This window comes from Tympanuchus pallidicinctus, unplaced genomic scaffold (genome assembly GCF_026119805.1).
Source record: "Tympanuchus pallidicinctus isolate F22 unplaced genomic scaffold, pur_lepc_1.0 scaffold23, whole genome shotgun sequence".
Taxonomy (NCBI): Eukaryota; Metazoa; Chordata; class Aves; order Galliformes; family Phasianidae; genus Tympanuchus; species Tympanuchus pallidicinctus.
In genome coordinates, this window is record NW_026294740.1 from 5840531 (window position 1) to 6117458 (window position 276928).

A 276928-nucleotide genomic window follows, 5' to 3' on the forward strand; every position below is an offset into this window, starting at 1 on the left:
CACAGGGAAAACACTGATTCTCCAGGCTTTGTTCAAAAACGTATTTCCTATTGTTAGAAATTTTGACACAGAATCTATTCAGTTCTGTTTTTCTTTCTGTAACTGTTTGTAGTCGTGTTGTGATTACCAGTGTGGAAGATCTGTGCTCCCCTGGGAGAGAGGAGGCAGGAGGGGCCCCTGAGCCACTGCAGGGAAGGAGATGGGATGGGATGGGATGGGATGGGATGGGATGGGATGGGATGGGATGGGATGGGATGGGATGGGATGGGATGGGATGGGATGGGATGGATGGGATGGGATGAATGAAATTGAATGGGATGGGATGGGATGGATGGGATGGGATGGGATGAATGGGATTGAATGGGATGGGATGAATGGGATTGAATGGGATGGGATGGGATGGGATGGGATGGGATGGGGATAAGAATGGGATGGGATGAATGGGATGGGATGAATGGGATGGGATGAGATGGGATGGGATGGGATAGGAATGGGATGGAGATGAGGATGGAGATGATGATGGGATGGGGATAAGGATGGGATGGGGATAGAGATGGGAACAGAATTAAGTTGGGATGGAGTTGGGATGGGGTTGGAGATGGTATGAGAATAGGGGTGAGATAAGAATGGGGATGGGATGGGGATGGAGATGACCATAGTCACGGGGATGGGCTGGGATTGGAGATGGGATGGCGATAGGGATGAGATGGGGATGGGAGATGAGTTTGGGGATGAGATGGATGGGGATGGGGATGGAATTGGGAGTCGAATGAGAACAGGGATGGGTTTGGGGATGGGGAAAGGGGTGAATAGGGACAGGGCTGGGGAGTACATGGAAGGGAACAACAGTACCCTCACCTCCTGCTGTGCTCCCACAGGAGAGCCTCCTAGTGGCACGAGTGACCCAAACTGAGTCTGCTGATGCAAAGGGCGATGCAGTAACTCCCGTGAAAAGCCATAATAAATCACGGTGACACAATTACACAGGGCCATGCCACATCTCAGCAGCCACCTAATTAAAAGTGGACTAAAACAAGGGAAGAAAATAACTTAATTTGGGCCCTATTTGCCTTGCTAATGTGGTGGCAGTTCTCTGCGCTGGGTGAGTGTTTATAAAATCTTAATTAGGTTCCATGTGTGGAAGAGCAACTGATACAGGGCTGTATTAATGCACTGGATCCTGGTAGGATGCTGTGGCTCTGTCCACATCCTGGGTGGTGTTTGGTGGGGTTGGGAAATGGGATGGGGAGAAAGGATGGGAAACAATTGTGGGTGGATGGCTGCAAGCTTCCCATTGGCTTTTGTTTTTCCCCTTCTTCTTCTTCTTCTTCTTCTTTTTTTTTTTTTCCTCAGTTCTTTTTAATCAAAACTTCAAATTGGGCTCAAAGCAGCTATTTATAAACCTGTCAGGGGAGGCTGGCATTTCACTATCAGCTTTCAATTGAATGGTTGCTAACAGCTCTTTGAGACACAAACTGGGTGAGAGGACTGGGACTGCTGAATCCCCCCATCCCATCCCACGGACATGATCTTGGCTCCATGCACACAAGAGGCTCTGGGACCCCAGGACCTGTGGGACCCCCTGCGTTTGCCATTATCTCACTCAGCCATTACGGATACCCCGCTCAGGATTGATGCTGGTGGGCTGCAGGGACCTGACTCTGCCTCTCACTGGGGTTCATGGCTGGGAAATAGAGAAGGAGAGGCATGGCTCACCTATGAGGTGGGGAGGGGACCCCGAGCCCCATCCCTGCTGGCCATCCCGAGCAGCAGAGACGGCGGAGGTGTCCTGTCCGGCCCTACGTGAGGAAATGATTTAGACAGTTGTATTAAAATGCAAATTTCTGCCTGGCTTGCTAGTTTATCATCTGACTTGTTATACAATTTGCCAGTTATAGAAGAAAAATTACCATAATGGGCCCCTGGGGAATGGTTGTAAAAAGGATACCAAACATTACTTATCATCCCATTCCGCTACAATTATCTGGCGTTTTTCTTCTTTCCCCCCAACCCCAAGGAAAATTAAAGCATCCATAGGAGCTGGGAGATGCTGGGAGCCAACACAACGGTGTCGGTGTGCTGCCCTCAGTGCCCCCCCCAGCATCTCACCGTGTGCCCAAATCAAGCTCCTTAATTGTGCAGGGAAATGGAGGTTAAACGCTCCCGGACCTCCTCAAAGGGCGATTGCAGGGAGCAGAGCAGGAGAGAGGTGAGGGAGCTGGGCTGCGCTTCTTCAGCAGCAGAACAAAAAGTCTTTAATGCGGCTCTGTCTAAAGGGAATTAAAGACTCCTCGTTTGTTCCAGTTTAGAGGTGGCCTCTGAACTCCGTTTTGCTAGAAGTGCTTTGACATCTCTGGGGCACCTTTGGGAGGATGAGTGCTGGGAACAACAGCCGGTGCAGATGCTCCTGCTGCAGAGCTGGGCACCTCCCTGCGTCTCCCCATGGTGTTGCAGAAAGCCCAGAGATAACCAGCTGTGGCCCCAAGGCTCCTCCAGCTCCCAGTGCAGTGAAATATCAATGCCTGGTGCGGGCAGGGAGCTGCTTTTCAGATGGCTGATGGCTGCCCCTCCATGAGCAGCTCTTGGATTGGTTGGTGCCGACCTCAGCCCTGTGCCTTGGGGTCCCCTGAGCTCTCCGTGCCCGTTTGGGGATGCATGTTGTGTTTTGAGAAAGAATTGTGGTCTGTTCTCTGCAAAGGGAGGGACGACACAATGCCCATCAGCTCCATGCAGCAATGGGTGGCGGGTGATGGGTGACTGGGGACGGGTGACAGCTCTGATGTGTGCAAACTGTGCACCAACCTCGGCACCTCCCCTGCAAGACAGCTGGATCAGAGCCATTGCAGGGAGGAGGAGGAGGAGGGTGGGGAGGAAGAGGGGATGGAACGAAGGGCGGTGGGGCTGGGGGCTGCCCTGGGAGCTTCTCTTGGCTCAGTGCTGCTGTGCTCATGCCAGCACAGGGCTGTGAGTGACACTGCCCAGTGACACAATACGCACAGTCTAAACATTCTGGGAGTAATGAGCCTCCGAGTCCAAATTTTATAGACTAATTACATCTCTGTTTATTACACTTTTAAGTAGAAGTCTGTTGCAAGCTCTGGGGAGGCTCTGGCATAAAAGTAAATAAATACTTTGTCTTTCCACAATTCACCCCTTACACTGAGATTAGGTTGGATGCGTTGCTCCGGGCATTGGGGGCAGATGGGAGAGAGCACGTCCCCATGCCAGGACCCAGCCCCAAAACACCATGGCCACACGGCACTGTCCTGGCATGACCCGGCCTTGGGGGGACATCGGGAGGCCACCAAACCACATCCATAGCACTGCAGTGAGCAGAGGGCAAGGAGAGGTCACCACTTCCCCGCGTCTGCGGCTGCCCCCGAGGAGCAGCTCTGCAGCCAATGCCTCCCAGACACAGCTCCAAAGGAAGGGTCCGTGCCTCCAAAGGAAGGAGGAGTATTTTTAGCTTTCTCATTAACGGAGTGCTTTCAAATTAGCCTTCTATTAACCTCAAAGTAGAATGAAAGCATGAGAAAGAAAGCATCTTTTTTTTTTTTTTTTTTTCCTTTTCCCTTGCAGGGCTGAAGCCTCCTGCAGAATACCAAGGGTTTGGTGATGAATGTCACTGATGTTTTCCTCGCAGCCTTCACAGAGTGCAGTGTCAAACTCCTGGGGAGCAATGGGGCCGGCGCTGGTGGCCCTCATGCTGCACCTTGGGGTGCACTGAGCTGCAATCCCTTGTCTCCCAGCACAGGGCAGAAAGGGACACGACAGAGATCCACAGTGCTGGGGGGACCCGTGGAGTTCTCCATCCCCAGCCCCATGCCAAGCTGCCACCCGTTCATGGGGCACAGCCACGTGCACAGACCCCAAAAAACCTCTCCCCTCCCTGCACACACATAGGGGGGATTGCCAAGAAAGCAGAAATCGCGACGACATCAAAGTGAAATCGCAAAGACCGAAGGAAAAAAAAACCAAAAGACAGCCGGGGTAGAGGAGGAGGGATGGGGGAGAGGCAGGAGAAGAAAGGGAAATATCCGCGCACAGCCCTGCAGATGGGAAGTGCTGCTCCGAGGTGTCCGCGGGCGACCTGCCAAAGCAATTGATTTCATCTGCAGGCAGAGAAGGCTTTTTTTTTCTTTCTTTCTTTCTTTCTTTTTTTTTTTTTTTTCATTTCACACCAATTTTCACGGCCAGCGTTAGATAAAAATGGCAGAGGTGCGGGGAGGAGAGCGCGGCACGGAGGGGGGGGGGAAAGGGAGATGACAAAAAGAGATTGAATGGTGACGTTGGAGGGAAGGAGGGGGGGTGCGTGGGGTGGGGACGTGCCTGGGGACATGGCCACGCCACCCACCACGTCCCAATGGGTGGCAACGAGCACCCAAAGCATGGGGCACATTGGGAAGCCACTTTCCACTCGCCCAGGATGTGAAAATGAGAGAGAGCCCCAAATTTGGGCAGTTTTCTGGGGGTGCAGTGGGGTCACCCCTCCTCTACGGGTATTGAGCCATAGAGCAGAGAAAAATAGCCGCTGACATCAAGGTTATGCAGTCCTGTGCTGCCAGGGTGGATTATTTCCTGCAATCCATCACCAGCCTGGATCCTATTGCATTTCTCCTTTTGCTCTTTTTCTTCCCTTCGTTCTTTCTTTGCTCTCTCTCTCTCTTTTTTTTTTTTTTTGGAATGGAAAACGCTTTTAGCAACCTTAATAGCCACCGAGAGCTGCTGTAAAGCTGGCACAGAAATCTATCATTTCTGTTTGGCTGTGTCTGATAATAAGTAAGCCCGGGCCGTAAATCCCACGACATTGAGAATTAAATAATAACAACAATAATAATAATAACAACGAAATCCCACGTAACTTCCCATCCGGAGCAGCCCCTTCTGCTCCAGCAGGTGGGAAGGGCTGCGCTGTTCTGGGCTATGAGGGAGCGCTCCCATGGAAACGCTGCAGCCGATGGCCCCGCTGCTCCTCCCTGGGACTACGGTGTGCGAGCACTGAAATGCTGCCACCCCACATCCCAACGGCCTCAGGGTGTGTGGGGTGGGGAATGCGCCCCCAGGCCCCTTGCTGGCCCCATTGATCTTTGGAAGGAGCCACGGGGCCGTGGAGCGATGGGATGTGGGACATTGGCTGCGATGTTGACTCCGGTCCTGTAGTGCCACCCAAGGGTGCACAGTGCTGCCAACGCAGCCCTGCTGTGCCACCCACAACATTTTGGGGACCCACAGAGGGCCGTCCCCGTGGGCTGTCGGTGCAGGGACGCAGGTGACGCATCTGGGAGGCGCAACCACAGGGCGAGGATTTGCCGTCAGCCGTTGGCTGCTGAGACATTTCAATCTGGAATTGTTCTGCGTTGACATTTCCCAAAGAAAAATTTCTGACTTTCTGTCACACAATGGCATTTTTCTTTTACAGCCAATATATCAAAACGGTAACAAAAGCCCAGCATGGAAGTCAAAACATTTTCTTCTCGTGGAGTGAAACGCGTTGGGTTCGTTCCAAGGCGCGCCTCCCTCCTGCCCCGAATTCTCCTCCCTTCTCCCATGGCTCGTGGCTCATATTGCTCACTGCTCGTGGTCCCTTTGGCTCGTGCAGCTCATGGCTTGTGCTCCACGTGGCTCGTGGTCCTGGGGCCATGCAGGCCATGGTGCTCTTTGAACAGACACCATTTGCAGCCTCATTGCACTCAGCAGGGAAATAGTGGGGCCGGCGACTGGAGCTGAGCCTGACAATGCGAATAACGGAGGGGGAAAGTCAACCTCTAGCTTTACCACAGGAATAATTCTGTTAGCTCCAATCTGACCATCAGCAGATCTTATTAAATGCAGCAGCAGCTGCTGCCGGTCATCAGGGTGCCGGTGCTGTGGCTGTAGCCAGGCACCTCCCTGGATGGAGCCCAGGAGCAGCTGGGATAAGTGTGCCCACCCCAATGCTTCTGCAGGTGGAAGAGCAGCTGCACTGGGTCCAAGCAGCCCCCAGATCTGGCTTCCAGCACAGGGAGGGGCACAGAGCCCACACCAATGTTTGACCCCCCACCCTGAGCACCTCATGGCACGGTTTGGGGCTGCCAGGCTCCAAAATCCCCCATCTCACCGGCACGTGGGGCTGGGGCTCACAGCACCGTGAAGAGCAGAAGGATTTGTGCAGGTTTGGGGTCCCCTAGCAGAACTACCAAAAGTCGCCATTAATAATTCACAGCTTCTAACGAGCATCTCACACCCAAGGCGTTGCAATTAGAACTGAGTCCTGGGCTGGAGGCATCGTCCCTGCCGTGCCCCGGTGTCACCCCGCTCACCCAGCCCGGCCAGGAGCACGTGTCAGCCTCTGCTGGGACCTCAGCTTAATTAATCTTCTGCTGAGCTCAGGAGTGGTAATGGTCCCAGAGGAAGCAGGCGAGATGATTGTGCTGGAGTGAGACAAAAGAGAACAGTTAGACGGTGACAGCTGATATTAAAATGACTACAACTCACTTCGTACCCCGAGTCAATGCGTTCTACTCCTTATAAATAATGGGTTACTCTAGGTTAACTGTCTGTTGCTGCATTGCAATTGTTGATATTTAATTAGCTCTAAAATTAAAGTGTTCTTTTATTGCCCTGCCATTAGAACTACTTTGTTTCTAATTGATTGAGATTAAAGTGTCTCCTCTGGATTCCGACTGGGGAGGGCAGGGGATGGGGACAGGTGGGGGCAGGGGATGGCAGCCGTGTGGGGCTGGGAGTGCTGGAGCTGTACTGGGCTCTGAGGATCACAGCCCCTTCCCCACCCATCCCCAGGCTTCTGGGAGTGGATCCTGTCTCTGTGCTTCTATAGAGCCCTCGTTGCAATCAGCAGCAAATTCGGGAGCATCCTTTGGTACAAGTGCAGGAGCAGGTGGGTCGGCTGCGTGCTGGGACAGAACTGCTTCCCATCTCTCAGTAACTGCTGGAGATGTCACCCACCTGATCGGCCCGAGATGAATGTAACTGCCCAAGGTGGAGCTGACAAAAAAAAAAGCACATCTGGCTCAGAGCTTAAATGGCTCTTTAAGAAGCTGATGCATAATTTAACTGGAGCAATTAGCAGCTGATGACTTGTAGGAATGTCGGGCAGGCAGAGGTGGAGAGAGTTCGCGGATGGCCGAGGGATGTGCTTGTCCCCATTTCCATGGGGTGACTCCCGCTGTCCCCATTCCACCTCCCTCCCCACATCCCAAATCTTGCAGACCACAGCTGGGTGCAGGCAGGGACCCAACTGTGCCTTCAGCCCATTCTGCCCGAGGAAAAACTGACACGGCATCGCACCCGTGAGAGATTTAGTGCCGCTGTCAGCGGTGACACAGAGCCCCACTGCCGTCGCTGCAAGAGTTGTGTGCAGCCCTGCTACTGATTTGTGGCTGCCAGGAGCACACGATGGCACTGAGGCTTTGGATAGGGCTAAGGTGGGTCGAGAAGGGGTGAGGAGCTGGGATGGGTATTGCCCACACAGCTCCACGGTGAGAGCTGGCCGTGCCCAGAGAGCGCATCACCAGATGCTGGTGCTATGGGTACAGATGTGAGCATCCAGGCAGAGGATGTGCTGCCCTGTGCTGCTGTGGCTGACGTGCCCGGCCCCAGCCCTGCAGAAGTGTGCCCGGCCCAGCAGAAAAATAGAGATTCCTGGCAGAGCTGGAAGGGAAGCAAACGGGATGAAACCTGTGCGAAATGGGGAAGCTGCTGGATTCCACTAAATGAATGAACTAATCAGAGGAATGCATTTACATAAATCTGAATAAATGACGATGCTAAGGCCAGGCCAGGTTCTTGGCAACCTCCTCACCTAAAGAAATGCGAAAGGGAACAGAAATGACAGAAGAGGGAATTGCCTGGTTCGGTGCTATTTGCTCCTGTGGCCCACAGCTCTGGAGGCTGCACGGCGTGTGCACCCCGAAAAGCCAAGCGCCAGGATGCTGCTCCTGTGCAGAGCAGTGAGCAATCAGCGTGACATTTAGGTAAATGCTACAGCTATTTGTAAGTGTTCGTTTCCGTGGGTGCCCCATCCATTACATGACAGCTATTTGCTTAACATCCTGATGTGCATCCCTTGCTTTGCAGATAAGCGCCGTCGCAGGGGGAGGGTCGGGGCTGTGCTCAGCAGGGCTTTGCAGAGTAAAACTTCAGCATCGCCTCCATGCAGGGTTGTGAGATGGGTTGCCCTGCTTACCCCAATGGGGGAAAACCCCACAAGTGAATCTACCGGGTGTCGGACCTGGTAGAAGGGCATGAGATGCAGAGCTGCCCTTTAATTTAGCTAAAAGACCTTTGTATAGCCAAGTTCAGCCCACAGGCACAGCCCTGTGAGATATAGTGATGCAATATACATAAGTTCTGGCTGCACCAGACGAGTACGTGGCTTTAATGAAATGATGCCTTCACCCCTCACCTTTGGGGAGCCCTGTGTGCCCCCCAGCTTCCTCCTGCTGCTCCCACTCCTCTGTGCACCAGGACTAAGGCAAAACCCCACAGAGCTGTTTGCATGCCAGAGCACTCGGAGGAGCTGGCGACAGGACAGCAGTGATTTCCATACTGAATAATGGAGAAGGGCAAGAGAAATAACAAATCATACATTTACAGACATATGATCCTGACTCCTTGGATGGTTTCCTGAGCACAGCTGGCACAGCCCCCAGTGCTGCACTTCAGGGCAATTCCCACAGCCAGCGCTCGCTTGGGCCCCAAAGCCCCATGCTATCCCTTTGGCCACGTGCACCAGTGGTGGTACAAGAGCTTTGCAGGGCAGCGAGCAGCACAGCACGCTCCTAAACACTGCAAATCTCTGCTCTTGAATGGGGCTTGCTGTCGGAAAGCCTCTTGCTGAGGCGTCTTTTCATGCTCCTTGCCTCCTAAACAACTTGATGATGCTTGACTGTAATCCTAAAATGTTTTAATGATGGTTTGTTTTCCAAGCAGGACATGCTTCTCCTCACCATGGTCGTCTGGCTCAGGCTCAGTGCATGAGGAGCCAGTGGGGTCCTTGGGGTGCGGGGAGGGTGCAGGGTCCCTTTGCTGATGGTGCTGCCCACCCGCTCCCAGTGTAGCAATGGGGCTCTGCAGGGACAGCAAGGTCAGTCTGGGATGGTGATGGATGGGGGTGGCAGTGGCAGTGTGGGTGAGCATCTCTGCTGGGTGCCTGTAGATTGGAATTGTTTCTTGCTCTGGCTGCCAGATGCAAGCCTGGATGGAAGTCACAGGGAGATATTTTGTGCGTGCAGAGCTCCGACGCAAAGCTGGAACACTGCATGATGCACGCTCTGTCTTGCTGGGGACAGCTGAATCTGTGGGGCTTGGATTCATGCTGTGACCCCACAGATGTCCTCATGCTACCTCCAGTGTTAGGTCCTGTGGTGCTGAGCGAGGCGATGCTGCCGGTTCTGCTGCTGGAAGCCCTGCGTGTCCTTCCCTGGCGCTGTGCTGTGTCATTAATATCTCTGTCACAGGGCAAGTTGCAGGCGAGATAATATTGATACAGCCATTAGAGTGCATGGAGAACAAGAACGAGGCGCGCTGCGGGGGGGTGCAGGGCTGGGGGCTGCTGATGTGCAGCAGGCACTGATGGCACCCAGACCAGCAGCGCCCCTCTCTCTGCCCCATGGACACTGCAGCCATGTGCTCGCTCCCCTGGCACCAGTGCACGGTGCCGATCCCCCATCTCCCACCCCGAAACAGAGGATGTGCCCCCCTGGCACTGCACCTCCCGCTGCTGCTCCCGCGCTACCTGCGCCACCGGGAGCCCTGAAAATAACACACAACTGCTTAAGGATGTGAGCTCCGTATTAAATCTCGGTGAAAAGGAGCAATTATGCTGTCAGAGGAGGTGATACAATTTGGGAGAGCTCGTTGCGCAGCTGTAATTTTTTCCCACCGTTGGCTGCGGTGTGCAAAGCTCCAGCATGGGCAGCCTCAGGCACCCCAAGGCCAGCTCTGCCCATGGGCAGGGGCACATTTCTGCCCGCTGTGAACACTTCATACATGCTGGGAGCGTGGGCTGCCCGCTGCTGCTGGTGCCCCGTGCCTGGGGGCGCAGTGCTGTGCTGCAGCAGCATCCCAGTACGGTGCTGGTGTGGGTACTGGTGTGGCTGTGGGTACCGGTGTGGGGTACAGAGGGTTAATGCTTCCATTGCTGGGGGAGAGTAATTAAGTGCTAACTTGTCATTTTTTTTAATGAAGTACCGGAGCTGCAGATTTATAATTGCTAATGAGCCAGAATAATAATTAGTTGTTTTTTAATAAGGCCGATGATCACTCGGAGGGAGAAGAAGAGCCGGGCACTGCTTTGGCCTAATTTTTCTTGCAGCGTGTCCAACTACCCAGGCTGGCCTTGTCCCCACAGCTCAGCTCTGTGCCTGGACCTCTCCCCATGCACCCTGGCTCGTGTCCCCCCTCAGTGCCCCCTGAGCACCATGGTGGCTGCACGGGGAGGTGACAGTCCTTCTCCATAGGAATATCAGGATGCTGAGGTCACCTCCTGATGGCACTGCTCAGGGAAGTGGTGGCACCTGGGGATGAGCCATGAAGAAGCCGCACAGGGGGCATGGGGAAGGCAGGGCTGAGACAGATAACTAATTGGGATAGCTGATTAGGTAATTGCAGTTGATTAGCTTTGATTAGAATAAGCCTTAGCCAAGGCTCAGGGAGCCAAGCTCCACGTCAACCCCACTGCAGAGCCCTGGAGTGGCCCAGGACCCCCATCTGCTCCCCCTTGCCTCAATGCGTACCTTTCTCATTACATCAGAACAGAGGGAGCTGCCAGTGGTGGCCTCCAAGGAGTCACCAAGCAGGCGGTGGGGAGCAGGAGAGCTCTGTGATATTGTTTCAAAGAATTAAAAAAAAAATAAAATAAAATAGCACACACAGAAAGCAGAGATGGAAGCGACAAAACTCAGCAGGGTGTTTTCATGCCCTTGATTTTTCTACTGAAAGAAGTAATTAAGGCATTGCAGGTAATCTTCAGCTCTCCGAGAACATCCCCCGGCTCCAGCGTGGCCCCAAAATGGTCTCGGTGGTGTTTCTGCCCCTGGGTGCAGCTGGATCTGCTGGGCGAAGTCGGTTCATTGGAGGGGATGATGCTGCAAAATGCTTTTGGGATCGATGGAAATGGCTGCTTTCCTGCTGGGCTGTGTCACCCCGCTGTCCCCTGAGCCACCCCCCACCTTGTCCCCTTACTTTACTCTTTGCCATTTCACCCTGGCCATTTCGAGGGGATCTGGGCACCAACAGGCAGTTCCTTGGGGCAGGGAAGTGCTGTGGGGTCACCACCATCCACACACATCCCCGTCTCCCATCCCAATAAGCATCAACCCACCCTGCTCCCAGACAGCCCCATTAAAACAGCATGCGCTATCATTTCTCAAAGGCATCATTAAATTTGTCCGTGACTGAGCCAGAGGTGGTGGGGAACAGCACAAATGTTGTTGGGGTGAGAAGCGCTGGGGGCACAGCACTGGGACCCCCATATCCTCTCACCCCGCTCACTGCTGCGCTGCTGCTGTTCATGCTGCCCTGATTTCTGCTACTTCACCGGAGCTGAAGCCTGACCTTTTTTAATATTCGAGGCTGAGATTTCGGGGCCGGGAGCAACTCGGGGAGGGAAAGGTAGGAGAGGGTGAGGCGGAGGGGAAAAAGCAGCGCAGCCCCCCAGCAGCATCAAAAATCAACGGGGCTGAGCAGGGGCAGGGGATGCTCTGGGATGTAATCTGTGCTCGAGTGGGGGAGAACAGGGAAATGGCATCTGCAGCCCTTGGAAATCAGCATTTTCCTGCGGGAAAGAGCTCTGTGCGGTGCTGGGTGTGGATGCGGTGCTGTATGGGCACAAGGAGCCAGGGCTGGAGCTGAAGGTCAGAGATGGGTGGCTGCCCATTGAAAAATAAATGTGAGCTGTCATGTGCTCAGTACTGGGAGTGAGAGCAGGGCAGGGCAAACTCAGCCTGGTTTGAAATTGCAGCCCTGTGCCGCGCCACAGACGAGGTCCCGATAATTGCGCTTTCTTTTCTTCCTTTCTTTCCCTTTCCCCTGCTGAGCTGCAATAATTGGGTGCTGTCGCCCGAGCTCATCCGCTGCTGGCTGCCTGAAAGGAGCTCTGCAATTAGCGAGTGTCACCCTGTAATAAAGGCTTTAATATCCCCCGTCACGGCTCACGCTGCAGCTGCTCAACCCTGTCCTGCACTGCACGGCCTTGAGAAGCTCTTGCATGGCACATGCATTCCATCTTGTCCCATCCCATCCATCTTAACCCATATCCATCCCATCCCATCCATCCCATTCCATCCCATTCCATCCCATTCCATCCCATTCCATCCCATTCCATCCCATCCCATCCCATCCCATCCCATCCCATCCCATCCCATCCCATCCCATCCCATCCCATCCCATCCCATCCCATCTCATCTGTTCTGCCCAGAGATGACATAACAGCCCAAGCAGATCTGGTACATCCCCAGCAGAGCCCTGGAGTCCCATCCTGACCCACTTTCCCCAGTCCCCACCAATGTTTCAAAGCCATTCCCCTCCTGGGAGCCCTGCATGGGGCTGGGGTTCTCAGGGTGCTTTAGAACAAATGCTCACAATAAGGTAATTATAGGGGAGATAATAAATGTGTCAGTCCTCCAAGAAGTATTTTTTCTGGGAGCAAAGGGGGAGCCCTGCCGCTGCATTGCATTCACACACATTACCATACATATTAATTAACTGGGTAAAAAGCTCCCCAACTCTGTGCCACGTGCATTATTTATGAGCATCTCGAGGTGCTGGTAACTTACAGGCTCTCCTGCTCTGCTCATTGCCTTATTTCCCTAGATGTTCTCACACCAGATGCTGTGTGTGGATGCTCTCCTGTAGGGACTTGCTGCTGGCTGGAGCCGAGTGCTGAGATCAGACAGGGGAAGAAGTGGGGTGAGCTCACGCTTGCACCTCCTGCTGGGTGCCGTGGTGCAGCCCCACAGCAACGGGATGCATTCCCTTGCCTGCAGTCCTGCTGCCCCCTGCACAACCCCTCGCTGCCCAAGCCCTTGGCTGAGGCTCATCACGTCTTCCTGTTTATTTCTGATGAGAGCAATGACCGCGTCTGCAGGGCGCATCCCAGCCTTGTGTGCTCACAGCCACATCCAGCTGGACCCAGCTGTCCCCCGAGGGGATGCCACGTATCCCCCCAGCCATTGGGATCCGTTGGGGTGTTGTTTTCCTTCGTCCTTGGACTCCCCAGCACAATGGCTGTGCTCAGCCCCAGCGGCTGTGCGACGCCTCTGTGTGGAACGAGATTTAAAGCGGCGCAGCAAATAGGTGATAGAAAAACCAAACTCTATTAAAAACCCATTTTCTGCAGGTGAGTGGGTCCCCAGCAGGTCAGGGGTGGGGAATTACCGTGGTGTGCAGGGAGTGTGTGTCTGATTGCACGTGGGGGCTGGAATGGGGGCTGAGGACGGGGCATTGACCCCAAGTTGGGTCCTTCTCCCCCCCCTCCCCAGCCCCCATCCTGGGCTGTCAGCATCTCCATGCATGGGGTGAGCTCAGCACACGCAGCCACAGTCCCGCTCCTGGCAGCCCAGAGCTGTGCAGTGGGGAAGAGGAATTGGATGCCACTTTATAAATCATTGTCTCCCGTTAAAGATGGAGTTTTAACCTTCCCGGCTTCTGCCTGGGGATTTATTAGCAGTTTCATTTCCTGCAGTAATAACTCATTGCACTCACTGGAGTAGGCGACAGGGGGGGTCCCCTTCCAGCTGTGCCATGCCCAGGTCTTGCACTTCCCTGTTCACGGGGTGAGTTCCCTACTCTGGGTTGTGGAGACCATGGGATGGACACCCTCAGCCTCGTGCATGGGTGCTCCTCCCCAGGACCCCATTCTGCAGTGATAATGGGGATACGGATGGGGATGGGGATAGAAATGGGGATGGGGATAGGAATGGGGAGGAAATAGGGATGGGGTTGGAATAGGGATGAGATGGAGATGGGGATGGTTATGGGTATGAAGATGGGGACAGAAATGAGGTTGGGTCAGGAACAGCAGTGGCTTTGCTCATTCTGGCTGCAAAACTCCTCGTGTCCCCAAGGTCCTTGGCTCTGCCTGCTCTCCTTCCCACACAGACCTGACAGCTGAGGGATTTTCATTCCCCAAAGGATTTCCCTTAATTAGGAGCCTTCATAAATCACCATCACACGCACTCACAGGCACTTAACTCCATCTCTTCAAAGGCTCTGCCCACCCACCCTGCCGTGGTGCTGTGGGTGGGTGCCGGTGCTGCGGCAGCGTGGGGGCACTTTGGTGGGGATGGGGCACAGAGGCTCTGCCCATCCATCCCCAGATGGGGATCCATCTCCCCTCCATAGGGCTGAGCGAGACGAAGGAAGTCCAGGGCGAGTTTCTGCCCCCTGAAGTACTTTTCCCAATAATTAGGTCTGTGCTAAGACGATTAAGAAGAACTTTAGTGATGGGTTTTATAATCCTTCCTGAAAGGGAAATGAGCCTCCAGTTCCCTCCTCGCTGTCCTGCCCTGTCCCCAGCAGGGACAATCCCACGGTGACCCCGCACTGCCGTCCTCCTGGCACCTCCAGGCTTTGCTCATTCTGTCACTTGGCTGCGGAGCTGCTGTTGCACACAGAGAGCAGAGCCGATGGTTCACAGCTGCCTCCAGGGTTGGGATGCTTTGGTGGCAGTGCCATCAGGCAAGCAGTGTGGAGCTGCTGGATTCACAACGGCAGTGACGACAGCGCAGGCTTCCCGCAGCCTGTTGAGCGCGTGGCCGGGAAGGAATTGATCCCCACTGCTTCATTTATGAGATGGTGTAATGCCACGGAAACCGTTTCCGCAATATCCCAAACTAAATCATTTATTCTTGACAAAAATCCAATAAAGAGCTCAGTCCTCCTCCATAGGCAGATAAAGCCCAGATTAACGGGACTGCCTAGATCAGAAAGAGAGAATAAGGAGGAAAAGCTGGGAAAATGAGGGTGGGATGTAAAGGAGAATTCTTCCTCATTCTCTCTTTCCCAAGGCTGCTGCAGCTCAGGATTTTATTACAAAAAGCCACCTAAATATTACAGGCTAATCCGTAAATCCCAGCCTAGTAAAATATGTGATGGATTTTGTAAATTGTGCCCTTTACAAATCTGATTGAACTCCTTTTTCCTTGCTGGTTTGCTTTTCTTCTCCTTCCTCTCTCCTCCTCCCTGGGGATTTTCTTTACCTCAAGGACCACGAAGCCTTTTGGTGCCACTGTCCTGGCTCTGCTGGGGTGAGAAGGGGATGGGGTGGAGATGGGATGGAGATTGAATGAGGTGGATGGAGATGGGATGAAATTGGATAGGATGGATGGAGATTGAAGGGGGTGCATGGAGACGGAATGAGACGGGGTAGGGTGGGTCGAGGAGCTCTCCAACTGGCTGCAGCCAGCTGCCTGCATTGTAATTGCTGCTCTCCCCATCCTTCCTCTTAGGCTGCTGGCAGCTGGCTGAGCAGAGGCAGGAAGGAGGCTGTGAGCACTGAGACATGTAGGTGATCTCCCCTTCCTCAACACAGTTTGATTTTAGGGCTTTCTGCCTTCCTTGAGCTGCCCTGGGTGTTTTGGGGCTGGTGGAGCACAGAGATGTACCCATGGGAATGGGGGTCATCTGGGTGCTTCTGGGTGCAGCCCAGCATCCCTGCTGCAGATCCTTCTCTAACGGCACATTTCTGTGCAGGAGGAGGACAAACTCAGGCACATCTTTCCTTCCTCCAACATTATTTCCTGTTCTTTTATTAAAGCAAGATGTTGCTGGCACATCTCATGCTCCCTTCCCTGTTTTTCCATCAAGAAACTCTGCAGAGGAACATCTGGCAGCAGCTAGTGAACGGGATATTCCTGCCTGTGGCAGCAGAGATACTGGTTTCCTTGCAGTGGTTGGGGGCAACCAGTAAATGCCAGCTATCCCCATGGTGACTGTCTCACTCCGTGGTGACACGGGTGGCAGTGAGGATGGGGACCTGCTGGTGTTGCATCCTGCGTAGCAAACCAGAGAAGGAAAGAGGAGGACCAGCTGCCACGTCTCCAATTGGATTTAGTTTCACCCCGAGCTGCTTTTCCTTTTGGTTTGCTCGTAGCACTGTGGTTGGTGGGAAGCCAGGATCGGAACAGTGGCACTGAGCCCAGCCCAGGTCTCTGCCAGAGAGCTCAGAGCCCACGGAGGTGGCCCAGCAGCCACAGGTTTAGGGGGAAGCCTTCCCCCAGAATTGTGCCTTGTCAATAAGCCAGTGGGATGAACTCACTGCAAATCCAGAGTGTTGTAACCACCCTCGAAGGAATAAGTTCTGGGTTAGCGTGCAAGCGGGCAAAGAAGGGCAGCTGAGCTCCTGATGATGAGGACAAGATAATGGGACAAGACTGCGTCTCAGCTTCACCAGCACCCCCTGGCACCGTAAGCAGGACAACTCGCAGCCGTCCAGCCCTTCCTTCCATTCCCTGCACCTAACGATGGGCTTTACTCATGCTTTGAGTCAGCGCTGGGGGATGCTCGGCTGGTAACCATGGCAACTGCCAGGTTCCTGTCTCCTTGCCCTTGTCGGTCACCTTGAGGTGTCACCATGTCCCGGTCACCGGCTGGCTGCCCTGTATGCCCCTGTGCAGCCATGCAGGGCTGTGGCAGCCATGGGGCAGTGCTGGGACCACTGCTGGCCACAAGCACATCCTGGCGTGGGCAGCACCCGGCTGGGTCTGGGAGCCCACAGGAGGAGCTGGAGCCCTGCGCCAGGCGCCCGCAGCCACATCTGCAAGCATTTAAGCAGGAAGCCCGGGCCAGGTCCTGCCAGAAATAGCTCTTGGTGTGTGCTCCCGTGCCAGCAAGTGATGTCATTTGCTTTTATTTCCCTCCCGTCTGCTCCTTCCCGTTGGAGACACGATACACTTGTCAGCCTCGTGCCGTGCTGGGGCTTTTGCTGCCTGTGCTGACGCAGCCTTGGATTTGTTGCTGGCACCTCAAGCAGACACGGGGCTGCTCGTGTCTCTGCCCACCTCCAGGACCTGCTCTGCTCCTCCAGCAGCATGGGCAAAATGGAAGAAATCCAGGCTGATGGCTGCTCATGAGCTGGGGAGCCTCAGAAGGGAAATCCTGGGGTTCACTCACCCTGAGGAACCCTATAGGGAGGGAACCCCAGGGGAAGGGGTCGTGCACACAGCTTGGGTGCTGCAGGGCTCGGTGTAGGAGCAGCTGGGTGTATCATGGTGCTGTCCTGCAGCCCCGCAGCTCTTTGCACTGTGTTGACTTGGCCACTGATGTGCAAGCACCGACACAGCCTGGGCGTGCAGCCGCTCACAGGCAGGATTCAGCCAGCTGGCTGCGGCCCCTCGGCGCACTCCAGAACAAGCACATGCCTCCAGAACGTCTCCACACAGCCTCTCAGGACTTGTCCCCATCCGTGCCGTTGCATCCCCGCCAGCTGCAGGCTGCCAGCCAGGGCGTCCCATGGCCGCAGACCGGCGTCTCCCTCAGGCTGGGGGTCACGGGGCTGTGGGCTTCCCGATTAAGTTCCTGCAGAAAACACAGCTTGTTGTGCTTTGTGCATGGGGATGGGCTGAGCTCCATAGCAAACGATGAACATCCTCACCGTCAGCTGTTGCATCCATCCTGCAGCAGTTTCTCATGGCTACAGGTCATGGTTCTAGCTGGATGCCTCTGTCACCATGTGCCACAGCGCAGGGTGGGCAGGGCAGCATGCAGGCAGCCACTGGCAGGTCGTGCTGGCACAGCCCAGGCATGGTGCTGGTGTCTGCCTGCACAGCCGCTCCTGCTTGGAAACAATGCTTGGAGTGGAGATTTGCTGCCATTTCATGGAAAAAATGGGTGGAGTGAAATGAATCATGCCCATACAGCTGAGCTGGGCAGAGCTGACTGCCTCTTCTTTTCCTAAATTCCTATTTCCACTGCTCAGTGCTGCCAGCCTCAGCAGAGCAGAGGTGCTTGGAGGTGCTGCCCACTCATGCCTGCAGCAGCTCAGTGCCAACCCTGCCCCCTGGCACTGGATGTCACAGTGGCCTCAGTGCTACCCAGCCAGTGGGACACGATCAGCCTCACGCAGTGTCGTGTCAGAGGGGATCTCTGAGGACATGTGGGTCCTTTGTTAACCCTGGGACATTCTGGCTGTGTCTTCCTCTCCATCCGTTACAGGAACACATGGCACCACATCCTGAAACAATTGCACAATTATGGACTAATTACTGCAATTAGATGATCAGTAGTCCTGCAAACTTGTGCCAGACCTGTGTCCAGAACCACGTTCCCCCAGTTCTTGCAGTGCCTGACATGGAGGGATGAGCTCAGCACCACAGAGTGCTCTCAGAACCACGGGGGCTCCAGGAGGGGCACAGGGTTGGGCTTGTGGCTTTGCTGACCTCCTGTAGCCACCTTGGCCAGCACACCCCTCCTTGTCCCCATCCCTGTCCCCTTCTGTGTTCCCATCCTGCAGGAGCTGCCGATGGCTGTGGGATGGGCACACGCTGGCAGCACCGAGGACTTAACGCTGCTCAGCCCTGGAAACAACGCTATCCGTTTCAATTAGAGCAAGCAGGGAAGCGGCTATTAAGTGCTTCGTTATTATGGTAATGGATCTACTCTGCATGCACGGGGGAGGCCTCGCACCCTCCCGCCAGTGTCCAATTTTTTATCTCTAATTCCTCCCCTAGGTCTTCTCCCATCCGTGACATGAAAGATGAAGACAATGGTGGCTCCAGCAGTGCAGTGCCTCTCTCTCATCCCAGAGGTGGAGAGGTGAGGGGCACCCTTGCCCTGGGGCTGTGCTCGTGTAGGGGCTCTGCTCAGTGGGATGGGGAGCCTTGGTAAGGATGTGCCCTGCAGTGCAGGACTGCCACGTGGGACTCTGCTCTCCCCATAGACGCTGGTGTCTGCCATCAGCGGGGTGCAGGGGGGAGGGGTGCCACAGAGCCGTGGAGTCCTTTCATCTGCTGCCACGTGCTGTCACGATGGGTGTTTAATTGGGATGTGCAGTGCAGAACTCGTGCCGCTGTGCTTTGTGGGGAAGCCGGACGGGTGACGGGATATTTCCCCATAATTGGCTTATTTGCTTGCCTTTGTAAATGCCTTGTTGATACAGGAATCGCTTATGATGACACGGCTGTGGGCGTGCAGCTGCCTCAGCCCCCCCCTTTGCCCAAATCTTCGGCACCCCCAGCGCAGGGCAGTGAGCAGCAGTGACAGTGGTGCACATGGAACCCATCCTCCACCACCACCATCCCCGTGCCACCGTGGGAGTGCTGGGGACAGCGTGTCCCGTGCTAGCGATCACGCTCAGCTCTGCTGTCATTGCTGCTGCCTGAGCCCCGGCAATGCTTATGAATAAATGAAATGAGAGTAAAGCGCCTGCCTAATGGAATGATGACAAATGTGTACCGAAACCGAAGGGAAAAGGGAACAATTTGAGTAATTCAATTATTTAACAGAAGCTTGTCAATGGTATGCGCCGGGGAGCTGTGACAGCGCAGCACCAAGTGCCACGGTGGGAGGTGTGTGGTGTCCTGGGGCAACCCATGGGACCTTGGGGACAGGAGAGAAGGGGATGCCCTGGGGTGGGGACATGCAGGATGAGAAAGGTGCATGGGAACTGCATGAGCAGCATGGAGACAGCACTGGCATGTCACTGGAGACCACGCTGGGAGGCGAGAGGGGTTCATTTGCACTTTGCTTGGGCTAGCATGGCCAGGACAGCCTTGCTAGGGAGGTGCAAATAGATTCAGCAGGAGTGCACTGCTTTTGCTCAGCAGAATTGCAGATGTCTGAACGCAGCTGGGGGTCTGATCCTGCTCCTCCAGGCCCTGCACACCACAGTGCTCATAGATGCTGCTCCTGTGGTGCAGAACAATCAGTCCAGACCCAGTGATGCCAGAGTTTAACGTCACGCAGATCAGCTCCAGAATTCGAGGAGGGGGATGTGCTCTGAAAAATGACTTCGGTTGGTCCGCATCTTCAACACCCAGTGGCCTGTGTCCCCATGGCCAGGCTGCAGCCACAGCACAGGGACAAGGGCTGCCTGGCCTCTGTGGGGACCACCCCTGTGAGCAGCAAGTTGAGGCTGGGGTGGGTCCGTTCCTCCCTTTAGGAACTGCAGCAGTGATGAGGTCCTCCACCTCCATTCCGCACCACATCCACAGTTCAGTGCTTGTCCCCTCCCTCGTGTGCCCAGAGGTGACAAAAGCTGGCAGGGGACGAGAGCGTGTCATTGCAGGCAGGCAGCTGGCAGGGGACACAGCTCTGGCAGCCAGCTCTGTGCACGCCCGGCTGCTCGCTGTGCTGCCTGGGGACCACTCACTCCCAGCTCACATATGTTGCGAGGACACTGGGTTTGTTCCCCTCCAGCCTCCCTTGGCCATGAGCCATTGGCACTCTTGGTCTCGAGTCATGGCACCGAGATGCTGGCACCTCCCCCCGCCTCCCCTGGCAGCGTGGTGGAGGGGACATACAGCAGAAGCAGACCCCAGGTGAGCCCTGCATGGATATGAAGGACGTGCCCCCCACCCTGCCCGTGCCAGCAGGCGCTGAACATGGAATGAAGAAATGAATGTGAACATTGCACAGGTGGCCGGGCAGCACACACTGTGACAGCTGGTCACCTTCACAGGGGACAAGCAGTGCTGGAGAGGCTGGGTCTCCATCCTCATGTTGTGAGGATTGAGAGAGAGGCTCCCGTGCACCCTCATCTCAGCGCATCAGAGGGCTGTGCTGTGGTGTTGTTTATGCCCAAGCAGCCCATAGATCTTGTGGCTGCACAGATTACGCAGCCACTCGCAGCCCCGGACAGCAGCTGGGTTTCCTCTGTGTGATTCAAGGCCCAGACGGCACGCAAAGGAAAGCAGCTGTTTGCCAGAAAGGCAGAGCCCTGCCGTGGGCACCCATGCCAGCAGCCCTTGCCAAGGCAGCAGTGAGAATTCCCCGCTAATCTGCAGGGCCATGTTCAGCAGGAGCCATTTGGATGTTGGCATCTCCTGTGCCTGCTGCTTTCTGGTGCCTGTACTGGGGTACCTGGGCTTGGTGAAGCCTCCCAATAAGCTCTGGTAGCGCTGGTTTCTGGGGGAGCCTTTGTAGGGATAGAAGAAAAAGAGATGCCCCATGGGTTGAGTGCCAGCTCCGAGCCCCACAGCGACACCCCTCCCTGTGTCCCCACACATCTCAGCGGGTTGGGACTGTTTGGAGAGCAGACAAACGCCTGCATCAATCAGCGCCGGGAGCGGGCGCACAGCCGGGTGATTTAGGTGACTGGTCACCGCTGTAACCGATGATGAGCCGCGAGTCGGGGAGAGAGAAATAAGGAAGCGACACAGCCTGGCGTCTGTTTGCATAAACTATCTTATCCTCACAGAGGATACGGCACCGGGGGAGGTGATAAATCCCCCTCTCCGCGGCTGTGTGCGGAGATTAGATGGCTTTTGAAGAAAAGCAGTGGCTCAGCCATGAGTTACGGGCAGGGAGAGCTCGTGTAGACAGCGGGAGGGGGTCCGGGTGGCTGTGCTGGGGCTGTAGGACCCTGGGGATGTCGGTCCTGTGTGGGTGACGCTGCACAGATTTGGGCAGGGTGGCACTGCCTGGCAGTAGGTGGCTCCCACCTCCACGTCCTTCCATCTTCCTTAGCTCTTATTTGTGAGCGGGCTGCAGCCCAAGCTCAGGAATGAGGAGGAAAGATGAGCCAGCCTCCCCGAGCCTGGTGGATCTGGGTATTTCATTACCTGCACACCTGTTCCTGAGTGCCATATGGGCAGAGGTAAATAGGCGGTAATTGTTTATCCAGAAGCGATTCTGTGATGCAGTGAGAGCAATCTCCAAAGAAGTCACCTTCCACAGCGATGCTGCGGCCAGAGCCCAGGTGTGGGAGGAGGATGTGGGGTCCCTCCTGCTTCCTCACTCCTCTCCTTCATTCTGCATCTGGGTGACACCAGCACAGACCAGCGGAGCATCCTCCTGCAGTGCCATGGGGTGCATGCCAGGTACCCCATCTCCAACTGAATCACAGCACAGCCATTTCTCCCCAGGGGGAAGGTGTGCAACAGCTTCCATGTGCCCCTCATCCCGCCTGGGCCAGGCCTTAGTTTGCAAAGGGCAATTGCTCCCTGCTGTGCTAGCAGACCAAGCCCAATGTGGGGAGGAAGAAGGGTGTCCCGGCAGCTGGAGCCCCACGCTCAGCTCCCAGCATGATGGAGAGGCTGTGGCTCTTTCAGGGACAATTAATTCTCAGCAAAATAGAGGCGTTTGCTTGCGCCTGAGTGGTCCCCAGGCAGTTGGAGCCGCGTGCTGCAGGGGGATGCTGCAGGCTGCAGAGATGAATGGCTCTCCCCCACCGCTCCGAGTTTGCATTTCTCTCCTCCTCTCTCCCTCAGCTGTGTAAAATTTCCCCCTTTTCACTGAAGCGCGTGAGCCGTTCTCTGTCCCCAGGCCGTGATGCTCACGTAGCCGAGCACGGCAGATGATTTACGCAGAGATGATGGACGACCTGCTCGTTCATCTGAGTTTGTGCCTAACACCGGAGCTGTGATCTCCCTGCAGGGAGAAGTGATGGCTCTGAGGAGGGGAGCATCCTCCCAGCTGAGCGCTGCCTGTTTCGTTGTGTTGCAGGAGGAGAGGCAGCAGCACGTCCTGGCACCGCTTGCATGCTGGATGTTCCTTTTCTCCCTTTAAATGAGGTTTTTAAACAGCTTCCCAAATCGATCCCCAGCCTCCCATTTCCTGCCTCTGCCTTGGGTTAATGGCAGTGAACGGGTCCCCAGGCCCTCAGCAGAGCACAGGCTTTGCCCTTAGCAGTGCCCCCGTGTGAGCAGGGGGGGCCCATAGAGGGTGTGTGTGTGAGCAGTGTGTGCACACAGAGCCTCTGCACGCACGTGTGCCAGGCGCACCGTGCATGTGCCTGCGCATCCCTATTTCGGAGCGTGCACGCTCGCTCCCTCTCTCTAGATGGGTGTGCATAGCTTTATGACATCCGAAATGGAAAAGACAATTGGATGTCAAAACCTATCTGAGGAGCCCATTTATACCCACCGACTTTTATGGGATTCCCGCTGATTGATGCAGGCCCCATAAAACTTCCCGCAGCAGCTCCCACCCCTCGCAGCCTGCTCTGCCTCCTCGTGCAGCACTGGCAGGGATGGGATGGGATGGGGTGGGGAGCCCTCCCCGCCTGTGTGGCTGCTTCCCATCTCCTGATAAGGGATGCGGTGCATGTGCAGCCGTGGCAGGGGCTCTCCCGCCGCCATCCATCATGCTGCCAAAGCATCAATCAGGCGACGGCCAGCTCTGCGTGCAGCCCCCTCCGCAGGGAGTGCAGCGCTCCGTTCGGAGCCTCTTTCGTCTCCTTGCAGAGGTGAATCTCACGCAGCTGACACTGGCTGATTGACAACCCCACGTGCTATCTGGGAGACCAACGGCTTGGCACTGTCCTCAGCAGCACGGAGGCTCTTGCCCCACGCTTGTGCTGCGGGGTGAGGTCCCCATCGAATCCCCATGCTCCCATGCTGAGTGTGTTATGGTGTCAAGGAGAGGTCTGTAGGGCTGCGGTGAGGCTGGCGGTGTGTGTGTGGGAGGGATGGGGAAGCTCTCGCCTGGGGCTCGCCAGCATCAATCACTGCAGCTGCTCTTGCCTAATGGGCACCAAGCAGATTGGGGAAGGCACTCCATCTCCATGTCAGCGCAGTTTGTCATCATCAAACTCCGGCAGCAGGGAGAGCAGCCTGGCCAGCAGGGAACAGGAGGGAAACGTGGAACTCTACATCCCTGCAGCGCGGCTGGTACCCAGGCTTTGGGTAGCATCAGGTTGTCCCCTCACCCCGGGACAGCTGAGAGACGTGGCACTCCGTGCCATTTGTGTGCAATTAAAAAGCGGTGTGTGGCTGCAGAGATCCCCATTATCTGAGCACAGTAACACAGCACATGGGATCTGTGTCTGCCCCCAGGATGAGCACAGCCACGGGGCTGGTGCAGGTCTCCATGTGCCACATGCACACTGTGCAACCCATGCATAGATTGGTGTAGAGCCCTGCACACCCCGCTGTGGGGACGGGCCATGGAGCAGGGTGGTGACAGATGTCCCTGGAGCCACTGGCACTCGTCAGAGCCACTGGGGCAGCTGCTGCCCGACGGCTCTTCTTCCCATGGCTGAGCACGATGACCTTTCCCTGTGTTTTGCGGCTGAGTCCCAGCCACTGTGCAGGGAGGGGCCGGGGGGGTGATGCAACCCCTTCCCCCCTGCCCTCCCAGCCCTCTGCTCCCCAGCCCTCACCCAGCACCTATTAATATTTATACCTCTTGGTGTATGGTGAGAGCTTGGACACAATCAGGGCACTGCAATCACTGCACGGGGGCAGGCAGCGGGCTGCTGCTGGGACTCCAAGGAGGGGCAGCAGCAGAGTGAAAGGCAGAGCCTGATCTTGGTGCTCCGCAGAAGGGACAGAGGACAGCCCTCGCACTCCTGAGATTCGGGCTGAAGAGGCACAGCTCAACCTTTCAGGAGCAAAGCAGGAGGTTACCCAACCACCCTGTGCAGCTGCTGCATTGCCAATGCACCGCCGCTGTGCTGCTGTTGCATTGCTGTCGCAGAAATTCTCCAGGCTCCGCTTGGTTCTTTGCAGCCCTGGTGCCTGCAGAGCCCCTCAGCAAGTGCTGCAGGAAGGGCAGGCTGTGGCATTGTCACCTCGCAGGGCAAAGTGTTCCCACCCCCTTTTATAAAAAGCGTCGCTCCTGTAATAAAGAATTTAATAACCTGCTGTGCCTGTGTGGATAGAAAACTCATTTGTTTAATAGGCAGCAGTTTGGCTTTGTCATGTTCATTTAGTTTTTAATGACGCACAGTTGTGCCAATATTGATTTTAGCTTATAGGGACTCCAAAAATTTACTATCTGGAATTATCTGAAATGTAGCCGTTGGAGCTGGCAGCCAGGAAGACAGATCGCTCCCCCGCCTCACTGCCAGCACAGCTGCACGAGCTGCACGTGATGGGCTCCTGTGAGCATCCCCTTGTTTTGCCCCCTGTGCTGGGGGATGTGAGGCTGCGCTGGGCTGCAACTCGTGGCCCCACAACCAGGTGCACTGGGAAAGTGAGGCAGGGGTGGTGGGGGGATGCCCTGCACGAAGCTGTTCCCATTTCCTTTGCCCATTTTTAATGAGTCAGCCAGCCTGGCCCTGCACGGGTGACAATTGACAGCTAATTGTATCGACAGGCTCTCATTGAACGGAATTACTTGGCAGGAACCAGCTGGAATCTGTTTCCAGACTGTCTACGTGTATCTCCATGCCCGGCCCCAGGGGAATGCGGGGAGCACTCAGGATGCAGCCCCCTGCCCACCCCCAGCCCCCCATTCCATTCTATGGGCACAGGGCAGCCTCCAGCCCGGAGTCTGCTGGGCACAGGGAGAGGGCTGTGCAGGGACCTCCTGCCCTGTGGTGCATGGAGAAATCCACTTTGAGGTTTTGCTGCTGCTAACGGGATTGATTGAGGGATGGATAGTTTTGTCTCCCTAAATTGCCTCTAGGGCTTTGCGGGCACACAGCACAGGATGAATGGCTGAGGTTTGGGGTGAGGAGGCTCTGGGAGAGCCACATAATTCCATCCTCAGCTCCCACTTGTGCCCACTGCCCTTTGCCAGTTCAGCAGTGCTGTGGCACCAGCGACTCGTGCTCAGCGTTATTCATTATGCAAGCCTGTAAATATATTATTTACTATTCCTACTATTATTATCCATTATTTATCACCTAATCCTGTAGCTCTGAAAATCAGTGCAGCACCTGAAGTGCCCAGAAAGCACTCAGAAGGCACACACCAGGTGATGGAGAGCCAGCAGCAGTGCAACGTGACCCACATTGCATCTGCACACTGCCACCCTGATGGCCAAGGGGAGCAGCTGCCTGCTTTGGGGGTTCCTCTGCTGCTCCACAACTCCAGGCAGCAGCCCGTGCTCCAGTCAGACACCCTTTAGGCAGGGATGGCAGCACCCAACAAAGTCCCAGACCTTGGCTACAATCTGTGCATCTATCACACAGTGGGTCAGGGCTTCCCTCCATAGCAATCAGGTGTGTCACATCCACTGGATGATGAAGAATTAAATGAGACTGACCCAGGTCAGCTGGGGGAAATGTATTGCTTTGCAGTGCTGCAGCTCTCTGGGGGCTCTGAGATGTCTGCAGGGCTTGGGATTGCCAGCTCCATGGGACTGGGAGCCTGCAGAAGGCATGTGGAGCTGCTGGACCCTGCAGGGATAGAGAGAAACAGCTGAGCTTGTCATGAAGGATAAGTGTGAAAATCCCAGCAGGTAGGAAAAGTATTGGGTTCTTTCTTTTCTGCTTATGCTGCTTTTGTGGATTGGAGCAACCAGAGCTGTGGTGGGTCTGTGCTCACCTCAGTGTGGTGCAGTGGAAGCAAAGGCAAGGAGGGCTGTGACAAGTTTGAGGGCTTTGATATGTGCTTTCCAAAGCAAACTGGTGTCCCACCAGGCTCTTTGCTTTTGAGTATGGAGTGCCCAGCAAAAAATTGTTCTTTGAGCTTCATATGCAGGTGTGGGGAACTGGGGCACCTCTACAGCCTCAACTTCTGGATGCTTGTGGTTAGAGAAGAGCATTGGAGCTGGCTCCCAGCATGTCCTGTTGCTTTTATGGAGAAGGACTCAGGAAGTCAGCCTTTAAATGTTAAGCAACCATGTTAAAATGAGCCAAAACCCTGTTTTAAATTTTTAATGCTCTGATGTAAAAGTCAGCTGTGTGGTTGGGGCTGCTGGCGGAGCGCGGTGCTGGGCGTTGTTTCCCCTGCGCCTTCACCCCGCCTGCTCCACAGCCCATCCTGGCAGCTTCTCCTGATGTTCTGCAGACTGCAGGAGCAGCAGAGCTCGGCTTTGGGGCGGTGGAGGAGCGGTTGGTGTGTCCAACCTCAGCAGCAGCTTTGGGGTGGGGAGCCAGCCCCATGCGCAGGGTGCTTGTTAGAGCTAATAGCAGGGTCCTGCGGCTGCGGCTTTGGGATGTTGGCTGAATGTGGGTATGTTTAGAAATGGTTCTGGTAGCTGCTCCAGAGGAGGAGCTGGAGAAGGGCTGAGCTACATGGAGCAGCAGGAACAGCGTTTCCCTGCTTTGCTCGTGTCTTGCAGCAGCTCCAACCATCCAGCTGTGTTCCTGGGCAGGCTGCTGCTCACGTGTGGGCACAAGGGCTGGCTGGCACTGATGCCTCAACTCTCGTCTCGGTGTGGTAAGGATGGATGGCGTGAGCTGGATCCTGCTTGGGAGTAGAAGCCCTGTTGTCACTGCTGGAAAGATGCCCTTGCTTTGCCCTCTGCCTGCACTGAGCATGGGGACGCACGGATCGGTCTCACTTTGGGTTTGAAGGAAGATCTTAATTGGCTGAGATGCCCCAGGCAGCTGATGCTGGAGCAGAGCTCCTGGCTGGCCAGGGGAGCCTGCCGTTCCTTCTCCCAGTGTTTTATTTTGAAGTCATCAAATATTAAAGATGTTTGTGTTCCCAGCTGCTTTGGATGCCCCTTGCACAGCATCTAGGGGCGGCATGCAGCCCTGCTTTTGATGCCCTTCGATGCAAGGTAATGGGAGGCAGCTCCAGTCCTGCTGCAAGCAGAACATCTGCTGCATGCAGCCCCACGCTGGGCTAGGAGTGCATCCTGCAGTATGGGAGGGTGCTTGCTGCCTGCCCCACTGCCTGTGGGGCAAGGACCTGCCCCCAGCCTGTGGGCAGCATCACCTTGAAACGACCCTTCTAGGAGAGCAGATGCTTCTGGAAACAATGGAATAAGGAGGAGGAAAAAAAAAATACAACTGAAAGACAAATCCCAATTTGAATGACGAACAGAATGGTACCGGGGAGCCTTGCTGCAGCCAGTCAGCTGTCCTCGCTGTGAAGTGCACACCTTATTGCTAGTCTGGCTATGTCTGGATTCAGTTTCTGCCAGTGGGAGCTTGTTATACCTCTATCTGTGAGACTGCAGATCCTCCATTATCCAATTTCTCTTCCCCGTGCCGGTGCCGACAGCCTGTGGTTACATCTGCTGCTCCCCCCTCCAATGCAAAAAGGGGCTGAGGAGCTCCCAGCCCCTGCCCATGGTGTGTGGGGACAGGGGGTGGCACAGAGCTCTCCCACTCAGGAAACAGTGATGGGAGCCACAGCCTCATGCAAGGAGGCACTGAGGGGAGCTGTGGGCTGCTGTCCTGTAGCCTTTGGGTAGTGCTGACTCCTGGTTCCCGAAGCGCCTGACATCCAAGCAAAAGACTTTTTACATTTCAAATAGAGCCTTGATCTTTTTTTGGAACTTGCCTTGGTTTCAAACAAGAGTTTTTAATTCAATCCCGGCGACGTATTTTTGGTTTGACTTTGATGCGCCCTCTTCAAGCAGGAGGCAAAATAACAGCTTTCAATTCTACAAATAGGCCTGAGGCTGCCTTCTGCTGCCTGTGGGGCTGTGTGGGGCCAAGTGCTCATTAGCAGCCCTCCAGCAGCAGCCGGTGGGCGTTGAGGGCCGGAGCCCCCCACCCTGTGGAAGCAGCAGGAAGGGATCTGGAGGAGAGATGGGGAGCTCAGAGCCCCCCCCCTCCCCAATGCGCACTTGGAGACCCGCGCCTTTTCACCCCTTCCAGAAGCATCTCAGAGAGGCAAAAGTCGTGCAGCACAGCTGGTGTGTGTGCATGCCTCATCGTAATTACAAGTGACACTGCCCCAAATCGTGGCTCAGAAGCTGGGATTCTTGGTAGACTGTGGGGGATTGGGTTGACTGATGTGAGATGGAGTGATGGGGCAGGTGCGACCCAGAGCCCGGTTGCCCTCCCTGCTGCGTCCCTGGCTTTTCCCACCACCCCTGGGAGCAGCAGTGGAGCTGTGAGTGGGAACTTGCTGATGCTTAGGTAAATTTGGGCAGAGAAAAGCTGGCACGGAGCAGGCAGAGCTGGGTGGGAGCTCTGCTGTGAGATGAGAGCTCTTGCAGCCTGCCTGGGTGGCTGTGGGGAGCCGGGTACCTCTGCAAGCAGGTAATAAAGGGCTCACACCTTGGCAAGATTAATTGCAACAACCATAAATCAGTACTGGCAGCAGGGGCAGGTGCTGAATTTATGGCCCTGGAGACAGGAATTCCTGTTCTGCATGGAACAAAGCCCTGATCCCGCAGGGGGCTGGGAGAGTGCTGAGCACTACGTGGCTGTTCCCTGCTGCAGCACGTGTGAGTGCTGTGGGATTGGGGCCTGAGCCCTCCATGGGGGGCTTCCTCCCTGCTCATTGCAGCCCACGCTGTCAGGGAACACCACCCTGAGAGGTGAGCCAAGCTCGCAGCCTCACAGCACATCGATCCCCACTGGCTCAGTTGAGAATGCCAGCCACGGAGCTGATTAATGCTGGGGTGGGCAAGTGCTGGCTTATTGTTCAGCATCTCCTCAAGAGGTCGATGGGAAATTTGGCAGTAGCTCTCCAAATATGCAACGTGCACGCAGGCATTGTGCCTCTGAGCTCTGTGTGTGATTTACACGTGAGCATATATTGCATGGGGGGGAAATACACTCCGGTGTCCAGGAACTAACATAGCTGTTATTGGTGTTTGCGTGAGAATGCTCCCTCAATTCCCTGCCCTGGTTTGAACCTTTGGTGCTGGGCTGAGCTTTAGACTAATCTGCTCGTGCTTTTGCCCTGATCCTTTCAGACCCCTTTGCTCTAAGGTGTTGTGTGTGCTCATGGGTCTGATTCATCCAGGTGTTCCCTCTCTGTGGACAGTTTAGGTTTGTTGGTGTTCAGTAGCAGCTCCAGCTGAGTTGCTCTCCCCCAGCAAGTGCAAAGCACTGTGCTGACATAAAGCATGGTCGTCTCTGAAGGATGTGTGATTGTGACTTAGATCCTGCTGGGAGATCTGGGCTTGAGAAATGGGCCTGAAGAGGTGATATGAGGTTTGGGAGGCACCACTGGCTCATCTCTAGGGCCCGATATCTTGTTTTTTTTTCCAGAACCCTGCACTGTTTGCCGTGATAACCTGGTGGCACCGAGTTCTGCTTGTGAGCTTCCCTGGAGACTTGCCGTGTCCCCTCCCTGAGTAACGGGGATGAGGTGCAGACGCTCTGAACGCTGTCAGTGTGGCTGGGGACAGTGAGGAGGGGGCCGCTCCAGGCGCGTGGTGATCCGAAAGCTGCAGAGAAGGCAGCTGCTGCTCCCCCCCGAGGGCTGCGGTGTCCGGGGTGGGGGGCAGGGAGGGGAGGTCGTCCCATCCGTTCCGCACGAAGCGTGGGCGGCCGAGGGGACGTGCCCGCCGCGCCCTCTCCCCCGCATCTCCGTGCGCGCCCGGCCGCGGCCGCTGGGTAGCGCTCGGAGCCGCGCCGACTCCCCGCCTCCCCGGCTCGGGCTGCCCCCGGCTCCGCCGAGCCCCGCCGCCGCAGCTCACTCCGCCGCCGCGCAGGAGGCAGCAGGCAGCCGGCCGGAGCGCCGAGAAGAGACGGCACGGCGCGGCGCTGCCAGCCCGCCTGCCGCGCATCGCCCGCGGCTCCGAGCGGGACCCCGCGCCGCCGCACGTCGCCGCCGCACTTTCTCCGTTTGCTGGGGTGCGACGCGAGGCGAGACCCCCCACACCATCCCGCCCCGTCGCCCGGAGCCGCCGGGGCGAGGATGTTTCCAGGCAGAAGCTGAGCGCCGGGGAGGGGCCGCGTCCCCGCCCCCGGACCCCAAACTTTTTTCTGCGGCTCCCCATGGTGCCCAGGCGGGCAGGAGGGGCCGGGGGCGGACGGCGCTGCGCTTCCTTTTCCCTTCCCTGACGCGGAGGGCAGCTCGTGGGGAGGGGCTCGGCTGCCGGCCCCGATCTGAATTTTCAGGGGTCCCGGCTCTGCGCGTCTCCGGGGAAGTTGGACAGGGCGGAGAGCTGCCTGCGGCCCCCCACACCCCGCCGGGAGCTCTGCACATCGCCTCCGCCTCCCTCCGAGCAGCGCTGCCTCGGAGGTCCCTGCGCCGGGAGACCGGAGAGCAGCGAGGGCTGGAGACGCCGCCGCTCGGATTATAAAGTCGGGGAAGTTGCCCCAGTGTCGGCGGAGCCATGGCCCGGCCCGAGAGTTGGGGGCTGCTGTGTGCCGTGGTGCTCGCCCTACTCGGCCCCCCGGGAGCCGTTGCCCAAGGTAAGGGGGTGCGAGGGACCCCGGTGCGGGGTGCGGCTTCTTCAGCCTCCGGCTCCCGCTTCGATGCTGGCGGTGAACCACTAGTGGGTGGGGGGGGGGGGGGGTTCTGTGTGCCCCCCACCGACAGATGAATCCTGGGAGGGGAAAGACTCTGGGGGCCCTCACCCTGCCCGGGATGGAGAAGTTTGGGTCGCAGCCCCAGAGCTCGGGAAGGGAATAGAGGTGCTTAAGGAGACCCCCAGGTGCCCGGGGCCGAACGGCGCAGAGCGTAGCGCGGTGCCTGGAGGGGCTCAGCTCTGCGCTGCCTCCTGCTTCTCCTGCCCCGTAACAGCCTCCGCTCTGGGGAACCCTTGCTTTGAGTGCGGGGTAGAAATGCGTCAGCCGTTTCCCGAGGACCGGACACCCTCCAAGGTGAGGGCACCCATTTCACCCCTTCCCTGGAGACCCCACATGTGAGCGGCATGAGTTCTGGGAGCGGCTTTTGCAGTGATTCTGGTCCCGTTGACCTCCAGCGGGTGGGGCAGTGGGGGGGTCTGCAGCCCTGAGTCCCTGTGGGTATTCTGAGGCTTCATGTACTGGGCAGCGTGAGCGCCTGTCTGCTCATCACCTCCGGGGCTATGGCACAGCAGTGTGCTTTTGGCTGCTTGGAGAGAGGCAGGAATAGTTTCTGCCCCTTTGGGGTGCAGAGATTCCCGGGGCGAGCCCTCCTTGGAGTGCTGTCCCTTCCCCAGCAGACAAGCATCCCTGCAGGGATGTGGAGGAGGTGCTGTCTGGCAGAGCTGCAGCACCATCTCCTCCATCCCCGTTGCTTGGACAGAGCAGATCCAGGCTGCAAAATGGGGGGCACGGAGGGGTGCTGTGCTGTGCCTGGGGCGCCTCAACCCTCGACATTTTTTGCCCTTGTTTGCAGCAGTGAGTGGAGCCAGAAGTCTCCATGCGCTCCTGTCCTCCTGCTCCCCCTGAGCCTCCCTTAGTTCTGCTATAATTTCTCAGTAATTAAGTTCAGAACATAACATCTAAAGCGGCAGTATATTATCCGGGCAGGCCCTGTGTGGGGAGCTGTGAACGTCTCTTTGATTGATTCACTCCCTTGCCGAGTTTCTCTCCTGCCTTGCGGCTCCAGCTCGCGGTCCCCCATGGTCCATTTGTTCCCGGCTGTGGGATGCTCTCCTGCTGTGCTTGACTCCTGTTTATCCGTGGGGCTGAGGAGCTCCCTGTGGGGCTCTGGAGCACAGGAGAAAGGGCTTTTCTCCTTGCTCCTGGTGCACGATCTGAGCTGTGCATTCTGCAGCACGCTGTGTGTCCTGGCGGGTGGTGTGGCATTGCTGGGAGCCTGCATGGCTGAGTGCGGGCAGTGATGGAGCGGCGTGGGGAGCATCGCCTGCCTGTCCCTACAGCCGGCTCAGGGACACAGGGGGCAGGGTCACCTCCTGCTGCACGTGGGCTGACAGCAGTCATCTCTGCAACCCAAATGGACACAGGGCTGGAGGAGCTGCCCCGTGGGCGCAGTGCCCGCTGGGGCCTTTAGCTCAGCCCTGCTGCGGTGGGTTCTCAACAGGGACATCTCCATGTGGGCACCTTGGTAGGGCTCGTGCCAGCCCCATAGCCAGGCCTGGAGCAGAGGTAGCAGTGTGCTTTGTGCTGGTGCTATTGATTCTAGCAGCCAAAGAAAATGGGATCAATAGAGATGGAGGGGAAGGGGGAGGAGGGCTTGAGACCCTCCCGGCTGGGCGCGGGCTCCCCAGGCGCAGGATGAAACACTTTTAATACCTGCAGTTGCTAAAACAAAGACTCCAGCACCGCCGGGAAGAGATGGGATGGAAGTTTAATTACAGCCTGCCTGCGCTGTGTAATTATTAATTACCTACGGCAAAAAATAACTTATTGATTAGGGGCCTCGCGCTAATTACTGGGAGGCGAAGGCGGTGTGGGTTGGAGCTGTCGCAGTGCGACCCTCACCGAACAGTGAGACAGCAGAGGGTTCCCCAGGAGCTGGGGGTGCTGTTCCCATTCCTCCCCTCCCCTGCTTTGTTCTGCAGATTTTATGCCCCTCGGAGGTACAATTTTCCCTCAGCTGGGGCTGGGGGCACAGCCCAGGACCCCCTGCACCAGCACAGCTCCCATAATGGGATTGAGGAGGCTGCATCCAGTCCCAGGAGGGATTTGGGAGGCTTAAGGTTCCAGACGGGATTTGGGGCAGGGGCCTGAGATGGGCAGCTTCAGCCAAAGAGGCTTATTAGGGGCTGGCGTGGGAGGTACAGAGCCTTCTGGCAGACACGTGTGGTCCCTGGGCACATCTGCATGTGCCGTCGAGCAGGGCTGGAGGGGATGGGTCCCTGCCCTTCCTGGGGATGTGACCAAGGGCAGTGGTTCCCTCAGCTTTGGGAAGGTGTCTTTACCCAGGGCTGGTGTCCATCATCAAGCCTTGGGAATGCTGGAATGGCTTTTTCTGCCTCCCCCTTCCCCGTGAGCTCGGCTGCCACACTAGCTGCCGGCCTCGTGCAAAGCTCCGGCTCAGGAAGGAAAGTGGCTTTTAGGGGAGAGGAAAAGAGAGATTAAAATTTGATGCTCCTTTGGAAGCCATTAGTGGCCAGGCACAGCAATGAAATTTTGATGACCCGATAACCATACGGGGGAGGGATGTGATCCGCTGTGCTCCATCACTGCTGGTGGTTCCCCCTAGGACAGGGGGGGCTTTTGGGGTGTGCCATCCTGTGCCCTCATGGTATGGCACACACCAATGGTGAGTGCCCTCCCTGAGCCCTGCCCGTTGTGCTGGGGTGGCAGCACCGAGTGCTGCTCATCCCTTGGTGACAGGGGTGAGGCTGGGGTGGCGCTTCTGCTCAGTGGGAGCAAACGAAGGAGCTGGAGGAGAGAGGCAGGTGGGCAGATGCGGGTTGCTTGTGGTACTTGAAAAATGCTGATAATTAAACCTGAGAGGAGGAAGGCAGGTTTACAGTGTACAGGTGTGATGATGAGGAATGACCCTGGATCTGCCTTCATGAGTCTTTACAAGTGGTGTCCTTGTCCCCTGCGGGGTGCAGGAGGCTGTGCTTGTGGGGCTGCACAGTGCTGGTCCCATCTCTGCTCCATCAGCTCCCTGGGTCCACAAAGCCCCAAGTACTGCCTTGTCCCAGCCTGGAGCTGATCCTTGATGTGCCCGATTCCTGCCTTGAGATGAACTCTGTGCTGTTACTGTAGGTCCTACATAAACAGTGACTGCTGGCCACATCGGTGTTTTGCAGCAGTGGTGCCAGTTGTTGCCTGAGGGCAGCGCAGACTCGAAAGGGTGTGGGAGCAAAACCCTCACGATGCTGGGTCCCATCTGGGTGGGGGAGCAGCGGATGCCCTTGCTCCAGAGCCCTCGTTACCTCACCGAGCTCGTTAGCAGGTTGTGTGTCACTGGGTGAGAAATGGTCAGTGCTGGGCCGGGCAATAAATATGCTGCTGTCAGTGGTGATGTGATCGCACTAACGAAGGGTGAGCTGAGCCCTGTGGCACGAGGTGGCATGGAAAGGTCGTGTGGTCACCTGTGGGGATCCAGCACCCAATGGGGCTGAGGGTGAAAGGGTGTCCTGTGAGTGTCCTGGGGAAGATGGATGGGGGTGGGTGTAGGGGAGCGCTGCATTTGCTCTGCTGGCAGCAGGAATGTGCAGACAGCGGCTCCGCCGTGCTGCTCGTGCCTGGCGTCCTGCGCATGCCAGCAATGCCAACTGCAAGGGCACAGCCCTGGGCTCTGCTCAGTGAGCCACAGCCTGCTGCTGGGAATGCATCTCCTGACGATGCTTTGAGGTGCATCCCCCCACCCCATTTCCAGTGTGCTTTTGGGGTGCGTGTCTCCGTTCCCAGCGATGCCTCCCCTTGCTGCCACCTCCCCCAGCCCCTGCAGACCACCTGCCTGTGGCCCCTCTCTTTGCCCCCAGCTCTGCAGGGTGCGGAATGCCTGTGCCTGGAACGCTCGGGTTGCCTGGGAACTGGGAAACCTGATCCCTGGGAACGGGGCCGAGGGCAGGGGACATTCCGGGCTGCAGCTGGTCCCTGGCCCCTTTGTCTCCCCGATGGGGTTGCTTGTGTCCCCACTCTCGGCCCCCAGGAATGGAGAATTCGGGTGCAGGGGACTCGAGTGCTGTCCCCGGGGATGCAGTGAGTGGCAGCCAGCAACTGCTTTGAGCTGTCACCTCCCCGTGCAGATCGGTGTCATCTCCTGGCTGGTGGCCACCAAGGGGCCCTGGGCACTGTGACCAGCTGTCATCTTGTGCCAGCAGCTGAGCGTCCCAATTGCGAGCGTGGACAGAGCACTGATGATTCCAGGAATGCCAGAATGCCTTTCCTGTGCCAAAGTCTCTCTCCCTATCAACCTTTTGCTGTCATTGTCCCCATTGCTCATCTCTCCTCGCATAACAGCTGGACTGAGCGTGCCGGGAGCCCTGCCCTGCTGGATCCCTTTGACAGCTGAAGGGAAACTGAGGCACAGGCTGTGATGGGGTGCACTGCCCCAGGGCTGCTGGCCAGGCTGGTGTCCCGCTGCCTTGCTGCTGGGGATGGGCTGTGCTGCCCAACACGTGCACACGTGAGCAGCTCCGTCGCCTCTCATCAATCACTGCCACCCGCACAGCGGTGCCGGGGCCCCCGGTGGAGGGAAACCTTGATGGGTTTGACCATTAACAGAAAGAAACCACTGAGCTAATTTTAGCCCTGTGAGCTAATTGCTTTGTGTGCTGCTGGGTGAGGCGAAAACCTGCGAGTCCTCAGCTATCACCTTGAGCCCTTCTGGCTGCAAGCCGATGGTGATGCCTGGCTTCTGATGTGGTCAGTTGTGGGGATGCTGATCCCTGCGGGGATGCTTGAGTTGATGCAGGAAGTCGGGTGCTGGGGGGCCTGGCAGGGTCCTGTCACCCCTGGTTTGCATGGGTGGGGGTCCTTGGGCCTCCTGGGGAGGGCATGGGACACTGTGGTTGTCCCGTACAGACTGGGGATCCAGGGCCGCGTGGCAGAGCGCCCAGCACTCAGCAGCATTACCGTATCCATGACTCACAACAGGTTGATGAAGGCAAACACTATTTTTAGAACCTTTTAATTGATTGGGGCATGCGTGCCGACTCCTGGGCATGCAAACTGTTCCAGCCAGCGGGCGTTTCCTCGGAGTGAGTTTGGAGCCAAGGGCAACTCTTGTTCACCTGTCCCACATGCGTAGGGCTGGGCTGGCTGGAGGAGCCTGTCCCCTGCATCCCATGTCCCCTGCATCCCATGTCCCCTGCCCGGCGTCCCTCTGTTATGTTCCTGGGGCCAGCTCCTGGCTTGCTGAATGTAGGAAACTGGGCTGAATCTAGGCCAAGTGCTCTCCGTTAATGGGGTTTTATAGTGTCATTGACATCTCCTCATTTGTTGCCCTCCTTTCAGGAACTGCATTTTCCCAGCAGGGAATAATTGAGCACGGGGATCCTCTGGTGACATCCATGGGCTATGGGGGGACCGCATGGTATTTCCTCTCCTCTTCTTCCTCACCTGGACGTGGATCACACGGTCAGACCGAGGTCCTTGGTGAAGGCAGAGTGGCGCAGGTGCAGCTGGGTGCAAGGGATGGTGGTGGGATGGAGCGGGTGTGGGAATGCTGCCGGATGCGTGGCCAAGCGCTGGGCTGTGATAGATGGAGGGGGCTGGGGCAGCGGCAGGGATACAATAGCTCTGGTTTCAGCAACCCGCCTCCTGAATGCCTGAAAAACAGCTGATGGCCATGAAGGGGGATGAAATGGGATTAGCTGCTGTTTCCAAAGGGAGCGTGTCCTGCCGAGCCAGACAATGTGCCCGCTGTCCCCTGCTGCGTGCCTCAGTGCTCCACCCTGGTGTGGGCTCCCCAGGGCTGGGGTGGGTGTACCCAATGCCTTTGGGGTGTCCCCCACAGCACTGTGCCCCAATGGGGTGGAGCAGGATTGGGGTTCAGCCTGCCCAGAGCATCCCAGAGGAATGATGTCCTGTGGACCAGAGGACCTCGAACTGTTTTGGGATGGCAGGAGTTGGGACGATCCCATCCCAACAATGGTGATGCTTGGTCCCCACAATGGAGAGGCAAACCTGGTGGTGTGAGGCGCTTTGTGGGGCGGGTAGCTGCACATTCCTGTGACGTGGGGCTGCAGATGCCATGGGGTTGGGAGCAGGGATGTGGGGCACAGAGGGCACCAGGGGCAGAACCGCATGGCCCCATCTGCAGCGCTGCCGGGGCGCGTGTGTGCAACGCCGCGCTCGGTGGAGTGCACTGATGTTTATTTTGATAATGAGTTCTCAATGCACTCGTAAACTAATAAAATCAACTCATTAGGGTGGTATGTTTAATTCAAAGCTGTGCTGTTGGGAGGGCCCTCCCTGCCGGCTGCCAGGAGGCGAGGAGCACCCGGCCCCTTTCTGCACAGAGTGGAAGGCAGTGGGTGCCTTCATCTCCCCGTGTTCTCCCTTGTGCTGGCTTGCAAAGGGCTGGGGGTGTGATGGCAGAGGGCTGAGCTGTGCAGTGGAGGGTGGAAATAAGGCTCGTGCTGTGCATAGGGGAAATAAGCACTCCACCTGGGGCGGTGGCAGAGCTGCTCGCTTGGCTTCTCTCCATAAGCTGCACGTCAGGCTGGGCGCTGCTGGGATCGCTGGGCTGCCTGCAAAAGCCCCTCCGGCCAGGAGAGCCACAAGTGTGTAAATAAGTGCAATAAGCAGCATTCGCTTCCCTGCCCTGGAAATGCAGGGCAGTGGTGGGAGGGTGGCTGGGCTGTGACCGTTCCTAACCGTCGTCTTTGAATGAAGGAGGGAAGCAAAGCTTTGGAATAGCAAAGCTTTTTCCTAGGGGGAAAAAAGAAGCCTGCTTGCAGTCATGCTGCAGCTATTTGTGTTTAAAGTGAGCAATGCAATGACTAATTAATACTTTGGGAAACAAACGAAAAAAAAAAAGATGGCCGGGCAACACCCCAGTGCATCTGTGCCTGCTTGTCCCCTGTGTGCAGTGCCAATGGGGACAAAGATGGGGATGGGGCACTTTGGCCATCGTTGCTGTTGATAGGGATTTCGGATGGCAGTGTCCCACTCTGTGGGGTGCTGGGGGGCCAGGAGCTGGCACAGCGTTTTCCATCCTGTGAGGCTGGCGGCTGAATGACGTCAGCGCCCTGGGAAAGGCTGAGTGGGGTTTTTCTTGTGGTTTCTGCCTTCTGTTTTTCTTTCCCCCGTCGTATTTTTTCCATTGGGAAATGCCACCTCGGTGAGATTCTCGCGGTGAGCCTGCTGAGTGTCTGTCTGTCTGTCTGTCTGTGAGGGTGTTTGCAGGGCGAGCACTGCGCTGTGCATCCTGTATGGCTGGGGGGGTGAGGGACACCCCTTGTGGCAGTAACACTCCACACGCTGCAGAGCCTGGGGCTGCGGTTGCCCTCCAGGAACAGCTGGAGGATGCGCTCTCTGTGCCCTGTGGGGCTGAATCCAGCCTGCAGCCATGCTCAGCTGCATTGGGCTTGTGTGCTGTCCGTCCCGCATGGGATGTGCCCATCCTTTTCTTCCTCACTGTTCTGGAGCTGCTCCTGGGGAGCCGGCCGTGCTGTGTTGAGTCACTCCCAGGGTGTCCGTGACTCACAGCACTGACCCAGATACGGAGGAGCTGTGCAATCGCAGCGTCAGGAGGATTTGTGGCCTCGCAAGGAGTTTGCTGGGGAAGGAGTTTTGACCGCGTTTGAGAGATCCCCAGCTAGGGATGAGGCTGTGTCATGCACAGGGCTGTGCTGTGCTCCGTGTCACAGCAGCTCAGTGCCATCCAGCTTTGCCCCAGCAGCTGGGCATTCCCAGCTTGAACCTCTGGGCTGGGGGGGGCTGCGTTGTCCCCATCCCCTCACTGAGCTCCGGTACCTTGGGGACCAGGGCAGGATGGCACCAATCTGCTGTAGTGACAGATGTGTGGCCAAAGCGGGGAAGGGACGCTTGGAGGTGACTCCTGTGCTGATGCAGGCTGACAGGGCAGCTGGATAGGAGTGCTGACGTGGCAATGGGGATGCAGGGGTTGCTGGCTCGTGCTGGGCACCTTTGGCTGGGATGCGTGGGCACAGAGCAGTGTGCAGGGGGAAGGGGATGCTGCCTTCCAGTGGGGACCAGCATGGCTCTGCCATGTGCGGGGGGGGCTGGTACTGGAATCCAAATGTTTGGTGCCGTGTGATGGGCTCCGTGCTTTTGGGGCCAGGGCGTGTAGATTTGGGGCTGGGATCAGGGCCAAGCACTGGGGTTTGTGCACATGGAGTTGTGCAGCATTTTGGAGCACAAAGCTCTGTTTGTTACCCCCCCCCCCCCCAGGCTCATGGGCTGGGAGTGCACAACGGTGCCGTGTGTGCGCTGTGTTTGGGGTTCCCGTGGGGGGAAATGTTGTTTTTTCCATTCAGAGCTGCTGGTCCGGGCGGGCAGAGGGTGGGTGTGTGAGGAGGGCAGGCAGGGACGGGCACACAGCCGTGCTCTGTTCCTCGCCGTGGGGCTGGATGACGTGCTGTGCTGCTCCCTGGGCAGGGCTCACAGCTCTGGGAACATTTGGGGCTTTACCTGAGCCACGTGTGCACCGAAGTTCTGGGGCCCCGTTGCTGCACGGGCACTGAGGGCTGTCCTCACCTGCTGTCTGTGCACCGAGTGTGGGGAGTTGAGGGACAGTGGTGGCACTGGGCAGAGAGGTGGTGTGGGGAGGAGAGGGATGTGGACTGGGAGCTGTGTGGAGCTTGGAGAGGTGATCCTAAGGAGAGATGTGGCTTTAAGGAGAGATGTGGCTTTGTTTCCAGCACTGCTGCTGGAAGAAGAGGTGTTCTGTGCAGGCACTGTGGTGCTGCAGGGCGTGCTGTCCCTTGTCTCCATGTCCCTCATCCCCAAGGAGCCGTGCCCTGTCCCCTATGGGGCTTATGAGGCCACTGACCCCCTGCAGCCCACTGAGCCTGGCTGCGGAAGAGTAGCTTGTTATGGAGCCATCCTGCTTTTAATTAACAAATTAAAATCCTCGTTAACAATCCAGCCCCAGGGCTGTTGGAGGCTGGGAGAAGCTGGAGCGTTTGTTATGGAAACAGCAGCTAATTAACAAATAAATAAGTGTGGGCCCGGAGACAGATGCAGGAGGAGGGAGATGGGGATGGCAGCGTGGTCTGGAGGTCCCCCTGGCATGGCTGGAGGTGGGCACCCATCCATCTGCCTGTCCTGGGGGTGCCATGGCCCCTTTGGGCAGCAGTGGAACTGCAGGAGCGAGGGGTTGGGTTGTGCCCCGTGCTGGCTGTGCCATACTGGCTCTGTCCTTGTGCTGTGCCAGCAGGGCTCCATGGAGCCCTCCCTCACCATCACAGCCCCTCCCTGCCCCAGGGCTGAGTGTGGGAAGCTGCAGTGGAAACAGATGAAGATGACATGGGTACAACCGCTGTGCACTGGCAGGTGCCACTGGTGCCACTGCAGGATTGTGTGATGAAACCCCTTTGTGTGTCCCCAGGGGTGGCTGTGTGGGGTTGTGACCCCACTGCCTGCCTGTCCTGGGGCCCTGCAGGGATTCTGTGTGGCCAGAGGGGAGGTGGCAGAGCCTCTGGCCCTCCCGCAGCATCACCTTTTCGAAGGCTTAAGGGAAGGAACCGCTTTTAAAGCAAATCCTACCGCCGATGTCACGCGGGTGGGAGCTGTGCTCTGCTCTGCAGCCGTTCCAGGTCTGCCTCGTACCTAATCCAGTTAGCACACCTCTGCAATCTGCTTATGGCATGTACAAAACCCCAAAATCTCCTCTGAGGGGATGCTCTGTTGGCTCCTGGCTGGGCATGGGAGGTGGCACTGGGATGGTTTCAGGTCGTGCTGGATGTGGTGTGGTTTTAGGGAGCAGGACAATGGCAGCCAGTGTAGGAAAGAGTTGCAATTAGCAGTTCAAGTGTGGAAGAGCAGCTGTTGGGCACCAATATTGAGTCCTCCCTCACTGCCATGCTCAGTGATACTTCCATAGGTACCTCTGTGTGAAGGGGTAAGGCTGGAGCCTCATTGGGACTCCTAGGGGACAAGGGGGATGTGGCCTGCAGGTAAGATCCTGACCTGTGCCCTATGCTTGCTGCTGTTTGAGGCTCCATGTGCAGAAGCAGCACCTTGGGGTGCAGTGAGAAAGCAAACTCTAGGGAGAAACACGTGGGACTGGAGGGGGAGGTGCGTGGCTCTGAGCAATTTTGGGGGCTGGGGGACAGGAGGGATGAGGCTGTGCAGCGTGCTGCATGCTTGCAGGACCCACGAGTGGCTGAGCTCCTGAGAAGTGGCCGTGCCACCTCCTCCATGTCCCCTTACCCCAGCAGAAGTTCCCTTGGCTCCTGCCACGGCCTTAAACCACAGGGAGCTCCGAGCGCTCTCTAAATAACGCAGGTAGGTGAGTGCCATCCGCCGGGGCTGCGGATAAACACAGTAAATGGCTGAGAAATGGAGCGTGCCTTTGGGGAGCAACCTCTGCGCTCCGCTCAGCCGCCCCATCCCTCCCTGCATCCCGCATGGCCTGCAAGAGGACGGGGACATGGGGGGGGATGGAGCGGAGCTGCAGTTTCTGTTGGAGCATTGGAAATTGCATTTCACGGCCGAGCGGGCTGGGATACCAACTCTGCACCGTGTGCCGGGCGCTCGGAGAGGAGATAAGATTTGATTAAGAAGGCCGCTATTAATTTATGGCAAGTACACTCATGATAGCGGAGAGGTTGCTTTTAATTAATAGCCAGAAGGAGATTTATAAAGCTCTTGGTCTCAGCGGGGGGAGAAGGGGAGGGAGGGAGAACGCAGGAAAAGGAAAGGAACAAAGTGAGTCGCGAGGATTAATGGACACATCTGCAATTATAAGGCGTTTTATTAGGAAAAAGGAAAAAAAAAAGACATTAAAAACATCCCGAGGAGCTGCACTGGGGCTGAGATGGGTGGGGGTAAGGGGCTCTGGGCATGGGGTTGTAGGATGATGTGAACTAACTGCTGCCTGGTGCTTTGGGGCACCCAGACCCTTCGCTGGTGGCTTTTGGGACAGATCTGTGTTCAGCAGGTGGGTGAAATGAAGGCTGTGCTGTGCCGGGGGTGGCACAGGGTCAGTGTGACCCTGTGGCTGAGTGGTGCTCTGTGGGTCTGCATCCCCACTCCTGCATCAGAGCCTGGTGGCTCTGCCCCATCCCCGAATCCGGTGATTCAGTGGGAAAGCTGACAACGCGGGGTGGTGCTGGGGCTCAGCTCGCTGAGGGGGCCCGTTTTGTCCCCACCGCTTCTTCCACAGCTCCATGGCACGGGCGCGCCGAGCTCCGCATCTCCCCAGGTGCCGGCAGCGCTCGGCATTTCAATTCCATGTTTGCTTTTTATCAAGGGGAAAAGGCCTCGTCTCAGGAATACTAATGCTCCCGGCAGCACGGGGAGTGCTGCTCATCTCCCAGCACCTGCTGGCGCTGCGTGGTCACCATCGCCATCCTGGGAGGGAGCTGCAGTGGGGACATGCATTGGCAGGGATGGGCTCCATAGTGCACCCTATGGGAGCAGCAGGGGCAGCTGGTGGGGCCAGCGGTGATGGCATGGCCCGGTCCCATAGCTGGGAGCACCGTGCTGCCCCACACGTCACCCATGGGTGCTGTGCATTGGGACAGTGGTGTCAGCTCCTTCCACGCCTCCTCCATCCATCCCCCCTGTGTCCCCCAGCCCCAGATGCAGAGCGGCTGCTGGGAAGCTGCGCCGCTGATGCGTTGCACAAATGAATAATAAAAACAAAGGAAAATTACCCTCTTTATTGAAACTCGTTTTATGAATAAAACAATTATTCTGGTAATTGAAAAAATGTGTCGTTAAATTAAATGCAGTGGTTCCTATTAAAATTTTAGTGGATTTCTTCTTCTCCGTTTCTTTTTTTTTTTCCCCCTCTTCTCCTTTTCCCCTCCCTCCCCTGCCTCCGCTGGCGGCTAAAGGCTGGTAATTATAGCAGAGGGTTTTGCTTTCTCTTTATTGTTTTTTAATCTCCTCGTGCTGCGTAGCACCGGTGATAGTCTGATGCAGAAGAGATTGAGCTCCATCTCCCCTTGCTTGGGGGGGAGCACTGGGGGATGGAAGGGGGCTGTGCAGTGGCACTTCCAGGCAGAGACACCCCAGGAGGATTTAGGGACCGCCAGGGCTGGTGCTGTCAATCCTGCAAAAAGGAATGGGGATGCAGCCCTTCCCACCCCCCCAATATGGTTTTGGGGTGTCCCTATGGCTCTGTGATGAGCAAGGATGGGTTCAGGTGCACCCAGCTGTGCCTTGCCCTGATTAATGGTAATTAGCAGGAAACAGGCGCTGAGCTGATCAGCTTCTGATTAAGGCACCGGGGAGGGGAACAGCTTGGTGTCCCCGAGGGGCAGCGAGGTGGCGGCCCTGTGCTGAACCCAGGAATTGAGGGGTGCTGCAGTGCCCTTGGCAGGGCTTCAGGCTGGGCTCCTCTGGGCTAAAACCTCTCGTTCCTTCCCGTCAAGAGGGATTTAGAGCTGGGGGAGATGCTCAGATCCCAGCTCATCCATTACGCTCTGGTATTAGGATCCATTACTGCTCTTTTGGTGAAGCTGGGGGCCTCTGCCCTATATCCACAAGCCCTCCCTGTGTTAATGCACTGGCTGTGGGCTCAGACCCAGCTCCCAGCGGTCATTATGTAAATAAAGTGCAGGGGCAAAGATTTTGATCCCATTAGGTTGGATTAGTGCCTTGCGAGGCCTTGGCATTAAAATGTCAGCAGCAGCGAAGGGAGAGAGCAAGAATAAGTGAGCTGGGTCACCTCTGTTCCCCTTCCTGCCCTCCTTCCCTGTTACCAGCACTTGGCATCCCATTATCCCATCCATCACCACCGGTGGTTTGGGTAAAGACAGCGCGGCCGATCTCCCTCATCTGTGCTGCAGGAGGGAACATGCAGTTAGGTGGAGCTCTCAGTGTGGAAGGGGCTGAGAGGGGCTGTGTTGGGCTGGCATGGCATGGCACGGCATAGCATGGCATGGCACCTCGGTGGTGGTCCCAGGGAGCTGAGCACTTGCCTGTGCCACAGACAGATGTGTGCAGATGTTCCCAGGGCCACCTCTCCGTCTCACTGATGCCTGTGTTTGGAAAGTGATGAATTTCTGCACCAACTAATTAGTCTCTAATTAGCGAGTGGTGTGTAAACAGTCACGACAGATGGGGGAAAGAAAGAATTAGCAGTAATGACCCTTTGGTCAGGGGGACGTGGCTGTCATACCCCAAAAGTGCTCCACCATATCCGGGACCCAGCTGCCCCAGCTCTGTGCTGGTGTTGAGGCTGTAGGGGCGCACGTGTCCCATGCTGAGACCTCACCACAGCCCATGCATGGGAAATTTCCACTCCTCCTGCTGCCCCCGGTCCCTGTGCCAGGGCACAGCGGGCACTGTGGGCACGGATGCCCTTGTCATGCAGCAGGCAACAGGCAGGCAATGCGTGGCTGCTGGGGGGGACGAGAGCTGCTCTGTCCGAGGCGACGGCGTTGACCTTCGTGGGTGGATAACGATTGCATGATCAATAGCAGAATTAGGAGACACCGCCTCCTCTGCACCGCTTTTCACCCTTTAATGCAGAACAGATGGCTCGGATGCTTCAAAGCGAGAGGAGACTTAGCTGCTTAAAATCAAATTAGGATCTATGCAAACAGCGCGCCGGCCCTGGGGAAGGTGCATTGGGAGCACTGTGCTGCGCCTGGCTCTGCAACACCATCACATCAGGCGTGGCACAGCACAGTTGGTGCTGTGGTGGGGGTGGGGGGTACATGGCAGCACAGCCCCACAGCCGGGTGTTCCCATGAGGGCTGTGCCCGTAGGTTGGGTCCTATCCCTGTGGTCCTGCAGCTGCAGTGATGCAGTGGGATCCAACATGGGTGAGGCCCTGGAGCTGCAAGCTGAACTTCTCTGCTGCTTGAGCAGGACGTGTGGACACCCCCAAGCATGTGTGTCCCTGCATGGACACAGATCCCACACCAATGTGCATACCTGCAAACCTGGCTCTGCCCCCTGCAATATACAGCAGCCCTGATGCACATCCAGAGGGCAGTGGGAAAGGAGCAGCCCCTGCCAACTTGAGCACTGCACTGAGGAGTCAGGCAGGAGAGTGAAATGAAGGAGGAGAGGGAATGGGCTGCCCCCAAGGAAAGCAGTGGTGGGGTGTGGAGCTCTGAGCTCCTGCAGAGCCCAACCCCATTGAGGGGAGGTGAGCTGAGCCCCATATCCTGCTCCTGGGCACCCTGGGGCCAGTGGTGCTGTGCTGCCAGCTCACGGTGTGCAGTGCCTGGGCTGGAATGCAGCCTGTGCACGCAAGAAAGCAGAGCCCGGCCCCAAAGTAAAAACCCGAAGCTGTGATTGAAAGCGCACTTGAAAGCTGCTGGGGAATATGAATGTGTCTTTGAAGTAAAAGGGCCTCCATTTGTTAAGCAGAAAATGGAGCTGTGTGTTTCGATTTATAGTTTTACTTAGCAAATAAAACAGGAGACGAGTAAGTGTTTATGCCTTGCTCTGCTCCCAGCCCCTCCGCCCTGTCCCCCCCCCCTCCCCGAGTTAAAAGCTCCGTGCTTCTGAAGCGCTACAAAGGCAGCCAGGAATAAAGCAAAGAAAGCAGCTTAGACAAACCCTAGATGGGCTAAGCTGGTGTCGATAGGCTCGGGAAATGGCTGGGCTGGGCAGCAGCCAGGTGCAGGGGTCTCCAGGCTGGGAGCTGCACTGGAGGGAGCACAGAGGGGGCACAAACTGGGATCCCCCATCGTTCAGGGCTGCTGGAATAATCCTACACCTGAGATGATGGGGTTGTGGTCCTGCTGCTGCACTGCTGTGGGTTAGCGAGCTGTGGGGCAGCTCTGAGCCCTCTCCCTTCTCTCTCCCTGCAGATGATGTGTCCCCATATTTTAAGACGGAGCCGGTGCGCAGTCAGGTCCACCTGGAGGGGAACCGCCTGGTGCTGACATGCATGGCGGAGGGCAGCTGGCCTCTGGAGTTCAAGTGGCTGCACAACAGCCGGGAGCTGACCAAGTTCTCCTTGGAGTACCGGTGAGTGCCCTCCTGGGGATGCTCTTGGTTGGGGGTGTGCGTGGGGACCGTCCCACCTTCGTGCTGGGGGCTCATCCCATGCCCTATACTGGCCCCCATCATTGCTGCATGGAGATGTGTTGGTGGCAGAAGGGCAGCGCGGAGGCAGGAGCAGCAGATTAGCATGCCGGGAGCTGCCTGCTCTGTTTGGAGAGCAAACGGCAGCAGAGCCATGGATTTAAGCTGGTCAACATTGAGAGGAGGCATTTGTACAGCTCAGGATTAATGCCGGGCACAGATCATGTCCCATCCAGCCCCAAGCACCGACCGATCCCACTGCCAGCCCTGCACCACAGCCCACGTCAGATTGGCCTTGAAATTGTGCCGGGCACCTCTCGCCGTCTCTTCCGAGCGTGTGTCATCCTCTCTGTTTTAATCAATAATTCAGCCCAAGACAAGCCATTCCCCATTTAAAGGCGTTGAATCCGAAGGCTTCGTGTTGCTGTAGCAACGCGGGGCTGCTCCGGGATGCCAGGAATGCAGACAATGTGGCTGGGTGATGTCCCCTCCCCAGAGCTGGGTGCCACACTGGAGATGTTACTGTGATAGCTGTGGGTCCTGGAGACCCCATGGGTGCCCCCGCTGAGTCCAGCAGCTGCAGCTCAGCAGTGCCCCAACACCTTGGCTGACCCCCATGGGCGCTCATCCTGATGCTGGGTGCCCAGTGGCACCGTAGGCAGATCCTTCACCCTGCTGAGCCCCGTGATGTCAGCAGCCTAGTGCGGGTGATGCAAGGCGTTATGGGGTTCAGTGGGGTTGTGGAGATGCAGACCCCGTGCAGGGATTTGCCCCAGCGTGTGCCCATGTCCCCACATTGCCCTGGGATGGCCCACACTCTGCATCCCCCGGTCCCCTGGTCAAGGTGACTGCCATCCCCTGAGCCCTCTGCCTCCAGCTCCAGCTCACAGCCAGAAGGGATTAAGAAAGGAAGCGAGAAAACAAGCAAACACACGCGGAAAACCCAAACAAACCGAGCTGCTGAGCTGCAGCTAATGAAGCAAATGGGCTCTATGCAAATCACTGCCTGCCTCTCACCCGGCTGTGCCACGGCAGGGATGCAACCTGCCGGCATTGGCTTAACTCAGCACGGCGTGTGCTGCCCGTCCACGGCTCTCTGAGGGGATTTCGTGTGTCGAGAGGAGACTTTGGATGCCTCGTCTGCAATTGAAGGCTGCCGGTGAGGAAGGCAAAGGACCAAAATTAGTTATGATGGGCATAAATTGAATTTTAATAGAGATGTAGGTGGCGCAGAGCCAGCCCGCTCAGGCAGTGGGAAGGTGGTAATTAAAAGTTAACGAGTTTAGAAACAGAGTAATCCTTGGAGAGGGGAGAGCTGGGGCTGATGGCTGGGAGCGCGGAAGGGATGCTGAGGCTGGGGGTACCTTGGTGGTGGTGGGGTGCAGCCAACACCTCACATGGGACTGGCACCAGCCCACGTGTCCCTGCTCTGTGGGACCCATAGCAACTCACACCTTCTTGCCAGCAAGGCCACTCTCCCAGGGAGCCACGCTTCCTGGCCAGGGCAGTGTGTCATTGAGCCTTCAGCCTCAGCATCCTCCCTGCTCCTCCCCGCATCCCTTCCTGCAGCAGTGCATCCCGGCTGCACCTCCAGCTGCTCCCAGCCCTGCGCCTTTTATGTGTTTTTGCCCCTTCTAGCCATTTTCCCAGGAGCTGGGGCTCATATCCCCTCTACTCCATGAGCTGCCCCTGTCTGTCTGTTCGCCTGGACGAGCTTGATCCCACGTTGTAAGTCGAGGAGCTGCTCTCTCCCAATTTGGCAGCGTGTTTCCATAGCAACTGCCCTTTCCTTCCCGCAGCAATTCAGCCGCCAGCTTGCGACGGGAGCGACTCGTTGGCGTGTGGTGAAGGGCAGGTGGGGAATAGGCTCTGCAGGTCCCTGGTGCTGGGCCAGCAAAGGACAAGGACATCCCTCTGTGTGCGGGTGGAGCTGTCCTGCTGAGGAGTATCCCGTGCACGAGGGATCTGGAGCCAGGGATCTGGCTCTGTGCATGTGTGGAGCAGTCCCTCACTTGGGAGCATCTCTGGAGACCGTGTGTGTGTGAAGCCGTCCCCTCTCGGGAGCATCTCTGGGGATGGCAAGCAGTTGGGGATTGCAGGGTGGTGGGAGCCAGGCTGGCTCTGTGTGTGCATGGAGCCGTCTCCTCGGGAGCATCTCTGGGGACCACAGGCAAGAGGGGCTCACAAGGTAATGGGGACTCTGCACACACTGAGCCATCCCCTGTGGGAACATCCCTGGGAGCTGCAGGGAGGCTGGAGACCCTCCTGGCTCCACGTGCAGGCAGATCTGCGTCCCCTTTGGGAGCACCCCCAGGGGACAGTGCGCATGCACAGAGCTGTCCCCTCCTTGGGAGCATCGCTGGGGACAGGAGACCAGCAGTGCCATCCCCACTTACATCCTCCATCCATGGGGTGGCTCTCCCATGGGACCCAATGCCTGGGCACCACGCAGTGGTCCATCCCTTATGCTCTGCTCCCGTGCCCTGGCACACCAGTACTGCACTCTCCAGGGCCATCTCTGTTTCGCACCATTGCTCTGGTGCCAGGCTCTCCCATGAGCTCTCTCCGCAGCCTGACTTCTTCTCATACCAGGAATCATCACATGCAAATCAGGCAGCTCGATGCCTTTAATGAAATCCTCCGAAGGAAAGCGTTTCTCTGGTGAATTGAGGATATTTATTTCTCACAGCAGAAATTTAACATGCAGATTAGTTAGGTCTGGTAATTCATCACATGAGATTGTCCTATTAAGGACTGCATCGAGTCCTGCTGCCTTTGGAAATTGCCTTACACATAGATTACCTCTGGACAGACATATCCAAGGAGAAGCATCTCCTATCTGCAGTCAGCTCTCTTTCTTCTCTCCCACATCCATCCATGCCCATGAGGAGCCCAGCAGCTCCAGAGCTGAGCCCAGAACCCTTTGCCAGGAGCTCAGAGCCCAGGAAAGCAAAAATGCAGCTCTGACACATGCCAGCCTCAGCGCAGCGCTGCTCACCTCACTTCTCCAGCAAAACAACATCTGCACCACTCATCCTCCCAGTGCTCCCCTTGGGCAAAGCGCAGCCTCGTGTCTCCTTGCCAGGGTTCCCCCCCATAGCTCTGGGTTGGTTTGCATGGCGAGGGCAGACCCAGGAGGGACAGATTCGTCCCTCTGCTCTGATCCTTTGCTGGGTTGGGGTGGGCGGCCCTCAGGGATGCAGGGAGCGCAGTGTGCTACAAACCCAGCTCACTGCCAACCTGTATGGCCTTCAGAGGCTCCCAGTTGTTTGAAAAACGTACTTTGTCCTCAGTTTTTGTAAAAATAGAGCCAGGACCCCCCTACGAAGACACAGCCTGAGGGCATGCAGGGTGCTCTACTCCTGCCCCCCCCATGCTGTGACACTGCCCACCAGGAGCACTTTGCTGGCTGCTGGGGGAGCTCTGTGCCAGCCCAGGTGTGAAACACAGCCTGGGGCACTAATTAATATAATTAACAAGAGTTGATGAGCAGAGGTGGGGGGAGGTTGTAGGCAGATTAAGTGAATGCTCTATCCTGCTGTGTGTTGGGGTTGCTTGCATTGCTGTGGCATGGTGTGACAGGGCAGCCCTTCAGGATGGGTAAGGGCAGCGTGAGGGGGGGCGGCTTTGCTTGTGCCCCTGGGATGCAGGAGCTCCTTATTAATTGGCTCAGGGCTCCAGCAGGGCCTGTGGAAGCAGTGATTCATGGAGCCCTTGCGATTCCCTCACCTGAAGGAATCCCTTGTGGTGTGCAGTGAGATGATGGCTCCAGCCACATGTGTCCAAACAGAACCCTCTCCGATTGGGAGCTAATTGAGATTCAATAACATGCTTAATGGGGGCTGATGAAGTACTGGGGGGTGTATTTAAGCTGTATTGAGCAGGAGCCCAGCTCAGGGCGAGGTGCTGGGGCACATGGCTTGGATGCTGGGAGTCGTTAAACCTCTGCTAAGTGTGTTTAATGCTCACTTGACATTTCATTATCACACAGTAACTATTCAAATACATGTCCCCTCTAGAATTAATTAGTCATTATACAGGATATTAATCAAAGGGGGCTGTGCCAGTGCACTTCTATCCAAAATCTGATCCAGCTGTTGCTGTTACTGTGCTGCATTGAAGGAACTGCACAGATTTCTGTACTCTTCTGGCTTTAAATTTGATGGATCAAATCCTTTGGCTGGTGCTTTTCCCGGCCCCTCTCCACCCCCTCAATCTAATAATAATTCTGCAGTGTCAGCCCCACGCTTCTCAGCAACCCTACAATAATAGAGGCATAAGCATCAACCAGGGCTGGGGCAGGGCTGTGCTGAAGTGTGGGGGCACTGTTAGGGACCCTACAGTAACAAAGCAGTGTGCTGGGGAGCAGAACAGGAAGCATTTTGGGGCCCTGTGGTGTTGGTGCTGCCAATGCCTTGCCAGGGTTGTGGATGAGAGGGGCTGTGGCTCGTCTCGGGGCTGTGCCATGTGGGTACAGCAGTGGGAAGATGGGGAGGGGTCCTTGCACAGGCACCCGTGTTGGGGGGGGATGTCTTTAGGGGTTGCTTTTCCTTTGGGCTGCCCAGTGGCATCTCCTCTGTGGTGAGTAGGTGTGATGTGAGTGCCCCAGATTGAAAGCAGCTGCTTCTTTGGGATGTTTGCAGCTCTGATTCTGGCTGGAGCCCCATGGGGGTTGGGAAGCTTCCATGTGCACAGCTGAGCTGCTGACGGGAATGGCGCAGGCACCTCTGGGTTGCATAGATGGATGGAGAGGATGCGGTTTCTGATGTGATCCCATCCATCTGCCCCATCCTCCTCCTGCTGCTGGCAGCTCTGCGGAGCCGTGGTCCCCTGGCATGTGGCTTCTGGCTTCAGGGCCCCCGGTGTGAGCATGGCACAGCCGCCTCCTGACCGAGCCTTGAGACTGTGGCTGTTTGTCATCTCGGCATGTTTTGATGCGTGGGTCATTTCTTGCTTCAGAAGTGCTTTTCCCCATGCACAATGCCTTGTCAACCTCTGTCCTTAAATGCAAAACAAACAAACACTGAAGCAGAGGCGTCAGCAGCCAGGGATGCTCTGGGAGTGGGGCAGGACCTCTATCCCAGCCTGAACCCGTGCAGCACATGCCTGTGGGCAGAGCAACCGGGTTAGGTCAGCTTTTGGGTGCTGCAGCCCCCAACTGGAATCAGGGGGGCTGTGCACCGCACTCTTTGTGCCTCCCTGCTCCTCCCACCCCGTGAGCAGCACAAATTCAATCCCTGTCCTCCTGTGGCCACGCTCGCGGAAATTGCATGGGAGCGATGTGGGATGGAGGCTCTGCAGAAGCCAAGTGGCAGAGAACAAAGTCTCTGCTCACGTTGCTTAATAACTGCAGGCCAGACTGCGCCCAGTAATTGATTTCCTTTCTCCGGGCTATTTTCATCCGCTTAGGTGTGTGCAAAGCTGGTTGCTGTAATAGCTCCTGCAGCTCCAGCGGCACGGGGCCAGGGCTCTGCTAATTGGGCTCGTGGGGGTGAAGCCTCCCCCTGCCCATAGGGGAATGCTGCAGAGGGGATGCGTCACATCGGGGGGTGCTCTGAGCGTGGTGGGGGTGTGGAAGGAAGGGCCAGGGGGTTCCATGCGTGGGGTTCATGTGGGCATCAGCCGCCGTCCGTCCGTGCGTGCGGCTGGGAGTCGCGGTGCGTGCGTGTGATTTATGGGCGAGGACAACACAAGGAGAGCGTGCCCATTATTTCTGGTGTCCGCATCCGTTCCTGACAGCTCCCTGGAATTGAAATATCTTATTTAAAGCCTGCAGGGATCGTTTTAAATATCAGCCGTGACGCTCAAGGACTTGTTCCCAAAGGGCATCCTCCCTTCCCAGTGGGGGCGGGCAGTCCCTGGCACGCAGCGTGCCCTTTGCTGGGGCTGTGTGACCCTCCCCCTCCTCCCTGCCATGTTTCCTTTTCACGAGAAGATGGGACCCCTCCAAATCCTGCCCTGTCCATGCCCATATGGGTGGCAGTGTTGTGCTGGAGCTGCCACCCCCACCATGCCAGGCTGTGGGCACATGGCTCTTCCCAGCAGGTTCGCTCCTGAATGCCTGCATCTCCTTTTCCACACCCAGATTCCCATAGGCACTATCTCTGTGTGCAAACCCAGCTCGGCCCTGCTCCATAGCACAGCTGTCAGGGCATCCCCAAAGCAGCCTGGGGCCAGATCCCAGAGCCCACAACTCCCATATGCAATTCCTGCATGTGGGGCAGGGGCTGAGCACCCACCCTGGCTCGGGGGCAGCCCCCATCCCAGCTCCCATGCCAGGAGATCCCCAGCAGAGGAGACGTGTTCCTCATGCCTTATGAAAGTTTAATTTACGCTCTGTTATCAAAAGAACAAACAAAGCTCTGCTGCAACAGCCTGCGGCGTGCTTTAATGCAAGATTGGATTTCGGGCGAGGAGGGTTGGAGCTTTCTTATTTATTCCCTCTCCACTTTATCTCAGAGCACTCCCTGTTCGGGAGGCAGCGATGCAGAGCTGTCCCCCATGGGGCTGCTGCCTGTGAGAGTGGGGGAGCTGCAGTCCATTCTGGGGGCATGGAGCAGATGGGGGTGTCCACCCCAGGGACTGGGAATGACCCCTGAAGGTCTGGTGACAGTGGGGTGATGCTGAGTGGTGGAAGACGAGTGATGTGGTTATTCTCTTTATGTGCTTATCAGCTTGCAGGTCTGCTGTCTGATAAGAGCAGCCACGAGGGCAGTAGGACTGATAAGGTGGCTCAGCTGCAGAGCGATGCTCAGACTCTGGGTGTCCATGGGGCTGGGGAGGGGCTTTGGGCAGCCAGGATGCCCAGAACTCCCAGGACAGCCCCAGTGTCCAGCATCTGTGCCCTGATGAGGCTGTTGAAGCTCTGTGTGTGTGAGTGGGAAGGGGCATCCCAGGCAAAGTGTCCCCAGGTTGGTTTTGTGGAGGAGGTGGCACCGTTTGCACATCCCAGGCTGCGTCTCAGCTTTTGATGGCTCCAAGCCATGCAGGGGATGGATCAGGAAGGAGCACGGCAGTGTGCTTGGCAACGTAACTGTGAGCCTCCTAGGAAAATGGGTTAGGGCTAGGGTTGTTCCTGCAGCATGCGTGGCCTTGCCTGCATGCACAGAGGGGCGCATTGCACACACACACACACACACACACACACGCACTCACACACCTCCAGCAGCCACTTTTTTTTGGGGAGGGTGTCAGGACCTGATGAAACAACCGCAGTGCTGGCCTGGGACCTGCAGCCTCTCCCGGGGGCCGTGTGCTGAGTGCCCCCCAATCCTATAGGTACATGATCACCTCGTTGGACCGCACGCATGCTGGGTTCTACCGCTGCATCGTCCGCAACCGGATGGGAGCCCTGCTGCAGCGCCAAACCGAGGTGCAGGTGGCCTGTAAGTGACAAACGTGGGGTGGCACACTGGGCAGCCCTGAGCTGGGAGGGATGGGACCAGGAGGGCTGAACCGAGGGGGGTGGAGGGGGATCAGCACTGGGGTTATCAGGGGGCTGGTGGCTCTGTGTCCCCTCTTTGCCGTCCCTTCCCTGTGGGCTGCCCCCAGCCCTATCCTCATCAACCTCTATGCGACAAATCAGGGAGCTAATGGGAAATTAATAAGGCAGCTGCGCTAACAACTAATGATAATGGCAAAGTCGTTAAAAAGAGATTCTTTACATGTTTTTAATTACAGCAATTAAGGGAAGTCAATAAAAATCCCCCCACTTCCCATTCTCAATGCACCCTGCTTCGCTTCTGCTTCTCTCAGCTGTGCAGGGCAGCGGTGCCACTACCGTGTGTGTGGAGCCAAGGTTATGCTTTGCTTCTCCCTGCAGGGATTGGCGAGCGGTGCCAGGGCTGAGCCGTCCTCACTGAACCCACAGCACGGTCCTGTGGGTGATGGGGTTAATCAGCTGCAAGTGCTGCAAGGATGGCTCTTGGGATGAAGGGAGAGCAGAACCCAGCATGGCCCTATTGCATCTTTGTGGGGAGCCCATCCTTGTCGCCTCCAGCCTGCTCCCTGCTGGGGATGGATCCTGCTGGGTCCCCACACTGCCGCTCGCTGATGCTGCTCTCTCGTGTTCTGCAGACATGGGGAGTTTTGAGGACAGTGAGACAGAGCAGAGTGTGTCCCATGGGGAGGCAGCTGTCATCCGGGCACCTCGCATCGCCAGCTTCCCCCAGCCCCAGGTCACCTGGTTCCGTGATGGGCGCAAGATCTCCCCCAGCAGCCGAATGTGAGTATATCCCAGTACCTCCTCAGTGCCCCCTCAATATCTCCCCAATGCTCTCCAAGTATCTCCTCTGTGTCTTCCCTCTACTTTCCCACTTATCTCCTCTGTATCCTCCTGCATCTTCCCAGTACTCTCCCAGTACTCCCCTCCTATACCCCAATACCTCCCCAGTATCCCCCCACTATCTCCTCAGTAGTATCCCAGTATCTCCCCTGTATCTTCCCGGTACTCTGGCAGTACCCCCATCCCAGTATCCCCCCAGTATACCCCAGTATCCCCCTAGCATCCCCCCAGCATCCAGAGATAGTCCATTTCCCTCGGCTGCCGCCGTCCTTGTTCAACCAGCAGTGAGGATGTTTAACAGATGTCTTGAGATTGTTGCACTAAAACCCAGGGAGGGACTTGGCGACTGTTTGTCATCAGGGAAATAGATTTAACAACAACAAAAAAAAAGAAAATAGCCTTAGGGGAGGGAGGCGGGGGGGGGCTCAGCACGTGCCAGGGCAGCAGCTGATGTGGAGGAGCGTGCACGGTGTGTGCATGTGGGGCGTCCCTATGGGGCTGCATGCTGAGCCCATCGCTGGCAGCACGGCGTGCGGGAATTGAATTTGTAACCCACATTATGCAGGAATTGAACTGGTCTCTTTTCTATTTGCAAAGCAGGATTGAGGAGATAAAACTCCTTTATCTCATATTTAATGGTAAAATATATTCCACTCTTCCCCCCCCCCACCCCCCTTCCCCAAACCATTTTATGTTTCCAGCAGATTGGATCGTTCCGTTAAGAAAAAATAAATAAATAACCTGGGCCCTATTAATCTGCACTATCCACTGTGCTCTGTGGATGCTGTGCATGGGAGGGTGGGTGGGCAGCGTGGGGCTCAGCCTGTGGCTCATTTGTAGGGTCAGTGGCTGAGCTACGCTCCCCTGCACGATGGGCACGTATTTAGGGTTGGGATGGCCTGATCCCATCTGTACCCATGGGGCGGGGAAATGAGGGTCCCGACACATCAGTTGTGTCCCCATTGGGTTTGGGATGGTCCGATCCCATCTCCCCCCCCGTGATGTGGGGTAGTGGGGAGATCCCGATTGATCCTCCTTCGGCTCACATCCCCTGTGCCACGTTCACCCCACAGAGCCATCACGCTGGATAACACCCTGGTCATCCTCTCCACGGTGGCCCCGGATGCGGGACGTTACTACGTGCAGGCAGTGAACGACAAGAACGGGGACAACAAGACCAGCCAGCCCATCACGCTCGCCGTGGCCAGTGAGTGCCCCGCTCCCCCGGCGCCGCCTGGCTGCCACCCACCTTTAATTTGCAGTAAATCTCTTTGGAGGCTCCTCTTCTGCTGACTTAACGGTTTGGCTGCCTCCAAATTTATTTAGGCACTTTGGGCTGTGCTGCAGACGGCGGCCAGTGCTAATTGCAGCACCAGCGGAGCCCTGCTCCCTGTGCCATCCTAATCGTGGTGCTGCTGGGGTGCCCTCAGGTGCTGGGATGGATCTGGGACAGGATGGTGCCAAGTAGCTCCTTTGCTGCCCTGCTGGTGCCCCTGTGCTGGCCAAAGACCACTCTCGGTCCGTGTGGCTCTAGACCAGCCTCAGTCTATTGGAGAACCGTGTGCCCCCTGCCCTCTGGGTCCCCTCTCTGGTACCTATCCGAGTGATGACCCCATCCTAAGGAACATATCTCAAAGTGACGCTGATCCTCTTGTCCCAGCTCCTGCTGTTATCTCCATGGCTGCTGTTATGCGTTCCCATGCAGGGCTGTGCCTGTTCCCTTTTCCCTCCTGCCCCATTAATCAGCTGCTCCGTACCTTGGCATCCCAGTGCATAATAAACAACTTAGAGCCCATGTTTATGGATTCAGCTATATCAGCAGCTTTCACGACGATCACATTTTTACAGCGTCTACATGAGGGTTTTTTATTGTTGCAATTATTTTGCTTTATATACTCCCTTCTCCTCCTTCCCTGCCAGCTGGTGCCGTGCAGGAGCTGCTGTATGGGGTGGAGGCTGTGGGGACACAGGATCCTATGGGAGGAGAGGGTGAATGGGGAGCTGAGAAACTCCCAGATGCCACTGTGATGGGCTGGGTGTGCTGCAGGAGAGCAGAGCCCTGCAGTTCCTGCCCCCCCATGGCATATGGAGGGGGGGTGGTGGTGCTGATGGCTGTCGCTCTGGCCTGCTTCTCCCCAGACGTGGGTGGCCCTGCCGATCCCATCGCACCCACCATCATTGTCCCACCCAGGAACACCAGCGTGGTGGCCGGGACCTCAGAGGTGACCATGGAGTGCGTGGCCAACGCCAGGCGAGTAGCAGCGGGGATGGGATGGGGCTGGGGGACCCCCATCAGCTCTGTTCACCAGGGGTGAGATGCGCCATGGGGTAGGAGGTATGGGATGCAGGGGGGCTGGCTCATGGCATCCTCCTGCCCCTCCCCTCCCCAGGCCACTGATCAAACTGCACATCATCTGGAAGAAGGACGGCGTGCCCATCTCCAGTGGCATCAGTGACTACAGCCGCCGGCTCACCATCCTCAACCCCACGCTGGGTGACAGTGGCTACTATGAGTGCGAGGCTGTGCTGCGCAGCAGCAGTGTGCCTGCTGTGGCTGAGGGTGCCTACCTGTCCGTGCTGGGTGAGGCACTGCCGTGCATGCAATGAGTGGGGCCGGGCTCAGCCCCTCAGGATGGGTGTGGAGAATCCCAGTGCTAACGCTGCCTGTCTCCTTGTTTCCCTTTGCAGAGCCCCCGCAGTTTGTCAAGGAGCCGGAGAGGCACATCACAGCTGAGATGGAGAAGGTGGTGGCCATCCCTTGCCAAGCCAAAGGTGAACTGCACCCCGTGCCTGCTGTGGTCTCGCACCTAACATTTTCCTATGCCTGACCCAACCCCATCCTTGCAGGTGTGCCACCTCCTGATATGGCCTGGTACAAGGACGCATCCCTCATCCATCCGGAGCAGCTGTCCCGCTTCCAGCTGCTGGCAGATGGCAGCCTGCAGATCAGTGGGCTGCTCCCTGATGACACTGGCATGTTCCAGTGCTTCGCCCGCAATGCGGCCGGAGAGGTGCAGACCACCACGTACCTGGCTGTGACCAGTAGGTGTCAGCCCCCCTGTCCCAGAGCCCAGGATGCCCTGCATGGGATGGGACCCCCCAGACAGGGACAGACCCCTTTGCCAAGACTAAGCACTGGGGAGGGCTTCGGGGGTATCTGTGCATCTCTTTGCTCCGTAGGCATTGCCCCCAACATCACGAGGGGTCCCCAGGACAGCACGGTGATCGATGGCATGTCTGTAATCCTCAACTGTGAGACCTCGGGGGCTCCACGCCCAGCCATCACCTGGCAGAAAGGTAAAGGGGCTGGGGGCATGGTGCCCTGCCTGCATGGTCCAGGGGGTCCTTGGCAAGCTCGTTGCACAGGGCTCAACCAAATCTTCATCCTCCTGGTTTGGTCCTGAGCTCGTTGCTTGGCTGATGGCTGTGGGTGACAGACCCCTCGTTGTCCCCCAGGGGAGCGGATCCTGGCCAGCGGCTCGGTGCAGCTCCCGCGCTTCACCCTGCTGGAGTCGGGCAGCCTGCTCATCAGCCCCGCGCACCTGACTGATGCCGGCACCTACACCTGCCTGGCCACCAACTCCCGTGGCGTGGATGAAGCCTCTGCTGACCTGGTGGTCTGGGGTAAGGTGCCTGCATTGCAGGTCAGACCCTGCTGGGTGCAGTGCCAGGGACTAGAACGTGGCTGCTCTGCTTGGAGGGATGCTAAGACTTGCACCCACGTGGCCGCCTGTGACGCTGTCCCCAGTCCTATTAGCTGGGTGGATCTACACCTTTGCCAGCACCCTGCAGCCCCTCAGGCAGTGCCATTCCCTCATCCTTTCCCCCTACAGCACGGACACGCATCACCGACCCACCGCAGGACCAGAGCGTCATCAAGGGCACCAAGGCCTCCATGAGCTGCGGCGTCACCCACGACCCCAGTGTGGATGTCAGGTGGGGGTCAGGGCGGGGGGATGAAGCGGGATGTGCTCTGTGCTGGCGCTCGGTGGTCCTGCAGTGCCACCTGGTGCCGTATGCATGGGGATCCCGGCACTGGGTCCCCCCTGCCGGGAGGCTGCACGGTGCCAGGACCCCGTTGTGTTCCCACCTGGACCCCATTGGGTTCCCACCTGGCACAGGTACGTCTGGGAGAAGGATGGTGCACCACTGGGCATGGAGAGCGGCCCCCGGCTGCGGCTGGACGAGGCGGGCACACTGCACATCTCCCAGACCTGGTCGGGGGACATCGGCACCTACACCTGCAAGGTGCTCTCGGCTGGTGGCAACGACTCACGCAGTGCCCACCTCCGTGTTCGGTGAGACCCCCACCCCATGGGTGCTGCGTGTCCCACTGTGCCCCCAGCCCTAACCGCCGTGTCCCCCGCCCCGTCCAGGCAGCTCCCCCATGCCCCCGAGAGCCCCGTGGCCATCTTGAGCCCCCTGGAGAAGCGGGCCATCAACCTGACCTGGGCCAAGCCCTTCGATGGCAACAGCCCGCTGCTGCGTTACCTCGTGGAGATCTCTGAGAATAGTAAGGGGCTGTGCCCACCTCCCAGACCCTGGGGGTTGTCCCTGTGGGGGTGGCTCAGCTGCCCCCATCTGGAGATGTGGGCTGAAGCCTGGTCTCTGTCATCACACTGGGAAGGGAAGAGATGCTGTGTGGAGCTTGAGGACCGTGGGACTGCTCAACCAGTGGGCAGGGGAGGCAGGAACCCTGAGGTGTTCTCCACCTGCTCACCGCTTTCTCCCCACAGATGCACCCTGGACAGTGCTGCTGGCCAGCGTCGACCCCGAGCTGACATGGGTGGTGGTGCGGGGATTGGTGCCAGCCCGTTCCTACCAGTTCCGCCTGTGTGCTGTCAACGATGTGGGCAGGAGCCAGTTCAGCAAGGACACAGAGAGGTGAGTGGCAGTGGGGGGAACACGTGTCTACGGATAGGCTGAGTGCTCATCCTCACCTGGTGCCTCTCAGAGTGTCTCTGCCCGAGGAGCCGCCCTCTGCACCGCCCCAGAACGTCATCGCCAGCGGCCGCACCAACCAGTCCATCATGATCCAATGGCAGCCACCCCCTGAGAGCCACCAGAATGGTGTCCTGAAGGGCTACATCATCCGGTAGGTGCCTGTGGGGGAGCGTGGGCACCCTGTCCCCACTGTCCTGGGATGCAGCGCTGATGACAGCTGGTCCCCAGCTACTGCCTGGCCGGGCTGCCCGTGGGCTACCAGTTCAAGAACATCACCAATGCTGACGTCAACAATCTGCTCCTGGAGGACCTCATCATCTGGACCAACTACGAGATCGAGGTGGCGGCGTACAACAGCGCTGGCCTGGGGGTGTACAGCATGAAGGTGACGGAGTGGACGCTGCAGGGAGGTAGGCAGGGCTGGGCAGAGCTTGGTGGTTGCACCAGTGGGTGGGAGCTTGGCTTGGCTAGCCGTGCTCTGTCACAGAGGTGATGGGGATGGGCTTAGGAGGATGGGTGGGGGGTACCTGGGATGAGCACAGGGACCAAACATTGGGCATGGCCCCAAGATGAGGCACTCCTGGATGCCTGGGGTCCCTGTGTTGAGGGAGGAGACCCAGCAGAGCCGGAGCTGCTGCCAGCGTGCCCTCCATCCTTACAGTGCCCACTGTGCCCCCGGGCAACGTGCAGACTGAGGCCACCAATTCCACCACCATCCGCTTCACCTGGAACCCCCCCAGCCCTCAGTTCATCAACGGCATCAATCAGGGCTACAAGGTGAGGGGTCACTCGCAGATCTCCCTGAGAAGCGTGCACCAGGAAGCCCCTTGGCCAACCCACACAATGTAGCATGACTCCTCCTTGCAGCCCCCCCAGCTATTTTAATGGATTCCAGCCCAACTGTTAAAACAATATTTACTGAGATTTAACACTTGCGTGGTCTTGGAATCTCTGTAATTAATTGCAATTTGCAATTAATTCAAATTTACGTTAACTAAATTGAATTGAAACATTAAACTTGTTTCTTAATCCACTCAAAAGAAGTTCAGGAATTTAATTGCTGCTAAATGAGATAACCAGAGCAAGTAGGATATTTAACATTCTTATTAAATGCCACTTAGTATTTTTGATTAGTATTTTTAGGGCCTAATTAGTATTTAATTAAGTTGCTATAGGCTATCTTGCACAATACCAATTAAATGCCCAAACATACCTCCTAAACGAAGGCAAGCTGGTGATTACGTGCTGTTATCAATTGGAGTTAATCACTAATTGCACGCTCCATATTGGCTCGTAAGGGTACACACGTACCAGTTAGGCAGCATCAAGTGCTCCCTGCATCATTAATTGATATTTAATCAATGCTGAATAAACAAAGGGGGCTGGGGATGCTCGGAGGGTGGCGCTGGTGTGGTGGGGACCATGGTGCCTGTCCAAGCACCTCCTTACCTTCCTACGATTCCTGCAGCTTATTGCCTGGGAGCCGGAACACGAGGAAGAGGCGACGGTGGTGACGGTGCGGCCCAACTTCCAGGACAGCGTCCACGTGGGTTACGTGGTGGGGCTGAAGAAGTTCACGGAGTATTTGACATCAGTGCTGTGCTTCACTACGCCGGGGGACGGCCCGCGCAGCCCGCCCCAGCTGGTGCGCACCCACGAGGACGGTACGGGGAGGCTCTGCGCGCCCCAGGGTGGCAGTGAGCAGCCCAGTGATTTGGGGCTGATCCTGCTGGTGCTGGGGGAGGATGTGGCACGGGGTGCCCGTGAGCCCTGGGAAGCCCCGTGCCTGGGGAGCCCGCTTCGTGTTGGGTCCTATGGGCTCCCGTGGGTGCGTGGCTGTGTGCTGAGCCCGGGTGTCTTTGGGCAGTGCCTGGTCCTGTGGGACACCTGAGCTTCAGTGAGATCTTGGACACATCCCTGAAGGTCAGCTGGCAGGAGCCCCTGGAGAAGAACGGTATTCTGACAGGTAGGGATGCTGAACCTCAACTCTGTGGCATCTGCCTGCATCAGCTTCACAGCATCTTCCTGCAATCCCTGACCTCACAGCAACTTGCCCTCCAACCCCGCAGCATCTCCCATGACCCAACCCCACAGCATCTCCCTGCACCCTGCTCAGCCCCACGGGGTGGGTGACTGGGGGCTGATGGCACGGGGTGTGCTTCAGGCTACCGGATCTCCTGGGAGGAGTACAACCGCACCAACACACGGGTGACCCACTACCTGCCCAACGTCACGCTGGAGTACCGCGTCACCGGCCTCACCGCCCTCACCACCTACACCATCGAGGTGGCTGCCATGACCTCCAAGGGCCAGGGCCAGGTTTCTTCCTCCACCATCTCCTCGGGAGTGCCACCAGGTGAGTGTGGTGGTATGGGAACACCGTGGGATGCAGCTGGAGTTGGGGGGGAGCAAGTTGGTGCCACCCACCCTGCCCTGTCCCTGCAGAGCTGCCCGGTGCCCCCACCAATTTGGGCATCTCCAACATCGGTCCCCGCTCCGTCACTCTGCAGTTTCGCCCGGGTTATGATGGCAAAACCTCCATCTCTCGCTGGCAGGTGGAGGCACAGGTATGGGATGGCTGTGGGGTGGCAAAAGGGATGCCGGGGGGGCAGTTCACCCCACTGCCTTCCTGCAGGTGGGCCAGAATGGTGAAGCTGAAGAGTGGGGCCTCGTCCACCAGCTGGCTAATGAGCCTGATGCCCGCTCCATGGAAGTGCCCAATCTGAATCCCTACACCTACTACAGGCAAGTGGCCAGGGCTGTGCCATCCTTCCTAGGAGACCAGACCACTCTGGTCCCCGCTGTGACCCTGCTCTCCCCTCTCAGTTTCCGCATGCGGCAGGTGAACATCGTGGGCACCAGCCCCCCCAGCCTACCCTCCAGGAGGATCCAGACCCTGCAGGCTCCCCCGGATGTGGCACCTGCTAACGTCACCCTGCGGACAGCCAGTGAGACCAGCCTGTGGCTGCGCTGGATGGTGAGGGTGGACCTTGAGGGTCTGCACCCGTGGGCACAGTGCCCATTGGGACAGCCTGGAGTGGCTGTGGGACATTGGGAATGATGGTGACTGTTTGTGCCAGCCTCTCCTGGAGCAGGAATACAATGGGAACCCCGACTCGGTGGGCTACCGGATCCGCTACCTGCGCTCGGATGGGCGAGGGCGGGCAGTGGTGCACACCATCCATGACCGTGTGGAGCGAGAGTACACCATCGAGGACCTGGAGGAGTGGACCGAGTACCGGGTGCAGGTCCAAGCCTTCAATGCCATTGGCTCAGGGCCCTGGAGCCATTTGGTGCTGGGACGAACGCGGGAGTCAGGTACCAGCAGCTCCTACCGGCCCAGTGCTGACCTACACTCATTCCTAGTGCTGACCTTTCATTGTCATCCCCCCCAGTGCCCTCCTCCGGCCCCAGCAATGTGTCAGCACAGGCCACGTCCTCCAGCAGCATGCTGGTGCGATGGAACAGCATCCCCGAGGCAGACTGCAACGGCCTCATCCTGGGCTACAAGGTGAGCAGCTACACCAGCCCCAGTGTCTGTGCCCTGCCTCAGGAGCCACAACTTGCCCAGGCTGTGCCACCTCTGAGAGCCTGTTCTGCTCCACCCTGGGGGACCTAGGAAGCCCAGTTGTGTCACATGGGTTTGTTTCAGGTGATGTACAAGGAGAAGGATTCAGAAGCACGTGCCCAGTTCTGGCTGGCAGAGGGCAATGCCTCCCGCAGCGCCCAGCTGACAGGGCTGGGCAAATTCACGCTGTATGAGATCCGCGTGTTGGCCTTCACCAGGATTGGGGACGGCGTGCCCAGCCAGCCCCCTGTCCTCGAGAGGACTCTGGATGATGGTGAGTGCCAGTGCACAGAAGGGCAGAAAGATCCCAAGAGAGCGAGGGGTGCCCAGGGTGCCTAAGGTCATGTCATCCCTCTCTTCCTATCTCTGCTCCCTGGGGCTTCTCTAACCTGGACACGCAGGATGCCATTCCCAGAGGATGGGAATGGTTGCTATCTGCATAGGGATGGGCATTCTGCACTCACTCGTGTGCTCTGTGGTGAACCCCACCTCTCTCATTCCAGTACCTGGGCCTCCTGTGGGGATGCTGTTTCCTGAAGTGAGGACGACCTCTGTGCGGCTCATCTGGCAGCCGCCTGCAGCCCCCAACGGCATCATCCTGGGTAGGTGGGAGCTGCTGTGGCCGTGCCATGATGCTCTGCGGAGGGATTCAGAGAGCCTGTGGGAGCCAGGAGCAATATGAGAGAGGGAGAGGCCAGCTCCCTGCCACCTTTTAGCATCTCAGAGCCTGCTGCCCCCACATCAGCAAGCTCCACCCCAAACATAGCAGGGAGTGACCCCCTCACTGCTGGCTCGGAGTGGGGCGAGGATGGAGGGGAGGCAATGGGGAGTGCTGAGGGGCCGTCCTCCACGGTGCCACCCCCATCCCTGCAGCGTACCAGCTCACCCACCGCCTTAACACCACCGCGGCCAACGCGGCTGTCAGCGAGGTGCTGGGCCCCAGCACACGGCAGTACACGGCCACCGGCCTGCAGCCCGAGGCCACCTACCTCTTCCGCATCGCAGCACAGACCCGCAAGGGCTGGGGAGAGGCAGCTGAAGCCCTGGTGGTGACCACGGAAAAGAGAGGTATGAGGGGGTCCAGCCTGCGGCTCGGCGTGCCGGTGCTGTGCCCACGATGCTCCCAGCCCCCTGCCTCCTCCAGATCGCCCGCAGCCCCCCAGCAAGCCGCTGGTGCGGCAGGAGGACGTGCGTGCCCGCAGTGTTCTTCTGTCCTGGGAGCCGGGCAGTGATGGGCTCTCCCCCGTCCGCTTCTACACGGTGCAGACCCGTGAGCTGCCCAGCGGTGAGTGGGCACTGCACCCTGCATCCGTCAGCCACAATGCCACGGCCGTCATCGTGGACAGGTGAGGCATGGAATAATGCCAAGTCACGGTGGGGTTGCTGAGAGATGGGCTCTGCTTTGGGCACTTGCCCAGTGCCTCGGTTTTCCCACCTGATGGGAAGCGCTCGCAGCAGGGTTTTGAAGCACTGTGGGAGGGATGGAGCCCAAGGAGTGCCTAATGGCCTCACCGTCCCCATCCTGCTCTGTTCCCATGCAGGCTGAAGCCCTTCACCTCCTACAAGTTCCGTGTGAAAGCGACAAATGACATCGGGGACAGCGAGTACAGCGAGGAGTCAGAGTCGCTCACCACCCTGCAGGCAGGTCGGTGCCCCTGAGGGCTGGGGGTGGTGCTGTGCCTTCCTGCGTGGCACTGACATGGTGGCATCAGGTGTCCTGCTTGTCTCTGAAGCCTTACCGCCTACTTCTGCCCTGCAGCCCCCGAGGAAGCCCCCACCATCCTCTCTGTCACCCCACACACTACCACATCCGTGCTCATCCGCTGGCAGGTATTGTCCCTATGGAGGTGGCACCGAGGGGTGGCAGTGCTGTGCAGCACTCCGTGGCTCTCCAAGGCTGGGCATTGGGTACAAGGCACCCTGCTGAGGCTGGGGGCAGCCATCTCAGGGGGTGCTGGCTCAGAGCAGCCCCTCACCTTCCCCGCTCCACAGCCCCCATCTGAAGACAAGATCAATGGGATCCTGCTGGGCTTCCGCCTCCGCTACCGTGAGCTGCTGTACGACACCCTGCGTGGCTTCACCCTGCACAGCATTGGCAACCCCAGCACCACGTGGGCTGAGCTCACCCGTGAGTGTTTGTGGCCTCGGGAAGCACAGGGACATGTGGGGCACAGTGGTGGTGGGCGGGGGACAGCAGGGCAGTGTCCTGCATCACATGCTTTGCACCAGTGTTCAGTGCTGGGTACCATTCTGGAGCCAAGCTGTGACCTACGGAGCTGTCACCTTTGTGCCATCAGTCAGACTGTCCCTATCGCACTGTGCTGTGCTGTGTGGCTGAGTCCTGCTGTGCTCAGACCCCTCTGTGCCTGTCACACGGGTGTCCATAAGTGTGCATGTAACACGGGTGTCTGTGTGATGTTCCTGCTGTGCGTGTCTGTGTGCTGCCATCCTCAGGCCCTGGAGGGAATGGGGTCACAGCTGCTTTAGTAACAATGGGGACATGAGGGATAAGGGTAGAGCCCAAGACTGCTCCCAGCAGCAGTTGATCCCCCATGGGGACCCTGATGCCCAGATCCTGCTTGTCCTATTCAGGGGATGGGGGGACTAGAGGGCTCCTCAGTGCTGTGACAGTCCTCAGAGGTGATGGGCTCCTTTTGGGTACCCTGGGTGGGAAGCAGTGCTGGAAGGAGGACTAACACTGCTTGCTTTCACCACTCTGTGCCACCCAGCTGTCTATGCCGTGCACAACCTCAGCGAGGTGTCCCTCACCCAGTACGAACTGGACAGTAAGTCACTGCTCCCTGTCCCCACACACTGCCACCCCCTGTGCCTCTCCCCTGTTCTCTCCCCTGTTCTGCCTGCCTGTTCTACGAGGTGAATCCTCACGTCCTGTGTCCAGGGGACACCTCTGCTTGTCTGCTGCCGCTGCCCCTTGGGAACACTCTCGTGTTTCCTGGAGAGGGGGTTCTGTGGGGTCCCTTGGGAAGGTGGCATTCTGCTCACCCATCTCCTCTCTCCCCACAGACCTGAGCAAGCACCGGCGCTACGAGATTCGCATGAGTGTGTACAACGCAGTGGGTGAGGGACCCCCCAGTCCCCCCCAGGAGGTCTTTGTAGGTGAAGCAGGTGAGTTTGCCAGAGGGGGCTGGAACAATCCTGGTACATTGTCCTGTGTCCCTATGCCCTCCCTGCATCCCCTTTTTACAGCCCCAATGGGCCATTGCACATCGTGGGAGGCTTTCCCCCCCCACCTCGGTTGTAGCTGGGCTGTGAAACTGCTCCTTCCTTCTGCACAGTGCCCACCGGAGCACCGCAGAACGTGGCCGTGAAGGCAGCCACTGCCACCCAGCTGGATGTCACCTGGGAGCCACCACCTGCTGAGAGCCAGAACGGGGACATCCAGGGCTACAAGGTACCGGGCTCCATCACCTGAGAGTTGGCACTGAGCTGGGGCTGCGGGATACTGGGGCTGTGGGGATGACATGGGGAGAGGCTGGCAGAGTGCCGTGTGCCCTGGGAAGGTGCTGGGGAGATGCTGTGCGAGTGTTGTTGGAGGGTGCTGGGTACCCTGGTGAGAAGCTGGGTACCTGGCTGGGTTTCCAGGAAAATGCTGTGCGTGCCGACGGGGAAGGGATGTGGGGACGAGCCGGGTGGCTCTGCCCGCCTCTGAGCACCAGAGGGCGCCTTCGGTCCTCGGATGCGCCCGGTCCCCGGTGCGGGATGCTGGGGATCTGATAGGGTCACTGATGGGAATGCAGCCGGGCTGCCCTGCCCTGCACTCTAGATCCGCATCCATCGTGATTCCTCCTTCCCAGCCCTGTCCTTTGAGATTTGGCAGCAGCTCAGAGGTGATCTCAGCACGACTGATGTACAGTGCACTGATGCTTGTCCCTTAGCCAGCTGCAAGCAACAGTCTGTCTGATGCCTGGCATTGCCTGGAGCCATGCTGGAGGCATGCTGGAGGGGGACTGGGTTTTCCCTCTGGCATACCCAGAGCTCTAGCCACTCCAGGACTGGGGGCTTAAAGTAGGGCTGTGCCGGCTGGCTGAGCACAAGGCTTTGGTGGGGAGGAGGAATGAATTGGCATCACACACCAAGCTGGGGTGTCAGTACCACCTCTTCTGAACCTGCAGATCCACTTCTGGGAGGCACAGCGGCAGAATGAGAGTGCACGGGTGAAGACACTGTTCCTGCCCGAGACTGGGGTGAAGCTGAAGAACCTGACGGGATACACCTCCTACTGGGTCAGCATCGCTGCCTTCAATGCTGCTGGAGACGGACCCCGCAGCACCCCAGTTACGGCCCGGACACAGCAGGCAGGTGGGGCCATGGCACAGCTCCACAGGGCAGTGCTTGGGGCTGATGTGGTGCTGGAGAGTCCCCAGGAGCACTGAGCTGTCCTTCACTCCCCCCACATTCCCTTGCAGCCCCCAGCGCCCCCGGTTCCATCCGATTCAGTGAGCTGACCACCACATCAGTGAACGTGTCCTGGGAGCCACCACCGCTGCCCAATGGCATCCTGGAGGGTTACAGGCTGATCTATGAGCCCTGCATGCCCGTGGACGGTGAGGGCACAGCGGGGGCATCCGAGGGGACTCGGGGGGGTCCCGGCTCAGCGTCCATCCCTGCAGGTGTCAGTAAGATTGTGACGGTGGATGTGAAGGGAAACAGCCCGCTGTGGATGAAGGTGAAGGACCTGGCTGAGGGCATCACCTACCGGTTCCGGATCAGGGCTAAAACCTTCACCTACGGACCAGACGTTGAAGCCAACATCACCACAGGGCCAGGGGAAGGTAGCGGGGGGCTGTGGGGGTGCTGGGGTGATAGAGGAGCTATGGCTGGGGACGCTTCCCCGGTGCTCATCCCCCATGTGAGTCCCATGTGGGTTGTCCCCTTGTGCCACCAGCTCTGCTCTGGGTCCCCAGGTGCCCCTGGCCCTCCTGGAGAGCCCTTCATCTCCCGCTATGGCTCAGCCATCACCATCCATTGGACGAGTGGAGACCCCGGCCAAGGACCCATCACAAGATACGTCATTGAGGCTCGGCCTTCAGGTACTGCAGCTCCACCAGTGGTGTTCTGGGCTTAGGGAAACTGAGGCAGGGAGCACCAGCTCTTCCTGGACGTGCAGTGGGCTGAGTTAGGGGTTAGCAGCTGGTGTTGGCTGTGTGCTTGCCCTGAGAATGCTAATAAGGGATAGATGGAAAGGGGCGAGCGAGTCACCAAGCAGCGCAGATTTCACAGTCATAGAAGTCGTGGTGTCCCCTCAGCCAGGGGAATTGGACCAAGGGGCACTGAGGCCATCCTGAACTGGGAGGGCTGCTGAACAAGAGTCCCCACTCCTGCAGCAGGGAGCTGCGGGCACAGCTGCTCTTTCTCCTCTATCCTGGCACTAATGACTTCTCTGTGCTGCAGATCACAGCACAGATGATGTGACCAATTGTTAATGGGGAGCCGGTGCTGTGTGGTTGTGTGCTCCCCAGGGAGCTGCCTTGCCCTTGGCCACGAGGAGGGTGGTGATAAATCAGCTCTGTGGGAATGCTGTGGCATGTTAACGATGCTGCAGCGAGCGAGCTTGGCTCCAGATGGCAGAGGGGATGCTCCCAGTGTGGGTGTGGGGAGGGGAATGGAAGAGGGGCTGCAGAGGGACATGTTCCCTGCCTGGAAATCAATTCGCCCTCCCATCCCCTTCTCTCCTCCAGACGAGGGGCTCTGGGACATCCTCATCAAAGACATTCCCAAAGAAGTGACCTCCTACACCTTCAGCATGGACATCCTCAAGCAGGGGGTCAGCTACGACTTCCGTGTCATCGCTGTCAATGATTATGGCTATGGGACCCCCAGCACACCATCCCCCTCTGTCTCAGGTACCCCCAGGGGATGCTGAATCCTCCTGCTTATCCCCATTTCACTAGCTCGACCCTCCTGGAGTCCCCTTATCCATACCAGTTTGCCCACCCCTGGCAGTCCCTTTCTGATCCCGTCCCATGCTGTGCCCCAGCCCAGAAAGCCAACCCCTTCTATGAGGAGTGGTGGTTCCTGGTGGTTATTGCCCTGGTGGGGCTCATCTTCATCCTCCTGCTCGTCTTTGTGCTCATCATCCGTGGGCAGAGCAAGAAGTATGCCAAGAAGTCAGACTCGGGTGAGCGCTGGGGTTCTGCTATTCTGGGGTGGTGACAGTGGTGGGGACCTGCTGGGGACATCAGGAGGGATGATGTGCCTGTGTGATGGGGAGGCTGCATGCTGGGCAAGGGGGAATCGTTTGGGGGCTGCAGAGCCCTGCCCTATATCAGAGTCTCTCTAGGGCATCCCCGCTTGCTTTTGGGGTCTGAGTGGGGTGGTGAGCACCCAAAGCAGCACCCAGCCTGCCTCAGGGTGACTGCTCCAGGGCTCTTCTGATGTCCCAGGAAGTTGCTGCATGCTATGTGGAGAGTGCTGGGAGCTGAGGATTAAATAAACGGTTTGTCTTGCTGCCAGCTGTGGAGTCAGGGCAGCTCAGGGGCTCGGCGGAGGTCACTGGGATTAGTCAAACACAGCCCTGTTTTCTTAGCTGTATCAAGGGCTCAAATTGTGGGGAAAATCCAGACCTCCTCATTAAGCAAACAGCCGCTGAACTGGAGGCAGCACAGCAGGGCAGAGTGTGAGCCAAAGCTTGGCTCTGCTGGGGGCACAGGGCATCTCATGGGTGTTCCCGGACTGCAGTGCCCTCAGTGTGGGCAGGAGATGGGGCAGGGGATGGGGCTGAATCACCCCATGCCACTTCCCCATTTGGAGGGCTCAGGGAGCCTGAAGGATGCTGAGTCCCTGTCCTGCAGGAAATGGCTCCAAGGGAAACGCCCTGACCCACGGTGAGATGGTGAGCCTGGATGAGAGCAGCTTCCCTGCCCTGGAGCTCAACAACCGGCGCCTTTCCGTCAAGAATTCCTTCTGCAGAAAGAATGGCATCTATACCCGGTAGGGGCCTGTGCCATGGGAAAGGAAGGGGCTGGTCAGACATCGTGCCCATGGGCACAGTCCTGGGGGGGCTCTTGCTGTATTCAGGGCATCCCGCTGTGCCCTGAGCTGCTCCTGTGCTGAGCACCTGCCTGTCCCCAAGGTCCCCGCCGCGCCCCAGCCCCGGCAGCTTGCACTATTCGGATGAGGATGTGACAAAGTACAACGACCTGATCCCCGCCGAGAGCAGCAGCCTGACGGAGAAACCCTCCGAGGTCTCCGACTCCCAGGTACCCACTGCACAAACAGGGCTGGGACGTGGGGGCTCAGGGGCTGGGAGAAAGATGAGCACTGCTGGGAGCCTTCCTAATGCATCTTCCCCACACCGTGCAGATCTGGGTTGTGTTTGGGAACAGCACTGCCTGTCCCGTGCCCCATCCTGCCCTTAAGCAGCGCTTCCCCACGGCCTCAAGGCACAGACCCAGTGGGAAGCTGGCACGGCCCCGACCCATGTGCAGGGGATGTGGCACTGCAGGGGACAGCGCGGGCTTGGGGACTGTCCTGCTGCCCGGTCACCGATGGCAACGGCCGCAGCTCTGCCAAGCCCGCAGAATGGCACTGTTGTGTCCTCGCGGAGCAGCGGGCAGCTGTGGCCGGGCAGGAGCACAGCCCCCAGGGAGCACTGAGCATCACCCACCCCAGGGGCCGGATGCTGCAAAGCAGCGACAAAGGGGAGACCGAAGCCTGGGGGTCGGGAGGGAGGTCCCTGCAGCTCAGCCCTGTCCCCAGGCAGGGTCAGCCCCGAGCCCCCTTTTCTCCACCCGCACTGGTTCCTTTCGCGGATCCCAGCCCCGCTCCCTTCTGCGGAGATCGAGTGTCTTTGAGGAGCTGTGAAGAGCGGCGAGAGCCGAAAGCTGGCGCGGTGCTGCTTCCCCGCCGCCCCTCAATGGGCCCTTTGTGCGCGCCGAGGAGAAGCTGAATCCAATTACCGCGAGCAGGAGGCAGGCGGCCGCCCGCCAGCACCCCCGTCCTCACACCCCGGGGACAACGGGGCCCCAGGGCCACGCAGCCCTTTTGTGCGAGGTTTTATTTCGCTTGAGCAGAAAGCAGAACCGCCCCTGCTGTGCTGCAGCCGTTCTCACCCCCCTCCATCTTTTGGGAAAGCTCTCCCCATCTTTGATGATCGTTACTCTGTGATTCGGTGGCGACGGGCGGCTCTGCCCCACGTTCACTCTTTGCATTGTCCCTTAGGGCAGCGACAGCGAGTACGAGGTGGACCCTGGTCACCAGAAAGCCCACTCCTTTGTCAACCACTACATCAGTGACCCCACCTACTACAACTCGTGGCGGAGGCAGCAGAAGGGCATCTCACGGGCGCAGGCGTACAGCTACACCGAGAGCGACTCCGGGGAGCCCGACCACACACCCCTCTCCAACAGCACCTCCACACAGCAGGGCAGCCTCTTCCGGCCCAAAGCCAGCAGGACTCCCACCCCACAGACCCCTGGCAACCCCCCCAGCCAACCTGGCACCTTGTACCGCCCGCCCAGCAGCCTGGCCCCCGGCTCCAGAGCCCCCATCGCTGGGTTTTCCTCTTTTGTTTGATACTTAAAGGGGAGAGCAGAAGAAAACCACACGAAACAAAGGAGCAAAAAAAAAAAAAAAAAGAAAAAAAAAAAGGAAAAAAAAAAAAAGAAAAAAAAAGAATGCAAGAAATCAAGGAAATAAGTGTCAAGGAGGAGAAGAGGACGGAGATGCTGAGAGCCTGAGGAGGGGCTGCTCAGGTTCAGGCTTTTTCCTTTCCTTTGCAGGACTTGGAGCAGGATGCCAAGTGACAGTGCTGGGGCTGGGGGCAAAACCCAGCTCCTCTTTTTGGCCAAAGCTTTCTGTGTTAAGGACCCTTTGGCTGGAGGCTGCAGAGGGGTCCTGGCTGTGCCACAGCCCAACTTATGGGTCCCACAAGGATGTGGGAATGGGCGGTGATGCAGAGGAGACTGTGTGGGGAGAGGGGCTCTGTTTGTGTAACCTTCTGGGGGTGAAGCCCCCAGCCTGGACCCTCTGAGAAATGGGGCCAGCAGCCATGTGGACGATGAATTGCCCTCTTTGTTTGCCCCTGGCTCAGCGCAGCCCCCAGGGGTGCAAGTGGTGCTGATGTCTCCCATGATTTGCACCCTGGAGAGGACTCGGCGGGGTGACGCAGTGACTGTGGCTGCTCCTCTGCCTCTCTGGCAGCGTGGAGGTGTTTTTATTTTAATTCTGTTTTGTGCAGAGGCCTGGGAGCTTAAGAGGCACACGGTGGTGACGCCCGGTGTGCTCTGGGGCTGGAGAGGGGGTGGTTTTGGTGCTCTCTGCATAGCAAACCTCTCCCCTCTTCTATTGCCTATTGGTGAGCCAGGTACCAGCTGGTGGGGCTGCACCGAGAGATGCCAATAAACAGCCTGAGGATGACCCTGTCTCACCTGTCTGTCACCGTGCTGTGCTGGAGAAGGAGCCAGTATGATGTGTCTGTCCAACCTGCTGCACTGATAGTCAGCCCAATGGCACAGCTCAGCACACAGCTCCCTGGTTGGGGCTGCTTTTTCACTGGGACCATGGGGCTGGTTGCAGACGTGGGGGGTGTTTGTGCAAGCGCTGCTTTTGGGGACCGGTTGGAGCTGGGTGCATGATGTGGTGCCCTCTCCACCTTTCCCCTGGGCTGGGGAGGAATGGGGGATGCTGCTCCCCAGCCGCTGCCACCTGTAGGAGTGTTGTCCCTGCTTCATCTTGTAACCACGTCCCCGCAGCCAGCAGAGAGCAGGGGGCATTGCTGGCAGGTGACTCATCCAACCTACTTTGGAGCTGGCACAGGGGCAGCGGTGTTGTCTGTTCCATGGGCACTGAGGAGGGAGGCATCTCCTCACTTGAGTGCCGATGTTGGCAGGGGTGGGCTGGACAAATCCTGCTCCTTTTTTGTTGCCTGGCTCCAGCCCCAGCCTCAGGCAAGGGAATTCTTGCTCCCTGCAGGGTTGTGTTGAGAAGCCAAGCAAATCTGAGCGGCCCATGCAAGGGCTCCCTGGGAGCAGTTGTGATGCAGCCAGCATCCAGAGCGTGCCCCCATTGCAGGGACACGGAGGGTGTGCATCCTTGGGCTGGAGATGGTCTCAGTGCCAGTGGTGTTAGTGGCACATCCTGAGCCTGTGCTGCCTCAGTTTCCCTGTGACACAGACACAACACAGCCAGCTGCTCTGTGCTGACCTTGACGTGTTCCCCAGTGTGCGCTTGGCTTGGTTCTGCAGTCTGCCAAGGGCCAGCACTGTGCTTATCAGGCCTGGAGCAGCCAAGGGGGACAGAGGGGAGAAGCTGAAACCCCAAATCTCTGCTGTGCAGAGGGCAGATCCAGGTGTGTGCATCCTGCCTGCAGCTCTGGATGCTTGTCACACTGTATGGGCTCTGTCACCTATGGTGGTGCCGGAGGCGCTGGGGTGGGTTTTGGGTTGCTGGTTAGAAGGGAAGTGTGCTTGCTGGGAATGGTGGAGAAACCCTGCCTGTGCCAGGCTCTGACCTGCATCTCCTGTGGGTGCTGAGGTGCTGGTGGTGAGCATGCAGCACAATCCTGCTGGAGTGCATGGGTTGGCTGGTTAACTGGGTGGATGACACAAGGAAGGGGTGAGAACCTTTAGTTCTGGGCACAAGCTGATGCCTGTGGGGCTGAAGGGGGTGATTAGGGAAGTTTCTGGCCATGGTCAGCATGCACACAGGCTGTGGGGCTGGGGGATTTGGGATGGCTCTCAGGCTGCCTGCCTGGTGCTTCCCACACCTCACTGCAGCACTCGGGCTCAGAAGAAACCAGGCGGTGCTCTCAGAAGCATCTCCTGCATGGCCAAGGCAGCACCATCAGCAGAGCTGGCAGGCACTGATGTGCTGGCTGGGCTTGCTGGGGAGGAGGGGACTGGCTGCTGGGAACCCAGGCACATTTTCCTTGGCTTTTAAAAGTGCTTTACAATCTTTTTTTTCACACTGCTTTCAAAAGCTGCTGAGAAGCACTAAAAGGAGCCAGCGATGGGTTCAGGGAGGGTCAGAGCCATCCAGCTACCCACTCCTGAGCCTCTGAGCACCCCCAACCCTCCTGCTATCTCCCCGGGGCCGGATCCTGCCCCGGGGGCTCTGCAGGAGGAGGACAGGAGTGGAGGCAGCTCTGATAGCAGTGTTTTGGGTTCACTGGGTGCCCGCTCTGCCCAGCCACAGCCCCACCAGCCCTCAGGTGCTGTCCCCAGCAGTGCTGTCTCGCTGGCAGCCGGCTGAGCTTAATTCCTTCTGACTGCGCTGTCTCACCCAGCGCTGTGCTCCCATGACAGCATCAGGTGAGGCACGCATTGCTGGCAATGCAAGGCCTTCATCTGACATGAGCTGGCCTGGTAGCACTGATTTACCTGATAATGAGCCGTGGGGGGGGCTTGGTGCATGTGGGCAGAGCCCCAGGATGGAGCCTCCCCTTCCGCAGCCACTCCAACCTGAAAAAGCACAGGCACGGTGCTTCGTGTTCTGCCTCAGTTTCCCCAATGCAAAGCAGGGAAAATCAAATTTTCTGACCAAACCGGCTATGAAAATGGCAGTGATGTGAACAGAGGGAGCAGCGTAGCCCAGGAGGAGCCTGTAGGAACCAGCAGCAGTGCTGAACACCCACACCAGTGCAGTTGTTTTGGCCTCGGTGCTCAGCCCCCCCTCCCCCCCCCCCCCGGCATGCCAACCCCACAGCATTGCGCGTTGCCCAGCCCTGCAGTGAGCAACGGGTTCATGGTTCTGGCTCATCCCATTCCCACGGATGGGCAGCATTGGGATGAAGCATCAGAGTGCCCAGCGCTGATGCATCCCTTTGGGTTGGTGCTGCTGAACCCGTGCAGCTGCATTTTGGGGAGTGGAGCCGCCCTACAAGTGGGGTTCTCCTCTCGTTGGTGACACCAGAAACCTCTGTGCCCTGGCACTTACTGCAGCAATGAGCTCCCGAGCACGTACGGCCGCAGCATCTGGAGCCGTATCTCCCGCTCACCACCCCTTTATTGCATGCACAGAGGCGCCAGACGCTTTGGAATATGCAAGAAACGCCGCATTAGGCAGATTCGGGATAATCTTGTCTCTCCCGCCCCTTTTCTCCCACAAAGGTCTCGCCTTAATCTCCGGCGGAGGCTGCGCGGCCCTGAACCCTCAGCGCGGTGCCGCTGCCCCGCACCCATCGCGTGGGGCTGCCGAGAGGCTGCGGCTGCGGGGCTGGATGGGGACAGGCTGGGGACAGCAGAGGGCGAGCGGGGGTGACACGGCTGCGAGCGGAGCGTAGTCAACGGTGCCCCCCCAGGGCTGAGCCCATTGACTCCTGGCTGCTCAGTTCGGCTTTAATTCCCTTAATTAATTACAGCCTCCAGCCCGGGTTCCTACGCTGGGGGTGCGGGCAGCCCCCGCCCACTGCTGGGCCTGGAGAAGGGAGAACCGAGCTCCTGGCTGCCCCACGGGGGGGAGGAGAGTCACACGCGTGGATCCCCGCACTCCGCACAGAAGATCTCTCTCCGAGGTTGGGGTATCCCAATAGGGACCCCCAAAAAGGCCGCCTCCAGGACAAGCCTTACCGCCTTCCCCCCCCAGCCCCACTCGGGTTTGAATGGAGGGAGTGGGGCAGCCCCGTGACGTTGCGCGGCTCCATTGGCCCGGGCGGGGCGATGACATCATTCGCGCCCGGCGGTAGTGGAGGGGGTGCGGTTTCGCTCCGGCTCGGCTCGGCTCGGCTCGGCTCGGCACCGGGCGGCACGGCCATGGGTCGGGCGCGGGACCCGGGCGCGCAGGTACGAGGGGTTCGGGCGGCGCGCCGGTACGGCTCAGCCCGGCACGGCTCGGAACGACACGGCACGGGGATGGGATGGCCGGGCCTTGGCTTTGCTATTGTCCGAGGGAGGGACGGGGCGCGGCGGCACCGGGGTGGGCGCCGAGCTCGGACCGCTCCGCTCCGAGGGCCGTTGGGAAACTCCGGGCCGTGCGGTGCCGGCATCGTCGTGCGGATAGAGCTTCGGTAGGCAGGGAGCCCCGAGGGTGGAGTTCGGTAATCGGGAGCGGACCTGGGCTGTGGGGGCTGGCAGCGCCGTGGCCCTCACCTTCTTCCCCCTCGAACCGGGAGCAGCGTTCGGGATGCAGCCGGTGGGGGTTCAGGCGGGTGGGATGCGGGACCGGGGGGTCCGGAGCCGCCACCACTGCGGGTGGGGTCCTGGGGCTATCCCGAGCCCTGTCCCGGCACCAGGCCGGGTGGGTGAAGGAGTTAACAGGATGCGGCGCCTCCGGAGCTCTATTTGCCCAGCCTGGGGCACTGGTTCGCCCCGCCCGAGCTGCGGGCTCCGGCCCCGGGGCTGTCCCGGTCCTGGCATGGCTCGGCCAGAGTGCGCTGCCCCGGCCCGGTTCGCGGAGCCCCGCGGCGCGGTGCCCGGGCCGGGCTCTGATTGCGCACCCCGTCGAAGTCCCGAACGCTGCGCTCATGCGGCCCTTCTCGGAAACGCCGATCCTTGGAGCGGCTCCAGCCGCACCTCTGGGCTCGCTGGGACGGGGCGAAGCGGCTGCTGAGTCACAGAGCGGCTTGAAATCCCCCTTCAGCTCTGCTTCCTGCAGTCGGGGGTGGGCCAGGGTTTCCCAGCCGTCCCGTTCTACACTCCTGTAGTGCTCAGCACTCCCAGGGGACGCATTCTGGGCATCCCGGGGGCTTTCTCAGCTCTGCAACTTGAGCACGGGGCTCAGAAGCCTGTTGCGATGTGGGACGGCGTTGCCAGAGCCGAGCTGGGGGGGTGGAAGCCGCTGGTGGGGACGGGGATGCAGCCTGCGCTGCCCTAGCTTGACCCCAGCAGTCCCGGTGTCGATATGGATGTTTCCAAGCGCCGATCTATAGGCTGTTAACGCGGGAGCTGAGATCGTTAGCTGTCTGGGGGGGGAAATTGAGGTAGGGAGAGGGGCAGGGAGCGGCACACCGATCTCGGGACACGCAGTAAACAAATCTGTTTTGGATGCGGCTCCCTCGGAGACCGTGGAGCAAATCCAGCTGAGGTTTAATGCGGGGTATGTTCGTGAGGTCGGGTGCTGGTGCGGGAGGTGGGGTGAAAAGACCCCCATAGCGGGGGGCGGCCACTCTCTCGGTGCCACGCTGTGGGGTGAGCTGTGAGCAGCCCGGCGGCGTTGTGCTGACCGCGGCCGTCTCTGCCTTTGTTCGCTGGGTTTTGTCTGAGTGCAGGCAGCGCGGGGCCCCGAGCCGGCCGGTGGGGTTTGGGCATGTGGGGTGTCGGGGTGAGCCGTGGGAAGCCGGGCTGTTTACTTCCCGTCCACCCTAGCGAAACCGCAGGAATTTGGAGCCTGGAAGAGGTCAGGAGGGCCGTTTAGCCCCGGTATCCTGTCAGAGCCTGGCCAGCCCCCGTTGTTGCGAGTGACGGAGCGAGGAGATAACCTTTCCCCTCGGAAACGTCCCCTCCGTGGCTGCGGGCTGCTTCTTGGCCCCTCAGCAGAAGGGTTTTGCTCCCTTGCGTGTAATGGCGTGTCCTGCCCATAGCTCCTCGCTGAACTCTGGATGCAGCTCTTGGGCGTCAGCGCTCCCTGGGGAGAACGCCGCTCCGTTTTTTGGCACCGCCAGGCTGGCGCTTCCCCGGGTCAACTCTGATTTACGCGCAGATAGCTGCAACCAGCGCCGAGCTGAGCCGTCCCGCTGACCCGGGCTCCGACCGCTGAAGCCTCCTCTGTTCATCCCCTGACTGAGCCGCGGCGTTGCCAGCAGACAGGACCAGACCTGTCACCCACAGCGGAGAGCAACGCTCACCGGGCGCCTCCTCATCCCACGCGAACGGGACCGGCTTCCCCAGGCCTGGCGGGGCTCACCGGGCTGTGATAGCGCTGGGACCGGAGGTGGCAGGGCGTCATCTGAGAGAGAAGCGTCTCCGGCAGCCGTCTGCCAGGCACCGACATCAAAGGGCTGTGCGAGACGGCTGCCCGGGGCGGGGGGGTGTGGGGGACGGGGGGCAGCGCCCCGTGAGCGGGGCTGAGCGCGTCCTCCCTGCCCCGGAGCTGTACTGGGGACGGACCGGTCCTGTGCTGCCCCTGCCCCAGCGCCCGGCAGGGTGGGGAGCATCCTCTGATCTCGGGGCTGCAGGCTGCTGCCTGTGGCATGTGCGCAGCCCGGCTCGTTGGGATCCGGCTGGGCTGGCTGGGATGGCTCTCCCAGCCCGAGAGCGGGGTGAGCCGGAGGCGGGGTGTGTGGGAGCGTGGCTGGAGCGGTTTTTCCCTCGCACGCACCCCTGTGCCGTCCCTGTTCTTTTGCCTTGTAGCCCCCAGTGGGTGACTGGTGCTGAGCGGGGTGAGATAGGGATGAAAGTGGCATCAGGTTGAGTGGTCCCTGCTGCCAACCCTGCATGGGGCTGGCTGGGATTTGGCTCTCCTCTGTGCTGTCTGCAGGATCCAGGCTGAGCGCTCGTTTTCAGGGGAAATGGGGGATGCAAGGCTCTCGCTGTTTTGAGCTCAAGATTATTAAGGGTTGAGAAGTGGGGATGAGGCAGATTGTAAACCGCTGCTTTGCTTTCTCCCTGTTGCCTTAAACCCTGCTTGCAAGTCCTATCCTATCCGCATCCCCAAAGCCCTGCCTGGACTCGCTGCCACCCGCTATGCCCAGAAATGGGCAGCACTGCCAGCCCTGCTGCACCGCTCGGGTTTCACAGCCATGATCCCAGAGGCAGCAGGAGAGGCAGCTGTGGAACTGCTCTGGCCTGGTTTCCTTTGTGAAAGCATGCACAGCATGAATGTCACAGGATCTACTCCTCGCCCTGAGCGAGAGCAGGAGAAGAGGGCTCTGTGCCCCGTTCCCTCAGTGGGATGGGGCTGGTATAGGTGGCTGCTCCAGATTTGCCTTTACAGGAGGCTGGGGGCAAAGCTCTGAGGGAGATTTGGGTCACTATGAAATGTTTTTTTGGGCCGCAGCCTCAGGGGTGGGGGGGGAGCATGGCTTGTTTGGAGGTTGATGGTGATGGAGGGCGGCTGGATGGGGAGGCTGCACCAGTAACGTTCCAACTCCCAGCGGCCCCTTCACTGCAGCTTGCAAAGTATCTTGCAAATGCTCGACTTGGCCCTGAAATCTAAATACAAGGGAGGGACAGTCCCCAGATGGCCTAAATCAGCCAGCACGGTTGCCTGGCCCAGCTGGGGAGCTTGCTGGGAGTGTTTGTTTTATGTAAAACCAAAGGCTGCAGGAATGCTGGCCTGAAAGGAGAGCGTGCAGAGGGAAATGTCTGCACCATGCGCATGCAGGAGCTGTTGCTGGGAGTGGGGGGCTGCGAGAAGCTGCATGGGGGTGTGGAGAGGAGCCCACCCAGCTCTGGGTTTGGGGTGGCTGCAGTGCATGGGAAGAGCTGGTGGGAAACAGAGCAGCTGCTTCATCCCTGCTGCTGTGTCCCCTCTGGAGCCCCCAGGGTCAGCGTGTTCCTTCAGCTCTGGGGCTGCCATGCAGCGCACTGGCTCTGAGGAGGAGCTGTGAGAGTGGGGCAGGGAAATGGGACTTTGCACCTGTGTGGGATCAGAGTGCGCCCTGCCCACATGGAACAAGCTTGGCCGAATGGTGAGGAACAGCCAGGTGTCTTGGGGCAGGTTTGGGGCATGTGTGTGGGTACGTGGCTGGGTTTTATTGGGACCTTGCTGCTGTATCTCTCCCCGCCGGTCCCACAGAGCTGGGCATGGCTGAGGGACACAGGGAAGAGTTATTGTCCCTTTCCCTGTGAGCATGGCCGTGTCGGCAGCGCCGCGGTGCCCGACTGGAGGAAGAGGGCGGCTGTGAGTTCTTCCTCTCTGGCTTTTCCTCGCCCGGGACCACCTGGGGCTGCCTGACGTCACGGGATGCAATGATGTGGTCGCTGTCCTTGTTCCCTCCTGCGTGGCCACCGGGGCTGGGCTGGATGGGGCCGGTGATGGCACTGAGGATGGAGGAGGCTGTAATGCTGCCGGGCTGTGAGAAAGAGGAAGGGAGAGGCCCTTGGTCATCTCTGCTGTGAGCTGTAACCCCTGAGTCACAGCAGTGATGGTGAGGTGGCTGTGCCGGGGGGGTGGGATGGGGGTGCAGTGAGAGTGGCACAGGCACATGTGGGATCAGCACCAGGGCACAGCATGGATGGCTTTGGGGTCCCCCATGTCCCCATCCTGCCACGCATGCTACCAGGTGCACAAGGCTGCAGGAGCTGTCCCTGCTCTGCTCCCCTCAGCCTGGTGGTGCCTCCCGGGGGCTCCTTGCACACTTCCTGCCGTCTGTTTCCAATTCCTCCTGGCGGCTGCTCCTCCCAGCTTTCTTTCAATTAAAAAAAAATAAAATCCCAGGCATCCTCTCAGTGTGCAGCTCCTGGAAGTTCAGTGCTGCTGTGCCCCACTCCGGTGGGCTGGGGCTGTGCAGGGAGGGGCAGTGGGTGCCCTCAATGTCCCTCTTTGTGTGTGTCCCCACAGCGTGGTAGTGTCACCCAAGGAGCTCTGCTGCAGACCTGGCTGCTGTGGGGATTTGCCCTTCTGGGGCTGTAGGGTGAGGAGGGGTCGGTGGGGTGGGGTGTGGTGATGCTGTGATGGTTCCCCAGGTTTGCCATCTTGAATCTGTCTCCAAAGCAACAACAAAGTGCGAGTGTTCAGGGAGGAGAAGGGATATCTGGAAGCCTGCAGCTTGGGATCACCATGGGACAGGACAAGGGGACCATGGTGCCATGCTCATTTCCATCAGGGACTTTCATGCTGCTTCTCCATGCCCAACTCTTTGTCTACTTCGTGGATGGGGACTGACACCACTCTTCTGAGAGGACAGAGCAGGGTTGGGTGGCTCGGTGGGGTCTGAGGCCCCATCCCCCTTGCAGCCCCCCTCTGTGTGGGGGCTGTTGCAGGATCACACTCATCTGTGGCCATGGTGTTGTGTTTTGCAGCCTGGTAGTATGAGGGCTGGTGTCAGCAGGGCTGTGTCTGTTGTTTTAGGGGAGGTTCAGGTTGGATATCAGGAACAGTTTCTTCTCAGGATGAGCGGTTGGGCACTGGCACAGCAGCCCAGGGGGTGGAGCACCATCCCTGGAGGTATTCCAGAATCATGGAGATGTGGCACTTGGGGACAGGGCACAGTGAGGGTGAGATGTCTTTTCAATCTTAATGATTCTATGATCCCATAGCATCTTCGCCTGACTGTGTCCCTCTCCTGTCCCCTAGCAGTGACCCACTGGTGATGCCGGGTGCGACCCCGTGCGTGGAGCAGCAGCCGTGAGCAGCAGCCGTGCCCGCTGGCCGTGCTGCCCACCACCAGCACCATGCCCATCCTCAAGCAGCTTGTCTCCAACTCGGCGCACTCCAAGCGGCGCTCGCGGGCCGACCTGACGGCAGAGATGATCAGCGCACCGCTGGGGGACTTCCGGCACACCATGCACGTGGGCCGGGCCGGGGATGCATTCGGGGACACCTCGTTCCTCACCAGCAAGGCCGGCGAGCCGGAGGTAGGTGAGGAACCGGGGGCTTCCAAGCCGGGGCTGCTGTCCCGCCGCTTCCGCAGCAGCAAGCGCTCGCAGTCGGTGACGCGCGGTGACCGGCGGGACATGCTGGGCTCGCTGCGCGACTCGGCGCTCTTCGTGAAGAATGCCGTCTCCTTGCCGCAGCTCAATGAGAAGGAGGTGGACAGGAGCGCGGGGCAGCTGCCCAAGAGCCTCTCCTCCAGTCCCGTCAAGAAGATGCCGGAGGAGATGAGCCCCGAAGAGCAGCAGCGTCTCAACGGGGCGGCCGCCGGGCCGCTGAGCCCCGGTCTGGATGAGCGCGACTTCGGGGACATCACGGAGCTGCCCGTTGTGGTGGCCAAGAGCGGGGCTGGCATGAAACACGCCGAGTCCATCATGTCCTTCCACATCGACTTGGGGCCCTCCATGCTCGGCGATGTGCTGAGCATCATGGATAAGGAGCAGTGGGAGCAGGATGAAGACCTCGAGGCGGAGGAGAGCCGTGAGGAGGGGGATGTTGCTGTACCCGGTTCTCCAGTGGCTGCGCAGAGCCAGAGTCCATCCCGCAGCGCCGGCGGCCCCAGGGACAGCAGTGCAGCATCCAGCTGTGCCTCGGGGCCGGGCGAGCGCAGCCCCCTCCCAGTGGGGGCACAGAGCCAGCGGGGCCCTCCGAAGCACCCAGACAAGGAGTTCTCCTTCGCCGATGAAGATGATGATGAGATCAGGGTATAGGGAGGGAGGTGAGCTGAGGGGACTGGTTCTCATTTGTGATTGCTTGGACACAGGGATGGGTGACCCAGTGCTGGGGCTGGCAGCACCAGGAACACTTTGCTCCTCTCCCTCCCGCAGTGCCGGTGCCATCCCATGGTGATAGGATAGTGCTGCCCTGGGAAAGCTCCAGCGCCTCCCTGGACAAGGAACAGACTCAATCTTGGTTCTTTCTGTTGGACTTTGGATGCTAGTGCTCTTCTTTTTTTCTTTTCTTTTTTTTCCCCTGCCCACGTAAAGCATTATAGGATCAAACAAGATGAGGCTTTGAAGTTTTAGTCCCTCTAGTAATATATATATTTTTTTCCACCATAAGGTTTTTACTGCTCTCCGATTTGTACTTAACTTTCTTTACTCTTGCTTTTGTTTTTTTTTTAACGGAGGGGACATTTCCCATGAGGAAGGACTCAAACTCAGAGCCCTGGGACAGCTGGCAGCTCTGGGTTTCTTAGGGACTTTCTGCAGTCTGAGAGCCGCTGCCTTTGTGCTGCAGTGGGGACTTGCTCCTCACGCTTCAGATGGATGCTCCATCCCAGCAGAGACACACTCCATACGGCCCTGGCACCAATTGTGCTGGGAACACCAATAGGACCGTGGGTCTGTGCCCTGGGAATGAATGCCTGGGACTCCCCTGGTCCAGCATGCTGGTGGCTGCTGCCGTGGGGCTGTGCTGGTGCAGACAGGTGGAAGAAAAAGGTTTTATACCGTGTATGTAAAAATGTGAAGAATAAAGGAAATGTTAGTGGCAGCAGTGGCTTGAGTTCCTATGGGGTGAGATGTGGGTGGCTGCCTTCTTCTACACCGGGTCCAGTGTGGGGATGGGGTTTCTCCGTGCTGCTTCCAGACCCCATGCTGTTGCCTCCTCCCAGGCCCTGTGGCTTCTCCCTAACTCAGTGTGGTGCTGTGCCAACCTGGCTGCGTGTTGGCACCTGTGGCTGTGCTCTATCTGCCCATCAGAGCAGGGCTGCCTGCCGTGGGGGAAGCGGGTGAGCTCCTGCTGGCCGGATCTGGCTCTTGGCTGTGCCCTTCCGGCCAGCCCTGCTCATGCCAAGGGGTGACCATGCCAAGTGGCCTCTCCTCCTGCAGCATGCTTCCTTCAGTCAGGGAGAAGGGGAAGGTGGAAAGGCAGGACTGGCTGTCCCCACTCCCATGGGCTGGGGGTGCCCTGCTGTGAGCCCTGGGGTGAGTGGATGGTGGGGCCGTGTCCAGCACAGCAGGTATTCCTACCCTACAGCAGGATTTTGGCTTTGGATGGGATGGGATAAGATGGGGAGAGCAGTCCGGGAGCGCTCCCTCATCCTCAGGCAGATGGCTTTGCAGGGCTGGACCAGGACGGAAGGATTTGGCCGTTTTATTATTTTCCAGCCCTTGGAGGGTCCTGGGCTGGGTGCCCACCACCCTGCACAAGAGGTTGGAAGGGTGATGCTGGTGGGAGCAGGCGCTGAGCTGCGGTGGGGACACAATGGGGTCCTGTGCCGACACAATGCCCCGCGGCGTGGGACATTGGGCTATTGTTCAGGATGTGAGAACAACAGCAGCTGCAGCTGGCAGCCGGGCCAGCGGCTGCTCTGAGCTCACCGGGATGCCTCTACCCTGCTCCCACTCTGCTCCATTGGGTTGGGACTGGTGCACTGGGCTCTGAGCATCCCTCCCTAAACCGATGGTGCTGGTCTCTGTGTCCTGAGAGGTCGTCAGGCTCCTCCTGTCTCTTATTGTTGCCCTGACATGAAGCAGCGTGCTGGGAAGGTCTCTGGGGCTTGCACCCCTTTCTGGAGGGTACTTGGGGATGGGGAGCCTCAGGGCAGGTGCTAAGCAGTCCTGGCTCTGTCACAAAGCCATTCCCATTGCTGTGACGCCTGTCGGCTCCAGCCTCTGCTCGGCAGCACCGCACTGCTGCGAGCCGACGGGGCAGAAAGCACAGCAGCTCACTGAGTGCAAATGGGACACAGCTCTGCTCACCGGGATGGGACAACAGCCCAGCGCAGGGCCAGCACTGCGGGGTTAGGGCTGGTGGGGAGCAACGTTGTGATGCCACTGAGCGTCAGGCCAGTGCGGGATGTGACACAGCATGGGATGCCATCAGGACAAGTACTGGGTGCTGGTGGGTGCTCAGTGCAAGGCTGCAGCCCCGCTGGCAGCACTCAGCAGGCACACAGCACTGCTCCAGTGCATTTATAGCTAGTGACAGAATGGGAGCAGGTCTCCATCCCTGATGTGTCAGGCCATGTCACTCCGGGCACGTGATGGGGATGCGCGTGGCTGCAGGAACTACATGATGGAAGAGGGACGGGGGTCTGCTTGGGTGGCCTTGGGAGGCACTGTGACACCAGGGTTGTGTCTCACTCATGTTACTGCAGCCTCACACATGTACAAGCCCCCAGCCTGGCAGTGAGGCCAAAGGGGCTTCTCATAGGGTGCAAGGAACGAGCTGGCTGTCCCCAGTGTGAGCCTGGAGATGTGGCACTGCAAAGTGGGACTGGGGATGGTGCAGCTCTGCATCACCAGCAATGTTCAAAGCATTACAAGGCGCAACAAAGGTTCCATCCCTTGCTATCTGGCTATTTAATTACAGCATGCAGACCACGTTCAGCTCTGATGTCAGGCTCTCCCTGCTGAGCGTGCAGCCTGGGGTGAGAGTCAGCTCCTGCAGACCCCACTGTGGGTCAGGGCCACTGCCAGCTGCTCTCCCAGCACTGGCAGAGAGGAAACATGTTGATGCAAGGAGGCATCACCAGGGTTGGGGGACCTGGGCTGAGCTCCCCACAGCTGGGCTGAGGCACCAGGCAATCACAGCTGCAAATTGAGAGCAGATGTGGGTAGCTTCTCCCCCTAAATGGAGGGCACTGGGCTTCTGCTTCAGCTGAGTTTGCTTTGGGGGCAGGAAGAAGAGGGTTTCTGAGCCCTTTGGGGGATTAGTGACTACAGAGTGATGGAGGAGCTGGTGGCTCGTGCGGAGAGGATCATGTTTGATACAGAGGCTGACATGGAGCAGCAGCAAGGAGCCCAGCTCCTGCCCTTCCCAGGTAAAGACAGTAAGTTGAGGGTCCTGTGGCATCCCTGGAGAGCAGCAGAGTTGCAGAAGGTGCTGGGGTTCTCCCTGCTTTGCTGCAGCTACTGTGGTATTTCTGCCAGGCTGGCCTCAGGCGTTGCTTCCCTTGACGATGCACCCAGTGCAGCTCTGTGGGAAGAGTTGGGGGCTCATCCCTTTGGGGAATGGTGGTCTTGGCACCAGTGCTGTGCGTTAAGCTCCTTTTCTCCTGATCTCCCTGCAGAGCTGGGGGTGGCTGTGTGTAAGATCTTCACCCAAGGGCTCTGCACCAGAGGTGAGTGCTGTGAAGGGTTCAGGATGGGTGGAACCAGTGCTGTTTTGCAGTCCCTCGGGGACATCAGGGAGCTGGAGAGGGCCTCTCTCTGCTCTGTCACTACACCACGACCATAATGGGCTTCTCCACATCTGTGTGTCCCGCGAGATGCAGGCTTGGAGCACAGAAGTTGACTACTCAGAGCCTATTGTTTCTCCCCAGTGCCACATTCCTTTGGACCAGAGCTGTGCAATAGCACAAAGGGGAGGGTCTGAATGCCTCAGAGTGAACATATGGTACTCAGGCACTGCCTGTATGAGCTGGGTGCGTTCTGGGGGTGATCCTACACGACGAGTTGAGGTGGGTGGTGGTCTGCAAGCACTGCTTTTATGGAGCAGTGGCTGTGACTTCCTACACAAGCCCAACATGACTGTGATCCCCAAGTGCTGCTCCCACTTCAAGCTTGGTAAGAGCAGAATGAGGACCCTGCAGCCTGTTCCACCTAAACCCCCTGTGTCCTCCGGGTCTGGCCTCAAGCAATCTCCTGATGCCACCTCCTGTCTGCGGGAAGAAATGCCACCAGTGTCTGCCCGAGGCTGCATGCCCCTGGGCACCTGTTTCTCTCATACTTCTGCTGTTTGACTTGGGTGAGCGCTGTCCCAGCCTTCACCCCCTCCCCTCCCCCTGGTCCCACAGGTGAGTGCAGCAGTGAGGACTGTCCCTTCCCGTATGTTGATGCTACAGTTGGCACTACGGGCTGTCCCTGGTATGGCAGAAGCTTCTGCAGGCATGGTGAGTGCCCAGATACTGGGACAGTGCTCACCACCTGCTGGTTATGGAAGGTCTGCTTCCTTCTGCTGGCCCCAAATCCTGCAAGGTGATGGAGCCAGAGAAGGGTGAGCTCTGGGGGCTGTGTGGAAGTGCTACTTGGTGCCTGGCAGAGATCCAGGCTCAGTGAGGTGTCCCTGTTAACAGGGAGCTCTTCTGTGTGTGGCAGGTCCCCTGTGCAGGTACAAGCGCACACGGAGGGTGATGTGTGCCAGCTACCTTGTGGGTTTCTGCCCTGATGGACCTAAATGCAAATTTATTGAGTAAGTATGGGGTGGAATGGGGGGGAGCTTGGCATGCAGGCAGATAAGGCTGGCTGGGGGATGAGAATCCTGGGACAGCGTTAGATGGCTGTGAGTGCCATGAAGGGGTGCTGCTTGCTGTGTCCTGGGGGGTAACTGCTTGCCCTTGTGTCCCTTTGCAGCCTCAAGGCCGGGTTGATGATGCACAGCACAGATCCAGCAAAGGTGATGCAGGAGGTCCCCACACTGACCCATCTCAAACTGTTCTTGCTCTGTGCCCCTGCCCCAGTGCTCTGGTAGGAGCTGGGGGCTGCTGAAGCTGACTGCCACATGTCCCCACCAGGGGGTGTCCTCAGAAGATAGGCATGGTTAGGACCTGCTGCCAGGGGGGAGAGGGGATGCAAACATGTGTCACCTGCAGAGCCCCAGCTGCTAGTCACCAGCACCACCCAGTCCCTGGCAGTGCAGCCCAGGAACCCCAGCAATGGTTCCATCATCCTACAGTGCCCACCAGAACCAGGCATCAGCTTCGAGGTGGGTGATGCTGGGGTTGGGAGGTTTGGGAACAATGATCTCAGCTTGGAGGAGTGGGAGAGAGGGACAGCATGAGCTGTGGGGGGCTTCCTGAAAGTGGGTTTTATGAATCTAGCCATGCCTGGGGCTGACTGACAGCAGTCCCTAGAAGATGAGCTAAGGACTGCAAGTGATAATGTGGAGACTTCCTTGATTGTAAACACTTGGCACACAGTAGAATAGCTGTGGAAAGCAGTCTTGGAGGCAGGGGGTTGTTGTAGTAATAAGCCTTAGGCTGTTTCTTATAGGCACAAGCTGTGTCAGATGAGGTATAGCTCCATTAGTCCACTCACTTGGAAACGATGGGACAAGAACACGTGGTAAAACAGCACAGGGTTGATCTATCACAAAATTGATGCCTGCCTCTCTCTGTTCCTTCCCCAGTGCAGACAGAAAGGTCACTATGCTGGCAAGCGTGGGAAGAACCAAATGGAAATCCTGCTGAGGAAATGAGCGCTCACAGGGAAAGCAGAAGGAAGACAGAGGGAGATGTACAACATGATGGAGCCAGACAGGCCACCAGGACAGCTGCTGGACTAGAAAAGCCTGTTGGCTATGCTCAACACTTGCTCTTAGAGCTATGTGCCTGAGCAGCAAAAGAGAAATCCCATCTTCCTCAATGGAATTCACTATTCCCACAGCAGTCACTGCCTCCATCCCCTCCTGCACAGCTGGAATGCGGCTACGCTTGGACTGGTGCAGCAGGGAGATGGCACCAGGAGATTGCCAGCCCAAAGTCTGAAGGAGGGTGGGAATGGCTTGTGCCTGGGTCAGAGGAAAGGGGGGTGTGCTGGTCACGTCGGAAGTAAGCAAGAAATCACCATGTTGAAGAATGCACAGGACCAAACAGGAAAGAAAAATTCACAAGGATTTTATTGCTGGTGAGAAGGGAGTTCTTTGTGAAACACCTCTGACACAGTTCTGCACCCCACTTAAAATAAGGAGTTCACTTATTTATTTTTTTTTGCCTGCTTTTGTGCCTGTAACATGACCAACCCTTTTCCAGACATGTTTGAGGATGGCAGGCTACAACTAGCACTCTCATAACTGTCCTCATTTGTCTGATGTCGGTTTGCCCTTTGGGCACAACAGCTAATCCAATGGATTTTCTTCCTCCAGAAATAGGGCACTGTGTTCTCAGTGCTGCTGCTTTAAAACCTCCACAGAGATCCTTCCTGTAGCTGTCTCAGAGCCCAGGTAGACCCACAGGCAGTGCTTAAGGGAAGCAGGAGCCCCTCTGTAGAAGAGCTCTGCAGGCATCGCTCTCCTTTCACAAGTTAACTACAAACATAATCTTGCTTACTGGGGCAAGAAGAAAGTAGAAGGTGCTCAGTGCTTGGTACAGCCCTGATAACTTAAGGCAATGGTTATTCTGGTTACTTATTAACCCCCATCTGCAATGATCTACCACATACTTTGCCAAATACCACAGGAAATCTACTGCATTCAGACCTCTGAGGAGCTGCCTTAACACCTTCTTCTCTTTCAGTGCTAAACACTGACCGCAGAGCAGTGACTGCAGGCTGTCAGCAACACCCCTCTACCTGCAGGAGGGTGGCTGAAAAGCATCCTCCCAGTACCAACAGCTCGAGAGCCTGTCTGACAGGAAATGGGCCTCTGTTTCACTGAGGATTCAAACCCTGCTGGTCCCAGGAGCTTGTGCTGATTCTGTCAAACATTTACCACTCTTTCCTGGGTGTTGCTGTGGCCTCTTCAGTGGTACTTGCGCCAGCGACTGCACTCTAGCAAAAAAGGATTGGGGAAATAATAAAAAATAAAAGTTAGTACAGCCTTGTGCTCAGGGACCGTATGACAAGAGTACTTTGCCCAGCAGTGATGAGCAGGAGTCTGACTACAGACTTTGTTGTTTACCTACTATAAAGCTGCACGTGGGAGCAAGTCCTGGTGGAGAAACTACAGACACCAGTTAATCCTTTGTGTCGTTTATGAGTAAATCCAGGGAATGAGCTGGAATATCTCAAGCCATGTACAGAGCAAAGGGAGAAGAGTGCTGCTGGCTGTTCCTGGCTCTAGCTAGAGAGAAGCTGCAAATTGCTGTTACCACCACTTTTGTGAAATTCCTCTGCTTTCCTAAGCCGAATCAGAGTGCTGTTCCTTGAGCTCTGATGCTAGTTTTACTTATGAAGTATTTAAATTACTTCTGAGCCTAAAATAACATGACTATTAAATAATCATAGCAGCTTTTGCAGAAGGGGAATTACCTGAAATAAGACAGATACCAAGAAGGAAATCTTACTGATATGCTGATAGTTCCAGCTGTAGCTGAGGACACAGTACCCAGCGAGGAGCATGGAGATTCCAGCTGCTCCACCCCTCTTCACGTTGATGTATTTGTTGTAATAACTGCTCCAAACTGTTGGAATAGAAACACGAGGGTCAAACCATGTACTGGTCCCATGGAGTCGATTGATTGGCTTCCGTGTGCCTTTCTAAGCCAGAAGGTTGGGTCTCTTGATTTACATTTTTACAGAGACCTAGATTGGCCCCTTGGACCAGGCTGCAGCAGCACATTATCAGGTAAAGTGGGATGTTTCTGCCACAAGAGCTACAAACTTAGCCTCACCTTTCTGCACGCCTCCAAGCAGCCCCCGGGGAGAAAAATCACAGGTGGTGAGCCACACGGGCAGCTCCCCCAGCCTTACATCCATCAGGTGCCTTTCTGAGAGAGGACCTGCAAAATGAGAAGTCAGAATGGTCAGAGGGAGGAAACTGAGGCCAGTACATGCTGTGCTTGCGCTTTCTGCTATGAGTGTTGAGCATGGAGCTGGTAACTTGTGTATCTGTGAGTGCCTTGACCTTGAGATTGCTCAGAAAGGAAGAGCAAATTGTTCCTCCCACAAAGTGAGCTGGTTCTACTGGCCCTGGTGTGCAAGAGTCAAACCTAAAAACACAAACCCTTGGTTTTCTAGGACGAGAAAGCTAGATAGTTGATGTTCTTAGACTTAGACCTGTTCAGATCTGATCCAGACCACTTGTAGAAAACTCAGTGACATCCTCAGCATTTCCTACCCCTCCTCTTCCATTCACAGTTCAGCCTGGCAGTACAGCAGATCTCAGCAGCGGACTTTTGTTTCTAACGTTACCTTGATGTCCTTCTGAGAAATTGCCCTTTGGTGTCTTCATTGTGATCCCCACATCATCCTGAATAGACTTCTCAGGTAACATGCTCAGACTGTGGTAATTAGAATGTAAGTCTGGAAACCACTCCAAACCCACGGCACCTGACTGTGTGCTTCTGCCAGAGGCCTGGGGGAGACAGATGGGTTGGCTTTTGGAGGTGTGGAGCAAGGACTGGTCCAAAGCCAGCCTGCTGTCCCTCCCCGCATTCAGGATGGGCTCGGAAACGACAGCCATCTGCTTCTTGTTCACACTGAGCATTTGTATGCTGGTTAGGTAATTTTTGGATGTCCCTTCCTTGTGACCTCTCCAATCCTGTCTTGCTGACAGATGGAGGTTCTGGGAGTGCAAAACAGAAAGAGGGGCTTTGTATTCCACAGCAGCTTCCACATACACCTGCTTCTCTTCTGTCAGGGTTTTGTCTGTTCCCTCCTGCTGAGCGAGGTCAGAGGGGCTCCTTCTGCCGTCAGCTTCAGGGTGACCGTGCAGCCCACGTGTTTTAACGGCATTTAAACCGGTGTCTTTCCCTCCCTTTGAGCCGGGAGCTCTGTGGCCAGGCACCTCCACGTGCGCTGCTTTCGGGGCACTTCTTCCCTCGAGCTCGGCTGATCGCGGCGCTTTGGAGCCAGCCCCGCACTGCCCCCCAGGGCCGCTCCTTCCCCTCACCACCTTGACGCGGTGATTTTCGATCACTATTTTCACCCCGTCCCGAAGTTTCTCCGGGACTCCCGCCACCTCTTCGGGCAGCAGATCGAGGGACTGCGCCACATCGCGGGCCTCGGCCTCCACCAGCGCCTGGGCCTCCACTCGAGGCCGGGCCGCAGCCTCCCGCTTCCTCTTCTTCCTCAGGGCCGCCTCCTCTCGCCGCCCGTCTCCCTCCGCTTCCAGGCCGGGCGCGGCCTTGCAGTGCGGGAGATGAGCGCGGAGCCGCTTGAAGGGCCGCCGGCAGTGCGGGCAGAGCTCCGTGCCCGGCGGGGCCTCGGCCATGGTGGGGCCGCTTTTCCGTCAGGCGGCGCGGCAGACACCCCTCAAAGAGGGGGCTTCAGGGGGGTCGAAGTGCGCATGCGCACAGCGATCGGGGCGGGGCTAAGGCGAGCGTCGCGCACGCGCATAAAGATAAAGGCGGGGTTAAGGCGGGCGGCGCGCATGTGCGGGAGGTGGAGACGCCGGAAGCGGCGGTGGGAGTCGAGCGGTGCCGGAGCTCCTCAGCGGCGTCGGAGCGCACCGCGGCCGTCGGGCTGTGCCCGCCATGAGCTGCCGGCAGCCGCTGCCCAGCGAGCGGGGGGCCAGGCAGAGGTGGGAGCGCGGCCTGAGCGAGGAGGGAGAGGAAGGGAAAAGGGAACGCGGCCTGAGGCGGAGGCGGGCCTGAGAGGGTCTCGGCCTGCTGGCGACGCGGGTTTGTGGGGGGAGGTGGGGAACGGCTGTGGGAGCGAACGGGAGCGTTGTGGTCAGTGAGGATGGCCTGGCCGGGGGCTGAGCTGCGTGCTGGGACGGCAGTTGTCTGTGTCGAGGTGTCTGGGGGGGTTGAGGCCTCAGCAGGAAGCTGGGGGTGAGGGGAGGGAGCTGGGCTGGGGGGCGGAATGGCAGAGTGGGGGTGGTTGTGTGGGGACACGGCGTGTTTGCAGCGGGGCGGGGAGTGGTTCTGCTCAGCAGGGCGCTGTGACAGCATGGGATGCTGAGGTGGGCGTCAGGCAGCCGCGCTGTGGCCGTCCCGAGGGAGGGAGAGGCAGGAGGCAACTTCTGGTCTGCAGGCGTGGGCCGAGGCTGCTGCTGCAGCTTTTCAGCCAGAAAGATTCAGTTATAAATATCTTGCCTGAGTCTGTTTTGACTCATTTGAGTGTGTTTATGTGTGTTAATCCTCAGTTATCAAAGTGGTTTTCTCCCAGTGTTTGTGTAACGCTCAGCATACTGAGGGTCTGGCGGACCAACTGTGTTCCCATAGTGGGAAAAATCACCTGACGTTAACAGCCAGGTTTTGCTGACACTGAGGGACAGCAGTTCACAGGGATTCTAAGCTGCTGTTATTGCTAAGCTGCTGTTGAGCAGCGCTGATGTCATAAGAGGATGGCAAATAGATCCGAATAGGAGAAGGATTTGTCTTCTAGGATGTGCTTTCCACCTTAACGTCAAGAAAACCTTTCTTCTAGAATGCAAAAAATAAACATGGCTCAGGAGTATGATTTGATTTCAGATGCTGAGTTGGGAGACTGAAGAAAGTCGTCACAGGCTCCAATTGTAGACTCACGTCAACAAGATGAAAGTAACTGGCTGTTTATTGAAAGTGTGATCACTTCTTTTTCCAGCTGCTCTTTTCAACCTGTCAGATGTTTACCAAAGTCCCAGGCTTATTTATAGATGTGCCTGAACACTGAGAGCAGTTACAAGGCTGAGAGTTGTCGAAAAAATTTGTTTAGAGAGATGCTCAGCACTGTTTTTTAACGGCCACTGCAAGTCCTTGACCCTTAAACTGGTATGAAACATCAGCCTGACTAACTGGTGAGGAGGAGGGTTTTCTCCATAGAGAACAGCTAAAAAGAGAAAATGATGCCCACGACACATCGGAGGTTTAGATGCATCTGTCATTAATTTAATGAGTTTTCCTCTTGTTTGTTTTTTTTCTTCTGAAGAATCACCTTTGAAGGACAAAACCAGCAGTACAGCAGGAGGCTGATAATCTTTTTTCTCTTCTTTCTCCCTGATCTTTCCTCAGGAAGAGGAGGCGCAATGGCAATGAAGATGACAGTCATATTCCACAGACCAAACGTAGTACCAGGAATACTGTCCTTCAGGACTCTTGGGACACTGAGGTGAGAGCCTTCTTGGACAGATTTAGTTTCCTTTAATGCTGAGTTGAATAGTTGGATTATCTGATGAAATTGCATTCGTAGGGAGTTGTTGATGAAGGCCTGTTTTGCCTTTGTGTACGACACAAACTCTGTTATGTATCAGAGTCTCAAATCTGTGAAATGCAGCTTGGATATCAACACTTTTCACTGGAAAACATGCTATGTTTGACCAGAAGGCTTCTGTCTGCTGTGGTCTCGTCCCTCACACAGCAGGTGTGCTAGCATGGTGTCACTTGCTAGCATCTGAGATTTAAAAAAAATATGAGAAGATGCTGATTTTCACGCTGCCACCAGATTTCCTGCATTGTTGCCTGCATTAATCACCTGCAGGTTCACTGGGTGCATTTCTAGTTAGCAGTGTAGTTTTATTGCAAAGCTTTAATGGAGAGGAGCTTGCACTGCAGAGGGAGCCTGTTAGTTTGTGTCCCTGCAAGTTATGAAATGGATTTCTTTTAAGACTTTAAAGTGTTTTTTTTTTAATGGAGCCCCCTCTCTCTGAAGACTGACCTTAATAAGTAATCACAAGATATTGTTTCATTGAACCACTAGATATGCTTTGCACCACATGTGGTATGCTCTGTACCTGAGCAGCTTATCTTTTATCACATAGCAATGCCTTCAAATGCATACTTAGACTTAAAACGATGTCAGCCTCTCTATCCCACCATCACTTCTGTGAGGGAGGCTTTCTTTTAGCCAGCACAGTTTTACCAGTGGCTGCTGTGATAAGTGGGACTGCACAGCTGAGATGTCCATCATGAGGGATGTCCATCTCTGATGGGAGATGCTGCTGTTAGCTGTGTTGTTTCTGCCAAATGTAGGACTTGCTGGGTTGGAGTTGGTTTTGCTTCTTGGGTATAACGGGTAGAAGCATGGATAGCTGCCTGCCAGCTGACACAGGATCACTTGTCCAACAGGTGGAACACCTCCTCGTGTGTAGAGTAGTTAATGGCTAAACAAGCTTTGTGGCGGGAGGAGGAAGAATTTAGTGTGGAACAAGGGATTGAAATGGGAGTAATGAAATTGAGAATATCAGGAAAAACCTTCATGGTGAGTGGCAGAAGCACCTTTGCTTGTCCTGTGAGCACTTGATGTTTGGCTGGGCGAAGCCACTAAAACACAGCAGTGGGAACAGCCTCGTAGCAGACACAGGGGAGCAGATGCCCTTCCCTCTGTCCTTAACTGCTGTTTTGTTTGGGGTGCCTGTGAGTGAACAGCATGGGTCTGAGCCGCCCGCCCCGCTGCTGGCAGAGTCAGAGCAGAGTTCAGTGGCTGAAGCTAACATTAAGATTCCTGCTTCATGCATGCACTTGCGTTGCAGAAGTGTGCTTTAACACATTAAACCCTGCTGTGCAGGCGAGGAGATCCTCCTGGTGCTGCTGGAATGAGGAATGTGTGTGCTGGGCACAGTTCTGCAGAAATCAGTGTTCCCTTTCTCAAGGGAACAAAATTCACCATGTTTTTTTAGTGATGAACAGATCTCATTTTATTTTATTTTTTTTTCCCCTGCTTGTTTTCTTGTGATGTTGACTCACTGAACTGAGCATGCTCAGAGATTAAAGCCGTGAGATTAAATCAGTATTCAATGTTTCTTTGAGGACTTCCTGTACTAAGTGGAGACATTTTGGTGCTTGCAGTTTGCAAGTGCTTCCGATTGGTGTCACTTTGAAACTGTTGCCACTTTGTAATGCTTGCACTTAGTTTTCTGATATGTGGTTTGCAAGAGGAGCTCTGGCTGATTCAAAGCCCCCAGCAGCTGTAGGAGAGGAATAGGAAAGATGGTGTGTTTCCATCTGAGGGCACCCACTCCTGCTTTTTGTCTCACGCTGGCTAGAGCTCTGATTCCTTTTGCCTCCCTTCATTTGAAAGTTGGCTTTCCTTCTTGCAGGGTGGTTGACCTGCATCACCTTGGTGCAAAAACCAGCTGGCCGTAGTCCTCAAACAGAACCTGGCTCACGGCAGCCCTTTCTGTATTTTGTCTTGTTCTCTATAGCTGATAGCCAGGTGTTAGATGGTGGCTGTTCATGTGGGGAATTTGATGGCATCGCTCAGTCCTTGCTTGGAGTCACAGCCCTCCTGTGAGCTGTGTGTAATGGGAAGGGGGGGGTTGCTGTTTTCATCTGGGGCTTGAGCTTGACTTAACACAGCTGGGAAGCAGAGCTGTTCTTCAGCAGCCAGCAGCGCTGCCTCTTGGCGAATTGCTGTGATGCTGTGCAGCTCCTTCTGCTCTCAGAACAAACCACTCCTGCTCTCCCAGGTGACAACTGTGGGAAACTGCTTTGCAGTTCAGTCCATAAGCACTGGATGTTAGCAAAGCAGAGCATTTGCCACTGCGCTTTGTTTCCTGTTCATCCTGTCCTCTATCTTCTCTGTTCACCAGCAGGTTAGCTTTCTTGTCTGCACAGATACCTGCTGATTACTTCAGCAAGGCTCTGCTGTTTCGACTAGCCTGTATGGCAGGTTAGGCAGAGCTGCAGTGGATCTGCTGAGGAGCTGTTATGTGAGGAATCGAGGGAATGCAGCACTGTCTTCTGCAGCCTGGGAATCACTGGGGAAAGAAGCCCTTTGCTCTGTGTTTTTGGTTTTTTTTCCCCTTGGAAGGAAGGGAGCCTGCAGTGTTCCAGCAACTCTTTTCCTTCCTGAACCCAGTTTCTTAGGATTCCTTTCTGTTAGCCTGACTGATGATGGGATTCCTCAGATATTGCTGTTGGAGTTTGCTGACACAAGGCAGCAGTTGCTTCTCTCAAATAGCTGCAATGCTACAGAAAAACTTCTATGCCACTCTACTACCATGCTGAGGAAGGGCTGGTCTAAATTTTAATGGAAACCAGATTAATTCTTTGTTAAATTCAGCTTAGATCATACTGCTCTCGAGTTTTTGCTCTTAGTGGTTGAGACACAGCATCACAGATCAGCAGATGGATGCAGGTAAATAGTTTCCAAGCAAATGTCCAGGTGAAACTTGTGTTATGCTACGGGGGGCTGATGAGGGAGGAGCCCTTTTGATGCTTCAGATGCTCATGAACTCTCACAGGGCTTTCTTCTGCCCTTTTGCTTAAACCTTTGTTTCATTGTGTAGATGCCTGTCATTGCTGCCATGATGACTTTAAGGATTCTTTTTTTGTCTAATTGTAGTCCAAATGCGTAACAGAATGTGCACCACAGCCTGGGGAAATGGTAGGTCCATGACATGATTTGGGCTATAAAGGGGCTTCGTGCTAGTGAATTTTTGCATTAGAGAAATGGAAATAAAGAGTCTGACAAACCAGAGCTGCCAACAGCCTTAGGTGTAGGAAGCACGTCCCAGGACACAGTCTGTGCTTCAAAAAGAAAATCAGGAATGCGTAAAAATGATCGTTGCTAACAGCTCTAAAATGTTTTTGTTCTGCTGAGATACAAAACTCGGGCAGTAAGCGATGCTGGGTTCTCATTTTGACTTTTGCCTTGATTTTCAGAAGGTGGCTGTAACGAAAAACAGTAAGGAACACAGACTAAAAGGAAACAAAGTGTCCTGTGCGGTGGGTTTCTCTCCAAGGCTGCTGTGACTCGTTGGGCGTAACAGCACTGCGTTTCAGTATTTGTGCTTCTGTGCAAAATGAGGTGGCCCAGCAGGTGCCATTTTGCTGCTCCTCTCTGTCCTTCTGGTGTTCTCCCCCTCTCGAGTGTCAGTAGCAGTAGAAAGAGGACTGGTTGCTCATGGAGTCGCATCTGCTGCTTCCTTAAGAATGACTTCATGTATTTCTGTTGTTGTTTTCTCCTTGCTAGCTGAACCTAACACACCAGCACGGGTGCAGCCTCACTACCATTGTCTTGCTTGATGTCCTCTAACAGAACTGAAGCACAGAAGCGTTTTTTAGTGCTTAGCAAAACAAGGAAACTTACATGGTTGAATCGTGACGATCGCTCGTGGAATCGGTGCCGTGGGGCTTCCAGCTGGCATCGTGAGCCACCCCCAATTTGTGCCTTCCCAAGCCTCTCACAGATGCAGTTTGCACTGTTCTTAGATATACCCTTAAGTGAGACTTTCTGGATGTGGTGCCAACTGTTAAATTGCAGTTGATTTCCTTAAATTTGTTTTCCTCTGCTGCTCCTGCCAAGCTCTGACTTCTGTGGTTTCAACTTGACGCTTACCAAAATGGTTTTTTTTAGCTGCTGTCATTTGCAGTGGCTGCTTGTTTGAATTTCCTTCTTGCAGGATGGCAAAGTAATGTCACCTGCTGATTCTTAAGCACCTGAATCTTTGCAGTGTTGTCCTGAACAGCATAGCATAGAATGGCCTGAGTTGAAAAAGGGCCACAGTGATCATCTCGTTTCAACCCTCTGCTGTGTGCAGGGTCGCCAGCCACCAGACCAGGCTGCCCAGAGCCACATCCAGCCTGGCTTTCAAGTATTTCAGCTGTAGCTAATGGAGGCCCTTCATTAGCAGCCCCTAAAATGGTACAAACCAAACAGTTTTAAGTCTTTGAAACGCTGACAGTGATGGCTAATTAGTTATTACCATGGAGTGTGTTCATCCCAAATGCTGAACCTTGTCCTCCATGTGAGCTCAAGCTTAAGTTCTCTCTCTCCTCTGTGTGTGGAGATACTAGATGGCTGTCATTCTTTCACTGCTGTGTCAAGTAAATTGGCATGGAGAACTGACAGCTATCACTGCAGTCCCAGTGCTGCGCTGGGAGAAGAGCTGTATGCATGTTGAGGTGTCAGAGACCTACCCTGGGCATCGCCTCACTTTAACAGTCTGTTGCTTTGGATGCTTCAGATCACATTTTAGAATAAAAAACACCTGACTTCTAGCAAAATGCTTTGCATGGTGCTTACCTAAAATGTCTGCTGAACCAGAAGTGATTCACGTGAGGCTGGTGCAGCTTTTTTCCCCAGGCCCTGCCTGCCTTTACTGACGCGTGCGGCTGTGCAGGGACGTTCTTTATTTTCCAGTTCTCGGATGAATTCAGCAAACTTCACTAGTGCTAAAATGTGGGTCACGGGGACAGAGCTGATGGGCTTAAAGCACGAGGTTTGAACTGGAGGTCAGTGAAACTCTGGGTGAAAGCTTGCTCATCCCTTCAGCTCTGCGATGCTTTTCATGTGTCGGCAATAACTGCAGCTATGAATGCCAAGAAAGCACTCGGTCGATTTCTTTCGTCCATCGGGCTGAATGCGAGCCTAAAAATCTGGAAGGGAGGGACTTGCTGTCAAGACTGCTTGCTTAACTGAGGCGTTTCGTTGCGGACAGGAGAGGAAAAGGTGTCGTTGTGCTGCTAACGTTCTCTTTGTCTCAGTCCTCCAGCAGCGATAGCGGCAGCAGCAGCAGCAGCTGCAGCAGCAGTAGCATCAACAGCCCTGACAGAGCGAGCGGCCCAGAACCCAGCCTGAACCCCGCGGTGCCGGGATCCAGCCCTGTCTCCTCTCAGCCCTTCCATGAGCAGTCTGCACTAAGTCAAGGTCCTTACTTCCACATCAACCAGATCCTGAAGGAGGCCCACTTCCACAGCTTACAGAGCCGCGGACGCCCTCCTACATGATGAACCAGCAGTTCCTTGCCTTCTGTGAAGGGACAGCACTGTGTAGATTGGATATTTCAACTTAGTTTGTTAAAATGAAATTGCACAAAACGCCTGTTGCCTTTTCAGTCTATATTTGAAATGAAATAACAGGTTAACAGGAAATTGTTTACTTGTGGTCTGCTGCACTATTGCAATGCAAAAGGGGCTTTGAAGCAATTTTTATAGGATTCTTTTTGGGGTGGTTTTAAAGTACGTGTCAAAAGGAGACTGAGGAATCCACATCTGTGATATAGGATTGCATAACGTCCAATTCCAGTTGACTGCCTAATCTGTTAGCGATTTGTTGCTCTGTGTAAAATTCTTTCCAGCGTTCATCTTCAGTTTTATAAGTCTTTTTTTTTTTTATTTCAATAAACCAGTAAAAAATGTATTTGGGAAAATAATTTTTTGAGCATTTAGAGGTAAGAAGACAGTAAATGCTGTCACAGGAGTGCTGTAGGACTGCTGTAGCTGTAAGCTCTCCACCAGGTTTGGGGTGTGATGAGCCCTGTCTGCTTTATCTTTACTGTTGCAGTATTGAAAATAAATTGTGAAACTAGAACCAGGAAAGCTTAGGCAGCTGTAGCCAAAGTACCAGATGCCTGCTGGTTTCATTTAGTGAGCAGACACACGGTATCTGCTGACGAAAGCATAGAGTAGCCTGGGGAGGAGCTTTTGAAGGAAAGAGGAGTCTTACATTGCTCTAATTCCAATTTCTAGCTGTGAAATGTTTTGTCTTCTGTTACATCGTGTAGTTTGAGTTCTTTAACTTGACTTTTAAAGTTAACAACTCTGAAGGAATAGGAAGTAAAAGAGTAGGTAGAGCTCTGGTTCAGCAGCCAGAGTGCAAGGACTGTCCTGACCTGTTCCTGGTTTAAGTGGCATGCTACCACCTGGCTGAGGAGGGAAAGTGCTGCTCTTCTGACAACACCTGTGCAGGTGTCCCCAGCCCCTGCTGCAGGGAGAGTTTTGCAGTGAAGACAAATGCAGAGAGAAACTCTTTTATTGAATCACTTGGTCATGCCAGAAAGCCATCCCAGCTTGAAGAGAGAAGATGCAGCTGTGTCTTCCTCCTCAGTTACAAGTTGCCTGAACAAGGAGCCAGGGCGCAAGGCCTCGTCTTCTGCTCTTGTGAATGCAGGAGGTGGAACCTGTTTTTAAGTACAAGAGAGTCAGGAATGATGACGGCACACCTTTGACCAAACCCTCATCTACAGGAGCTGCAAGGGGGTACAGACTACAGCAGAAGAGCTGTTTGCAGACAACCCAACTGGCTTTGCAATGACAAGCAGTGAAAGGTTGTTCTGAGAGGTGGATGCACAGCTTCTTCGTGTTAGCAACTACACAGGAGTCATTCAGTGCTCAAACACAGTAATCTGCAGTAAGGAAAAGACTGTTGCTCAGAACAGTGGTGCAACAACAGTAGAAGCACAGCTGTGGCTTTTTGTAGAGAGCTGCTCTTGAGTAATTGCCAACTTTAACCTCCCTAGAACTGTTCTGATAAAAGGAACAAGTGATTCTGCAGGGTGGAGTGAATGCAGAATGTCCATGTACTCCATAGCCATGGCTGGGAGTGGTGGAAGCAAGACAAACATCACTGCACACTTCTACAGGCTACTACAGCTGAGGAGGAAGAGGTAAAGAATACACTTACTGTTAAGCTTTGGGCTTTTTAAATAACCCTGATACTGTATCTGTTTTTTAGTACTTCTAAAACATAAGAGAACAAGGACTGCAGAGTAAGTGCCAGCAGCTCGAGTACCACTCTGCTTTGATAAAGCCAGGTCTTTATTCCTCCATCCTGGCTGCAGAAACATCAGTTTGATTCTTAGATTATCAATGGCTAAAGAAAATGGATCACTGCTTCCTGTAGCAGTAAGGTACCCCTTGGCTCTTTCCATCCTCAGCACAGGGAGCTCCACCTAAGCAAATGCTTTGAACTGGAGGAAACGTGGCAGCATAACGTTTGTCTGCCAGTAAAACAGCAACAAGACGAGGCAGAGCCTTTGCAAGAGAAGCAAGCCACTCGGTTCACACAGGCTGAAATACCCAGGCCAGCTTCATCAGGAGTTAAAGGTCAGCATCGCACTGGAAGGGAGTTGAAATAATTAGATAATATCCTTTAACATTTCCTGCAGCCATACTTAAATGAAACCCTTTTATGCATTGATCTCAAAACGCCTCATCTGTGCAGATCTTCACTGCATTTTCATGACGGATGTTGCTGATTTTTTACCACACAGAAAGCTGGCCCCAAAAATATCCAGGGGCCATCGGGTTTCTTTGGAGGGCCGAGGGGAAATCCAACCCATCTCATGCTGTGTTGCCGTAATGGTTCTCTCATTTTACAGAAAATAAAAAATCAGGTTAAATATTAACTGCCTGGCTGCTTTCTTCTTTCCCTGCAAGCTCTACTGTTGGTGGGACAATGAGCACAGGAGTTCACGTGGCTCTGTTTCACCAACCTGAGCTCTTTCTGTGTTCCTGGTCGCAGACTTCGCCTTTCGTGAACTCGACATACTGAGTGGCAGAAGTCCAAACCTTAAGAGATGGAAGAAAGAAATGCACTTGGTCATAGGAAACAGCAGTGCTAGACCTGTTTCCTGACGAGATGTAGGAATGAACAGAAGAGCTGGGTAACTTACCTGATCTGGCTGGATGCTAAGGGCAAGATATTATGGAGCTCCTGGGAGCCCAGAGCCCCGCTCCTACTTGTGTACTGGTTCTCTGTCCCAGTCAGCAAGCCAAAGAGAACCTACAAGGTATGAAAGCTGTTTGCAAGGAGGGCATCTGCAGAGTTGACCAGCCAACATGCTGCTGCTGAGCCTACTAGCATGGCTTTGCACAGTACTTGTGGTTGGTTTAAAGTCTGACTATAAATTGTCTCCCTTCTCTCCCTCTAACTCTTAATTGGTGCTGCTTGCTGTTACTATAGTTGAGTTCTGGGGCTGTTTCAGCACTACTTAACCCAATTAACATTGCACAGGCTTCAGCAAATCCTGTTAGATAAAGTTCTGCCAACTCCATGCGTGATTATGTGCCATACAGCCAGCTCAGCAAGCTCCTCTTCTTGTCACCTGGTATTAAATACCCTTCCCATTCCTGACTAAGTGCCAGCAGCTCTCTATGGACATGAAGCAGTTTATCAAACTACCCTTCAAATCATGTTTTTTAGCACTGCTTCCTGATGGATGCATTCCTTTTCATGCACTTACAGAGGTTCGCTGAACCAGGCGATTAAGGTTGCTGTTTAGGTGTGGTGTAAAAACATCCAAGTCAAATGGATCGATGTGTCCCTCCAGGAAGTCAGTCACCTTCTCAATCCTACAAGCAGAGCAGAGGAAAGCCTGTCAGTATTTACATCCTAGTGAGCAAAGATGGCTGCTCACATCCGTGGGATGCTTTCACTGGGTGCTCTGGAACTGCCAGGGCCTCGACCTGCAGAAGTGACTGAACGAAATGTGAACTGCTAAGAAAAAGAATAAAATCAGCTGAATGATTTCAGCTCTTCCTGGTACTGCTGTAATACCTGCTGTTGTTTCTCCCCAGGGTAGCTGAAGGTTTGAACCCAGGTGGGAGCTGATAACTGTTCTCTTTAGGAGCATCCTCCCAAGGTGTGCCTGCCACCACATGGATGCACTGTGCATACAAAGCAGAGGGCACCAGCCTGCTGTCTGAACTGTCAGTTGCAGAATCCCACTCCTACACGTAGAGGATAAGCTGTGACTCACTGGAAGAAGCCAGTTCCTGTGACTGTGCACAGAGGTTGTACTGCCCTGCACGGCCCAGGCACCACTCCTGTGGGTGTTCTGGCAGACAGCAAGGCTGCAAGTTTAAACAGCTGTGGGGCTCCACAACATGTTGTAAGTCTCCAGCACTCAGAATTACGCTGCACCTGGAGTCATGCTTGATCCTGCTGGTTTTTGCCTCCTCACTTTTCGCTGTCAAGATGACATTCAGGTACCGCAGGTCGTAGAGTAGCTGCAGAGCTCTGTTCTGCGTCATGGGGAAGCTGCCTGCTTTCTGCAAATAAGAAAAGGGCTTTTCACTGACACTGAAAATGTCAGCCCCCCAAAAAACAACCGGCACAACCAAACCCCTCTGAGCACACAGGCTGCTGTCAGATCCCTTTCTGCCTCATTCTGGGGGAGGCAGAGTGCCCTCACCCCTTCAGCCCTCCCAGGTGGATATTTCCTTCTCCAGGGGACCGGAGCACAGATACTGCCCAGCGATCCCCACATCCCATGCAGGCCGGAACCAGGCCTGATCCTACTCGTGTACCTTGTCCTGCTTCTCCTCCATGAGCTTTTCATAGGCAGCAAGGACTTCTGCCATGCAGGCCTTCAGCAGCTCCTGCAAGGTGACCTTTGGCAAAGTGTGACCGCCGACCCGGTTCAGCTCTTGGCACAGGCTGAAGAGGAGGCACTGGACGTACCAGGATGGCTGTTCAACAAAACACTGTTATTTTCATGTGGTCTGTAAGCTATGTTAGCTTTGTCAGCAGCAGAACATCGTTCTTCTGAGCTCCCTGCACCCTAGGCAACAAATTTGCTGTGACAAAGATCTACCTTCCCCCATAGAAGGGCTCGAATCTGAATTTCACAGGTTTTTAATCTGCTTTTGGTTACAGCAGTCCTGAAAGCACAACGGGTGCAGTCCTGTACTTCAGAGCAATCAGTTTCTGTGAAGTCTCTCTAGTGGGCTTCTATGTATAAACCAGGCATGCATCCTAATTTGGCTCAACTTTAAAGGACGGGGGCTGATCTTATTCATTTGAATACATAACAGCAACTACCTATTTTCCTTCCTCTTAAACTCACCTCTGTCTCCCTTTCCACTCACCTCTGTCTCCTTAAGAGGTGAGTGTCTCAAAGAGCAAATAACAGCACCACAGAGTGTCTGCCCTGTGCTCATAGTGCCGGGCAAACTGCGTGGTAGGTCAGCAACCTTCGACAAAGCAGTGGTTTCGGAAAACATCAAACATTTTCTCCTCCCATCAGATCATTTCTCTGCATTTATCAAGAGAATCTTTCTCATACCTGCATAGGCAGACGGATCTTTGATGTTACGCTGTTTCCAGACTCAGCCTCCTCCTGAATTTCAATCTCATCCCAGTTGGTGGCTGTGGCCAAGACAGAACCAGCTGTGTCTAGCAGCAACGTTTGAGTAAAGCACTGAACTAGAGCCTAGAGTGCAAAACACAAAAGCATTGAGTCACAAGACTGTGGTGAGAGCAAACACGGACAGGCAGCCTTCTCCTACAGACAGGCTATCCTCCCTCACCCCCCAGGCTGCATCCCACCAGGTTCCACCTCTGTCAGCTACGGAGCAGCAGCAGCACCAATCACAGGGAGCTGAGCCACTGAATCACAGAATCATAGAACGGTCTGGGTTGCAAAGGACCACAGTGATCATTGAGTTTCAACCCCCCTGCTGTGTGCAGGGTCACCAGCCACCAGACCAGGCTGCCCAGAGCCACATCCAGCCTGGCCTTGAATGCCTCCAGCGATGAGGCATCCACAACCTCCTTGGGCAACCTGGTCCAATGTGTCACCACCCTTCTGGGTGAAAAACTTCCTCCTAAAACCCCACTGAAAGCAGCTGTGATGAGAGAAGCAGGTCCTTACTTTAGTAACAGCAGAGCTCCAGATCTGGTAAGCAGCCAGGCTTTGCTGCAGGAGTTCTGCCTTCACCTCCTGCCACTTGGCTTGCACAGGATTCACTTCTTGGACTTTCCCCTTCCCCAGCTTCTTGGTGGAGCGGGTTTCCTTCAGTGTCGTCTCCGCGCTGCCTGACCGGCCCAGGATACACTGCTTGAGGTGAGGACAAAGCTCACTCAGGGACTGGCAGAGCCTGGCCATGAAGAGGACAGCGTGGAGCCTGCTATCACTGCGAGCATCTGCCCGTGCAGCCTGGAGCTCTTCACGCACACAGCTCAGCACATGGTGGATGCAGGCAATGCAGTGCTCGCGGAGCAGCCCTTCCACCCTGCTGGTGTCGGCGTAGCGGTCGAAGGCTGAGAGAGGCTGCAAGGTGGGAGCGAGCTCCTTGGTGGCTGAAGACTCAGCAGGAAGGTAAGACAGGAGGTCATCCAACCTGGCTTTCAGCTTCGAGTCCAGAGCTGAGCAGAAGCTCTGCACGCATGGCGTGAGCGCCTGGGCCTTCATGGACAGGCCGCTCTTGGTAAACTGGCTGCGGTTTGCCACGTTGACCCAAGCAGCATCTGAAGGCAGATCGCTGGAGCTCTCTGACCACAGGAACTGGGCCACATTGTGTTCAAATTGGACGTGCTTGCTCAAGGCAGAGGTGTTGGATTTGGCCTCGAGTTCCTGCAGAGCTAAGATGAGAAGCTGTTTGGAGCTGCTTGAGATGGATTCAAACCCTTCTTTAGTCAGTATCTAGAAAGTGAGGAAAAAAACAAGCTTTTACAGGTGCTTCCTGTAACACAGCACTTAAGATATGCACTTAATGCTTCTAACTGGCACCAGTGGCATGCTGGAGACAAGATGGGGAACAGAGCAAAGCTGCAGCAGGGTGCTCACCTCCAGCCTGTCCAGGAAGAGCTGCCGCAGCAGGTCCTCCCAAAAGGAAGCAGGCTTGTCCAAAAGGCGACGGCACAACACATCCCAGTTCTGGCTTATGGACTCACTTGTGAGCAGCTCCCACACTGCATCACGGATCCCCGCGAGGCCTTTCAGGCTCTTCACGTAGACCAGCAGGTTGCTGACCCCAGCCCTGATATCCTCACTGCACCTGAAGGTGGAGTTTTACTTCAGACTGGCTCAGAAACAACACCAGAGAACCCAGGAGAAAACACATGCTACATCAAGGTGTGTGGGGGGGTTCTTTATCTGTCAGTAAGAAACTCTACCTGCAATGGCACCTGCAGGGCTCAGGGTACCTCTGGCTCTCAGTGAGACAGCTGCACCCTAAATCCCAGCAAGGAAGCCCTGCATTGGAAACTCAGGGCTACTGTGGGCATCGAAGCCAGGTGCACCCTAGGAACACCCCCACTATGCTAATTGCCCTCATTATGAGCCTGGCAAGCAGGGGGAAACTTCTCGTGGCCAATAAACTCACCACAGGGGGCTACAGCTGATGCCAGGGACCAGCTGGCCAGCCCAGCAGCAGCTCCTCTATGGGTTAATGACACAAGACTGACACCCATATATGAGTAACCGGGCTGCTAAGGGGCTGGAAGAGCTGTTCCCATCCACGTGGTGGGAACTGGGGAGGGAGCTGAATGCTCTATAAAGGGGCTCTGTCTGCACTCACAGTCCAGAGAAGGGCAGTGAAGAGGAAGGAGGTGCTGGACCAAGAGCCAAAAGAGAAAGGTAAGGGATTTTGCTTTGCTTTCCTTTTCTTTGTTTGTTTGCTTGTGATTTTTGGCAGTATAAAGCAGCTCTAGATAAATATTATGAAGCCCTGGGCTAACCAGTGTGGTCTGCTGTAACAGAGTGCTACAGCCTGATAAGACTGTGCCCTGCTGTTTTGGCTGCTTAACTGCAGGGGTGAAGGAATACTGAGCAGGGAGTCAGCAGAGCTTTGCTTTGTAGGGGTGTGTGACTTTGTTTTGTCCTTAGCAAGGAGACATTGTAGGGGCCTTCTGTGAAGGAGGAGAGCGTCACACTCACATGGTGATCCACTTCTGCAGAGTGTCTCTGAGATAGTCCTGGCTGATGGGGTGCGCCAGGGTCCGCAGGGTTGGCTGGAACTCCACTACAGACTCTGGGAGGTACCTGAACCAGCTGCTCAGCTTCACCTCGTCCTCCAGAACCCCACCTTTTCCTAGAAGCACATGGGATGGGGAAATCAGCTCAGCACAGGGCAGCCTCCTGCCTGTAAACAGAGCTGCTGCTGCCTGGGTGCTCACCTGCTGGCTGCTGGCCTGTAGTGCTCTCCAGGGTGGAGAAGAGTAAGCCACAGGGTAGGGCTGGGTCTGGTGTCACCCCTTCAGGCATCACATAGAAGAGAGCATGAGCTTGGTACAGGGTAGTGGTTAGCAGCTCCATCAGTGAACACACCTGAGCTTTTATACCTGCACCTGCAAAAAAAAGAAAAAGCCTTTCAGTGAAGGCAGCCCCTCTAGCAGAAGTATGACAATGCTCTGTGGGTCCAGTGAAACCTTCCAGGAATGGGCTGGACAGCATGTGCCTCAGCCATGTACGTCACCTACTTCCTGGCTGAAGATAAGTTTGGCTTTAGTTCCTGAGCTCTGTTAATTCAGCACTGTGGCAAAAAGCTGCCAGGACACCCACAGTGCCACTGCAGTTGTGCAACATGGCTGAAACCCCACCACTCTGAGCTTTGCAGGATTAAGCCGCCCACTTTTCTGCTTGGGTACTGCAAGGCAAAATGGAGAAGAAACAGAGCTGGTTACCCTAACTTTAAAAAGGAGGCAGCCCTGTTGTACTGACCGTGGTGTGGCTGGTTGAGAAGCTGTTGGATTGCCAGTTTCCTGGCCAGAAGGAAGTCTGCAAGGGCCTGGCGTGGGGAGCTATCCTCCAGAAGCATGATGGCACACAAGGCTTCTGCCACTGCCTGGTCTGACACGGTCTGGCACTTCAGCAGAGACTTGCTCTCCTGCAAGATGGTGGATCTGGCAAGGAAAGGAACCAGACAGTAACCAAGTGCTAGAGGGAGAAGGTCTGCTGTTTGACAGAACTGTAGATTGGGTTAGGAGACTCTGAGCAGAAACTCTACTCAGTACTGCATTCCTCACAGCAGAAGCCTGCTGTTATTTATAATGGCTTCAGTTGACCTTAAAGATCATCTAGTTCCAATCCCTGCTGTGGGCTGGCTGCCATCCACCAGATCAGGTGATCCAGGGTCCCACCCCAAGCCTGGCCTTGGGCACCTGCAGGGATGGGATACCCACAGCTCTGTGCCAGGGCCTTGCCACTCTGTGGGTAAAGAATTTCTTCCTAGCATCTAACCTAGACATCTAGATCTTCTTTTATTTAGTTTAAAGCCATTCTCCTTTGTCCAATCATTAACTGCCCACCTAAAACGTTGCTCTCCCTTTTGTGTATAAGCCCCCCTCAACCACTGGGATGCTGAACTGAGGTTTCTCTAGAGCATTCTCCAGTCTGAATACTCTCAGCCTTTCCTCACAGCAATGACATAGACGCAGTCCTGAGGGTGGGACCTCACAAAGCAGAGCAGAGGAGGACAATCCCTGCTGTTAACCCAGCTCAGGACGCTGTTGGCCCTTGGGCCCCAAGCACCCGCTGCCGTTCACCACGCGTCCTTCTCCCACCTGAAGTGGCTGGCGGCGGCCACCTGGCGCAGCAGGATGGGGAAGCGGGCAAGGACAGGGCTGTAGCGGGCGCGGGGCGCGTCGAGCTGCAGCAGGCCGTGCAGGTGGCGGCACAGCAGGTAGAGGCGGGCGGCGTGCAGGTAACGCCCGGCCTCCATGGCGCTCCACGCCCGCTCGGGGATGTCCAGCAGCAGCTTCAGTTGCGCGGCCGCCCGGTACAGCTTGTCCTGCACCTGCGGCGGGGCCTGCGGTTGAGAAAACGGCGTTAAGGCAGGGCTCGGAAGGCATCATCCCCCCAGCCAGCTCGTTGCTCACCGGGGGAGCGGGGCCGGGCCGCGTCGCCCCGCCGCGCTGCAGGCCCCGCACGGAGTCCAGCAGCCGCTCGGCACTCAGCCGCATCTCGGCGATGGTGTCGGCCGCCTCGATCAGGTCACGGTAACGCTCGCCCACCATCTGCCGCAGCTCCTCCCGCTTCTGTTCGATGCCGGCCCGCAACCGCCGCTCTGCCTCGCGCAGCTCCGCCGCTGTGTGAGCCTCGAACAGAGCCTCGGCCTCCGCGCCCCGCGCCGCCGTGGCCGCCATCGCTGCGGGGCGGTAGTGACGTGGCGACCGCCATCTTGGAGACGGGCCGGGCGACTTCCGGCGGCGTGCCGCCATCTTGGAATCGGGCAGTGCTACTTCCGGCGGCAGGCCGCTATCTTTGTGCCGGGCAGAGTGCCGCCCGGTTGCCATGGCAATAGAGATGCGGGGAAACACTCTCTACCTGCGGGCCCGCTTCGGTCTCAGCGCCGGGCCCGGGACCCTCTTGGGTGCTGGCTACCGGGTCTACCTTCCCGCCTGGCTCCCGGGGCAGGCCCAGTCCTGTCCGCAGCGCCAGGCCGCGGAGCCGGGCCCCAACCCAGCCCCGAGGTCCTGCGGGCGTCGCTAGGGGGCGCCATTGGTTCGGCCGAGCGCTCCGCGCCTGCTGCTCGTGGGCTGCTTGGGGGCGCGGCTGCCGTGCATGGGAAACAGAAAATCCCCTCTGGTAGCGCACACGTTATCTTCTGTTTCCAGTCCCCGGAGGTAGCGGGAAAGCTCTGAGCGTGCAGATCCTTCCCAAGGCGCTTATTGGCTTGCTTCTGCCTGTGCTCCTGCCTGGGCTGCGTGTTTCTGATCGCAGCGCCGAGCCGCCCATCCCCGCACGTGTGTGCACGCAGTTCTAGTCAGACCTGACAGGCACACAAATAGGGCTGTTCTTCGTGTTCTGAAGGGATTTATTTGCATGGAAACCACAGAGAGCAAAGCTGCCCCGTGCAGCGGTGGGCACTGCTGGCTGCAGGGCTCAGCATTCACAGTTCGTAGCAGAGCCCGTGTCCGAACATCTGCAGCACAGACCTCGTGGTTTCCCTCCAAGCACACACAACCTACCCAGTGTCGCTGTCTGCAGTCGATCAGATCTCCAGCAGTGGCAATTAACAGGCTCTGGTCCCTTCAGAAGCAGCACAGATGTGTTGCCAGCTGGAAAAGACAACCTCCTGCCTTGGAGTTGTTCATGCTGAGTTTCTGCAGCCCTCGTGCCTGTTGCTGTTTGTGGTCACGCTTCATCTGTGACCCATCTTGTTTTGTGGCCGGTGCCCTGAGTTTGGAGCAATGTTGTGCTTTTGGGGCAGCCAGCTCTCCCATGGGGACCCTCTGAGCTGAGACCAACCCGCTGGGGACCCGCTGAGCTGAGATGGGAAGAGGAACAGTGGGACTGTGGAGGACACAAAGTGTGCACTGCCCACGGTGACACTCTGGGTTTGGTGCCTTTTCTCCTCCTGGGAGGAGTCCAAGCCTCTTCTATACTTACGCTGCTCTTGCCCAGCTCAGGCACATGCACAGAAAGTCAGAAATGGTAGGAAAATTTGTTTACTTTCCTCCCACCCCCATCCACATTTCCATCCCTGTGACACAGACAGCCGGGAGCCTTTGCTGTAAGAAGGCTCAGTTCCACACTGACACCAAGAAACATCATATTGCTACAGAGAGAAAGGCTTCAGGCAGAAATGCTCTCCATCATGTTCCAGTCACAATGTCTTACACCAGACCCACACACACTATACAGAGCACAGATACAGATACAGAGGGGTGTATGTACAGAACATGGCAATGTGGCACAGTGCTGCTTGAGGAACCCCAGCTTGGCTAGGAAGGACTCAGCACTTAGCAGCAGCCTAAGCTCTTCTCCCCTTGCCCTGCTCAAGTGCTTTAGTTGCCTGTTAGCACAGCAGTTGCTTCCAGGCTCATGCATGCCACAGCCAGCCCCACATGGATAGTGAAGGGCACCCAAAGAGCTGGGTCTGACTGCTCCTGCACGCTGCTTGTGGGGTGCACAGCAAAACAGAGGAGTGCAGAGTGTCTCTACAGCATCAGGGATAATAAAACCTTCTGCTGGCATGTCTGCTATATACACATATGTACAACTACCCACCCCTTCCCTCCTGACCATGCAGTACAGTGTGGGGTACTTGGACTTGGCATCCCTTGTGTCCTTCTGGTCAGGGCACAGATCCAGTCAGGCCCCCCTGGTCCCAGCTGGAGCCACGTCCTTGGTGCTCCTGGGTTTTGCTGTCCTGGTCCTGGAGCAAACAGCAGGATGAAATCTGACACGAGCAGTGTGCAGCTGGGGTTGCAGGCTGACAGGGAAGGGTAGATGTGTCCTCAGGTCAGAAAGCAGCAGTTTGCTTTTTCAGATGTAGTCATGGCAAGGTTGACTTTGAGGTCTGCTGCGCTCTTTGCCTGTGCCTTGGTGATGATCTCCCCTCTGCACAGCCCTGGCAGGGTTGGGACCAGGGGGACGCAGGCTCTCCCTGAGAGGTTGGAAATCAGCTTGTTCATAGCCAGGGCTGAAACAACCCCAGGAGCACAACACAAGCTGCAGCTTTCAGGCTATGCACCCCAGTACTCCCAGCACAAACACCATTGGTACTGCAGAGCCCCAGTGCCCTTATCTTGAGGTCCCAGGGGCTCAGCTCTTGCATCTTTCTGGAGCTGTTTTGGGGAGCTAATGCTGTTAGTGTCCCCAGCGTGCTCCCTGCTAGCCCCTTGGTGACCATGGGGCCATGTGCTGCTTAGGACTGCTCCAGCTGGGTGTAAGCAAGGCTCTGTAGGCAATGGTCTGATGCTGGCTCCTTCTCTTCTATCTGCTGAGCAGGAACAAAGGTGCTGAGGGGAAGGGGAGGGACGTGGGAACCAAGCCTGGCTCTGAGCAGCAGTGTGGATTCAGAGCCTGGGAGGTCTTGGATCCTCCATCGAGGACAAGGACAGACTTGGGGAAGCCCTCCAGAGATAGGACAGTGCAGTTTGTTAGGAAATTGTTATTTTAAAGAAGTCCAAGGCAGCTTTGGTGCTGATATCAGGAGTTGTAGAGACACAGTAAGAAGGCTGCAGGGCCAAACCCAGCCTCTCACTGCCCAGCAGGCTTTGGCTGCCAAGGGCTGGGTGGAACCAGCCACCACAGCACCAGGAGCCAGGCTCTGTCCCGGGTGCAATGTTCCTCATCTGTGTGTGGGATCGAGTGATGGGATTGAGGACAGTTTGTTTCTCATGGGTGTGGGGTCACCACACAGGATAATACTACAGGACATGGGGCACTCTGCTTTCCATCACCTCCAAATTGGAACAAATCTGTTCCAGCCAGGGCAGGCGGGACTTGTAATTAATCTTACTTGCCTGGGAATAGTCTGCATGTGAAGTGGCAGCAGAGCTGCTCCGGCACTTGCAAGATCAACCTATTTGCTCTGAAATGAACTGGGAGAGATGTCTCATTATGCCGCTGGCAGCCCTGCGAGGCTTTTCGGAGCAGATATGAGGTCAAGTTCCAGCTAAAATCAAGTGGCTGAGAAGGAAAACTTTGTTACTGACAGCAGCAACAGCGCTGCTGTTTATTAGGCAGTGATGAGCAGCCTGGAAGCAGCACACAGGGTTACCTATGGCCAGGAATGGGAACAGCCCCTGCATAAGGGGAGGTGGTGGCAGGACCGGAGCTCTGCCGGCAGCACTGCAGCACTGCTGGGGGCTGCAAACATCAGGCTCTTACCTCCTCCCCTGCCTTCCTGTCACCTCTCCTGCCCCTGGCTCTTTCCACACAGATAACTCTTCTCCCACCCACCAGATATTAAGCACCCTGAGCCCAGCTGACGCATCGCTGCAGCCCTGACACTGAAGCCTTACCCTGGCAGAGGGCTGCACCAGGCTGGCAATCACACTCCAATATTTCACAGTAATGTGACAAGCTGCTCTTGTTTTAATTCCTGCGGCATCAATAGGCAGCCTGTGCTGCCGTCACTGCCTCTCGCCTCGGATTTATACCCCTTAATGAAGCTGTCGTGAGGACACGCTCAGCAAGTGACTGCCAGCAGCTCAGTGCTGAGCCCCCGCAGAGGTAAATGGTTAAAAGCAAATAAATGCTGACAGTGCCCTACATCGCCCCAGTAACCTAAGCCCCGTTCCCAGGGGGGTGTTCTGGTGCTGGTGTCTGAGTGAACTGTGCCAGGGAGCAGGCACTGAGCTCAGCACCGAGCTCCTGTGGGGTTCTGGGACTGGTGGGGTTGCAAAGTAGGACAGGGGTGATGTGCTGGTGGGGGGGGGGGGCATCACTGCAGAAAGAAAACAGGCACAAGCTCTGCCCTGTGCCTCCCCTCCTGCTCACACAGGGCTGCCAAGGAGGGACACCATGGGACAGGGTTTGAGTGCTGACCCTGAGGCTCATTGGGGCACAGCAGATCGCTGCAAGACATTCTTGAGCAGCTGAACGCAGCGGGCAGTGCAGCCACTGGGCTCTAATTGCTGTGTTTGGTGTCTGAGCAGAGCGTATCAGCTCCTGGGCTTATGCCATGGGAGGGCAAGTGCTGGGCTGAGGTTTACTGTCCCCCTGGTGGCTGGGCCAGACCCACCACCCCCTCACTGCATGACCTGCACCCCAGGGTCCCCCTTACCACGTTGGCTACAGGAGAGGCACTGGGGTCTGGATGCTCTTCTCTGCTCTTCCTGCTGGCTTTGTGCTGGAAGCCCCTGGGGAAAATGCTGTCCCCCCTCTGCAGTTACCTGCAAGACGTGCACCCCAGCAGTGACAGGGGTGGCTTGCAGTGGTCACAGCCTTGCTGTTAGCAACAGGGAGTGGAGACATGAGCAGCTGCAGCCATCCCATAGAACAGACAGCCCAGAGACTCTCCTCCATGCATCTCAGAGGCTTCTTCTCCAGCTCAGGATCCTCTGCTCCGCCCAGTCCTTTTGGCTCAGATGAGGGTCAAGCCCCTTGTGCCCCCACTTCCTGCCAACCATCTTCTCCATCACTCCTTCCTTTTTTATGACTTGCCTGGTCAGAGCAGGGAGGTGTTCTTGGTAAACAGGCGATGTTCCCTCATGGCAGCTCCGGCCCTGGTGATCCTCTGTGCCACCACAGGGACAGGACAAGCCCACATCTCACTTGGCCATCAGCAGCAACTGCACAGCTGTACTCCAAACCCCAATGCTACTGCTGAGTAAATGCTTCCAAGAATTTCCTACTGGATTGTACAGTGGCTGCTCAGCCAGCCTGGCCATGGCTCACTCAGGAGATCAGCCTGAGGCTGATGTGAACAGATCCAAGAAGAAAAGAAGGAAAAAGGGGGAAAATCCTCCATCTGTAGAGAAAATCTGTGAGAAGGTGATGTTATGGGAGGGAGGAGGGCAGGGGCTCTGCTGCAGCAGGGAGGCTGTGGGGCTGGCAGAGGCAGAACAGAAGCACGGAGGGACCCGAAAGTGCTGGAGAGGGCTGTGTCCTCGGGGAGGCTGCCTCTGTCCTGCCGTGCCTCCTCCATGCAGGACAGCTCTCTGCAAAGGAAGCAGTCAGACAGCAGCAGGGAGGCTTTGGGGGAAGAGTGGAGTAACTTACAAAGTGAATGTAAGCCCTTGTCTCCCCGGGGAGGACGTGACTGCAGGAGCTTGCTTGTGCTGCCAGGGAGCTCCCAGCAGGTCTCGGCTCCCAGTCGGCACAGCTCTGCAGTAGCACAGGCACTGTGTGCAGCACCTGTGGTCTCAGTTCCTCTCGAGGCCGCCCCCTGTGCACTCAGGTCCCAGCCCAGCCAGGCTACATTCTCCATCCGTCAGTTCGATGTGAGCACCGCTCCGGGGCAGAGCACCCAAAGCCAATTTCAGCCCCATGGGGAACACGAGGAGAACCAGCAGAGCAGTCCCAGCAATGTCTGCTGCCCACAGCGGCACTTTGGTGTTTAAACGTGCGCTGCCACGTGGGGATTCCTACAGAGTCTTTGTGTTCCTGGTGAGGCAGTTCCTCTTGAACCGTATGCTTCGCAATGCTTGAAAGCCAACCCACCAGCAGCTCGGGAACCAGCCCAGCTTAGGACACTCGGCCCATCAGGGTGTGCATCTCTGGCACTCCTGCCCGACTCCCTACATACCAGTGCTTTTGGGAGCAAGTGGGGAGAGGAGAGCGAGTGAAGGACAACCCCGCTGCCCTGTCAGATGCTTGTCTGCAGGTCACCATTGAGCAGGGTCCTTTGGGTTTCTGTGGTCTCGTTGAGCCTGGATTTGTCCTGCTTGCTGTCGCTTCGGTCCGCATCGTCCATGCCGCTGACCTTCACCAAGCAGAGGACGTTCTGAAAGCTCTTCTTGAAGTTATCAGACAAGAAGGCATAAAGGATGGGGTTGGCACAGCTGTTGGCATAACTGAGGACCACGACAAAGTCGAACATGCCCTTGAGGACGGGTGTGGGCACGATCAGGACAGAGACAGAGGAGACGTTGAAGATGTAGAAGGGGAGCCAGCAGAAGATGAAGACAGCAACCACGATGGAGACCATTCGGGTGACTTTCTTCTCAGACTTTTTCCTCTTGGAGGAGCCCACCCTGATGCCCGAGGACTTGACTTTGATAATGATGAACAAGTAGCAAAGGCAGATAATGGTGAGAGGCACCAGGAAGCCCAGGATGAAGGCGTAGATGATGAAGCCCGTGTACCACGCACCTGATTCTCCCGGCCAGATGATGGTGCAGCTACTCCTGCCGTGATTCTGCTGCACTCCAGCATAAATCATGATGGGCATGATCACCAACAGGGAGACACCCCAAACGGCCACGTTGATCATTTTGGCTGTCCTGGGCCGTCTCCACTTGGCGGATTTAATGGGGTGGACAACAGCCAGGTAGCGGTCAACGCTCATAACTGTCAAGCAGAAGATGCTGGTGAACTGGTTGATCCCATCCACCGTCATGACAATCCTGCAGATGGCTTTGCCAAAGGGCCAATGTACCAACGCAACCTGCATGGCCAGGAAGGGCAGTCCCAGCATGAACAGCTCATCAGCAATGGCCAGGTTCAGGATGTAGATGTTGGTGATGGTCTTCATCTTGGCGTAACGAAGGATGACGTAAATCACCAGCGTGTTGCCGCACAGCCCTACGATGCAGACCACAAAGTAGATGAAGGTGAGGATGGCGTTGCTGGTTAGGTCGAAGTGCTGGCCTGTGGCATTCTGTGATGCATTGGTGGGGGCCTCTACGGAGAAGTTGTCGAATGGGGAAGCTGGAGAGAACCAGAAGGTGGTGGCGTTGGGCAGCTCGTATTCCAGATCCATGGCTCTGCTGGTTGCGGGGCACAGGTGGCTCAGGGAAAGCAAGATGTCATCTCCCCTTGCTTTGGGGATGAAGGAGAAAATTCTAGAAATTGGAGAAAATAGAAATGAAGGGATTCCTGGGGAGGATTTGCCCATCCTGCAGCCAAGCTCTGTAGAGAGATGCTCCCTGGAGGGCTTTCCCCAGCCCATCTCTGCCACCTCCTTCCTCCCCGCACAGGGAGCACAGAGGAGTCTGGTCTGGACACAACACGGCTCCTCCTGCCTCCGGAGCCCCCACGACCCCCCGAACCGCGACTGATGAATAAATCCCCTCTGGGTGCGACCGGCACTCGGAGCGGTGACAGAAGGGGAAAACCTCCCCTCTCAGCACGCAGCCGGCGAGGAGCCAGCGCCCAGCTTGGGAAAGGGAAACCCGAGGAGCTGCCGCTGCCGTGGAAGATGCGGGGTAGGCGGTAGCCGTGCCCGTACCCCGCTCTCCGCCGCGCCCTCCCCGCTCCCAGCCGAGCTCCGCTCCCGCCGGCTCCCCGCGGCTGCAGCCCCCGGGTCGGGTAGGGACAGCCGAGCGTCGCCGACCCCCGCTCCTCTCACCTGCTCCCACCGCCGTGCCCTTGCCCGGCCCGGCCCGGCGGGCACCGGGGAGGCGCCGGCAGCGCCCTCCGTTCCGCACCGCTCCGTTCCGATCAGCTCCGCGCTGCCCGCTCCGCCGCCGGACCCAACGCACCGGCTGCGCTCCGCCCCGCTTGGGGCGGCTCTGCGGGGCCGGGGCGGGGACAGCCCTGCCCGTGCTGCTGTTCGGTACCGCTCGGTCCGGCCCGGTCCTGTCCAACCTGTTCGGTAATGCCCCGCCCGCGATGCCCCGCGTGTGCTGCCCCACCGTGCCCGCTCTGCTCTCCCGACGCTGCCCTGCCGTGCCCGCCCGGCCCTTTGCGAGCCTCGGATGAGGGATGTGGAGGGGTGTGCTGGGGCTTGCGCTGCACTAAGTGGTGTGTGGAATTCCCAGTCTTTCTTGGGATGCTGGGACTATTTCTACCCAAGGATTTTGCACTCTGTGACCAAAGGCAAGGCGAGGCAGCTGTGTGCTGGCTTGGCACTGCCTGGGAGCGCTGGGAAGTTGGTGTGATGGTCACCCACAGCTTTGAGATGTCTGTGTGAAAGCTGGGATTCGTGCAGTACAGGTGGCAGCTGCCACAGCCTGTCCTGCTGCAGTTACCCAGTAACGGTGACTGGAGGAGAAAGACCAAAACCAGAGAGCTTTGGGTGAGATAACCTCTGCTCTGGTTTGTTTGAGATCTTGAATGCAATTAAATAGTAACTATTCCTCCTCCCCATCTTTCCACCAGTTATCAAAGAGACAACAGAAAGCAGGAAATTAAGAGTGGCTTGGAACAAAGAGCCAGGAGCGAGGCTGCTGATTGCAGCAAGAGGGGCTGGGAGGTTCTCATTTGCACTTAGCCATTCACTTACAGAGGTGGATCCAAAGACACAGGGTCTTGGAGCAAGAACAAGAACCATTATCAGCCTCATAAATCTTTTCGGAGGATGGAAAGATCTGCCCCTGGAATAAATGATGTGGATATTAATATCCCAGTAAAAGCAGGGAAGGAGAGAGGATGTGGAGGATGAGAGCTTGGCAGGTGCAATGGGTGCTGCCCGCTGGGGTTTTGGGTCCCACTGCGTGTGTCACCAAGCATAGCTCCTCAGTGGCGTGTTGAGATGTTGCCTGGCAGGCAGGAGAAGGGAGTGCATCGCTCTGGTGTGGCACTGAGAAGGGCTCGATGCCTTGTGACCTTTTCACAGATGTTTTGTTTTCTCTCAGCTGCTCTATGTGCCCAGGAGGGCTGTTCTGGCTGTGGTCTTCCCCAGGAAAGCCACGGGGTTTCCATGGATCATATCCTCAAAGGCACATCAGCAGCCATCCCTATCAGCAGGAAGGGCAGCACAGAGCTTGGCTGTGTGTTTTGCGGTGCTGCCTCCTTGAATTTCCCCCCTGTGTAGGTGATGTTGCCACCTCTGTCCCTTGTGTCCCTCAGGGTGCAGCCTCTGTGCCCTGGCCCCATCGCCCTGCAATCAGCGTGCAGCCTTGGTTACCCCCAGAGCACTGAGGACTTTTCCCACCATCTCTCTCCACCTTCCACCTCCAGGTCCCATATTCAGGTTGCTCTGCAGAGTTGCTCCAGGAGGGCTGTCCCCATCCCCTTCACCTCCTGCTGTCCCAACCTGATGCTGAGCATCACCCCTTCACCGTCCTCCTTCCTCCCCATCTAAGCAAAGTGTGGTCACCTCTGGCCCCACAGCTCAGCCCCCTCTGCCCCACTGCTGTGTGAACTCAGCCACTGAGCTCATGTTGGTTGAAACCAGATCTGATCATTGAAAAAAAAAAAAAAGAGAAAAGAAATGAATGAAGTGAAGGGGCAGTGAAGGAGGGCTGATCTGAGCTGATGGCTGAATGGTGAGGGGTCAGCTGGCCGAGGCAGAGGAATGCTTGAGCCTTTTCAAGGTCCTTCCCTTCCCTTCCCTTCCCTTCCCTTCCCTTCCCTTCCCTTCCCTTCCCTTCCCTTCCCTTCCCTTCCCTTCCCTTCCCTTCCCTTCCCTTCCCTTCCCTTCCCTTCCCTTCCCTTCCCTTCCCTTCCCTTCCCTTCCCTTCCCTTCCCTTCCCTTCCCTTCCCTTCCCTTTTTTCCCCCTCTTTCATTAGATTTATCATTGAATTTTGGCCTCATGTAGAGATCTGTTCCTCTGGGTGGTCCCTGGTTTGGTGAGACGCTGCCTCACCCCAGCAGCTGGTTTGGTGCTGGCAGATAAACTCCTCTTTGTCTTTCAGCTTGCCAAGTATCCACTCTGCTGAAAAGCCATTTACTGGCAGGCACAGATTTGGGAGAAATGCAAGGCCCCTTCCCACACGGCTCTGACTTCCATACAACCCATGGGAGAGGGGCAGGGGGATTACGTGACCACAAAGCAGCTTTCAAAGTCCCTCTGAGTCTCTTGCCATCCATTCCCAGCTGTTCTTTGAGGGTCATGGAAAAAAAAAAAAACCAACAGCGTTTGTGACCCCTGTCCTGGAAATGAATGTTGCAAAGTGCTGGGAGTGTGGTTGCCAATGGAGGGAGAGGGTGACCTGACCTTCCTCCCCAATCAGGAGGGAGGGCAGGGGGCTCCCCTGGGTGCTGTGCAGGAGGGCAGAGGGCTTGGTGTGCTCCTGCTCAGCCCTTCAGCTCCCATCATCCTTGTTCAGAATGTCTTAGGGACGCGGTCAGTGGGCGCAGAGGGGATGGGTTGCCGGTTGGACTTGACAATCTTAGAGGTCTTTTCCAACCTCAGCGATCTATATGTTGTTTTTGAAGCCTGACCGTGCTCCTGCTGGATGTAGCAATGGGGCAGGCGGGGTCTGCAGAGGGATCAATGGGTCTGGTGGCATGCAGGTCTCTCTGCAGCCCCTGCACGTGGCTGTCCTCCTCTTCCTCCTGCTGCCTCCCACTCCTGCAGCCCTCCCTGTGGCCGGCTCCTCGCCTCCCGCCTCTCTCGTTCTCCCACTGCCATTATTTGCCTTCATAATGAATTTATTGATCTCTGCCGAGAGTAGAAGGACTGGGCTGCACTGAAAGATGCTGCTCGCACCGGCCGTGAATCATAACGATAACTCCGGATGCTAATGAGCCTCTGGCAGCCACGGGCTGCAATCCCAGCTCCCGCCTGCGTCTCTCCCTGCTGTGCTCTGTGCTCCGCAGGGCATGCATTAAATTTAACAATGCGTTTGGCAATAGAAATTCATGCAGCCACTCCCGTTGTTGGGGTCAGTGACACCATGTGCTGCGTGACCCCGCTGTCCCAGCAGAACACCTGCACTTTCTGGCTGTACTCCCCCAGATCTGTACCGTGTCCTTTATGTCTCCCACAGCAAGCCTGAAGCTGGCAGAGAGGCATAAAGCTGTCACTCGGTGCTCTGTGATGGATGGGTGTCATCAGCTCTGACTCATGCAATGGAGATGCAGCGCCCCTGTCTGATCCTGCTTGGGGGGCAGCGCGCTGTGCCCCATCCCCAGGGGAGAGGGATGGCGCTCTCAGGAAGCTCTCATTCCTTTGGCTTACCAGTGGATCCAGATTGACTCCATGCACCGCTGCAGACACTGATGGATGTGTGCTGTGCAGCAGCCAGGCCACGAGGACACACCGCTGGCAGGGCAGTAGCAGGGGGGTAGCAACAGGGACACTGGGTGTATCTGCAGATACACTCCAGATGTGGGTGCCTGTGCCATCGCTGTGCTGCTGCCACAGTGATCCCCACTGGGAGCTTTATCTGAACAAAGTGAAGGGGTTTCTGTGTTGGTTCCACTGCTTCCTGCTGCCTCTTACTGAGAGACACTGAACAGGACTTGCTGCCCCTCTTGCTGTTTCAGATCACATTTTAGGGTCTCTGGGTCTCATCCCTTGCCAGCTCTGCCTACACACCGCCTGCACTGTCACAGTGCAGAGCAACGATGTCCCCATCCCTTACCAGCACTGGGCTGCAGGAAACAGGCATAGATGGGTGGCAGGTGGGGTCAGCCCCATTATTTTAGGGCACGGAACGTGGTTGCCTGTGCATGTCACTGGGGAAGGAAGGTGTGAGCTGATTTTGTTGGTGTTTCTGCAGAGACTGACTGTTCCCATTGCCCAGGGCTCCCTGCTTGTCCCCACACAGGGATAGCCCTGCTGGTGTCCCTTGGCCCTGCCAGCTGTCCCCACCCCATGCACCCTCATCATGGCTCGCTGGGAACCTGGGGCTGTGGGCGGGAGCTTTGTGTGCTCGGTCCTCAGATCCCTCCCTGCTGGCACCTCGTGCCACATCTGCCTTGTTACTGCAGCTAATGAAGGATGCAGGCAATTATGGGGAAAATTGATTAAATCCTAAATCAGAGAGGTTTCTAATGGCCTCGACCTTCCCCAGCTGCAGCAAGGGAGGCTGATCAAAAACTGTTAAAAGATAAGCACTAATGAAGAAGGGTGGTGGTGTGGAACTCAGTGCATCCTGCTGCTACCTATGGTGCAGCACACATTGATGGCACCGGGATGTGCTGAGCACAGAGGATGGGGTTCCTCTGCTTTTGGTGTAAATCCCAATCCCTGGGCTGCTAGGGTTTAATCGTTCCAAGGGAGGGATGCTCATGAGGCTGCTTCAGCCCTGGGATGGGGGGACGGATGATGGTGGATGGGGAGGTGCTTGCTAGGCTGTACTGCAGCAGGGGGAGGAGGTGTGCCGGTCTCTGGGGTGCAGCCCGAGCAGGATGTCAGTGAGCAAGACGTTAATGAGCGAACAGCGGGACTGATGGAGCTGCACACACCGAGCTGAGCGCGGAGTCTCGCTCGGGTGCTGCTCCTCCCTCGGTGCGAGGGGAGGGGACACAGCCTGGGGACACCCCGATGCAGGTACCTGGAGCCCTGTGTGACATGGGGACACAGCACGTGGGTGGCACTCGGTTCGGGGAGGCTCCTAATGGAACAGCCCCTGTCTGTTCAGCTCTTTATTTTTCCCGAGAATCGGGTTAATTCTGCCTTCTTCCTCCGCCACCTCGGTGCTCTCCCACGCCCGCCCGCGCCGCTCCACCCCCACCTTGCCGCGCCCGCCCGCACAGCCGCTGACGGCCCGCCCCCGCCGCACTCCCATTGGCGGAGAGCTCGGAGTGGGCGGGGCGTCGACGGCGACACGTGTGCCGGTACCAGGAAGTGGCGCGGGGCCGCAGCCGGGGTTCGGGGCTGGACGGTGAGTGGGGCCCGGCCGTGCGGGGCTGTGCGGGTCGGGCCGTGCGGGGAAGGGACCTGGAGGTGCCGAAGAGGTTTAGGATTGTGAGAGTCTGTGGGGTTGGGGCCTGGGCGTGAGGGGCTGCGGGCTCCAGCGCTTTGGGTCTGGGGGTTTCAGACCTCCGGCCTTGGCTGGCGGCTGTGGGCCTGGAGCGCGGAGGGCTGGCAGCCGGTTCGTGGGGTGTGGAGGGGGACGTTGTGGGGGCTGTGGGGCTCCGCAGGCGCTGGGGACACAGGTAGGGAAGTTGGGGATGTCCTTCTGCTTGGGGCCGGGTAGTTGACCGCGCTGGGGCAAGGCTGACACCTGCTGGGAGCTGGGAGGGCACTCTGAGCCCCCCGAGGGGGAAAAAAGAGACAAAGGTGTGTGTGTAAAAATATATGTTTATCCCTATATGCCTGTATTCTTAGCGAGCCTGTCTGTTACAAAGTAGTGCTGCTCCCAGGTGTGCAATAATCCCCTCCTGGCTGTCTGTAGCCACTAGCTGTGGGTTTTGAGCCATGCTGTGTTGCCCATTCCAGGGATGATTCTTTTCCTGCTGTCCTGGTTGTGCCATAAGGATGTTTGTCTTTGTGATGCCTGTAGGATGGGTTTTTGGCACAAAGAAGTGGGGTGTGAGGTTTGTGTCTGGGAGCTGCCAGGGGATGTGGGCCAAGCTGTGCTCAGTGAGGTGTTAGGTTGATCCCTGTGTTCTTCCTGCTCCTCAACGTGCACGTGAGGTCATGCTGGAAGAGCTTGCGTGGGAGCTGGGCTCGTGCTTGCTCCAAGCAAAACACCCTCCAGACTTGGGAGATGCTCCAGTGGGTGGAGGATGCCATTCCCTGCCTGGATAGGGCTTCTGCTCCCTGGGTCTGAGCCCAGCGTTGGCTGTGTGTAGGGTTGGACCTGCCTGTAATCTCTCCTCTATGTTTGGGTTAAATTGCAACAAGAAACGCAGAGATCGAGGGCACACAGCTCAGTGAGCTCTGTCCCTTGAGTGAGGGGCTGAGCTCCCCCATCAGCCAGGCAGTGACACGTGGGTTGTCCCACATCCTTACACTGCAGGCTTCTCCTGATCCTCCCTGTCTTTTCTAGGCTGCCACTCCCTGTGCACTCAGCATGATCCCAGGGCAGGGCCCGGTGCTGCAGGCGGTGCTGGGGACCCTCCTCACCTGGGGGCTGACAGCTGCTGGCTCAGCACTGGTGTTCATCTTCTCCAGCGGGCAGGTGAGTACTGGGCAAGGGCTGCACTCGGCTCACAGGCAGCTTTGGCAGTTGGAACCTGAGCAGAAGGGACTTTATTTTGGCCCTGAGTGGTCCTTGGGCTGGCGGGGAAAGAATCCAGCTTGTTCCTCTCCTGTGTGCCAGCACAACAAAGGAGGAAATGAAATTCTCAACCCTGGGCTGCGGTGTTGGGGGCAGAGCAATGGGCTTTTTCCCCTCTGCTGTGTGATGCTCAGAATAAGCAGAGCTCTAATCTTTAAGTTATTTCATATTCCAAAATTGGAGACCCCACCCCCCGCTGTTGTGTTCAGAATTGCTGTGATGGATTTATTATTTATGTCTCTCTCTTGTGATGATTTATTCAGGAGCGCGCTGCAAAGTGAGATTCCCTTTGCAGCAGCACGCTGCTTTTCTTCTTGGGGGAGGGCAGTGTGCTAAAGGAGAAAAACTGCTGTGGGTGAAGCAGGCAGGGTACGTGCTGGGCTACAGACTAATGGCTTTGTTTGTAGCAGCACGTTGGTAGAGGAGTAAAGACCTTCAAGGGAGGGGAGATGAATGGCAGTGGTGTACAAATGGCTTCTAGTTTGCCCCCTACATCCTTGGGGTGATCACAGGGCAGCATTGGTGAGTTGGCACGTGAAGTTGTTGCCAGGACAGCCCTCAGGCTCTGGGTGACACTGGAGGAGACACCTCTGCTCCAGGAGGGTGGCTGCAGGGCTGGATACTGAAGCACTGCATGTTGTATGACAGCGTGGCAATTGCTTGGGTTGCAAAAATGGGAAGAAGAAGAAAGTCACCTTAGTGTGACACCAGCACAGCTGCCTCCTCTCCATGTGTCTTTGTGGTGTGGCTGCACTCTGCCTGTTGTGCCCTTAGTAAATGCTGTGCTTTGTGTTCGTTTTCTTGTTTCAGAGGCGGATCCTGGATGGGAGCCTGGGCTTTGCTGCAGGGGTAAGTGCTGCATCCTCGTCCTGCTCACTGCCTCCATGTGTTTCCTCATGCTGACATCTCTGCTGCTTCTCTGTACATCGTTTGGTTACTTGCTGCTGTTAGCATCCCTTGGTGCTTACCTGCTGCTCTGGTGTGGCAGCAGAGGGGCATGGTGCAGTGCTGGCTGGGGGCACGAGGGTGCCAGCTTTGGAGTTATGCTCTTCTCACCTCCTTGGGCTCCTGAATTCTTTGTCCTGGAGCAGTTCAGTTGGACTGGAGAGCTCTTGTCCTGCAGGCTAGTGTGCATAACTCGCTTCTTGCTGTCCTGCTGAGCTAGAGTGCTTAAAATCCTGGAGAATAAAGGCAGTGAAGCCTAAATCAAGGGCATACAGTAAACGTAGTGCTCACTAGGTCTTGAAGGAAGAGGTGAAACTGTGGCATCAATTGTGGTTTGATGTTGTGCTGGGGCTTGTGGATGTAGAATGTCTCCCACTGCCCAGACTCTGGGGTGTTTATGAGCAAGTGGAGGCTCATTCAGACTCAATAAATCACATTTGTTTTCTATGTCTGAGAGCTGTAGATGTTCTCTGGCTGCCGGTGCTTGGTGGACGGCGCTGCTTTTCCCTGCAGTGCTGGTGTGTCTTGGCGACCTGCTGAAACACCAACCTGTCAGCACCTGAAGGCTTTAGGAAGGCACATCAACCCTGGTAGGAAGCCCTGAGGAATGCTCTTGGCATCGTTGGGATGTGCTGTGGGAGCTGGCTGTAAAGAAGGATTTCAGGAGTGGTTTGGCTGTGGGTGTCTGGACTTCCCACATGCTGTCAGATCCATTGCTGTGTTAGCATAGGTTGGATGCAGCTTCTTGCTGCCCAGTCCAGTGCTGCCTCCTTCTGCCCAGTGCATTCCTAGTGTCCTTGGACACAGAGCAAAGGGCTCAGCCAGAGCCCTCTCTCTCACTGTGTCCTGGCTCTGTTATCTGGCACCTGCAGCGAGGAAGATGCTGCCAGGTTACAGGATGAAGCAGGAGCCTGTCTGTTGCACAGCGTGTAACTGCTAGCACTGATGCTGTGTGTCGAGCAGGACTCTTTGCTATGTGTGTATTCCACTGCAGCCCTGTTGATCAAGGTGAAGTTTGTTTACAGCCCTGGAGATCACAAGCTTTCCTCTGTTCCAAATGCTTGAGTCAAACCCAGCTGCACTGGGGTCAGGAGGAGCTGCACCCATGCCTAGGCAGGTAAGGTGAAGCTCTGCAGAACTTGGTTTGCTTCCTATCAGGTTTTTCTGGAACATATCAGTGACCTGCTAGTGATGTGAATAATTCAGGTAGTCTGTTGCAACAAATTCTTGGGTCATCCTTTATAAATTAATCACTTGTTTTAGGAATTGCCTGTTCTGGAGCTTGGCTCCAGTGCTTGATTTCTGAGCTGCCTTGTTCCTACGAGCAGCTCATCTGCAAGTCAGGGAGGTGCTGCCAGGTGCTTCCTGCTGTCTCCATCCCGTTCAGCTGTGGCACTTCTGTCCCCATCTGAGGAGGTACCAGGATGTGCTATGGGTGCTGCTGCCTTCTGGCAGCTGCTCTGTTAGCTCCAGTGCTGTCACTGAGTCATCCCTGCGTGGCAGAGGTGTGGCTCAGCTGCAGAGCAGATGTCCTACAAACACTGGCTGTTCCACGGCTTTCTTGCATTTGCTGGGAGCAGGGAAGGGAAATCTTCCTGAGAGCACTGCAGTGTCTGAGGGGGAACACCATCAGGACATGGATGGGCTGCAGGGTCCTGCTGCTGGAAGCATTGCTACCAGCTGTGACTCGTGGCTGTTTATGGATTGCTGGTTCTGGTGAGCTGCCCATGCCAAGCATGAGCTGTGCAGCCCTGCTCTGATGCCAGCGGCCCCTGGGGAGGAGGTGATGGTAGCAATGCACCTTTTGGGAGCAGCTCTGCATCCTAGGACTGAGTGCTTGGGCAGCACTGACGTGGCAGAAACACTGGAGCTTGGATCTTTGTCCTTTCTGTTAGATTTGTTCCAGATGTGCCCGTTGCACTCTGCCTTTTGTCTGCTAAGGGACCAAAGTGCCTCCTTCCAGAGGCTGCACTTAACCCCACACCTTTAAACTGCCCCCATGCCAGTGAGGGTTACCCCAAGTAACAGAACCCCATCCAAGTCCCAGCCAGGCTTTGCTCCTTGCAGCTGGGCAGTGCTGTAAGCCCCTTTCTGGCCACGCTGGTGCCCTTCCAGCAGAGGACAGCAGGCAGTCCGTGGGTGCTCTGTGCATCCTGACTGTGGGGAGGAAGAGCAGGATGTGAGCAGCCTGTTCTGAAAGCTGTTTGTGCCGTTCTCTCTCTTCTGCTCTGAAAAAAACGTTTCTTCAGACAGTGATCAGGGACTACTTCTGCTGTAAGGAATTTCTGCTAAACGCCGTCTCTTTGATGTAAATCTCCTGCCAATATATGCAGGCTGTGTCTCCGAGTGCTGGAATAGAGAAAGAACTGAATTTATCTGTGGTGCGAGCTCTGAAATCTGGGCTGTTGGGTTTCTCTGCATTCCCCTGTGCTCTGCTGGAGCCAGCAAACCTCCTCGCCCCGTGTGCTGCATGGCTTCTAACTGCACCGCTTTGGTGCTCAGCTCCATGTCCCTGGAGCCACTGATAGGGCTGCTGGGGTCTGTGCCGTGCTCTCCAGGGCCAGGTTTGCTTATGAGATGGGTCACAGCAGTAATTCTGTCCTGCTGGTAACAATTTCCCTGCCTGCGTCTTGGGAGCCTTCGTTGTGAAGTATTGAGGATGAAGTCAAGACTTCTCTGCCACTGCTGGCTGAGCCAGGAGGTCAGGGATGGGGACACTCGAGGTGGATGATCCGGTGTGGCTGGGGACCTGGGGAGCCACAGCTCGCCCTGCAGGTCCACCTCTGCTCTGGGGGGAGCGGGTGCAAGCTGGAGCCTGTGCTCACATTACTGTGCTGCCCCGAGCTGGGGCATAGCCACAAAGTGAAGCACGTTGGCTTCACCCCTTCGGTGTGGCTGTCTGTGCTGGGTGGCACGTGTGGAGGTGCAGTGAAGGGGATGCTTGGCTGCTTCCACCCCATTGCTGCTGAGCACCTGGCTGTTTGTCTGCCTCAGTTCCCTCCATGCAAACCATGGATAACAGTGGGTTGGGCACGCAGAGGCGGTGCGTTTCCATGGAGACCAGGCTTTGCTTATTGGGGCAGCTGATGTGGAATTCTGGCTTTTCTCTTAAATCTTCAACCAGACCTTTTTTTCTGAAACGTCCCCTGTTATCTCAGCGTTGTCCTGGAGGTGCTGTGCTATCTGAACATCAAGGGGCTGATGCCCATATGAATGCTAGCAGTCCTCATCCCCTGCGTGGCTGTTCCTTTTATTGGGCTGCAGTTTGATTTCTTTTGTCCCAGGTGAAGCAGAAAAATCATGAAGACGTGCTCTTTACGCTGTACCAGATGAGTCTGGCAATGAATATTCCCTTTCAGTGCTGCTTAAAACAGCATGGGTAATTTACACAGGTCTGCTGAGGCTGCTTCTTGTTGCTGGAGCCTTAATGAAGTCAGGCACGGAAGTCCACTGGGGAAGCGTCCTGCCAATCTCCTGCCTTGCAGTTCTCTTTCCTGTTTTGTTGGGGGGAATCTCCCTTCGGGTCCTCCCATCCGTGTGCCATTCATGGGGCTGCTTCCTCCGAAGCTGTGCTCCCACTACAGAAGCACGATGCCAAGAAGAATCCTGCAGAGAATGCTTTAACTTTGACACGAGTGTGGTTTCGGGTGGCTGTGCCCAGCTGTGGCCCTGTGGCACCCTGCTTGGGCTGGGGAGGGGAAGTGCAGAGCTGGGGCTGCAGTGTTCTGGGGAGCTTTGGGGGCTGAGTCCTCCCCTGGATGGAGATGCTGGTGCTGGTGGGGAGCTGGCAGTGTTATTGTGGTTGTGGACTGGCACGTTTTGGGCTGTTTCCCATCGTTAGGAGGAAACAGGTCTGGCTTCACTCATTTTCCCTGGTGCCAGGCTGTCCTGGTATGAGGCAATCAGGTTCTGAGCCCACAGGAACCCCTGCTTTTTAGAGCTCAATCTTGTATCAGCTCAATTTCGGCTGTGGAGAAGTCTTGCACTGCTGCTATGGAGGTACAAAGCAAGGGAATGAAACCAAACCAACCCTACACATGTGTTCCATGCTCCTGGCTGAGAAGACCTGCTGTATCTGGATGTGCTGGCTGCTATAAGGAAAAGCTGGGCTCCCTGCAGCCTGGGGGTGCTTTAGGTGCAAAACTGCCTTCTGCTGGGCCTCCTCCTCCCCATCCTCCCTTTGTTTTCCCAAAGCTGGTGGCTTTATGGTGTTGTTGCAGCTCAGCTCCAGAGCACGAAGGCTCTGCTGAGGGTTTGGCAGGAGCTGTGCGTGCCTGTGCCAGCCTGGTGCTGGGCTCCTGCTCCTGTTGGAGCTGAGCAGACCGCTATGCACTGCCAGCAAATGCAGTGGGAAGGCTTTGTGCAGAACTTGTCCTCTGTGGGAATGGCTTCGTGCTCTATTGATCTGAGCTGGATGCAGGCAGGGCTTTCTCTTGAGTGCACGGTGCATGCTGGAAGGGGAGATCATGCTCTCTTATTTTTGCTTTAGGTGCTTCTTGTCCTGTAATGCTGTGGTGGTTGTATTCTGTCTCTATGGGGGGGATCCTGGGCTCTGTGCAGCCATAACCACTGTGTGCCAAAGGAGAGGATTGGTGACCATGGGAGTAGGATGGGAGGTCATCTGAATGTCCCACGACTGAAATACCACTGCCATTCTTTCTAGGGCGGCTGTAGAGGTTCACTGTCATGCTGACAACCTGGGCACAGAAATGAATCCCTTCTCCTTCCTGAGCAAACCCAACCTCTCAGTGCAGCCCAGCGCTGCTCCTTGAGCGTGGTGAGGTTTGGGCAGCTTAAAGCTGTGCCTTGCTCCTCTGGGGGCTGCACGTAGCAAGGCTGGGGGAGCTCTGATGCTGACTTCAGTGGTAATGGGATTTGGAGGCTCAGCTGTGTCAGCCCTCTGCTGCACGTGGGGAATGATATCTTAACATAAGATGACAATATAATTCTGCAAAGCCTTTCCCAGTGTTTCCATGTTGGGGTGTGTTGTTGTTTTTTTAAAGGAGGTGGCATTTGAAATATGAAGTTTGACAGCTGTGGTTAAGTCTGACATGACAGCCTGCTTTCTTCTTACTCATAGAGAGCTGAGATTTACACAATCCCTCAGGGACTGGTATCTACAGCAATAGGCATCTCACTCCTTCTATAAAAATGATTTAAAGTGGGGTAATTCATTACACACCTCTGTTCTGCAGGAGGATGCTCATACAGCAAGAGCAAGCTGGGCAGAACCTCCTCTGAACACCATGCAGCTGGCAGAGCATCCCATAGATCCTGTGGGGTGGAGAGCAGCATCCCACAGCATCCCCACTGGTGGAGGATGGAGACCCTGGAAAGATTGCTCCCCCATGGTCTCTGTTCTCATCCCAGTGACACAGACCCATCTGTGCTGTGGGAACAGTGGGCATCCAGCTGCTGCCTTTGCTACCTCTGCTTCACATCTCTTCCCTGCCCCCCTGTATTAAGCCTGGCTTTTGGATAGAAACTAAATAATCATTGAGCCCAATGGGGTCATTCCCCAGTGCTGGTCCCAGGTGAGCTGCAGCGTTGTTGCTGGGGCTGGGCTGGTGATTTCCAATTAACCCAGCCCAGTGCGTCATGCAGCAAAGCAGAGGAAGAGATAAGGGGATAAAATACACATTGGTGATAGGTTCTTTAGTATAAGCTGGTGGAAGCGGTGCCTTGCTTGGCTTTCTGTTCTCTAATCTGGGAAACACCCAGAGCAACCTGCCCTGCTCTGGGCTCGGTTGGAAAAACCCCACAGGTCCCAAATTCTATTTTTCTGGGATAGTTCCTTCTCCTTTCCAGGTGCTGCTGCTAAGCACTAAGCAATGCACAGAGCTCTGCTGGGATCTGTGCCCAGAGCAGGCAGTGCCTGGGTGCTCCCCAGGGATAAGGGAGGTTTTCCTGCTCTGCAGCTGCTGAATTCCCCAGAAAATTCCCCTAACCATCTCATGTGCTTCGCTCACTGTTTTAGGCTTGAGACAACAAAAACACTCCTGGTTCATACTGATGGAAAATCCTTCCTTCTCCATCCTTGAGTTGGGCTGGGATGCTGGGTACGGTGGTGGGGCTGGGTTACAGTGGCCACACTGCTTGCGTGGCCGAGCGCATCGATGCCCATGGGGACTTCGTTTCTCAGCCTATGGGAGCAGAGCAGCGTGGTCCCCATGCTCTCACCACTCACCTTCTGTCTCCTAGGTCATGCTGGCTGCCTCCTACTGGTCCCTCCTGGCCCCGGCTATTGAGATGGCCGAGCACTCTGGCAGCTTTGGAGCCTTCGCTTTCGTCCCCGTGGCCGTGGGCTTTGCTCTGGGAGCAGCTTTTGTTTTCTTTGCTGACCTCCTCATCCCGGTGCTGGTAAGTGCACTCCTGCCTGCTGCACACCATGGGGCTGACCCAGCGCTGCAGCCACAGCTGGTGCCAGTGTGCTCTGGGGTTGCTGTTTGGGGTAGAAACGTGTTCCTAACCTCAGTGTAACATGTTTCCTGTTTCCTGCAGTGTGGGGTTCGTGGAGCTGAGCTCACAGCAGGCTGTGGGGTGGGTGCAGGAGTTGTGCACAGACAGCAGTGGAGCAATGCTGTTGGATCTGCTGGTAGTCCCAGGCCACAAAAACTCATGTACTTTTGCATCCTCTGTGCTTCCTTTGGATTCCACTGTGACAGAAGCCAGATACAGGCTGTTTTCTATCACAGATCTAATGAAACTCTCTTTTCCCCAAGACTCTGTGGCTCTGCCTGTGCTGAATGCAGCTTTGGGCTGTCTGTGCTCTTTCCTTTTTGCTTCCTTTATTTTCCACGCTTCTGCTTTTGTTCTTTTCACTGGCAACACTTCACAAACAGCTCAGGTGTGACCTTCTGTTTCAGCCCAGAGGTTTAATTTGCAGAGCTGCCAGCCCTCTCAGCATCTCAGAATTGAATGAACCACCCTACTGTCTAAGAGTATTATTAAAAATAAATAAATAAATCAGAAGCTGTGCTGGAGCTTCTATGGCTGAAAACCTACAAACGGCTTCATCTGAAAGGATGTTATCAAAACCCTCCAAACAGATTATATATAAAAAAAAAAATCGATTATTTTAGTGCAAGTAGGATTATTTGTGATGAGGAGCATGAGATGTTCCCTTTGAGGAGTGGCAGGGCTGGTGGCTGTGGCTGTGTCCATGCCTTTGCATTTCAAGCCTCCCCTAACAGGCACAGTCAGATGGGCCAGGTCTCTCCCTGCCTCCTCCTGGTGCTCCCAGAAACGGTGCTGTGCCCTGGGGCTGTGTGCCTTTGCTCAGCACCTCTCAGCAGCAGCACTGTGCAGAGCTGAGGCTTCTGGCCCTGCCGTGCAGCATTGGGGGACTGTCAGCAGCAGGTCTGTGCCTTTTGTGTCTGCTCTGTGCAACCTGAGGTCTCCAGCACTGGTTTGCCCTGGCTGCATAGTGCTGCTGTGTTTGATCAGCTGTCTGATGCTGGTGTTTCTCAACAGAACAGACAAACAGTTGCATCATGAAGCCTGCTCTTTCCTGGTGGCTTTGTGCTGGTGTGCATTTTGAAATGGGAGTGTGTGTAGGGGTGGAAGAGCACTGGGGCATGAAATTCTTGTGTTGTAAAGAGCAGGATGGCCAGGGACAGTGCCAAGCGTGTTAGAAACACGTTGGTCTTGCTGGGGCTCAATGTCCAGCTCAGTCCTGATGGGAGAAGAGCTGCTGCTTCTGCTCAGCTCTTTGTGCTTCCGTGAGCTCTTCACCAAACCTTGCTTCTTTCTACATCAGTTAGCGTCTTGCAGTCTTGATTTTTGTTTCTTTTCTCCCTCCTCTTTGAATCAGGAGACAGAGGCATGTCGAGGAGAGCAGCGGGCACCCAGCCCTGGGCAGGAGGAGCCGTTTCCATACGCAGCTCTGGCACAGAGCCCTGCCCACCCCTGGCACCCCTCCCTCATTGCTGTGCTGTATAGCAACGGGTCCTAAAAGCTTTTAATGACTCCTTATCACCCCAGAGCTGCTCCCAGGTGGGGAGCACTGCCTCGCTCCCCCCGCAGCTGGCAGCAGCTCTGTTGGTACCCGGCTGTTTGCTCAGCAGCAGTGCTGGAGGGGGGATGGTGGGGGGGGGTTTAAGCCAAGACAAAGTGGTTAATGATGCTGAACAGCTGTAGTCATTAAATTCCCTACAAAAGACAGATTTAATCTATTACATCTTTATTGTTCACGGCTTCCCTGTGGGAAGGCTTTAGTATGTTTGCTTGTCTGTTAGCTGAGTCTGTAGAGCTGGCAGAGAACAGCAAGGTGTGACACGGTGTTTGGGTGCGCTTGGGGAGCGTGACCTTTGCAGAACAGACCTCAGAACCCTGAACAGTGGGCATCTCCTTTATGCTACTAACCACCTCCTTCCATGTCATATTTAGCAGAGCTGATTCTGCAACAGGGTGTTGTTGTACCTTCAGGGAATACCTTACCCTTACTGAGTGACCTGACTGCTTCTTTCTTCCCCTGGCTCTGGTGATGCTGCATCAACTTCTTCCTTCCTGTGTTGAATTCTAACATTATTCCCACTTGGTGATGTTCTGAGGGGCAGGTGGTGGGGTGAGGAACTCTCCCCTGTGCACAGAAAGCACTGGGGCTGAGGGTAACAATCAGAGCCTTTGAAGGAGGACTGGCTTAATAAAAGCTGTGTGTTGGCACAGCGCTCTGCACAAAGGGTCCCCGAGGCCGAGTGGCTGCCTTTGGTCTACAGTAGCACATAAGAACACTGGAATTAAGGAATATTATTCTCATCCTTCAAATCTGTCTTGCAGCTCTGCTGACTTTGCTGCCTTCTGGTGTGCGTGATGTGTTGTGCTTCCACCTTTGGGTTCTTGCTCTGGCCTTACTCTTCCCAAAGGAATTCTACAGGAGTCTGAAAGAGGCAGCCAGCTCTGCCCCTGATTTTCAAACACTCCCTGGCTGCTTTTGCTCCTAAATCTTTGCACGCATGCATGTGTTTTCTTTCATCTTCAAGCTGCTGGACGCTGACAGCCTCTTTACAGCCAGGTCAGCAAGCCTCAGGCGGGGGCTGCAGGCAGTCCCAGTGCCTATTACTGCTCTTGTGTCCAGGTGGGTGTATTTGGAGCACAGCCTGTGTTAGAGCTGTGGCTTGGAGGAGCTCTATTGCTTTTTCCTTTTCTGGATCACTGCTCTTTAAAGGCTCCTTTGAGGGAGTGGAGCTTGGTGCTGGTGGAACAGGGAAGATGGTACAATTCAGGGAAGGGAGAAAAAATGCATCTGGAGATAAAAATTACTGCAGGGCTCAGACCCTCGTGGGCTGCGTCACCCCGATGTGCTGCTGTGTCTGTCCTTCCCATTAACCACGACGTTCCTTCCGCTGCCCGGCTGCATGACATCCTCTCTGCTTTGGGGTCATCATGCTAAATAGGATAATGATGCTTAATCACCTTTGTCTCCTTTACCTCAAGGCTTGTGGGGCTGGAAATGTCGGGTAGACTTTTGTGCTGTGCTGGGGTCTGGGCGTGTGAAGGGGATGTGAGATGGGCAGCAGCTCATGGGTACCCTGCCAGGGAGCTGTTGGGTACCCAGCCATAGCTGGAGCAGTGTTTGGGTAAAGGATGAGTGGAGAGAGGCTGTTGTTCCACCCTGGAAATACCTCCTTGATCGAATTTTTTTTTATTTTCTTGCCAGCTAGATACAGGGTTTGTTTTTTCTGACTGCAGGGTAAATCAATAAAGCTGCATGTGATGGGTGGAGCATTCCTTAGATTTACAGTAAATAGTATCTAAAGTGGCTTTTTAAAGCCTTTCTCCTGGGTTGGCAGGTGCTCTGTGAGAGGAAGCTGCATGGTGGAATTGTGCTCAGCACCTGGCTGATGTCTCTTACCTGATGTGGGGCTTCTCACGCTGCTCTGTGCAGCTGTGTGGTGGCTTGGTGGGCAGGTGGGAGTGTGAGGCACTTGGCCTGGGGTCAGTGAGGGAGGAGTGAGTGTGTACATGGGGTAGCAAGGGCCAGATGCCATTAACTCCCCTCGTAGCAGAGCAGTGCTGTGCTCCTGCCCCTCATCCACGTGTTTGTGAGCACTGCAATGGGGTCTTGGTGTGTGCTGGCCTGGGTGAGCACAGCAAAACCAATGATGCGTGTGAGCTTTTTTTAGAGTCTGTTGTGGGATCGAGCACTTTGCATGGTGAATTTTAGGCTATTTCTGGGAGCACTCTTGGGAAGGACTGGAGAACTCAGTAAACAGACATCCCAGGCACGCTGTCCCACGTAGTAATGATGCTATCTGCAGTTTGGCTCAGGATGTGCCTGAAGGAGGTATGCATTGCTTCCCAAATCCCTGCCAGCCCCACAGCAACGGTGCAGCTCTCCTGTGGGATCAGTGTGGGGCCGGGGCTGATGGCTTTGTTATTCCATGTGCTGGTAGGGGTTTGCTGGGGCTCATCACCAGCATCAATTTATAAACAGAATAAAAATTCCTCTGATGCGATTTGTTAATTCCCCTGAGACGTGCCCATCACGAGTTCCCATTCTTAATGTGCTTTTTCCTGTTCATTTGTGACTCCTAGAAAGTTAATTAGCTGCACATCCTCATTGCTGTAGTAGGTGGAGGCTTTGTGTTCTGAGTGTTAACCTAAGGGTGTGTATGTATGTGTGCCCAGTGTGTTTTCTGGCTTATTGAGTTCCTGGCCATGGGACAGATGCTGCTCAGGGTTTGGGAACACAGACTTGAGCTGTGTTGGGTGAGGACCTGAAGCAGGGGATTGCTGGCTCTGGTTCCCAGGGCACTGGAGGAGTTGTGCAGCAAAAGGAGATGATGCATTTCATCTGAGCTGCTCTGCAGTTCGTTTTGTAGTCAGCTCCTGCTTGGGGAGCTCTGGTTGTTGGACTGAGTGGTGATACTTCTGCAGAAGATGGGAACTGGCAGGCCTGTAAATGCATGGTTACAAAACTTGTCTATCTGTGAGCTGTGCTTGTTGCTGGGGTTTCAGGCTTGCTCCAGATCCCAGCTGAGCTTGTGCTGTGTGTGCAGGGGCTGCAGGAGTGTGGTCTGCCTCGTAGCAGGGATGGGATGAGCTGGATGGACGGGGTTGGTGAGCTGCAGCCTGACTGCATTCCTGCTCTGATCTGACTTCCTTTGCTTCAGGGAAAACAAACAGCAGCCCTTCTGCTTGGTCTGCTCCACATCCTGCTGGCTCAGACAGGGGGATCCTACTCTGGTCACTGAGGAAGGGGACCATCTTTGGGAGTGTGGAATATGGGGAAGGTGCTTCTGCTTCTTTGAACCCACCTGTGGGATCCTTGGTGGATACCAGTTCTCCTCTGACAGCGTCTTGCTGGTCCTGCTCCCCAAGGCAAGCCTCCATTTAAATAAATGATATTTCTTGAGTGCTTTGATGGCAGATGGACCCTGCAGTGGTAGGAGCTGCTGACAACAGGAGGTGCACAATCCTGCAGAAGTCAGGGCTGGGGGACCCTGGCTTAATTCAATGAGCTGTCAGCACTGTGCCAGCCATGCTTCTCCCCCATTACCTCTATGCTGTGCATTTCTGTCCATTCCCTCTGGTTACCCTGATGGTGGGTTGTTACCTGTTGACAAGGCTCCAGTCAAAGTAGGGCTGCTCTCAGCCCTGCTGCATTTCAGTTACTGCAAAGGGGCTGGCTGAAATTTGTAAAGGAGAACAAATTTTGGAAAGGAAAAAAGAAAAAAAAAATAATAATAATAACCAAAACCATAGTAAATGGGAATGACAGATCTCCCCCATATCTGCTGGGTGCATCTCAATGGTAACATGGTGGGTTGTTGCTGTCAGGGCCAGTTCTGCTGGATCCTGGGCACTGTGAGCTCTCTGCTGACTGAATTGGAGCATGCATTGCTGGTTGCTTTGCTTTTCCTCTGGATTGAGCTGCTGTGGGGCTGAATGGGGGGTGGCAGTGGGGACAGCAGCGTGTGGAGACACTGCTGTCCCTGCACCTTAGGGATGGACTCGGTGATCCTTATGGATCCCTTCCAACTTGGGATATGCAGTGATTCAGTGGAGGGCTCAGGGTTGGTCCCTGTTTAGGGATTGTGGTGCCAGTTCACATTGGGAGAAACATCTTCAGCCATAGGATGATCTTCAGCAGTGTTTATACACTGATTTGGGTACCTGCAAGAGGCCCTGTGCACCTGTGGTACAATGAGTGCTATGGATGGCTCCTCATCTGTTCCTTCATCTTCAAATCCACCTTAGAATTTGTTCCTGGCATCACCCAAATGAATGCCTCCGCTGTGAAGTATAAACCCACCATTAAGAGAGTCAAGCTCCAATTGGTTGGTTGGTGAACTGTCAGGGAGAGGAAGCCTGCTTTCATGTAAAGCACAGGAAATCCATCTGCATCCATCTAGAAATGCAGCACGATGTCAGCCTGCTCTCGAGGTAAGCTGTGATTCACCCAGACCTGCTCGACACGCTGCCTGCTCTGCAATGGGCTGCAAGGAGCTGATGTTGTGCCTCGTGGTGAGGACAGCAGTGCCCATGTTAGGACATACGGCCCCATGCCTTGCTGCTGCACAGCCCAGCATGGCAGGGAGCAGTGAAAAGGTTTTGTGTTGGTTTTTCATCCTTGAGGCTTTTCTCATGGTGCCCACCTGGCTGTCCCTCCCCCTCTAGCGAGGCAAAGGGGGGCACTGGGTGCTGCCTGAGGATGTCACACTTCGGGTGTGAAAGCCTTTGAGATGCATTTTCCTGCCTCTTGCCCTGCTCTAATTATCAACAAGGCATTGAAGATGAGGTGATGTTAATGTGGTGCTCTCAGGCTTCACAGCCAATGCAAATTGAGGAGCTGGCTGTGTGAGCCCTTCCTTAGCTGCAGGCTGGAAAGGCATCTTGTGTTTGCTTTACATTTCTCACGTGCTGTTTTTTATTTTAAGGCCTGTCAGGACTTTATTGGTGAGGTAAATGCAGCACATATAAGTAAGTGATATTTCATGGATGCTTGGGAGAATGAGATGCAGCCAGGAGGGGAGCAGCACTGTGCAGGTTTACAACCACCAATGGAGTTGAGTTGTAAAAACCCAGAGAGTGTTTTTTGTAGGTTTTGGTAGAATAAGCGAGGAGAGGAGGTGTGCTCCTCTGTGCATGTGGGTTCTGCCCTATTTACCAGCAGGGAGCTTGAGAAAGGGAGAGATGCTGAACCCTGCTGGGTTCTCTCCATGCTGGTGCAGCAGAACTGGGTTCCTTTGCTGGAAGCTGTTTTGGAATGCAAAATGTGAACCAAGTGTCCTTGAATGCAAAGGATGAGTGCAGGCTGTGTGACTGGTTTAAGGGCAGGCCCCAAATCCAGCTGTGCCCTCTAGGGCAGTCTTGCTACTTCTAGCACTCTGAAGCATGAGAAATTGGTTAGCTTCTCATTGGTGGTAATTAGGAAGTGCCTTGTCCCTCATTACACCTCTCTCTTGTAATGAATTAACAAGGTAATTGGACTGATGGAAGGGCCTCTCCAGATGAGTGCTGGGAAGGCACCGGGCTCCCTTGCCTCCTGCAGACACCCTGAGAAGCCTGCATCTCCTCTGTGAGAAAGAAAAAGCAGCAGCAGAACCTTGAGCTGGGGAGTGAGTTTGCTGCAGGCTCTGTCTTGGGATGATGCTCCTTTGCTGCTGGCTCAGGGCAGTGCTGCAGGGGAAGGGGCCGTGGCTGAGAAGCAGCATTCTGCCAGCCCTTCCTGGGCCTGCTCTTCCCTTTTTCCCCATCAGTTCAATCTGCACTGATAGCAAATCATTCCTGAGAATTACACGGTGTGAAAATGAGCTGTTAATTGAAGTTCCCTTGGCTTTTTTTTCTTACTGTTGCAAAAAGCCTCGCAGGATAGAGACTGCGAAAATACACACTGCCACGTTCTGAATATGCAAAGTGAGCAGGAAGCAAAGACTGGGGCAGGATGCAGAGCTGCTCCTTTAGGCTTCAGTAAGCATGAGGAGCAAAAGCTTTGGTTAATCCCGTTGGTGGCTTAAAGGCTTATTGCTCGCAATTAAAACCTCATCTCGCAGCACCGGCTCAGTGCTGCTGTGCCAAGTGATGGCAATGGGCTGAGCCATCCCTGGGGGAATTCTTCCAACCTGTTGCAGCTGGAGGACAGCAGGATGGCTGTGTTCCATATGTGCGCTTCTGGGTGTTGCCACCCCTAACCTTGCTGTCCTGGCTCAGCAGCAGTGCCTTCCAGAGGTGGATTTAGATGATTGCTTAGCAAAGGGCTGCTTGGGTTCAAAGTTCCTCCAAGCGTTCTCAGAGCAGGAGATTGGTGACATCAATTTGCCTTCTCCTTTTGCCGAGGAGGTCTTGTTTGTTTAACAAGTTGTTTTCAGCTGGATCGCAGGGGAAAAAAAACAAAGCTCCATTTGCGTGCCTTTATTTTTTTTTTTGGAATGGCAGAGGTTACAAAAACTTCCTTCCCCTCTGCCATGTTAAATATTGCTCTTTACAAAACATCACGTTGTGTAACAAACCCCCTGGGTTTCCTCGGGGGCTTGGGAACGGAGTGCCAGCAACATTCCTGTGGTGTTTGTGCTCCCTCCTGGAAAGGCAAAGCCCCGAACACACAGATGAGGAAAAAAAAAAACCCAGTATATTTGGCTTTGACCAAAAATATCTTTTACCAGCTTGTCTGCCTTTGTGGGACACTCGGGATGCTCCGGATCACCCCTTGGGACTGTCCTCATCCCCTGGGAGATGTGGGAGGAGGATTGATTTATTCTTGCAGCTCGTCAGTGGGGAGCGATGATTAGAGCTGCTGTTTGCAATTTGGAAGAATTATGAGTTATCAAAGCGGCTGATAATTAGCAGTGAATAAAATGTACTCGCAATAGTATTACATTAGTTACAGATAAACTGATACCGGGCTTCCTTAATATTCACTTAAGCTCTCTTGCTCCCGGTTCTTAGGGGGAAGTTTTGCTGTCTCATTGCAGCAGGAGAGACCTTCTAGTTTGCTGTTGTCTTCTTGCAAGATGCTGTTGGAGCAAAAACCTGATGAACAAATGCTGATTTCTTTTCTATCCAGGGACAAACCTTCCCTTCCCCATTCCCGCTGCCATAGCTACGGGCTGTGTGGACGTGGGAGGATGCAGTGTGGCAGGAGGCAGATGGGAGATGCTCAGTGTGGGCACTGGAAGCCCCAGACCCCCCCATCTTTCCCCTCCTCCCAGCCCCGGGGTGCATTTGGGTGAGCGTAGTGCAGGCTGCAGGGCTGGGGGTGGTGGGCTGAGCCCCCTGGGAAAGCTGTGGAGTAGAGGTATGGTCCTGGTGGGGCTGAATGATGATGGGATCGATTGTTTTATTGGAGGCTGAAAACGTGGCTGTGCTCAGATGCAGACCCTGTGAGTTGGTGCTGATAGATCTCCAAAGGGCTCATGCTGTGATGCCTGGGAAAGGTGATCCCCAGCCACTGCTGGATAGAGCTCAGCCCTGGGGCTTCAGTAGGAGGAGAGATCATGGCCTCACGTTGCACCAGAGGATGTTCAGGTTGGATGTTAGGAAACATCCCCAAAAAAGTGGTCAGGGACTGGTGCAGCTGCCCAGAGAGTGGTGTGGTCACCATCCCTGGAGGTGTTTCTTGACCATGGGGATGTGGCACTGAGAGATGTGGTCAGTGGGCACAGTAGGATGGATTGGGGTTGGGCTTGGACATCGTGAAGGTCTTTTCCAACCTTAAGAATCCTGTGATTCTGCGGGGATGGGGAGCAAGGGTCCAGCTGGGAGCTGTCTGTTGGGATTAGGGTTTGGACTGGGTTTGTAGACCCCAAGATCTCTGTGTAACCACCAGGACCATGCAAGCTCATGCTGTGCATCCCGTGCATTTATTTTTTCCGTGCGTCATCTTTTCTAACATGGTCTGTGCTCTCCTGGCAGTGCAGCTGGGAGCTCTCTGCAGGTGGCTCTGATTGCTGCCTCTGGTTGTGCCTGCTCTGGTTCAGGCGTTACGAAACCTCAGCCAGCTGACCTCTAGGGGGAAAGTGCAAGAAATCCTGAGACACCTCCATGTCTTACAGTGCAGTTAGCAGAGCTGACCTGGCTCTCATTAGCAAGCCTGCGAAGAATTGGCTTTGAAGTGCTTTTCTGTTGCCCTGCCTGTTATTGCTGGTCTGTTATTAACGGTCTGCAAATTAAAATGCAAAACAAGATGTACCTGAAACACTTGAAGACCCACAGCTTGCATATGAAAACAAATTTGGCTTTCTCCTCCTTACACAGTACTGTGTGGCCGTGCTGGGAGCTGGGGCTGTGCAGGGCTTGGGGCTGCCTTGCTCTGTCCCTCACAGCTCTGCTCTTTGTCTCTACTGCTGCCCACCCATCCTGGTGCTTTGCCTTTCTGTTACCACTTTCTCTCTTTTAATAAGAACAAACTGAATGCCTCTGGGCACCATCACAGCATCCTTATTACCCTCTCTTATTTGTTCCTCTGTGTTAGCTCCTGGACAAGTTAGAAACGTTTATTTAGTTTTAAAATCGCATCATGAAATCCATCCCATTTCTTTTTCCCCTTGAAATGCTTTCTGCCACTGGCTGATGGATGGCACTTTGTGTCCGTGGAGCTGCTGAGGCGTCCAGCACAGCAATGGGTTGGCAGCACCCTCAAGTTCTGTACTGACTGATCCCCGCCAAGCTGTAGCGTTGTGTTTCGTCATCCTGATTCCTTCATTAATTTGTTCTCCTTTATTGGTTGCGTGGGGAAGGAGCAGGTTGTTTCTTAAAGGCATCGCTCCGTTGTGTTGCTGTTAAACTTGGTTCTGCTGGCAGCTGGTGCAGGAGGACAGATTGGCATCATGTGGGGGCATCTGGGATGCTGTGCTCCAGGGCTTGACCCTGCTGTGTGGTGAGAGCTCTCCTTCAGCCACCACACAGCTCTGCACTGATCCCTTTGCCTTGCAAGGACATGGGGAAGAAGAAAAGCCTATCCCATGCAGCAGGGCCAGGGGGCTATTGTGTCCATCTGCAGCATAGGTCACTTTGGGGAGCTGGACTGGGTGCTGCTGCCGGTCTGCTCCTTCCCCACACTATGGCTGCTGCAGACGAGGGTTTCACACCCCAGATGGGATTTCCCTGTCGCAGGGCATGAGCTGCTGGCGCTGCTTCCATGCTTTTGGGCACCTCCTTGAGTTTTCATTATGTATACATGTGGAAATTGACTGTTCTCTGCTGCCTGTAAGGCTGCATTTCCTTTGAACACAGTCGGCCATGAAATCCTAATGACTTTTCTGCTGCAGCTCTGCAAAGAGAAGCGAGGGCCGCGGGGATTCCTGTGCCCAGAATAGTTTCCTCCCAGCTCCGCGGGTCTTCCTGTGCCTGTCTCCCTTTGCATTTGGGCTTTTGGAAAGCAATCAGCCCCCGTGGTTATTTCAGTTAACGCTAATTAGTGGCACAAGCTAATTAACGTGGGTTGACTTCCCTCTTCTCTTTCTAATGCTTTTTTAACCCGTTGACACGTTCCAATTAAGGGACTCATGCAGGGACCGGACTGAAATGACTCAGAGCGATCGCAGTTGGAAGAACCGTGTGCTTTCCTGAAGGTCACTCATATTTTTTCCAATTGATAGAGTTGTGTGTTTGTGCAGCCAGCAGGGAGGTGACCTGACCTTACAATAAGCATCTTGAAATACCTTCAAGTTTTGCGTTTCCTTGCACGGAAGCAGAGCTGCGGGTACCGTGTTGATAATCATTGGCTGTGCAGCAAATAGCTGTGGGATGCTGCTCTGCAGGACTGCAAATGTGGAGGCAAGCGGCCTGACCTCGGGAGAACTGTGCTGCTGGGACCTCTTTAACTTGAGCTGCAGTTGTTTGGATGGTTTGGTAGCTCTGTGCATGGGCAGGGAGAGCGTGCTGAAGGTCAAGATCCCTGAGCCCAGCTGCCCCTCAGTACCACATCCCCACAGTTCTGAACACCTCCAGGGATGGAAACCCCCCACTCCCTGGCAGTTGTGCCAGTGCCCTGCTGCTTTTTGGGGGAAGAAATTGTTCCTGCTCAAGCAGAGCAGCAGCCCCTCCTACAACAACGCTGCTTCCAGGTGCTGGGTTAGAGGAGGTGAGTGCACCCTGATTAAACTGCAAGAGAAGACCGGCAGCGAGTGTGTGATTAGTATTAAAAGCCCAGGTCAGACAGTATTATGCAAATGCTGGGAGAAGAGACGACTGAGTTATTCATCTTTAACCTTTACTTTTGTTTAACACGACCTTACCCAGCAGGGCTCCCATTACTGCTGCGGGCTGTTGGGTGCATGTCCCCTCCTTCTGCTGCCACCAGCACAGAGCTCAGCCCGTGCTCCTGCCTGGTGACATCCATCCCTGTGCGTGCCACTGCTTCTGGCTGGGAACCATGGGGCTCCAGGGGGATTGAGCAGCCTGGGGCAGAGCTCGGTGCCACGTGTCCCAGAGCACAAACAAGGCTGTTAGGATTCTTTTAGCTGATGCTCTGGCAGTCCCCAGTCGCAGCAGGTTTCTGTGAGCCTTGCCTGGGTTGGCAGGGCTCAGGGTCCCTCTTGCTGCATGCTCTGCTCTCTGCAGACTTTGCACGTAGCTGGATGTGTTGGTTTTGGCCATCTCATGCTGTTTTTTGGAGGTTACAAGTGCTGTAGGGATATACTCCAGCTGAGTCTGGAGTCTCACAGGGCCTTCTGGCTCTGGAAATAACGCTGGGTGGTTGTGAACGTGACATCTCACTTAAAGGCCGAGGAAACTGGTTCATTTTGGAACATACTGTTTCCCTTGCAAACCCAACACAGGCTGAAGAAATGAGACCTCAGTGCCAACCCGTTGTTGGGGTCAGCAGGACTGGGTCACCAACCCCTGGGCACACAGGAGCTCGTTGTCTCCTAGGCATTCCCAGCCATGCAGATGCTGGAGCAGTCCCTGGGGACAGGGCTGAGAGAAAGCCGATGGGAAGATGTGGGAAAAGCCTAAATTTACCTCTTGCATTGCAGGGTTTCAGCGGACCCCCCTCCACTGTGTTTGCCTTGAGCTGCGACCCGCGAGCGGCGAAAGAGAAGTGTGAGCAGGATCCTGCCTGCTGGCCAGACCACGAGAGCGAGCTGTCCATCCGGATAGGTAGAGCTGGGCACCATCCAGGCAAGCATCCTGTCATATACCACCTGCAGAGCGTTTGGGAATGCCCCTCTTAAGCTGGCACCCAGGCTGTAACGTATGTGACTGACATTGGCTTGGTTTTGACACGTGCGTGCAAAGTGCATCTCCTCTCCCCCTTCTGGTTCTGTCTCTGCGCTGGCTTTCATTCCAAGAATCATTATTTCTGTTTCTACTTCACTTCTCAAAACCACTTGCACATCTGCCTGTGGCTATGAATTATTGATAACTAGATATCTAATTCACCAGGGAAATGAAATCATCAGCTCAGCCTGAGATAAGTTTACTGTGAGCGTGGGCACAGCCAGCACTGCCCTGCCCTTGGTGCTCAGTGCCATACGGAGGTTCCTGCTCCGCTGACCCTCGGTGCCCTCCCTAATAACAGATGAGAGCCTCCGGTCGTGCTGTCAGTCCTCATTTTGGAGGCTAATAGGATTTCAGCTGCCAAAGCGAGGAGTGAAGTGTCTCTTTGGCAGCTCTTTCCCTTTGGAGAGCTTTTAAAGAAGGAACTCCCAGTTCGGAGTGGTGGAAGCTCGCCAGGTTTCCAATGGCCGTGGTGTGTGGGGGGGGGAGAGGGTGCCATGCCCTATGTAAACCCTCTGTGTGGCACAGCTTGCTGTTCTGCTGCACTTCAGCCTTTCTCTAGGCAAAGAAAACGTGATTTAGGGAATTAATCTCATCGTCCCTCTGCTTTATCTTGGTTGGCAATAGGGTGAAATGCTGTTTTAGCTGTCAGTAATTGGATGCGGGCTGAGATGAAGAAACGATCCTTTTTGCAAAGAATAGCACTATCCTCGTGCACCAGGCTCTGTTATTTAACAGCATTGCTTAATTGCATGTTTCATAAAATGTTTCAAATCTGTACATTCGTCAGGATTTGAAATGCCAGCTTGCATTTCCCCAGAGGGAGGGAGGGAGGGAGGGAAGCCCTGCGCTGGGCACGGTGTGCTGGGGGGCTCCCAGAACAGCCTGAGGGCTGCTCCAACATCCCCTCTGTGGGGCTGCTGTGGGGGTTTGATGTTCAATGGGGTGGAAACTCCATCCCAGGGACAGAGGAGAAAGCAGGCAGCCCAGCAATTGTCACAAACCTAAACCACTACAGTTTGATGTTTTTGTCTTCTTTCATAGTTACAAACAGTGTGAATGGTTTTGAGAATTGAAAATTTTCATCGGGCTCCAAGGTTTTTTCCTCTCTCTGTGGGAACAGCATTAAGAATCTACAATGCATTAATTCTTCTGTTTGTTTCTTGCTGCTGCTTTTGCCTGCTCGGTGTGCTCGCGAGGTACGTGGAGCCTTCTGAGGAGGCAGCTCTCCCCAAGTACTGCTTGGCTGGGCTCCTGGAAACACTTTGGAAACATAATGGGTATTTCTGAAGTCTAATGGGTACGAGCTGCAACATTTCAGCCTTAATCGCTGTTGAATCATTGACCCTTACTTCGTATTTACGTGCTTGAAAATCGCTAAAGCTGTGAAAACAACAACAGCAAAATCCCAAAGCGCACCGCTGTGTTGTTCTCAGTTGTCTTTACTGGCTGTAGGATGTGGAGGTGCACGGACCCACCAGGCTGGGCTCTGTGGATTTGGGGCTGGGAACCCCTAGCCTTAATTCCTCCCCATCCAGCTGCTGACTGCTCAATGGGTCCCTAGGATGGGGGCTGCCCTGGAGGTGTAGCAGGTGTTGATGTGGCTCCAAATGAGATTTGATGGGAGTTGGTAGGGGGCTCCTCCTGCATGCATGAAGTGGGATGTGAGTACCTGCGTGTCGATGTGAAATGGAGTATAGGCAGATTTGTGTGAATTGCAGAGAAATATGTGTCTAGACTCAGTGTCTGATGAGTGAGATAACCTCTGGGCTTCAGTTACTACAAATCCAGCCTTGTCTTTGCTTTCTCAGGGTGAGAAATGGCAGTAAGCTGTTTCTCTCCCTCCCTGGGATCAGGTTGTGATAAGAACGAGGAGGTTTCTTTGGCTTTGCTTTGCACAAACAAAGCCCTTCAGAGTGCTGCCCCCTCCCCATGGCTACCCCAGCTCCGTGGGTCCTCGTGCTTCCAAAGCACAGGAATACTTCCAGCAGATCACTGTGGGCTGTGCTTCCTGCAGGTTGGGAAGTCCGGGTTTGACCCTTTCCATCACAGCTACGTGCACGGTGTTCTTGGGCAGTTCTCAGAAAGGATTTACATAGGGCATGGCATCCTGCAACCCGAGCTGTGACTCACACCCCTGCAAGCTGTGGCGATGGAGCAGCAAGGCGTGCTGATCCTTCCCCATGTCCTGGTGCAGAGCCATTCGTCTGATGGCGGGTGGGGATGTTCACAAGCAGCCTCCTTCATTCCTGCTCTGAGTTCCCATTGCTGTATCATAGTGGAAGTTCTGTGTCCAAGGAAATGCCTGGATGTTGCCAATGTGTGCATCCAATAGGGTGCTGCCAACGTGGAGTCATCCCTATGAAGGGGCACTGGGCTTTATGGTAGTGGCTCTGCTGGCTTTCAGAAGGGGTAATGATACGACAATGGGGAATGGTGTTAAACTGAGAGAGGGGAGGTTTAGGTTAGATACAAGGAGGAAGTTTTTCACACAGAGGGTGGTGAGGCACTGGAACAGGCTGCCCAAGGAGGCTGTGGATGCCCCATCCCTGCTGGCATTCAAAGCCAGGCTGGATGTGGCTCTGGGCAGCCTGGGCTGCTGGTTGGTGACCCTGCACACAGCAGGGGGTTCAAACTAGATGATCACTGTGGTCCTTTTCAACTCAGGCCATTCTATGAAATGGCACCATGGCATTCTTGCACAGTTCAGTGAGCGAATCCACAGGGGAAGAGCAGTTGGGGGAAAGTACTGGTGTGTGAAATAGCGTGTTTACGAAATGAAATTTCATTAAATGTGTTACTTATATGAGCCACGGGACTTGGGGACATTGTAGACAAATCTTGTTAGATGAAAATTGTATTTTTTTTTTTTTCTTAAATTTGAGCTGCTGCAGCAAACCAGCTGCACTGCCAGCGCCAGCCCCAGAGCTGCCCGAGACTCATCAGAGCCTCTCTAATTCTTTGCTTTTTTCTGAGGGTCATTCTGTCCCTTTCTGCTTCATTTTTTTTTTCCTTTCAAAGGCAATTATTGTGTATCACAGTTGCTGCTGTGGACTGTGCAGAGAAGAAGCAGACCTCATTCATGCAGCACAGCTTTCATCAGCACGCGGGCAGTTAAAATCCTCTAATGATGTAATAAACCTCTGATGAAAGGAAGGAAAGGAGCTGCAGAGATGAAAGAAGGCCCCAAACCCCTTAGAGAATGATTAAAAAGAGAGGGCAGAGGGTGGAGCGTGGGCTTTGTACACCAGGCACAACATACGTATTGCTCACCTCTGTCACCTGGCTGTGGCCCTGCAGCTGGAAAATCCCCTCCTGGCCCCATTTCTCATGGGTTTGGGGCTGGTGTGTGCTGTGCTCACTGGGATGACTGGAGCTAATGGGGTTCCTCCTGTCTCGGTGTTCCCTAAGACAGGGAAGGAGCTGGCCCTGTTTGGTATCTTAGTATCTTCATTGATGATCTGGGTGAGGGGATTGAGTGCACCCTCAGTATATTTGGCACCAAGCTGGGAGGAAATGTTGGTCAGCCTGAGGGTAGAAAAGCCCTGTGGAAGGATGTAGGCTGGATCCATGGTCTGAGGCTGGTGGTATGAGACCAAGTGCCAGGTCCTGCACTTTGGTCACAGTGTGTCCCTGCCAGCATGGGGCAGAGCAGCTGGAGCACAGGTTTTACGGAGTGCAGCTGAGGGAATGGGATGGTTGGTTCTGGAGGAGGCTCAGGGGAGAGCTTATCTTTCTTCACAGCCTGGAGGTTATGATGGGGTGAAGGTCAGCATCTGCTCCCAGGCAACAGATGGGATGAGAAGGAATGGTTTTATGTTATGCCGGGGGGTGGGGTGTTAGGTTTGATATTAGGAACGTTTATAGGTGTATGTAGGTGTTTCTTCTCCAAAAGGGTGCTCGGGCACTGGCACAGCTGCCCAGGGGTGTGGGAATGTTACCATCCCTGGAGGTGTTCCAGAACCATGGGAGTATGGCACTGAGGGATGTGGTTATGGGCATGGTGGGATGATTGGGGTTGGACTTGGGGAACTTGGAAGTCTTTTCCAACCTCAGTGATTGTGTGCAGCAGTGTCTTTAGGGCTGCTCTCTATAGAAGACTGCGTTCTCTTCTTTGGGATGTAAAGAAGTATTTCGAAAATCAGAGGTTTGTAAGCTCTGCATGGCTTTTGGGTACAGCATTCCAGCAAGAGTTTGGTGGATACAAGAATAAAATGGGTCTCTGAGGGCCCTAAGGACCCTCTGCTCCCTGGTCCAGCTGCCAAGGGGGAAAACTCCTCCATGGCAGTGACCTGTGCCCATTGCAGGGCTGTACCCCCCTCTTCACTCCCCAAGCAGCAGCAGAGCTGTGAGCAGTGATGCTGCACGGTGCCTCAGCAGCCAAGCGCCCCGCAGTGATTCATGGCAGCAATATCCAGCCAGAGCCCCGTGTGTGTGTCAGGAAGGTTCATTAAACCATTACAACGTATGCAACACGCAGATCCTCCTGCAGAAAGGGATGCTCACTGCTTTTTGTTGGTCCCGCTGCATTTGTAACAGCGCTGACACGCTCATGCCATGCTTGGCCTGGAGAGCTGCTGCACTCCAAAGGCATCAATTCATTTTGAATTTTAATAGCCAGCTTGATGATGAACGCCTCTGGCTATGGCTGTATTGATTTAAAAACATTCTAATGCCCCTTTCTTGAGCATTTCAAATGGTTATTGACCGTCCCTGTCAAGCTGGGTGCTGGCAGTGGGTTTTATGGCCATGACTAAGTGTGAATTTATATACACAGAGCTTCAAAAAATAAACATAAAAAATCAGAGCATGCAATCCCTCAGCAACTGATAAAAAGCTGCCTTCAGATGGGGCCTCATGCCCCTGTTCTGATCAGAACCTGCAGTTCTGAGTCTAGATGTGGAAGGGTGGTTTGTTCTCCTTCACCCTTGGCACAGTGTGAGCATCTCTTTGTGTGTCAGTGCACCTTAGCAGGTGAAAAGTGTTTGGGAATGTTTCTGTGAGCTCATTTCTGTCTCCCTGCGCTCCTCCAGGTCTGCAGTCAATAACTCCTGGTGTGAATCTGTCGAGTTTCCAGCCACATTGAGCCCAATCCCCGAGCAAACGTCAGCCTGCGACCTCTAGGGGCAGCTGTGCTGTGCTGTGGGGCAGAGTCCTTGTGTCTGTGCCCCAGCTGGTGGCTGCTGCTCCCTATAGCCCTGTGCTACTCAGACTTAAGAGTCTTTAAGAGTTTCTTGAAGGCAGCTGCAGTGGAATGGTTCCCCTGTGCTATCCCACTATCCCCTTGCAGTCTGTAACGGGATGAGGATGGATCCCAGCCCTCTGCACAGCTTCCAAAGCTCAATGCAGCCCTGGAGAAGTCCCCAAGGGATGCTCCAGTGGATGCTCCTGTGGGACCGAGGAGAGGAGCTGCCTGCTGCCCAGCCCTTGGGGGGGACATTTGTTCATGCCTTGCACTCCTGGCACTGCTCCCCACTGGCTCTGCCTTCCATAGCTTCTTGGTAACGCATCCTTCGTTCCTTCAGTGTTCTCCCAAATGGAACGTGGCCAGAAGGGCTCAGCTTTGCTTCTGGCTTCTCCATCTTCGTCTGTTCGGCTCTTGGAGATGCGTCATTTCCATTGCTTCCATTCCCTTTTTGGAAATGCAGGCTCGTTTCCATCAGCCCTCAGAGATGGTGACATTTTGTTCTCCTTGAATGTTCCAGGGATGTGGTGCAGGTGGAGGAGGATGGCACAGAATTACCTTTAAATTGCAGAATGGTTTGGGTTGGGAAGGGACCTTTAGAGCTCATGTTGTTCCAACCCCCCTGGTAGGGGGTTCCGGCCCTACCAACCTTGCTGGTCTTTGGGCTTTGGAATCCCATGGATGCTGCAGTGATGCCTCGTGCATCCTGTGCTGTGTGTGTGGGCAGGGAGGGGACAGATGCACCTGAGAATGGAGAGGCTGTTTGTTGTCTTTGAAGTGGCTTTTCCTGTGAGCCTCTTACCTGCTGTGTCAACACAGGCACAGATTTAACAGCACAGGACGTGGCTTTCTGCTCTCCTGTTTGCTGTGTGTGGCTGTCCCTTTACTCTAAAGCAAAGCTAGCAAGCCAGGTGGGCTGGGTGGGCTCCCAGGTGCTGCAGCCTTCACACCCACCTGCAGAGCCCTTTGCTCTGCTCCGTGCTTGCTTTGTGTAAGCACAATCTGTTCGTCTGTGGGGCTTATTGAGGTTTGCTGAGTGATGTGCTGTCAGGACACAATCTGAAATCAGTGCTATCAGCAGGCTTGGAGGCTGCCGAGATGCTTTCTGCAGTGCTTATGGCCCTTAATCAGAGAAGTCATTTCCCAAATTGAGTCTCGTTAACTCTGTGCAATATTAGCAAGGAGCTTTAATTTCCTGGCTACGCCCGGCAATCTGTTACCTTTCTCACTCAGTTTTAAACTCTGCCTCTTTATCAAATAAGTTATGCAGCCTCGGTTCCACCCTCAGTTGGTTGGGGCAGCTCTGTTGGCGCTGTACAGTGATGCAGGATCGTACAGAGTGGGAGAGCCATGAGAGGTGGGCTCCTCTGCTATTGTCTGTCCTACAGGAGCATCCACTGGAGCATCCCTTGGGGACTTCTCCAGGGCTGCATTGAGCTTTGGAAGCTGTGCAGAGGGCTGGGATCCATCCTCATCCCGTTACAGACTGCAAGGGGATAGTGGGATAGCACAGGGGAACCATTCCACTGCAGCTGCCTTCAAGAAACTCTTAAATATATCAAGGTTTATTAAATTGAGCTGAACTGGCAATCAGTGTTATTGCTTTTGAAATGGATGTTGCTTTGTTTTTTTTGTTGTTTTTTTTTTTTTTCCTTTTCTTTTGACTTCATTCAATAAACGCAATAATTCATTTATTTTCTTGATGTGGCTCTTCAGTTGAATGGGGACAGGCATAAATGTGATTTGCCCTAAGGATGCTTTGGGGGGAGCGAAATGATCATTGGGACCTCTTGCAGTCATCAGGTATGACAGCAGTGATAGCAGCCAGGGATGCTTACAGGACGTGGAGCATGAAGGGGCATAAAGGAAAGGGAATGAATTGCATGGGGAAATGGGTTGTTCCCCCACATTGAAACTAAACAAACATTAAGTATAACAGTGTATGAAAGCAGGCAGGGTTGATGTGACTTCAAGTGAGTGAGGTGTGCTGTGGGGCTGGGAAATGATGGGCTGGGAATTTGGGCAATCCTGAGCTGCAGCAAGGCGAATGGTCTCCTGCCCTATATATATATATATATATATATATGTGTGTGTGTGTGTATATAATGTTTATATATATAGTGTCTGTTGCCACACAGGTGCAGTGCCCTGCTCACTTTACGTGTGACCATGGAGGGCTCTGCTTACACAGCCCTGTGCTGCTTTGGGATTTCTGATTGTTGCTGGGGCTCTCCTGCCTCTGCTTTGCTCTATGCCAACTCTGTGCAAGTGCAAACCTCCCAAGTGCTGCAGTGATCCTCTGGGTGCAGGGAGGGCCGAGAGGCTCAGGAAGCTGTATTCCTTCTGAGAGCAGCTGATTGTTTTTTCCTATTGGTGGGAGTCCTCCTGTGATCTGTGGCACTGATTCTTTCCCATCTGATTTCAATTCCAGCACGTTTCCACGATGGCCTGGGCCGGTGGTTGCTGCCCTGGCCCTCTCCATGCAGTCTGCTCTGTGGTATATGGCACAGGATGATGAACATGCCTCTGCACTAGAATCCATGCTTTCTTTCCGCCCCCTCAGGAAGCTTCCCCAGCTCTGAGCATCGTTGGCACTGACAAATGCTGCGCTCACAGCCCTATTGCTCCTGGAACTGGTGGGACCAGAGCTCTGCTGGGCTCAGGGCTTCGGGCTGGTAGGCAGCCTCAAAAGGAGCTCTTAAAAAAGCAAGGGGTGATGGTGGAGCTGTGCAGGCAATGGGATCTGGGAGAGGTGCTGGGATTTTGTACTGCTGATGTAACACCTGGTGTGTGCAGATCACAAGCACACAACGTGGTGCTTTGCCTTCAGCTTGTAGCCCTGGAGGAAAAAAAAAAAAAAAAAAAGCTTGCAGAGCCTGCAGAAGAACTTAATTTTTAACCTGTCTGTATCTATTTTCATGCACTTGCTTCTTAAATATTAATTGCTACATAAGGTATGCAAGAATTGCATGAATATATTAGATGGAGGTTTAACAACTGAAGTGCAAGCAGAAGCGTTGCTTCCAAAAAAAGCCTCTGTGGTGTGAAATAGGGCTGCTTCCCCCCAACTCTCCAGGCACAGGGAAGGTTTAGTGCCCCTATTGTGCTGCCAACAGCCCTGGTTGCAGGGATGCCATCACCAGGAGCTTCCCCAGCTGCTTGGGCTGTGCTGTTTAGAGACGTCCTCTGAGTACTTTTGAAGGATTCGAGTGCTTGAATAATATTTTTGGAGAAGTCCCCAATGATGGCTGTGCTGTGACAGCTCTGGATTTTACATTGCATGCCTAAGGCTGAGTGTATGACTGTCCTTGGTGCCATGGGGGGACTTATCAGTGGCTTCATTTCATTTGGATTTCCTGGTGTCTGCAGAGTGAGCTCCCGCTGGTGCTGTGCCAAGGGAGCCCTGCCAGCAGAGCTTCCCCTGCATAGCCCTGCTCCAACCTGGCTGGCACCCAGTGACCCACCTGAGAGCCATTTGGATCGTGCTGGGGACCCAGGTGACCTCCTGCCCAGGCACCAGCCTTGTGCTCAGCCTCTGCCTTTGGAGGCTGCACCTTGACTTCATCTTCATCACGCAAAACAGCTGCAGTGTATAAGCAGAGGGCAAACAGGGCTTTTTCTCTTATATTTATGTATATATGTGTATGTGTTTTATATTTTTCAGGAGGCTGTGGGGCAGGAGCAGCCCCAGCACATGGAGCTGATGGCAATCTGTGCAGTGCTGCTGGGGAGGTGCAGGATGTGTCCCTGCACCACCTCCTCCCCCCTCTGCTGGGTCATCTCAGCTTTTGTCCTGCAGAACGGGACAGAAAGAAAAAAAATCTAGATGTTCTTATTTACAACTGAAAAAAAACCACTTGATGATGATGATGATGGTTATTTTTCCTTTTTTAAGATTAGGTGGTTTCTCATCACATTTTCTCCCATGCTCAACTCCAGGCTCTATTTTTGGAGCCCTATTTGCCTGTGAGTCCCGGTGCTGTGCACGCTCGCTGCCATCTGTCTGCACGCTTGCAGCACGCTCCTCACCCCCCGTTTTGCTGCTCCCACCCCACACGTGCTGCATCCCACAGGGTGTCTGCAGGGCTGCACCGGGTCTGTGGCAGCAGATGGTGCAAGCTGCCTTCGAGCAGTGCAATTGCACTGAATCTACAGTTCCTCAGGTCGAAATGCTGCTGCTTTATTTATTTTGCTGCTCCTCCGGGCGGCTCCTCTTTGTTAGCGAGGGGATCTGCCTGCGTGCTGCAGTGTGGCTGTGCCCTGCAATTGGAATGCAGGTGCTGACAGCATCCGTGAGCCATTCCTGGATTGTAAAAGAATCAGTACAATACTTTCTAGGCTCTTTCAGCCCTTTCTAGCTGTCCCTGTGCCCCGTTCTCTTTTTTTTTTGGTGCTGATGCCTGGTGCTGCTCCTGCTCTGCTGCAAGGAATGCAATTTGTAGAATGATTTTTTTTCAAGCTGCACTTTGTTTTCTAGGAGCTTTGTGAGAGCGTGGAGAGGCGTCCAACCAGACTGGTAATGTTCTGATAGCAATGGATGCTTGGGCAGGAGTTGGTGAGTGCTGTGCTTGGAGCAGGGCAGCTGATGGCTGTGGATGGGTGCTGGCACTGCTCTGTCATCCTCTGTGCAATGTGGAATGTTAATGGGCTGCGCTGGGCACGGCCCTGCGGTGCAGTTTCTGTGGTTGTTTGGACCTCTGGTCCCTCATGCATTTATTCATCGATTCCTATTTTCCAACAAATTGAATTAATTTGCAAAGGGAACTTCTGTAGCTGAAGCCGCGATGTCCTTCTGGGATGAAAACAAGAAGACTAAAAGGACTTTGAATGAAGGCATGTGAGGCTGAAATTATGGAAATAATGGAGAAGAATAGAGCTGCTCCTCTGGGCTGGTTTTAGGCTGGCGTCCTGGGAGTGCTGCAAGAAGTGTGCACAAAGAGCAGATGGATGGAGCCCTGCTGAGGGGCTCTGTGGCACAATGATGGCCATGAGGATGTGATTCTGAGCATCCGGAGCACCGCGGTGGCCCCATGGGTGGCACCACTCCTGCTGATCCCATCCTGTGTCCCAATAAGAGCTCAGTTTCCTTATTATTAACTAAAGAGATCTATTTGTTGTTCCCTTACTTCAGGAATCCAATGCATCCCATGTCGCTAAGATCAGGTGCTGTTCCTTGCTAGGGATCAGAGATCTGAATGCAGCATAGTGCTCCAAAATGAAGCAATTAAGTTATCTCAGATGTGTAAATTTTCAGCATAAAATGATTCAGCAGTACACTTCATCTACTGGGAGCTCTTTGAAAAGCTCTTGGAAGTTAGCAGGAATTAGTTTGCTTAAAAGGACCTGGTGCATGTAATTACATTTAACGTTGTGTTGCTGCTCTTGCCCAAGAAATTAATCTTTAAATGCTGCAGACACCAAGAGGTGAGCTTTGGGCAGCCATCCTCCTCCTCTTTGGCACAATGTCACCTATGTCACCCTGAGGGGTGAGGGATGCTTTGGCCTCGGTGTTACTGCAGTGCCGCTGTGTGCTGGGTTGGGGCTGTGCCACTGCTGCCATTGCTCAGTCCTTCACCCAAGCACAGCTCGGTGGCACAGCCATGGGAGGTCCTGATCTTGGGAAAGTCTCCTCTGTGTCTTGCACTGCTGGTTTTGGGGCGGGGGTCAGGCTGCTCCCATGCCAGGTGTTCACTCCCTGCCCCATCCCCAGTCAGGTCCCTGCTCTGGGGACCGTCCTGGGCCACCACCACCACGTGTGGAGGCAGCTCCCGAGGCATTGGCTTCGCTGCAAGCAGATGCTTGAGGGTTATGGGAGTGAATTGATGCAGCTTTGGAAAAGGAAGGTGCTGCTTTGTTGCACCTTGTGGAGATTTCCAGAGGCTTGGCTTGCTGTGCTGTTTCTTTTCGTTTTCATTGCTTTTCTCAAGTGCCTCTTTGTTTGAATTAACAGCTGTATTATGCACTCGTTTTCCCATCCTGGAGTGCACCTCTGAGCACAGCAGCAGCTCCCTGGGACACCTGGAGCCTTTCCCAGCCTGGACATTGCTGGCAGCTCAGAGCATCACCTGCAGCAGGAGTGAGATCACAGAAAATATGGGAAGATAAAGGGAAAGCAGCAGTAAGGCCCATGTGTTGTGTGCCTGCTGTGTGTGATTTCTCAGCTGCTGTAGGTGAAGGAAGGTGCTGAGGGCTGGAGCAGTGATTTCATTGAATTTCACCTATTCTTGATGATGGATTACAGGGAGGGAGGAGAAGTTCTTGTGTTAGCATCAGGGCCATGTGGATGGAAGTAACACTTGTGAAGCTGGGGAGGGCTGCTCTGGAGCTGCATGTGTCCCTCTTTCCTGGGATTGCCCAGGGTGGGGACGGTGTGGGGCAGGGAGGGCAGCCTTTGGCTCCAGGAGTCTCCCAGCTCCTTTTTGGCCATTAATACTGGGGCTGATTGCAGGCTGTGTTGTTCTGTGCAGTGTTGTGTTGGGAGCTGGGCTGCAGGAACCCCTTTGCTCATTGTCTGATGCTCTCTGGAGCAGGGGATGGCTGCTGCCTCCTCCTGACTCCAAACTTCAGACGGATCCCAGCAATAACCGCGTGTCTGAGAGCCAGTGGTAGTCAGTCATGCTGAATTAAACAACCTTTTATGAGAGCTCCTGTGCACGCTTGGATAAATGAAGGCGCCTAATAGACAGTGAGTCATGACACTCTCTATTTATCTTCTTTACTGAAAGCCCCAGCAGATGCAGAGACCTCTTTTATCTGCCAGAAATGTTGGAAATAAATTTGTTCCTTAGTCGGGGGGGAGCAGAGTGCTGAGCATGTGCCAGGGGGCTGGGACTGTGGTCACGCAGCGTGTAAATGGTGTCACAGGTGTCCCCTGCTGCTCATCTCTGCTGGTCTGTGGGTTTGATCCCTGAGCTCCTCACTGCTGCTTTTGCTAGTGCTGAATAAGCAACGTGTTTTAAAAGCACCATTCTTTGGCCATAGTTGGGCAACTCCACGGAGCTCCCCGTTCAGCAGCTTTGTTGCATGAGCAGACTTTCTGTCAGCTGTGCTTCTCTTGCACTTGGGGACTCGTTCCTTGAAACAGGGAAGGGAAAAGGCTGTCTTTCATTTCCATTCCTTCTGATCTCACTGTGGGTTCTGAGCAGAGCAGACCCAGCTTGGGGCCCTGCAGTGCCTCTCCCATCACAGGTGCTGTGCTTAATTACTCACAGTAATTAAAATCTGTTAAAGAGCAGCATGCGAAGGGGAGCAGGTGCTCGCCAGCACCCATCTGCTGTTGCTGCTCTGCTCCCTGAAATTCCTGCAGAATATAATGAGGGAATGGCTTTAGCCAAGGGGTCCCCTGACCCATTCCATGCCTGTCAGATCGATGGCTGCACAGTCAGAGGCTGTCAGCACCTGAGCAGAGCCTTAAAACAATAGCAGGAAAAAGATATGAAGAAAGATTGGTGTTGTCCTGGAAAGGCTGAATGTGCTGCTGTGAGAGCTTGTCTGGCTTGGCTTCCCTGGGGGCTGTGGCTGTTAATTTTGAAGCACTTTCTCTTCTGGGGTTTCCTTATGGTTGGAGAGTGAAGGAAGATGGATGGGAGGCAGGGAGGAAGGGCAGGGCTGTGCTGGGTGCTGCTGGGCTGCAGTGTGAGATTCCGTCCTGCTGTGGGGTCTGCAGGTCCCATAGAGCTGCTCCTGCTGCCATGCTTTGCATTGCACGAGATGAGTTCAGTTCCATCCCAATTTGATGCACTGAGATATTATAGTCATAGAACCATTAAGATTGGAGAAGATCTCTAAGTTCTCCAAGTCCAGCCCGGCCCTGCTATGCCCACTGACCACATCCCCATGGTTCTGGAACCTGGGATGGTGATACCCTCACCTCCCTAGGCAGCTGTGCCAGTGCATCACTGCTTTTTCTGAGAACAAATGTTTCCTTATCTCCAACCTGAACCTCCCCTGGAGCAATGTGAGGCCATCACCTCTCATCCTATTTCTATTAAACAGAGCAACTTCAGGGAGTTGTGGAAAGAGAGCAGCTCTCCCCTGAGCTTCCAATTCTCTAGTATGAACCATCCCCTTCCCATAAGACTCATGCTCCAGACCCTTCACAGCTTGGTTTCCAGGCTCTCAGCTCAGCCTGTCTCTGCTAATTGCTAATGAGCTGCTGACACCTGATGGGCAGCTCTGGGAGCACTGTAGCTCAGCACTTAGATGAATTTTTCCCCTCTCTCCCTCTGGGCTGTGCTGCCTGAGCAGAGCAGGCACTGAACCAGCTCCTCACAGGAGTAGTGGTGATGGAGCCCATATGGTGTGGGATCAAACAGGAGCATTTGTTATGTGTGCTTAAGGTTAATGGAGCATCTCAGGCTTATGGAGGGTGAAAGGGGCAGTGCTTGGGTGTGTGTTACCAGCTGCATGCCCTCAGCATGTGTTCTATAAGGGGCTTGGGGGATCTTAGGCGTTTTCCATACAATTTGATCTCAGTCATTAGGGGAGAGAATTGGACGTGCTGTTATTTTCTGCACCTCAGGAGGGGACAGCAGCTCCTTGTGTCGTCGTTTTCCTTAGCAGGTTGTTCTCTCTTCCCCTCCCCACCCTCAGACAAGGGTCAGTGCACACTGGCTAATCTCTCATGTTTTTAATAGAGCTGCTGTAGCGTTTAGTGCACATTTCCATTTTGTGCAAAAGACTGAAGTGCCAACGCAGTGCGGTGTTGGGCAGAATGGGTGCGTGTCCATCTTAAAGGCTTCTGAAATGGGAGCATTCCCTGTGCAAGCTGACACAGAACAGCTTTTTTGAACGCCTTGTGCGTGGCATTTAGTCATATTTTTATAACTGTTGTTCTTCATGCTCAGCACTTCTTCCCTTCTCCCACAGGTTGGGGATGGGAGCTGACAAATGCTTATCAGTATTTACACTGAGGCTGCTAATTTATCTCATGCAAGTTTGGCCGAGGGCAGAACCTCCACATTGCCCATGATGGATATGCTGTGCTGTGCAGTGATTTCCTCCTGTCTGCAGTGCTCCGGACGCTGGCAGTAAAATCCCTTCCCAGCAGGGCAGATGGTCTTGTTGCAAGAATTTGATGAGGAAATCAATGGGGAAAAGATTGAGCAGCATTCTGGTGCTGTGAATGATTTTCATTCCAGTACCTCCAGGCAGGGAGGCACTGAGTGCTGTGGGTTACCCCATCCCATCCCAAAGGGATGAAGGCACATGAATCACAGCCCTGTGTTATATGGGCACCTGGACAAGATCTTGGACAGAGAGTTGGGGGCTGCTGTTGACCAAAGCCATCCCTGAATGGGGAGGGCTCTGAAGTAAAGAGCTCTGTTGCCTGCATAGGGTTTGATAGTGATTCAGGAGGTGAAGTCGTGAAGAGTTTTTCGGGTGCAGATAGCAGGTGGTGTTTTCATCTGTTTGTGTGTGCTTGCAAGTGCAGCAGAGCTGAGCTCCAGCTCATGCAAGCAGTTTTCATTAAGAAATAATAAAAAAATAAAAAGCTGTTTCACGTGCTGATAAGGAGTCTGTTGGCTTTTATGTTTTGCAGCAGTTTAAGCCATACTCAAAGCCATTTATCTTTTTCAAGAGCTGGCTACAGAGGATATGAAAAATGCAGCAGGCTGCACGTATGTAATTAAACTTTTGGCAGAGTCTTTGCCCTGCAGCTTTATGAAGAAATTCAATAATGATAAATTGAGGAGAATATATAGAGGAGTTTTTGTGAGCAGGACTCAAAGTAATGCATGTGGCACAGATAATTATTTGCTATATAATTGTCTTGGCAGCATCCTTGTGAGCAGCCCTTCTGATCACAGCAGCTATTCCCTGAAAGCCGCCCCCTGCTCCACTCTTAGCACTGCTCCAATTTGCTCTTGAGGCTCTTCCAGCCCTGTTTAGCTTTTGCTGTTGTTTTGTTCCCTGCCCTGTGCCCTGGTTGGAGCTCTGGCTGCTGTTGTATGTTGCAGTGCTGTGTCTCTGCCCGTCAGCTGCTGCTGTTACTCCTTTATTCCCCAGTTTTCCCCAGCCAAGCAGTTTTCCCCCCTTTGTAGCCCTGCTGCTACATGTGAGTAGGGAATGATGCTCGGGTTGTCACCCTGGTGGGGATGCTGCTGCTTTTCCTTCTGCTAAGGCACAGATAATTTACATGAGAGTCATTTTGCTGTTCAAATCACGAATCTAAATTGCCCTCTGTGCTTCTGCAGAAGCTGTGTCTGCTCTGTTTATTCCCATAAACTGCCCTCGTGCTGCTGTGCTCTGTGGGACTCGTTACAGGTGTAGTTCTATTGCACTTTGGGCTGCTTCCTCCCTACCCCTGCAATCCTGGAGGTAATAGTGCATGAAAAAGAGCCAGAAGGGAGATGGGAGAAGCCTATTTACAAGCAGAGGAGGTGCCAAAGCGAAGCTGCTTTGTTCAGACCCCAGAAGTTATATTTTAGAAATGCTGATGACATTTGTTTTATCACTTCTGCTAAGTGCCAAGCGAAAGCAGCTGGAAGGCTTTGATTCTGGTCTCGTTCTGTACAAGCTTTGTTACAGCACTGCCCAGTGCTTGTTCCTCCCTTCACAGCCCTCCCTGGGGTTTGAATAGAGCTGGTGGTCATTGTGCTGCTGGGAGCAGAGCTCCGGGAACCCAGCACCCCCAGAGACATTAACAGATGGCAGCAACAAATCTTGCTGGGTGTTTTTCCTTCTCTCTACATTCTCCTTCTGAGAGGAAAGGTGGGAGGTGTCCACCTCCTGTCTCATCCTGCTGACCCACATCTGTCTTTCTGTCCCCTCAGATAAGGCTGAGAACGGGGAGCCCTACCAGCGGAGGAGAGGTGCGGGGACCCCCCTGCCTGACAGCCCCCCAGCATTCCCCATGGCCAGGGATGCTGCCCTGACAGCCAGCAGCAGCAGCTGGAGGCGGATCCTGCTGATGATCCTTGCTATAACCATCCACAACATCCCAGGTAAGGCCCAGCTGTCTGCCCGGCCATCCATCAATCTGCCTATCCCTCTATCTGTCCATTCCTGTACCCTTCCCGAAGCTGATGCTGAGCTGGACACAGCCCAGGAGGATTTTCTGGGGCTGTCTTCTCTTCTCCCTTCCTCCTTTTCACTGCTGCTTGCAGATGGCACCTGCCTAGTGGGATCTATCACACTGCATTGCGCTGTTTGCATGGGGCTGAACCGATGGAAGGTTTTGGCAGCAAAACCTCATACAGGGAGGGGAAATTGCAGGCTTACTGGTGTGTCTTTAACATCTGCAGCCTCACTTTGCTGCCAGCCTGTCGTGGGCAAAAATTGTAAATCTGAGAGGAGATTGAGAAAGATGGCCCTGTAAAGACAATGGGATTCTGGTCTCTTGTTATTCCTTTTTTGGTCTGTGTACAACAAGAGATGCATTTTAAAGCAATTCTTCTCTGCAGGAGCAAGTACAATGATGACTTTCTTATTCAAGGGATGGAGTGTGCCAATAGATGGGAAACCGCAGGGCCAAGAATCTTGGACTGCATTGTTCCAGGAGCTGGGCTTTGAGGGTACCAGAAATTATGCAAGATGAGAGAAAGTGCTAACAGCTGAAGGCACTCAGCTGCTTTGCAGATCTTAGTGATGTTGAAAGTAATGTAAGGCGGTTTTCCTGACTTTCTCTCCCATCTTTCCTCTTCTGCTCCTTCCTGTCTGTTCCTTCCCCTTTCTTTCTCCATCCCTAGCTTCCTTTCTATCTCTCAGGCTGTTGCCTGAATGAAGGCGAGGGGTTTAAGAAATGGCTTTTCTGCATAACTGGAACTGTAAGCATGGGGAGGATGGTGAGTGCCCTTTAGAGAGCTGTGGTGTGAGCACGGGGCTTGTGGCCATGCAGCTGCTATGAGTGCAATGGCCACCTCATCCTATAGCTGCAGGCACTGGTCCCAGGGCTGCTCCTGTTTATAGCCTGCAGGGTGCACAGTCTCTTTACAAATTCCCAGCCCTGCTGTGCACTTGCAGGAGAGGAGCAGAGAGCTTTGAATTAGCCACGTGTGTACACAGAAAGGAGGAAGCTTTTGCTCGGAGTGAGCGGTAATTGGATTGCATGCTGCAAATGAAGTGCCAGGGAGCCTGGAGTGAGGAGCTGGGTTGTGTGAGCAGCTCACTGCCTCGGGCTGTGTTGGTGGGGGATTCCTTTCACTGTCATTGCAAAAAGCAAGTTTTGTAGAGGAACGAACAAAGCAACACCCACAGGACTGAGTTAATGACTGCGCCCCCAGGTTGCTGTAGAGACACAGATCCAACATTTCATTGCTTCAGCAAGAGCACAAAGCCACCTTTGGGCAGCTGTGAGAGCTCAGACGTTCTTTTGCATCTTAAAGGTCACAATATTAAAGCTTAATATTTGGGGAGCTGTGCCAGTGGGGGCCCTGAACCCAGCCTGTTGCTTGTTGCTGCTTTATGTCCAGCCCATGAGTTGGGGCTCAGTGCAGTGAAGTCAGGCTCGTGGTCTCTGGACAGTCGGCAGGATGCTGCTGGGTTTGGTTTTCCCCAGAGCTCTTCTGTTTTATCATCCCAGTGCCATCCCCACGCTGCCAGTGTCACCAGTGCCTGGTGGCACACCCAGATCTGCTGAGCTCTCCGCCTGCTGCACAGGGTTTGGAAACACTGTAATGCTCTACCTCAATTATCATCCCTGCCGGCGGAAAGGCTGACACTGTAATTAGTGCAGACTCCTGCAGTGGAATGACACTGTGCTTAATGCTGTGCTGGAGGAGGAGCACGGAGGGCGTGGGGCTGAGCTGCTCTGTGCAAGCTGAAAAGCTGGGATGCCCCAGAAGCCGAGATGCTGATGGTTGGCAGCATCGCTCCCAGGGCTTGCCATCCTTTCCTGCTCTGTTTGATGCACATCCATGGGATGAGGGATGGGCTGGGTTCTGCAGGGAAGTGAATGCAATTGGGAAGGGGCTGCTTGCAGCCACTGCTGGAGCTCTGTTCTGGCCTCCTATGGGCTAAGAACTTAAAGGCCAGAAGGGAGAACAGAAGCACCGGGGCTTTGCAGGTGTGATATTTGCACCTTAGCTCCGGGCAGCAGCTGTTCTCTTTCGCCTCTGGCCCAGCAGCACTTTGCCAGAGCGGAACCAGAGGTAGGGTTGGGGGGCAGAGCTGAGCCTGCTGCTCCACAGCCTTTTGCTCTGACTGCCAGCAGAGTGCTAGGCTTGTTTACTCTGAGCCCTGCTCGGGGATGAGCACATTTCAGCCTTGGCAGTGTGTCTATCTTTCCTTCCAGGCTTGTTGCTGTGTGTGCTGAGATAATTGAATGTAGGGACCATCCTCCTAAATTTGCTGTGTTCTGCAGGCAAGAAAAGCTTTGCTAATTCCTTCCAAAGCTGGGGCTGGCAATGTAAAGAATAAATTGATAATGACAGGAGATGCCGAACAGCAGAATATCCCCACTAATTAATATTCATATATGCCGGCTTTAGTAGAACATTAATTATGTATTTAATCAAGCCCTGTTTATTCTGCTTCATCTTTGTACCTTGGGTGGTTGTTATGCTGAAGACTTGAAATTAATTAAAATGTTACTGGTGTATCACAAATAACAATTAGCGAGGTGTGAGCTTAAACTCCTTCCTCTGTGCACACATCCCTGAGGGAGGAGGGAACGCTGTGGGATGGAGCTGTGAGTCTGGCATGGGCTCCCTGCTTTGCTCTGTGTTGCCCAGTTGCAGACACACCATTCAATGGCAGGTATTTGGGACTGCAGGCTTTTGGGATGGCTGTTCCAGCTGGCTCTGCTGGCTGCACTCTCTTCTCCTTCCTGCAACCCCTGCTGTGTGCAGGCACTAAGAACAGTGTGCACTGATGCTTGCATCTTGTGCTGGTCTTGGGGTGCCACGGGGGTCCCTGCAGCCCACACCAGGGGATGCTTCCAGCCAGGGTGATGTTGCCAAGGAAACCCAGCCTGAATTTTCCTTATGTTTCTACGATGCTGTGGGGCTGGAGGGGCTGCAGGCACTGCGCTGAGGGACCCAGAGGAGCCCACTTAGTCCCAGCCCCATTGCCCCATCACTTCTGCAGTAAGATACCCCGTGTTTCTGTGTGTGGCCCTATTGCTCTGTGTTTGCTCCCTGGTAAGATTTCTGCACTATTTCTGCCTCAGGTGTCCGAGTGAAGTGGGGGTGAGAGGGAGAAAGCCAGTAGGAGGTGGTGGTGGTGGTAGTGGAAGCATCCACGGTGTGCCCTAAACCCAAAGGGCTCCACACAGAGCCTTTTCTCCATTTCCCATTCCCAGAAGCTGACCAACGTGCTGCACTGCTCTTGTTTTTCCCTGAGAAGGAACAAAGCAAGCACAGAAGTGTGAGGATCAGTAAAGTGTGTGGGCTAAATATGGAACAAAGTCATCCTTGGCTGTGAAGCACCGAGGAGAGGGAGGGAGGAGTCTTGCAGTGACAAAGTGAAGCACCACTATGGGCAAGAGAGGAAAGATCTGAAATGAAGAAACTTTCAGCTGGTGACATCTATAAGGGCAAAGGACACTGCTTTCTTTCTTGTTTCCCACAGCCTTAACCATTCTGTATGCCTCTTAATGTGTCACCTGTGTGGTCATCTGGGGTGAGGTGCTCTGCTGAGGGGCATTTTGCTGTGCCACCTGCACTGATGCTCACTGTGCTTCAAGCAGAGCACGAGGACAGGAGCTGAGTGCTGTGCTGCTCAGTGCTGTGCTGCTCAGTGCGTGTCTCACCTGCATGCACTCTTCAATGCTCCCCTCTTCAATGACAGCTGAGTGCCTTCTGCTGTTGGTTCCACTGGCATTGCTTTGAACAATTGCACTCAGCAGTCTGTGAACAATCCTCTGAATCTCTGAACAATTGCACTGAGCATCTCTGATTGCTGCTGTGAGGATTTGTTTGTAGTGAGAGAAAGGAGAAGATGTGCTTGTGCTTGAATTCCTGAAAACAGGGTGGGAGAGAGGGCAGGGGAAGGTGCCCCTATGTTTGGTGCATCGTGCATGCTTTGCTCGTGCAGTAGCTCCATGGAACCAAACTGCTGCAGAGGGAGCATCGTGCTCACCAGGTTGTGCTTGCTGCTTAGAGGGAAGGATGGTTGTGTCCCAGGTCAGGGTCATGGCGTGGACCTGGTGGATGGGGACTGGTTGGGAGCAGAGGGAGCCATGCATCCCCAAAGTGTTTTGCACGGCTGCGACTCAGTTGCAATCAGTTGCTTGCTCTGGAAAAGGTTGCACTACCCTTTCATTAAACCTCCCACTAATTGCAGCCTCATCAGCACATATTTTGACATTTGCACGGATGAAGTGCCTTGATGGATTGAAGCGACTCACGCAGAGCTGTTGGGGCTTCTGCAAAGGGGGAAAAGCACAGAGAGGCACAGGGATTCCCTGCTGTGCCCTGCATGGGGCCATGCCAGCAGTATGGGGGATTGCCCCACTCCCACGAACTGCTGTGTGTCACACAGACAAGTGCTTTGGCTGCAGCTCTGCTGTCGGTCCCAGCTCTGAGGGCAGTTCTGGGTTCTCACTGTGGGAAAGGCATTTGCTCACCCACTGATGCATTTCCATGGTGGCAGTGTCAGGGTGTGGGCAGTGAGTTGTTTAACACCAGGTGCCTCGTTTGGGTGCACAAGGCTGTGTGCAGCTCAGCTCTGCTGCGCTCGCTGGTTGGAAGCGGGGATTTGTGCCCAGTTGTGCTTTGGTGATAGTGGAGAAAAGAGGAATTGAACGGCATGCTGGTGGTTTGGCTCCTGAGGTAAATCAAGAGGAATATAATGGAACTGCCTGGTCTACCCAAGTCCATCCTACTGAATGACAAAGATCCCAAAGCAAGGCCTCGTGGTTCCCAAGCTGTATTTCCCTGTGTCTGCTGGCACCGTACACCCACAGCTGCCATGGTGCACACCACCAGTTTGGCTCAGCATTCTTGTCCACTTCTTGTTCTGCTGCTGCAAACCGACCTTTCTGGTTGCTTACACATGGGTGAGCAGCTGTGCTCCAGAACACCCCATCCTGCTGCCCTTCTGTGAAATCACCTGGCATCCCCCTACAGAAGGCATTGGGATCAGAGTGCATTGCAGCCTAGCATCCCCTCTGATGAAGTTTGACCCCGTTGTGTTGCACGCAGTGATAGAGCTGTTTCCTTTGTGTCAGCTCTGTGCTGAGCACCTGAAAGGGATGGCTGTTTGTTTTTGCAGGCTTCAGCCTGCCTCCAGCTGCTGTTTGCTATCGACACATGCACAGCATTGCTCAGATCTGTCCTCAGATCTCTGGAAAACCGGAGGCAAAAAATAATCTTGCTAAAGTTACCTCAACCTCTTGCTTGCTGTTCTTAACGGCAGATAATTGGAGATGTGAAATTCACAAAAATCATTGGTAACCTCTGCGCTTTCTTGCACTGTAATGGCAAAAAGATGTTGTCTGATGGGAACTGGAATTCAACCTTTGGGTAAAACTGAAGAGTTTGAATAGTGGAGACAGGGACATGCTTGAACTCTTAGGAATACAAACCTCGTTAGAGCCAGATTAATTTTCCACGAGGAACTTACAGTTCTTCAAAGAGGGAGATGAATAATTGATGGTGTGTTGGCATCCCCAGCCCCTTCCTGGAGGAAGAGGGTTCGTTTGCTGACCCAGGAGAGCTGCCTTTGCCCTAACAGGAGGAGCAGTTAGCTCAGCACCATGCTGCTTCTGCCAGCCTGGAGATGCTCAGAGCTGCAAGTGCATCACAGCTTGCACAGCGGCCATTGCAGTGCACGGTTGGAAAGGATGTGGGCAGCAGTCTGCTTGCCCAAAGGTGCTGGTTTTATTTAACCAAAAGCTCTGGAAACAGCTCATTGCTGCTCCTGGTGTAGTGCTGCTGGGCAGGGTGGACCCAGAGGGAGCTCTTGCACTGAGCTAGCACGTGCTTTGCATCAGCTGTGCATTAGCTAATGCAGAGGGTGTTGTCCAAATTGCAGGCTCTTTCCATTGCTCCCAAGGAAGGGCTGGCACATCTTTAATTCTTTCCATTCTTTCAGATGCAGCACTCCAATATGCTACAGCTCTCCCCAGGAAATCCAGTATCCCTTGTAGGCAGAAGCCACCGACAGCCCCTTATTTCCCCTTGCCTTCAGTCTCTCTCCATGCCCTGGCTTCTGCCCCTGCTCAGCTGTGTGCTGTGCACTGCTGCTCAGCTCATGATCCCTATGGAAGGAACCTGAGCCCCCATCCTGCCAGCTCTGCATCCCATTGAGTTTCTGCAGGAGTGTTAGAGAGGGCCTGAGTTCCAGGGTGTTCTTTGTTCCTGAAATGGAGCTGTTATTACAAACCAGGAGGCAAAGAGGGATCAGAAATGCTACTTTTATCCTTTTTCTTTTTTTGGTTACTTTTGTTCTTTGTTTTTAATCATTGCATTGCTGTTCTCTGCCTGCAGCCTGTGCTCATTTTTCTGCTCTTTAAGCCATGTAACACAATAGCTGGGGTTAATTTACTTGCCAGTGTGATTTCTAAAGGCTCAGTGAGCGAGGCTTGCTGCTATTAGTTTCTTCTGGAGAATCGGGAGGGCTTTGAGTTCTGGGTGCTCTTTGCATTACAACTGGCTCCCAAAGGCTGCAGAACTCACTGCATGCTGAGAGCAATGCTGGAAGCAGCCAGGGCCAGGTGTGTGCATGGCGTGTCCCTGGAACAGGGGAGCTCTGCGGCTCAGCACTCCCAGCCCTGCCACATAAGCTGCACTGAATAGGATTTAGAGGAGCAGTGGGTTTTATTTCACCTGGTTCTTTCAGCTGGTCGAGCTCTTAAGGACTTGTGAAACGGATGCTAAGGGAAAGGTCTGCTGGGATGCAGTCAGCCATTCTGCCTGCAAGTTAATCCTCTGAACCATGCATGGGTTCTGCATGGCCGTGAGCATTGCAGCAGCTCCTGCAGTGCTGTGCATGGGTTTGTGGGGAGCTTTGATGGAGCTTCCTTCATTGCTGCTCCTCCCTTTCTGGATGAGCCCTTCACTACGCACCATCTGTTGATTCTAATTTCCTATAATTTGTTCCCATGTATCCGTAATTTGTACTTTCATTAATTGTGCTGCTGAGTTCCTTACTGCATGCGATTTGCTTTACAGCAGGGAAAACCAGTGCATTGTTTCCCCTCCCAAAAAACTCTTTTCCTTTTTTGCACGAGTGGGCACTTTTACCCCTTGAATGCTGCTCTCGGGGTGAGTTACACTTAAAAAGAGATCTTTCAAAGGAGCAGAGCCAAAGCCCTTTCTGCAGAGCTCTGTCGTGCCCTCCTCACACTCAGCATCACCATGAATGCACTGATAGAGCTCCCTCCTCTCTCCCCATGGTGCTGTTGGGCAGCATGAGAGCTTTGCATGGGGGTTTTGCACCAGTGCTTTGCCTAACCCTAACCCTAACCTTGGCATGTGGGTTTTGCAGGAAAGCTTTGCACAAGTGCTTTATGTGGGGATTTTGCATGAGGGCTTTCCACCAGCACTTTGTACAGGGACTTTGGCCAGGGCTTGCACCACTGCTTTGCACTTTTATCTAAGGAATGGTGAAGAGTTTCCTCATCCTGTATGTAGGACTGATTCCTGATGTCGTCTTCACTGTCTCCACCCTAAGCCAAAACTCAGATCAAGGCTCTGGGTCCTTTGTTTTGTGATCTGTTTCAACTTCACACGCTCAGCCTGTAGCAGGGGACGCCGTGCTGATAGTAAATCAGTGCTGCTGCTTATGGTGTGTTTCCAAGGCAACTGGAAATCCAAGGGGCCACAAACAGACACGGTTCTGTTCCTCTGAGACCTCATCCTTGCAGGCACATGTAACACCTTCCATCTGTTTGAATGCCTTCTGAGCGCTCCCCTGCATGGCTGTCACACAGCCTGTGTGGGGAACTGCCTCCTCGAAGGCTGCAGAACGTGCACTGGCATCGGGCTGCAAACCAGCACTGCTGCTGTGCTTTGGATGGCTTCCCCCCGCTGTGCTTGGAGTTGCATTGAAGCTGCTGGGGGTTGTGGCCTTTTCCCCTCCCATGTGCTTCATTACAGGCGTAGAAGTCTCCCTGTGTTTGGCTGCAGTGCATTAGGCTCAGATCAGGGAGCCATGAAGGAGCCCAGCAGGCAGCACCTCTGCACCCAATGCTGCTCAGTGTCACCCCTTGCCCTCCTTGTACAGATTTGCACAGAATTTAGGTTAAAATGAGAAAAAGCAACACCCTGACCTGCAGCCCTGCTTCCTTGGGCGTGCTGAAAGAAGGGCAGCCCCAGAGATGCTGCAGGATCTGACCTTAATTCTCTCTCCTTCCCGTTGCAGAGGGGCTAGCAGTGGGAGTTGGATTCGGGGCTATTGGAAAATCGGTGTCTGCCACCTTCCAGAGCGCCAGGTAAGGCAGAGCGCGGTGCTGCTGCGGGGTTTGGGGCAACTCTCCCTGCCACAGTTTGTCCCCTGTCCCAGACCGGGCATGCAGCATTGCTGCTGGGTATTTCAAGGTTTGGCAGGCGGAAAGAGAGCTTCTCTTGGTGATGCTGGTTCCTGGAATGGTTCCGTCCCAGCACTGCTGAGCTGCTAAGTGGGGCTGCAGGAGCTGTGCTGTGCCTGGCGCAGTGGTGGGATGGGGAAGTGGTGGCTCAGTTTTTGCAAGCAGTGACTCAGGGACATCATCACTGCCTCCAGCACAGGGGGCTGCCAAGTGGCTTTGCAAAGCAGCAGCTGAGGTGCAGCTCGGTGTGTTCTCATCAAATGCTTTTATTTTTCTGTTTGAATCGCGTACTTGAATTTTACCTTTTGATTACCAGACCCATTTATAACAAAGGTGTTGTGGAGGGAAAGCAGCATGTTCAGGCTTTGCAGTGCCTTTCCTAGCTCCTCCAGGTGGAAGAATAAGGCACGCTGCATCTCAGCCACTCCAGTACTGCTGGTGGTCTATGGGGCCCCAGCATTGGGTGAGAGCTGCATGCAACCCCCAGGTTTTATGCCTGGATCTGCTATGGGCCTGAGTGTTGCCCCATGTCACACAGCTTTCATGACATCCATGTCACCTCCCTCGCAGCCGGGGGCTTGTGCTCACTGCTCTGCCCTGGGCACTCGGGTTGTAGCAGATACAATCCAGATTTGTGGTGAGCACAGCACAATAAAGCAGTTATAAACTGCTTTTCTCCAACCTTTTGCAATAAAAGGCTCTTCATAAAGCCTGCAGAGACTCTAGGGATTCTCTTACAAAAGGATGTGTGTGGTTTTTTCTTTTTTTTGTCAGCTGCTCAGTAAAAGCTGAGAAACCAGAAGCAGCTGCTTCTTTCTCTGTATTTACAATGGCATTAATCATGTTAGATAAAAGGTGGAGTCTGCACCAGGGAAATACCAATGCAAATGTTGTCAGCTGCAGAAGGAGACAAAATGACTTCGTTGCCATCAATCTGTCTATCGTTGTCATCTGCGGGCAGAACAAAAAGCTCTTCGTGTGGCCGCTGCCCCGTGGAAATGGTTGGGGATATCCAGGAGTGAAACGCTGTGCTGTTGCCAATTCCTCCTCATACAGCATCTCTGGGGAGGACGGGCAGCTCCTGCCTGCTCTGCAGGGCAAGAGCAAAGCGTGGCTGTGCTGGGCATGGGAAAGAGATGCAACTTGCGTGGAGTATTGGGAAAAGAAATTGCTGCTGCTGCTGTTGTGGGGGGTTTTGTGAAGAGGAAAAGATGGGGACAGCTCTCACAGGGGCTTTGCAGGAGCCCTTAGTGCTAGAAAGTAGCAGTGGAGTTATATATATATATGTATTTATATATATAAGGTAATGAAATAGAGTTAAATGTTTTGACACATTTGAAGGGAAAATTGCTCTGGGTCAACCGCAGCGCTTTGGGGATGTGACGGCTGTGATCTCCTCCATCTCTGTGATTTGAAAATAGCATTTCAGTGGAACAGCTGCATGACTCAGTTTACCCCCTTATCCCCCCGGCTGTGACTGTGCGTTCCTGCAGTGATGTGAGCTGATTGGCAGCAGGGCTGAGCAGCTCCAAACCGAATTGTGTGACAGTGCTTCTTGACGGCTCCCACACTCCGATGCAAGCACCCAGGGCTGCATTGCATATGGGTGGGTGCTTGCAGAGCCTGCTGACCCCGTGCTCGCTTCTGCCTGCTGCTGGCACCGTGCAGATGCTGATCGATGCATTTCACCTCCCCCATCGGACTGAGACCTGTGCAGGAGCTCGCTGTAGGACCCTGGGAAAGCTCCGTCCCAAAGGGCTGTTCCAGCTTTGCGTGTAGGAAACGAATATCAGCAGAGAGGGAATTATGAAAACCGGGAAAGCCCCAGCTGCCCTGCAGAGGGCGGCAGGAGGAGGCCGGGCCGTGCTGGCTGCTGTTGTTCTCCGGTCGGTGCATTGGGTTCCCCTGGGTGCCGCTCCCCATCGCCCCGCTCCGGCCCCGCAGCTCCCGGTGCGCGGCTCCGCGCTCCTCTGCTGCCCCCGGGCGTGCGCATCCCGCTCCTGCTGCCGGGCCCGGCTCGGAGGAGGCTCTGCTGACGATGTCACCACGCACAAACAGCAGAGATCTCGGCAGCCGAGCTGCTTTTTTTTCCTTCTGATGTTAGGCAGGGATTGCTCACCCAGTTCGAGATCTTGTGTGCTGCACTCAGGAGGGGGCTCAGGATACAAAGGAGCCTGCCCTGAATTTGGGGAGCGGGGAGCAGTTTGAGTCCCTCTGTGCCAGATCCAATCTGTGTTGCATCCCTCTGCTTGCCATGGGGCAGCCAGGCCCCAAGGAGCTGCTCAGCACAGTGCTGGGAACAGGACGGCTGTGCCCTACTGCACAAAGTGATTGCATGCAGGGAGGAGGAAAAAGAAATAGTTTGACCAAACCTCCCCGTTTTGTGTGGCTGATTTAAAAGGAACCAGATGGGGCTGGAGCCGCCCAGTGTGGTTTTGCAGGAGAAAAAAACCCCACTGAAATGTCTGTCAGTTTTTTCTTTAAGTCTGTGGACCCTGAGGGGCTCTCAGCATCCCCATCCCATGGGGGTTTTGCTTGCAGCAGTGTCAGGGAGGGGAAGCCGGGAAGGTGCTGCCCACATGAAATGCACCATGTCCCTGTTCCTTCATCTCACTCCTCATCCCTGTCCCCACATCCCTTTCCCTGTTCCCTTGTCCCATTGCCCATCCCCACATCCCCCAGTGCAGCGCTCCTGTCCCTGTCTTTTATGGGCTCTGTGGGTGTAACCTCTGGGTGATTCATCTTGCAGCCCTGGTGTTATTCTATTGTCATTCTGTACAGAATTGTAAAAACTGAAAGATTATTATTAAGGATGGAAAACCAAGCCTGGAGCCACTAGAAAAAGCTGGGAATAGGACTGCCTGTGCAATTCTGACAGTGCATAAACATGGTAAGAAAGCAGCCTTTGTCACAGCCTTTGTCCCAGCCCATGGCTAAGTCCAGTCACAAGGGATAGTTGGTGCCAGAAAATAAAGTTGTTTCTTTTTTTCTTTAAAAAAAAAAAGAGAAGTTCACCATGGCAATTTTTCAGTGGTCTGCAGCAAGGTGTGAGCGTGATGAAGGGATTGTTTCATTTCAGAGTCAGACAGTGCTGCGTGTGGCCGTGCTCTGTCCTTCATTCAGCTGAGGGCAGTGATGCCTGGCTGGTACCTGGTCAAAGAGAGAAGTGGGAAGTGTCAGCATGGTGGGCTTGGTCTGCACATAGGTGGGATTTTCCTGCACTTTTCTTCCCTAAAAGCACGCAGTGTACACTTCTGCTTTTTTAATCTGCTCCTGTTGCAGAGGTGGGAAGCTGCTGTTCCTGCTGGTTGCTGCACAGTAGTGTGAGGAGATCCCAGATTGGGCACCAAAGAAGAGCCTCATCCCCACTGCTCCTCTCCCACCTGGCACTATGTGGTAACACCCCTGCTCCCATTGCCTGCTCACAGCAGCACTGGGCATCCTTGGTGCCTTTGCACAGCTCTCGTGGAAGCTCTGGCCCTGCTGGGTGTCTCCCTGGCAAAGCACAGAGCAGGAGCTGCTCTTTCAGGTGCAACGGAAAATCGAAAGAAGTGAAAGAGGTACAAAGCAAAATGCAGAAATTTACTTGGAGCGTATAAAGGTCTCGAAGTTGGAAAAATGATGTGCAATATTGCATTGTGCATGGTGCAGACAGCAGGTCCTGATAGGACACCTGCCCCGTGCTGAATGAAGGCTCCTGTTCAGCTGCAATGCGTGTGTGGCAGCGACGCAAACAGATCTGTTTCCCTGCTGCTGCTGGGGAGGGTTCCTCACTGCAGCACAATGGCCCCCATTCACAGCCCTGTGCGGGGAGTGCTGGCCCTGTTGTGCCCACAGATTGTTTCCTGTCCAGCTCTGCTGAGACAGAAAGAGGCTTCGGGCTGGCGGTAGGACTTTGACGATGGCTCGGAAAATATTATTTCATGGGACAGCCAGTGCCTCCCACACTGCTGGAAAAGAGAAAGAAATAGGCTGAGGCTTGATTAATGCATGGAGATTGAAACCAGGCAATGCTTTTACGCTGTGTTTTCTTGGAATGAATGGGAATCATTGTGGTGTGAGGCAGCAGAAGACGCTCTGGGTTCATCTCTGCTATTTGCATACACCAGCTCTGTCTCTTTGCTATGAATAGGTCATGGAGGAGCCAATATGGCTTGGGTGGCATGGAGATGTGGGGCTGGATCCTCTCTCCTTTATCAGATCCGTGGGAGCACTGAATGGAAACACCTCTTCCTGCTGCGTGGTGGGGCTGGAGGGGAATTCCGTGCCCTGAGCTCTGTGTGTTCCTCAGCCACTGCTCCTTCCTGCAGTGCAGCCTCTGGTTACAAAACAAAGCTGTTGCAAGATGCCTGTTAAGCACCTCTTAATTAACCTGTCCTGGAGGTATATGTTTATTATTCAGTGATGGTTACTGAGCTGGGAGCTTCTCCTTTCTGGGTGCTGAATGTTTTCCCCGTGCACTGAATGCCTGCCTTTGTGTCATTCAAGCAAGTGCGGGTGGGTTTTGGCTCCTTGGGTGCTGCATTTCTCATCACGGCTCATTAATTAATCTCAGGGCTTCTGCTCTGTTCCTTGAGCAGTGCTGGGAAGGCACTGGGCATAGCAGTGTGTGGACGGAGGCATGGATGCCCTGCCATGTAGGTGCACATGGCCCAAGGCAGCTTGCACTGAACGCTTCTGCTTCCCAGCTCGTTGCAATGCCAGGAGGGTGAATGTGGGGTCTTCCTGTGCCTTGCTGCTCGGTCTGTGATAAAGAGAGGTGCAGCAGGGAGCAGAGACCTCTTAAGTGGGGTCTGTTGTGATGGGACATGGGGAAGTGGTTTCCTGTGCCATCCCTCGTGGGTCTGTGCACGCCAGCTTTGATCTGCACTGCAATTCCCATTAAAATAAAAGAAAGAGGGCAAATAAAAGAGTAGAGAAAGAAAAAGCTATTATCCCTATTTATCTTATCAAGATAAGGCCAAACAAGGCTCACTTTGAGCAAGGGGCTGGCTCTGCACTGCAGCCCGTACCTCTCTGTAGCAGCGTGGATTGAAAATAACCCTTCCTAGGAGGGGAAGCAGTTTGAATGAAGACATTGTTACCGTACAAGATGTGATAATGGGGCTTTTTATAGCTACATCTGTTAGTAAATTGTTTAGTTCCAGGTCTGGGGCTGCATAAAGGCGCCGCTGCGGTGCTTTTTCACACTCTCTCCAGGCGCATTTTAGCAGCGATGTTGCAGGACAGGGAAGGGAGGAACCATTTCTGTGCTTTTCATTCTATTCTTACCTTATTCTTACTGGCACAAGTCCCAGCAGTGTGCAGTGTATGGCAATCACTTAAAGCCCCCCCAGCCCATTGGGGAACCCGTGGGGCTGGGACCTATCCTGAGTCCTATGGGGATGGTGTGTCCGTCCGTTGGCTCTTTGGGGATGTCACTTCATTCGTCCAAGAGACAAGAGGGGAAAAGCACACATGTGCATTTACCTGTGGAATCATAGAATCATTAAGGCTGGAAAAGACCTCTAAGATCCCCAACTCATCCCACTGTGCCCATGGCCACGTCCCTTATTGCCACATCCCTGCAGTTCTGGAGCACCTCCAGGGATGGTGACCCCACTGCTCCCTGGGCAGCTGTGCCAGTGCCCAACCACTTTTTCCAAGAAGTTTCTCCTGTTTCCCACACAAACATCCCCTGGTTCAACTTCAGGCCATCGCCTCTCATCACAGAATCACAGAATTGTAGGGGTTGGAAGGGACCTCCAGAGAGCATCAAATCCAACCCCCCTGCCAAAGCAGGTTCCCTACAGCAGGTCACACAGGTAGGCATCCAGGCAGGTCTTGAACATAATATCGTTCTCATGTAATGTAACTTTCTGTGTGAAACGTGCTTGTGATGTAGAGTCACACAAAGGGAGAAGGTTGGTGTTTTGGGTGAAGCTATAAATGTTAACGGGCAGCTTGTATTGGGGTTTATAGGCGGGCCGCAATCCCAGCCCTGCTTTTAGACCACCCAGCCTGTCTGTGTGTTTAATTTCTAAAAAATATTTTAATAACCTCTATAGGGCTCTGTATCTGCCTCCAGCTCAAGCCCTGCCCGCGATCAATGCGGCCACATCATTAAAATCAGGTTATTTATGGGCGTGCCTATATGAATATGTAAAAATTCAGATTTGGATGTAGCAAAAGGAAGAGATGGGCTCAGTGCTGTGCTCAGCTGTGCATCGCTTGCAGTGAGGCTGTCTGTGCATCTCTGCAGTTTTGGGGTTGTTGTGCATCCAGGGGTGCAGGTGATGCTTTTTTTTTGCTCTGGGTCCTGTCTGTGAAGCTTTAGATCTGCAGTGTGATCGTAGAATGAAGCATCTCCTGGTGCTTGCCTGCCCCAAGCCTCTCTCTGCCCCTCTTGGGGCTGAATTTCCTTTGTCACACTTTTCCTTCAATCCTGAAGGACCATTTTAGAGAAGAGCATCATCGGGAACAGATTGTTCGCTTTGAAGTTGGCACGTGGGGCCTTTTGTGCGTGTGTATTTTTGCTCTGAGCACCCAGCACACAAAAAGCACAGCTTCGAACATCCCTGGGTGCTCCCTGCTGCAGTAAGAGCAGAGGGATGAAACTCAGCATTGTGCCCAGTGGGCAGGGGAAGATGCAGACCATGCATGAGGCTGATAGAGAAAATCAAACAGTTCTGGGAGTAATAGGGCAGATAGAAATATGGATTTTCAACTCCCCCCTCACCCCAAAGGAAAAAATAATCCCATACAGTGGGCAGCTCTGCTCTGGCTCTGGGCACATGAGGACATCCCTGAGCCCTCTGTGAGCTGATGTTCTGTCAAGAGGGGGACTCTGGTGGCATCCATGTCCCCTCTGTGTCACCATTTCCCCTCCCCACAGCCCATGCTCCTTCACCTGCCTCCTCCCTTTGCCTGAAAGCGATGGCAAAGGGCTGTGAGAGCTGAGGGATTTTGTGCTCTCCAGCTGAAGTTCACATCCCGGTTGCTGCGGGCAGAGGAGAGAGCAGGTTTTATGATGTTCAACTTTGCTCATGTGCCTTTGGGATAAATTAAGGGTAAAATTTCCTAAAATTGTAAATGTTTACTGCGTGTATGGACCCAGGGCTGTGTATGTTTAAGGCTGGCGAGGGGCCAGGCGAGCAGATGGGACGCAGACCGCACGGCACGCTATGCGCAGCGGGGCAGGCGGATTTGGGGAGGTGACCAAAAGCAGCACCAGGAGAGGCGTGGAGCAGCCGGGCTGTGCCACCACTGCTCGAGGATGAACGTGTGGGCACTGAAACCCCTGCAGCTGGGCGTTTGCCAGTTTTAGACTTGCACATTTGCGGTGTTGGTTTGAGATGGTTGCCTGTTCGGCTCCGAGCTCTGGGTGTTTTCCACTGCTTGGTGCCCTGCGTGATTTCCTTCTCTTGTGCTTTTTGCTTCCTTCCAGTTTTACTGATGCCACTTGAAGCCCTCGCTCTTTGTAGAGGTTGGGTGGGATGTTGGCATCCCAATGGACTCGACTCGGACTTGATGACTTCCAGAGGTCTCTTCCAACCTCTATGATTCTCTGAAAACAAGACTCTTGCTTTGTTTCGCCTTTCTGTCCCATGAAACTCCCACCTTATCCCTACGCCTGCTCCCAGCCTGCTTGTTGCTGCAGGGAGGACAGCTGCTCTCAGGACTGGAGCACTCCACAGCCCAGCCTTGCGTGAGAGGCACCGTCAGTGCTGCACAGAGCTTGGCGTGCCGAGGCAGCTGTGCTGAACAGGTAGGGCAGGTATGGGGAAACGCTCAGGGCCCCGTGCTCACCGCAGGGCTCCTTCCCACCTGTGAGCCCTGATCAAACACCTCTCCAGGCAGCCCGAGTGGGAAGCCATGATGTAATCTTGGGAACCCAAAACAATCGGCCCTTTCATGGCAAGACGATAACAATCAAAACAGTATGTAAGGGCCTGCCATGCAAGAATACACATGCACATTATACACTGGAGGGAATTGAAAGCCGTAGTGAAAAGGGGCTTGTTAAGAATATGTAGCCTGCTTTCATAATCAGTTTGTAAAAGAATAGGCCCTTGAAAACAAGGGTTTAGGCTTATAGAAGGCTTTCTGTGCCTTGACCTTGCAAATATGCAGAGATGCCAGCTTTTTTCTGAAAGTGAACTTGGAGTCTCCCAGCGTGATGCCGCGGCGGTTGGCAGTGAGCTGGGGAGAACTCCTGGGGTGCTGGTGCTCCCTGTTGGGTCTCAGCCACAGCTTCACCTCTCCTCCTACTGGAATGCTGCAGGAGTGATCACCCCAATGCAATGTGGACCCGTCCGTGGGATTTGTGGCGTGCCCAGGTGGAAAAGGTGCCGGAGCACAGCACCGTGATGTGCCCATTTTACAGATGGGGAAGCTGAGGTTGAGCACAGGGGAAGGAAATATTTCCTCTTTCTGTGTATCAGTGCCTTTCTGTACACTGGGATTGACCTGAAGCTTATCCTAATGTCTTTTAAGTGGACGTAGGTGACCAGCTGGACAGCACAGGCTTTGCTTTGAACACTTCATCACTTGCACAGTTATTCCTCACCTTTCCCAGTGTAGATCCCAATGTCTCTGGATGTTTTACCATTGCTGCCTTGGCCAAACCATCCTGTAGGAGCTGGACTCAATGATCTGTTTCCCTTCCAGCTTGGGTTATGCTGTGATTCTATTCTATCCCATCTCTGGAGCAGCCTTTGGGTCAGCCTGCTCCACGCTGTCTTTGTGCATCTGTTTTACAATGTGTTTCTTTGCAGCAGGGGGAAACCTTCCAAGAATCCCCACCTATTTCCGTAATAAGGAAGCCTTTGTTTTCCTGGTGCACAATGCAGCTTTATGTGATTTGGTTGCTTTCTGACTGACCTCAGTGCATCAGCTCGACACCAAGGTGTGAGGTGTGCACAAGTTGGCGGCCAAGGGAGGAGGAACATCTCCTGGGACTCTTTTGTTCCCAATTTGGGCACCAGAGCTCAGTGTTCTCTGCCTGAGCGCCTGGGCATCTCCCATTTGCAGGGAGCCAAGGCAGGATGGACAGGAAGGTTGGAGTGTTCCTGGCTTCTGTGTTAGCCAGGATTCATTCTGATCCTGCTGAGATGCTGAGCCCCAAAATCCGAGTGGTGCACAGGCAGAGCTGCGTGATAGGAAGCACTGAAGGAACAAGTAGCCCCATTGGGTGATGGAGAGTGGTTTCAGCAAGTGAGAGCCCTTTGAAGGGACCTGAAGCCATGAGGTGGCAGAGGGATAATGCCACCCTGCAGCTGAGACCCTTTCCCTGTGCCACATCCCAGGGTGCTGGGGCTCAGCTGTGTGCTTGAGCCTCGTTCCACTGTGATACCTTGCACCTACATCCTTGGGAAAACCCTAACCCAAAACCTGACCTGGAGTGGGGGGCACGCCGCTGCTGCCTCCCCCCCCCCAGGGGAGCCCTGAAGGGTTTGCTATAGGGGCAGAGGGCAGGGAAAGGGCAGGGGCCAGCCCACCGGTCCCGGCTTCTCCTGCTGGGTCCCTCCCTGGCTTAAATTCCCTTCCCTGTGCCCCTCGGGGCTGCCTCTGTGCATGGGCAGCCCTGCAGCGAGGGGTCAGCGAGGGGGGAGCGTGCTGCTGCTTCCCTTACAGACCCCTCCATTCACACTTCCCTCTCCCACCCCATTAATTTGTTGTGGTTGGGGCTAGTAATAGCTGCTTTGTGCAAAGGCGAGTGAAGGAGGAAAAAAAAACCCAGCATACAGACAGCGGCTCCAGTGTTTTCTAAAAGGGATGTTTTTCCCCCTCCGTTCTCTCTCTCTTTCCCTTGAATAATGTTTTTGATTGTAATAGCCTGTCCTGGTTAGGGAAACCCACAGCCTCTCCCCCCTTCCCCTCCCCTCTTCTGTAAACCATGGTTGAAGTTTAAACAACCCGGAGAGATTTTTCTCACCAGTCTTATTTTACTAATAGGAAACAAGTGTTTAAAGGGAGCTTTCAGCTGCTGGCCAAAGAGCCCCTGACTCTGCCTGCAGAGCTGGGAGTCCCAGTAATCCTTGGGACATGCATATGTGTGCACTCTGCTATGGTGGTAGTGGGGAGCAGCCTCTGCTTAATGAGGTGCCTGGTGGAGGGGCTCAGGGTGCAACCACAGATGAGATCAGACAGACCCCACAAGTGCAGATCTTTGTTGCTTGGCTGTCAACTGTTTCCATGTTGGATGAGTGGTTGAGTTGGAGAAGGTGCTGGCTCAGGGAGTGTGGGGTGCTCTGAGGGTGGATGCTGTGCTGGCTGCCAGCACGCAGCTGGGGCTGCATTTTGGAGGGGAGATGGAAAGAGGAGAAACCTCACCTGTTTTTCTGCCCTTGAATATCCTTCCAAACCTCTCCTGCCTGTCCTTGAGCTTTAAGTTCTAAAAGAGCTGTGTTTTCTGCCACTGGGGATGTAGGGCTTTAATTGGAGCAGCTCAAGTTTACCATGCCTTCCTATTATAACCCCCTTAAGCCTTTTATCTTTTGGGCCTGAAGAAATGGTCCTTACAGCAGTCTGCATTCTCCTGCATTACTTTACCAATGGACAGACCAATCTTCTCCTCTCCTCTCCTCTCCTCTCCTCTCCTCTCCTCTCCTCTCCTCTCCTCTCCTCTCCTCTCCTCTCCTCTCCTCTCCTCTCCTCTCCTCTCCTCTCCTCTCCTCTCCTCTCCTCTCCTCTCCTCTCCTTTCCCTTTCTCTTTTTCTCTTTCCCAGTCTGTCCTTTCCACCCAATACAGATATAGATATCTACATGTTCTTTTCTCTTTGTAGGAACTTAGCTATTGGGATTGGCATTCAAAACTTCCCTGAAGGCCTTGCTGTCAGCCTGCCTTTGCGTGGTGCAGGATTCTCCACGTGGAAAGCGTTCTGGTAAGCAAAGCTCTGCCAGAGCAGGGACCCCTGACCTACAGCTCCTATAAGCAGGTTCCTGTGACTTGCTGCCCTGCACCCATTTGCATTGCCTGCCCAGGACACTGGTGGGGTCACCGTCCCCGGAGTTGTGGCCCTGAAGGATGTAGTATAACAGGCACAGTGGGGATAGGTTGGGATGAGACTTGGTGATCTTGGAGGTCTTTTCCAACCTTAATGATTCTTCGATTCAGTTGTTCTATTTGTGATTCTACTGGGCTGCCTTTGGCATGGACTTGTGTTGGCCAAGGACTCCATGGAATGCTCAGCCTGCAGGCTGTAGACCAGCAGCTCCTGCAGCCAGCATTGCCCACGGCTGAGCCTGGGGCTGCTTTCCAGCTCCCTGCAGTGGGTGCTGCCCCAGTGCCCTGAGCTCAGAGCAGGGCTCAGCCCCGAGCCCTGCGGTTCGCCCCATCGTGGCTCAGTGCCTATGGTTAGCTCCCAGATCCTGCACCAAAAGGGGATTTTTACTTTGTTTTCCATTTTTTTTTTTAAATTCTCTCACTTCACTCTGGGCTGCATTTCAAACCCACTTTGTTTTTTTCCTTTTCCCTGAGGTGAAAAAGCCAAGGCCGTGAACTCTGCAGGCACAGGGCTGCGTTCCTGCCTGTGCACGTGTGCTGCGCTTGGGTGATGGATGGGAGGGTGGGGGGGCTCGCAGGCTGCTCCCTCCAAAGCTTTGTTTTCTTATCCTCCCACCCATCTCCATTGCAGCGAGTGCTGGGGCTGCACCAGGGCTGCTGAGGAATGAGTTCCCATGGTCGCATTAAAACGATCTCAGAAGGAAAGAGAACTGGGGAAAAGAGTGGGGAGGTTGTGGCCAGATGCCCTTTTTGAGACTGAGCTACACTGGTTGGAAATATTTCCTCTCTTAGCTGCTCCTGGGTTCCCAGATCTCACAAGGGGAAGGCATTGGATCATGTCTGAATTCCCTTCCTGGACAAATCGACATGGTTTGATCATATTTCCTTTGCTGCTCAGTGCTTGCTGTTTGTGGAGTGAGCTGTGTGGCCCTGGCCTCAATCCTGGGGGAATCAGGGGATGCCCAGTGACTTTCAGTCCCACTGTCCCACAGGTATGGGCAGCTGAGTGGCATGGTGGAGCCCCTGGCTGGAGTCCTAGGAGCCTTCGCCGTGGTGATGGCAGAGCCTCTCCTCCCCTATGCCTTGAGCTTTGCTGCTGGAGCCATGGTCTACGTGGTCATGGATGATATCATCCCAGAGGCACAGACCAGGTGAGACCCCCAACTGGCCCTAAATTCAAGAGAAATATTACCAGTTTGTTCTCAGAAAGAGCAATCAGGCACTGGCACAGGCTGCCCAGTGAAGTGGTGGTGTCACCATCCCTGGAGGTGTTTGAGAATGGTGGAGACGTAGCACTGAGGTCAGTGGACACGGTGGGATGGGTTGGCAGAACTCACGGCCTCCCCTTTCTCCCTGCAGTGGCAATGGGAAGCTGGCTTCCTGGACCTCAATACTTGGATTCGTGGTGATGATGTCCTTGGATGTTGGCCTTGGGTAGGCAGCTCACTGCTCCCCAGGAGAAGACTTCACAGCAATTCCCATGGTGGCATTTGGAACTGGACATGTGTTATGCTTTAGACTTTTTTGGTATATATATATTTTTTGATCTGGTTGGTGTTGATTTCCTATAATTTTATATATCCCTTCCTCATAACATCAAGCCGATGGTTTTCAAAGCACAAATACGGATGGTTCCTTGCAGGTCCTGGTTTCCTTTCGCCACCAGATTTTTTTTCTCCAAGGTTACTGCGAGACGTGCTGGCCAGGCTGCAGATTTTGCTGCAGTTCTGGGGTGGTTCCTCTGATTCAGGTCTCTCTTGGTTTTGATCATCCCTGTAGATGATTAGAAATTCAGCGTCGCGTGCTTAAGCTGGTCTGAGGTTAAGGACCAAAGTATTTGAATGCAGTAAACTCCTTAAGAGTCTCAGTTTCCACTCCAGGCTTTGAATGGTGGAGGTGTTAGGACTGGGATGACACGTGCAGCACCCTGGGGGCAGCAGGTCTGGTGGATCCTGCAGTGCTAGGAGTGTGTCACAGTGTTGTTGGTTGTTCGAGAAGGCAACGCGTGTTCATCCACGTTGCTACATGATGGTTGTATGGCACAATGCATTTCCACCTGGGCTCATGGCTGTGCTCAGCACTACCAAGCAGCTGCCGTTCTCCAGCTGCTGTGCTGGGTTGTTTGTCACTCTGAGCACAGTGCTGTGTTACCTTGAGCCAGCTCTCGTCCTGCTGAGCAGCACTGGGATGAAATAACTCATCAGTGTGTCTTAATTACCCACCCATGCACCACGTTTATCTGCCTCTTCATCCTCTTCCTTTCAAGCATCTCCTGTCCAACAACCACGGGGTGGTTGAACCCATGCTTAAGGGGGGAGCAGAATGCAGGTGTGGGGAGGTCCACACTTTAGGGCTGCTCTGTTTTTCAGGAAGGCTAATGAGGCCAATGAGGCCCTCCAGAAGGAGTAACTGGATGGCCTGGCAGCATCTCAGCTGTACCTGCACCCAACAGAGCTGCAGAAAGGCAGCAGGGAGATGGGTTGGGGGAGCTAAGAGAGAGCCACGCACTTTTGTTTGGTTTGTTATTTCGGTTGGATTCCATTTGTACTTCATTTGTATGTCACTCTGGATGATACAAAACTACTGTTTGCCAATGGATTTGACCTTTTAACTGTGATTGGTTTCAATAAATGGGAAATTCAGCGTTTGCACTGATTTATTTTAAGGCAGTAAATCCGTACCTTTTCTTCTCCTCCCTCCTTTTTACTGCATTTCTTTTTTAATGGTTTGGTGGTTCCCAGCTTGCCAAATGTCCTGCCTCTCAACCAGGAAGGCAGCGAGCTTGGGGAAGGGAAATAACAAAACAAAAGCCAAGGAAAGGCATCTGCAGTGCATGGCACCCATGAGTTTGTTTCACTGGGTGTACCGCAGCTCGCCCTGGCTCCAACCCCTGACACTGGCTCATGCTTTATGACTCATTAAAAACTAACCACAACAAATCCCTCAGGAAGAAGAAAGCAGCCCTTGGGGACTCCTCTTCAGCCGAGCTGTGATGGCCACGTCCCTGGGGGCACAAGGAGCTGGGACAATGGCCCTATGTCCATGAGCTGCAGGTAGGTGAGCCCACCTCAACCCTGTTGGGCTCCAAAGCCTTCCTCTGGAACATGGGATCCAAAGCCTTCCTATGGAACGTGGGCTCCAAAGCCTTCCCATGGAACGTGGGATCCAAAGCCTTCCCATGGAACGTGGGCTCCAAAGCCTTCCTATGGAACGTGGGCTCCAAAGCCTTCCTATGGAACGTGGGCTCCAAAGCCTTCCTATGGAACGTGGGATCCAAAGCCTTCCTATGGAACATGGCAGCCCTGGAGGTGCCCACAGGTTGGGTTTTCTCGCAGGCTGCAAGTCGTGTTTTCTTGTTTGATTTCTGGCGTGCGGTGTAAGTTGGTACAAAAAAACACATTATGCATTTAAAGGCAACCTCGTAATCAGATTGCTGAGAGATAATATCACATAATGCACTTAATCCTGCTTAGATGTAGCCAGCCGAGATAATCATGTACATTGGACCTGGAGGGGAGGGCAGGAAGGTGATGCGGAAAACACAGATGAAAATCCTTCTTTTCTGTTTCTACCCTGGAGGTGAATGAAATTATACATCTGTGTCTTGCCACGATTGAAGAGCTGGCTGGGGGCCAAGCCTGGAGTGACGTGTGGGAACAATAGCTGCCAATTAAAAGGTGGAGCCGGGAGCAAAGGCGACGCAAGCAGCAGCCAAGCGTGGGGCAGTGCTGGGCTGCAGGCACTGGGCAGGGGAGAGAGGAGCATTAGGGATGGGGGAATTGTCCCACCTTGGTTCTGCCCTGCATCACGCAGCTGGGGATGGAGAGCAGTGGGATGGTGCCTGCCTGCCGTAGGGTTGCTGTGGTCAATGGCTGCATCCTCTGCTTCGTACCAGTATGAGATAGCAGCATCAGGGCTGGGGGTTTCCCCCTCTCTAGTTCTTCAGTAAAGCTCCACATGGACAGAAATGTTGGATTGCTGAGTTTTATCCTAAAGTAATAAAGGCTTCTTGTGCTGGCTGGAGATAAACTTCAGATGTGGCCCCAGTCCATCCAAGAAGCCTCAACGCCCGAAAGGTAAAGATCTGTTCCTAAACAGCACGTGCTCTTGCTGTCTGATTTAACAGTAACCCCCAATACAGCTCTGTGGACTGCTTTCTGATAGCATTATGTGTAGTTTTGGGTTTTGTAAACTGTGCTGAAGAAGGAGAGGTGTGATAACACCTGAATTCTTCCCAGCCCTAGGGGAATGTGTTTATCAGCAGGTGAGCTCCCAGTGTTAGGAGGGTGGGGGTGTGAGCCCAGCTGAAGCCCAGGTGCCCCATTGGGAGCCCTGGTACCTCTGCTGAGCAGTGCTGCTGCAGAAAAGCAATGCTGCATAGTGTATTTTGCTGCTTTTCTTTCAACCAAGAGCAGACGCTGCCTGCAGGATGCCCATGGCACGGTGTACAATGATGCCAGTGAGCAGCTTGCAAGAAGATGGTCTGGGAGTTTGTGTGGAAGCTCTCCTGCAAAGAGGAGCTGTGCTGGGGGCATTGCTTGGGGCTGAGCGGGGCACAGAGGGGCTGCTGGTGTTCAGGTGTATGGCATTACACGTGTCTTGGGATTGGGGCTTTGAGGTGGTGGTGTATGGGGTTGTGAGTGCAAATCTGCTGCTGCAGGCACTCAGAGCTGTGCCAAATATCGCTGGCAATTTGTCCTGCGGTGGCAGGAACTACTGTGGAAATTTATGGATTTTCCTGGGGTTTGGCATGGCAGAGCCCTCCCACCTGCTGCCTGTAGGGCTGTGCGTGGCGTTGGGCTTCTCCTCTTTGCTCCAGCTGCTCCACAGCCGTCCCGTAGTTGGGGTGCTCAGGGGGATCCCACCTTGTGCTGCTCCGAGCAGCGTGGGGGGCGCTTTCCCGAGCAGCGAGCAATAGGGAAAGCTGTGGGAAACACGAGTTTGCCCCCTCTCGCTGGTCTTCAGATGGGATACGGGGATGGTTGTGTAAGAGGGGCAGGGACTGCTACGCTCACCCGGTGCCGTGTGGCTGAGTCAGGGAGCAGGAATGCTGCGCTGGGCGCTCGCCGGGCGCTGGGGACGTTGAAGGCGATGGCGGCTGCGGTTTGCAGGGCTGGGCGGGGACAGCAAAACCCCGAGCCGAGAGCTTTGCACGCAACCGAACAATAATCCCATTATTAGAGCCCCGTGCCGTAAAACAAAACACGGTGCAAAAACGCTCCTCGGGCTTGCAGGGATGCGCGCCCAGGGGAGATGGCAGCACCTGAGTCATTGCTTAGAAAGGAATGGATTTCACCTCCCTCCTCCCCACCCCTGAGGAGAGAAACAATTCAAGCCTTAAAACAAAACGACTTCTATTCTTTGTGTGTGCGCTTTGTTGTACTTGGCAACGGGGCTGCAATTAAAACTGAGACTCCCTCATATGCGCACACATGCAGCTCCCATCCCCGAGCTCCATAGTGCACACGCAGCCATTCCTGTGCTTCCATCAGCTCAGGTGCTCTGATCCATCCAACCACATCCACCCCGGAGCCCCAGGAGCCGGTTTGTTTGGAGGAGATGAGGGAAAAGGAGAAATTCCAGCCCGGCTGCCCCTTTCCTGGGGGAGATGCTATGGGGCCGTCGAGTTTCTCGCTGAGATTTAATGCCGGTCCCTTTTTTAATGTATATATTGGTGCTCTAAGTGTGCATTTAGTCTTGCATGGTCAGCCAACTCTTGAGAACTGTGCCATCGAGTGCTGGGCTGTGACTCCTGAATGTTCCCATGGCTGCAATGCAACAGCTGCAAGCAGTGATGGGGGGTGTGGGGCGATGGTCCCTGTGCCACCTATGCTCCCCATGCTGCTGTGTGTCCTGTGAAGTGCCAAGGGTTGGGGTTAGGGTAAAGCAATGCCAATCCAGCGTTGTTTCTGTTGTAAATTCTTCTGACTGAAGAGCAATTCCAAACGGGGAAGGAGAGCAAATGGAGCAGTGTGGGCTCTGTGCGTGGCACCACTTTGTTCTTAGGGCCTCTTTCCTTATTTCAGGGCTCTCATAGCAGTGAGGGGAAGGCAGTTGTGCAGGGACAGGGAGAGGGTATCCCTTAGGCTCTCAAATGTCCTGAGTTAAGATGTCTGGGATGCATTTCTATGCTTTGTAATCCAACGAGAGCGGTTCGTGAGAGCAGGAAACTGAGCCTGTGGGTTTATTTTAATACAATCTTACAAATTGCTGATGATAACTGAAAAGCTTTTGTGTCCAGAGCTGGTTTGCATGCGGGAATTGCTTAAATCTCTCTCGGCCTATTGCATTCTCATGTTCTTATGCAAACAATGAAGCCATTACAGAGCCCAACACATGCTCTCTCCTCATCTCATCCTGCACAATCCTTCTGCTGTGCCTGAAGCAGAAAAGAGAACCTCTGCTCCATGTGAAAATCATGGGGAAGAGAATGGCCTGGATCTGCTTTTCTTTTCCTGCAAAATAATTTCTCTGCCATAAATTTGTCATTGAGAGCCAAGGGAAGATTAGCTCATATGGAAAAATGCGTGCGGGGAAACAGTGGAGGGAGAGACTGGAAAGGGCTGAGTGGACAGAAGGACCAATAGATGGACAGATGGATGGATGACGGATGAATGGACAGTTGGCTGGACAGGTAGACAGATGAGTGATGGATGGATGAACAGTTGGATGGATAGATGTGCCAGGTGGATGAATGGTTGGATGGACAGACAGATGTGTGGATGGAGGGAGGGCTGGCTGGATGGATGGACAGACAGACAAACGGACCTACATCAGGAGCTGGGGTCCATATTCCATAGGAATATGGAACAGCCTTGGGATGAAGGAGGAGCTTTGGGAGTGATGCTGATCACCTGCCTGCTGTTCCTGGGCAGTGGCTGCTGTGTTGCTGTGAAAAAAACCTTTCTGAGAGCAAGGAAATGTATCCAGACACCAAAGGGGCTCCAGGGCTTCTCAAGTCATTAAACAAATTAAGTTATTTAGAACATGGAGGCCCCAGATGACTGGGTGTGAAAGCCCTGCAGGCCTCTGTAATTGCTGTGCGGAGGCAGCCCTGGTGGGTGGGAGGGTGTCAGGGGATTTTGCCTTCTTCTGGAGTAGTCCCAGCCAGGTTAGGCTCCCTGGGGCTCTTTGGGTCTTGGTGGCAGCAGCACCCTATGCTGGGAGGCCTGAAGCGATGCTGTGGTCCAGCAGGTGCTGCTGTCCCTGCCCTCCTGGTGTGCTGTGCCTTCAGCTGGGCTCCAGTCCCTCGGGGACTCTCTCCCTCTGACACCTGACAGCAGCTTTCCAAGGAAAGATGCAGAATTCCTGAACTTAGCTGCCTCTTCCTTTACAGCGTCAGACGTGCTCTGTGTTTAGACAAGATGACAAGCTGATAAGGCACCGCGCTGCAATCTCCTTTGGTGAGCTGTGAGCAGGAGCTTCCTCTGGGCTGGGATTGCACAGCGTCCTCTGGACATGTTCTGGATGGACAGAAGCATCCCCAAATGTGTCCCCACACTGTGCCACCGCGCTTTGATGGCACCTTCACCTCTCCTATCTTCTGCCCCCAGGATTTTGGGCAGATGCTTCTCGCACCGCCGCAGCCCATTGATCTCGCTGGTTCTCAGCAGGTGACTGAAGGTGCTCTGAGAAGTGCCACCATCTCCTAGAAGCCATCAGCCCTTCGTGTCCTGCTGGTCACGACATCTCCCGGTTGCGTGCGCTCATTTTTCCTATGGGGAGGTGCTGTGGGAGCTCAGCACCCTAAGTGCAACCCAGCAACGTGTCCTGCGAGTTGTGCTTTGCCAAGGGTTAAGGGCCAGGGGATGGGGTTTGGCAGCATCTTGGCCACAGCATTCTCCCCTCACCCTGGGCAGCATGGTGAGAGCAGAGAAGTGGCCCAGGTTCCTCCTCCACGGGGGTGGCTTCTCTCTTTTTCTTTCTCCCTCCCCCTCTCCTCGAAGCTCTCAGAAACAAGTGCTGTTTTATGGCAGATAGTTTACCAGCTGCACAAAGGCGGCCTTGTGAGGCTGAGCTCCAGATGTTTAGCATTTCACAAAAATCTCATCGTCAGGAACCTGCTTCGCCGGCGCACCAGCTGAGCTGCCTGGGAAGAGCCGAATCGCAGAACCACAGCAGCCTTCTCCTCTCCTTCCTCTGCAGCTGTTGGCAGATCCTGGCCTCGTGGTCCAAGATGGACCGGGCGCATCCTTGCTGATGGGCAGCCTTGGGTGGGAGATGATGCAGGAGATAAGGGTTCACATGTGGGGGTGAGGGGTGCAGGTCTGGGTGCTGGGCTGAGTGCTGTAGAAGAGCTGTTGGCACTGCTCCATCCCCACCCCATTCCTTTCACTGCAATCCCTTAATTGTTTTGGGGAGAGAGGAAAAAAAAAAAAAAAATCACATGACAAAATACAGGGAGATAATTACAGTCAATTGCCTTCCTCTTATCTCCAGGGAGAGCACGTATGGCAAATAAAGCCCAGGGAATTAATGCTGGTGTTGACCGAGGCTCCCCGGTCCAGGCAGTGAATGGCAGGAGGGGCTGATTTACTGCCACTCTTTGCAGCTATATTCGGTGTTTTATTGCAACTCTAATTACTGCTCCCGTCAGGATCTCGCAGTTCCCTTTGCCACATGCAGAGGATGGAGCAGCCCTGGTCACAGCAACGCTCTGCACTCTCCCTGTCCTGCTCTGCCATGGTGCCATGCCTACAGGAACGTGTGGCTGGTTGGGTTCGCTTGGCTGCCTCCCCAGACAGTGGGAGCTGGGGGAAACGAGGCTGCAAGGTGCATCCCTGGGTGCAAATATCCCAAGGACGCTGTGCTTTCAGCAGAGCAGGGCTGGGGGAGATGGTGATGGGCAGAAAGATCTCACCCGGGCAAGGCAGAACCCACCCCCAGGATGTTCCATCTTTGGGATACAGCATGAAGATGTTGGAGCATGGGGACAACTGGAGAGTGCATGCCAACTCTAGCAGCCCCATGTCCCCAAGCAGCCCCACATCCCCAGCATCCCCCGGTCCCCAGCAGCCACTCATTCTCATGCAAAGCCTGTAAGGAGGAGAGAAGGCACCCAGCCACTGGGGAGCAAAGACGGGCAATGAAGTAATCCTCCCCCAGCACTCAGAGCACATAAAGCACCGTGGAGCACAAGTGCCTCTCTGTCCCCTCTCTTTCTTCTCTTTCCCTTTAATGCTCTCACTCCTTTGTCCCCATGCATTTGCTCCTGGTGCTGCTGGTCCCTTTGGGCTGCTCTCTGGCTGCCCATCCCCACAGGACCCTCTGTGTCTCCCACTGAGGTGCTCCCGGTGCCACCTGTTTTCTCCCTTTCCTTTTCTAGGACACCTGATTTATTTATTTTCTTTATTACTATTATTATTATTTTGCCACTGGTTTAGGGTCTATTAAGTTTACTCCTTCTTCCCCTTGCCCTGGGAGACCTGGTTAATGAGTAACCATAGCGTGCTTGGAGGCAGCTGTCTCAGACAAACTGACGGAGACTTTTTTGGAGCTGCATAAGGGAACGTTTGTTCTGCAGCTTCTCAATAGATCCTTGTGCAGGAGGCAAAAAGTGTGGGGAGAGAAAGAAAGAGACACTAAATCACGGGGCTCCTTGAAAATCTCGCTCAGTGTGTGTGTGTGGTTTTATTCCTCGTTATAATGGATGTTCAGTGAGTCACCTTTTCGAGCTCAAATCACGAATTTCTGTGGCAGAGAGCGCAATGTACTTCTAACAGCATTTCAGCCTTAAAGGTCTTATAAATTAAATTAAATATGAAACACAGCCCATAGACACGCTGGCACGGGGTCAGCATCGCATGGGTTGGTGTTCTTTGCCCCACTCCCTGTGCGGATTTGGCCTCGTGTTCCACCCAGACCCTCCCATCGCTTCCATAGGGGGGCATTTGGGAGCTGAGGTTGCTGGGGTCAATCAGACCCTCACCGTCCCTGTGTTGGGATGCCCAGGTGGGAGCTGGAGGATCACTGTGCCACAGGGCTGCTGCGTGCCCTTGGGAACAGCATTTAAACAGCTCTTCCCTGCCTGGGCTTTGTCACTGTGCAAACAGGTGACGGCTGTGTCCTTTGTCCCACAGCCTTTCTTGGAGGTGGAAGGGATGTTGAGTGTGCAGAACTCACAGCAGCTGCTCTGGCATCGCTCCCTCTTCCAATGGCTCCTTCATTTCCCAGACACCCACGTTTGCTATCAGCAATGATTTTCCCCCTCTCCCTCCCAGCTCTGTGCATAGAACCCATTGATGCTCCTCTTGTGGTCACCCAGAAACAGGGAGAAAACCAAACCCACGTCACAGCACTTTGTTACAAAACCTCAAGTTGTTTTATTTTATTTTATTTTATTTCTTGAACTTTGGGGTTGGTTCAAGTTTTGGGCAACGATTCAGGTTGTTTTTGTTTTACCTGAAATGCAGCTCGCCGTTCCCTGGAGCAAAAGCTCTTTATTGGCCCTCCCAGACATTTGGCACTCTCGGCGAATGAAATAAAAAGCTTTTTGTTCCCATATTTCAATATATCACTATATACTTAGCCCATGTGGGGAGGGTATCTGGAGGGCAGAGGACTTGCAGAGGTTTCAGAGCGCGTGTCTGATGGGAGCTCATTCCCACACCTCCCTTCCCATTTCCCCTTCATTTAATCCATGCTGTGCCCATCTCTAACCGCCCTCCCCATGTGATGCTGGTGCTCTGTCAGCCCTGTAGTGCTGCAGCCCCAAAGCCAGGCTAAGAGCACAGAGCACCATATGCATCCCCAGCCAAAATCCCCCCTCTCCCCATCTGCACAGAGGATTTCCTGCTCTTAAAAGCTCTCACAAACAACTCCGAGCCCCATGGCTGGAGGCTGCAGGTTGCACTGATCCATGTTCTGCAGCTGTGGGGCCAAACCCCTCCCTCCTTCCTCAGGTGCCCTGCAAGGATAAAGGATGCTTTCAGCTGGGAAAGCACTGGTCTGCTGTGACTTGGGAACATCTGGCTGACATTCTGAAGCCTGCAGGCTCTCATGTAATGATCCTCATTCCCTGACCTGCAGCATTTTATCTCTCTCTATGGTGACTCCACTCCCTGCCCACACCACCCGTGCAGGGCACTGTTCTAATTAAACCTCAAGGCTTTGCTCCCTTCTCCCCTCCCCATCCCAGCAGCTGCTGAGGAATGCAGGGCAGGAATGCTGTCCTCTCACAAGGAGCTGGGAAGGGGAGGTGGTGGCTCTCCCATAAAACAATGTCTTTGTGTTTGCAGGATCACAGGCACGCAGGGCCCTGTTTCATGCTCCAGCCCTGCTGGGTGCTGGCTCACCTGGCAGCAGCACACAGCATTCAGCATCTCCCAAACCTTTTGCACTTACTTCACACTCTTGTAAAACTGGAGTTGGGATCCTCCAATAAATCAAAGCCAAGCTCTGCTGCAAGCAAGTTGCTCACCTCTGTGCCAGCCCTGTGCTCAGAGCTGCATGGAGCTGGGTGGGCTGTGAGCAGAGCCTTGCCCATGTTTTACAGTGCATTGCTCCATTAGAGTGCATCACTTGTCACAGTGCATCGCCCTGCTACAGTGCTTTGCCCTGTTACAGCATACTGCTCTATTCCAGTGCTTCACCCTATTTCAGTGCATCGTGTGTCCTGTACACATGCTTCTGGAGGCAACAACAGCAGAAAAGGAAGCAAAGCTTCCCAGTGAAGCTACCAAAATGGTAACTTGCCTGGAGAAATCCAGAGCCATCTGAGCAGGTGGTTCTGTGCCACCAAGCTCCTGGTCTTCCTGCTGATGTTGGCCCTTCAAAGACACAGCTCCAGTTGAGAAGCCTTCTCATGGACTCCAGAGGACGTTGGGCACTCATCCTGCCTGTGGGCACCATATGAAGTGCTCCCTGCACATCCTGCCCAGCTGGATGTTACTTTGCTCCAGTTCTGGCTCTGTCTTTCTGTGCATATAGGACCAGGGCTGCCCCATGAGCAGGGCTGAGCAGGGCAACAGGAAGGGACACCTGGGGGCTGCAGAGGCTGCTGCAGTGCCACACATAGGAGCTTTTCCCAGCACTGCTCCTTGCTGCTGGTTGCACTCCGCTGCTTGCCAAACAGGTTTTAATTTAGAGAATGCGAGGATGAAAAAGCAGCACAACCCCTCCTCCACAGCATTAAAATTTATATATATTTTCCTTTTAATATACCATAAACGATGACCTTTTACCTCCCTCAGAACGCAGCCAACACAAGCACAACAATGTGATTTGTGCAGCATTTCAGCTGCGGTTTCTTCAAGAAATTCATCTGGTCTCCAAGCAATTAAGGGAAGGGAAGCATTTCCACTCCAGCTTTGGGCCCTGAAAACCTGCCAGGAGGTTTTCCCCCTCCCTTTTCTCGCCCTCTTTCTCCCTCAGCCCCTTGCTCACTTGTCCTACAACACTCCTGCGGTTTCACTGCTGTGGTTTCCCTCCTGCAGCAGAGGATGCAGCCCTTTGCAGTGCAGGTGGGACGTTGGCTCCCAGCCCCTGTGCAGCCACTGGCTGGGAGATGGCTCACCCAGATCAAGCCTAATGGGATTTGGGGGAGCATATGGTCACCTCCCCTCCCCCCAACCAGCACCTTCTGTACTCTTCACCCTCTCCTTTGCCTAAAATTTGTCTGCAAAGTGCAAAGCTGTTTGTCCTCCCATTGCCACCTGCCTTCTTGAGGTCTCCTTTGGGGCATTTTCCTGTACAAAAACGGGGACTGAAGTAAAAGTGGTTGGGGGGCAGCACAGAGCAGAGGGGAGATGCGTGGGGAAGTATCAGTCCCAATGAGGGCATACAGGACAGGCTTTGCCTGCATGAAGCACGCTCACAAGGATGGGCCTTAAATCAGCCCGCACGTCAACAGTACAGTTAATTGCTCATTCATCCCACAGACGGGTTAATCATTAATTTAAATTAATAATTGGGCCAATCATTAAACTAAACAATAACTAATACACGGGACAATTGAAACGATCACTCTCGGTGCTGAGAGCTCGCCGGCGTTACTCATTGACCCGCAGTTTATGGGATGGATCCGCCAGGGGACGGAACGCGGTTCCACCCCCCCCCTCCCCGGACGCACGCATAGACGGAGGGAGGGAGGGAGGAACGGGGGGAGGCGGCTCCCGGCCCGGGGGAGGAACTACAAGTCCCGTGAAGCCGCACCGCCCGCTCGCCCGCCGCCAGCGGGGCTTTATAAGCGGGGAAATGGCCCGAACGCCGCAGTCGGAGCATCTCTGAGCGCGGTGGTGCGGGCTCCGTTCGGGCACGGAGCGGTAGCGATGCCGGACCGATTCCCTCCTCCACTCTCATCTCCCCCCTCGAGCATCTCAGGATCGTCCCCTCCGGGAGATGTGAGCGCGGATGATGGTGGTGGGGTGATGCGGCGGCTGGGAGGCGGCCCGCTGAGGTAGGCTTCTCGCTTGGGGTCCGGGGAGGGGAGATTGGGGCGTCGGAGGGGGGTCCCGGGCATCTCCTCGGTGGTGCCCGCTGCCCCTCCGATGGGCTCCGGCCCTGGCTCAGCCGCCTTTGTGTCCGGGTGGCTTTGGGGTCTGCGGCCGGGGGATGCTCCGAGGCTGGGAGCCAAGGGGCTGGGCTGGCAAGGATCTCTGCAAGAAAAACCATGACGGTATTATTATTATTTTTTTTTTTAGTGTTTTTAAAAGATTTTATAATTTTTCTCTTATGACTTCTCCCTTTCCCACCCGTGGGAGAGCCTCTGTAGAAAGGCTCTATGCTACAGAGGGGCTGTGGGCAGGTGCCTGGCTGGGGTGAAGGGAGGCCCTGAGGAGCCTCAATTCCCCCTTCCCCCCCTCTATTGGGGACCTAGGGCTCTCCCCACCTTCTCGTGCTGTATACATGGAACTGGGGACACTTGATGAGGGTGGGTGATGCGAGGTATCTGTGATGCACAAGAGCACTTTTGTGTGAAGGCTGGAAAAAACATGAATGAGTCCCTTCTCTTGCTCACTACAACAAAAAGACCGCACCGGTCTAGACCTGCAACCAATAACACACAAATTAGTGCTGTCTGCTCCTGGGGATGCAGTGCACTGAGGACAACGCCAGCCCTTCCTGTTGGAGCCCACTGATCTGTATGGAGGGTGAGGGATATGTTTGGGGAGAGGATTTTTGAGGTTACTTTGATATAAACAAGAGGAGCTTTTATTGCCCGGACATTGTTAGTGTTGCTCTCTGCTGGATTGGAATGCATTTCCTCTGAAGGTTTTTGAGATGGGAGGAATTGCTCTGTTCTCCTGCTAATTGAGACATCTTTTTATAATCACAGTCCCAGCTGGTGGGATGGAAGCAGGGGGGAGAGAGGAGCTGCTGAGTAGTGACTCAGGCATGGGGAAATGCTGCCTGCTTTTAGAAGGGCAGCTTTCAGCTTAGAGGTGTATGTGAGGGCGCCTTCCTCCTCCCCAGTTTGTTCTGTGCTGTCAAACAGGTGATGAGATCATTGATGTCTCAAAGCCACCATGTAAAACTATGGATGGGTGGGAAAATCTGCATGCCTCCATCCTCCCACAGATGTGGGGTCACACCTGTGCTCATGGGGTGGCAGTGTGGGGCACAGGGGGTGTTGCAATGCTTGGGCTCTCCTTCCTCAAAGGCTTTGGTGCTAGTACTGCTTGGACTTGTCTTTCCTATTGTGCTGCTTGTTTGCTGGTTGCTTTCCACGTGCAGATCTCTAAACCAACCCCTCAGGTTTCATTCCATGGGTTGGCAGGAACCTTTCCTGGGGTGCTGTTGAATGGTTGAACCTTAGCAGCCCTCTGACAAGGGGGAAATAACTCCTTGATGAGAAGAGGGCCTGTAACCCAAAGTGTGAAGCCACACAAGCATAGCATGTGTGAAGAGAAATGCAATCCACGTCTTCATTGGCAGGGGGAAGCTATAGCTACTGTTAGAGCCATGGAGATTCCCTTCATGGTGTCTCCTGAGCAGGGAGGGCTGTGCTGCAGGAGTTGAGTCTCTGCAAGGTAGGGGCATGGGGAAGCTGCTGGGCATGAGATGTGTTGTGCTGCTGGCAGCCACCTGTGGGTTCAGGTGGGGTTGGTGCTGATTGGGATGTTGGTGCCACAGCTGCACTGTTGCCAGCACTGATTTACTGGCTCAGACCTTCTTACCTGCAGCAATGGGGAGGTAGAGGCCATGGTGGAAGTGACCTAAATGGTTTAAACCATGAATCTCCTGGGCTTTGTTAGGGCCAAGTCCCCCAGGTTCACCCTGCAGCCTGAGCTCTGGGGAAGGCAGCTTCACTCTTTGGGTATGGGAGAAGAGAGCTGCCCTGAGCCGGAGAGGATTGGTGGTCACAAACACTTGCAGGGGCTGTAAGCAGCTATAAATTGAGCTGTGGGTTCAGTATTTAGAGCAGCTTACCTGTACCTGACTGCTTCAGTGCAATGCAGCTCTGTGGGCTGCAGAACAGCGAGGGCTCAGAGGACATTAGGACCAAGGCCTCTGAATGTAGTGAAGAACAGCAATGAAACATAGGAGCCTGGGCTCTGAGGGCTGGACATGGGTGTGCATTCCTCTTGTGTTTGGTTTCAAATACACTTAATATAGGAGCATTGCTTCCCCTCAGTGGGATGGGTGTTTCCTAACAGCAATTGGCTCATCTTTACCAGAGGGTTTGAGATGGTCTCTTCTATCCAGGAGAGCATCCAGACTTCCAGTGATCCAAGTGCCTTCAGTGTGGGGAGATCAGATGTCTCAGATCCCAGACAATGGGGGGATAAGGCAGTAGCACAATGCAGTGCTGGGGGCTCTTCTGTTTGACCTTCCAGTAGAAGGGAAAAGCAACAAAAGGGAGGGTAAGGAAAGCACAGTGCTTTGCCATTTACCGAGGCCGGCCAGAAAGTTATAATGGCATTACAAAGGGCAGCCTTGTTCAGAGTGGCTTATTTCATCAGAAAGATGAATTTAAAATAATAAAAGGGCAAATGCTGGCGTAAAGTCCCCTCTGTTAGTGTAAACACTGCAGGAAAACCCTTTTATTAGGGACTTAAAGGAGGTAGTAAATACGGTTGGGTTTTGATGAGAACTCTTAACACAGGATTAGGGTTTACGGGGCGTTACCATATTAGCCCCTGGGGACGGAGCTGGGTTTTGTGTGGCTTCGTGTCCTGCTCTGCTTTTAGGGCTTTGTTTTCTCTGCTTTTCCTGCTGGGTTTTCCCTCCTGTGGTGGCAGGCAATGCATTTGGAGGGCTAAAACCCAAGCCTTGAAGTAAATGTTTGATTCTCTGGGTAGTTATGGAGCTTTCCTGCAGAAATGGAGCTCAGGGTGGGTTTCAAATCGGGACAGGCTCTCTGAAGGCCCTTCTTGCTGTGGTTTTGTTCTTGCTTCTTGTCCCTGGAGCTGTCAGTGGTCTGGTATAGCTGCAGCAGAACTGCCAGTGCTCTCACAGAAGGCAATGCCCACTGGTGGCTTTCAGTGGGACTCGGTCTAAGACAACCTCTAATGCACTGTGACAGCAGGTTGCTGCGTGGTGCTTGCTACTGCATGGAGGCTTTGGGTTGGGAGAGTGCTGCAGGGAACATTCCTTTGGGATATGTGTTAAATACTGCTTTTTGGCAGGTGGAACTCTTCTGCTCATCTTCCCATGCCGATGAGCTCAGTGCTGGGGTTGGCTCATCCCTGGGTAGGCAGCACCTCTGGGAGGAAGAGGAGCAGCACCTGGGTGCTGCTGACACCAAGAGGCAGCCTGGCTCACTCAGAGCTCCGTGCCCAAATGCCTATTGGTGGGAAATAAGCTCCAGGAATGAAGCTGGCAATGACTTGTCTGTGTTTCCAAGACAAGAAAACACTGCTTGGCTGCTCCTGGGAGCCCCCCAGCAGAGCCTGTGGCTGAGTGCTGGCACCTCAATGAACAGCAGGAAAGCCTGGTGACTATGGGCTGGTCTTGCTTGCAAGGGGGGTTGTTCTCCATCAGCCCTGCTTTGAGGCCAGCTGCAGCTTTGTAACATATGCTTTATTTGGAGCACATGGTGCCAACATCTCCTCTTTCCTGCACGTGAAGGAGGGCACGGTGCCCCCCTCTGGGGGGGGACAGTGATGAGCAGGGCTAATTTTGGGGTGGAAAAGAGCCACGTTTGGGTTGTGCTGCAGTGCAACCTGCAGGTGTGTGCACTAAGCATCCTGCTCAGACACAGAGGGCATCAAAAGCTGGATGTGGGCACTGGAAGTGTTTGGCATACAAGTGTTTGATGCAAACACTGAATTTTGCTTTGAGTAGAATTACCTGGAGCTCATCAGCCAAGCTGCAGTGGCATCACAGCTCCCTTGGAAAAAAGGGAACCGGGTGGTGATGGGTGGCCCCAGGTCCTGTGTGTCCCAATGGCAAACATCACATCTGCCCAGCTGAGGGGGAGGGAGGGCTTCCAGTTCAACAGCCTGGATGGGAAATAATGATCCCTTTTCTATAGCTTCTCCAATTGTTCCCAAAAATCCTTTTTAAAGGGAGGAAAGTTCCTTCCTTCCTTTCAGCTCCCGGTATCTTTAAGAATTCACTCTATTGTGGCCCAGGACAGAGACCCTTCTATGAGGGCTGCATTAGGCACTCTTCAGAGGCCCCCTCCCCTGTGCCCCCCCGCCCCATCCCAACAAACCCCCATTCTCCTCTGAAGAGGGTCCCTCTGTCTAACGCCAAGTAACTCTTAAGGGTAGCATTTATCCCCGGGCACTCAGCACACAAAGAGTGCCGGAGTGTCAAATAAACTCACTCCAGCCTGCAAAGAGAAGAGGAAGAAAATACAAAACCCCCTTTATTTCCACCCCTGCAGGGAAACAAATACGGACTTTGTGCTGGAGAGCAGCAGCGCCCTAACGAAGCGGGGCAGTCCCAGTGTATCCCCGTGAAGTGCTGTGCATGCTGCAGTGCTTGGGAGCGTGGAGCCATCAGACAAGTGCTAAATCAAAATCCCTCCTAAGGAGTCCTGTGTGCTGCAGTGACGGCGTTCCAGTGACTTCTGTTTGTTTTTGAGGGAGGATGATGCTGGGTCCCCTGCCAAGGGGCAGTGGGGTCTGCAGACCCACAGAAAGGCTCAGCACAGCTGCTGCTGTGCTCATTTCATCAGGGCATCCTAGCAGTGGGGGAATTCTGCTCCCTGCCCCACTGCAGGGTGCTTGGCCGTGTTGTCCTGCCAAGGAATTGTCCTCTTTCTGTGGCTAGGTTGTTGTTCCTTGTGTGTCAGACCTGCTGCAGGTCACTGCCGTTCCTTCATCCTGACACGTGTTTCTCTGCAGGTTTTGGTACCTGCCGTCGCTGATGGGCAGATGGATGTGATGGCTGTTGGAGTGTCCTTTGTACCTGGAAGAGAGAAGGCACAATCAGCCTGACCGTGTGTGGGTTTGGGACTTTTTTCCCCCTTGGCCAAGCAAGGAGGATTTACCTTGAGACTTCTTCTGTCTGCTGGGATATCGCACCTGGAGCCCTCATGGACTGCCGTGGGTTTTGGATGCACCCTTCTGCCTGTAGCTGGAAATGCGTGCTGCTGCCAGGTGGCCACAGACACCTGCTCCTCTAAACCTGCTGGATTATTTCTTTTGGCATCACTCAGCCAGCGTGGCAGCTTTTCCTCAGCTCGTGCAACTGCCTTTGGTGTTTGAGATCACCTGACTTGCAGATGTAGAGAGCTGCAGTTGCAGCCCAGCCTGCAGACACCTCTCCTTTTTGGGCTACTATTTCTCAACGTTGCAGCACTTTGGGAGAAGACTCTGTCCATACATATATGTGGGAATGTCCTGCTGGTCTGAGGTGAGTCAAGGATTTGATTTCCTTCTTTTAAGATATTTTTTTTCCTACATTTTTGGGAAAGGAGGCGAAATCTAGTTACCTACTACTCAGGAGCAGTGGGGTAGATAGAGGTTTGCTTTGGAAAGCTGACATGGCTTTCATCTCCTACTTCAGTTATCTTTTTAGCACTGTCTGAGCCTGAAATCTCGTGCTTTCTTTCTGAGGTTGCTGCAGAATAATGGACAAAGCAGTGGGAGCGCAGCATCCTGCAGGCAGGTTTCTCTTCCTTTCCCTGGGAAGGGGGAACCCTGCTGGCTTGCTGTGCTTGTAAGTGTGTCATAGAGGGTGGTGAGAGCTGTGGGGGGTGCTGCCACTTGTGGGGCTTATTGGGAACAGTGTGGGGCTCATCTCAAGGGGGGGAGCGAGAGCAGGGAGGTGAGCTGTGAGTGAGTGCGCAGAGGGAGGTGAGCTGTAAGCCTCTTTGAAACAGCAAATCCACTTTGGAGAAGGCAGGGGAATGCTGGAAAACGATGCCAGGCCTTTGGTGTGTGTCTTTATTTTTCCTTTGGGCGGGTTTGTGTCGGCAGTGACCTCAGCAGGATGCTGAGATGTGCCCAAGGGGCTCTGCAGGAGGAGCTGGGGGTGGGGAATTAACACAGGGATTCTGGTTGTGCTGGTGACTGTTGTGCTGGGGGAGAGGGGCTTCTCCTGCTGTCCTGGAGAGCATTTCCTGGGGCTCTGTGCCCCAAAGCACCTCAGACTCCTGTGCCATCCCTCATGGTCCTTTGCTTGGGCCCTGGTCCAGCCTTCTGTGCTGCCCATTGCCAAGAGGGGAATGCAGTTGTCTTGTTTTGGCTTTCCTCTGAGACCAACCCGCTGATAGAACATAACTTTCATGGTTCCCGTGTGCTTTGGGGAGGATGTTCCCCTTCAATCCCTGTTTACTGCACAAGCTATAAGCCTTCAGGTGCTCTGTTGCTTTGAGCTCAGGTGGATCCCATTTATTTCTGGGTTACGGAGCAGAAATGGCTTTCTTGAGATAATGCTGTGGTTCGCCCTGCCTAGACTGCTTTCTGTCAGGTGTTTTCCTGTAGTGAGCTTTGGTGTGGGAGAAACGCGGCTGAGAAATGTGATGAACAAAGGGAAAATTGCTGTTGTGAGAAGCTTCTTGAAGTACGCTTCTGTTTTGAGTTAGAGCTCACGTATTGTTGGTATTCAGCCAGGCCAAAAGTCTGATGCAGGCTGGTGGGAGTGTGAGGTCTGTGCTGGTGTCCATTCGGGGCAGTGCAGCTGTGTGTTCTGCAGCAGCTGAGAGGTTTTCTCCACCCGTGTGGATGAAGGGAAGCAGGAGATGTAAGGATGCTGTTCTTCCAGCTGAATGCAAATACAGGAGAGGATGTGGTGCATCCTCCCCAGAGGCAGCTCTGCCAGCTGGATGCTTTTCAGTATGGATGGAGAAAGCAAATGCAAACCTGAAGAGGCATCTGGCTCATGCTCACTTTGCACTGCATGCACCCAGCTATCTGAGCAGAGCTGGGATGCTCCCAGCTCAGATGTTCCCAATTCCTCTGTTGGCATCTGTCTGGTGCTTTTATGTAGCTCTGTCTCTTCCCAGAGCCTTGTGGTTGTGGCTTTTCCAATGAGCATCTGAATGTACCAAGCACTTGAGTTTATCTCCTTGCAATGAGTCCTTTGGCTTTCTGTCCCTGAACTACAGGGAGGGGGGATGATATCACATATTTCCTTTTGTTGGTGGCACAGCAGCTTGAGACCAGAGCTCCTTGGGGTAAGGCAAGGCGGAGACTCCACCCCAAACAAGTGTAATGCAGCTTGGCTCTCTAACAGCTTGTGCGATAAGGGGCCAGGCTGGTACTTCTGCCTTTGTTTTGCTACCTTCAGCTGTTTGAGAGGCGAACTGTAAAGGAGGATCTCCACTATGGGCTCGGCTGCTCTCTCCACTTGTGTAACCAGCGATGCACCAAGCCCTGCTTGCCCCCTGGGGTGTCGCTCTCCTGAGACGCCGCGTGTCTCGATGGCTGTCGGTTCTGTCCGGTATTGCGCTCCCTGGGAACTGCAGGAAGGCTTAACTGGGATCTCCCTACAGAGAGCCTTACCTCCACTTGCAAGCAGTAAAAACTCACAGACGTTAAGTCGCGAAATCCCATCGCTCTCTCCGGTCTGCTACCGACTCCTTGCGGCGGAGATAACTGAGCCTTTCCTCCGTCAGGATCCGTCCCCGGGCGGAGCGGCACAACGGGGTCGACCGGGGCCGCGCTGCCACCTGGCGGCCGCGTTGGGCAGAGCCTCGATGGGCGCTGGTTTGACAAGGGCTGCCGGACCTTCTGCTCAAAGTTAAGGAAAAAAACCCGAATTCTACAGTTCGTTCCGGCTGAATGGCTCTGAGTGTGGGCTGCTGGGCTCCAGCGTCCTCAGCTGTGCCTCCGTGGTTGTCTGTTGGGGCTGCGAGGACCAAAGTGGGCATCCTCGTGTGTTGTAAGCTGTGGTGTGGCTTCTAGGATGGTCTGGGAGGAATGGAGCATAGAGAATAAGTGGTGTGTGTTTACCTGGAATAATGATCTGTGGGGATCTGTGTAGGTTTAGGTCGCCAGTGCATTTTGGGTGCTTCAGATAGTGAAAGAGTGGCTGTGGAAAGGATGCTGTGGCTGCAAAATGCAACTGTGACCATGGCGAGGGAAGGGCAGAAAAAGAAATGTGTTTCGAAGTGCACCTTAGAAATCTGTTTTGGATAAAACTGAATCTCTGTTCACAACAAACGCTTCTGCTCTCCTTCACTTAACAGAAGTCCAAACAAATAAAATGGAAGTTAAGAGTAAGTAACTCTTTCTGATGCTCATCGGTGCTTTGGGTGTGACAGATGGGAGGATTTCTCTCTGTTTCTCTTCATCAGGTATCTCCTCTTGGCTTTGATTGGGAAGTTTGGTGCTGCTACTGCTGAGGCACAGCTGTTAGCTTTGCAAGGAGCTGCAGATTCAGGTGGTGAATGCCCAGATTCAGGGAGGGTCTGGACATGGGTCCCAGCAGGGCAGTCCCTGCTCTGTGCCCGAGCGTCTGGAGAACATCCCTGGAGCACTCTTGGTCCATTCTTTTCCGCTTCTGTTGTGAAGAGGTGGGAGCCCTTGACTGCCCGTGAGGAGCACGGATTGGTGCAAGAGCACGGAGCTGCAGGAGGAGCCTTGCTGTCTTCTGAGATGCTCAGTGGCAAAGCAACGGAGAGATGGGTAATTACATGAAAGGGAAAAGAAATTCCCGCGAACCTCGTGTCGCCGTGCCGGTCTGCTCCCTGCAAATGCCAACGATGCCCTTCTCCCAGCTGCAGAACACCGGGCCGCAGCCCGAGACCTGCCGGGCAATGCGAGCGGGTGCAGAGCAGCGGTGACCGCTAGGAGGCGCTGTGACCCCGGCCGCCGGGTGGCGCTGCGGTTTCGCCGCTTGGTGGCGCTGTGGTTCCGCCGGTGGCGGACTCCGCTGTCCTCGGGCTCGGAGCCGCGGGGTGGATCGCAGCGCTTTGGGTGTCTGCCCTCCTGCTCCCCGAAGTGCTGCGGAGCTGTTCTGGCAGTCGGGTTTGGATGTGGTTGCAGACAGAGAAGAGGTGGCAAACGGCTTGTTGCAGTGCAGGAGAAGAGGGAGGCTGGGTAGGCCTGGGAGCATCGTCGTGCCCCGTGCTGGCTCAGGCACAGTGGCTCCCAGGGAGTGCTGGGCTGGTGGCTGACCCGGTGCTGGGTGGTGCTTTGGGACCTGAACTGAATCCCTCACGAGTTTGTTCACTGTCTGCAGGTCCCAACATCAAGGTGCAAGGCCCACGTCTCTGCTTCCTTTCCCCAGGTTTTTGTGGCAGCCAAATTCACGGGGTATGATGGCAGTGCAGGATGGGGCTGGGGAGCGAGCAGACTTGAGGGGGGCTGTAAGTGTGATCTCTGTGCATCTGGCTTCAGCCAAAACCAATTGATGTGTACAGCTTAATAGATTTGTCTGAAAAGCTTCAGCAGAGCCATTCCTTTGGTGTCCTCTTGAGCGTGCACTGAGCAGGCCCCCACCTCCAACACTCCTGGACTTGGGAGGGTTTGACGTGTTGCTTTCCCCCTGAAAAATACATTAGGAAGCCTGCTGCTCTGCTGTCCCCAACTTCTATGGCCTGACTTCCTCAGGTGAAGAAGGGCTGGGAGTGCTGACTGGCTCAGCATTTCCACATTGTGCTGTCTGGAAGCGGGTGAATAATTACAGGATAAAGCAGCGTGTTTGGCTGCCTCAAAAAGCACTTCCAGATCAGTTCCAGACTGCTTGGTCGGCACCATTCACATTGAAAGTTTTTTACTGTCCAGGCTGCCTCCTCCATAGCTGGAGCCAATGGCAGATTCCACCGGAGCTACCAGCCTGGAGCCGGGTTTCCATGGTGAATGCATTTGGGTACTGCACTGCTTCCCAAAAACTCTGGGCTTTTTGTGCCATGAGTGTCACAGCTTGCCCATGGTGGCTGCAGGAGGGCTGCCTGGGGGCACAGCTGCTGATCTGGGATGCTCTAAAAGCCACCAGCAGCTGGAAGCTGTACCCTCAAGTCAATGAGTGGCTGCATCCTGCTCTGCATGGCAGCGATGGGAGCCCTGTGCTGGGCACCCTGTGGCACTCTGCCTTCCATTGCCTTGTGGGGGAACTTATCTAGCTTGCTGTGTTCCCTTGTGTGCTTTCCTAAGGCAGAGGAGGTTCTGAGGTGTTCATCTGGCCCACAGAGACACCTGGGTGTGCTGGGAGCTGTGCGCTGTGGTCCTTTGGCATTCTCTTCTCACTGATATGTTCAGCAAACAAAACCGCCTGCTTTGTATCCTCCTCTGCTTTCCTTCCCCACGCAGAAGGGGGAGGGAGAAAAATGACTAAAATATTTTCTTGCAACAAAAGGCTGAGGGTGAATCTGGATCAGCCGTTTGGATCCATCTGAGGCCAAATCTCCAGGGTTCTCAGCAGAGGAATTAAAACACTGAGGCTTTTCTCTTCAGAAGAACAAACAGGAGCGGTTACCACTTCCTCTCGCTCATAAACAAAACCAGTCCGACGTCTCCAGGAGAAGCCCTGCCAAGAGACTTTCCTTCCTAATTGTTTGATATTTCTTCAGCTCTGATTAGTATTCACAAGTGCCTGGTGCACGTGGGAGGTTCCAGCAGCAGGTTGGGGATTTTGCTTCGGTCGGAAGCCGCTCTCTTTTTCCAGCCCATGCCCTCATCCATTCCTCTCCCTCCTTCTGTTCTTCCAGTTGTTTCCCTTCACCTGTCATGCTTGGCTTCATCCAGGGCTTTTGATGTTGTTGTCTCTCGGCCACCGACCTCCATGGTTTTGTCCTCTTGAAGTTTTTATGGATCTGCAGCAACTGCACCAATCTTCAGCAGTTCCTCTTCTTCCCTTTCAGCCTATTCTCTGCCCTGGGGAAGGAGTTCTGCTTGGAGCAGCTGCAGGAGCAGCCCCCTTCCATTGGGGGGGAAAGGGCAGATTGGGCTTTGCACTGAACTTTGGTAAACCCCAAATAAATGTGAAGAGGGTATAACTGACCAATGCTTGGCTGATGTCTGGAGTCTGAGGCTGTCTCACTTGCCTACAGCAATGCCTCCTGCTTCAACCTTAGGTGAAGTCCTTCCCATGGAAGGATGGGGCTCCAGGTGCCCTTAGAGATCCCTGCAGGGGTCCTGCCTGGCAATTGGCAGCACCTGATGGAGACAACCTGGGGGGAGCAGGGAGAAGCAACTTGTATTTTTACCTCCCACCTTGGCATGGGGCTGTGCCTGCTGCCAATGCTCTGGTTGGAGGAGGAGGACTCGCTGCTCTGGTGCTGTTCTTCCCAGTTAGTTACTGTGCAGAGCTTTCCCAAATCTCCGCTTTGTGGCTGGGTTTTAATATGTGACATTGTTCCAAGTTCTGTTCTTGCATCATGTGCTGGAGATTAGGAAATCAGTAGCGATAATAAATATCGCTGAATGAGTGGGTGTGGGCAGAAGGAAGGGAGAAGAAAATGATTTAAAGGGCAAGGAGAACTCTGAGCCCCCACTGCACTGCTTTCTGCAGGGGTGAGCTGAGCTTTTACAGCTTCTTCTGCGGGAGCTGTGCCAAAGCAACTTGTTTTGAGTATATGTGGTTGGAAATGGCCATCTGGGATGCAGATATGGTTCACTTGAGCATCCCTGCAAGGGATGGTCCCAGCATGGTGGAGGTGTGCTGGTGGAACCTCGAGGTACCCAGCCCTTGTGCTGCTGCTTTGGGAAGTGGTTTGGTGCCTGGTTTGTGCTTTGGGAGCACGCAGCTCCGACTCTGTGACTCAGCTGGAATTTCTTCATTGCCAAAACGGTCCCATGTTGTGATGTTCTCACACTTTCTGTGCCATTGGATGGAAGTGTTGTGCAAAGCACTGGTGGATGCAGCCTCCTTTTGTGGGCATAGCAATGGCCCTTTTTTGTTACTCAGAGGGGAAACTGAGGCTCTGTGAGATGAAGCCGTTTGTCCAAAGTCATGGTGAAAAGTGATGGTTGAGCACAGAGCCTGAAGAGCTGCACCTTTGGTCTCCTAGGGCTTCCTCAGCTGGGATGCTTGGTCTGCATTTCCATCTGTGCAGTAGAAGCTGAAGCACACCCCTTCATTTCTCATGGCAAACAAATCAAATGATGATAAACATGCAAAATGCCCCTAGGAGGCAGTGGCTGCAGTTTTCTGCAGTAGCTTCAGCTTGGCTGCCTGCTCTGCCCCTTGCCTGCCTGATGCCACGACCTTGGCTGCTGCTCCTGCTCTGGTTACTGCCAATATCCTGGGGTGCAGTGTTCCCCTCTCAAGAGCCATGCACCCCTTATTGCTGGGCTAGAGGACAGCAAAGGAGCTCAGCTGGGGCAGTTTGGGTGCAGTTCCTTGCACAGCTCCATGCTCGGTTCATTCCAAGCTCTCACTGCTGCTCGAAACTGGGTTAGCAATGTTCCCATGGAGCAGGAAGGCATGATCCCCTTTTTGCAGAAGGAAGGGCAGCTCGTACAGCACGGAAGGATTAGGAATGGGATTTCCTAAAGCCACCTGATTAAGAACACTGGGACTTGCAAGTCACTTAGGTTACTCAAGAGTCCATGTGCAAAATCTCTGGCCTGGAACAAAGCATTGTGCTCATGTCTTATGACAGTGCATCCAAGCTCTTCAGCAGAACAGTGAGACACTGCGATGATTATGAAGCCATTAGGATGCTTGTTTTTGGAGCACCATTTTTTCCTCTCTGATTTCCACCTGGCAAGGTTTCCTGTCTCTTTTTTTCCCCTTTATTTTTACTGCTGCTTGCCCAGAGACTGAGCTGAGAAGAGTTGATGGGACACGATAAGCAAATGTCTGAAAATGAAGTTCAGGCACAGGTATGGTTGAATGGGGAGCAGGTTCCCTCACTGTAGCATCTGGGAAGTGCTTTGCCTTTGGGGCACTGAGCACATCTGAGGATGGGTGGCCCAGTCTGTCACTTCAGGTTTAGCTTTTTGTCCTGCAGTCTTGATGGGACTGTGCAAGAGGAAGCAGCTGCTGCTGGCAGCACTGGAATGGAGTACCTGGCAAATTACTGCAGACTGCATGGTTATACCAAAGCAGATGGACAGCTGAGAGCAGTGCTGCTGGGGCATCTCACGTCTGATGCTCAGGTTGGCTGCATAAGGGCTGTGTTTTGTTTCTATGTTCTTTGGCATCCCTTGCAGCACTTGGAAAAGGGATGCTGTGATGTCAGCACAGGTAGAACGAGCTCCGTTCTGACCTCCCCTTCTTGGCCCGGGTTCATCCGGATGCTCATAAAACTTGCTTTCTGCAGCTCCTGAAACTTGTTCCAAAGAGGTTTTGGCTGGTTTGGGGAGCTGTGAGCATTTGCAGGATGACAGGGTGTAGTAGCTGCAGGGTGAGAGCTGCAGGGAGCTTCCCACCCTCTGTGCAAAGCCCTCTCAGTGTCCTGCTGCAGCTCTGCCCAGCTGCTTGCTCAGCCCCTGCCCTGTTTACAGAAAGGAATTCAGCTGCAAGCTGCTTCCCTCCAGCCCTGCAGTTGGCAGCCCAAAGCGAGGGCAGAGAGCTTTTATAATGGATCTAAATAGAGATGCCTTGCTCTTCAAACATGTTGAGGCCAGCCAAGAGCATCCTTGATAGGATGCAGATGGAGGAGGATGGGACCTCCTGCTGGGAAGGAGCTGGGATCCCACCAGGAACCCCCTTGGAGCACAACCTGGTGCTGTGGGACCGTGGGTTCTTCCAGTGGGAGCTGTGTGACCCACATCTGATGGGGCTGCTCTGTTTTCTGCTCCTCCTGAACACCTCTGCAGAGCTGGTGGTCGCCCTGTAGCAGAGAGCCCTGCTTGTGCAGAGCAGTGCTAACACAGGATTAATGGTTAATCGCTTGTTCATGGAGGGTTATAAACAACCTGTCGGGCTCTTTAACACCTTTTGCTGATGTGCTCATTGCCCTTCATAACACATTCCTGTCTGTCTGATGCAACCTTGTAACCTCTATTAATCACTCGTTAGCTCCTGCTGCCCAACACGACTTGGGTGGTGCTCAGCAGCCCGTGCTTCTCACCTGTGGGTCAGGATTTCCAAAGTGCTCGTGGGACCCAGCAAGGGAGGAGGGAAGGTGGACCTGAGAGGCTCACATTCAATGCTGCATCATGGATGGATGGATGGAGCCTGCTGGGGATGCAGGAGTTGCTGAAAGAGGTTTCTGGGCAGGTGTGGAGGAAGCCTTCTGTGTTGGCCCCATTGAGTTATGAGGATGCAGTGCTGGAGGTCCATGAAGTAGCTGAGAAGTTGGCTGCTGTGCTGTTGGTGCTGTGCTCTGCCCTACTGCTGTTTGGGATGTGGCATTGCCTGTCCTGCCTGGCTGAGCAAACATGCTGGGATATTACCTGTCTGTTAACCTGTCAGCTCTGGTTTGCAGCTCCGTTTAATCTTTGCTGGTGGAATTTCCCCTGCAGTTTCTACCTTCTCCCTGCTGCCCCTTCCCACGATTGGGGCAATTAAATATTGTCCGAGTCCTGTCGCTTAATGGCCCACTTGTTTGCTAACGAGAGATAACCTGATGTTTGCTCTCTGCAGACCAAGGACATGGGCAGCTCGTGCCCAGACAGGGCATGTGACCGAGCCCTGGGGTGACACCACAGCAGGGTGGTCCCTGGGGATGGATGGCAGCGCTCTTCCCACGGGTCCCAGCCAGCACCTGCTGCTGGCATTGGGAAGGGATGTGCCTGTAGCAGCCTGTCCCCTTCAGATGGGGCTCTGTTACTGTGGGGCACTGGCACAGCTGCCCAGGGAGTGGTGGGGTCACCGTCCCTGCAGGTGCTCCAAAACCAATGGGATGTGGTACTGGAGGGATGTGGTTATGGGCACGGTGGGATGGGTTGAAGTTGGGCTTGGAGATCTTAGAGGTCTTTTTCAACCTTATTGATTCTATGGTTTTTAAGCTGTGTTATTTGGTTGAAGCATGAGGCTGTCGGGGAGCTGCTGTGCTCCTGGGTCTTTTTAAAGTGCTCTGTGCTTGGGCAGGATGGAGAGCTCTGCAGAGCTGCTGCCTTGAGCTAAAGGAAAGGGAGTCTGAAGTCCTGGAGGCCCAGGCTCAGCCTGCCCAGGAGGTGGGGTTTCCCTTGCAGAGGGTTTGGGATCCTGCTGGCACGATGAGCCATATATGTGTTGGATTCAATACGTATTTAAAGCTGTCTGTGGAAGCCAACCTTCTTAAGCCAGAAACAAAGTTTTCTAGTGGAAAAGCTCAGAAGGAAGAAAACTCCCAAACGGTGATTTCTGGATACTCTTTAATTTTAGGGCTTAAGAGTCCAATTCCTGCATTTCTCCAAGGTTACAGTGAGCACGGTTATAAATTAAAATTGCTGCAGAACGGAGTGCTGCTGCCAGAGCTCTCCAAGTCTGGATGACGCTTGGCTGCAGATGTCCTTGCTTCACCTTTCTGCAGAAAAGAGAGGAAAGCGTTCACACTTGGCTGGAGAAAAGCATGTAAAGAAGTGAAGAAGGATAGCCCTGCAAAACCCATCACGTAGGCGTGAGTGTGGCGCTGGGGCTGAGCTCAGTAAGAGGCAGTGATGGCACTGAGGCACCGCTTGGCATCGAGCGTCCCGGTGTGTCCCAGTGTGGATGTGGCTGGGGAAAGCTTTGCTTTGGCTGGGATCTTGGTGCCAAGGCCTTCCCAGGCCCTGCGCCCATAGGATGATGTCACTGCTGTGTGATGGTCACGGTACTCTGTGTCTCTCCGATCCAGAGCGATGCCAATTTCTGCTACTTGGTGTTTAGCACCTGGCTGCTGGGAATGCAAAGAGCAGAGGTGCTGCCTGTCCTGGGATAAGGTGACATACCATCAGAGGTGACATCTGGCCATCGGAGGTGTCCAGAACCTCTTAGCCACCCCAAACAGCAGCTGTCAGTCTGGGCAGTGCTGGAGCAGGCTGCAGGGCTGCTCTGATGTACTGTGCTCCTGCCCTCCCTCCCCAAATCTCTGAAGTTTTTTTTATTTTTTAAGCAGCAGGTTTTGTCTGGGGCTGGTTTAGAGGATTAAGATCCCTGAGTACATGCTGCTCTGGTGTGGTATTGGGTATGGGAAGGCTGCACGCCAGGCTGCCTGCCCTATAGCAGCTCATGACTGGGGACAGAGAGCTGTGGGGCTGCTCTTGCCCTCGGCCACGTGAGCAGCCTGGCTGGCACTGTAGGATTAAATTAGTTTCTAGGAGAACAAATCCAGGATTAGAGGAGCCATTTGCTGTGCTGAAAGCGGAGCCCTGCTAATTAGGTTTATGTAAGTGATTCACATGGCGTTCCGCGCGGTCCTGCTCGGGAGGTGTGCTGTGGTCTGGGGAGAGCTGAGCTTCTGTGCGTGAGAACTTGGTAACGTTGCAAAGCATACCAAGAAGTGTGTGCTGTGCTATCAAACCATGCTGTTCTCCACTTCTGGGTGCAACTGGAGGTGTTCCAACTCCTTGCCTTGTGGCACTGATGCTTGGCCTTGGGGAGAGCTGCTGCTGAAGCTGCTGCTGGCTGTGTGTTCCCTGCTCAGTGCCGCTGAGCAGCCCCTGTCCCTCTGCAGGTGGGCAGGGAGGTTGGCATCCCATCAGCATCTCCTCCTCTCACTGGGTTAATATGAGCATCCCTGGCAGCATGTGCAAGGTGCCCATGAGCAGCAGCTGGGTGCAGTGGGACCCCCTCCATTTGTTCAACCTTTGGACTGGGTGAGCTCCTGTGGGCTCTGCCTGAGCCAAGCTGTGGGCAGTTTTCTGCAGGAGGTGCTTTGTTTGGTTTCAATTTCCTGGTAGCATGCAGCGTCTGGATGGTGCAGCCAGCCCACTCCCTCCTGCTGAAAGAACCCCAGTAAAAACTGCCCAGTGAACCTCAGTAAAAATTAATGGAGTAGTCAAAGGCTAATCCATCCCAGGGAAACAGCAGATTAAATCCCTGCAGCAATGGGAGGCTTTCCTTCCAGCTGTGGCTGAGCTGCGTATTTTCCCTTTGGTTCTGTGGCTTTTCCCCCCTCCTCTGCAGGTGGATGGTGGCAGGAAGGGACACCACGTGTATCACAGCAGTGGGGACGCTGACCCGGTAGCTTGGAGAGATCTCTAGCATGAAGTTGGGAATGATGGAGCAGGAGGTGGTACTGCTGGAGCTGTGTTCCACACGGGGCAGTCCTGGTGGGCAGTGGATGTCCCAGGGGCACGCTGAGGCTTTTCCTGCTCCCTATGCTCCCACATGCATTCATCCTCTGCGTTATCCCCGCGCGTCCGGCGCGCCACCAACAGCACTGCAGAGCTTTGATCTGCTCCGAGTGATTAAATTCATATTATCCCGACTGACAGCTTAATACACCTCAGCGAGACCACGCTAAATTGGTTGTGTCTGCCTCGCCCAAAGCTGGAGAAATGCTTTCTGACAGCTGCAGACGCTCGATACACTTTTTTTTTTTCCCTTTGTATGCAGTCAGGGTTGCCTTTGCTCCGTTTGGAGCATTCTTCAATGAATTTTGTGTGAGCTGCTCTACTGTTGCTGGAGCTGCACGGCCACAGGTACGTGATGTCTGCATGGGAGAGGGCTCACTGCATGCATGCAGAACCCTTTTGTTAGGTTTACAAGCATGCTGTCGTCATGTTTTTTTAGGTTTATATGCATATGTGTGGATATATGACTTAAAGATTGGCTTGAAGTTTTGCTTTGGGAACCAATTGCTGGTGGAGTCCCAGTCAGATGCATCTGAACCCTCCCTGTGCCCACAGCTCTCCTGGGCATCATTGCTGGGGCTCCGTTGTGCACTGAGCCACCGTGGGGTTATGTGAGCAGCACTGCACTGAGATGTATTCAGCACTGACAGCTGCCCTCCTCCATCACCACCACTGGCTCTGCAGGTGGATGTTCCCATCCTTTGTGCAAGTTGCTGCTGGGGATGTGCTCAGAAGGGGAAAAGGAGACCGGGATCCTCGTTTAACTGAACTGTTTGAGCCAACCTGGAGAAAATGTTTTTCTTGCCAAGAGCTTAAAGGGAAGGAGAAAAAAAAAAACAAACCCAACAACCACCCTTCATAATTGCCACATTTAGAGGAAAGAATTCTAAATAAAAAGTTAATCTCCTCCGAGGATTAGCAAAGCATGCGGCGTCTTGTCAGATGTGGAAGTAGAGCTGAAGCCTTAATTTCTTAAGACAAGGGCGACGTTGCTGTTGGAGCCTGTCTGCATCGTGTGCTGCCCAAGTGACCTGTGCAGGAACTGTGGCTGAGGAAGAGGAGTCACTGCTGGGGCTGTGGCAGTGGGATGAAGGCCTCCTTCAGGTGGCTGGTCCACCTCCTTGGTCTCCTTCTGGCTTGGGCTCTTCTGTGCAAAGAAGTCCTGTTGGCAGGGGTCCCTCCTGTGGAGGTTGGATGCTTCTCTTTGTGTGCAGTCCCTGTGGCCTTTAGGAGGGGAGGGATGCAGCACTGTGTCATCCTCAGGAAAGAGGAGCTTCGTGCATCAGCTCTGAACTTTAAAGAAGTGACCACTGGCTTTGGGAGCTGCTTTTTTTTTTCTTTTTTTGGCAGCTGGGCTTTGAAGACACTCGTATGGTTTGACTTTAGCCTGAGTGCGCAGTTATTAGTTACTGTGAACTGTGGTGGAGGGTTTGGGAGCTGAGCATGTTTGGATGCCTGGATGTGGATGCTTGGAATTAAGTTTCCAAATGTGGGACCCTGGTGTGAGAGTCTGGTGGGGCACGAGAGCTGCTGGATGATGCTGATGCCTCCTTTCTAAAAAGCAGCACTCGGCCTTAGGTCTGGCACCTTCCTCCCCTTGATCTTTGCATCCATCCCCTTTCTGTTTGCAGGGTGATTTGTTTGCAGTTTGTTGATTATCTGCTGGATCTCAGCTTCGGTGCTGATAAGGGCACATGCAAACCTCAGGCTTAGCTTTGGGAACACCAATAATGCAAATGGGATGCAGCTGATGGGAACACGTGGCCTCCTGGGGGTTGGACCCACTGCTTTGTTGCATGACTGTCCAGTGCCTATTTCCCATGCAGTTTCCCATTGCACTGCATGCTGGCTTGGTGCATTGGCTGAGCACTGCTGAGGTGATGCTCCAGCACTGCCCCATCCCTACTGCTGGCTGCAGAGTGAGATGGAGCAGAGGAGCTGCAAGAAGAGGGGCTGCTTTGCTGCTGGTCACTTAGCCTGAGCCCGCCTCGGTGGGGAGAACCTCTGTGACTGCAAGAGGTTAAAACTCTGCCCCTGTGTTTACTTTAGTTGGCTGCCACACTGCGTAATAACCTGTCAGCACTTCAGGTGGGGATTTATTTGTGCATTAAAAATTGCCTGGGGCGGGCGGATGCAGACACTCTGCAGCATGCTGGAAAATGTGCCTCCAGCGTAAAAACAGCCTCTCCAAATATTTCACCCTTTTAATAAGTGCATTTAATTAAAGTCATATAACTTTTTTTTTATTATTATTATTAAAAAGGAGGGAGGGGAGGGGAAAAAGAAGTGGGGCCTGCTGAGGCTGCGAGCAAAGGCTGGAATACAAAGAGGGGGTTTAAATGTTCGTATTTAATGGAAAAGTCATCAACAACATGTTGTCTTTCTCTTTATTTCCCAGCCTCACTTTTGATTGTGGATAGAAAGTTGAAGGGAGTTCCTGGATTTCCACGTTGCCTTTTCTCTCCCTCTTCCCCTCTCCATCCACTTCCATTCTCTTAAAATGCTGCAGAACTATTAATTTTTCCAAACAAAGTTGCCAGATGATGTTGCTCTTGGACCGGCTCTCTACTGCTTTCCCTTTTCTCATTTAACCTTCATGTTTCTCTAAGTCGGATCCTTGTGAATCTGTGCGGCGCCGCTCAGTGTGAGCGTGGAGGTGGGGAGCGGTGTGAGCAGGAGCAGCTTCTCTGTGATGTGCAGCCCCAAACCCGGGCTCTGTGCTGGCCCTCCAGCTGAGAGCAGGCTGGATGTGATAGAGGGGCATTGCTCAGCCCGTCCCGTGCCTGGATGCCAGCACCCTTCGCGTCACAGCTGACATCTGTGGTCAGAGGGGTGGAGGATTTCAAAGCTCCGCTCCGATAAGTCCGATGTGATCAAATTCCATATGGGAACGTGCTGAGAGATCAGTGTTACACAGAGCTCCTTTATCCTGGTGCAGATGGCACTTACGGGAGGTGTGCTGCAGCATGGCTGAGGGTAGGGAGAGCATTCTGCACTGGGTTCACCTGCACTGCTGTCAGCATCGCTGAGATGGGTGAACAGAGTCAGGGCAGAGATGTCAGTACATCCCAAGTCATGGTGGGATGTGATGAGTGCTTTCTTCCTCCTTCTGAGGAGCATAAGGCTTGCAAAAATCCCCAAACAACCAAAAAAACCCCAACCCTGAAGGCTGTATTCACCACAGGACAGCCTGGCTCTGTAAATTCCAAATGCTCTGGAGCTCTGTGCTGTGTGGTGGCTTCGTGCTGCATTTCCAACCCTACAGCGTGTTTGCAATGCATGGCTTTGCATTGCAGATCTGTAGGGTTTTGGTGCCGCTGTCTTGTTTGCTTCTCCCTGCCTCCCCTCTCTGTGGTGCAGATTTGTCCTTGCTCTTTGAAGACTGTGTTTTTTTCCTAAAGGAAAAAGGTGGATCTGAAATATAAGGAAGGGGTTGAGGGATTGGCTGTCCCCACACGCTGTATCCCCAGCATGAGCACTCAGGATCAGCGTGGCTGTGGTGCCACCCTCCTGCACAGTGCTGTGCTGATGCCATTGGGCAGCAAAGAGCTGCTGACCCAACAGGGATACGTGGTGGGCTTGGGGCTTTTGGCTGAGCTGTGGAGATGGGCTGAGAGTCTGCACCCACTCCAGTCCTCAATCCAAGTCCTATGAATCTTTTATTTCCCCTTTCCTCTCCCACCCAAAGTTCACTCTATTCACTTTTGTTTTGAGCAAATGAACGTGCTGTGAAGGAGACTTGCATTCCTCTGGATAATCTTAGGCAAACATGGCCTGGTTGTGGTTTTTCAATTAATCGGAGTTTCTCTTGCCTTTCATCCCCTTTCCCCTGGCATCCCAACTGGAGGCTCTGCATCCTGCTCAGCAGTGGGACGTGGTATGGGGATACAATGGGGACAGGGGTGGCTTCAGTGCAGGTTGTGCTGAGCCACTGCTGTGTGCTGTTTGCCCCAGGATTCCTTTCAATGCTGGGAAGGCGCTCAGTGCATGCCATGTCCTGGCTGCTGGGCTCATGTCAGTCCCATTGGCTTCACCCAACATCTCTTCCCAAGGGGAGCATAGGTGCTGTCCTGGCAGCCTGTGCTGCTGCTGTGCTTTTAGCATTACACCTTGTTGAGCCCTTGCAGTTTGCTTAGGAGATTTCTGCAGGGCCTGATTGTGCTTAATAATAACGGGGTCTGTTCGTTCCCTTGGCAGCTCTGCTGGAGGGGATGTTCTATGGCACTCAGCAAAGTTTATGGGACTTCTTAAGTTTCGCCCAAACCTTTTTCTTCCCCTTCTTCCCTCGTTTCATTTTTCCCCTTCTTTTCTGCTAAACAGAATTTCGAGTTGGAGCCACCAAAAACAGTCAGTCCTTTTAAAACTCAGCTTTGCTACAGTGCTAAAATAAACACGGGGGAATTGCTGCTTGCATGAAACCACTCTCAACAGCCATGTAAAGTGCATAGAAAACATGGATGTCAGGTCTTGGAGTGCCTGGGGGTGCAACAGTATGGCATCAAGGGGCATCTGTCCAAGCACACGGATGGCAGGTCCCCCATCACCTGCAGCTGTTTGCTTTGCAGCAGTTGCTCACAGCCCATCAGTGTTCTGCCTCAAAGCTTTTGGGTTGGTACCAATTCTTGTTGGTGTTTTTTTTTTTATAGATATGTTTGTTTCACACCAGCAGTTTTTAGCCCCATTCACACTATCTCCAGGGTGGGGGTCTTGGTGCCAAAGCACTGCATTGAGCTGCTGCTAGAGGAGAGCAGTGGAGCAGATGGAGGTTACAGGGTTGCTTTGCAGTGCAGGGGGGGCAGCACATCCACACTGGGCCCTTCTGAAAGGATGGGGCTGTACTTGTAGCATGCATTATCTCACATAGGCATTTTCCTTCCTAATGTGATCCCCAAGGGACTCCAAATTCCCCACAGCTTCTCAGATTGTGGGGAAGGACAGCGGGTGTTCTGTTTGATGTCAGCACATTGGATGTGGGCTTGGGGAGTGCACAAGGACACCTCTGCAATTCAGCTTTTTCCTGCCCCAAAGCAGAGATCGTAGAGTCATTAAGGTTAGAAAAGACCTCTGAGGTCCCCAACCCATCCCACCATGCCCATAACCACGTCCATCAGTGCCACATTCCTGCAGTTCTGGAACATCTTCAGGGACAGGGACTCCCCCACTCCCTGGGCAGCTGTGCCAGTGCCCAGCCACTCTTGTGGAGAAGAAATGTTTCCTAAAACCAAGATGAAGTGATTGTGTGCGTGATGGAGCGGGAGGTTGGTGGGAAGGACAAAAGGGCTGGGATGTTTTAATGCAGTTCTTGGGCCATGATGCAGGGAATGAAGGTGGCAAAGTGGTGTAGGGCATCTGTTGTAAAGTTTTCTCGAAGGCTATGAAGGTTGGAAAGCCTCCACAGGGAGGAATGGTGTTGGGATGTGTGTGGATTAGATGAAGGAGCGCAGCTCACAGTTGTGAAGTCCTGCCTTCCCCTGCACCCTGCTGGGTGCTGCAGGGAGATACAGGGGTCAGGTGGGGCTGTGATGCAGGGAAGAGTAGGAGAGTCCAGCCCTGAACTCCAGATGGAACTGGAATGGGCTTCTGAGCCTCTCCACGGTGCTGCTGTGCAGTCCCAGCGGTGTCTGCAGGACTGTGTGCAGATCATTGCATGTGTGGGTTTGGGATCTGCCTTCCCCACCATCCCACACACCCAGCACACCACTAACAGGGGTTTATTATTCCTCCTCCAGATGCCAGGTAAGCTTGGCCCTGCCATAAAATTCCAGCAGGCGCTGGGAAAACACGGTGCTGCCAGGTCTGTTTGCCATGGGCGACGGCAGCTGTTTCTCCTCCTTGGCCCCATCCAGGCCCCTTTCCCATCAGCACCTCTGCAGGGAGCTTTTTCCCACCTAGAAAGCTGCTGGAGCTCTTGGAGACGGGGGAGGAGGAGTAGGATGGAGGGCGCCCATGGAGAGCAGAGCGTTTCCCAGGTGTGTCAGTGGCTGACTTGCAGAGCCCTTGTCCATCACACGGTGAAGTGCTCAGGGTGGGATTTGTGGCATTTTCCAGATTTGCTTGGGAAAATCCGTGATCTGACTGGAGCAGGAACTGTGAGCATCCCGTGCATCCCACCAGGGTGACTTGTAGGGTGTTTGTTGAGGCGGCATCCATCTGCTGTGCATCTGCAATGCTTGCATTCCTCAGTAGTGATCAGGAGGTGATGCAAATATTTTTCACTGATTATGGACTTGGAGAGAACAAGATCCGTTCAGGTGATGGGAGGGAAAAGCATGCGTGTGCCCCCTTCTGCTGCTCCAGATGTTTGCTCTCTGTTTTAGAGGGTATGGTGGCTAGAATTTAGCTAATTGATTTAATTGCCAAAGGGGGTCGGTTGGGAACACAGTGCTGCAGCAACCAGGTGGGCAGCGTGTGGTGTATGGTAGGGTTTGCTGCCTGAGTCAGGTGAGGAGTGCATCCCACACCACAGGTACGGACATGCAGCTGTGGGGCTGGGTGAGAGGCGCGTGCAGATGTTCCTGGAATTCCCAAGCCAAGCAGGGAACAGGATGCATTGGGAGGAGCTTGCCAAGGGGCTGACAGGATGAGAGCTGTGGGTTCTGTCCTTTTGATGGCTCTGGGGCTCTCTGTGGGGTGACTCTGGCAGATGCTGGTGGCAGTGATGCAGTGGTTGTGCTCCTGTGGGTTGTTGCCTGGGAGGTTCTGTGCTGCTGAGTGAGGCTGAGTGCAGTTGCTGGATCCTGGAGGTGATGCTGTGGCTCAGTGTCATCCCTGCTCGTGTGGGGCCAGCACCAAGGCCATCTTGGTGGTGTCCACCTTTGGAAAACCAAGTGTGGCAAGATGGAAATCCCATAGATGGAGAAGAGCCTGCTTTGTCTAGGGGGTTGCTCCTATGCATGGCTTCGCTTACAGGGACTGTGTTGGAAGCCTGTTGTGTGGTTACAGGGCTTCAGAAACGTGTTCAGCCAGAGCCTGTGCTCTGGAGAGGTTTCCTTATGACCTCAGGGAGCACACGCGTGATTCCTGCCAAGAACTCAACATCTGCACAATTGATACTTGGCAGGAAGCTTTAAAATCCATGCGTGTTCCCTGAGGTGAGGAGGGAAAATGCCTGGATCTGCAGCTCCATCTCTGCACTGTCTCCAAGCCAGGAAGGAGCAAGACCAAAATCCAGACCCCTGAGGGCAGTGGGATATTCTGGGTCCTCAGTGCACCATACTGTGTGTGAAGGGAGCTGGGGAGCCTCTCGTGGGTCCTTCTGCCTCCCAGACTGGAGTTTCCTCTGAGTTCAGAGTGATGACAGCTAGTTGGGCAGATGCTCGTGTCAGAAGGGCAGCAGATCTCATTGCACATCACCAGCTCAGGGCAATTGCTATGCTTCTGCAGGGATGGAGAGGGCTCTGGGGACATGTGGGACAGTATTGACACTGCAGTGGTGCTGGTGCTGGGAACCGTGGGTCTGCTCTGAGCAGTGCTGTCTTTGGAGGATGCAGTGCCTTTAAGAACCCCAGTGCTCCCAGCTCGAAGTTGGCAGCCAAATTGGGCTCCTGGGTGTTGCAAAGCAGATGTTTGGAGACTGTAGAGCTGTCCCCTCTGTCTGGTGCAGCAACTTTTGTTTCCCAGCTCATCGGTTCCAGAGACTTTAAATGCAACAAGCAGCTCGTTCTGCTGCTCTCTTGCCCTTAGAAAAGCCTCTGACTTCAGCAAGCAGGTGAATGCCCTCTATAGGCAAGAGGTTTGCTTTATTCCTCGTTGGTCCTGCATAGGACTGGGGCAGCTGCATGGTCCCCTTGCAGAGGAGCAGTGTGTGGGGAGGCAGGTGGGATTTCTGCCACGCTGTCACCTGCAGATTGCCGTCGTGATAATCCTCCCAGAAACAAAAATATGGAGGAGAACCTGTTGGACAGAAAGTGGAGGGTTGGACAGAGAGTGCAGCTGCACTGGGGAGCAGGAGCGTGGCCAAGGGCACACGAGTATGCATGGGGCTGCTGCAGCTCTCAGGCAAGTTGTAGCATTTAATTAATGAGTCGTTATTGTTGCTCTCATGTGAGGGATTGGGCTGTGTGCTCTGGTGAGCAGAGCTGTCTGACTGCTTGAAGTTGGGGTCAGGTAAATCCATTACTTGGGGACAGCACAGCCACAGCATGCAGGGCTGCCGAGCTGCCACTGCATCTCACATCCATGGCAGAGCTAAGCCTCTCTCTGTGTCTGCCTTGCTTTCCCCATCTGAGTAACGCTGCATTGGATACTGCTGCTTCATATGGCAGGGAGAAGATTTATCCCTTGCTCTAGTGAAGATGTGGGGAATTTGGTGACAGGAGCGTTGGTGTGAGGGGACACAGCTGTCCCCGTGGCACAGGTGGCTCTGTGCTGTGCAGCGTTGCAGGGTCCCTGTGCCCCATGTTCTGCCCATGGCAGGCTGCATGGTGGCCCCAGCCACTTTCCCCCATGCCAGAATAAACAGAGGTGAATGGCTTTGCAGGCTCTGCCGATGGCTTTTCCAGCAGTAATTAACTGGTCTGCAATAAAAGTCTGAAGGTTTCTGGGCCGTATGGCTGCTGCCCTGCTCACCGACCTGATGCATCACAGTGCAGTGACATTGTGGCTGCAGGGCGCATAGCTGCTGTCACCTTCCCAAATCTATTCATCCCAGAGCCTGGGGGTGTGGATGGCTCTCCCAAAGAGGAGAAAGCACGTTAGAGCTGCTTGGTCCATGAAGCCAGGTGTCCTCAGGAGGCACCTCGCTGTCCTCACACTACACTGGGGCAATGGAGGCATTTGCTGGGCAGGACTTGGAGCATGTCACAAGGGCATATGCCAGGGTTTGTCCCTGTTTCTCTCTTCAGGCTTTCTTGGGGAGGAGAGAAAAGGGGAACAAGGGACACAGTCACCTTTGTCCACTTCATGCGTCTCCGGGGATGCGAACAGAGTCGTACAATCCAGGAAAAATCCTCTTCCCCATCATGGAGCCACGGCTCGTGACTTGGATGGTGCAGAGGGGCTTGTGGGTTTTCTTCCTCTCCCTCCTGGTTGCCTTCCCAGCGTCTGTCTGTCCTGGCTGGCTCGGATTTTGGGCCAACCCCAAGAACACTGAGTTTACTTTGAGGAACGTCCCCCTTGGGTGGACCCTGCGGGAGGAGGACGGTGGTGAAGGGAACTGTGCCTCTCCTGTTCCCAGGGCTTGTTTGAAGGTTGCTGTGGTCAGCACGGAGGCTGCCTGCGAGGACCTGAGGATGTTTGGTGTGAGCTCATCTGGAGGCTTATTTAGGGACCACCAGCGAGCTGCCGCGTACCGCAGGAATTGGGCTGCGGACACCTTTTGATATGGCAAAGGCAAATATTGAGAAACCCTTCTGCACGGGGAGGGGGCTGGTGGGCACCGCCTGCAGGCTGCAGCTGGGATGGAATTTGTGATGGATGGCAGTGGGGTGGCACATGAAAGGTGCACAGAGGTTGTTAAAGCGGGGACCCAGAACCCCCGGCTGCCTCTGGGAGACCACCAGAGCTCTGTGGGGTTGGGACAGAGCAGCGTGTATTCCTTCTCCTCCCTTCATCTTTAAATACCACCCCGCAGATCGAAAGGAAAAAATAAATGCACTCAAAATGGCATCGTTTTGCGGTGCCTCTACGCCTATTTATATTTTTATTGCTCCCACCGTTTTTAGATAATAACTTTCTTCATGAAAGCATTGCTATGTATGTGCAATTAATCCGTGCATCATCTTCAGAAGGCAGTTTTATAGCTGGGCATAGGGTGGGGGCTGCGGGTTCCTGGATGGGCTGATCTCGAGGTTTTCAGCCCCTTTGGGGCCAATCTGACCTCCCGTTCGTGAGGCTGTGAGCTCTCCTGGTTGAGCTATTATGGAGCACGGTTGCTTCATTCCCACTGTGTCGGGTGAAAATACATTTCCCAGCAGTGAAATGAGTCAAACATCCCCAAAAGTTGGTGTGCAGAGGGCTGAATCAGGCTGACATCAGGCAGAGCCCTGGGACAGGGCTGGCTGCTCCTCCCCCTGGCAGCTCAGCTCTCCCATTCCCGGTGGAAAATGAACCAAATCTTTTGACTTCCGACCGAAACGTAAGATGTGAGATAAGTGTTTACTGGAAGGTTCCTGCTGCCAAATAGCCTGGAGACCCTTTCCTTCCTCCTCTCTGAACAAGAGTCCAGGTGTTAACCGCCTCTCTGAGATATGTTCCTTAGCACATCCTGATCTGAAAGGAGATTTTTGTGTTTGTCAGGATGGTTCGGAGCCTTTGAACAGCACACAAAAACCACAGGCTCTGATCAGACGTCACCATCCCCAGAGGTGTTCCATCCATGAAGGTGTGGGACATGGTTATGGGTACGGTGGGGATGGGTTGGGGTTGGACTTGGGGATCTTAGTGATCTTCTCCAACCTCAGTGATGGTATAATTTCTGCTCACCCCCAGCCATCCGTTACAGATCCATTGCAAAGCTGGCACTTGGTGCATGGAAGGATGAGGGGTTGTAACGCTGCTGCAGGGTGGGGTGGGCACAGGTGTGAGCCTGCCTGCTGCTGCTTCCTATCTGTGGGTGAAGTGCAAATGGAGCAAGCTCCAGCCCCACAATGTTTGTCTTGGAGATTAAATCTGGAGAGCCCACGGTCTCCAAATCCATGCTGGAAGGAGTGGGGAGGGGGGCTGAGCCCCGCAGTGCATGCTCTTCTTTAACCCTGCCTTATAAATGAGGGGTTAGAATGAGAAAGGGTGAAGAGGTGCAGGGCTTTGAAATAAGTGGAGGCAAAAAGATGAGTGCAGCCTGAATTGTCCCACCTGGGTGTGGGTTTTGTGCTTTCTCTTGGGGAAGAAAACACAGAACTCAGTGATGCTGAAGCTGGAAATGTCTGTCCCACAAGTAAGGACACAGAGCATCTGCTCCTTGTGTGTGGCCAGCTTCTCCCATAGCTTTGGGCCATATCAGAGCTTTTTCTGCATCTCTTCCCCTCCTCAGAGTTCTGAGTCTGCTTGTTCCACTGCATCCCAGCACTGTGCCTGCCCAGCATGATTTGTACCATGCACCCCTGCCCTGGTAAATGTGATCCTGAGCTGCAGTCTAGCATCCTCTGGGCACTGAGCATCATTCCTGTGGCCAGCAGGGAGATCTGCTCCAAGTCTTTAAGGCTGATGCATGGGGCAGGAGAGGGGGGAAGCATCTACCTCTGGTACGTTGCAGTAATGTTCCCAAACACTTCATCTCATGTACAGTGTGTACTACAAGTGTTCCTACAGTGCTCAGGGCTGTTTTTGCAGTGCTGTTTGTATAAGAGATCACGCATGGTGCCTGCATGCTTCTGGCACTTATAAACCCAGGTAGGCTGTGTTTATCCTGGGGATTGGCCCTGGTCGCAGTCATCTGGGGCCTAGCCAGCAGCATAGCTAGACTGATACATACATGCATATATATACACACACACATATATAGATTATTATTTAAAAGAGCCCTAGTTGTTGAGAGGCCAAGCCTGCTTTGCTTGCTGTGCTGATGAAAAATGTGGCTGCAAGCAGCTCTACTCTATCTGAGCTGGGGTAGTTGTGCCAGTGGGCAGGGGGAGCACATGTGGGGTGCAGCAGTGTGACAAATGGACTGCTTGGTGCAGATCTAGGCTTGGGACTGTGAGGTCTGTTCCTCCCATGGAATGGGTACTGGGTTGTGGATCAGCACCAGTAAAGCATGTGGACCCAAAGTTCTCAGTCTCGTCCAAGAGCCCTCCTGGAAATTGGGTCAACCTCCAGCATCTGTGTCCTCCCTGGGAGTCCAAACCCAGTATGCTGGGGCTGGGCTGAGTGCTTGATATAGAAGGCAGAATTTAATTAAATGAGATGTTGATCTCATCCACTGGGAGTTCTCCTCGTGGGCACTGTGCCCTGGATCATGCCCAGGGCATGGGAGGTAGGAAGGAGGAGGGTGGTGGGAGGAAGACTGGGCAGATGGGGGTACCCAAGAGCTGCAATTGGTTGTTGGAGGATGATTGCTTGTGATGGTCTCACGCCTTGAATCATAACATCAGACTCAGCTCCACGTGGCTGTGCATAGGAGAAAGTGAGTGTGATGTTGTGGCACATTCAGTGGGGTTTGTCGTGATGCTTGTGAGCGTCGGGTGAAGATCAAGAACCCTTGGTCTCTTGAAGCATTGTGAGTGCAGATCACTTGTTTGGGTTTCTTGGAGCACTGGTGCTATTTCCTCTCTGAGGAAAGAGGATGGGTTTTAAAACAACGCCAAAGTGAGCGTGGCTTTAAAAATGAAATCATATTTAGTGCCTGTGATCCTCCCAGTATTACATGAAAATATCTTTCTTGGAAACTTGACATCTGCTCGCACTGTGAGCTCGCTGAGATCTGGAGAAAAGAGCTGGGAGCTGCCTGCCAGGCAGGGATGTGCAGGGCTGGGGATGGGTTGGCAGCTGCAGGAACTGGGGTTGTGCTGGTGCTCGGGCAAAGGAGAGCCTATTAAATGGGAATGGGCCAATTAATAAATCAAGACACCTGAAAAATGAAACCAGGGGGTTGAAAGAAGGTTTTTTGTTGGCTTTTTTTTTTTTTTCTCTCCCCTCTTTTTTTCAGACTATTTTTTTTTTCTTTTCCCTCGGTCCTTTCTCAATTAAAGCAAACAAACATAAAGCTGCAGAGCGTGGCCGTGTTGCGCTGCGGTGAGCTCAGTGCCTGGTGCGGGTGCCTGCGTGGTGGGCGCTGAGCACAGCGCTGAAATGAGCCCCATAAATTACTGCTACAGTGCTGGGAGGTGTTGAAAAGGGATCAGTGGTTCCCCTGGCTCTGGTGGGCAGCAGCGGGGAGAGGGTTGGGGGCAGCCTGAGTTCCTCTCATGGGTAAATCATCTATTCTGGAAGGTGGATTTTCTCTAGAAATCCATCTTTGTGCATCTATGGTGTTGAGCAGCAATGAAAGGAAGATGTTGATGCTTAGGCTCCATTGGTACCCAGCCATACAGGTATGGAAATCACTTGGAATCACTGGGACATACATAGAAATGGTACAAAGCCCTGTGTCCAGCAGCAAGCCGGGGTGCTGGGGAGAGTGAGTTACAGGGAGCTTTTCACTTGGACAATTTCTTCCTGACCTACATTTCTATAATCCTGCGTAAAGTTGAAGTTTCAACCGATCAGAGTTTTCCAAGCGAGAAACAGATAAAATAAAATAAAATAAAATAAAATAAAATAAAATAAAATAAAATAAAATAAAATAAAATAAAATTCCTGCCTGGTTGTAGGAATGGCTCTGCTGGGAGATCACCGGCGCAGCCCCATCCCTGTGCTTTGCCTTCTGCTGGGAATGCTCTGTGGGGACATACAAAATCCCCGGGGTCATCAAATGTGCTGTAATAATTCCCAGTCCCCTAAATGTTCCCAGTCCTAGGGCTGAGTTCTGGAGCACTAAAAGAAAGAAGACCACAGCCAGTGCAGGGCCAGTGTGGGGTTGGCTGTGGCCATCAGCCATCACCACCTCGTGTTGCCTTGGAGAGATGTGACGCTGTGCGTCAGGGCTGTGCTAAACCTGGATAGCTGGGTTAAAAGCAAGATGCAGAGAAGCAAAAGGGATGTGAGAAATGCCAGAAGTTGACCTGGTATGAATGCGACAAGGTTTGCGAGGGGCTGGGTGATGCCTTTTGCTGGCTGCTGCTTGGGTTGATCCCTGCGCTCTGCAGCACTGTGTGTGTGATGCTGCAGCGCTTTTGTGGCTGCAGAGGTGACCATTGCTCCCAGTGGGGATTCTCAGCTGAGAACTGCAAGGCCCCATTGTTTTATGGCCATTTTTCATTCCTCTTACAGGGAAGTTTTATTTAAACTTAGCAATCAAAAAAAAAAACAAACAAAAAACACCCCAATTTTGATGCCTTACTACTTGAAAACCAAAGAGCGGTGTGTCCGTGGTTCAGAGCTCTGTGCTGAGTTATGCACATGAGGAATTTTGTGTTGTTGCTCTCCACTTTCCTGCTCAGAGACATCTGCCCAGCTTCTCCAAAGGCCATCACAGCACTGAGGGCAGCTCTGCAGCATGCCACCCTGTGTCAGCAGCAATCCTAATCCTGACCTGCGATACCATCTCACTGCAGCTCACAGGTAATTTTACCCCTTGATCCAGAGTTGAAGCCCACTGTGTGAATTACGCAGCGTTCTGCCATGCTGATTTACTGCAGCAAGTTGCATAGTTACCATTTTATAGGGATGGGTGTGTGGTGGGTTTTCCTGTTGCCCTGCAGGAGCCCTGGGGGGTCCCCAGCAGCCTCAGTTTTGCAGCCTGCCCAGTTTCTCCCTCAAAGCACAGCCCTGATGCTCAGCATACTGCTTGCTGCTGTGACTGATGGTGCCTGGGAGAGGGCTGCATTGTACCAGGGCTCTCGGATGAGGCTGTGTTCTGTGGCTGTGGTCCCGCTGTGCCCACCCTGTCACACTTTGTTGGTGCCCGATATCCTTGTATTTCCTTGCAGAAGGAAGGGGAACACAGAGAACTAATCAGCTTTGGGTCAGCACAGGAAAAAACGCTGCTTATGTTGATAATCCCTGGGGGTAGAGAGCAGCTCAAGATTGCAAAATGAATGTGTAGCATGGTCATACTGTCAGGGAAATGGGGCTGGTGGAACAGATCCCGTCTCTGGCACAGGCTGGGCTCAGTGTGGGTGCTTTGCCACCTGTGTTTGGGGATGCTCTCTGGGGCAAAGCTTTGCAGAAAGCAGCCTGACCCCGGTGTGAGGACTGGGGCTGCCCTGGCTGAGCCCAAGCGAGTAGGATTTGCTGCACCTTTCTTACCCTTATGCTCCATTCACAGGGGGAGGAACAGGCTGAGGGTGTGAGGATAAGAATGGATACTCCTTTAATCCTTTTATCCTGGGAACACATCCCTGCTCGCCTTTGCTTGCAGGCAGGAGGTGCTGCAGAACTGGAGGACGTTTTTCAGGTATGGAGAGCCCAGCTCTCCACTCTCCATCGTGCAGAACCAGTAACCCCAATAAACCCCAGTCTGCTTTGGGAATGGCATTAATGCACCAGGGCTGGTTTTGCAGTGCTGTCCTATCTGAGCTGGCCTAGCCAGCAGCCCCTCTGTTTCTTCCTATGTGTCTGAGCCTCCAGCTCATTGGGTAGAACCCAAGAGTTGGGTGGGATCATCAGGAAAAGGCAGAAAGCAAAGACAGCTGCTTGGTTCCTGCCTGCGGTGGGGGAATGCTGGAGTCCCAGCAGCAGAAGCAAAAATGCAGGGAGGCAAACAAAGTTCATGGCCCGGTAACACCGTGCTGCTGCTGTCAGTCTGTCAGAGGGTTATCACTTTGGGGATGCTTTTAATAAAGGAGTCAGAGCTGTCATCGGGTGCCAGAACCTGCAGGAAACCTCCAGCCCCTCCTGGGAGCGTGTTTTCCAAGCCTCAGTTTTGCTTACCACCAAAAATGAAGGAGGATAGGACTTTCTTCATTCTTTCATCTGCCTGTCAGTCTTAATGTGACACTTTAAAGAGTGTCATTGCTTGAAAGAATTACCAGGGCCAGACAGAGGTGGAGGCCCCCTCATCCCACACACACAGCAGGTGGAGGTGGGTGCGCTGAAGGAATTTCTATTGGGGATGGTCGAAGGGATGTTTCCAGTCTCACTTGTTTTAGGGGTGAGTGCCTATGGCTGTGGTGATGTTTGGGCTGTGATGCTCCCAGTGGCACGGAGAGCATCCCCCCTTGAGGAGCTGTACTTTGTGGGACACACTGCAGCCACAGCCATTCCCTTTCATTCCTCGGATTTGAGACCAGCAGGTTGCTGCCATGCTGGAAACAGATGAAGGTGCTTTCTGCAACTTGTGGCTGCTGCATCTGACTGCTGTGAGTATTTTGGGCGTGCTGGATCTTACACCAAGCTCTTGATGTAAACAGCGAATGCCCTTTGCTCTCTTTGGGGTGCCCAGCCCTAGAACAAGGGGCTCTCGTGCATCCTGACCCCTGCAGTGCAGTGCTGAGCATCCTGCTCTGCTCAGCCCCGGGTTAGGGAGGAGCACCCTGCAGCCACGAGCATATGTGAGCATATGTTTGGTTCCAGGCACTGTCTGCCCGTGATTCATGGCTATCTGCACTGTGTCAGGTCAGTGACTCAGTGCTGTCCCAGCAGCAGCTCTGTGGCAAGGCTGACAGCACCTGTCTGGGATGCTGTTATTTATTAACATGTTACCAGAAAGGGCGGCATGGGAACAGAATGGCTTCACTTCCTTTAGCTGAAGGAGTTTTAATGGCATCTGAAGCCTTCTGGGATTTCGGCAAGGTTTTGGTGTCTGATGCTTAGGTCTGTAAATAAAGGTAATCTCTCTGGACAGAATCTGAGATTGAGATTGGCTCTTACAATGGAGTCTGATGCTTAACAAGAGCATGCATTTGCTTTGCAGCATTGTCAAAAAGCTGCTCCAATGGAGTTGACAGCAAAGCCACAGGGCAATGAGATGCTCCGGAGGTGGGATGGGAGGTGGATGGACGTCCAGCAGGGGAAGCACGTGGCCAGGCAGAGCTGCAGTTATCCCCTCTCCAGATGGAACACATGCAAATGAGCAGAGAACACAGGATGGGTTCCTTGGCAGCACCAGGGAGTGATGGGCTTTCATCCTTCTATGATGTTCTGTGGGGTTGCTGGTGTTGGGGACACGGGGTGGCAGTAGGCTGTGCTGTCACCAGTGCTGGCAGAGCCTGGGAGGGCACCATGTGCTGGCAGAGCCGTGACTCACCGGCTCTGTTTCATCTCTCAGATCTTTTGCTTTTTTTCCTTTAATCCACTTGCCGCAACGACTTTATTTTACAATCCATTGCTGGGTTCACTGAAGAGCACTTTGGTCATTAAGCACGTTGGGGCATGTGAATAAATCTGCATCTCTCAACTGCGGATTGCTTTCAGGCTGGTATCAAATCACCTTCCGCTGGGCTGCGGGAGTTACAGCATGAGCTCCCTGCGCTGCTCCATGTCCACCACCTCCGTGCTTTGAAGGCCAGCTGTGTGTGCAGGTCTGCAGGTCCGATTGGTACAAGCCCAGCTCCTTGCAGCTCCTTTCCCATGCCAAAGCTCTGTTCCCCTCTGCAGATCCACAAACTGTTGATCTTTCCTTTCTCTTTGCAGAGGTTTGGGTTCAGGCTGAGCTCTGCCTGGGCGTGCATGTAGGACCCAGTGTGAGGAGGTACTGGGTGTGCTGGGACCAGTTGCTGCAAACAGGATCTAGCTCTCCAGCTGCATTTTTCTCAGTCCAACCCATAGGATGGGAAGTGTTTCAGCAATAAAAGCAGAATTGGGGCATGTCTGAGCAGGGCAAGGGGTCTGCAGGAGGGACAGGCGGAGGGAGCAGCACGGAGGTATTTCCAGCTGATGAGAGCCGAGTGAGCCATAACGCGAGCGCTGCCAGAATCGTTTCCCTGTCTGTTGGTTTCCTTTCCTGTTTGGCTTCGCTGCCTACACAGTTTGTGCTCAAGATGTCTGTAGACGCGATGCTCTCATCCTCCGTAGCCAAAAGCCTCATTTTTGTTCCTACGCTTTGCTCGGCTCCTTGCAAGCCCGTGGCAGGGGGTACAGGGCAGGAGGCAGCTCCCCATGCAGAAATGCGCATCTGATTGTCATCAAACTGCACTCTCAGTGCCTCCTGTTTGCTCTGGATGAATGCGCTGCCTTCCCCGGGCAGCTGCTGAGTGCGGAGGCAGCCCCGTGCCCTTGCTCAGTGCCGGACATCTCTGCTCTCTGGGGCTTTAGTGGGCTCACAGAGAGGAGAAAAACAAGGCGGGGGCTGGAGGAGCATAGGGCTCGCGGTGGGTGGCCAATGTGTGCTGCTGTGTGTCCTCCTGTGGCTGGAACAGCAAGGGCTGGGGAAGCAGATGCTGCTGGGTTGGGGAGCGTGGGGGCTGTGGGAGGCAGTGGTTTGGGGTAAGGGAAACTGCACCTGGAATGTGGTCCTCTGTGGGGTTCATGCTGGAGGATGTGCAGATGGTGGGGACAGGGGGAGGTGAGTTGTGGGTGGGTTTGGTCATATCCCCAAGGTATGGGGAGGATGGATGGGCCTTCGGCAGAGGGCGTCACGGGGACAAAGTGAAGCACTGTCCTACTGTGCCTAGTGAAATGAGGGCACCTGTGGGGTGGCAGCTGGGCTGCATTGCCAAGGATGCCAGCAGTCTGCGTGGGGAGGACAAGCTGAAATCCCAATGGGCCAGAGAACAGGATAGGAGAACATCCTACAGCAGCAGCCACGGCAGGAAATGTGATCCGCAGCGTCCCCATGCCACGGCATCTCCATCCCGCCATGCCTCCATTCCTCAGTGTTCCCATCCCATGTCCTCATCCTGCAATGTCTCCGTCCTGCAGTGTCCCCAGCAGCGCCGGCCGGCGCCCTTGCAGGGAAGCGGAGCGCATCAGGAAGCGCCTTTGATCTCGGGTTGCTAACACCTTTTCAAATGAGCCGCACAAACAAGTGCCCTCCTCCCCTGTCCTGGCCGGGGCCAGGCTGATAACACATCAGAGCGTACGCACACAGCTGCGATAGCGTTGTTTTATGGTGCTTTGATTGCTGCCAACCACGCCGCTCGCTCGCGGGAACTTCAAAAGCAGCTCTCCATCCCTGCAACGCCCTGTGCAAAGAGTGCAGCGCCGGGCTGTGGGCACACAACGTCGATGTGTGTGCGTGTGTGTCTACGCCCAAATCTTTTTGCCCCGTCACATTTTTGCTATGGCAGCAGGGGTGGGTTTGGGAAACCTCCGGGGTTTACAGAGCTGGATGCGTACGCTGAGGTTGGATCTTTGGGCATGCACTGGGGTGCATGGATGTGAGAGCTCCCGGAGGTGCAGCGAGGGGATTTGCAGCCACTAGCCGTGTGTTTGCCAGCAGCGTGGGAGTTAACATTGCAATGGGGGCAAAGAGGAGGAGAAGGGCTCAGACCTCCCCCCCCCCCCGTTCAACCCCCCCCAACTGCTGTGATTTCATTGAGGCTGTGTATTGGCCTCCTGAGAGTCAAGCAGGGTAACACCACAACATAAACAGAACATCTGGAAGCTCTTAAAGGGTTTTATTTTTTAACACATTTACAAGAGCCAGGGACTCTTTGCAAACTTGGAGATGCTGCACGGCTCCTTTCCCCCCGAAGTTGACTGTCAGTGGGTATGGGGCCGTTCCCCATCTCTGTGCAGTATTTCTGGGGGGCTCAGTGCTCGGCCAGGAGGTGCCAATCTGGCTGGCATATTCCTTGCGAAGTCCAAAGCAAACAGATGATAAGTGTGGTGTGATAAGCGAGCATAAACCTATTCCCGTCTTTCTGCGTGCTCCTGGCTCATGTTGGAGCAGGATGGGGACTTGAGCAGGGTTTGCTGGATGGAAAACCTGCTTCACGGAGCAGGGGGGGCTGAGCCACATGGGAGCTGGTGGTGTTGCACGTAGCAATGGGGTTTGGATCCTCCATACTGTGCTGCTGGGCTGAGGGACCTATAGGGGAAGACCATGTGCAGCAAAGCCAAATGGGATGATGCATTGCCATGCTGGTGACAACATCTGCTGTCAGACTGTTTTCCTCTCCCCATCTCCATCCAAGTGGCGGCAAGAAAAAGTCTAAAAAAAAAAAATAAATGGCTGGGAAAGTTGTCAGCCTGCAGAGCAGCTCTTTGGGGTTGGGTGATGTTTCCAGCCTGTGTCAACCTTGTGGCTGCCCTGCATCTTCCTCTGCACAGTGCTGCAACATGCCACTGTCCCTTCATCCCTTGTGCATCCCTTGCATGAGTACAAGCAAAATGAGCTGGTTGCCCTTCCTGTGCACTCACATGTGTAGTGGTTTTGTCTCTTCTGTGGAAACAGCCATTTGATTTCCTCTTGCCAGCCCCCAGCCATGTCTCCTGCTCACCTTTATGCTGGGTGTGGGTGTTGGGCTGCAGTGGGTCCCCGCTGGCCTTGGTGTCAGGCCTTGGAGATGACACTGAGAACTGCTGGTGTGCCTCCCTCATCCATCACCCCATAGGGTAAGAAAGAGGAATGTCGATTTCCTCCATCACAACCCACTAACGCTGGATTTTTCCTTTGCAGGACCAGCAGTGGAGGCTCAAGGTGCACCTGAGAGGAGAGACGATGCACTGCAGCAGGAGCAGCCACCAGGACCTCACCATGGATGGGAGGGAGGAAGGACAGAGGCAGCACAGTGCCCGGCACCCACAGGGATTGGGATGCACCCGGGGTCATGCCGTGCTCCTTCCCCCAGCACTGACGTGGGAATGGCCCCCATGCAGCCGCCCACCATCGCCACTGTGATCCGGGGTCCTGAGCTGACCTCGCTCTCCTGCACCCACGCACGGCAGGGATGGCCGAATTACTGCTCCTTGCTGCACTCTGCACATCCTCCTCTTGGCCGGGTGGCCTCAGGATCTGTGGGGCTGGATGGCTGCGTGCTCTCGGGTCAAACAGTAGCTCCATTTTTTCCCTTGTGAAGCACCAAGAGCTTGCCCGGTTCCAAGGAAGTGGCTGTGGATTTTTATTTTATTTCATTTTTTCTCTCCTCCGTTCTTCTTTCTGAATCTTTTGGGGAGTTTCGGGCTCTTATTGAGGATGCCCAGACCTGCACTGCGTGCAGCCCCATGCAGAGGGGCGAATGCCTCTGGAGAAGCAACGGGAGCAGCACACCAAGAGCTGGCAACTGCAGTGCCTTGGGACTGAGACTGTCTGGGAGCTGTGTTCCTTCACACTGCATGGCTGCATCCTCCCCAACACATCCCATAAGGGCGAGGTGGGATTCTGGGGGGCACAAAGCCAAACCGCAGCGAGGGGGACGTCAAGAAGGGGAAAAATGTCACCCTCAGAAACAATTAAACTGCTTAATAAAATCCGTTGCCTCTCGGAGTGCTCGCTGTTCTTTTCCGTTTGCCTTGGCTCAGCCACACTTACATCATGGCCCTATCGCGGGGCTGCCGAGTGGACGGGTTTGATTGCACAGGAAACCGGCGCTTTGGCAAACTTTTCTGCCCCGGTAAAGCCAGGCCAAGAGCTTAATGCCTTTGCTTTGCAGAAAAATTCTTCCCTGTCCTTTCCCTCTTTCCTTTCTGCAACCCCTTAACCATCACCTGCCAACTAGGCGGCCTCCCCTCGCATGCCTCCTGCTCCAAGAGCGCCTGAGATGCAGATTAAATCCCCTTAAATCGTGTTGTTTCTTGTCCATGGACTGTGTGTTCCCTCCCACCCTGTAGAGCCGAAGCACTGGAAGGTGCTGTGTGGAAACGTAACATAAAAAAAAAAAAAGGATGTTTATGTCATGGAAATGTCCTTTGATTTTTTCTTTTTTAAGAGTTATGTCTTCAATTACAAAAAAAAAAGAAGAAAAAAAAAAGGATGTCCTTACATCTAAAAAGCATTGTAGCCTTGGGCACATGTATGAATGTGTCGGGTGTTCAGGTGTGGTGGAGTGACTTGTGGTCTCGCTATTGAGCTGGAACAGCAGAACCTTGGTCAGGAACATGGAGTTCTGGGCCCTTTCCTTTGAAAATATTACTTGAGTGTTTTAAGAACCATGCTTTGTGCTTGGGAAAGCTATGGCAGAACAGCAAAGCCCAGAAATGTGTGGACACTGCTTGGTGTTTGGTTTGGTAATGATGGATAATGGTGATGTCAAATTTGTTGTCATTGGTGAAGTGTCCTTGGAGGCAGAAGCCAAGATGATGCTCAGCCCTTTGCCACTGCTCATGTGTGAGGTGGGACTGATGCTCTTTTCTCCTCCTGGTGGAGCGGAGCCATGCCTCATGGAGCACTGAGCAGGTGGTCGGGTAAATCACAGCATTCCCATCCATGAGCCAAACCTGATGGCACACCAGAGAAACGCTCTTCCTTAGCCAAGAAGAGCTGCGCCACGGGATGGCCAACACATGTCCACGTTTCTCTGCAGTAGGATGCAATCCATTGGCACTGCTGCTGGAGTACATCTGCTTTTGGGATCCTTTCTCGCTGCTCTTCCCTGCCAAAGCTGCCCCCAAGAATGAATGGGTGCTGCCTTCCTCCCGCCCTGCTCTGGGGATGGATGGCAGCTCCCAGGACCCTTCCGAGTTCATAACTAATATTGACTTCAAAGGCTGTTTGCCTTCAGCGTCGGTCAGTCGTGTAATCCCGGCTTGTTTAGAGATGGTGAGCAAACAGAGAGCCAGGCCGTTAAAAGGGGAAGGGCGTGGGAGATGTATTGCTATTTACCTGTGGAACCGGGAGGAAAACTTGCCTGTCATTCTCGCTAATAAATATAAACTGGAAGCATGGATAAACCCAAGGGGATTTATTAGTTTGCTTTACCAAAGGCAAACATTAAGACAAGCTGGCTCAGCCCCAGGGCTGCCTTGGGCCTTTTGTGTGCTGCAGCCTGGCGCCTATGGGTGCCGATAAGGACGCGCTCTGTGCTCAGCCACATGAGCTCAAGGCATTTCTTCTGCAATATTTCTGTCTCCGTTTGGCTCGGGTCCTCCATGGAAATAGGCACTTGCATGGCCCTGCCTGGACTTTGGAGCCACCCCGGTGCCAAATTACTGCTTCCTTCCCCAGGGACATGGTTAGTCAGTGTGGTGGTTGCGGGTTGGTGGTTGGACTTAGTGAATTTAGTGGCCTTTTCCAACCCTAATGATTCTATGGTTCCATCTATCTTAGCACTCCTTGTTCACCCCAGGGCTTGTGTGTGCAATGCTGCTCAGGACATATAGACGTGAACGATGGACAAGGGGAACTGGATTTGCTTTTCTAATGTGGGATCTCCTTTTGGAGAAGGCTCAGGGGCTGGGAAGTTTTCTATCCTGCTTGGAAAAGGGGGGAGCAGAGCGCAGCCGGGATGCAAAAGGCTCAGACGTGGTGTGAGCTTAATTCTGTTTGCTCCAGTTTGACCAAAACCACATTAGAAGCCATGAGCCATTGCAGGGGAAAAAGAAAAGGCTTTCCCTCACCCCAACCAACCATCCATCCATTCACAGTTCTCCCTTCTCATCACCATACCTCTGCCCCGATTCATCCATCCCTGCAGCATCTGGTGCATGTTTACAGGCAGCTCAAAATGCTCCTATAACTGTGATTTTTCCTCTGGGCCTCATAAACTCCTTCTGCTGGAGCTGGGGGTGTTCAGGACCTTCTTCAGTCCCAGTACTGGAAGTGGGCAGGTTGGGAATGGGCTGCAACTGCATGCAGGATGCATTGGGCTGTGCTGGCTGCTGCATTGCTCCAGTACTTGAGATAAATTTCCCATCAGTCACCATCTACAAAACTGTTTGGTTTGTTTTATTTGTTAAAGGGAGCACGAATGTTACATCTCTATCAGAAAACAAGGCTGTAATAGGCCTATGAAAGGAGTATCGTTCCATCAACTCATTTGGTGTTAGGGCAAAATTTCTCCCCTCTTTCCTCAATCCATTATTTGGGACCTTTCCCCTGTATGCTCTTCAGCATCTCTCACACTGCTGTTTGTCTGATTTAGAGCAGAGAAGAGCAAAACAAGCGTGATGAAAACCCTTTAGAGATTGTTTGGGCAAGGTATCAGCACAGCACAGCACAGCACAGCACAGCACAGCACAGCACAGCACACTTCTTCAAAGAGGCACAGGTGCTCTTCATCAGCCTGCACAGCTGAGGAGGGGATTGGGGCACTTCTCCCTTTGGAACTCTTGCCCTGCTCAGGTGCATCTCGTTGGTGCCTGGAGCAGGCGGGGGTTGTTCTTTAAATAGGGCAGGGAGGAGGGGACTCAGGTTTTTTTGGTGGGATTTACTGGAGGGAAGAAGCTCTTTGCCATGTTCTGCTGCCTGGTGAGTTGGTTGATCTATTTTCTTCCTCTAAAATACCAAACTTTGCAGTTTTCTCTTCTGTAAGTAGGAGGAGGATGTGGCTAGCTTTGGTTTCTTGTTGCAGCTGAAAGAAAGGGTGATGGTGAGCTCCACCATGGGATGTAGGCTGGGCTCAGGCTTGGTCTGAAGCCACCTACAAGGTGGGATTAGTAGGTGAGCCTGTGGGCATTGGTATCTCCATGCTGGGATTTTCTCTTGATCTACTTAGAGGAGAAACTGTTGTGTTTGGCCAATTGGTGTGTGGGCTTGTGTGCTCTAGCTACTGTAAGAGCTTAAAGAAGTTGGTTTTTATCTTTACTGAAGTGAAAAAGCAGTAGTGTATGGTATTTCATCACCTGTGAGAAGGGTAAAGAAGGGTCCTTGCTTGTTTTGTGCTTTAAAGCCCTTTCTCCTTTCAAGAGTAGCTTGGGGGAATGTGAAAGTACCTGGGGACAGACTGCTCTGGATAGACCTGGTGCTTACAGAGCTCCCTGTGGTCATGTTGTGGAAATGGTTGTGATTAATGTGTATTACTTCTCATTACCAAATCAGCCTGAAACAAGTCATACTTACAAGGGCTCTCTGTGGAAGAGCAGCTTTGGTCTCTGCAAGATGCATTTTTTTGTTGTGTAGAGCTTTACTGGTTTGATTCCTATGGTAGCAAGGCTGAGCACCTGGGGGTGATTTTATCCTCTTGATGACTTGCCAGCTGTCCTGGCTGTTTTCAAAGCCCCTTTGCAGGTGTTCCTTACCTTCAATCACTGACCTGCTCCCTGCAGAAGCAATGCTGGGCCTTTGCAGGAGCTGAGCTCAGCTCTGTGCTTGAAAGCATTGAGGGGAGGTATGTGCTGTTGAACCTCTCCTGGCTGTTGCATGGTGCTCTGTGCTCCTGGACTTGACTGATGTCCATGCAGATAAGCAGGGCTGGGGTTGCATGCCTCAGCTATTGTGTTGGTGTGATGCAGTCAAGGGATTTAGTGTGTGGAGAGGGCTGAACCCAGGAAAGAAATAGTTGATTATTGTTTTCTGTTCTTCAGACAACACAGCTGAGCAAATCCAAGCTTGCTGACTGTTAGTTAAGGGCCTAATCCTTTGCTTTCCCCTGGAAAAATCCTTTCCAGACATCCTGAGATTTTTTTTAAGAAGGGCCAATAGGGGAAAACAGAGGCAAATATATCTCTCTCCCATTGCTTCAGGTATTTCTCAGCTGTTTCTTCAACTCTTCCCCTACTTGCTTATCCACATAAGCTTCCTGCCTCTTTCCTACCTTCTGCACAGGAACTTGCTTGCGGAAACCCTCGTTGAGAGCAATGGTGATGCTGTCCTGCCAAGGGCCAGGCTCATGTTCCAGCTGCCCGTCAGGCAGATCTGTCTCTTCCAGCTTGCTCGTGACTTTCCTCAAACCCATAATCATAGCTTTATCATATCAGAAAGTAGAAATGGGCTGATGAAAGCTCCCTGCCCAGGTTGCAGCCACCCCGAAGGGCTGAGAAATGGGAAGGATGCTCTGTTCCCACTCCCTCAGCTTTGGGGGATGGTTCGGGAGTGCATTCTGCATGGTTCATGTGGGGACTCAGTGCATGCATTGCATCCTGGTAAATCCATGGGAGGAATAGCAACATCAGGGTGCTGCCAACCCCAATCCTGTAGGAATGCTGATTAGCTCCAAAGCTGCTTGGGAGCAAATGCTCAGAGCTAAGCTAGCTTTCCCCTCTAAGCCTTCATGTTTCAGTTGCCTTCAAGGAGAGGAAATTCTCCTGCAGGAAATACCTCCCTCTGCTTGCTTCTGGTGAACAGAAGTCAAACCTTCCTGTCACAGACAGGGCATGGTGGCCTTCAGGTCATGCAGGCTGCTCCTGGGGGGCCCTGCTCCCTGTGCAGTGCTGGTGGATACCAGCTGGGTATTGTAATGGCCAAACCTTCCTGGAGCGTGGTCTGGTGCCCTCCCCCTCCTCTTTAAATTAATGTGCCAGCCGTCTCTCACCCTAATTAAAACCAGCAAAGAGAGCTGGACCAGGACATAGCTTGGGAGGCTGTAAAATTCTAGGACAGTTTTATGTAGAGCAATTAAAAGGAAGGTAAAAAAAAAATTGTTAAGAAATTAAACACTAATTACTTTTTTTTGCCAGCTGAACTGCTTTGGCAGCAGGGCTGGAAGTGGGATGCAAAGACCTGGGAAGGCTGGTTCTCTGCTGCCATAAATCAAATTGATCAAATGCTCCTTTGCTTTTTAGCAGTGTAACTCATCTGCTGTCAATTAGCCGAAATCACATTTTTTCAATTAAACAGGCTTAGAGGCCTGATAGCAGAGTCTGGTGGGGAGGGGAAGGGAAAGGCACAGCCTGGCTGTAGGCAGTGAGGTGGAAATACTTTTTTTTTTTTTTTTTTTTTTTTTTAAGATGTGATTCCATTTAACTGTTTTCCATATAAAAAGCAATGTTATTGTCTATGCTGTAGGGAGCACTAGGAGATGGAAAGCCAGCTGAGCTGGGGAGGGGATGGGGCAAGGTGATCTATGGGGATCAGATGGGGCAATCCCAGCTGCAGGGATGCTGCAGGCAACAAAACTCTTTGGGATGAGTTCCAGATACTCTCAAAATCTCATGCCCCATGGTAGGGTGGAGGTTTGCAAGATCAGTGATGGACAAATAAGTTGCCCCAGGGCTGTGGTATGACTGCATGCTTGTGCTCAAGGGAAGGTGAAGTCACCCCATCCCTGTGCAGGCAGCAGTGGGAGGAGGTGGCTTGTGTGATAAGTGGCATAGCTTGCCTTGGATGCTGGGGTAAATTGCTATGTCCTCTTATACACAGTCTTGCTCCGTGTGTTTTTTCTTGACTGGACAAGAAAAGCAGGCTGAAGAATTGGGAAGGGCAGGGCTTGGAGTGGGCAGATCCTTTATGAACCTTCACCCTGTGCCTTAAAAACACCACCAGCAAACAAAAAAGCCATATCAAACTCCTTGGACTGTGGGAAGAGGAGGAAGCAGCTGGGGCGGAAGGGTCAGTTCTGCCAGCAGGCAGAAATAGAGGTGTGTGCAGTCTGATAGTCAGTGAGTTGGAAGAACATGAGGACAAGATGTAGGCAGGATCCCAGAGAGCATCTGCCTGTGGCCAAGCAAGCTTCCAGCTCTCCAGTTTGTTTGTTCAAGGCTTTGCATGAGGTGATGCTCTGGGGCAGGTGAGGACACTGGCCCCATCCCACTGCCCTGCACTGGGGCAGGAGGTGTGTTGGGGTTCTCCTGGAGTCCCCGTGGCCTCATCCCCCAAATGCTGGCAGTCTGAAAAGGGACCAGGCCTCCCAACAAGCCCCTGCAGGTTACTCTGTTGGGAAAACCAGACTCATTTATTAATACACATCATGTTAATTACTGTAATTGGGAAGCTGGCTTCCCTCTCCTGGGGATGTGGGTGTGTGCTGCGGTGTGGAAATGTGCAGAGGAATGTGAGGGGGGAATTGCTCCTGTGGTTGTGGTGGTGATGACTGGTTTGTGTTGTGTTTGGGTTCATGTGCTCGCAGAACAATGGGAAAACCAACCATATCTCCCCATCTTTGCTACATCATTATTGCAGGCTAAAAATACAGCCAAATGGATGTTTAAAAGTTGATAGTGTAATTCCCACCGCCAGCTCTGCAGGCAAGCCCTGATTCTGAGTGTGCTTCCTTCCTCCTGACTTCCCTCTGCGCTTCAGTCTCCAGTGATAGCTTTGCCCACCTGGAGGAGCTTGAGATGGGGCTGGGGAGGGAGCACGACCTGCAGGTCGGCAGTGATGTTACTGTGCCATCAGCACCAAAGGACCTGGAGATGCGTGACCCAGGCACCCTTCAAGGTTCTTGGGCTTTGCTAGGATGGCTGTACTGGTAAGAAGCAGAGGGAAGGAGGAGATCTGGCTCTGATCCTGTTCTCAGCAGGACTGGTGTTTTCTGATCCACCTGTGAGGTTGTGGGATGGGTCAAGGCAATGCACTGTCTCTTGCTTGCAGATGTTGACTCAACTCCATCTGTGTCCAGGCAGTTTTAGCAACAACAAGTCCAGGGTTCTGCTGGAGGTAGATTAAGCAGCAGGGTCATGGATTGCTGAGATCCTGGAGTTTTTTTCTTTGCTGAGCTAAGACAGAAACCCATCTTTTATGGCTGTGTGGCAATGCCATTAGAAAGCTTGCTTTGGGGCTTCTGCTCCTGCAAAGCAGTGGAGTGAGGTCCCAGGGTGCAGCCTGGAGCTGTGCTGTGCTCTGCCAGCAGCGCGTGTCCTCATGAGCTGGGTCTGCTGCTCCAGCTCTCCTGCCCTGTACCAACATTTGCTTTGGAAAAGCAGCACTGGTGGTTTCTGGAACGTGAGCCATCTCACCCGCCATCAGAAAACAACAAAACCAAACCTGTAATTGCCTTTGGTCTCGAGCAATTTGAGCTGGGTGTGAACTGGCCACGGAGGCTTGAAAAGTGCAATGTGCTGCTGGGTTGCAGAGCTGTGCAGGGATGGGAATTCTGCCGGCAGAATAAAAGGATGGAGCATGCAGATGGGCACCCTGCTTTTGCTTAGCAGCCTCCTTCAGTAGTGTTATCCCAAGGTGAAGCCCCCAGTGCTGGCAACAAACTCAATGCGATTCCCTGGCTTGGCTGCTGCCTGCCATGCTGGGTGAGCAGTGCCACAAGCTCTGCACCCAGCTGGGTGTTTGGAGCTCCTGTGGAGGATTACCAGAAATAGAGAATTAAGCATTGCATTTCCTGATTTCCCTCCTGTCAGCAGTCCTGTGTGATGCTTGTAGCCCTTCCCCCTGCCCGGCTTTCTGCAATCATTAGAATTCCTTCTGGGAAAGGGGAGAAAGCGGTGAGGGGAGTAAATCTGATTTAATTAACGCTGCAACCTGCATGGCCCCGGCGGCTTGGTGGGTTTAATCTGATTTGGAGCAGGGAGGTGGTGCAGCGGCTGCTGCTGGCATGAGCATCTGCTGCACGTGATGGGCTTAGGGCAAAGCCAGGTGCGGGCTACCTCAGGTCTGGGATGGGGATGGAGGGCTCTGCTATCATTTCTTGATGCTCTGGAGGCAGCAGGGTCTTGGCAAGGAGGGGCTTCACTGCAGGTTTTCTGGTTTGAATGTGTGCTCTGGTGTTCTTCCAGCTATGGAGCTGCTCTGCATAAGCATGTCCTTTGGGGTTCTTGGTCCTAAAGTTCAGCAGACAGCCTTGGGCTTTCAGTGTAGTTGTAATCTATTTTGCTGTGTCCTCAGCATGGAGGAAAGTCACTGCTTCCTGGGAAAAGTACCTTGGGCTCTGACATCTGCCCACCTTGTGAGCTGTCACTCTCCTGGATCATAGTATCATAGGGGTTGGAAAGGACCTCTGGGGATCATCAAGTCCACAAGCAGGGAAAACACATGGGAAAATCACATTCAGCAGACAAACCAGAGTGAAAGAGGTGGATGTTTCTCAGCACCAAAGAGAGAACAGAGTTTCTGACAGGATCCAGAGAATGTAGGAGAAACTTGGAGGGACATCACAACAAGAAGTCAAGGCACCTACAGGGATGCAATGAGCCAACAGCAAATGTGACTGCAGATCTCCTGTCCTTCTCTGTGTAGCTGCCTTTGGGTGGGGACAAAAAGGGATAGGGTTCAGTGGAATGAGTGACCAAAAAGCGAGTTGGGATGCAGTTGGAAATCTGGGTAGTTGGGATGAGGTAAAGAGCCTTGTGTGGCTGGAATGCAGTTCAGCTGGTGTAGTCTGTGGTGATGCACAGTGCGTGGTCCCAGCTCTCTATGTAACATAGGATGTTCTGGGCTGGTGGAGAGAATAAGAGATGTCTCATCTCAGCACCGCATGGTGACCTGCTGGGTACCTGGCTGGTGAACTCCACCCTCTCCCTATTCCGTTGTGGGGAGCTTCCCTTTCTGCGTGGGCCATCAGGATGTGTTGGGTGGTGGCACTGCTGGTGCACAGGGTGTCCTCCTCAGCAGCACTGGTGTCTCTCAGGATGTCAGGAGTTAACGGGCCTCTGTCTGTGATGCTCTCCCACCAAATTCCCACCCCTCTGAGCCTCCTGGGGCTGGGAGCAGGGCGGAAATGTCACCTCCCACCATGTCTGAGGCTTTGGCACGGCGGATGGGGAGGACACACCCGGTTGGAGGCGGAGGAGAGGCCAGGGCCAGATCCTGCAAAGAGTAAGAGGCTGGCAAGAGGATTTTGGATAAGGGCAGGAGTGTGTGGGAGGGGACTATAAATCCTGCAGAAGGATCTGGTGAAAGGTGATGGTTTGACAGCTCTGGAGCCCTGAATCTGCTTGGCCCATATGGTGCTGGCAGGGGCAGAGCCTTCTTCCAGGGCTGTGGTTTGCTTGGGCACCAGAGTGCTTTGCTTCCAGTGCATGCTTTGGTCCTTAAAGGCTTTTCCTCAAGACTAGAACAGCTGCTTTATGTAGTGCCTGGAAAAGCAGCTGGCTGCAGTGAGTTGTGTAAGAAAAGAAATGCCCTGAACCCCTCCTGTCTGAGCTCACCTTTCAAGGAGTGAGAGCTTCCTGGTGTTACCCAGCTACTGCACACTTCCAGGGATGGTACTGTGAAGATGGGATCTGCAAGGATGGCAGTGGCTGCTGAGAGCTGAGCACTGCAGGAGCATCCCTGCAGGATGCATTGCGCTGCTGTCCTGTTTGCTGGCCAGGATGCACTTGGGAGGAAACAGCAAATTGCTTGTGAGAGCTGCAAGTGCCCTGCAGGTGTATTGGCTTCTTGCTGTGATGTACCTCAGAAGTTTCTCTTACACCTGCTGAGAAAACTCATATTCTCCTTCACTGCTGTGAAATCTCCATCTCTTTCACTCTGGCTCCTCTGCTGTGTGTGCTTCTCTGTGAGCCTGCCGTGTGCTGGCTGTGACTTCCAAAGCTGGACTGTCACTGTGTGGGGGCAGCATGGGGGCATGTGATGGAGAGGGGATTTCTGAGCAGCTCTTGATGTCTCCACTGGAGCAGCCTTGGGAATGCTGCCAGGTGCAAGGACATGGAAATCACAAACTGAGCACTCCAAACCATGTGGTTTGAAGGAGAAAACCCATATAACCCAATAATATAGTTTGAGGTTCTTTTTTGTTTAACTTCTGGGTTTTGAGCTTAAAGGGAAGATGCTTTCTTTTCTGTGCAGTCAGGAGATCTGGAGCCTTTCTGCTGAAGGGAAAAGGAAAATAACTGCCTATCTGTGCAAATTCTGCAGCAGCATTTGGAGAAATGCTGGGCTATGGGGGTGGGCAGCACTTCCAGGGTCTGTGGGCACGATTTTAAGGAAGGGAAAGTTATTTTATCTTTTTAATCAGTTAAGATGCATCTCATTTGTGAAGCAATGGAGGAAACGCAATGACCCAAAGTGAGCCTCATTTCCTCAGGCTGAAGTTTTACATTTCTGCTTCAATACAACTTTCACAGTATGCCCTCCTGAGGGGCACCAGCCTTACCCATCACCTGCTGCAGGCTGGGAAATGTCCTCTGCTCTTTGGCTGGGACCAATGCAGCTTCAAGCAAGTTTTTTTCTTCTGCTGATACAACCACTGTCTGTTTCAATTGCAGACTATCAAGAACTGCTTTCATTTTAAGAACCTGGCCCCTTGCTACAGTGCAAGTCCCCAGCCCTTTTCCTGCAGCAGCATGCAATTGAATTTCAGCACACAGCCCTTGCTGGGCTATGCTGGGGTTTGGGGAACTTTCAGAGCACTCAATAACTCAGGCCAGCCTACAGTGCTAGTGAGATATTTTACACTCCACCAAGGCAGATAATTAATCATTCCTGAGGAATGAAGAAATGCTTCTGGATGTCCCCTCAGCCTCCTTTTTTAAAGACAAATAGAGATTTTGGAAATCTGATGCCCTTCTGATGTAGATCTTTGGCATGAGAGCATGAGGGCTGGCTGGCTTTTTGGGGAAGCAGTAGCAGGAGTGTGATGAGTTGGGGTTTGGGTGTTGCATGGTGCCCATTAGACTTGCTAGGCTGAATATAGATGCTGAATCCCATGGTTGAGTCCCAGTTGTCTGTCAGGGTCCTTTTGCAGTGGACACGAGGCAGTGTGTCTCGGAGCTGTGCTCAGTGATGCCAAGTGATGCTGACAACCCTCTTTGGTCACCCTCAGGCTTCCAAAGGGTGATTCAGAGCAGGCTGGGGGATGAGGGCAGTGAGGAGAAGCCTTTTGGAGGAGTCCCCTGCCAGGTCTGCAGAGATGTTTCTCCAGCATCACCACCTGGCAGGGAGGTGGATGCCACATGTCAGCACTGCTGAGAGCGAGCCAGCCCTTTGTTCGGCTGTCTCCTTGAAATGTTATTGTGGTTTACTTAATTAAAAGCACAGAGTGTTATTATGAGAATGACAATGAATTAAAAAGATTAAATCTAGGAGAAAACTTATCTGGCTATCTAATCCAGCCCAATTCTGCTGTTCTGAGGTATCCTTCTGTGCAGTTTGAGCTGCCTCAGGTGATGTGTTTACTCCCTGTTCCCCATGGAAAGCTTTCCATGGCCTATTAGAGCCCTTTGTAGAAGTGAGCAGTCTGGTTTCCCATTCACCTCCCAGCTGTTTTTCCACCCAGCAGCAGTTTACTAACAAGCCTGGCCAGCCTGGCAGAGAGCTCAGCTCCTCCCAGTGTTGGTGCCCTTGGGCAACCTGGGAGTGAGATCCCTTCCCTCCCCAGCTGCTTTTCTCTAAGCTCTGTGCTGGCAAGAGTTTGGGTTGAAGCGGGAAGCACTGGCTGGTGAGCTGAGCAGCTCTTCCTGTGCATCCAGGATGTTAGGCTTCCTGCTGGGCACAGAGAACTTGCATTTTGGGGCAGCTTTTAGGCTGTTGGGTTGTTTGTTTTTTTGCCTACTTCAGTCCAGTTGTTCTGGAGCAGAACAGAACATTTGGGCTCAGTGTTGTTGTGGTGGAGCACCTGGAAACCAGGAGGAAATCCTTGAAAAGCCTTCCCCTTTTCTGCCAGAGAGAACCTACAGCTTCTGCAAGCCCAAACCATTCTATGATGTTATGAAAAGTGGGTGTCTGAGTGCTGAGCATGGGAGGGATGGGGGATCCACCTGCTCTGCAGCTGGGCTGAAGTAAAGAGAGAAGCACTCTTAATTCAGGTGAACAACCAACACGCCAGTCATTGCTGTGTTGCAAATGGAACTGGGAGACCTCAGCTGGTACACAGCACATGGCTGCTGTGAGCAGGCAGTGGGTGCTGGCTGTGTCCTAGGAGGTGCAGCTCCCCACTGAAACGCACCCTTTGCAAACACCACTGCTGTGTTGGGAGCTTGCTCAGCTGCGGGAGCAAACAGAGCACTCCAACTCCCTGTGCTTTCACATACAAGCAACAGGCATATAAAAGCAATGCAATTCCTTTCCAAGGAGATCTCTTGGAGTTTTCAATTTGCGTTGAAGCATTAGTCTTTGGGGGGTGCACTCCGGTCACCCAGAAACAAATCTTCCTGGCAGCCTGTTGCAACAGAACTGTCATTTCCAGAACACAAACCACGAAGCTGAGATTGTTTACAGCCACGGCTCTGGAGGCTGAAGCTTTAAGCAGAGCTGCTAGTTTTTGACAGCCCTGTATTAGTCATGGGAACTGGCAGTGGAGAACTGAAATTAATATTTGCAGAACCCCCCCCCTCCCTGCTCCTGCTTTCTCCTGAATGCAAAGAAAACTTTCAACTCCAGCCCAATTTCCCAGTACGTGATTGAGAACATGTGAATCCACAGTGATTGAACTGCCAGTGACCTCTGGGGAGTAAGTGGGTTAATCAAAGCTGCGCTCTTCCCTGCACTTCAGTCGCTAAAGCTCCTGCATTTCCTCCTGATGGCTGATAAGGAGGGATTGAATTTATGAAAGAGATGAAGATGTTTGGATAAGCAGCAGCACCGCAGCAAGCCTGTCTGACAAGTCAGGGCCTGAAGGAAACCAGCGGAGGGTTTGGTGGTGTTTTTCCCAGGTTCCTTCCCCCAGCTGTTGCTCTTGGTGTGGATGCAGCTGTGCACGGTGCTATGCAGGTGTCATGATGCACTTGCACACTGCTGTGAGCTCCTCAGCTGCATGGCAGCTTGCAGACCCTGGAACTGCAATGCAAGTGGTGATCAGTGTCACTGCTGCCAAACTGATGTCATTGTAATGTGCTGCTCTCGTGGAGGTACTGCTGTGGCAGTAACTGTGCCATGAGGCCTAAGGGATCTTTGTGGCCTAGAAATGCTTCTGAGCTTTTTCTCACCCCCAGCCAAGAGTGTGTGTGGCTTTGAGTTGCGTTGGTGCTGTTGATTATGAGCAGCCTGCTGCTGGCAGAGCCCAGTGTGAGAGCGCTGTGGCATCCGCCTTTGTTTCCATACCCTGGCCCTAGATAAAAAATGTAGGCATGTGTTATTGAATGCACACTTGATCATTTCCATGCTCTTTGGGTCATGTGTGCTATGCCAGAAAGGCCAACAACTGCATCTCGGAGATCATTATCTCCCCATATATTTTTAGACGTCCCTTATCAATGCTGGAAGAAGGTGAATCATATGCATTGAAGGGAGCTGCTTCTGTTCCAGGTGTGTTTTGGAAAATACAGGGAGGGGGGGGGAAATGATGGCGGAGCAGGGAATGACGGCGTAGGATGAGGCATTCCCTTGGCTGCTGTCCCAGTGGGGATGGGCTGAGGGCTGATCGGGGGCTGCTGAGCCCCTTTGCAGTGCTTTTGGGTTTCTACCCAAAGTGCTTTCGGTGGGAGAAGTCTTACAGCTCTCCCAGTGAGCAAGCAATGGGCTCTGCTCCCCTTGAAGCACCCAGCGTTTGCTTTTTTCACCCCCCTTTTCCCTCTCCACCCCCCAAGAAGATGGAGAACCTGCATTTTGCTTCTAAACTTGGAAAAATCCTCTGAAGGCATTTTGCCTTGCAGGTGGCATTGGGAAGGTCAAAGCTCCGGAGCTCTGGGGGCAATCATTGCCCCCTCCTTTGTTATCCCTCCACCTGTCCAGGAAAAAGCAATTTCGGGTGATGTCTCCATTAAAAAGCTGCAGGGCTGGAGTGGCTGTTTGTGCTAAGAGGGGAATGCCCACAGGTAATTTATCTTGACGTTTATAGAAAGCATAAGGGTTTACTCATTCATAAACGAAGGAACAGAGTGTTTTTCGGCATTGGCTGAGCTCTGGGGCTGCTCCAGCGTTATTGTAGCTGATCGTAATCGTTTCCGGACGTGCCCCAATATGCCTACAGGGGGGTTGCATGGGAACAGTAACAACGTGAGACAGGAGAGAAAACCTGTTGGGCAGGAACAGCCCGAGGAGGGCTGACAGCTCCTCTTCCTCCCCTGCTTTTCTGAATGGCAGTGGAAGGAGAGCCTGGGGAGGTGCTGGCACCGGGTGTGATGTGCAGTGGGTGCGTGGTTGTTGTGGCTGTCAGCTGCTGTGTGGACAGCAAACAGCGGGGCTGCACTGCCAGGCAGTTACCTGGGTTTGCTGTCAGTGTGCTCTGGAGCAGTTGCAGGTTTTCTGTGCGAATGCAGTGGCTTGCAGAGCTTTCTTCTTGCAAACGGGCTGCTCTTGGCAAACCTTGTCTAGCAGATGAAAGATGGGAAGAGCTCTCTGGTCTTTGCCATTGATATGTTCAAATCTGTACTTGGCACTGAACCAGGTTCTATTGGATTATCCTGAAGTCTGCAGTGATACTCTGTGTTTTGTGGCTAACCTTATGGTATGGGGCTGCTGAGCAGCCAAAGCATCGGTATCATCAGGATCTTGGTAATTTAGCTTGTTAATGAGCTCAGTCTTCCTCCTGCTAAATGAGCAATTATGGCAAAACTACGTGTGAATGAGCAGCAGGTGAGATGCATTGAACAAGAGCTGTGGGTCTGGCTTTGGGTTCCCAGGCTCCAATCCTGGCTGCTGCCAGCAATATATATTCCACGTTTGAGATTAGCGTTAGGAACCTGGTGCTTCCTGATCCACTGTAGCTGCTTGTCTGGAAGTTGTAGACCTCAGAAAAATGCAGAAAGAATGAAGAACTTTTCCATCCATCCATCTGGTGCTCACTCCTCACTGCCAGGACATGGGCTCCATCACTGTGTCCCCAGGGCTGGTGGCAGCAGCAAAGTCCTCGTGCCCCATCCTCTGTCCCCAGCCAAGTTTTCCTCCCATCTCTTGGGAGCGGCCAAGCCTCCGTTTTGGCAACAGTGCCTCTGGGGAGTGACGTGGCCGGGTGTTTGAGCAGGTGAGCTGTGACTCAGTGTACCCAGCTGCCACTTGCACTGTGCCAAGGCCACCGGGGCTGCTGGGAGGGGGGGCTGCTCCTGGGGCTGGGGGCTGCATCAGGGTCCTGAGCTCAGTGTAGGGGACACTGTGTGCACACACACACACACTGCTTCTGGGGAGCTTGGGTTAATCTTGAGTGCACACAGTGCCTCATCCCTGGCGCAGGGTGAGAGGGCTGAGTCACCCGTTGAGTCACGCCGTTCCCATGCCAGGCGGGGGACCAGACAGGGGACACTGCCTGCACTCAGATGTGTCTGAGCTGCTCAGTCCAAACCTTTGTGTTTCTCCTGTGTTAATCTTGTGCTCTCCTGGTGCTGCCACCTGTGCTGACCGGCAGTGCGGTCCCTGTCCCCCTTTCTTTCCCCTGTGGCTGTTTTCTCAGCAATGATTTCATGAGCAGTAAATCATAACTCAGCATCATGCTGCAGCCCTGCCTGCATGGTGGCTGCTCTCAGTGTCACTGAGACTTTCCATGCTGATGCTGTCACAAAGTGGTGGTCTCAAGTGCAGTGTGTGACCCCTGTTCACCTGCTTGGGAATTCTCATCTGCTGAGCTGACCAGAAATGCTCCAGACTTGGGGTAAAAATCCTAAATACTAGGGATGTGGATCAGCTTGGTGTTAACCCTGGCAAACTTCAACCTGATGATGCTCACTTGAAGCAAACATGCAGCAGCCCTCTGCTGATGGGATGTGATTGCAGAGTTTTGGAGACTCAATGGCAGACTTTCTGGGGAGCTGCTCTGCGCTGCTGGCCCTTGCAGCAGGTGAATGCTTCTTTCATGGTTGTTTCCCCACTTTACTGAGTCCACAAATGAGTTTAACACAATGCACTTCTCCTGTGGGGGTGCTCAGGCCTCAGGGTCACCCTGCAATCCCTGCTGTGGGGCTGGGGGTGAGGCCATGACATCACCTCCACCGCTGCCCATTGGCTGCCCGATGGTGATATCACAGCTTTCTTCACTGCCCATCCCTTGGTTTTCTTCCTTGCTGGGATGTGGTGTTGCTATGGAGATGTGACCCACCCGCACTGTGCTTGTACAGCATTGGGTGATGAGTGTGCTGGAATGGGAACACTTGGAAATAAGTTTGCTTTTTCAGATAAAATAAAGCCTTGCGTGCGGATGCTTGGTGCAGGATGGGATCCTTGCCTGGATGCTGAAACTCAGATCTGATGCTGTGGGTCAGATTGCTGCCTTTAGGAAGCTGTTGTTTTTTGTTAAGCAAGCTGAGTGCAGCTTATTGCCTGCTTAAAAGCTTGAAAATCTTTCACCGGCCTTGAAAATAACGCATACTGAGGAGCTGGAGAAAGTTAAGGACGGAGTACAGGTTTCAGGGGCACAGCAGTTGGAAATGAGCACTTTGTGAAGTGAGATAAAGCAGCACTGAGTCTCTCCAAAGCAGTATCCAGGGAGTGCATCCTGCAGTCACCCAGCAACAGCCACACTGCAAACCCCTTCCAAGGGCAGAGCAAAGCCCCTTGCCCCCGAGTTCAACTTTGCCCTTGCCTTGGCAGGATTAGCATCTCATGAAGATGGACAGCCTGACTGCAAAGAGTTAATTCCCACCCCGCCTCCTTTCTCCTCCCCTCTGTTTTTTGCCTCTTTTCTTTCCAATTGGCCTGGTTTGCTGCTGAGAAATTGGGAAAACAAACAAAATAGATCTCGGCCTTGTGGGTGCTGCTGGCTGGAGGATGACGCAGGTGACCCAGCACTGCTGTGGCCAAGGGAGAGATGTGCAATTGGGGCTTTATCTCCTCCCTGCTGTGCTGTGTCTCCAGGCTCTGCAGGCCCTGTTTATTTCTTGGTTTCAGAGCATCCTTCAGGAAGTTGGTTTTAGGGAGCCCGATGTGTGGATGCAAAGATAGAATGCACCCAGCTGTGCCAGAAAGGGCTATGATCCTGTGGGACATCCCTGGCACTGACCTGTTAACCAAGGGAGCAGTATTTTTCCTTAATGTAATCTGAGATACTTATCCTTTATCCTATCCAGCATTATTCCTTCAGCTTCACCATAAAAAGCAATGCTAAAGCCCTGCTCAGCTCAGGCTTCTCACCTGTGTTGCAGCAGTTGCCCATTGCACTGCTGCTGTGGTGAGCGGCACTGAGGATGCTTCTGACACCTTTGCAAAGCAGCTGAGCACCACTTTGTTCTGGAGAGAAAGATGTTTCCTAACCCTGGGCAAAGTAATACGTGGTCAGATGTTAAATAGAGTTTTAAGAGGTTAAAATAGTGAAAGATTGCTTTGATCTTCTAGAACCTTGCCTGTGCTGTGAGGCAGCCACCTGTTTTCCAACAGATGGAGGAATGTGCACCTTTGCTGCTGGTGGACCCTTTGCAGGAAGTTGGAGGGCACAGCTTTTCTTGTTCTGAGCCCTGGCTCCTGGCAGTCCCCTCTTCTGACACTCAGACAAATGCATTTTTCACCTATTATATAACAGCTGAGTGAGACTGGCATAATTAGTGAGGAGCTGGAGCAAACCTCCAGCAGTATCCAGGGAGGAGGGAGATGCCCTTAACAGCCCTCAGTCCCTCTGCCAGCCACAGGCTGGTGCCTGCCATAGCTCAGGGCCACAGTGCTTGCAGTGCTGGCATGGTCACAGTCCCTGTGCAAGGCTCAGGGATGGGTGGAAGCAGCTGTGTGTTCTAGAGAAGGGCTGCAGGCAGCAGCAGCACTGCCCAGACTGTGTGTCTCGGGTGATGCTGTGAAGTCAGGGCCAGATGGACTTAGGCGCCTTGCTCCTATTCAAGCCAGTGGGATCTGGACTTGGGGAGCTGAGGCTGTGCCAGACCATGCACTGAAAGGCTCCTGACCCCTTTAAGGCTGAGCTGAGAAGGATTGTTTGCCTGGGAGCCGGCTGCCAGCAGCTGTTTGGGATGCGGTGCTGGTGCTCTCCCTGCGGGTGCTGCTGAGAGCCCACAGGGACCTCTTGGCTGTGTCCTTCTGGGCTATGAGCTCCCTGGCATTCAAGTAGGGCATACAAAAAGACTTCTTTTGCTGCCTGTTTATGCCACTGGGAAAGCAAGGCTTGTGCAAACCCACACTCTCAGTGGTTGTGCACCATGATGCAGTGCCCTTGATGAGCCTCTCTCCACTGCTCCACTGCTTTTTTGCAAGGAGTACAGAGGATGCTCAGGGATGTGGGGAGATGACTGAGCACTTCTGCAGCATGCACTTCCATCCTTCCCACTGTGTTGTGGGGGTGGTGGAAGGTGCTGTGAGGGATTGCTCCATGGAAAGGGGTAGAGCTGCTGTTCCATAGCATGATTCAAAGCGTGCAGCTTTCAGGGGAAGCATCACTGCTGGGAGCCAATGTGGCTACTGCAATGGCACAAGTGTGCCCAGGGAAACCAGAAGTTGTGGAAACAGAGGCAGCATAAAGATATCGCTACAGCACTGCTCTCAGAGGAGGGGTCCTGGGAGTGTGAGGCTTCTGTTGTGGTCCTCAGCATTAGAAACTTTGGGGAGCATTGCTGAGGATTTGGCGTGGAAGGGAGGATGTGTGGTGGAATGAGATCTTGGTGTCAGGGCTGAAAGCACACACGGAGCTGCACGTGAATCTGAATTGCTGGGTGCAGAACTCCACTCGGAGCAGGAGTTACTATGATGTAAATCAGTTCTGCCCTGCCTTTGGCTTTTGATAGTCGTTTAATTTTTTTCTAATAAACTCAGTGCTGTCCTCTGAGGGCTGGGGAAGGCGATGGAGGAGCGTGAAGCTCCTGGTTTCCAGCCTGCTATTACTAAGCAACCGTGTCCTGAAATTCACAGCCCAATGGAGAGAACTTTGTTTACCAGGAAGAAAACACTTGAAAAGGGGAATCTTTGGCGGAAGCATGATGGGATTAGTGCTGGGGTTTCTTTAGGCAGTTTTGTTGTTTTTCAGGGCCTGACCTTAGTGCTCCAATTCGCTTTTGCCAAGCGACTCTTTCCCTGCCTAATTTAGATGGTGGCATTGTGTTGGGGTGGGAAGGGGGAGGTGGAGGGAGCGGGGCTTGGCAGCACAAATAGGAGCCTGAGATTATCTGGTTTAGAGCAGAGGGAGTCGATCATTAGATGCCATGCTTCTGAAAATCCTGCTGTAATTAATTTTCTCCTGAATTCATTAGAGGAATCTGGGCTGGCAAAGCATGGGGGAAGTTTTTCAGAGTGATATATGGGTTGCTGGCAGGGCAGGGATGGAGTGGCCTGGCTGTGTGGGGCAGAGCTGTTAGCTGCAGTGCTGGGAGCTCCTGTGGGCACCATCTCTGGATGGGTTTTTCTCCTTGGGATGGCTTTGAGTGCTGATTTGGGGTGTTGATGCTGAGTATTTTTGCACAACCTGGGGGAGTGATCAGTGATACTGTCATCTCCAACAGCTTTGTTACCCTATGAGAGGGGGGAAGAAGGTGTAGCATGGGGAGCTGTGCCTCAGGTTGCTGTGTTCCTGTATCACCTTGCTTGGTTTCTTGCATCCCATCACCCGCTGGCATCAGGCAGCAGAGATTCCTGTGCTGGTGAGTGTGTGATAAGAAAATAGCTCTGGTATCTTTCCACCCACATCTGAAAGTAGGATTTGGGGGATCTGCCTTTGAAAAGTGCCCTCTATCTCTGAATAAGCAAATGCACAAAGACCTCAGAGGAGGCAGTTATGGGAAATGGAAGAAATCAGAATAATCTGCAGCTTCTCCAACCCACCTGGGAACTCCTGCCCCAAAGGCATTCAGCAAGCACTGGCTGTTCCATTTCAGGATACTCTTGGATATGGCATCAAGGATGCTGGACCCGATGTTTTGTGGGAGGAGTGAGTTGTGGCCTTTGAAACAGCACTGCTATTTTGTCCATGAGCTGTCTGCTTATCACCTGGCAAAGGGTTTGCTCCTTTAAATAAAAGCTCTGCTAAAATTTATCAGAGGTTTAGGTATATCCTTTCTGCAAGATTACCAGTAAAAGCCATGCCTCGAGGTTGGATCCAGCCTCTAACAAGCTGTGGCGCATCGCTTGGCTCTAGCACTATCTCCAGGTATCCAAATGCAACCGACGCTATGGGGACTGGAGCTTGTTTCTGCAGCTCTCTGGGAGCTGTTTGGGAGCTGGCAGCACCCTGTGGCTGTGAGCAAAGGGCTCCTTGCTTCCCTCCTGCCTCCTAAATCCAGGGGATGCTGCAAGGTTGCGTTTAGCAGGGACTCGAGTTGCATCTCGAGGCTGGACCTGCTGTGTCCTGTCCTGTCCCATCCTGTGCTGCCCCAGGTGCCCCGCAGGGAGCAGGACCTGCTTCCATCCATCCCTGCCGCTTCGTCTTCAGGGCCACAACACGTGGGTAATAAAACCCTGAGGTCCCTCTCCCCTGCTCTGAATGGAAGCTTTGTCTGTGCACAGAAATGACTTGAAACCGATCCGGGGGAAGGCGATTGTTATCGGAGGGCTCCTGAACTGTTTGGATCCTGACTTTGTTAGAGATCTTGTAATTTAAACTTCAACCTGCTTATTAGAAATTTGAGATAATAGTTTAATAATAAAAAGCAGATTTTTTTTTTTTCCCCCCCCCGAGTTCCTGTGTTCCTGTCCTCTTCTTTCTCTCAGCTGCCATGGATATTTAATCGTGTGATGTGCCCCCTCCTGCTTTGCTTTTATTTTTTATTTTTTAAATAGTGAGATGAAATGGTGAAATGTTTCTTTTTGAGGGTTGCCAAAGACGGATCATGTCGGCCTGTCCCTGTGGTCCCTGTGCATGCATTTTGGAGCACGCCACTGCAAGCTGAAAGGAGCTGGAAGCAGTGCCAGCATCTGAATTGTCCTCAGCTCCTGGGGGTCCCCTGCCCTGTGTGGGTTCCCCCTGTCTGCTCAGTGCCTGTACTGCACCCTGGGGATATTGGGATGGGATAAGGGAACTCATTCCACGAGCTGTCACCAGCCAAATCCCCCTCCTCAGCAGAGCAGCAGCTCCCTGGCCCCACAGATTCCATAGGGAATGTTTGGATGCAGGTGTGTGTGTGAGTGATCCCTGCCTTGATGGGGCTGGGGTGGATGGAGAGGCTGGTGTGTCCTGCAGGGCACTGTTGGGGTTGGTGCATGCTCACGGGTGGGTGAGCACAGGGCAGTTATGCTCTGTCCTGTTCCCCCTTGTTTCTCCCCAGTAGACAAATCCCATAGCACAGCTGGGAGCACAGTGCTGGAGCGGCTCCTGGGGTGCAGGAATGCGGGAGCACCACGGGTGCCCTGTGTGGGTGTGGGACTTACCATGGCCTCTTGTGTTCCTTGCTTCTGTGGCCACCTCCCATGGGAATAAATGCTAATTGCTGTGGTTTGGGGTGGCCATGGGGCAGGCTGAGGCTGCTGCTGTCTGAGATGTTTTGTCTCTGCTCACTGCTGTGTGTCTCAGGATTCAGGGATGCTCTGAGTGGTCTTCATGGGGTGCAGCAAGGTAATGGAGCTGCAGCTCCAACCAGGAGCTGCAGCATGATGCTCTCTGGTTCTGCACATCGCAGAGAAAATGCCATTATGGATGGGCAGAATGTGACAATCCCACCTGGGGTGTGAGGTGGGCAGTGGGATGTGGTCCTCTGGTTGCGCCCCTGTGCTGGTGATGGGCAGCAGCAGGGAGAAACAAGTTTCATTTATTGGGGTTGTTGGTGCTTGTGAGCTATTTCCTGCTGGGCACAACAAGTTATGTTGGCTCATATTGGCTCCTGCTCTGGATGCCACTTCCATGACATCATTTGGCTCTTGAAGAGCAGAGGTGAGACACTTCTGAATGACTATCTAATGCAAATAGCCTATGGTAAACAGACTCTGTGAAGTATTGACACTGAGACTGTTTCTATTCCTAATTTCCTGCTCTCAGTGAGTTTGCCTAGTAGCCAAAATTGGAAGGCGGGGGGGAAACCCAAACCTTTCAGTTCCAGCCTCAAACCAAGACTGCAGATTTCAAGTCAGGGCACAGAGCTACTGCCATCCAGGTAATTGTATTAGCTGTTAATGACATAACTTCCACCCAACTCATTGAAGAGTAAGATCGAGGCTGGCAGTGATGTGAGGGCTGGGTGGAGAGGCATGGCTGTGAGCAGTTGGTGGTTACAGGGCTAGCAGAGCTGTGAGGCCCCTATCTGCTGGGTCTTTGTCTTGGCCTGGGACTAATTTTTTGGTGAGGAGTCTCTTGTTTGCCTCTTTGCATTTTAGCTAGGGGGTCTTTCTTGTGAAGCGCTGCCCTGATGTGCTCTCCCTTGTGTTGTCAAATCAACGGTCTGTGTCCTGAATGGTGCTAATGCTCATGTGACAGAAATCATTCTCAAAACCCCAATAAAATGAGTGCCCATTGATGTGCTCCGTGGTTGCCTCTTCCCTGCACAGCAGCCACAGTTGGATGACTTTCACTGAACACAGCATCCCTTTTGGTGGCAGAACTGGGGGCACAGCAGGGCCTGGGGACCGGGCACAGCACTGTGGATTCTCAGGGTGTCAAAGAGCCCCAGTGGCTGTGATGGCAGAGTCTTCTCCATCCTTTAGGACTGTGGTGTACCCAAATGGGAACAGCAGCCATTTCCTCACTGAAGGTCCATCTCCCTGCCCAAGCCCTGTGCTCCCACCAGCTTCCCCTTGCTCCTGGGGGCTGTAGGCACTCAGTGCTCTGATGCTAGCAAACTTTAACCAGCAGAGCCCGTTTTTTATTAACCTGCATTTCCGCTTGGTTCCAACATTACCTCTACAGAAAAGAATCTGACCCTTTGCTCTTAGCATCACCTTCACTTTTTTTTTTCCCTCCCCTTGTTTCTTTGCTGTTCGGTGATTTAGGTGAAACCATCCAAAGCCCCTCTCGGTGTCCTTGCGTGGTGACACTGCTCCCTCCTTCCTTTGTGCAAGGCTCTTGAAAGAGCTTTTGGGCTGGCACGGCCGTGGAGTTAAGCCCGTCAGAGGTCCCTCTTAATTAAATTTGAAAACTGCACGGATAAGAGGGCTTTCTGAGCGGGTCAGGTGCTGAGCCATAGGCCTGAACAACTGCCACAGACTAGCACTACCACCCACAGCCCTGATCCCCATGACATGTGTACAGATTACAGAGAAATCCCTGAGCAATGAGGTTGCTTTAACTCCTTCACGCTCTGAGGCTGCCCAGAGCAGCTCCAAGGTATCCCCAGCTCCATTGGGTTTGGGACATGCTCCTATTGCTGCTAGAGATTGTAGCAGGCGTTGCTGGGGTACGTGCAGCCTGTCCAGGCAATGCACAATCTAAATATTTTCTTTGGATGAGACATGCAATGAAAGAAGGAACATCTCAAGGATGCTCTGCTTGGCCAGCAAGGAAGAGAAGGGAGGCTTTGGGTCACTGCTTTGCTGAAGGGCAAACTGGAGAAGGGATAGATATAGAAGGAGTTTCAAAAGGGTCTCTGCAATGTGGCACTGACCTGCAGTCCTTTGGGAAATGCTGTGCTTACCTCACCTGAGCTCACAATGGGATGTGGGATCCGGCTCCATTGAACCTGCCCAGCCTCCTAACAGAACTGTGCTGCCTGGGAAATAGGGAATGGAGAAAAAACAAGTCCTGAGTGGTGCTTTTTCCCCACCCTGCTCAAAGCGGGAGCCAGCTCCTGCAAGCTGAGATGTGTGCTGCATTGCAGCTCTGAGCATATCACTTGTATTTGCATCTTATTTGCTGCCTGGTGTATCCCTGGTGGAGCTGGCTGTGTGGTTGTTAGAGTCCTTGGGTTGTGTTATATAACAAAAACAAAAACCCACCTTTCTTCTATCTCTACTTGGAGGGAAAAAAAACACAAAACCAACAATCCCACCCTCCAATCACCCAGTCCCCATTCTTTGGGTATCTGTGATCTGCCTGGCAGGTTTCATAGGGGCATTTTGCAGACTGGTGCTCAGCAGTGGTGAAGCTGCAGGGCTTGCGTTGCCTCCACTTGCGTGCTGGTTTGCAAAGCTCACCCTTCCTTGGTGGGTGACAGCTGCAGGAAGCCCAGCAGGGCTGTGCACGGAGAGGTAGGTGCATGGCTTTGCAGAAATGCCTTTGCTTTTATCGCATCTTACCCAGTGCTTTGGTGTGATGGGAGCAGGCATTTAAAGCAGAGGTGGTTCAGAAGGAATATTAAAAAGCAATAATGCTGCTTGTTGAAGTACACTGAAGCCTCCTTCCAGCCTGGGATTTTGCTGGAGTCAGGGTTTCTTGTCTCCTATTAAATCACACACTTCCAAAGAGCCCTTGAGCCTGGCGCAATGGGCACATTGCAGAGCCCAGCCAAAACCAACAATTATCTCCAGTTTCAGGAAATTTGAAGCTGTGGTTAATGGTGTCTTCTTGAGGACTGACAGATGCCACAGGTGCTCAGCGTGCAGCCAGCACTAACCCTGTGCTGCGGTGACATCCATCATCCCAATGGGTCACGCTGGGGTGAATGGCTTGAAGTGGGGCTCTCCTGGTTTTGGGATGCAGGAGTGCTGCCCCACAGAGGAATTGGGTGGACACAGGATGGCTGTGACCTGCAGAGCTCTGAGTGTGGCTCGCCGCTGTTATTTCCCCAGGCGGTGGATGCTGAGCAGAAACCACTCGACTGCTTCCCACAAAGAAACAGAGCTAGGAATTTTTTATAGGCTGTTACTACATCTTGGCCATTAAGTAAGAGCTGAGGGAATAGCTCACTTGTGGAACAGTTTGCTTTCATGTTTGCTGAAGCTGTTTTGATCAAATGCATTGAAAACTCATGGCTCCAGCTGCCCTCGTGCTTCCATCCTCCCTCGTTCCACTTGTGTTGCATTCAAGCCCTGCTGGGGTTTGGTTCCTGAGGAGCAAAGGGAGTTGTTCTAGCTCAGAGCCAGACAGAAGCCAGCAGCTCTCCAGGTTCTGTGGAGGGCTCCTAGGAACAGAGCCCCAAACAGTGCTCTGTGTGACTGGAAAATCCCATTCTTTCCTATTCTGGGGAATGCTGAGGGATGGGGACAGCGAGCTGCCAGGAGCTCCTACCCAAATGCCCGCGGTGAGGAGGAAGGATATGTTTTATCAAAGTGAGTCCCTGCTGTTTGAGTTCCTGGTTAGGAGCTTGATAGCATCTAAAAACCAACACAGGGAAGTAAACAATGACTCTGGTTTTATTTTAGTCCTCTTTTCCTTTCTCTAACTTTTTTTTTTAACCTTTTAATTACTTCGAGGGACCGAAACCTTGAACCCCAGTGGATGCAATGAGATGTTTGTTGGGGAGTTGCTGCCACTGAACCCCTTTCAGGGGAAATATTTTTCTAAGGCAGCTGAAACTAGTCCTCCTTTGACTGGTAACACTGCAATTACTAATAATTGTGTAAGTACTTATGAACAGATGTGATTCAGGAATAATAATGACCTGAGAACCTTAGATCATGCAGATCAATGATTCATCTGCTGGTTATGGCTGCTTTGCATGTTGAGCTGTGTAGGCAGAACCAGTGCTATTTATATGGTGTTGCCTGGTGGCAGTGGGGTCATGGTCATTGACCGAACCTGACGTGCTGAGAGACCAGGCTGCTTCCGAGAGACCACAGCAGGAAAGAAACTCGACTCGAGAGCAAACACTACTTAGTGCTGTCTGTGGAATTGATGAGAAAAGTCATTTTTCTGTTGAGCTGTGCAGAGAAAACAAACACCACCCCCAACAGCTGCCTTCAGAGGAGGAAGCTTCCTGGCCCTTGGTTGTGCCAGCTGCTGGGTGGTGTTATCTGCTCACCTTCGTCTTGCATCCTCTGCATCTGACCAGGCTGTCAAGCTGGCTGCTGCTGTTCCACAGAGCCATCAGTGCTGCTTGCCAGCTCCTCTGCAGTTTTACTCCTGTGCTTCCCATTTCCCTCTTTTGCTCTCCTTCAATTGCAATTCAAGGAAAACACGCATGATCTTCCCAGGAGAACGTTTTGGCGTAGGTGTAACTTGTTAAATACTGCAATTAAAATATTTTTCATATTAACTTGGAAATAATATTTCTTCCGAAATGATACCTGTGGATTTTTGTTAATTAAATTTCCAGTTTCAACAAAATGGCTTCAGAAAATCCTGCTGTTATGAGCCTGGCCCTGCTGGCTCTCGGGAGTTGGGACTCCATGATCCTCGGGGGTCCCTTCCAGCTTGGGGTGCTCTGTGATGCTGCTCTGTTTGATGCTGATGGCTGGAGTATCTCCTAGGCTTGCCTGAACTCTGTGAAGCTCTCTTGCTCATTACCCCAGCTTCATCCTTTCCTTATGGAAGGGGCTGTTGGCTGAGCTAGGGGGTCTGTATGGGTAGTGTCGGGGGAAGCTGCTTTTCATCCCAACAAAACCCCAAACTGACCCCGTTCTGCTCTTCTGACACTCACCTGTCCTCCCCCCACTGCTGTGTGCTGCGCTGCTGACTGCGGTTCAGAGCAAGGACAGAGTTATGTACACATCACTGTGGCAACGTTTAGGTAAAAGCCTCTTGAGAAGCACTGCATATTATGGGCTGTTGCCTTCCTGTGTGTGTGTTCATGTGGGTTCTTTCCTGACACTAGCCTGAGGTGCAGGGAACACCTGAACTGCTTTAATTAGCTTTCCTGCCTCAAGCTTTGGAAATCTCTACCCTGTGTAAGGTTTTTTTAATATATTTTTTTAAACTTGCATCTGCTCCAAGCCCTGCTGCAGATCTGTGGCCCCAGAGTCCCATAGACACAGAGTACCGCATGCATGAGTTAATTCAGGGTCATGCACGTGAGCAGTTCTGCTAAGGCTCAAAGCGTGATGAAAAGTTCACAAAAGTATCACTTTGACTTAAACTGGATGGTATTGAATCTTCAAGGATCCTGGTTTTATTCTGAAGTGGGAGGGAGGAAGATTTACCAAGCCAGCATTTTCTAGGCAGCTGCTTTTGGATGGGGCAGGAGGTGGTGATGGCTCTGCCCAGGGTATGATGGCCACCAATTGCAGTAGGGCTCTGCGGCGACTGCATCACAAGTATTAAATGTTGGGTGTAGTAAGGCTGAGCTTGTAGAGGGCTCCAGTTGGGCCAGGGGGTGTCTCGATGACCTGCTGTTATTTGAGAATTTTCAAATAACCTCCTTAAGAAGCTTTAATCTGAGCACAGCCGTGGGATCGTTCACTTCAAGGGTATCCTTGTGCGCTGCTTTCTGAAGCTAATCTGAATTTTGTATCATTCTCAGGCTTCTGTCTTAAAAAGCATGATGCTGTGCTACACTTCAGCAGTGCTGACAGGAGAGATAGTGCTGGAATGCAGACTCCCAGTTTTCACTTGGCTACTGGTGGTTTTGGGAACCTTGGGCTGGTGGCTTTGTCTCTTTGTAGCTGCATTTCCCCCTTGTTCAGCATAGGGGGACAGAGCCTTGCTCCTGCCAGAACAGGGTGCAAAGCATGCTTGATTTTGATTCTGTGCTTTGGAAATGAGAAAATCCATTTGTATTTTCGTTATCTTGGGCAGTTTGAATAAAGGCTTTCTCCAAAGAAATGCTTTTTGGAATCCTAATGCGTTGTAAAGAGGAGACAACGTGCCTCATCCTGTCTCTCACACATGGCACTTCTCAGTGCAACCACTGCATGAAGGAGAGCATGCCTGGAGCCATGGGCACATGGAGAGCTGTGGAGATGCTGAAGAGGGAGGGAGGGAACGGCCCAATCCATACCTATTTGTCTTGTAATTTATTGCATTATCTCTGCCTCCCACAGGGCAGCTTGCAATAAAATCCACATTGGGTTTTCCTGCTTCCAAAGGATCTAGTAGGGTATGACTTCAGTGAGTTCTCCCACCGCTGACACTTCATATGGAGCATCTCTATCCACAAGCAGTGCTTTTGTGGGTGGCAACATCAGATGAGCTGATGGCATTTATTCACTCTGGTGGAACCCTTTTTAGGCAAGATGTTTTCCCTAACCATATTTCATTATAAAATGCTGCTGTCAATCACCTCCAGGCAAATGACTCTCAAAAACCCAACCCTAGATTGAAGGAAATGATAAGTAGCTCTGCTTGTCCTGAAAGCTTTTTTTTCTCCCCTCTCCTTGTTTAATATTTTGCTGGGTAAATAATTACTGGCCTCACGTACTGCAAAGTGGGTGTGGAGGGTCAGCAAGCGGCTCGAAAATGGTTTCAGTTCTGTTTGATAGTCAAGGCAGAGGTTTTCACAGGTAAACAGGACTGACTGCGCTGCATTCCTCCAGCCTGGCTGAGGGGTGGGTGCAGCAAAAATGTGCCCGAGCAGCTGCATGGTGCTGCTGGACCTGCTGGAATGGCTCTAGCTGGGAGTGGTGCTGGTTTGCAGGGAGAAATGCTGAAAAAAGGTGGATATATTTTTTTTTTTTGCATAGCGGAGACCAGAAGTGAACTGCAGGCTGGGAATGCTCCACCTTGGCAGCGTTGGAGCAGCTGGAGATTAAGAAGCCTTTAATTGGGTACAAGCATCAAGACTTAAATGCTAATTTACATGCCTGACACATGGATGGCAAATATTTTAAGTATTGACTCAGTACAGGAGCAGTGCCCAGCTGGGGTGAGTGGCAGGAGGTGAGGTGATGTACCATCCCACAAGAGTGTTTGGTACGTGAGCAGTCCCAGTGCCGGGAAGCAGAGACCCAGGGCTGGGAACATCCACCAGCAAAGTTTGCACTGGAAAATCACTGCCCCGTTATGCACTGCCATCCCTCCAGGATCAGAGCTGGCAGCATCTGTTCATCTCCAGCTCCTTTCACCACCTCAATTGGTGAACCCTGCTGTCACTTTTCTCACCTGCTTGTTTTCAGTGTTGTTTTTTGTTTTTTTTTCCTGACAGTTTCTTTTTATAATTGTGGTTGCTGGTGTTTTGTTGTTTTTTTTTTCTTCCCCCTTCTCTGTTGCTACCTGTTGGAGCCCTCAGGCCATGAGCTCGGAAATGCATTTGCTGGGGTTTGCCCTGGCCTGCCGCATACATCATCCCACAGAGGATGGTGTGCATCTGTTTGGCATTTATTAATTGCAGCAGTTTGACAGAGTTCCTTCTCCTCCTTGCCTTTTCTATTCTGAAGTTCTCTGCTTAAAATAGAGTAGCAACTGGAGGGGGGGAGGATTATCTCCTTGCGCCCTTATGTAGGTTTTTGTGGGCGTGTGTCCTAAATGTGCTGTTTGTGAATTTCTAAAGGATGCAAGCAGTGTTCGCCCCTTTGCAAAGCGAGGAGTGGGGTCTATCCAAGGATGGCTTTTCCCTTAGGGCACCAGCTGAAAAGGAAGCTTGGAAGCGACCAAAGCTTGCTACTGCTCAATAGCTCCCCATGCACATTATCATCCCACCTTACCACTGAGCAAAAATCAGCTTTTGCCACTGTCTGCTCCATGCTCTGGGTGCTCCCAGCTCATCCCCTTTGGCTTCCCAGCACTGCAGCCACAGCTGCAAAGAGTGCAGCCCCCAGGGTCCCCCTGTTCAGGGGCTACTTTCCCCTGAGCAGTTCTGGCTCCCAGCTCTCTGTTCCAGCGTTGCACAACGTGGCTCTCACCTTTTAAATGGAGGCTTCCCACCTTTCCTCTTTGCTGGATCTATTTATCTATCAGCCAGCTGAAGGCAGCAGGAACTTGTTTCATGGAGGATGTTTTTTTTCCATCTGCACATAATAATGTCTTTAGCTGCGTGTAATTAACTCAGAAGCGATAGGCTTGTAATTACCCAGCTGAAGCCTGTGAAATGGATTGCGTTACTCTTTATCTCGGAAGCTTTATTAACAAAGATGTTCTGGGCCATTTTGGGATGTGCCAAAATGTCTGAAGCAGCTGGGGCCATGCAGAGCCTGGGATATTGGTGGGGCTGCCATGGTGGCACGTGGCTGGAGATGGGTCCAGGCCTTGGGGTGCTGCTGCTCGCCCTCCCTGAGCTTCTGGGACAACAGAAATCTGCCTGCTTGGACTTCAGGCTGGAGCTGTTTCTTCTTGAGGACATCTCTTAGAGAGGCAGGAAGGAGGCAGCACATGGTTGAGTTGTGGATGCTCTGTGCTATAGGAAAGGGCTCTTAAAATAACCACGAGGCATGAACTGGCTGCATAGCTGTGAAAATACTTAAGGCTGACACAAATTTAGTGTGTGTATGCTGTACGTGCTGTAAGAACGCTATTAAAAAACGTGTTTTTTTCTCTCAGTGGTGAAATGAACTCGGCGTCCCTCCTTGGTGGTGCATCACTTTGTCTCCATTATCTCTGTGATGGGAAAAGATGAAAAGAATTGGTCCGATGGAGGTGACTCAGAGCTTAAAAACAAAAGCTGGAGCCCTCTTCAGAAGTTCTGAGATAAAATCATGCATTGTGCCCCTGTGGTTTAGACACTGAATTGACATCAGAAGTTGGTGTTATTGGAAGGAAAGCTGCTCTTGTTTTGCCCTGCAGCCTGTGCCTTGGCAGCCATGAGTAATACCCCGCAGTGGGGTAATTTTGTATTTTGGCTCCTTGGGATTAGCTAGGAAAGCAAACAAGCAAATAAACAAACAAAAAAACCCATTTGAACAAGGAGGAAAAATCAAGCTGATTAATTTGGTAATTAATATTTTTTTCATGTCATTTGAGAGACTATTGGAAGAACAGTGGTTCACTGATTAGGGAACTGGTATGCATTTGGGAAAATGAGTTTGTTCACTGCTGTGGGTGCTTTGTAGGAACACAGGCAAGTCGTTTCTTCTCTCTGTGGTCCCCATGTGTAACTTGTGTGTATTCTGTTGGATGGGGGGAAAAAAATGTTACACGCAAAGCTAAAGCTGCTCATATTACTAGTGAATGTGCAGCAGGAGCAGCACTAACTACAGTAGCAAGGTTCTGGTTAAGTTGGTGTTTTGAGTAATGATACTTAAGAAGCTTCAAGCATCTATTAGCTAATTTGTACAGCACGCCTGCACAGGAGGTGTGGGGACAGGCAGCAACGTTCTCATCTGGAATAGGGAAAGTGGGTGCAAGCTATCTTGAGCTATCAGAAGGCCTGCAATGAGCTTGAATAGGACCAAGCTAGAGATGGGCATAAGTTTGATGTGGACTTTTAGTGGAGTGACTGACCCTTGGAATGGGCTCCATGCTCCTTTCTGTCTCTTGATGTCTCCCAGTCCTGCCTGGGCCGTGTTCCTGAAGGGGAAAGCACAGTTTGGAATTGCATGGGAAATAAAGCCATTTGGGACAAAGTTCTAGCAGGACTCTGATACGTTCACTCCTGAATGGGCTGGGTAAAATTCTTCTCTTCTGCACCCTTTAATTTTAGCCCATCCGATTCTTTATTTTCGGTCCCGGAATCGTGAGAACTCCCAGTCCTTTGGCACATCCCTCTGAATCACTGACGTTCAGTGGCCATCTCCACCCATGCCTGTCCCCTGCCTGCTCCCTCGCCGGGTGTCAGTTCTCGAGCCTACGTGCTGAGAAGAAAAGTTAAAAAGGTAAAAGTCTGTAATCTGATTCCACGGTGACCTGTCTAATCCTGTTCCCTGGTACAGTGAGAGCTGAAATACTTGTACTGCAAAACAATGGCTTTGGAAGGAAGGAAGATGAGAATCTGCAGGGATTTATTCTTTTTTTTTCTTTTTTTTTTCCTCTGTCTTCTGTCTCTTTCTGACAGAAGTGTGTCAGCATGAAAGCAGGGGAGGCAAGGGGTGATTGCCTCGAGGTGAGGTGCGTGGATGGCAGTATGGGTTCCCCTTTAGAGGAAAGTAGGGCTTCAGGCTGCCCTGAGGAAACCCATGAGTGGAAGCAGCTGCACTGAGTTGTCCTGGAGGTGCAGAGTTCAAAAGTGAAGAGCAAAACGCTGCAGCACTCCACTGAAATACCTGCCTGCAACAGGGTATTTTGGAAAAGCGGCCCTTCCAGATGAGAAACAAGCTTGTTTTAATCAGCTCTGCCCTGCTGAGAGCACAGCGCAGAGCTGTGTGAGGTCTGGATTACAGATGTTGTGTTTTGAGCTTGCTGTTGTGTCAGAGAGGTGCTCTCATGAGCCCTTTTCTCCTCTTTCCTGGAGATTTTCCTCATCTCAGGGCTCTGTGTTCTCCCTTTCCCCCACCTCCAGCTTGTTGGTGCACTGAACCGAACCGCTTTGAGAACAATTTCCAGCTGGGAACCTGAATGCTCGGTTCCTCAGACTTCGTTTTTCTTTGCTCTTTGGCTGGGTTGCAATACATCCTTCCTTATTTTTTTAGGCATAATACCCTTCAAGCCGTCCAGCGCTGCTGATGCAAGGGCTGCTGTGTGAGAGAAGGGGAAAGCTGGGAGAGGTGTGAAATTAGCCTGGGGTCAATGAGGTGCTCAGAGGGCGTCCTCTGCAACGAGGTGGGTTGGAGGGCTGCTTTGGGACGAAAAACTGAGGTTGGAGTGGGGTTGTCTGCTGCAGAGCTGCATCCAGGAGAAAACGTTTCTCATGGAATTCTTGCAGCCGGGGCTCTGTAATGGAAAATTTGCCACACCTTAAATGCTATCGTATTACTCATGAGCGCAATACAGGTAATTAACTGAGTTAAAAAACAGATTTATTGCATGTCAATTATCACCTAACAAGTTGGCATATCTGAGGGATGCATCAGAGGCCGGATGTGCTGGTTTCCCACCTAAGGTAAGGGAGGTCACCTCCTCGCCACCAGTGCAGATTTAATGGATCTTGCCATGTTTAAATACAATCTTACTCATTCTCATGTCAAGAACGTGTTTAACACTGATGTACTGCGAGGTTACAATGTGAAGCCCTCCAGTGCATTGAGCTGCAAAACATCCAGTGGTTTCATCACTCATTTTATCCCTGTGGAACCTCCTCACATCTCGTGATCCCTTCTGACATCAGAAATGTTCTCAGGCTTCGCCTCCCCACTCTGATCCCGAACAGCACCGTGTAAATGCTGTGCTGGATTTGAGCTCCTCTAACCGACCTGCAGAGAAGGCTGTGGGAACTGATGGTTTTGCTGATTCAGCTCCTTCAAGAGGAAACATAGAGGCACCATATGTGTTCAAGGCAGACAGGCAATTCAATTGCAACACCTGGGCTTAAGCTTGCAAATCTCCTGCAGCTTTGTGTTTCAGTTCAAATCTTACTCTTCGTTGTAGCCTCTGCCCTTAGAATCTTATTCCAAGCTGCTTATTTCTTTTTTTCTTATTTTGGAGGCTGTTGCTTAGCTGAGGTACCTCCATCTCATCCAAATTGATTAAAGAATTCCTAAACACATGCACTGGTAGCAAAAATTAAGAATTTAAAATCTTCAAGAGCACACTCACTGCTTTCTTGGTGCATGCTAGGAAAAGTCTCAACTTTAGGTAGATATCAGCATGCAGAAAAGTAGCAGGGAGCATGTTTTGGTTTTATCCTTTTTCCATACCTGCCCTAAATAATTTGCTTGCTCAAAGCCCACAAAAAGCAGACAGAGTTGTGATATCTCCTACATTAGCCTGATGATCTGAGACCTCCATGTGAGAGAAGACCCTGGGTGCCATGGAGCTGCAGAGATGTGACATGGGAGGGTTGTTTTGGGGAGCTGGATCCTTTGTCAGCTAGGAGGTGCCACTGGGACGTGTGGTGGAGAGGGAATCCAGCCAGAAGTGCTAAACCCCCATCGTGTATTCTCTGTAACAAAGTTGGGAATGGAAGAAGGCAAGATTGCTGGGGTTTCAAGATGCCAAAAGTGGATCAGTCTATGTCCTGAGTCTCCCTCCTTCCTTTTTCTTCCTGCACTTTGGCTGCTGCAGCCTCACCTGTTTGACCAGGAAGCCTGCCTGCCTGCAGGATAATCCGCTTGCACTGAGCTGATGAGGAGATGTGCCAACAGAGGTGGCACAGGTCAGTGCTTGAGCCAGCCTGGCTCTGCTCTTGTGTCTCTTAAGCTGCTTTTCTATTTCACAACATCATGCTCAGCTTCTCTGACACCAGTCTCAGGCTGAAGTGTTGGCTGGGAAGGGCAGTTCCTTTGCTTTCAAGCAGATAACTGCTTTTCAGCCTGGGGAGTGTTTTTCAGTTGGTGGATCATTCCCATGGGGAGGGTGGATCCCACACCTTCATTTCCTGCACAGAGCCCTCACAGCACCATCTCTGCAGCCTGGGGAGGTTTCCTGATGTCTGCAGAGCAGGGAGGGCTGATGCCCTCAGGCCGTGTGGGTTCTTCCATTTTGGGATTCCAGAGCACCTTTGTCAAGGTGCCCAGAACTTAATCTAGATACTGAATGCAAGGAAATGCTCATTCTGGATGTATTTGGTGTATTTCTAAAAGTAAAAGGACACTTTGGTTGTACCCATTTTCATTTTTTTTCCTGCTTGAGAACGCCTCTTAGCTGCTGCAGGTGCTGCATTGTATTGATGCTCCTTTATGTTGTGCTGTCCCTGAAGAGCTCTGACCTCTGCACTGCTGTATGAGTGCACAGAGCTGTTCCATGGAAAGCTTGGATCAGAAGTCACTTGTTTTCTCAGGGTGCAGTAACCAGTGCTTTTTGCAGAGCTTTTTGCTCTGTGCCTGCCACAGTTGAGGTGTTTGGTATTGAATAGAGGTCAGCTATGCTGACTGGAAACCTGGAGCTTTCTCACCTCTTGAGCAGTCCTTGGCTGCCTTTGCAGTAGGCTACAGAGAAGGAATTGCTTATTTTGTGAAAGACTTCAGAGGGAACATTGTGTCTCATGTATAAAGTTCAGGTAAACTGGTACTCAATTGCAATTCTTGGGCCACCAGATTCCTCTGATCAATGCACTTCCATCCTAGATGCCTCCTCCTCTGCTTTCCAGGTGCTGATCTGCTTCGTGGCTGCTTTGCACTGCTCCTCTTTTGTTTCTCTTTTTTCTTTCCTTTTTCCCTGGTCAGATAATAAATCATGTTCTGCATTCTTCAAACACAGGGAGGAGAGCCCAACAAGACTGATGACAGAGGAGGATCAGTAACATTTCCCTGCGCACAAAATATTTTTGTTCTGTGCAAAGCACCGAAGCTATTTCCTAGCAGGGCTGTGTGGGACTTCCCACCACAGCCTGCCCTGGAAATGTGAGGTTGCAGGTGGGAGGGAATTCACATCAGACTTTGCATGCTGGAGTTGCTGCTGGTGCATGGCTTACGCTGCCATAAATACAGGAGTTCTCCTCAAGCCGTCTCCTTGTCACCCATGCCAAAACACCTCTGCCTAGCCCAGAGGTATGGGCAGCTCTATGGTAGACCTACATGCAAGTGATGTTAGGAGGGAGATAGCAAGGGAGGATTTGGGATGCCTGGGGGGTGGGAGAGATGAGGGGGTACATTGTGCTGTGCAGGGTTTTGGAGGATGCTGGTCTGGAAGGGTGAGCAGTCACTTAAAGCAATGCAACGAAAGAAGGGTGAGGGGCAGGAAAATACTGTTGGAATTTCTTTTTTAAGTTTGTCAGTCTCCTGCAGGTAACAGAGTGTTTCTTCTGCACTCAATCTGTGCTCCCTGCATGCAGCTGGCGAGGTGTCCTGTCCAGGTAGAACTCCTGCAGAAATACCAGCTGCATTTCATTCCCCCCTCTGCTTCAGTGTGCTTCCCAGATGCTGCTCTCCTTCCTCGGGCAGCCTCTGATGCTGAAGGAAGGAAGGGAAGGATAAATGCAGGTGAAACCCACATTGTCCATGTGCCGGGATGTGGGACCCCAGGCTGTTCCCATCCCTTCCCGCTCCCTCTTCTCCCCCACAGCCCTGCCTTGCCCTTTTGTGGAGATTTATAGAGCTGAGTGGGCTGAGAACAAATGAGCAGACATTAAGGCGATGTGTTCTGCATACTAATGACAAGATACTTCTTCTGCACCTCGGGGCAATACTGGGTCAGGCCAGTTTAGCTGTAAACTTTATTTATGTGCTTATTACATTGCAGCTGCGTTCTGCCGGCCTGGGCTGAGGGTTTGGAGATGTGTCCGGCAGTAAATTTTGTTTGTTTATTTGAAACAAGGTGCCCCTTCACCCAATCCTTTCTCTCTTTCCTTTTTGGAGAAAAGAAAAAAAAAATCCTGCCTTTGCCATTGCAGATTTGAGAGTGAAGTGGGAAGGGGGTGTGAGAATGTGGGGGGTGGGGAGGATTCATTTTTGTGAGGAGCAGTGGGGTTTATTTAAGCCCCACTGGTGTGGAGAGCACTTTGCCCTGCTCAGTGGGTGCTGAGCTCCCCGTGCTGTTGATGGCAGATCCCAGATCTCTCTGGATCTCTGGAAGGCTGTTTGGATGACAGCTTTCGGAGCTGGGCAGGGATGACCAAGTCCCTTTGCTTCCACTCCCATCTATTCATCACCCAGGGGTTGGATGCCCTTTCTCCTCTCTTTTACACCAGTTTTGCTGGTCGGAGGCAGTGCTGGTACTGGGGAGGTGGGTTTGGTTTGACTGTGCTGCGAGAGGACTTGCTCTGTGCTGCTGGGATCTGTGGGGAGATCAGCAGTGATTTATGCCCACAGCAAAGACTCTCTAAACCACCCTATTTTTATGGTATCCCCTCCTGCCTCCAGCCTGCTTCCTCCTCGTGTTACATCTTGTCTTGGTGGTTTATAGGCGCTCCGGGGGCAGGCATTGCTGTTTTCTCTTGTCTGGGCTCCTGGCTGCTCCTCGCCTCACTCCATCACTCACAACAGGAAAACCCATGGAGGGCACGATAACATTGGAGCAGGAGCTTTGCCTGCTGCTCTCGTGCAGGGCTGAATTAATTCCTGTGCATTTTTATAAAGCCTCCATCAAGATCCCCAGCCTGGCTGAGTGTTGCTGTGATGCAAATGAAGGATGCCCTCTCTGGGCTGGTGCTGGGACTTTATGTGGTGAGCCCTTGTGGTCACCCAGAGCAGGGGGATGTCAGTGCTGGGAGCCAACTGTGCCAAGGTCAGCTTGTAGCAGTGGTGGGATGGAAAAGGCTTTATGGAACTTGTCACTTGGCTGGAAATCCACTTCCAGCCCATCCAGCTCCAGGATGTGCCTGTGTGCTGTATTATCTGTTGTCAGCTAAGCCTGGCTGGGCAAAGGTTCAACCCTACAAGCAAGCAAAGATTCTCTGTACCTCAGTGTTGACAGAGATTTCAACAACTGTGTTAAGCATCCAGCCCCGCTCATCCTTGTGGGTCAGAGAGAGTTTAGCAGCTTGTGATGGGGTGCAATAGGGTACCAACAACTGCACAGTGCTGGGCAAGGCAGAGGGATGGAGGCTGCAGTGAGGCCCTGGCTCACAGCCTGCTCTCTCAGCCGGAGGTAACAGGCTGGCCACAAATGCTGAAGAGGAGATCGACGGGGGGTGAAGAAGGGATGAAAGAAAACAACCTTCAAAAGAACATGCCCTGCTTTTTGCTTTTTTTTTTTTTTTTTTTTTTAACTGAGAGGAAAGGTACTGGAGTGGTGAGGATTTCTAATGAGCCTTCCTCTGGGAAAGCCTGTCTTTTACATTGAGTTCAGCAATGTGTAAGCGAGCACGAGGGATCTGTTTGTGTGCTACATAATATGTGCAATATGTGTTGCTACATATTGCTTCCTCTTCTTTGCCATTCATGCTCACTGCAGCTTGTGAGCACGTTTTCAGCCCTCTGTGTTGGTCTCTGGCCCTTGCGTCCTCACTTTGCTCCCAGCCTGCCCCTTCTCATTGCATCTCTATTGCAAAATTTAGCAGCCGAAGCTGAGATTCTAGATGTGAAAGTAGGAAGGAATCCCTGCACTAAGAGCTCTTTGCACGCGTCATTTTCAGCAGTTACCTGTTTTGGAGAGCATTGCTGTGTGTTTTATGCTATGACTGTGCTCTGGGAGGGAGAGGAATGAGTAAGGAGGCATCTCCTCACCACTGTGGTGTCTTGGGGTGAAGACTGGTAGCGTGACTATTGACTTAACTCAACAGCGAATCCCTCAGCTCTTGGGGAATGACTTACTGCATCGTTACGCTGAATTACCTGACAAACCATTGGCTCAAGCGGCCCATTGTCCTGCCATCAGTTATGCTGACACAAACGTCTCAAGTCTGTCATCTTCTCCCTCGTGGTGGCTCAGACAAAAATATCATCCCCTGTGTAATAGGCGTGACTGCGTGCTGGATTCCATGGAGTGGAGGAACATCACCCTGCACTCTCAGCTCGACACGGACTTCTGCTGGGAGACCTCAGCTCTGACACCTTTTTGAAATGGTCTGTCTGGTGATTTCGTGCCTTTCTTGGCTGTGCCTCTGAAAATGAGTTGGTTGGATGTCCAGGGTGGCTGCTTTGCACAGCTGCCTTCAAGTGCAAACAGCTCCGTTCCTCATGCAGCCTGTCATTTCTGTGTTGTCTCCATTCATTCAAACAGAAGTTGGGTGGAATTCTATTTTTGCATCCCTTCTTTGCTCTCAGAATATCTCCAGATAGGTTACTTCTCCGTGAGCTCTCAGAGCTCAGGGTGCTTTGAGAGGCCTCTGGAGGGCTGTTCTATATGCTAGGTGTGGACATGAACCCTGTGCACTGGAAATGACACAGAGTTCAAGTCAGGGAGTTACCTGATCTTATGGCAGGAAGAGGAGCCTCACCAGCACAACAGCTGTGAGCAGGATTAGAGCATCAAGGGGCTGTGGTACTGCTGGATAAAGACAGCTAATGAGATTGTAATGGGGAAATGGTACTGGGGATGTGAATTGATCTGGACCTGGCAGTGGGGAGGGAAAGCTTTGATGATGTGGCAAAAATGCCTCCTGAGATAACAGTGGACACCAGATCCAGAAGGGGAGGCTCATGAGAATGTAGGCAAAGTTTAGGGGGAAGTCGAGCAGGAACTGAGGGAAAGGACCAAACCAGCTCTGGAGTGCACAGTATGTCCTGTGCTCAGGCAGGGGCTGGTATTCTCAGATCCCACTGACTCTGGGATGTACTCTGATTTCCTGTGGAGGATCCTCTAGAAAAACCCTGGTCAGGGGATTGCAAACCTCTAACCAGGGCTTACAATTTGCTTCTCTGCTTGAGGCTTTTGCTCAGACCCTCCCATCAGCTCGTGTTTTGAGCATAAAGCTGTGTTTTCGGGTGAAATCCTACCCCAGCAGCAGCGTGCTGCTTCTCATGCTTCCTCTCTCCCAACCAAAGGCTCTGTATGCACTTTCAGAACGGATGTAGGAATTTCCTCCTCATGGCCTTCAGGTAACTTGCCCACCTGCAACCTCTGAATCAAACCCAAACCTGTTATTGCGACAGCAATTGCAGAACTGGAACACGTTTGCTGGAACACCACTTCCCAGCAAATCCACCCCAATCAGAGAAACTTCTCAACAAAACCCCACAGGCTGTGCTGCGATGGGGATGGCTGAGCACGCCTTAACCCTTGCAGCTTTGCTCAGCAGTGAGCCCTGGGTGTCTGTGCCAGGGCCACGTCCCAGACGTGCAGGGGGGCTGTGGTTGCATCCTGCAGTCCTTGGGGTGCAAACAGGGCGGAGGGATGTGACACCAGGGTTAATATATTTTTTTGGAGGGAGAAGCGTTCTGCTTTGTTGTTGGACGCAGCCTCTCAGCACCGCTGACGGGAGCTTTTAGCATGCAAATGCACTTTGTCTCATGCTTTTTAATGTTTTACTTCTTGTAATTGCCGAGACCGGTTGTAATTTTTGGACGTGGCCAGGTTTCTGAAAGCAGCTTCCCTTTGGAAGTGGTTCCCATTACTGATGAGATTTGATTCCTGCCCCCCCTCCCTTTGCTCAGTCTATCAGGTTGAACGAAGCATAATAGTCACTAACATTAATGCAGGAAAGTCCTGAGGCGCAATAGTGAAAAATAACACTTGTTAACCTTTGAATGTTGTTGTTTTTTAGTTTGCTGTTGTGCTTCTAGCATCACTTTGCTGGGAAACAGGGAACATTTTGGGCCAGCACAGCTCATTGACTGAGTAAGCTGCTGGAGCAGGGCCCTCCAGCCCCCAGTGCCCACTGGACGTGCTGCCTCTCCATCACGCTTCTCCTAGAGATGAGCTTTCCAGAACTCCAGCTTTTAACCCTGAGCCTGGATTGCAACACCACAGGTCTCCAAAACACCAGAAGAAAAATACTGGTGTAAGCTGTCAAGATGTTATCGTGGCTGTTGCACAATGCACTATTCCACAGAGGGCTTTCCTGGGGAAACAGTGTTTGAGACGTGTTGTCCATCCCTCTGTCTCCCCATTGAGAGAACTTAATCTTTTAGAACAGCATCAGCAAGACTTACCAGTATGTCAGAGGTATCCAGTACATCCAATTCCAGCAAGCTGTGTGGGCAGTGGTGGTAAAGAGAAGGCCAAATCTGACCTCTTGCTGTAGGGAAAGTGGCAGCCTTGTTTCAGCTCACAGCCCTATTGGACATCAGAGAATCTAAGTGTGATGCGCCATACTGCAGTGAGTTGCCCTGTTCTCACTTTCTGCTTTCTCTCTGAAAGCTTTGGCTCCAGAACTTGGAGAATCTCAGCTTTCATAAAAACTCAAGCTCTGACAACGTTGCAGAGAGAAGCATGAAAATGTGACTCTCCGAGGACTTGAAGCTTGCAAAACTCAGCAATGCTTGCAGGAAATTTGGCTCAAATTTGGTCTTTGGCAGTCAGGCGAGATAGACATGGTGTCAGAGTTTGTTAGGAAATTTGCACTTGAGTGTTATGTGGATGGATATTTTGTCTGTCCTTGGTCTACGTGAGCCTATGACAGCACAGGCACTGTGCAAGGGGAGTTGCATCAGGCAAGTGGCTTCTGACAGTGCCTTGCAGGGCAGGTGAAGCCAACCCTTCTCAGCTGAAATGTGCCCTTTTCCAGTTATTTCTCTGAGTGGAACTCCAGGCTGAGAGGCTTCAGGGACCCTCCAGCCCCTTCACTTCAGTGCAGTTTGCAAGCTGAGAGAAGAGGCAAAGGGACGTGCTTGTAGTCCTGGTGCTCATCCCAGGGATGAGATGTCAGGGACTCGTGGTGCTGAGCTCCCTGGGATTTGGAGCCGTCTGCTGGGTGCTTGTGCTGGAGGTGGCTGTGCTCCCAACTGTATTACCAATTTCCTCCTCTTTACAGTTATTGGCTGCACCATCTCCACGCTGACCTTGTTCTTGTTTAACTTGGCTTTTGCTGCAGCTGCTGTGTGTTCCCGAGTGATGGATTTTACCTTCGTGCCAGTTGGTTTGGGGGAAAGGACGTAGCTTCACTGACTTGTATGGGCTGTGGGGCTTTCTTCTAAAGCCCTGAAGAAATCCTGGAGTGCTCTCACCCTATAAAATATACCCCAGGCAGATATTTTCTGGTGGTAAGATGTTTGTGAGCCAGCACTAAGTAAGTTGGAATTCTGTACATGGGCAATATGGGTCCCAGTGCCTCTCAGTGCAGGCATTCAGTGTAGGCACCCAGAGGAGTGGTTTTCCTCCTCTGTTTGCAAGAATTACCATCCTAAGTGGTCTGGGACCCATTTGGAGCTGCTATCCCTGAGGAGATGAGGGAGAAAGCATCTATATCTGCTAGGCAAGCTGCTAGGGATGGCTCAGGAGAGGATGAAAGGGCTGAGCTGCCCTCTCAGCGTTGATCCCAGGCAGCCTGAGCAGCTGTGTGGTCATCCAGGTGATGCAAGCAGTGAATGATACCCCCAGGATGTTCCCTCATCCTGGTCCATATTGAATCTCCAGTTTACAGCTCAGTAGAAGCAGGGTAGAGAAAGCACCTGTGGGGCTGAAATGAACGGAGATGCCGCGCTTAAGAAGATATGGAGTAAAAAAATGTAAGGGCAATGGGACCAAAAAGACCAAATTCACACGAGCGTATAGCTGCTGGGTGGTGGTGTTCACCACAGCCCTGGAATGAAATGCAAGGGGCTGAAGCCATCCTTCCATGCCTGGACAGCAAGTGTTGGTATTTCAGAGGTGACACCTTATGGCCATCAACTCGCAGTGCCCAGACACCACCAAACCCCGGCAGCCCACCCCCAGGGGCGGTCACGGTTCCGTGCCATCACATCGTGCCGCACAGGGGTCCCTACAGACCAGGTGCAGAGCTGGGCACGCCGCCGCTCCCCCCACCTCCTCCTCCTCCTCTCCCTGAGCCCTTTAACTTGTTTCCTTTCCGCCGAGGAAACATGACTTTCCCATTGATGGAATTCAGCCCCCAACAATGCCGAGTGACACAATTTCCCACTCCGAGCATGCCTTCGTGCTGCGGCCGGTGGGCGATGCTGGGTAGCCCTTTTGGGAGCCATCTGCATGACAATGCAATGGTCTGTGCTACCATTAGCTGCCCTTTTGCTATTAGTACCTAATGAAAATGTAACCATGTTTAACCCCCCACAGTCCTAGATTAGCGAGAAAGGAGCCTAAGTGGATTTAATTCTTTTGTATGGTGAGCATCAAACTCTCCATTTTGATTGCTCTGTCCCCTCTTCCCCTCTCCAGCGGGAGAGGGAGGCAGGAAAGCTGTGTAAGGCTAACTCTATCCTCTCAGCTGTCCGCGGCACAATGGGCAAAGTATCTTTTGTGGCATTAACGGCTTTGGCTGGGGGTGGGGGGAGCCGGGGAGAACAATGTGTGAGAAGCTGAGCCTGTGGGTTTCCCACACGGCCCAATATGTCTCCCCGCACCCCCCTCTGGGACAGGCAGACCTGCAGCAGCCCAGCCCACAGCTGATCCCTGCTTGATTGGCTTTTTTTTTTTTTTTCTTCCTTCCCTCCTCATTGTGCTCTCGAGAGATGAAAATCCTTTCCTGGCGTGAAAGGAGAGGCGTGCCTTAAATCCCCTCCCTCGGACTGACTGGGCATGTCATATGACGGCCAAATCCACCGGATTAGTGTGTGTGTGTGTGTCTGCGTGCGTGTAGTGTGGGGCAGGAGGCGGGGGGTGGGATGCCCGATATCTATATTCCTTCCCTGCCCCCTCTGTCCATATTGATTTCTGCAGGGATATTTATTCATTGCACCTGCTGGCCACCGGCTTCCCGCTGCTTGGGGGCTTTTCTTCGTGGTTTTGAAGATCCAACTTCAGGGCAGGGGAATAAAGTAAATTCCTGACTCTTTTCCCATCTCCTCTTGTCCAGTTGCCTTGAGTTTCACCAGACCCAAAGGAGGGGATAAAAGGAGCCATCTCTTTGGCTCTGTGTGCTGGAAGCTCCCAAAGGAAGGGCTGTGGGATTGTGGAGATGGATTTGGGTCTGGGTTGGCCGTACAGCCTCTGGGTAGGTGTAGGGTTTGGGTTTGGCTGCCTTCCCACCCACCTGGCCCCAAATATCGCTGTGTGCAGACCTCTGGGTGCTCTTCTCCTTGTGGCTCTGGACCTGCTGGAGGGGATGCTCCCATTGTGGTTGTCACTGCTTATGGGTCCCTTGTTGTTAAAGGTTTGTGCTGGAGGGATCTGACCCTTGTAGAGTCACCTCCTCTTTCTACATGGGAAGAATTGAGGCGGATCACTCCAAATTGACAAAGCCAACGTCACGAGCAAAGTCAGAGTTGGAGCCAAGAATAGCATTTGCTACCATTTAATTCTTGCCTCTGTGTGTTTAATGTCCCAAATCCTCAACTGTCTTGGTTTTCCTTCAGGCTTTTTTCAGTGGTGCTGCGTCATTTTGTGCTGACATTCCTGCTTTTTCCAAGGAAACTTTTACAGACCCCTCCAGCCAAGCCAACACCTCTTGCCTGCCCGCAATGTGAGAACTGCTGTGCTCACCGGGCACTCATAGGAAGCCTGCCCTGGGTGCCATCAGTTTAGCAACCGGGTCTGCAGCCTCCGGCTGGTCTCTGTGTGCACAAAGGATTGGTTAGTGGGAAAGGAAAACCTCTGTGGGGTGAGGGTGTGTGGGTGATGCTCTGGATCAGTGTGTGGAGGCTCTCTGGCAGTGTCACCCCATAATGAAGGGACAGCAGTGCAACAGGCTAGGGCAGTATGCAATGACAAGTCCTTGCACGTAGTTGGGTCTTGCTGCAGTACGGTTCAAAAAAATATCTGATTTTGGAAGGAAAAATAACCAGTGGTGATTGGTGCTGCCGGTTGGTCTATGGTGAGTACTGGGACACGATGTGACTGAGTGTTCCCCAGGTGGTGACACCAAGGGGTAGGCTTGGAGGACAGCGAGTCGTTCTGGTGGCCAGTAGCCAAGAGGAGGCTGATGGGGATGGTGCTTTGGCCACCAGCTGGACCAGCTGCTCTGTTGACAGGATAGGGCTATGCCAGCATACTCTCCAGGGCTGCCTCCTGCCAGCCTGCTGCATTGGGCTCCACAAGGTTGGTGACTCCAGTAGTTGGTCTCAATGATCCTTATTGGGTCCCTTCCACCTTGGGCTACCCTACTGCTCCAGGGACAGCAAGTTCCCAGCAAGGTGATGCTCAACCACAAGGACCTAAAGGCTCCCAAAGCTGAGGGTGGGCAGAGATGGGGATTAGCAGGCGTTGTTCCCACTGCATGAGGAGCGGGGAGGCTGCAGTCCCAGCAGGGCAGGGGGTGAAGTGCTGCAGGGCCCGGGCGGGAGCAGAAGCGTGCGAGGGGATGGGGAGGGCGGGGGGATGGAGGGGGCTGCCGCTTGTGTGAATGTGCCCCACTCATTGTTCTGTGCCTTTATTCTCCGGGCCTCGATGGGACTGATTTAGAAATCCTAATCAGGGAGCAGTCTCTGCGCCTCCCGAGTGTGACACAACTCGAGCTGCTCGGGGCGCCTTTGTTCCCTAATGACAGCTGACTTCATGCGGCAGTGGGAACAGTTTGAGCATAACTCCGCACGGAGGGCTGGCAGCTGCAGCCTTAACTCTTTCTTGCCCACCTGTGTGGAGGGATGGGAGGGGGCCAGGCGGGGAGCACGGCTGAAATGCACGTAGCCTGGGTAAGGATGCTCAGCTTTGCCTGTGGAGCAAGTGCAGCTTAGAGAGCAAAGCTACAGGTGTGCATTTCTCTTGCAAAAGAAGCAAACTATTTTCCAGGGGTTGCCGCTGCTGCGTGGCATTCACGGGTGTCTGCTGCAGGTATTGATGGGGAGAAATAATCAGATGTGCCCGTGGTGTGGAGGAGGGAAGCTGCGTATCAGGAGCTGTGCATCCACCTCTGCTGATGCTTCAGGTGCTGGAGAATGTCCGCAGCCCTGAGTGAGCTCAGAGCGTTTCCATGCTGGCTGTGGGTGTTTGCATTACTTGCATTGAAAGTAAAAGGCATTGAGTCATTCCAAGATATTCCCGGAAGAGATTTCTGGCTCTGCCAGCAAAGAGCTTGAAAGCAAGCGTCATTCTCCCTCTCTTGGCCTCGTGTTCATCCCTAGCAAAAGTGGGGCTTGTGATACAAAGTCCAGTGCAGAGCTGTGTTGTTTGACATTGGAGCTGTGCTTGGTGACGCTTGCTGGCCCGGCGCTAGCAATGGTTAAACCCTTTTCTCTCTCTGTTTGTTGTCAAACCACTGCTCTGACCTGGGAAAAATACTTCTGGAAAATTACCCTTATTAAAGGGGACGGCCTCGGAGGGGCAGAACCTTCCCTTCCCCCCTTCACCGGGCCTGGGGGCTCGGCTCCCTGTGGGCCCACAGCCCTTCCCTCGCTGCCTGCAATTAGCACGGCGCTCCCCACTGCCTTCCCAGCACCTGTGTCCCTTCCACCGTCCCCAAATTGCAGCGTCCCTCACGGCTGCCCATGCTTGGCCGGGGTCTCCCTGGCGACGGGGCCACGGGATGCTGTGCAGTCCATTTGTCACCAATTGTCACTGTTTTGTTCTGCCTTGTATGCGCACTCGATTGTGTCACGGGGGAGGTGAGGAGAAGTAATCAGGCCTTGTCTAATGGGCCGCGGTCTCCCGTGGTGGGGGAAAAAGCTGAAGGGCTGATTTTGGGAGGGAGGGGATGAGGCAATGCTGCAGTGCTGCTGCACATACAGAAGGGTGCGGGTGGGAGTTCATAGAATCACCGAATGGTTTGGGTTTGGAGGGAACTTAAAGCCCATCTGGTTCCAATCCCTGCTGTGGGCTGCTTGGCACCGGGTAAAGTTGCCCAAGGGCCCCATCCAGCCTGATGATGGGTACCTCCAGAGATGGGATTCCTTCCAGAGCATCCCAGACATGGCGTGGGGATGGCTTCTGCTCGGGGCAGGCAAAAATCCTAACCTTGATTAAGCAAGAATTCAGGTTCAGGATGAACATGGCCCTATGGAGTGTGCTGTGCCGTACGACGCAGGTGAGGTAAAGCCTGGATGTCCTCCCTCCTCCCCAGGGTGTCGGTGACCACAGTTCCCGTGTTATTTTCCATCATTCCTTTCACACCCCACCCTGTCAGTGCGTGGCTTTGGGATGGGGCCAGGCGCTGCCCCTGGGTCTCCCGTTGTCCCAAAGGGAAGGAGGTTTCCTGCAGACCCACCTCGGATGCAGCTGACCGGCAGACGTGGGAGCTGCAGCTCCTCGGGGTGAGGCTGCTGTAGGCTTCGGGCTGCCAAGGGATTAACACCTCCTTCAGCCCCCAGCTTCTGAGCAATTGTTATTCCCTGAAGTGTGCTGCTGAAAGGGATTTAATGCATCGCGGATTTTGGTATTCCTCTGTCAGCATATGTCAGTTCTTGGCTGAAGGTATGACTTTCTACTAAGCCATATATTTTGCTGTCTCCATTTTTTTTTTTTTTTTTTTTTTCTCCCCTTTTTCTACTCCATCATTCCCAGCCTTCCCAAAATGCCATGATTCATCTCTCCCTCTGCTTGGCTTCACCAGCCCCATGTTTTTGTTTTTTCTTTCTTTTCAATCTTCCAACTCTCAGAGCCACCAGGACTGGCTCAAAGCGAAGCTGTGGCCAGTTCTGAGCCTCAGCACCCATTAAAAACCATTAATTCAGAGCAGGCTGGCCACAACCTTTACGGGAATTCAGGGAAGCTGCTCAGCAGAGCTGTGAGGAGGTCGGGAAAACTGAGCTGTGCTGTCAACCCTAAAGCAGGCAAGCTGAGGCTGTTCCAGTTTGGCTTTCAGACCCGGAGCTCAGCGTGAAATACCGCAGAGGGAAGGGAAAAGAGGGTGTCTCTGGCAAGGAGTCAGTCGAGGCAACTGAAAGCACTGAGCTTTTGCAGCATGTGGTATTTGGCAGGCTTCTCTCCATGCTCCATGGTGGTCATGGGTCTGCATCTCCAAACCACAGTGGTGCTACGCAGGTTGGTTTGGGCTCAGAGCGTGGCAGTGTTGGTGGTACCATGGGTCTGCCTGTTGCTTTGTGGCTTCTGCTGGGTGTTGTGCCATTCGCCCACCCAGGCTGTGCCATCTCCAAGCCTGGCAGGGAGCTGCTCCAACGGCCCTTGGTGGTGGTGGTGGCTGCATTTAGTTGAAAAGCAGCCAGCAGAGCAGGTCTTGGTCTGGAAAATAAACACTAGTGCCACTGATGGAGGAGAAAAGGTACAGGAAAGGGTAGGAGGCTGAGGTGAGGTCAGCTGAAGGATAGGAGGAGCAATGTGAGGTTTTGTGACCTTCCAGTCTCACTGCTCGGCATCCCTGTGGTCAGGCAGGGA

The 276928-nt window shown here is 53.8% G+C and overlaps 7 protein-coding genes and 4 long non-coding RNA genes across 23 annotated transcripts; 7 read left to right on the top strand and 4 right to left on the bottom strand.

Moving 5' to 3' along the window:
- Window positions 1-8901: 8901 nt before the first annotated feature.
- LOC128082938 (uncharacterized) lies at window positions 8902-9596 on the bottom strand. Its single transcript, XR_008207898.1, has 2 exons — window positions 9346-9596; window positions 8902-9195 (listed from the first exon to the last, which is right to left on the bottom strand). It is a non-coding gene; the product is annotated as an uncharacterized LOC128082938 (long non-coding RNA).
- Window positions 9597-12994: 3398 nt separating this feature from the next.
- LOC128082936 (uncharacterized) lies at window positions 12995-19347 on the top strand. 2 transcript variants are annotated; one of them, XR_008207895.1, is made up of 5 exons: window positions 12995-13339; window positions 15450-15504; window positions 18452-18584; window positions 18669-18753; window positions 19097-19347. It is a non-coding gene; the product is annotated as an uncharacterized LOC128082936 (long non-coding RNA). The 2 variants fall into 2 exon arrangements; XR_008207896.1 differs by lacking the exon at window positions 15450-15504 and having other exon boundaries at window positions 13152-13339.
- Window positions 19348-30486: 11139 nt separating this feature from the next.
- On the top strand, window positions 30487-72348 carry SDK2 (sidekick cell adhesion molecule 2). Of its 2 annotated transcripts, XM_052687630.1 has the most exons (45): window positions 30487-31102; window positions 45958-46117; window positions 53453-53559; window positions 54251-54398; window positions 55532-55665; window positions 56598-56709; window positions 56849-57039; window positions 57147-57230; window positions 57306-57500; window positions 57639-57755; window positions 57915-58082; window positions 58292-58394; window positions 58580-58756; window positions 58835-58971; window positions 59195-59342; window positions 59413-59553; window positions 59631-59812; window positions 60064-60179; window positions 60871-61066; window positions 61270-61368; window positions 61567-61758; window positions 61848-61969; window positions 62038-62147; window positions 62229-62379; window positions 62483-62720; window positions 62798-62913; window positions 63055-63244; window positions 63474-63572; window positions 63844-64038; window positions 64115-64316; window positions 64512-64615; window positions 64730-64800; window positions 64963-65098; window positions 65700-65756; window positions 65995-66096; window positions 66267-66382; window positions 67104-67290; window positions 67398-67535; window positions 67602-67763; window positions 67896-68021; window positions 68670-68834; window positions 68969-69109; window positions 69783-69921; window positions 70064-70190; window positions 71152-72348. In XM_052687630.1, exons 1-45 carry the CDS (start codon window positions 31024-31026, stop codon window positions 71503-71505), a joined length of 6534 nt encoding a protein of 2177 aa, XP_052543590.1. In that variant the 5' UTR covers window positions 30487-31023; the 3' UTR covers window positions 71506-72348. The 2 variants fall into 2 exon arrangements, with proteins under 2 accessions (XP_052543590.1, XP_052543589.1); XM_052687629.1 differs by lacking the exons at window positions 30487-31102; window positions 45958-46117; window positions 53453-53559; ... (2 more) ...; window positions 56598-56709; window positions 65700-65756 and having other exon boundaries at window positions 56760-57039; window positions 67398-67763.
- Window positions 72349-75582: 3234 nt separating this feature from the next.
- CDC42EP4 (CDC42 effector protein 4) lies at window positions 75583-82893 on the top strand. 3 transcript variants are annotated; one of them, XM_052687637.1, is made up of 3 exons: window positions 75583-75710; window positions 81103-81383; window positions 81543-82893. In XM_052687637.1, exons 2-3 carry the CDS (start codon window positions 81201-81203, stop codon window positions 82107-82109), a joined length of 750 nt encoding a protein of 249 aa, XP_052543597.1. In that variant the 5' UTR covers window positions 75583-75710; window positions 81103-81200; the 3' UTR covers window positions 82110-82893. The 3 variants fall into 3 exon arrangements, with proteins under 3 accessions (XP_052543597.1, XP_052543594.1, XP_052543595.1); XM_052687634.1 differs by having other exon boundaries at window positions 81103-82893; XM_052687635.1 differs by having other exon boundaries at window positions 75595-75710; window positions 81106-82893.
- A 3534-nt stretch (window positions 82894-86427) lies between these two features.
- On the top strand, window positions 86428-88122 carry LOC128082937 (uncharacterized). The gene is made up of 3 exons (XR_008207897.1): window positions 86428-86538; window positions 86700-87051; window positions 87475-88122. It is a non-coding gene; the product is annotated as an uncharacterized LOC128082937 (long non-coding RNA).
- Window positions 87945-91268, bottom strand: CUNH17orf80 (chromosome unknown C17orf80 homolog). Of its 2 annotated transcripts, none has more exons than XM_052687632.1 (4): window positions 90195-91268; window positions 89675-89782; window positions 89313-89464; window positions 87945-88832 (listed from the first exon to the last, which is right to left on the bottom strand). In XM_052687632.1, exons 1-4 carry the CDS (start codon window positions 91213-91215, stop codon window positions 88770-88772), a joined length of 1344 nt encoding a protein of 447 aa, XP_052543592.1. In that variant the 5' UTR covers window positions 91216-91268; the 3' UTR covers window positions 87945-88769. The 2 variants fall into 2 exon arrangements, with proteins under 2 accessions (XP_052543592.1, XP_052543593.1); XM_052687633.1 differs by having other exon boundaries at window positions 89348-89464; window positions 90195-91267.
- Window positions 91269-91359: 91 nt separating this feature from the next.
- FAM104A (family with sequence similarity 104 member A) lies at window positions 91360-99008 on the top strand. Of its 8 annotated transcripts, XM_052687638.1 has the most exons (5): window positions 91360-91524; window positions 92939-93035; window positions 96210-96251; window positions 96530-96592; window positions 98354-99008. In XM_052687638.1, exons 1-5 carry the CDS (start codon window positions 91478-91480, stop codon window positions 98594-98596), a joined length of 492 nt encoding a protein of 163 aa, XP_052543598.1. In that variant the 5' UTR covers window positions 91360-91477; the 3' UTR covers window positions 98597-99008. The 8 variants fall into 8 exon arrangements, 7 of the variants coding, with proteins under 7 accessions (XP_052543598.1, XP_052543601.1, XP_052543599.1 ...); XM_052687641.1 differs by lacking the exon at window positions 96530-96592 and having other exon boundaries at window positions 91361-91524; XM_052687639.1 differs by lacking the exon at window positions 96210-96251 and having other exon boundaries at window positions 91361-91524.
- Window positions 99009-99602: 594 nt separating this feature from the next.
- On the bottom strand, window positions 99603-108623 carry COG1 (component of oligomeric golgi complex 1). The gene is made up of 14 exons (XM_052687631.1): window positions 108192-108623; window positions 107877-108121; window positions 107035-107216; window positions 106491-106661; window positions 106252-106405; window positions 105160-105370; window positions 104245-105015; window positions 103657-103803; window positions 102899-103060; window positions 102513-102640; window positions 101833-101941; window positions 101263-101372; window positions 101083-101158; window positions 99603-99768 (listed from the first exon to the last, which is right to left on the bottom strand). Exons 1-14 carry the CDS (start codon window positions 108606-108608, stop codon window positions 99628-99630), a joined length of 3024 nt encoding a protein of 1007 aa, XP_052543591.1. The 5' UTR covers window positions 108609-108623; the 3' UTR covers window positions 99603-99627.
- Window positions 108624-109747: 1124 nt separating this feature from the next.
- SSTR2 (somatostatin receptor 2) lies at window positions 109748-116201 on the bottom strand. Its single transcript, XM_052687647.1, has 2 exons — window positions 116060-116201; window positions 109748-115553 (listed from the first exon to the last, which is right to left on the bottom strand). Exon 2 carries the CDS (start codon window positions 115469-115471, stop codon window positions 114356-114358), a length of 1116 nt encoding a protein of 371 aa, XP_052543607.1. The 5' UTR covers window positions 115472-115553; window positions 116060-116201; the 3' UTR covers window positions 109748-114355.
- Window positions 116202-120869: 4668 nt separating this feature from the next.
- Window positions 120870-180888, top strand: SLC39A11 (solute carrier family 39 member 11). Its single transcript, XM_052688271.1, has 11 exons — window positions 120870-120875; window positions 120967-121209; window positions 122320-122451; window positions 123361-123399; window positions 129697-129855; window positions 142416-142539; window positions 158620-158790; window positions 167093-167162; window positions 178025-178123; window positions 179238-179396; window positions 179605-180888. The coding sequence occupies exons 1-11, from the start codon at window positions 120870-120872 to the stop codon at window positions 179681-179683; spliced, it is 1281 nt and encodes a 426-aa protein (XP_052544231.1). The 3' UTR covers window positions 179684-180888.
- Window positions 180889-191393: 10505 nt separating this feature from the next.
- Window positions 191394-229518, top strand: LOC128083094 (uncharacterized). Its single transcript, XR_008207962.1, has 3 exons — window positions 191394-191641; window positions 196482-196992; window positions 228712-229518. It is a non-coding gene; the product is annotated as an uncharacterized LOC128083094 (long non-coding RNA).
- Window positions 229519-276928: the final 47410 nt, after the last annotated feature.

Coding starts and splice junctions, on each gene's coding strand:
- SDK2 (XM_052687630.1), top strand. CDS start 31,024: ATGGCCCGGCCCGAGAGTTGGGGGCTGCTGTGTGCCGTGGTGCTCGCC. Junction 64,317..64,511: donor ACGGCCGTCATCGTGGACAG/GTGAGGCATGGA, acceptor GTTCCCATGCAG/GCTGAAGCCCTTCACCTCCT. Junction 69,110..69,782: donor TGCCAAGAAGTCAGACTCGG/GTGAGCGCTGGG, acceptor CCTGTCCTGCAG/GAAATGGCTCCAAGGGAAAC.
- CDC42EP4 (XM_052687634.1), top strand. CDS start 81,201: ATGCCCATCCTCAAGCAGCTTGTCTCCAACTCGGCGCACTCCAAGCGG.
- CUNH17orf80 (XM_052687632.1), bottom strand. CDS start 91,215: ATGGCCGAGGCCCCGCCGGGCACGGAGCTCTGCCCGCACTGCCGGCGG. Junction 89,465..89,674: donor GCTTGGAGGCGTGCAGAAAG/GTGAGGCTAAGT, acceptor CTATTCCAACAG/TTTGGAGCAGTTATTACAAC. Junction 88,833..89,312: donor TGGTATCTGTCTTATTTCAG/GTAATTCCCCTT, acceptor CTTTTTTGCTAG/AGTGCAGTCGCTGGCGCAAG.
- FAM104A (XM_052687638.1), top strand. CDS start 91,478: ATGAGCTGCCGGCAGCCGCTGCCCAGCGAGCGGGGGGCCAGGCAGAG. Junction 93,036..96,209: donor AGGACTCTTGGGACACTGAG/GTGAGAGCCTTC, acceptor GTCTAATTGTAG/TCCAAATGCGTAACAGAATG. Junction 96,252..96,529: donor CACCACAGCCTGGGGAAATG/GTAGGTCCATGA, acceptor CTTGATTTTCAG/AAGGTGGCTGTAACGAAAAA.
- COG1 (XM_052687631.1), bottom strand. CDS start 108,608: ATGGCAACCGGGCGGCACTCTGCCCGGCACAAAGATAGCGGCCTGCCG. Junction 105,371..106,251: donor CTGCAGAAGTGGATCACCAT/GTGAGTGTGACG, acceptor CTCCACCTTCAG/GTGCAGTGAGGATATCAGGG. Junction 105,016..105,159: donor TCTTCCTGGACAGGCTGGAG/GTGAGCACCCTG, acceptor CTCACTTTCTAG/ATACTGACTAAAGAAGGGTT.
- SSTR2 (XM_052687647.1), bottom strand. CDS start 115,471: ATGGATCTGGAATACGAGCTGCCCAACGCCACCACCTTCTGGTTCTCT.
- SLC39A11 (XM_052688271.1), top strand. Junction 158,791..167,092: donor AACCATCCACAACATCCCAG/GTAAGGCCCAGC, acceptor TTCCCGTTGCAG/AGGGGCTAGCAGTGGGAGTT. Junction 178,124..179,237: donor TCCACGTGGAAAGCGTTCTG/GTAAGCAAAGCT, acceptor ACTGTCCCACAG/GTATGGGCAGCTGAGTGGCA.